We start from the raw sequence: 263,425 nt of genomic DNA, 5'->3' as shown, positions 1-263,425 counted from the left end.
GACACTCTAATGTATTCTTGCTCAGTTGTGCACCAGGGCCACCCCCTCTTTCTATTCTGGTTATTGCCAGTTTGCACTGTTCTGTGGAGTAGTACGAGATCTTCAGTTTCTTGGCAATTTCTCGCACAGAATAGCCTTAATTTCTCAGAACTAGAATAGGCTGACGAGTTTTTAGAAAAAAGTTATTTGTTTCTGGCCATTTTGAGCCTGTAAACGAACCCACAAATGCTGATGCTCCAGATACCCAACTAGTCTAAAGGCCAGTTTTATTGCTTCTTTAATCAGAACAGTTTTCAGCTGTGCTAACGTAATTGCAAAAGGATTTTCTAATGATCAATTAGCCTTTTAAAATTATACATTTGAATTAGCTAACAACGTGCCATTGGAACACAGGAGTTATATTGCTGATAATGGGCCTCTGTACAACTATGTACAGTTGAAGTCGTAAGTTTATATACACTTAGGTTGGAGTCAATAAAACTCGTTTTTCAACCACTCCACAAATTTCTTGTTAACAAACGATAGTTTTGGCAAGTCGGTTAGGACATCTGTGTGCATGACACAAGTATTTTTTCCAACAAATGTTTCTAATAGATTATTTCACTTATAATTCACTGTATCACAATTGCAGTGGGTCAGAAGTTTACTTACAGTAAGGTGACTGTGCAAACAATAGTACGCAAGTATAAACACCATGGGACCACGCAGCCATCATACGACTCAGGAAGGAGACACATTCTGTGTCCAAGAGATGAGCGTACTTTGGTGCAAAAAGTGCAAATCAATCCCAGAACAGCAGCAAAGAACCTTGTGAAGATGCTGGAGGAAACGTGCACAAAGTATCTATATCCACAGTAAAATGAGTCCTATATATGCTTGATCGCAACTTCCAACTGGACAATGACCCCAAGCATACGTCCAAAGTTGTGGCAAAATGGCTTAAGGACAACGAAGTCAAGTTATTGGACTGACTTCAAACTTATAGAACATCTGTGGGCAGAACTGAAAAAGCCTGTGCGAGCAAGTAAGCCTACAAACCGGACTCTGTTACAACAGTTCTGTCAGGAGGAATGGGCCAAAATTCACCCAACTTATTGTGGGAAGCTTGTGGAAGGCTACCCAAAATGTTTGACACAACTTAAACAATTTAAAGGCAATGCTACCAAACACTAATTGAGTGTATGTAAACTTCTGACCCACTGGGAATGTGATGAAAGGAATTAAATCTAAGAGCTTGATTATGCTGACATTTCACATTCTTAAAATATAGTGGGGATCCTAAATGACCAGTCAGGGAATTTTTACTCGGATTAAAAGTCAGGAATTTTTGAAAACGGAGTTGAAATGTATTGGGCTAAGGCGTATGTGAACTTCCGACTTCAACTGTAGATATGCCAATCAGCTACAATAGTTATTTACATTGTCTACACTATTTCTGATCAAGTTGATATTTTAATGGACAAAAGGCTTTCAAAATCAAGGACATTTCAAGTGACCCAAAACTCTTGAACAGTAGTGTGTTTATACATCTTTATGTATATTTGTTTAGTATTCGTTGCTAAATGGTGAGCCACATATATGGTTGAGCTCAAGAGTTTGCCAAAGTTCGTCAACTCCAACAGGTTTCGTAGTACACCCTTCCAGAGGGTGACATTCTGATTTTGGTGACTATGAGCCCTGCTGTCTAAGTCCTGTTACAGCATCATCTTTTTAAAATAATTTGTTGCCTAGCTAGCCAGCCAGGTTTTATACCTTAATCACCATTAATTTAAGTCATCTCTCCTGCTATGCTAGATCTACTTCATCTCTGATCCCACCTTGGGATGCATGATGAGCATAGCTGAGAAGGTCCATTATAGAATGAAATAGAACACTGCAAGAAACATCACACTGACTGGATCATTTGATTTATTTCCAAGACAAGTGCAGTGGAATAGGCCTAATTCAAGGCAGCAAGAGCACAGGACAAATTAAACTACCTGCTGCTGAACACACATACAATACATCAGAAAGCTTTAAGGGACTTGTTCAACTTATTCATTGTTGAGAAGTTAAAATGTCAGTGCCATTTGTGTTGGAATCTTCAGTTGACAGCAGCGGTGTTGAAATCTTCTTGGATGGTGCAATAAGTGATAAACTGTGCATTGTTATTCTGTAACAGGACATGAACATGGTTAGAATACAGTGCGATAATGACTGCATTTACAAAAGGCAGCCCAATTCTGATATTTTTCCCGTCTGTCTGTGTGTGCGCATGCCTTTACCACATTGATAGAGTTTGTTAAGGCGCGTTATGTCCAGGGGGCTCAGGTGATTTCTCTGTCCAATCTGGACTCCACTCTTCGTGGCGTCAATAGTGGGGTTCCGGTTTGATGAGAAGTAGTATCTGCCAGGAGAAACCCAACAATGGGGGATTAGAGGACTTGCTACTTTAACACAAGAACTGCGTCACAATGCCACCCTATTCCCAATAGTGCACATAGTTTGACCAGAGCCCAGGTAAAAAAAAGTGTGACGTAAAGAGGGAACCATTTGGTACGCACAGGGAAATGTTACTGGAGCTGGATACCGTACAGTCACAGTAAAACTAATATTTACTCATTGCTAGCAGTTTAAAAACAAGTTGAGTAAAATTAGGACTTTAGTGGGAATAAGGAGGAGAGTAGTGTGACTGACGTTCCATAGTGCATTATGGAGTCGTAGTCATAGGGCAGGTCCTGAGTGTCTCCTTTCTTCACCTTAAAGTTCTCTTGTTTTCCTGGAAGTTAAAAGAGTTACAAGAAGCAGATGTGACTGGTGGACACTGCTGGGTGTGAATGTGATATAGGTGAATGAAAATGGAAATGTATACAAGTTGAGATGGAAAAACCATTAAGTTGAACCTCTAGCAGGAGGAAACTCTACATGATTCAAGGCATGAATATTTCATCTTACCTAATGAAACCCATTGCGGGTGGTAATGTAACAAAACTGCCCTCAAAACGAGCTTACATGTTATCCCAGGATACCCATTACGGGTGGCAACTGTAAAAGGTATATTTTACACCAGGATAGGTGGTAACTGTAGATGACAATGTAGAGTTATTCGCGTCAGGCAAATTTAGCGAACAAGGTTGCTGCAATCATGCCAGAAGAAATTCACAGGAGTTAACGAATTCAGTTCAATTCTACATAATTGCAAATTAGTCTATGAAATACATAGTATTGGTCTCAAACTGAAGAACACTGATGGTTACTGGTGTAAGATTCTCTGGTGTTTACATAACTGGTACTGTGAGATTAGGATATCAGGATTCAAGGTTGCTATGATATTAGGACATCGGGACCTGCTTAGACAAAGCAATTTCAACAGTAGAGGAAAGGGTTGCAATGTGTGGGGAAATAAATGGCTGCAGTATTTCCGTTATAATAAGTACATGATAAATGGAACATTAAGGCATAAATGTATGAAAGACTATTCTTATTTTAAACTAATGTTGTTCTGTCCTTGTGGTGCACTGTCTATTCATGTTATGTAGTGTTTCATGGTGTGTGGAGCCCAGGAAGAGTAGCTGCTGCTTATGTAACAGTATAACTTTAGACCGTCCCCTCGCCCATACCAGGGACCCTCTGCACACATCAACAACTGACACCCACGAAGCATCGTTACCCATCGCTCCACAAAAGCCACGGCCCTTGCAGAGCAAGGGGAACCACTACTTCAAGGTCTCAGAGCAAGTGGCGTCACCGATTGAAATGCTATTTAGCGCACACCACCGCTAACTAAGCTAGCCGTTTCACATCCGTTACACTTAGGCAGTACCTAATAAAATATTAAATGTCAATAGTTAGTTATTCTGTACGGTCTTCAGACCACAAAAAGCTGAATCAGGTATGTTAGTGTTGGGCTAGTACTAAAGCCTACACACTGCAGCTCTTCAGGGGACAAATTGACCAGCCCTGCCCCTGATCCACATGTAATGCCAGTGAGGTGGTTTAGTATGTTGTGTTGGTGTGAGTAACCTGGGACCACGTTGTCCCACTGTATGGTGACGTATTGGTCACGGTCTGGCCGTGTGTGCTCGTGGTGCAGGCCCAGGGCATGCATCAGCTCATGGCACAGGTTCCCCACGTTACAGGCTCTACCGAAGTACAGAGACTGGGCCCCGCCCTGAAAACCTACATACGACGCACAGCTAGAGTTAAGGGAAGAAAGAGAAAGGTGAGAGAAGGAGGAGAGAGAGGGGATATGACAGGAAGAGAGAAAAATAAAGGATTGAACACAGGAAAAAGGAAGGAGAGGTTGTGAGTTAACTGTAAACTGCTGGGAAGGAGAGAATGTGTTAATGTGCCCACTTTGGACTCACCCTGTCCCAGAGATGATGTCTATGTAGTTAATCTCATTGGTGTATTCGTGGAAGAGGATACACGTCTGGTCTGAAATCATCTTGAACGCTGCTAGTATAGTTACCTTTCTGTCCACTGTGTGGATCAGAGACAATCTACCATTAGACGGTGCATATTATTCTCACTGTATTAGAAAACATCTAGTGTTAATGTTCATCTCTCCTACTGTATTCGACACTCACCCAGATAATCGTTGACCTTGTAGGGGATAGAAGTGACGCCATCTTTCTCAGGCCAAAGTGACTTCACAGCTAATCGGTCTTCCTGTAGGACAAAACACCTAATCTTAAATCCAGCTGTCGCGAGACAGCATAGGCCTCCGATTAATTCAATTGTTATTTCTGCATTTCCCCTATGAATGTTTTTAAATTCTAAAATGGTAAAACTATTTCAGTATTAACTTAAATGACTAAAACCAGACTAAGTATGTAGAAATAAAGGAGCAATATACAGTGTACTTTCCATGACAGACTGACCAGGTGTATGCTATGATCCTTACAGAGGTCACCTGTTCAGTGTATATGAAGAGACCGGTTAAAGGAGGATTGTTAAGCCTTGCGACATGGATCATGTATATATGCCATTCAGAGGGTGAATAGGCAGGACAAAATATTGAAGTACCTTTGATCAGGGTATGGTAGGTACCAGGCTCACCAGTTGAGTGTGTCAAGAACTGCAATGTTGCTGGGTATTTCACACTCAGTTTCCAATGTGTGTGAAGAATGGTCCAGCACCCAAAGGACATCCAGCCAATGGCAGTCCAGTGGTCGAAAATGGGTGACACGAATTGTGCAGAGCAACAGACGGGCTACAGTTATATTCAATTGACCGTCCAGTAAAACATTCGTGCCCAAAGAATGCTCAACTCGTAGAATCTTGACACAAATGGGGTATGGCAGCCGACAACCTTACAGAGTACCACTTCTTTCAGCAAAAAACATGTTGCAGTGGACTAAGGAAACACTGCACACAGGAGATTTGGAAAAACGTCTGGTCTGATGAATCCCGTTTTTTTTGTTGCAATTTCACACTGATGGGAGGACTAGGGTATGAAGAAAACCACATGCAGCCATCATGATGTTTGTCAACATTGCAGGCTAGAGAGTGGCAGTGGTGGAGTGATGCTGTGGGGTGCCTTTTCATGGCACACGTTGGATAAAAGTTCCGCAACGTTTGAATGTCTTAACAATTGAAAATCAGGTGCATCCCTTCATGGCAGCAGTGTATCCATCTGAATTTATTTTTTCAGCAGGATAATGCCCCAAGCCACAAGGCTAGGATTGTTCCACAAAAATGACAGTGAATTCAGCTTAGTGCAGTGGCCTGCCCAGTCACCAGATTTCAATCCAATTAAGCATCTGTGGGATGAGATGGAACGAGAGATCCACTACCAGCCAACTGGGCACAATGGTGGGAAGCATTGAGGACATCATGGGGCCAGCATTCCTGTGGAAGAGTCCATGCCCTAACGAATTGAGGCTTTTGAGGGCAAAGGGGGGTGCAACTCAATATTAAGTGTTCCTAATGTTTTGTAAACTATATCTATTTTAAGATCTTTTAGAAGAAAATTCAAATCAACTAAAACCGTGCCACTACGATTTAAATTGAGATTGTCGTCACTTGCCGACACACAAATATTATTTGCATGACTTACTGTGCAATAGTGTTTACATGAATTTTGAATGACTACCTGATCTCTGTAACCCACACATACAGATAATTGTAAGGTCTCAAACAAGCAGTGCATTTCAAACAGATTTAACTACAACGTCCTGTTGGTTTCAACAACTTGCACAAGGCACCTATTGGTAGATGGGTAAAAAAAGGCAGACATTGAAGATCCCTTCGAGCGTGGTGAAGTTACACTTTGGATGGTGTTTCAATACACCCAGTCCATACAAAAGATACAGGTCGTCTTTCTTAAGTCAGTTGCCAGAGAAGGAGGAAACCGCTCAGGGATTTCACCATGAGCCCAATAGGGACTATAAAACAGTTAGACTTTAATGGCTGTGATAAGAGAACCAAATAACATTTTAGTTACTCTACAATACTAACCTGATTGACAGTGAAAATGAAGCCTGTACAGAATACAATTATTCCAAAACATGCATCCTGTTGACATCAAGGCACTAAAGTAATACTGCAGAAAATGTGGCAAAGCAATTATCTTTTGGTCCTGAATACAAAGTGTAATGACAGGCAAAACCAAAAGATTACTGAGTACCACTTCATATTTTCAAGCATTGTGGTGGATGCATCATGTTATGGGTATGCTTGTAATCATAGCGGACTGGGGAGTGTCAGGATAAAAAAGAAACGTTATGAGCTAAGCACAAGCAAGATCCTAGAGGAAATCCTGGTTTAGTCTGCTTTCTACCAGACACTGGGAGCACAATTCACCTTTCTGCAGGACAATAACCTAAAACACAAGGGAAAATCGGCACTGGAGTTTCTTACCAAGAAGACAGAATGTTCCCGAGTGGCCAAGTTACAGTTTTGACAAATCTACTGCAGGACCTGAACATGGTTGTTTAGTAGTGATCAACAACCAATTTGACAGCTTGAATAATTTTGATTAGATTGAGAAGTTACACAATCCAGATGTGGAAAGCTCTTAGACTTACCCAGAGAAACTCACAGGTGTAGTCGCTGCCAAAGGTGCTTCTACAAAGTATTGACTCTGGGATGTGACTAGTTGAGATATTTCTGCATTTCATTTTCAAGAAACTAGCAAACATTTCTAAAGCATTTTCACTGTCATTATGGGTTATTTTGTGTAGACGGGTTAGAATTTGTATTTAATCCATTTTGAATTCAGGCTGTAACAAAATGTGAAATAAGTCAAGGGGTATGATGCTTTCAGAAGGCACTGTACCAGCTTCTGGTATACACAGACTGAAATTAATGACTGCAAAATCATTTAAGGTTTCTTTACAAGCACACTCTGCTAACCCTGATGTCCTTGCCGTGTCTGAATCCTGGCTCAGGAAGGCCACCAAAAATTCTGAGATTTCCATACCCAACTATAACATCTTCCGTCAAGATAGAACTGCCAAAGGGGGAGGAGTTGCAGTCTACTGCAGAGATAGCCTGCAAAGTAATGTCATACTTTCCAGGTCCATACCCAAACAGTTCGAACTACTAATTTTGAAAATTACTCTCCAGAAATAAGTCTCTCACTGTTGCCGCCTGCTACCGACCCCCCTCAGCTCCCAGCTGTGCCCTGGACACCATTTGTGAATTGATCGCCCCCCATCTAGCTTCAGAGTTTGTTCTGTTAGGTGACCTAAACTGGGATATGCTTAACACCCCGGCAGTCCTACAATCTAAGCTAGATGCCCTCAATCTCACTCAAATCATCAAGGAACCCACCAGGTACAACCCTAACTCTGTAAACAAGGGCACCCTCATTGACGTCATCCTGACCAACTGGCCCTCCAAATACACTTCCGCTGTCTACAACCAGGATCTCAGCGATCACTGCCTCATTGCCTGTATCCGCTACGGAGCCGCAGTCAAACGACCACCCCTCATCACTGTCAAACGCTCCCTAAAACACTTCTGTGAGCAGGCCTTTCTAATCGACCTGGCCCGGGTATCCTGGAAGGACATTGACCTCATCCCGTCAGTTGAGGATGCCTGGTCTTTCTTTAAAAGTAACTTCCTCACCATTTTAGATAAGCATGCTCCGTTCAAAAAATGCAGAACTAAGAACAGATATAGCCCCTGGTTCACTCCAGACCTTACTGCCCTCGACCAGCACAAAAACATCCTGTGGCGGACTGCACTAACATCGAATAGTCCCCGCGATATGCAACTGTTCAGGGAAGTCAGGAACCAATACACACAGTCAGTCAGGAAAGCTAAAGCCAACTTCTTCAGGCAGAAGTTTGCATCCTGTAGCTCCAACTCCAAAAAGTTCTGGGACACTGAAGTCCATGGAGAACAAGAGCACCTCCTCCCAGCTGCCCACTGCACTGAGGCTAGGTAACACGGTCACCACCGATAAATCCATGATTATCGAAAACTTCAACAAGCATTTCTCAACGGCTGGCCATGCCTTCCGCCTGGCTACTCCAACCTCGGCCAACAGCTCCCCCCCCCCCCCCCGCAGCTACTCGCCCAAGCCTCTCCAGGTTCTCCTTTACCCAAATCCAGATAGCAGATGTTCTGAAAGAGCTGCAAAACCTGGACCCGTACAAATCAGCTGGGCTTGACAATCTGGACCCTCTATTCCTGAAACTATCCGCCGCCATTGTCGCAACCCCTATTACCAGCCTGTTCAACCTCTTTCATATCGTCTGAGATCCCCAAGGATTGGAAAGCTGCCGCAGTCATCCCCCTCTTCAAAGGGGGTGACACCCTGGACCCAAACTGTTACAGACCTATATCCATCCTGCCCTGCCTATCTAAGGTCTTCGAAAGCCAAGTCAACAAACAGGTCACTGACCATCTTGAATCCCACCGTACCTTCTCCGCTGTGCAATCTGGTTTCCGAGCCGGTCACGGGTGTACCTCAGCCACGCTCAAGGTACTAAACGATATCATAACCGCCATCGATAAAAGACAGTACTGTGCAGCCGTCTTCATAGACCTTGCCAAGGCTTTCGACTCTGTCAATCACCGTATTCTTATCGGCAGACTCAGTAGCCTCGGTTTTTCGGATGACTGCCTTGCCTGGTTCACCAATTACTTTGCAGACAGAGTTCAGTGTGTCAAATCGGAGGGCATGCTGTCCGGTCCTCTGGCAGTCTCTATGGGGGTGCCACAGGGTTCAATTCTCGGGCCGACTCTTTTCTCTGTATATATCAATGATGTTTCTCATGCTGCGGGCGATTCCCTGATCCACCTCTACGCAGACACCATTCTATATACTTCCGGCCCGTCCTTGGACACTGTGCTATCTAACCTCCAAACGAGCTTCAATGCCATACAGCACTCCTTCCGTGGCCTCCAACTGCTCTTAAACGCTAGTAAAACCAAATGCATGCTTTTCAACCGTTCGCTGCCTGCACCCGCACGCCTGACCAGCATCACCACCCTGGATGGTTCCGACCTTGAATATGTGGACATCTATAAGTACCTAGGTGTCTGGCTAGACTCTAAACTCTCCTTCCAGACCCATATCAAACATCTCCAATCGAAAATCAAATCAAGAGTCGGCTTTCTATTCCGCAACAAAGCCTCCTTCACTCACGCCGCCAAACTTACCCTAGTAAAACTGACTATCCTACCGATCCTCGACTTCGGCGATGTCATCTACAAAATTGCTTCCAACACTCTACTCAGCAAACTGGATGTAGTTTATCACAGTGCCATCCGTTTTGTCACTAAAGCACCTTATACCACCCACCACTGCGACTTGTATGCTCTAGTCGGCTGGCCCTCGCTACATATTCGTCGCCAGACCCACTGGCTCCAGGTCATCTACAAGTCCATGCTAGGTAAAGCTCCGCCTTATCTCAGTTCACTGGTTACGATGGCAACACCCATCCGTAGCACGCGCTCCAGCAGGTGTATCTCACTGATCATCCCTAAAGCCAACACCTCATTTGGCCGCCTTTCGTTCCAGTTCTCTGCTGCCTGTGACTGGAACGAATTGCAAAAATCGCTGAAGTTGGAGACTTTTATCTCCCTCACCAACTTCAAACATCTGCTATCTGAGCAGCTAACCGATCGCTGCAGCTGCAGCTGTAAATAGCCCACCCATTTTCACCTACCTCATCCCCATACTGTTTTTATTTATTTATTTTTCTGCTCTTTTGCACACCAATATCTCTACCTGTTCATAACCATCTGATCATTTATCACTCCAGTGTTAATCTGCATAATTGTAATTATTTGCCTACCTTCTCATGCCTTTTGCACACAATGTATATATAGACTCCCCTTTTTTCTACTGTGTTATTGACTTGTTAATTGTTTACTCCATGTGTAACTCTGTGTTGTCTGTTCACACTGCTATGCCTTATCTTGGCCAGGTCGCAGTTGCAAATGAGAACTTGTTCTCAACTAGCCTACCTGGTTAAATAAAGGTGAAATAAAAATAAACAAGACAGAATGTTAAATAAAATGACATTGAAACTTACTCTACTGGTGGTCCGTGGTGTCGATCCTTCAGATGGTTAAAAATATCCACAGGAAAGTACTGTTAAAACAACTTTAGAGTGGCGGTACTGAAGTTGGAATTTCTATCACCTGGCACTTCAGTTATTATGCATGCATTGTATATTTTCCTGTGGATATATTGGCTCAAATTGCAACCATCTGAAGGACAAACACCATGGACAACCGGTAGAGCACGTTCAAATGTAATTCTGTTCAACAATCTGGCTTGAATGATTTTGGAGTCATTAGATTCAGAATGTGTAAATCAGAAGGTGGTATCAATTAGATTCATCAGCCTAAAAGATGCAGTAACAGGACAGAAAGCAGGGGTAACAGACTCACTGAAACCAGAATGTCTCCCTCCATGATAGCAAGGTCGAACTGTAAGTCCTCTGTAACAGAGAGAGATGGTCTGAAACACTGACATGACATCTACTAGTTACAAGTCACTACCTCCAGTGCCATTAAAGTCCAGACCTCATAGTAGAGGTCCAGGATTGTGCGCTTCATCTAATGAATGCGTTACCTTCTCTGGTTTCAGGCGTTTTAACCCAATCATTTAGTCTGTGGCGTGTCCCCATTGAGGCAGTAGAACCTAAAAGAAATTGTGAACAAACTTATTTTGTAATATCATTATGTTTATTGATAGACAGGCCATAAACTTGAAGACAGATTTAATTGTTTCTTTAGGCCCCATCAGCCAAAGTGATTGACTTTAGAATCACAGTAGAAACCTACCTGTGGCAGTGAAAGTCATATTTGTAGAATTGTTGGTGTATGTAGAATTGTCCACTGAAATACAGAAAGAAAATATTATAAAGAGGAACAGAACAGTTTTGCAGTGGGGCTGGCCTACATTAAATATACATGGAAAACAGGCCTAGTTTTCAGCCTGTCACCTAACAAAATGACTGGTCCCAAATGCAGGCCTGCCTACCTGTGGCAGGGAAAGTAGCATTTGAAGTAGTAGCATTTGTGAAATTGGTGATGGGAACACTGCCCACTGAAATACACAAGGGGAACATAATACATGTTAGATAACAACATGATGAACCAATTGGCGTCCGCAATGGGGCCGGCCACGCCTACCTCAAACGGAAAACACTCAAGAACAGGATGTCACATAGCCAAAATGACTGGTCCTACCTTGGACAAACCAGATGAGAATCAGAAACCAAACCATGTTGCAACAACAATTGTCCCCCAAGATTTGGAAAAAAAACAACCATAGAAAACGCATAAACAATTGTGTGGAATAGCTCTCCTTCCAGTTAAATAGTGGGCAGGGCAGCAATCACAAAAGAACAGGTGCATTCTTCGTCTTCTTCTTCTGCTTCTGTGAGGTTTAAAGACAGTTGGCATCCAATATGTTGCATTATCGCCCTCTACTGAACTATTGTATGAATCCATTACCTTTCTGATACAAAATTGGAAAGGGGAAATGTGAAAAAATAAATATATATATATATTTAATGACCCTTCTAACTAACCCTACACTCATTAAAACCCATCACCTTATTCCACTACTTTAACCCTATCTTATCCTACCCCAGGCCAACGACCCGAGAGGACGGGACACTACAACTCAACACACCCTGTAACTCTTCTGAAATCTAATCTCATACCCCCAAGTACTTCTCTGCAGCTGCCACCACAACATCTATTTTATATGACTTACGTATCATCTCTGCAGTACAGCAGATAACAATGGCTATGAATGCTAAGCCAAACTCACTGAAACATATATCACTCATTGGCCTATCCCTCTGTTCTGGCAAAGATCTACTATTCACAGGGATCCTCTCAGAATCCCTCACCCTTGATCCACCCTCCACTTCCTCTGCATACAACATGTTCTTCACTACAATGACCCTGGCCACCTCAACCTGCTTCTCTCGCACCAGACACGTCCACTTAGGGTTACCTTCACCGACTCAATGGCACCCACCATCTTTTCCACCCAACTTGGAACCGACCATGGTTCCACCTTCTTCAAAAATCTTACTCCCACTGAACCAATCATATCTTTATCATAGCCATGCCCATCAATGGAAGGCTTGGGCTCCAAACTCCTCACAATACCTTCTGCCCCTTCCATTTCACCTCCAGAACTCAAACTGGTGTCCGGCCCACTTTGTTTCAACTTGATACCAATCTTCCTCGACATTCCCTCTCCCTTGTCATTGCTATCTTCAACAGATACAAACCCATCCTCTGCCTCCCTCAGTCTTTTCAACCTGCTCTATCTTTCCCTCCAATCCTCCTCCCTTAAACAATTACCTGACTCCTGAAAATATTCAACTTTTCCAAGTCAAAATCTTTTTTTAGCCTCCTTGAGGGACATACTAAGCCCTGTACTCCCTCCACTTCAAACTCCTGTGTCACCAGAACAGATGCAGGTGGGAGCACTTGTTTTTAAGTCATCAACCTCAACAACAGATTGTGCATTATAGACAGTGTTAATGTGCATCCATAGTATATAGTGAACAGTACTGTGCATAATGTAGCAGGTGCAGGAATGCCCTCATGCAGGGACACCCCGAAATGTGGGCTGCAGTTAAACACTATTGACAGAAAGACACATCAACTGCAGATAAAGCATCTGAGAAGGCAGAACAGCGCTCCCCTGTCTTAGTATGTGTAGGCCATGTATCTGATGCCGTCTGTTCAAAAAGAGTATGGCATGTCATACAGCCACAGTTGTAGAGGGGTCAGACTTCCTGGATGTTTAGTTCAATCCTGTGTGTTCTCTGGCCCATCTCTGATATCTTGTTGTGGATCTTGGCTATGATGGTGGGCTCCCCATTGACAGAAAATAAATATCTGCTGTGGGAAACCGTGTAGACAGTGTTAGTGTTCATGTATAGTGCAGTATAGACAGTGGTAATGTGCATCCATAGTATAGAGCAGTGAATAGTACTGTCCATAATGTAGCATAGAGCCCATGTCGTAAGTCCAAGGTGTTCCCAGAGTGGTATACCAAGAAGCAAGCTAGATCTACCCAGGGTCTTTTAAATCTAGCCAGCTTCAGTTAGCTTCACATTCCAGCTCAGGCATCATCCGTACTACGATGGTGGATTTTGCTCGTCCACCTTCCGTAAAAGGCTGTCACATGCTTCCCAGTCAAAACACTTTAAGCTTATACATTTGGTGAAGTTTTTGTTCATTTTGGTGTTTGGTAGGTTATTTTCAACTGTTCGCATGTACCAGTTTTTTTGTTGAGGCAAGTGGAAGTTTAGTAGTCAAAGTCTACACCCCTTCATCAGTGATTGGTTTACAGTAGGGGTGGGAACTATGGACGGGATTCTTCAATGAAGTGTTTGCTATCATTCACTTGAGAATTACTGCACTAAACGGATGTGTAATTGCACGACTAAGACCTCCTCTGCAAAAACGAAAATAATTAAATACAGATGTCTTGATGTATCTATTTTGAGGAAGTGTTTCTGGCTATATTGTTACTACGGTGGCTCAAGAGAGACAAACAGTAATATTGCCTCTTTCTTCTAGTTTTTCAAGCGAAGGTCTTTAGGGAGTGTGAGCACAGAAGTTTGCATCGCCTAGCCCAGTTCTGCTTGGAGCAAACTGAACCTATGTATGGGGATGTTTTTACTCTAGAAAAGTTATTGTAAATTTCATCAGGCTATTTGAAAATAGTCCAAATTAGAGCCATCTTATGGGCAAAAGTGACATATTTTATTACCTATTGTTAACTTATTTGGAGGTGCTTATCAATGCACAAGCCCCCTTTTCCCCCACTCCTATCGATCTGATTTCATTGGTCCTTAACTCGCAAATCAGACAATTCATTCAGGATACATGAGAAAGCTCAGAGTTAGCCTACCCCAGAGAAGGTTAGTTTTAGAGGATTTGTTGCCTTGGAAATGTACACTGAACAAAAATATACACACAACATGTAAAGTGTTTGTCCCGTGTTTCATGAGATGAAATAAAACCTCTCAAATGTTTCATATGCAAAAAAAGCGTATTTTCTCATTTTGTGCACAAATTTGTCTACATCGCTGTTAGTGAGCATTTCTCCTTTGCCAAGGTAATCCATCCACCTGACAGGTGTGGCATATCAAGAAGCTGATTAAATAGCATGGTCATTACACAGGGGCACATTGTACTGGGGACAATAAAAAGCCCCTAAAATGTGCAGTTGTGTCACAATACAATGCCACAGATGCCTCAAGTTTTGAGGGAGTGTGCAATTGGCATAATGACTGCAGCAATGTCCACCAGAGCTGTTGCTAGATAATTGAATCTTAATTTTTCAACCATGTGCCTCGAACATCCTTTTAGAGAATTTGTAGCCACGCTGGGAGGGAGGCTGACAAGTATTTGCATATAATAATGCCTTTTTGTGGGGACAAACTCATTCTGATTGGCTGGGCCTGGCTGCAAGTGGGTGAGCCCTCCAAGGCCCACCCAATGGATGCACCCCTGTACAGTCATGTGAAATCCATAGATTAGGGTCTAATTAATTAATTTCAATTGACCTATATATGGACTGTAACTCAGTAAATTCTTTGAAGATGCGTTTATATTGGCCTTCCGAGTGGTGCAGCTGTCTAAAGCACTGGGAGTCCCATAGGACGACGCACAATTGTAGAAATTCTGTAATGTTGCAATTATACATTAATGCAGGAGGAAATACAATGATTTCACTAGTGCATATGTGTGAAAGTGGTCTGCACACAGCATATTATCCCCAGAGATGCCAAACTCAGGCAAAATGTCCACAGTGATGTCATAATGAGTGGGAGAAAAAAACACCTGCATCAGAGACAGTGCAAAGGTTTTCATACTCTGCCACATTCTGAAGAGTTACAATGTAGGGAATAGGGTCCCATCAGAGGACAGCCACTCATGATGCATCATGAACAGTAGCTGTGAAGTGATACACATTGCTACAGTGTGGTTTTTACTATGTTTATGAGCTTACTAGTACTAAATATACTGTATTTCAAACATAGAAGTGGATTAATTGGTTAATAGGCCTATGTGGCTCTGGTGATTTGTTGTCTGTCATGGTGGGTGTGGCTTCCCATGGCACCACATTACATCACAATTGTGATGTCATAAATGATTGTATTCTGGTATGATGACAGCCTAAATGACTTGCCATATTACAGCAACACTTACAAGTTCAATTCGGGATCAAAATCATTGCTATATTTTGGATGGTTATTTTGGTGGTAAGTAGTTGTGACCACTTGTGATTTAGTTAAAAAAAACAGGCCTACTTTGTGGCACAATTTAATTTAGATGATTTGAATAATATAATCATATTTTTAAGCCATATTGTATTTTTTTCAGGATTACTGTAATTGAAGGAACTATGGGAAAGTTCTCCTTTCCAAGGCTCATCATAAGAATGGTTAGAATATATTTTCTCTCACCACCCTCATAGTCAAAACTCCAGTGATTTAAAATCATCACTTTGACATATAGGCTATGAGCTTTTCTAAGATTGAAAATAACAAGCTTGTATCATGATAACCTCATTTCCGACTGCATGTTTGTCATCATTTTCATTTCTAGCCATGGGCAAATCGGACTGCACAGGATGATTTCTGCACAGGAACTACTGAACTCCACAGGCCCAGAACACACCAGCCTCACAACTCCTCACAACTCCCCAGCCTTAATGTAAGTCCCATCTGCAGGCTAAATCTACGACCCACTGAAGTGGTCCAGACTAATCATGTATGGCCAATCAGTGTAAACTTTGTACAAACTACGGCTTGATCTAGTGTCAACGTTATACCTTATTGATATTCTATAATAATGAAATACAATGGAAGGCACATAATAATCCAATGAGTAAAATAAAATATACCATGTTCTATTCTCAATATCCCTACTGCCCCAAAGGTGTGTAGGCAGGACAAGGAGAACACCGATTCAATCCAGAAGAAGAGGAAAAAGAAGAGGCTAAATGAGAAGGGAACCCAGGTTGAACTAGGCATGCGGGAGGATATCCATGACCTTGACCTCGCCCATTGGAGATTGGCTAGAGAGACATGGAGAACTGAGCGAGGAAACATGAGGGAGATTAAGGCGCTGTATGGAGAAATATTTAGGCTGCACCAACTCTTGGAGGAGGTAACGAGCCGTTTTCTTTAATCAGACTTTCATATAAGTAGATATACTGTAGTTGCTTTAGATGTTCCCAATCCTGATACACAGAAATGAGATATAAATAGATAGAATAGTGAAATAAGAAGGCAAGAAAAAGAACTGCACACTGGAAGTATTCTGAGGAAGGTCTGCATTCTGCACTGGTAGTATTCTGAGGAAGGTCTGCATTCTGCACTGGTAGTATTCTGAGGAAGGCCTGTGTTCTGCACTGGTAGTATTTTTGGGAAGGTCTGCATTCTGCACTGGTAGTATTCTGAGGAAGGCCTGTGTTCTGCACTGATAGTATTCTGAGGAAGGTCTGCATTCTGCACTGATAGTATTCTGAGGAAGGCCTGTGTTCTGCACTGGTAGTATTTTTGGGAAGGTCTGCATTCTGCACTGGTAGTATTCTGAGGAAGGCCTGTGTTCTGCACTGATAGTATTCTGAGGAAGGTCTGCATTCTGCACTGGAAGTATTCTGAGGAAGGCCTGTGTTCTGCACTGGTAGTATTCTTGGGAAGGTCTGCATTCTGCACTGGTAGTATTCTGAGGAAGGTCTGCATTCTGCACTGGAAGTATTCTGAGGAAGGTCTGCATTCTGCACTGGTAGTATTCTGAGGAAGGCCTGTGTTCTGCACTGGTAGTATTCTGAGGAAGGTATGCATTCTGCACTGATAGTATTCTGAAGAAGGTATGTGTTCTGCACTGGTAGTATTTTTGGGAAGGTCTGCATTCTGCACTGATAGTATTCTGAGGAAGGTCTGCATTCTGCACTGATAGTATTCTGAGGAAGGTCTGCATTCTGCACTGGTAGTATTCTCAGGATGGTCTGCATTCTTAGAATAAAGTTGTAAAGGAATGGAAGAATTTCTGAATTGGAATGATTCCAAAAGTGTGGACCTTCCCATTTTCCTAATAGGCTAATATACAGTAATAAAACGTGTTTTCTCTATGATATTTATTACCCATACACATGTAATTGTTTTAAGATAGTAATAACAATAACCATCAAGCTATTAAGTAATAAAAGTGTGTCTGTCATCATACAGATTGGGGTGGATAAAGGGGTGATCAAGCAGCGCTCCACCTCTTCCATTATTTGTCCCGTCTCCCCGACACTGCCAGCTTTCCCCTGGTACAACCACCACAGGTACCTCGCCAACAGCCAATCGGAGCCTGACCAGCATGCTGCCGGCACCCAGAAGGACCCACCTAAGAAACACTCAATCTTTCCCCCTCTGGACACACAGAGCTGCACCTCCCCTGATAAATGGCCTCATTCTCCGTCCAAGACGTCACACCCACACGCTTCACACCGATTTGCTGTCCCATCCCACCTCCTGGCTCCCGGCCATCCTGCCCGGATGAGACAGACCCATCCGCAGGTCCACCCCAGGTCCCCATTGACTGGCCAGGCAAAGGTCAAGGATGAGGTTAAGAGGCAAGAGACTGCATCGTCTGAGGAATTGTCTGAGGAAGTTCAACGGAGAGGAGCAGAAATTGCAAGCATGTATAAAGCACAGCTGAAAGAGAGGATGGCCCAAAAGAGAAAGGAAGAGATTCTGAAGAAAATGGCAAACAGCGATGACAAGAACGATGACAGTGAGGCCTCCTGCTCCTCTGCAGTAAAACAATCTAATATCCCTGCCACAGCCCCCGAGCGCCCGGACAGCCCAGAGGCCACGCCAGTGGCCGCCCGAGAGGACACTCAGGGGGACACCCAGCAGGACCTGGCAGAGGTTGTGAATGTGCTCAAGAGGCAATCATCTGATCTATACCTGCCTGACGATGTTTGTGAGGAGTCACTCACATGGAAATCCATTTACGAGGAGCTGTGCCCGCTCGCTCACAGAGTGAACACAGAAGCTGACTACATCAAGGCGCTTCGCGTCATCACTGAGAATGCTGTGACTCCCTCGTGCTCGTCTGAGGATGACGTGTCTCAGAGTGTGAGTGAGGACACAAGTCAGGAGGGGAGTAGTGAAAGTGAGGAGAGCATGAGTGGACAACAGCAGAGATGTCTACACAGGGATCCTTATGGTAAGAGGGACAGGAAGGAGATTGATAGTGGTAAAAGGGAAGGGAGATTTGCAACCGCCAATGCAATGTCTATGATGGCGAGCCGAGGGATAGAAGAACTTAATGCCATGAGCTACGCAGACAGGATCAAATATTTCAAGTATGAGGCTAAGAGAAATGAAGAGATGATGAAGATTGAAAGGAGGAAGGAAAAAGCCAGGGACGAAGAGCTCAAAAAGTGGGAAAAGAGACAGAAGAAATTGAATGAGGAGGAAAGGAAAAGGACAGAAAATATGGAAAAAAACAAGTTAGAGGAGCAGAGGAAAAGGGAGAAGGCAGAGATGAAACTAAAGATCGAACATGAGAAAAAGAGACAAGAGCAAGAGAAAAAGAGGGAGAAAAAAGAAAGAAAGCAGCAGGAGATGCAACAGAAGGCCCGTGCAAAAGAAGAGAAAAAGAGGGCAGAGGAAGAGAAAAAGATGGAGAAACAGAGGATGGAGGAGGAGAGGAACAGGGGAAAGGAGAGAATGAAGGTGTTGGAGATGCAGCAAAAGGCACGAAAGAAAGAAGAGAAGAGGAGGAAAGAGGAACAGAAAAGGAGATTGAAGATACAACAGGAACAAGAGAAGGAGGAACAGAAAAGGCAGACAAGGATACGGGACGAGGATAAGAAGAGAGCAGAGCTTCAAAGAATAAAAGATCACGAGGCCAGGTTCAAGATGGAGATGGAGAAACTGTATGAGAGAGAAGAGAGGAATGCACAGATTGAAAGAGAAAAGAGGCGTGCGCTGTGTCAGAAAAAAGGACAGACACAGAGAGCAAAACAGGTGGTGGCATACGAGGTCACAGCGTCTACATCTGACGCCTCTGTGCGGAGGGAAGAGAGAGAGCAGCGTCCAGAGACCGCTCACGCACAGTCTGCAAAGAGGAGAACAAGGAAGAAGCAGAAGAAAGAGGCGGACGAGGCATCGACAACTTTTGAGTAGATGACAAAAGAAAGGGAGCAGACAAAAGAAGAAATGTACAAGTCAATGCTCCTAGGTATGTTGATACATGTAAATAAACAACAGAGTTTTTTTTAAGAGAAAAAAACAAACAAAAAAATGAGAAAATAAGTAAAAGGAGGAACAAATTATAAGGAAGCCAGGCATGAGGGTGAAGAGGAGGAAACATGAGAGAGGAGGAAGAGAGACCAGAGTGGTTTATCAGGAGGGAAGTAGGAGATATAGAATTCAAGTTCTGATGGACAGAATCAGGAAGGACCATGGGATAAAAGGTAAATGAGATTAGCAGTAAAGAAGAGCTGAGTGGATCGAAAGAAAGTTATGGAAAACACAAGGGGGAGGCAAGATAAACAGAGACCCAGAGAAAAGAGGTGAAAACACTTTAGAAGAATAATAGAGAGGAGATTGAACTAGAATTCTGATGGACATATGGCCAAAATAACTATTTAAATAACTAAGGATTAGCAGAAAAGGAGAAGACCAAGAGCACAGGAAAAATAGCCAACAGACGTCAAAAAGAAAAGAAGTCTGCCTCTTCTACTTCTCTTTTAAAGTTGCTTTGGCTTCCTTTTGTCCTCTTTCTAAGCCTGTTCAAGTCTGAGATAGATGAAAAGAGCAGCCAAAGAAACATCTGTTGAAGCATCAATTGGAAAGGATGGGAGGGTTGGAGGAGGAGCACAGCTGGATGACTTCATTAGGTAAGTGTTTACTATCAAAGCCTGTTCTCTGTAGACAACTGTATTAGTGTTGATAGAAGTATGTTTAGGTAATGTCTTTCAACCCAACCACTACAATTCCTGATCTCATGTGATTATTCACCTCAAGTGAGTGGGCTTTCAGATGTTTTTTCCCGAAACAGATTGTGGCATATGAGGTCTCTTTATCTGTTGAAGCATCAATAGGAAAGGATGAAAGGGAGGGAGGCAGGAAGAGGAAAACACAGAAGAGCAGGTGAGGTAAGTGCTTGGGCTTGTGATGAGAGGATAGGGGCTCCACAACTGGGGTTCATGATTGACATTTCTCAGACAAATTGTATTACTGTGAATCCCATTCGTTCAATGACTGTTTGATTAATTCCTGACGGAATAATTGTTTTACAGGAGCACTCTATGTTCTGCTTCCATGTGGATTGACAGCATTGCTTTCATGAGCTTCTGGAGGACACCATGGAGGAAGAGGGAGAGGGTCTATGATAGGCAGTTTGCCATGGCCCTAAATGGGCCTTTGGATGTTAATTCTTTCTGCTTTATATCATACAACTTTACAATAAAAATGAATTGTAAGCATCAGCCTCTTCTGTTGTGTGATCAGTGCAGTAGTAGTAAGATTGGTGTAAACCCAAGGAATATTCTGGCCTTCTAGGCAGAGTTCCTCTGTCCAGTGTCTGTGTTCTTTTGCCCATCTTAACATTTTTATTGGCCAGTCAGATATTGCTATTTCTTTGCAACTCTGCCTAGAATGCCAGCATCCCGGAGTCACCTCTTCACTGTTGACGTTGAGACTGTTTTTTTCAGGTACTATTTAATGAAGCTGCCAGTTGAGGCATCTATTTCTCAAACTAGACACTCTAATGTATTCTTGCTCAGTTGTGCACCAGGGCCACCCCCTCTTTCTATTCTGGTTATTGCCAGTTTGCACTGTTCTGTGGAGTAGTACGAGATCTTCAGTTTCTTGGCAATTTCTCGCACAGAATAGCCTTAATTTCTCAGAACTAGAATAGGCTGACGAGTTTTTAGAAAAAAGTTATTTGTTTCTGGCCATTTTGAGCCTGTAAACGAACCCACAAATGCTGATGCTCCAGATACCCAACTAGTCTAAAGGCCAGTTTTATTGCTTCTTTAATCAGAACAGTTTTCAGCTGTGCTAACGTAATTGCAAAAGGATTTTCTAATGATCAATTAGCCTTTTAAAATTATACATTTGAATTAGCTAACAACGTGCCATTGGAACACAGGAGTTATATTGCTGATAATGGGCCTCTGTACAACTATGTACAGTTGAAGTCGTAAGTTTATATACACTTAGGTTGGAGTCAATAAAACTCGTTTTTCAACCACTCCACAAATTTCTTGTTAACAAACGATAGTTTTGGCAAGTCGGTTAGGACATCTGTGTGCATGACACAAGTATTTTTTCCAACAAATGTTTCTAATAGATTATTTCACTTATAATTCACTGTATCACAATTGCAGTGGGTCAGAAGTTTACTTACAGTAAGGTGACTGTGCAAACAATAGTACGCAAGTATAAACACCATGGGACCACGCAGCCATCATACGACTCAGGAAGGAGACACATTCTGTGTCCAAGAGATGAGCGTACTTTGGTGCAAAAAGTGCAAATCAATCCCAGAACAGCAGCAAAGAACCTTGTGAAGATGCTGGAGGAAACGTGCACAAAGTATCTATATCCACAGTAAAATGAGTCCTATATATGCTTGATCGCAACTTCCAACTGGACAATGACCCCAAGCATACGTCCAAAGTTGTGGCAAAATGGCTTAAGGACAACGAAGTCAAGTTATTGGACTGACTTCAAACTTATAGAACATCTGTGGGCAGAACTGAAAAAGCCTGTGCGAGCAAGTAAGCCTACAAACCGGACTCTGTTACAACAGTTCTGTCAGGAGGAATGGGCCAAAATTCACCCAACTTATTGTGGGAAGCTTGTGGAAGGCTACCCAAAATGTTTGACACAACTTAAACAATTTAAAGGCAATGCTACCAAACACTAATTGAGTGTATGTAAACTTCTGACCCACTGGGAATGTGATGAAAGGAATTAAATCTAAGAGCTTGATTATGCTGACATTTCACATTCTTAAAATATAGTGGGGATCCTAAATGACCAGTCAGGGAATTTTTACTCGGATTAAAAGTCAGGAATTTTTGAAAACGGAGTTGAAATGTATTGGGCTAAGGCGTATGTGAACTTCCGACTTCAACTGTAGATATGCCAATCAGCTACAATAGTTATTTACATTGTCTACACTATTTCTGATCAAGTTGATATTTTAATGGACAAAAGGCTTTCAAAATCAAGGACATTTCAAGTGACCCAAAACTCTTGAACAGTAGTGTGTTTATACATCTTTATGTATATTTGTTTAGTATTCGTTGCTAAATGGTGAGCCACATATATGGTTGAGCTCAAGAGTTTGCCAAAGTTCGTCAACTCCAACAGGTTTCGTAGTACACCCTTCCAGAGGGTGACATTCTGATTTTGGTGACTATGAGCCCTGCTGTCTAAGTCCTGTTACAGCATCATCTTTTTAAAATAATTTGTTGCCTAGCTAGCCAGCCAGGTTTTATACCTTAAATCACCATTAATTTAAGTCATCTCTCCTGCTATGCTAGATCTACTTCATCTCTGATCCCACCTTGGGATGCATGATGAGCATAGCTGAGAAGGTCCATTATAGAATGAAATAGAACACTGCAAGAAACATCACACTGACTGGATCATTTGATTTATTTCCAAGACAAGTGCAGTGGAATAGGCCTAATTCAAGGCAGCAAGAGCACACAGGACAAATTAAACTACCTGCTGCTGAACACACATACAATACATCAGAAAGCTTTAAGGGACTTGTTCAACTTATTCATTGTTGAGAAGTTAAAATGTCAGTGCCATTTGTGTTGGAATCTTCAGTTGACAGCAGCGGTGTTGAAATCTTCTTGGATGGTGCAATAAGTGATAAACTGTGCATTGTTATTCTGTAACAGGACATGAACATGGTTAGAATACAGTGCGATAATGACTGCATTTACAAAAGGCAGCCCAATTCTGATATTTTTCCCGTCTGTCTGTGTGTGCGCATGCCTTTACCACATTGATAGAGTTTGTTAAGGCGCGTTATGTCCAGGGGGCTCAGGTGATTTCTCTGTCCAATCTGGACTCCACTCTTCGTGGCGTCAATAGTGGGGTTCCGGTTTGATGAGAAGTAGTATCTGCCAGGAGAAACCCAACAATGGGGGATTAGAGGACTTGCTACTTTAACACAAGAACTGCGTCACAATGCCACCCTATTCCCAATAGTGCACATAGTTTGACCAGAGCCCAGGTAAAAAAAAGTGTGACGTAAAGAGGGAACCATTTGGTACGCACAGGGAAATGTTACTGGAGCTGGATACCGTACAGTCACAGTAAAACTAATATTTACTCATTGCTAGCAGTTTAAAAACAAGTTGAGTAAAATTAGGACTTTAGTGGGAATAAGGAGGAGAGTAGTGTGACTGACGTTCCATAGTGCATTATGGAGTCGTAGTCATAGGGCAGGTCCTGAGTGTCTCCTTTCTTCACCTTAAAGTTCTCTTGTTTTCCTGGAAGTTAAAAGAGTTACAAGAAGCAGATGTGACTGGTGGACACTGCTGGGTGTGAATGTGATATAGGTGAATGAAAATGGAAATGTATACAAGTTGAGATGGAAAAACCATTAAGTTGAACCTCTAGCAGGAGGAAACTCTACATGATTCAAGGCATGAATATTTCATCTTACCTAATGAAACCCATTGCGGGTGGTAATGTAACAAAACTGCCCTCAAAACGAGCTTACATGTTATCCCAGGATACCCATTACGGGTGGCAACTGTAAAAGGTATATTTTACACCAGGATAGGTGGTAACTGTAGATGACAATGTAGAGTTATTCGCGTCAGGCAAATTTAGCGAACAAGGTTGCTGCAATCATGCCAGAAGAAATTCACAGGAGTTAACGAATTCAGTTCAATTCTACATAATTGCAAATTAGTCTATGAAATACATAGTATTGGTCTCAAACTGAAGAACACTGATGGTTACTGGTGTAAGATTCTCTGGTGTTTACATAACTGGTACTGTGAGATTAGGATATCAGGATTCAAGGTTGCTATGATATTAGGACATCGGGACCTGCTTAGACAAAGCAATTTCAACAGTAGAGGAAAGGGTTGCAATGTGTGGGGAAATAAATGGCTGCAGTATTTCCGTTATAATAAGTACATGATAAATGGAACATTAAGGCATAAATGTATGAAAGACTATTCTTATTTTAAACTAATGTTGTTCTGTCCTTGTGGTGCACTGTCTATTCATGTTATGTAGTGTTTCATGGTGTGTGGAGCCCAGGAAGAGTAGCTGCTGCTTATGTAACAGTATAACTTTAGACCGTCCCCTCGCCCATACCAGGGACCCTCTGCACACATCAACAACTGACACCCACGAAGCATCGTTACCCATCGCTCCACAAAAGCCACGGCCCTTGCAGAGCAAGGGGAACCACTACTTCAAGGTCTCAGAGCAAGTGGCGTCACCGATTGAAATGCTATTTAGCGCACACCACCGCTAACTAAGCTAGCCGTTTCACATCCGTTACACTTAGGCAGTACCTAATAAAATATTAAATGTCAATAGTTAGTTATTCTGTACGGTCTTCAGACCACAAAAAGCTGAATCAGGTATGTTAGTGTTGGGCTAGTACTAAAGCCTACACACTGCAGCTCTTCAGGGGACAAATTGACCAGCCCTGCCCCTGATCCACATGTAATGCCAGTGAGGTGGTTTAGTATGTTGTGTTGGTGTGAGTAACCTGGGACCACGTTGTCCCACTGTATGGTGACGTATTGGTCACGGTCTGGCCGTGTGTGCTCGTGGTGCAGGCCCAGGGCATGCATCAGCTCATGGCACAGGTTCCCCACGTTACAGGCTCTACCGAAGTACAGAGACTGGGCCCCGCCCTGAAAACCTACATACGACGCACAGCTAGAGTTAAGGGAAGAAAGAGAAAGGTGAGAGAAGGAGGAGAGAGAGGGGATATGACAGGAAGAGAGAAAAATAAAGGATTGAACACAGGAAAAAGGAAGGAGAGGTTGTGAGTTAACTGTAAACTGCTGGGAAGGACAGAATGTGTTAATGTGCCCACTTTGGACTCACCCTGTCCCAGAGATGATGTCTATGTAGTTAATCTCATTGGTGTATTCGTGGAAGAGGATACACGTCTGGTCTGAAATCATCTTGAACGCTGCTAGTATAGTTACCTTTCTGTCCACTGTGTGGATCAGAGACAATCTACCATTAGACGGTGCATATTATTCTCACTGTATTAGAAAACATCTAGTGTTAATGTTCATCTCTCCTACTGTATTCGACACTCACCCAGATAATCGTTGACCTTGTAGGGGATAGAAGTGACGCCATCTTTCTCAGGCCAAAGTGACTTCACAGCTAATCGGTCTTCCTGTAGGACAAAACACCTAATCTTAAATCCAGCTGTCGCGAGACAGCATAGGCCTCCGATTAATTCAATTGTTATTTCTGCGTTTCCCCTATGAATGTTTTTAAATTCTAAAATGGTAAAACTATTTCAGTATTAACTTAAATGACTAAAACCAGACTAAGTATGTAGAAATAAAGGAGCAATATACAGTGTACTTTCCATGACAGACTGACCAGGTGAATGCTATGATCCTTACAGAGGTCACCTGTTCAGTGTATATGAAGAGACCGGTTAAAGGAGGATTGTTAAGCCTTGCGACATGGATCATGTATATATGCCATTCAGAGGGTGAATAGGCAGGACAAAATATTGAAGTACCTTTGATCAGGGTATGGTAGGTACCAGGCTCACCAGTTGAGTGTGTCAAGAACTGCAATGTTGCTGGGTATTTCACACTCAGTTTCCAATGTGTGAAGAATGGTCCAGCACCCAAAGGACATCCAGCCAATGGCAGTCCAGTGGTCGAAAATGGGTGACACGAATTGTGCAGAGCAACAGACGGGCTACAGTTATATTCAATTGACCGTCCAGTAAAACATTCGTGCCCAAAGACCCCAAAGAATGCTCAACTCGTAGAATCTTGACACAAATGGGGTATGGCAGCCGACAACCTTACAGAGAACCACTTCTTTCAGCAAAAAACATGTTGCAGTGGACTAAGGAAACACTGCACACAGGAGATTTGGAAAAACGTCTGATCTGATGAATCCCGTTTTTTTTGTTGCAATTTCACGCTGATGGGAGGACTAGGGTATGAAGAAAACCACATGCAGCCATCATGATGTTTGTCAACATTGCAGGCTAGAGAGTGGCAGTGGTGGAGTGATGCTGTGGGGTGCCTTTGCATGGCACACGTTGGATAAAAGTTGCGCAACGTTTGAATGTCTGAACATAATTGAAAATCAGGTGCATCCCTTCATGGCAGCAGAGTATCCATCTGAATTGATTTTATCAGCAGGATAATGCCCCAAGCCACAAGGCTAGGATTGTCCAGGAATGGTTCCACAAAAATGACAGTGAATTCAGCTTAGTGCAGTGGCCTGCCCAGTCACCAGATTTCAATCCAATTAAGCATCTGTGGGATGAGATGGAACGAGCTATTTCGGATTAGAGATCCACTACCAGCCAACTGGGCACAATGGTGGGAAGCATTGAGGACATCATGGGGCCAGCATTCCTGTGGAAGAGTCCATGCCCTAACGAATTGAGGTTTTTGAGGGCAAAGGGGGGTGCAACTCAATATTAAGTGTTCCTAATGTTTTGTAAACTATATATATTTTAAGATCTTTTAGAAGAAAATTCAAATCAACTAAAACCGTGCCACTACGATTTAAATTGAGATTGTCGTCACTGGCCGACACACAAATATTATTTGCAAGACTCACTGTGCAATAGTGTTTACATGAATTTTGAATGACTACCTGATCTCTGTAACCCACACATACAGATAATTGTAAGGTCTCAAACAAGCAGTGCATTTCAAACAGATTTAACTACAACGCCCTGTTGGTTTCAAAAACTTGCATAGATGGGTAAAAAAAAGCAGACATTGAAGATCCCTTTGAGCGTGGTGAAGTTAATTACACTTTGGATGGTGTTTCAATACACCCAGTCCATACAAAAGATACAGGTGTCTTTCCTAAGTCAGTTGCCAGAGAAGGAAACCGCTCAGGGATTTCACCATGAACCCAATAGTGACTATAACAGTTAGACTTTAATGGCTGTGATAAGAGAACTGAGAATGGAACAATATTTTAGTTACTCTACTATACTAACCTGATTGACAGTGAAAAGGAAGCCTGTACAGAATCAAATTATTCCAAAACATGCATCCTGTTTGCATCAAGGCACTAAAGTAATACTGCAGAAAATGTGGCAAAGCAATTCTCTTTTGGTCCTGAATACAAAGTGTAATGACATGCAAAACCAAAAGATTACTGAGTACCACTTCATATTTTCAAGCATTGTGGTGGATGCATCATGTTATGGGTATGCTTGTAATCATAGCGGACTGGGGAGTTTCAGGATAAAAAAAGAAACGTTATGAGCTAAGCACAAGCAAGATCCTAGAGGAAATCCTGGTTTAGTCTGCTTTCTACCAGACACTGGGAGCACAATTCACCTTTCTGCAGGACAATAACCTAAAACACAAGGACTGCACTGGAGTTTCTTACCAAGACAGAATGTTGCCGAGTGGCCAAGTTACAGTTTTGACAAATCTACTGCAGGACCTGAACATGGTTGTTTAGTAGTGATCAACAACCAATTTGACAGCTTGAATAATTTTGATTCGATTTTGAGAAGTTACACAATCCAGATGTGGAAAGCTCTTAGACTTACCCAGAGAGTCTCACAGGTGTAATCGCTGCCAAAGGTGCTTCTACAAAGTATTAACTCTGGGATGCGACTAGTTGAGATATTTCTGCATTTCATTTTCAATAAACTAGCAAACATTTCTTAAACATTTTCACTGTCATTATGGGTTATTTTGTGTAGACGGGTTAGAATTTGTATTTAATCCATTTTGAATTCAGGCTGTAACAACAAAATGTGAAATAAGTCAAGGGGTATGATGCTTTTGGAAGGCACTGTACCAGCTTCTGGTATACACAGACTGAAATTAATGACTGCAAAATCATTTAAGGTTTCTTTACAAGACAGAATGTTAAATAAAATGACATTGAAACTTACTCTACTGGTGGTCCGTGGTGTTGATCCTTCAGATGGTTAAAAATATCCACAGGAAAGTACTGTTAAAACAATTTTAGAGTGGCGGTACTGAAGTTGGAGTTTCTATCACCTGGCACTTCAGTTATTATGCATTGTATATTTTCCTGTGGAAATATAGGCTCAAATTGCAACCATCTGAAGGACAAACACCACGGACAACCGGTAGAGCACGTTCAAATGTAATTCTGTTCAACAATCTGGCTTGAATGATTTCGGAGTCATTAGATTCAGAATGTGTATATCAGAAGGTGGTATCAATTAGATTCATCAGCCTAAAAGATGCAGTAACAAGACAGAAAGCAGGGATAACAGACTCACCGACACCAGAATGTCTCCCTCCATGATAGCAAGGTCGAACTGTAAGTCCTCTGTAACAGAGAGAGATGGTCTGAAACACTGACATGACATCTACTAGTTACAAGTCACTACCTCCAGTGCCATTAAAGTCCAGACCTCATGGTAGAGGTCCAGGATTGTGCGCTTCATCTAATGAATGCGTTACCTTCTCTGGTTTCAGGCGTTTTAACCCAATCATTTAGTCTGTGGCGTGTCCCCATTGAGGCAGTAGAACCTAAAAGAAATTGTGAACAAACTTATTTTGTAATATCATTATGTTTATTGATAGACAGGCCATAAACTTGAAGACAACAGATTGAATTGTTTCTTTAGGCCAAAGCAGCCCAAGAGATTGACTTCAGAATCCCAGTAGAGGCCTACCTGTGGCAGGGAAAGTAGCATTTGAAGTAGTAGCATTTGTGAAATTGGTGATGGGAACACTGCCCACTGAAATACACAAGGGAAACATAATACATGTTAGATAATAACATGGTGAACCAATTGGCGTCCGCAGTGGGGCCGGCCAAGCCTACCTCAAATGGAAAACACTCAAGAACAGGATGTCACATAACCAAAATGACTGGTCCTACCTTGGACAAACCAGATGAGAATCAGAAACCAAACCATGTTGCAACAACAATTGTCCCCCAAGATTTGGAAAAAAAACAACCAAAGAAAAAGCATAAACAATTGTGTGGAATAGCTCTCCTTCCAGTTAAATAGTGGGCAGGGCAGCAATCACAAAATAACAGGTGCATTCTTCTTCTTCTGCTTCTGTGAGGTTTAAAGATGGTTGGCATCCAATGTTGCATTATCGCCCTCTACTGAACTATAGTATGAATCCATTACCTTTGTGAAACAAAATTGGAAAGGGGAAATGTGAAGAAAAAAATATATATATATATATTAAATGACCCTTCTAACTAACCCTACACTCGTTAAAACCCATCACCTTATTCCACTACTTTAACCCTATCTTATCCTACCCCAGGCCAACGACCCGAGAGGACGGGACACTACAACTCAACACACCCTGTAACTCTTCTGAAATCTAAACTCATACCCCAAGTACTTCTCTGCAGCTGCCACCACAACATCTATTTTCTATTACTTACGTATCATCTCTGCAGTACAGCAGATAACAATGGCTATGAATGCTAAGCCAAACTCACTGAAACATATATCACTCATTGGCCTATCCCTCTGTTCTGGCAAAGATCTACTATTCACAGGGATCCTCTCAGAATCCCTCACCCTTGATCCACCCTCCACTTCCTCTGCATACAACATCTTCTTCACTACAATGACCCTGGACACCTCAACCTGCTTCTCTCGCACCAGACACCTCCACTCAGGGTTACCTTCACCGACTCAATGGCACCCACCATCTTTTCCACCCAACTTGGAACTGACCATGGATCAGACAAAAGGCCTGGTTCCACCTTCTTCAAAAATCTTACTCCCACTGAACCAATCATATCTTTATCATAGCCATGCCCATCAATGGAAGGCTTGGGCTCCAAGCTCCTCACAATACCTTCTGCCCCTTCCATTTCACCTCCAGAACTCAAACTGGTGTCCGGCCCACTTTGTTTCAACTTGATACCAATCTTCCTCGACATTCCCTCTCCCTTGTCATTGCTATCTTCAACAGATACAAACCCATCCTCTGCCTCCCTCAGTCTTTTCAACCTGCTCTATCTTTCCCTCCAATCCTCCTCCCTTAAACAATTACCTGACTCCTGAAAATATTCAACTTTTCCAAGTCAAAATCTTTTTTTAGCCTCCTTGAGGGACATACTAAGCCCTGTACTCCCTCCACTTCAAACTCCTGTGTCACCAGAACAGATGCAGGTGGGAGCACTTGTTTTTAAGTCATCAACCTCAACAACAGATTGTGCATTATAGACAGTGTTAATGTGCATCCATAGTATATAGTGAACAGTACTGTGCATAATGTAGCAGGTGCAGGAATGCCCTCATGCAGGGACACCCCGAAATGTGGGCTGCAGTTGCACACTATTGACAGAAAGAGACATCAACCTCAGATAAATCATCTGAGACAGCTGAACAGCGCTCCTCTGTCTTAGTATGTGTAGGCCATGTATCTGATGCCGTCTGTTCAAAAAGAGTATGGCATGTCATACAGCCACAGTTGTAGAGGGGTCAGACTTCCTGGATGTTTAGTTCAATCCTGTGTGTTCTCTGGCCCATCTCTGATATCTTGTTGTGGATCTTGGCTAGGATGGTGGGCTCCCCATTGACAGAAAATAAATATCTGCTGTGGGAAACCGTGTAGACAGTGTTAGTGTTCATGTATAGTGCAGTATAGACAGTGGTAATGTGCATCCATAGTATAGAGCAGTGAATAGTACTGTCCATAATGTAGCATAGAGCCCATGTCGTAAGTCCAAGGTGTTCCCAGAGTGGTATACCAAGAAGCAAGCTAGATCTACCCAGGGTCTTTTAAATCTAGCCAGCTTCAGTTAGCTTCACATTGCAGCTCAGGCTTCATCCGTACTACGATGGTGGATTTTGCTCGTCCACCTTCCGTAAAAGGCTGTCACATGCTTCCCAGTCAAAACACTTTAAGCTTATACAATTTGTGAAGTTTTTGTTCATTTTGGTGTTCGGTAGGTTATTTTCAACTGTTCGCATGTACCAGTTTGTTTGTTGAGGCAAGTGGAAGTTTATTAGTCAAAGTCTACACCCCTTCATCAGTGATTGGTTTACAGTAGGGGTGGGAACTATGGACGGGATTCTTCAATGAAGTGTTTGCTATCATTCACTTGAGAATTACTGCACTAAACGGATGTGTAATTGCACGACTAAGACCTCCTCTGCAAAAACGAAAATAATTCAATACAGATGTCTTGATGTATCTATTTTGAGGAAGTGTTTCTGGCTATATTGTTACTACGGTGGCTCAAGAGAGACAAACAGTAATATTGCCTCTTTCTTCTAGTTTTTCAAGCGAAGGTCTTTAGGGAGTGTGAGCACAGAAGTTTGCATCGCCTAGCCCAGTTCTGCTTGGAGCAAACTGAACCTATATATGGGGATGTTTTTACTCTAGAAAAGGCTATTTGAAAATAGTCCAAATTAGAGCCATCTTATGGGCAAAAGTGACATATTTTATTACCTATTGTTAACTTATTTTGAGGTGCTTATCAATGCACAAGCCCCCCTTTTCCCCCACTCCTATCGATCTGATTTCATTGGTCCTTAACTCGCAAATCAGACAATTCATTCAGGATATATGAGAAAGCTCAGAGTTAGCCTACCCCAGAGAAGGTTAGTTTTAGAGGATGTGTTGCCTTGGAAATGTACACTGAACAAAAATATACACACAACATGTAAAGTGTTTGTCCCATGTTTCATGAGATGAAATAAAACATCTCAAAAATGTTTCATATGCAAAAAAAGCGTATTTTCTCATTTTGTGCACAAATGTGTCTACATCGCTGTTAGTGAGCATTTCTCCTTTGCCAAGGTAATCCATCCACCTGACAGGTGTGGCATATCAAGAAGCTGATTAAATAGCATGGTCATTACACAGGGGCACATTGTACTGGGGACAATAAAAAGCCCCTAAAATGCGCAGTTGTGTCACAACACAATGCCACAGATGCCTCAAGTTTTGAGGGAGTGTGCAATTGGCATAATGACTGCAGCAATGTCCACCAGAGCTGTTGCTAGATAATTGAATCTTAATTTTTCAACCATGTGCCTCGAACATCCTTTTAGAGAATTTGTAGCCACGCTGGGAGGGAGGCTGACAAGTATTTGCATATAATAATGCCTTTTTGTGGGGACAAACTCATTCTGATTGGCTGGGCCTGGCTGCAAGTGGGTGAGCCCTCCAAGGCCCACCCAATGGATGCACCCCTGTACAGTCATGTGAAATCCATAGATTAGGGTCTAATTAATTAATTTCAATTGACCTATATATGGACTGTAACTCAGTAAATTCTTTGAAGATGCGTTTATATTGGCCTTCCGAGTGGTGCAGCGGTCTAAAGCCCTGGGAGTCCCATAGGGCGACGCACAATTGTAGAAATTCTGTAATGTTGCAATTATACATTAATGCAGGAGGAAATACAATGATTTCACTAGTGCATATGTGTGAAAGTGGTCTGCACACAGCATATTATCCCCAGAGATGCCAAACTCAGGCAAAATGTCCACAGTGATGTCATAATGAGTGGGAGAAAAAAACACCTGCATCAGAGACAGTGCAAAGGTTTTCATACTCTGCCACATCCTGAAGAGTTACAATGTAGGGAATAGGGTCCCATCAGAGGACAGCCACTCATGATGCATCATGAACAGTAGCTGTGAAGTGATACACATTGCTACAGTGTGGTTTTTACTATGTTTATGAGCTTACTAGTACTAAATATACTGTATTTCAAACATAGAAGTGGATTAATTGGTTAATAGGCCTATGTGGCTCTGGTGATTTGTTGTCTGTCATGGTGGGTGTGGCTTCCCATGGCACCACATTACATCACAATTGTGATGTCATAAATGATTGTATTCTGGTATGATGACAGCCTAAATGGCTTGCCATATTACAGCAACACTTACAAGTTCAATTCGGGATCAAAATCATTGCTATATTTTGGATGGTTATTTTGGTGGTAAGTAGTTGTGACCACTTGTGATTTAGTTAAAAAAACAGGCCTACTTTGTGGCACAATTTAATTTAGATGATTTGAATAATATAATCATATTTTTAAGCCATATTGTATTTTTTTCAGGATTACTGTAATTGAAGGAACTATGGGAAAGTTCTCCTTTCCAAGGCTCATCATAAGAATGGTTAGAATATATTTTCTCTCACCACCCCCATAGTCAAAACTCCAGTGATTTAAAATCATCACTTTGACATATAGGCTATGAGCTTTTCTAAGATTGAAAATAACAAGCTTGTATCATGATAACCTCATTTCCGACTGCATGTTTGTCATCATTTTCATTTCTAGCCATGGGCAAATCGGACTGCACAGGATGATTTCTGCACAGGAACTACTGAACTCCACAGGCCCAGAACACACCAGCCTCACAACTCCTCACAACTCCCCAGCCTTAATGTAAGTCCCATCTGCAGGCTAAATCTACGACCCACTAAAGTGGTCCAGACTAATCATGTATGGCCAATCAGTGTAAACTTTGTACAAACTACGGCTTGATCTAGTGTCAACGTTATACCTTATTGATATTCTATAATAATGAAATACAATGGAAGGCACATAATAATCCAATGAGTAAAATAAAATATACCATGTTCTATTCTCAATATCCCTACTGCCCCAAAGGTGTGTAGGCAGGACAAGGAGAACACCGATTCAATCCAGAAGAAGAGGAAAAAGAAGAGGCTAAATGAGAAGGGAACCCAGGTTGAACTAGGCATGCGGGAGGATATCCATGACCTTGACCTCGCCCATTGGAGATTGGCTAGAGAGACATGGAGAACTGAGCGAGGAAACATGAGGGAGATTAAGGCGCTGTATGGAGAAATATTTAGGCTGCACCAACTCTTGGAGGAGGTAACGAGCCGTTTTCTTTAATCAGACTTTCATATAAGTAGATATACTGTAGTTGCTTTAGATGTTCCCAATCCTGATACACAGAAATGAGATATAAATAGATAGAATAGTGAAATAAGAAGGCAAGAAAAAGAACTGCACACTGGAAGTATTCTGAGGAAGGTCTGCATTCTGCACTGATAGTATTCTGAGGAAGGCCTGTGTTCTGCACTGGTAGTATTTTTGGGAAGGTCTGCATTCTGCACTGGTAGTATTCTGAGGAAGGCCTGTGTTCTGCACTGGTAGTATTCTGAGGAAGGTCTGCATTCTGCACTGGTAGTATTCTGAGGAAGGTCTGCATTCTGCACTGGTAGTATTCTGAGGAAGGTCTGCATTCTGCACTGATAGTATTCTGAGGAAGGTCTGCATTCTGCACTGGAAGTATTCTGAGGAAGGCCTGTGTTCTGCACTGGTAGTATTCTTGGGAAGGTCTGCATTCTGCACTGGAAGTATTCTGAGGAAGGTCTGCATTCTGCACTGGAAGTATTCTGAGGAAGGTCTGCATTCTGCACTGGTAGTATTCTGAGGAAGGTCTGTGTTCTGCACTGATAGTATTCTGAGGAAGGTCTGCATTCTGCACTGGTAGTATTCTGAGGAAGGTCTGCATTCTGCACTGATAGTATTCTGAGGAAGGTCTGCATTCTGCACTGATAGTATTCTGAGGAAGGCCTGTGTTGTGCACTGGTAGTATTCTTGGGAAGGTCTGTGTTCTGCACTGATAGTATTCTGAGGAAGGCCTGTGTTCTGCACTGGTAGTATTCTGAGGAAGGTCTGCATTCTGCACTGATAGTATTCTGAGGAAGGCCTGTGTTCTGCACTGGTAGTATTCTTGGGAAGGTCTGCATTCTTATAATAAAGTTGTAAAGGAATGGAAGAATTTCTGAATTGGAATGATTCCAAAAGTGTGGACCTTCCCATTTTCCTAATAGGCTAATATACAGTAATAAAACATGTTTTCTCTATGATATTTATTACCCATACACATGTAATTGTTTTAAGATAGTAATAACAATAACCATCAAGCTATTAAGTAATAAAAGTGTGTCTGTCATCATACAGATTGGGGTGGATAAAGGGGTGATCAAGCAGCGCTCCACCTCCTCCATTATTTGTCCCGTCTCCCCGACACTGCCAGCTTTCCCCTGGTACAACCACCACAGGTACCTCGCCAACAGCCAATCGGAGCCTGACCAGCATGCTGCCGGCACCCAGAAGGACCCACCTAAGAAACACTCAATCTTTCCCCCTCTGGACACACAGAGCTGCACCTCCCCTGATAAATGGCCTCATTCTCCGTCCAAGACGTCACACCCACACGCTTCACACCGATTTGCTGTCCCATCCCACCTCCTGGCTCCCGGCCATCCTGCCCGGATGAGACAGACCCATCCGCAGGTCCACCCCAGGTCCCCATTGACTGGCCAGGCAAAGGTCAAGGATGAGGTTAAGAGGCAAGAGACTGCATCGTCTGAGGAATTGTCTGAGGAAGTTCAACGGAGAGGAGCAGAAATTGCAAGCATGTATAAAGCACAGCTGAAAGAGAGGATGGCCCAAAAGAGAAAGGAAGAGATTCTGAAGAAAATGGCAAACAGCGATGACAAGAACGATGACAGTGAGGCCTCCTGCTCCTCTGCAGTAAAACAATCTAATATCCCTGCCACAGCCCCCGAGCGCCCGGACAGCCCAGAGGCCACGCCAGTGGCCGCCCGAGAAGACACTCAGGGGGACACCCAGCAGGACCTGGCAGAGGTTGTGAATGTGCTCAAGAGGCAATCATCTGATCTGCCTGACGATGTTTGTGAGGAGTCACTCACATGGAAATCCATTTACGAGGAGCTGTGCCCGCTCGCTCACAGAGTGAACACAGAAGCTGACTACATCAAGGCGCTTCGCGTCATCACTGAGAATGCTGTGACTCCCTCGTGCTCGTCTGAGGATGATGTGTCTCAGAGTGTGAGTGAGGACACAAGTCAGGAGGGGAGTAGTGAAAGTGAGGAGAGCATGAGTGGACAACAGCAGAGATGTCTACACAGGGATCATTATGGTAAGAGGGACAGGAAGGAGATTGATAGTGGTAAAAGGGAAGGGAGATTTGCAACCGCCAATGCAATGTGTATGATGGCGAGCCGAGGGATAGAAGAACTTAATGCCATGAGCTACGCAGACAGGATCAAATATTTCAAGTATGAGGCTAAGAGAAATGAAGAGATGATGAAGATTGAAAGGAGGAAGGAAAAAGCCAGGAACGAAGAGCTCAAAAAGTGGGAAAAGATACAGAAGAAATTGAATGAGGAGAAAAGGAAAAGGACAGAAAATATGGAAAAAAACAAGTTAGAGGAGCAGAGGAAAAGGGAGAAGGCAGAGATGAAACTAAAGATCGAACATGAGAAAAAGAGACAAGAGCAAGAGAAAAAGATGGAGAAACAGAGGGCAGAGAAGTTGAAAAAGATGGAGAAACAGAGGATGGAGGAGGAGAGGAACAGGGAAAAGGAGAGAATGAAGGTGTTGGAGATGCAGCAAAAGGCACGAGAGAAAGAAGAGAAGAGGAGGAAAGAGGAACAGAAAAGGAGATTGAAGATACAACAGGAACAAGAGAAGGAGGAACAGAAAAGGCAGACAAGGATACGGGACGAGGATAAGAAGAGAGCAGAGCTTCAAAGAATAAAAGATCACGAGGCCAGGTTCAAGATGGAGATGGAGAAACTGTATGAGAGAGAAGAGAGGAATGCACAGATTGAAAGAGAAAAGAGGCGTGCGCTGTGTCAGAAAAAAGGACAGACACAGAGAGCAAAACAGGTGGTGGCATACGAGGTCACAGCGTCTACATCTGACGCCTCTGTGAGGAGGGAAGAGAGGGAGCAGCGTCCAGAGACCGCTCACGCACAGTCTGCAAAGAGGAGAACAAGGAAGAAGCAGAAGAAAGCGGCGGACGAGGCATCGACAACTTTTCAGTAGATGACAAAAGAAAGGGAGCAGACAAAAGAAGAAATGTACAAGTCAATGCTCCTAGGTATGTTGATAGATGTAAATAAACAAGAGTTTTTTTAAGAGAAAAAACAAACAAAAAAATGAGAAAATAAGTAAAAGGAGGAACAAATTATAAGGAAGCCAGGCATGAGGGTGAAGAGGAGGAAACATGAGAGAGGAGGAAGAGAGACCAGAGTGGTTTATCAGGAGGGAAGTAGTAATTTCATGCGAATGCTGCCATCAATCCACGGTTTCTGGTTAGGGAATGTTTTAATCGTTGCTATGGGAACGACATCTTCAACGCACGTTCTAATGAACTCACACACCGAATCAGCGTATTCGTCAATGTTGTTGTCTGACGCAATGCGAAACATGTCCCAGTCCACGTGCTTCAAGAGGGCCACCATTGTTCCTGTTCCCAAGAAAGCTAAGGTAACTGAGCTAAACGACTACCGCCCCGTAGCACTCACTTCCGTCATCATGAAGTGCTTTGAGAGACTAGTCAAGGACCATATCACCTCCACCCTACCTGACACCCTAGACCCACTCCAATTTGCTTACCGCCCAAATAGGTCCACAGACGATGCAATCTCAACCACACTGCACACCGCCCTAACCCATCTGGACAAGAGGAATACCTATGTGAGAATGCTGTTCATTGACTACAGCTCGGCATTCAACACCATAGTACCCTCCAAGCTCGTCATCAAGCTCGAGACCCTGGGTCTCGACCCCGCCCTGTGCAACTGGGTACTGGACTTCCTGACGGGCCGCCCCCAGGTGGTGAGGGTAGGCAACAACATCTCCTCCCCGCTGATTCTCAACACTGGGGCCCCACAAGGGTGCGTTCTGAGCCCTCTCCTGTACTCCCTGTTCACCCACGACTGCGTGGCCACGCACGCCTCCAACTCAATCATCAAGTTTGCGGACGACACAACAGTGGTAGGCTTGATTACCAACAACGACGAGACGGCCTACAGGGAGGAGGTGAGGGCCCTCGGAGTGTGGTGTCAGGAAAATAACCTCACACTCAACGTCAACAAAACTAAGGAGATGATTGTGGACTTCAGGAAACAGCAGAGGGAACACCCCCCTATCCACATCGATGGAACAGTAGTGGAGAGGGTAGCAAGTTTTAAGTTCCTCGGCATACACATCACAGACAAACTGAATTGGTCCACTCACACAGACAGCATTGTGAAGAAGGCGCAGTAGCGCCTCTTCAACCTCAGGAGGCTGAAGAAATTCGGCTTGTCACCAAAAGCACTCACAAACTTCTACAGATGCACAATCGAGAGCATCCTGGCGGGCTGTATCACCGCCTGGTACGGCAACTGCGCCGCCCTCAACCGTAAGGCTCTCCAGAGGGTGGTGAGGTCTGCACAACGCATCACCGGGGGCAAACTACCTGCCCTCCAGGACACCTACACCACCCGATGTCACAGGAAGGCCATAAAGATCATCAAGGACATCAACCACCCGAGCCACTGCCTGTTCACCCCGCTATCATCCAGAAGGCGAGGTCAGTACAGGTGCATCAAAGCTGGGACCGAGAGACTGAAAAACAGCTTCTATCTCAAGGCCATCAGACTGTTAAACAGCCACCACTAACATTGAGTGGCTGCTGCCAACACACTGACACTGACTCAACTCCAGCCACTTTAATAATGGGAATTGATGGGAAATGATGTAAATATATCACTAGCCACTTTAAACAATGCTACCTTATATAATGTTACTTACCCTACATTATTCATCTCATAGGCATACGTATATACTGTACTCTATATCATCGACTGTATCCTTATGTAATACATGTATCACTAGCCACTTTAACTATGCCACTTTGTTTACATACTCATCTCATATGTATATACTGTACTCGATACCATCTACTGTATCTTGCCTATGCTGCTCTGTACCATCACTCATTCATATATCCTTATGTACATATTTTTTATCCCCTTACACTGTGTACAAGACAGTAGTTTTGGAATTGTTAGTTAGATTACTTGTTGGTTATTACTGCATTGTCGGAACTAGAAGCACAAGCATTTCGCTACACTCGCATTAACATCTGCTGTGTGAGTGGACCATCTGTGACAAATAAAATTTGATTTGATTTGAGATATAGAATTCAAGTTCTGATGGACAGAATCAGGAAGGACCATGGGATAAAAGGTAAATGAGATTAGCAGTAAAGAAGAGCTGAGTGGATCGAAAGAAAGTTATGGAAAACACAAGGGGGAGGCAAGATAAACAGAGACCCAGAGAAAAGAGGTGAAAACACTTTAGAAGAGTAATAGAGAGGAGATTGAACTAGAATTCTGATGGACATATGGCCAAAATAACTATTTAAATAACTAAGGATTAGCAGAAAAGGAGAAGACCAAGAGCACAGGAAAAATAGCCAACAGACGTCAAAAAGAAAAGAAGTCTGCCTCTTCTACTTCTCTTTTAAAGTTGCTTTGGTTTCCTTTTGTCCTCTTTCTAAGCCTGTTCAAGTCTGAGATAGATGAAAAGAGCAGCCAAAGAAACAGATCTGTTGAAGCATCAATTGGAAAGGATGGGAGGGTTGGAGGAGGAGCACAGCTGGATGACTTCATTAGGTAAGTGTTTACTATCAAAGCCTGTTCTCTGTAGACAACTGTATTAGTGTTGATAGAAGTATGTTTAGGTAATGTCTTTCAACTCAACCACTACAATTCCTGATCTCATGTGATTATTCACCTCAAGTGAGTGGGCATTCGGATGTTTTTTCCCGAAACAGATTGTGGCATATGAGGTCTCTTTATCTGTTGAAGCATCAATAGGAAAGGATGAAAGGGAGGGAGGCAGGAAGAGGAAAACACAGAAGAGCAGGTGAGGTAAGTGCTTGGGCTTGTGATGAGAGGATAGGGGCTCCACAACTGGGGTTCATGATTGACATTTCTCAGACAAATTGTATTACTGTGAATCCCATTCGTTCAATGACTGTTTGATTAATTCCTGACGGAATAATTGTTTTACAGGAGCACTCTATGTTCTGCTTCCATGTGGATTGACAGCATTGCTTTCATGAGCTTCTGGAGGACACCATGGAGGAAGAGGGAGAGGGTCTATGATAGGCAGTTTGCCATGGCCCTAAATGGGCCTTTGGATGTTAATTCTTTCTGCTTTATATCATACGACTTTACAATAAAAATGAATTGTAAGCATCAGCCTCTTCTGTTGTGTGATCAGTGCAGTAGTAGTAAGATTGGTGTAAACCCAAGGAATATTCTGGCCTTCTAGGCAGAGTTCCTCTGTCCAGTGTCTGTGTTCTTTTGCCCATCTTAACATTTTTATTGGCCAGTCAGATATTGCTATTTCTTTGCAACTCTGCCTAGAATGCCAGCATCCCGGAGTCACCTCTTCACTGTTGACGTTGAGACTGTTTCAGGTACTATTTAATGAAGCTGCCAGTTGAGGCATCTATTTCTCAAACTAGACACTCTAATGTATTCTTGCTCAGTTGTGCACCAGGGCCACCCCCTCTTTCTATTCTGGTTATTGCCAGTTTGCACTGTTCTGTGGAGTAGTACGAGATCTTCAGTTTCTTGGCAATTTCTCGCACGGAATAGCCTTAATTTCTCAGAACTAGAATAGGCTGACAAGTTTTTAGAAAAAAGTTATTTGATTCTGGCCATTTTGAGCCTGTAATCGAACCCACAAATGCTGATGCTCCAGATACCCAACTAGTCTAAAGGCCAGTTTTATTGCTTCTTTAATCAGAACAGTTTTCAGCTGTGCTAACGTAATTGCAAAAGGATTTTCTAATGATCAATTAGCCTTTTAAAATTATACATTTGAATTAGCTAACAACGTGCCATTGGAACACAGGAGTTATATTGCTGATAATGGGCCTCTGTACAACTATGTACAGTTGAAGTCGTAAGTTTATATACACTTAGGTTGGAGTCAAAACTCGTTTTTCAACCACTCCACAAATTTCTTGTTAACAAACGATAGTTTTGGCAAGTCGGTTAGGACATCTGTGTGCATGACACAAGTAATTTTTCCAACAAATGTTTCTAACAGATTATTTCACTTATAATTCACTGTATCACAATTGCAGTGGGTCAGAAGTTTACTTACAGTAAGGTGACTGTGCAAACAATAGTACGCAAGTATAAACACCATGGGACCACGCAGCCATCATACGACTCAGGAAGGAGACACATTCTGCGTCCAAGAGATGAGCGTACTTTGGTGCAAAAAGTGCAAATCAATCCCAGAACAGCAGCAAAGAACCTTGTGAAGATGCTGGAGGAAACATGTACAAAGTATCTATATCCACAGTAAAATGAGTCCTATATATGCTTGATCGCAACTTCCAACTGGACAATGACCCCAAGCATACGTCCAAAGTTGTGGCAAAATGGCTTAAGGACAACGAAGTCAAGTTATTGGACTGACTTCAAACTTATAGAACATTTGTGGGCAGAACTGAAAAAGCCTGTGCGAGCAAGTAAGCCTACAAACCGGACTCTGTTACAACAGTTCTGTCAGGAGGAATGGGCCAAAATTCACCCAACTTATTGTGGGAAGCTTGTGGAAGGCTACCCAAAATGTTTGACCCAACTTAAACAATTTAAAGGCAATGCTACCAAACACTAATTGAGTGTATGTAAACTTCTGACCCACTGGGAATGTGATGAAAGGATTTAAATCTAAGAGCTTGATTATGCTGACATTTCACATTCTTAAAATATAGTGGGGATCCTAAATGACCAAAGACAGGGAATTTTTACTCAGGAATTTTTGAAAACGGAGTTGAAATGTATTGGGCTAAGGCGTATGTGAACTTCCGACTTCAACTGTAGATATGCCAATCAGCTACAATAGTTATTTACATTGTCTACACTATTTCTGATCAAGTTGATATTTTAATGGACAAAAGGCTTTCAAAATCAAGGACATTTCAAGTGACCCAAAACTCTTGAACAGTAGTGTGTTTATACATCTTTATGTATATTTGTTTAGTATTCGTTGCTAAATGGTGAGCCACATATATGGTTGAGCTCAAGAGTTTGCCAAAGTTCGTCAACTCCAACAGGTTTCGTAGTACACCCTTCCAGAGGGTGACATTCTGATTTTGGTGACTATGAGCCCTGCTGTCTAAGTCCTGTTACAGCATCATCTTTTTAAAATAATTTGTTGCCTATCTAGCCAGCCAAGTTTTATACCTTAATCACCATTAATTTAAGTCATCTCTCCTGCTATGCTAGATCTACTTCATCTCTGATCCCACCTTGGAATGCATGATGAGCATAGCTGAGAAGGTCCATTATAGAATGAAATAGAACACTGCAAGAAACATCACTGACTGGATCATTTGATTTATTTCCAAGACAAGTGCAGTGGAATAGGCCTAATTCAAGGCAGCAAGAGCACACAGGACAAATTAAACTACCTGCTGCTGAACACACATACAATACATCAGAAAGCTTTAAGGGACTTGTTCAACTTATTCATTGTTGAGAAGTTAAAATGTCAGTGCCATTTGTGTTGGAATCTTCAGTCGACAGCAGCGGTGTTGAAATCTTCTTCGATGGTGCAATAAGTGATAAACTGTGCATTGTTATTCTGTAACAGGACATGAACATGGTTAGAATACAGTGCGATAATGACTGCATTTACGAAGGCAGCCCAATTCTGATATTTTTCCCGTCTGTGTGTGCGCATGCCTTTACCACATTGATAGAGTTTGTTAAGGCGTGTTATGTCCAGGGGGCTCAGGTGATTTCTCTGTCCAATCTGGACTCCACTCTTCGTGGCGTCAATAGTGGGGTTCCGGTTTGATGAGAAGTAGTATCTGCCAGGAGAAACCCAACAATGGGGGATTAGAGGACTTGCTACTTTAACACAAGAACTGCGCCACAATGCCACCCTATTCCCAATAGTGCACATAGTTTGACCAGAGCCCAGGTAAAAAAATAAATTGTGACCTAAAGAGGGAACCATTTGGTACGCACAGGGAAATGTTACTGGAGCTGGATACTGTACACAGTCACAGTAAAACTAATATTTACTCATTGCTAGCAGTTTAAAAACAAGGTGAGTAAAATTAGGACTTTAGTGGGAATAAGGAGGAGAGTAGTGTGACTGACGTTCCGTAGTGCATTATGGAGTCGTAGTCATAGGGCAGGTCCTGAGTGTCTCCTTTCTTCACCTTAAAGTTCTCTTGTTTTCCTGGAAGTTAAGAGTTACAAGAGGCAGATGTGACTGGTGGACACTGCTGGGTGTGAATGTGATATAGGTGAATGAAAATGTATACAAGTTGAGATGGAAAAACCATTAAGTTGAACCTCTAGCAGGAGGAAACTCTACATGATTCAAGGCATGAATATTTCATCTTACCTAATGAAACCCATTGCGGGTGGTAATGTAACAAAACTGCCCTCAAAACGAGCTTACATGTTATCCCAGGATACCCATTACGGGTGGCAACTGTAAAAGGTATATTTTACACCAGGATAGGTGGTAACTGTAGATGACAATGTAGAGTTATTCGCGTCAGGCAAATTTAGCGAACAAGGTTGCTGCAATCATGCCAGAAGAAATTCGCAGGAGTTAACGAATTCAGTTCAATTCTACATAATTGGAAATTAGTCTATGAAATACATAGTATTGGTCTCAAACTGAAGAACACTGATGGTTACTGGTGTAAGATTCTCTGGTGTTTACATAACTGGTACTGTGAGATTAGGATATCAGGATTCAAGGTTGCTATGATATTAGGACATCGGGACCTGCTTAGACAAAGCAATTTCAACAGTAGAGGAAAGGGTTGCAATGTATGGGGAAATGAATGGCTGCAGTGTTTCCGTTATAATAAGTACATGATAAATGGAACATTAAGGCATAAATGTATGAAAGACTATTCTTATTTTAAACTAATGTTGTTCTGTCCTTGTGGTGCACTGTCTATTCATGTTATGTAGTATTTCATGGTGTGTGGAGCCCAGGAAGAGTAGCTGCTGCTTATGTAACAGTATAACTTTAGACCGTCCCCTCGCCCATACCAGGGACCCTCTGCACACATCAACAACTGACACCCACGAAGCATCGTTACCCATCGCTCCACAAAAGCCACGGCCCTTGCAGAGCAAGGGGAACCACTACTTCAAGGTCTCAGAGCAAGTGGCGTCACCGATTGAAATGCTATTTAGCGCACACCACCGCTAACTAAGCTAGCCGTTTCACATCCGTTACACTTAGGCAGTACCTAATAAAATATTAAATGTCAATAGTTAGTTATTCTGTACGGTCTTCACTCCAGACCACAAAAAGCTGAATCAGGTATGTTAGTGTTGGGCTAGTACTAAAGCCTACACACTGCAGCTCTTCAGGGGACAAATTGACCAGCCCTGCCCCTGATCCACATGTAATGCCCGTGAGGTGGTTTAGTATGTTGTGTTGGTGTGAGTAACCTGGGACCACGTTGTCCCACTGTATGGTGACGTATTGGTCACGGTCTGGCCGTGTGTGCTCGTGGTGCAGGCCCAGGGCATGCATCAGCTCATGGCACAGGTTCCCCACGTTACAGGCTCTACCGAAGTACAGAGACTGGGCCCCGCCCTGAAAACCTACATATGACGCACAGCTAGAGTTAAGGGAAGAAAGAGAAAGGTGAGAGAAGGAGGAGAGAGAGGGGATATGACAGGAAGAGAGAAAAATAAAGGATTGAACACAGGAAAAAGGAAGGAGAGGTTGTGAGTTAACTGTAAACAACTGGGAAGAAGAAAATGTGTTAATGTGCCCACTTTGGACTCACCCTGTCCCAGAGATGATGTCTATGTAGTTAATCTCATTGGTGTATTCGTGGAAGAGGATACACGTCTGGTCTGAAATCATCTTGAACGCTGCTAGTATAGTTACCTTTCTGTCCACTGTGTGGATCAGAGACAATCTACCATTAGACGGTGCATATCATTCTCACTGTATTAGAAAACATCTAGTGTTAGTGTTCATCTCTCCTACTGTATTTGACACTCACCCAGATAATCGTTGATCTTGTAGGGGATAGAAGTGACGCCATCTTTCTCAGGCCAAAGTGACTTCACAGCTAATCGGTCTTCCTGTAGGACAAAACACCTCATCTTAAATCCAGCTGTCGCAAGACAGCATAGGCCTCCGATTAATTCAATTGTTATTTCTGCGTTTCCCCTATGAACGTTTTTAAATTCTAAAATGGTAAAACTATTTCAGTATTAACTTAAATTACTAAAACCAGACTAAGTATGTAGAAAAAAAAGAAAGGCGCAATATAGTGTACTTTCCATGACAGACTGACCAGGTGAATGCTATGATCCTTACAGAGGTCACCTGTTCAGTGTATATGAAGAGACCGGTTAAAGGAGGATTGTTAAGCCTTGCGACATGGATCATGTATATATACCATTCAGAGGGTGAATAGGCAGGACAAAATATTGAAGTACCTTTGATCAGGGTATGGTAGGTACCAGGCTCACCAGTTGAGTGTGTCAAGAACTGCAATGTTGCTGGGTATTTCACACTCAGTTTCCAATGTGTGAAGAATGGTCCAGCACCCAAAGGACATCCAGCCAATGGCAGTCCAGTGGTCGAAAATGGGCGACACGAATTGTGCAGAGCAACAGACGGGCTACAGTTATATTCAATTGACCGTCCAGTAAAACATTCGTGCCCAAAGACCCCAAAGAATGCTCAACTCGTAGAATCTTGACACAAATGGGGTATGGCAGCCGACAACCTTACAGAGAACCACTTCTTTCAGCAAAAAACATGTTTCAGTGGACTAAGGAAACACTGCACACAGTAGATTTGGAAAAACGTCTGGTGAATCCCGTTTTTTTTGTTGCAATTTCACGCTGATGGGAGGACTAGGGTATGAAGAAAACCACATGCAGCCATCATGATGTTTGTCAACATTGCAGGCTAGAGAGTGGCAGTGGTGGAGTGATGCTGTGGGGTGCCTTTTCATGGCACACGTTGGATAAAAGTTGCGCAACGTTTGAATGTCTGAACATAATTGAAAATCAGGTGCATCCCTTCATGGCAGCAGTGTATCCATCTGAATTGATTTTATCAGCAGGATAATGCCCCAAGCCACAAGGCTAGGATTGTTCCACAAAAATGACAGTGAATTCAGCTTAGTGCAGTGGCCTGCCCAGTCACCAGATTTCAATCCAATTAAGCATCTGTGGGATGAGATGGAACGAGAGATCCACTACCAGCCAACTGGGCACAGTGGTGGGAAGCATTGAGGACATCATGGGGCCAGCATTCCTGTGGAAGAGTCCATGCCCTAATGAATTGAGGCTTTTGAGGGCAAAGGGGGGTGCAACTCAATATTAAGTGTTCCTAATGTTTTGTAAACTATATATATTTTAAGATCTTTTAGAAGAAAATTCAAATCAACTAAAACGTGCCACTACGATTTAAATTGAGATTGTCGTCACTGGCCGACACACATATTATTTGCATGACTCACTGTGCAATAGTGTTTACATGAATTTTGAATGACTACCTGATCTCTGTAACCCACACATACAGATAATTGTAAGGTCTCAAACAAGCAGTGCATTTCAAACAGATTTAACTACAATGTCCTGTTGGTTTCAACAACTTGCACAAGGCACCTATTGGTAGATGGGTAAAAAAAGGCAGACATTGAAGATCCCTTCGAGCGTGGTGAAGTTAATTACACTTTGGATGGTGTTTCAATACACCCAGTCCATACAAAAAGATACAGGTCGTCTTAAGTCAGTTGCCAGAGAAGGTGGAAACCGCTCAGGGATTTCACCATGAGCCCAATAGGGACTATAAAACAGTTAGACTTTAATGGCTGTGATAAGAGAACGGAATAACATTTTAGTTACTCTACAATACTAACCTGATTGACAGTGAAAATGAAGCCTGTACAGAATACAATTATTCCAAAACATGCATCCTGTTGACATCAAGGCACTAAAGTAATACTGCAGAAATTGTGGCAAAGCAATTATCTTTTGGTCCTGAATACAAAGTGTAATGACAGGCAAAACCAAAAGATTACTGAGTACCACTTCATATTTTCAAGCATTGTGGTGGATGCATCATGTTATGGGTATGCTTGTAATCATAGCGGACTGGGGAGTTTCAGGATAAAAAAAGAAACGTTATGAGCTAAGCACAAGCAAGATCCTAGAGGAAATCCTGGTTTAGTCTGCTTTCTACCAGACACTGGGAGCACAATTCACCTTTCTGCAGGACAATAACCTAAAACACAAGGACTGCACTGGAGTTTCTTACCAAGACAGAATGTTGCCGAGTGGCCAAGTTACAGTTTTGACAAATCTACTGCAGGACCTGAACATGGTTGTTTAGTAGTGATCAACAACCAATTTGACAGCTTGAATAATTTTGATTAGATTTTGAGAAGTTACACAATCCAGATGTGGAAAGCTCTTAGACTTACCCAGAGAAACTCACAGGTGTAGTCGCTGCCAAAGGTGCTTCTACAAAGTATTGACTCGGATGCGACTAGTTGAGATATTTCTGCATTTCATTTCCAATGAACTAGCAAACATTTGTAAGACATTTTCACTGTCATTATGGGTTATTTTGTGTAGACGGGTTAGAATTTGTATTTAATCCATTTTGAATTCAGGCTGTAACAACAAAATGTGAAATAAGTCAAGGGGTATGATGCTTTTGGAAGGCACTGTACCAGCTTCTGGTATACACAGACTGAAATTAATGACTGCAAAATCATTTAAGGTTTCTTTACAAGACAGAATGTTAAATAAAATGACATTGAAACTTACTCTACTGGTGGGCCGTGGTGTTGATCCTTCAGATGGTTAAAAATATCCACAGGAAAGTACTGTTAAAACAATTTTAGAGTGGCGGTACTAAAGTTGGAATTTCTATCACCTGGCACTTCAGTTATTATGCATGGTATCTTTTCCTGTGGAAATATAGGCTCAAATTGCAACCATCTGAAGGACAAACACCATGGACAACCGGTAGAGCACGTTCAAATGTAATTCTGTTCAACAATCTGGCTTGAATGATTTTGGAGTCATTAGATTCAGAATGTGTAAATCAGAAGGTGGTATCAATTAGATTCATCAGCCTAAAAGATGCAGTAACAAGACAGAAAGCAGGGGTAACAGACTCACTGAAACCAGAATGTCTCCCTCCATGATAGCAAGGTCGAACTGTAAGTCCTCTGTAACAGAGAGAGATGGTCTGAAACACTGACATGACATCTACTAGTTACAAGTCACTACCTCCAGTGCCATTAAAGTCCAGACCTCATGGTAGAGGTCCAGGATTGTGCGCTTCATCTAATGAATGCGTTACCTTCTCTGGTTTCAGGCGTTTTAACCCAATCATTTAGTCTGTGGCGTGTCCCCATTGAGGCAGTAGAACCTAAAAGAAATTGTGAACAAACTTATTTTGTAATATCATTATGTTTATTGATAGACAGGCCATAAACTTGAAGACAACAGATTGTTTCTTTAGGCCCCATCAGCCCAAGATATTGACTTCAGAATCACAGTAGAGGCCTACCTGTGGCAGTGAAAGTCTCATTTGTAGAATTGTTGATGGTGTTTGTAGAATTGTCCACTGAAATACAGAAAGAAATTATAAAGTGGAACAGAACAACAGTTTGGCAGTGGGGCTGGCCTACATTAAATATACATGGAAAACAGGCCTAGCTTTCAGCCTGTCATCTAACAACATGACTGGTCCCAAATGCAGGCCTCCCTACCTGTGGCAGGGAAAGTAGCATTTGAAGTAGTAGCATTTGTGAAATTGGTGATGGGAACACTGCCCACTGAAATACACAAGGGGAACATAATACATGTTAGATAATAACATGGTGAACCAATTGGCGTCCGCAGTGGGGCCGGCCACGCCTACCTCAAATGGAAAACACTCAAGAACAGGATGTCACATAACCAAAATGACTGGTCCTACCTTGGACACACCAGATGAGAGTCAGAAACCAAACCATGTTGCAACAACAATTGTCCCCCAAGATTTGGAAAAAAAAACAACCAAAGAAAAAGCATAAACAATTGTGTGGAATAGCTCTCCTTCCAGTTAAATAGTGGGCAGGGCAGCAATCACAAAAGAACAGGTGCATTCTTCTTCTTCTGCTTCTGTGAGGTTTAAAGACGGTTGGCATCCAATATGTTGCATTATCGCCCTCTACTGAACTATTGTATGAATCCATTACCTTTCTGATACAAAATTGGAAAGGGGAAATGTGAAAAAATAAATATATATATATTTAATGACCCTTCTAACTAACCCTACACTCATTAAAACCCATCACCTTATTCCACTACTTTAACCCTATCTTATCCTACCCCAGGCCAACGACCCGAGATGACGGGACACTACAACTCAACACACCCTGTAACTCTTCTGAAATCTAAACTCATACCCCCAAGTACTTCTCTGCAGCTGCCACCACAACATCTATTTTCTATGACTTACGTATCATCTCTGCGGTACAGCAGATAACAATGGCTATGAATGCTAAGCCAAACTCACTGAAACATATATCACTCATTGGCCTATCCCTCTGTTCTGGCAAAGATCTACTATTCACAGGAATCCTCTCAGAATCCCTCACCCTTGATCCACCCTCCACTTCCTCTGCATACAACATCTTCTTCACTACAATGACCCTGGCCACCTCAACCTGCTTCTCTCGCACCAGACACCTCCACTCAGGGTTACCTTCACCGACTCAATGGCACCCACCATCCTTTCCACCCAACTTGGAACCGACCATGGATCAGACAAAAGGCCTGGTTCCACCTTCTTCAAAAATCTTACTCCCACTGAACCAATCGTATCTTTATCATAGCCATGCCCATCAATGGAAGGCTTGGGCTCCAAGCTCCTCACAATACCTTCTGCCCCTTCCATTTCACCTCCAGAACTCAAACTGGTGTCCGGCCCACTTTGTTTCAACTTGATACCAATCTTCCTCGACATTCCCTCTCCCTTGTCATTGCTATCTTCAACAGATACAAACCCATCCTCTGCCTCCCTCAGTCTTTTCAACCTGCTCTATCTTTCCCTCCAATCCTCCTCCCTTAAACAATTACCTGACTCCTGAAAATATTCAACTTTTCCAAGTCAAAATCTTTTTTTAGCCTCCTTGAGGGACATACTAAGCCCTGTACTCCCTCCACTTCAAACTCCTGTGTCACCAGAACAGATGCAGGTGGGAGCACTTGTTTTTAAGTCATCAACCTCAACAACAGATTGTGCATTATAGACAGTGTTAATGTGCATCCATAGTATATAGTGAACAGTACTGTGCATAATGTAGCAGGTGCAGGAATGCCCTCATGCAGGGACACCCTGAAATGTGGGCTGCAGTTGCACACTATTGACAGAAAGAGACATCAACCTCAGATAAATCATCTGAGAAGGCAGAACAGCGCTCCTCTGTCTTAGTATGTGTAGGCCATGTATCTGATGCCGTCTGTTCAAAAAGAGTATGGCATGTCATACAGCCACAGTTGTAGAGGGGTCAGACTTCCTGGATGTTTAGTTCAATCCTGTGTGTTCTCTGGCCCATCTCTGATATCTTGTTGTGGATCTTGGCTATGATGGTGGGCTCCCCATTGACAGAAAATAAATATCTGCTGTGGGAAACCGTGTAGACAGTGTTAGTGTTCATGTATAGTGCAGTATAGACAGTGGTAATGTGCATCCATAGTATAGAGCAGTGAATAGTACTGTCCATAATGTAGCATAGAGCCCATGTCGTAAGTCCAAGGTGTTCCCAGAGTGGTATACCAAGAAGCAAGCTTGATCTACCCAGGGTCTTTTAAATCTAGCCAGCTTCAGTTAGCTTCACATTGCAGCTCAGGCTTCATCCGTACTACGATGGTGGATTTTGCTCGTCCACCTTCCGTAAAAGGCTGTCACATGCTTCCCAGTCAAAACACTTTAAGCTTATACATTTGGTGAAGTTTTTGTTCATTTTTTGTGTTCGGTAGGTTATTTTCAACTGTTCGCACGCACCAGTTTTTTTGTTGAGGCAAGTGGAAGTTTATTAGTCAAAGTCTACACCCCTTCATCAGTGATTGGTTTACAGTAGGGGTGGGAACTATGGACGGGATTCTTCAATGAAGTGTTTGCTATCATTCACTTGAGAATTACTGCACTAAACGGATGTGTAATTGCACGACTAAGACCTCCTCTGCAAAAACGAAAATAATTCAATACAGATGTCTTGATGTATCAATTTTGAGGAAGTGTTTCTGGCTATATTGTTACTACGGTGGCTCAAGAGAGACAAACAGTAATATTGCCTCTTTCTTCTAGTTTTTCAAGCGAAGGTCTTTAGGGAGTGTGAGCACAGAAGTTTGCATCGCCTAGCCCAGTTCTGCTTGGAGCAAACTGAACCTATATATGGGGATGTTTTTACTCTAGAAAAGTTCTTGTAAATTTCATCAGGCTATGGTGTAAAATAGTCCAAATTAGAGCCATCTTATGGGCAAAAGTGACATATTTTATTACCTATTGTTAACTTATTTGGAGGTGCTTATCAATGCACAAGCCCCCTTTTCCCCCACTCCTATCGATCTGATTTCATTGGTCCTTAACTCGCAAATCAGACAATTCATTCAGGATATATGAGAAAGCTCAGAGTTAGCCTACCCCAGAGAAGGTTAGTTTTAGAGGATTTGTTGCCTTGGAAATGTACACTGAACAAAAATATACACACAACATGTAAAGTGTTTGTCCCATGTTTCATGAGATGAAATAAAACATCTCAAAAATGTTTCATATGCAAAAAAAGCGTATTTTCTCATTTTGTGCACAAATGTGTCTACATCGCTGTTAGTGAGCATTTCTCCTTTGCCAAGGTAATCCATCCACCTGACAGGTGTGGCATATCAAGAAGCTGATTAAATAGCATGGTCATTACACAGGGGCACATTGTACTGGGGACAATAAAAAGCCCCTAAAATGCGCAGTTGTGTCACAACACAATGCCACAGATGCCTCAAGTTTTGAGGGAGTGTGCAATTGGCATAATGACTGCAGCAATGTCCACCAGAGCTGTTGCTAGATAATTGAATCTTAATTTTTCAACCATAAGGTGCCTCGAACATCCTTTTAGAGAATTTGTAGCCACGCTGGGAGGGAGGCTGACAAGTATTTGCATATAATAATGCCTTTTTGTGGGGACAAACTCATTCTGATTGGCTGGGCCTGGCTGCAAGTGGGTGAGTCCTCCAAGGCCCACCCAATGGATGCACCCCTGTACAGTCATGTGAAATCCATAGATTAGGGTCTAATTAATTAATTTCAATTGACCTATATATGGACTGTTACTCAGTAAATTCTTTGAAGATGCGTTTATATTGGCCTTCCGAGTGGTGCAGCGGTCTAAAGCACTGGGAGTCCCATAGGGCGACGCACAATTGTAGAAATTCTGTAATGTTGCAATTATACATTAATGCAGGAGGAAATACAATGATTTCACTAGTGCATATGTGTAAAAGTGGTCTGCACACAGCATATTATCCCCAGAGATGCCAAACTCAGGCAAAATGTCCACAGTGATGTCATAATGAGTGGGAGAAAAAAACACCTGCATCAGAGACAGTGCAAAGGTTTTCATACTCTGCCACATCCTGAAGAGTTACAATGTAGGGAATAGGGTCCCATCAGAGGACAGCCACTCATGATGCATCATGAACAGTAGCTGTGAAGTGATACACATTGCTACAGTGTGGTTTTTACTATGTTTATGAGCTTACTAGTACTAAATATACTGTATTTCAAACATAGAAGTGGATGAATTGGTTAATAGGCCTATGTGGCTCTGGTGATTTGTTGTCTGTCATGGTGGGTGTGGCTTCCCATGGCACCACATTACATCACAATTGTGATGTCATAAATGATTGTATTCTGGTATGATGACAGCCTAAATGGCTTGACATAGCATTACTGTCATATTACAGCAACACTTACAAGTTCAATTCAGGGTCAAAATCATTGCTATATTTTCGATGGTTATTTTGGTGGTAAGTAGTTGTGACCACTTGTGATTTAGTTAAAAAAACAGGCCTACTTTGTGGCACAATTTAATTTAGATGATTTGAATAATATAATCATATTTTTAAGCCATATTGTATCTTTTTCAGGATTACTGTAATTGAAGGAACTATGGGAAAGTTCTCCTTTCCAAGGCTCATCATAAGAATGGTTAGAATATATTTTCTCTCACCACCCTCATAGTCAAAACTCCAGTGATTTAAAATCATCACTTTGACATATAGGCCTATGAGCTTTTCTAAGATTGAAAATAACAAGCTTGTATCATGATAACCTCATTTCCGACTGCATGTTTGTCATCATTTTCATTTCTAGCCATGGGCAAATCGGACTGCACAGGATGATTTCTGCACAGGAACTAGTGAACTCCACAGGCCCAGAACACACCAGCCTCACAACTCCTCACAACTCCCCAGCCTTAATGTAAGTCCCATCTGCAGGCTAAATCTACGACCCACTAAAGTGGTCCAGACTAATCATGTATGGCCAATCAGTGTAAACTTTGTACAAACTACGGCTTGATCTAGTGTCAATGTTATACCTTATTGATATTCTATAATAATGAAATACAATGGAAGGCACATAATAATCCAATGAGTAAAATAAAATATACCATGTTCTATTCTCAATATCCCTACTGCCCCAAAGGTGTGTAGGCAGGACAAGGAGAACACCGATTCAATCCAGAAGAAGAGGAAAAAGAAGAGGCTAAATGAGAAGGGAACCCAGGTTGAACTAGGCATGCGGGAGGATATCCATGACCTTGACCTCGCCCATTGGAGATTGGCTAGAGAGACATGGAGAACTGAGCGAGGAAACATGAGGGAGATTAAGGCGCTGTATGGAGAAATATTTAGGCTGCACCAACTCTTGGAGGAGGTAACGAGCCGTTTTCTTTAATCAGACTTTCATATAAGTAGATATACTGTAGTTGCTTTAGATGTTCCCAATCCTGATACACAGAAATGAGATATAAATAGATAGAATAGTGAAATAAGAAGGCAAGAAAAAGAACTGCACACTGGAAGTATTCTGAGGAAGGTCTGCATTCTGCACTGATAGTATTCTGAGGAAGGCCTGTGTTCTGCACTGGTAGTATTTTTGGGAAGGTCTGCATTCTGCACTGGTAGTATTCTGAGGAAGGCCTGTGTTCTGCACTGGTAGTATTCTGAGGAAGGTCTGCATTCTGCACTGGTAGTATTCTGAGGAAGGTCTGCATTCTGCACTGGTAGTATTCTGAGGAAGGTCTGCATTCTGCACTGATAGTATTCTGAGGAAGGTCTGCATTCTGCACTGGAAGTATTCTGAGGAAGGCCTGTGTTCTGCACTGGTAGTATTCTTGGGAAGGTCTGCATTCTGCACTGGAAGTATTCTGAGGAAGGTCTGCATTCTGCACTGGAAGTATTCTGAGGAAGGTCTGCATTCTGCACTGGTAGTATTCTGAGGAAGGTCTGTGTTCTGCACTGATAGTATTCTGAGGAAGGTCTGCATTCTGCACTGGTAGTATTCTGAGGAAGGTCTGCATTCTGCACTGATAGTATTCTGAGGAAGGTCTGCATTCTGCACTGATAGTATTCTGAGGAAGGCCTGTGTTGTGCACTGGTAGTATTCTTGGGAAGGTCTGTGTTCTGCACTGATAGTATTCTGAGGAAGGCCTGTGTTCTGCACTGGTAGTATTCTGAGGAAGGTCTGCATTCTGCACTGATAGTATTCTGAGGAAGGCCTGTGTTCTGCACTGGTAGTATTCTTGGGAAGGTCTGCATTCTTATAATAAAGTTGTAAAGGAATGGAAGAATTTCTGAATTGGAATGATTCCAAAAGTGTGGACCTTCCCATTTTCCTAATAGGCTAATATACAGTAATAAAACATGTTTTCTCTATGATATTTATTACCCATACACATGTAATTGTTTTAAGATAGTAATAACAATAACCATCAAGCTATTAAGTAATAAAAGTGTGTCTGTCATCATACAGATTGGGGTGGATAAAGGGGTGATCAAGCAGCGCTCCACCTCCTCCATTATTTGTCCCGTCTCCCCGACACTGCCAGCTTTCCCCTGGTACAACCACCACAGGTACCTCGCCAACAGCCAATCGGAGCCTGACCAGCATGCTGCCGGCACCCAGAAGGACCCACCTAAGAAACACTCAATCTTTCCCCCTCTGGACACACAGAGCTGCACCTCCCCTGATAAATGGCCTCATTCTCCGTCCAAGACGTCACACCCACACGCTTCACACCGATTTGCTGTCCCATCCCACCTCCTGGCTCCCGGCCATCCTGCCCGGATGAGACAGACCCATCCGCAGGTCCACCCCAGGTCCCCATTGACTGGCCAGGCAAAGGTCAAGGATGAGGTTAAGAGGCAAGAGACTGCATCGTCTGAGGAATTGTCTGAGGAAGTTCAACGGAGAGGAGCAGAAATTGCAAGCATGTATAAAGCACAGCTGAAAGAGAGGATGGCCCAAAAGAGAAAGGAAGAGATTCTGAAGAAAATGGCAAACAGCGATGACAAGAACGATGACAGTGAGGCCTCCTGCTCCTCTGCAGTAAAACAATCTAATATCCCTGCCACAGCCCCCGAGCGCCCGGACAGCCCAGAGGCCACGCCAGTGGCCGCCCGAGAAGACACTCAGGGGGACACCCAGCAGGACCTGGCAGAGGTTGTGAATGTGCTCAAGAGGCAATCATCTGATCTGCCTGACGATGTTTGTGAGGAGTCACTCACATGGAAATCCATTTACGAGGAGCTGTGCCCGCTCGCTCACAGAGTGAACACAGAAGCTGACTACATCAAGGCGCTTCGCGTCATCACTGAGAATGCTGTGACTCCCTCGTGCTCGTCTGAGGATGATGTGTCTCAGAGTGTGAGTGAGGACACAAGTCAGGAGGGGAGTAGTGAAAGTGAGGAGAGCATGAGTGGACAACAGCAGAGATGTCTACACAGGGATCATTATGGTAAGAGGGACAGGAAGGAGATTGATAGTGGTAAAAGGGAAGGGAGATTTGCAACCGCCAATGCAATGTGTATGATGGCGAGCCGAGGGATAGAAGAACTTAATGCCATGAGCTACGCAGACAGGATCAAATATTTCAAGTATGAGGCTAAGAGAAATGAAGAGATGATGAAGATTGAAAGGAGGAAGGAAAAAGCCAGGAACGAAGAGCTCAAAAAGTGGGAAAAGATACAGAAGAAATTGAATGAGGAGAAAAGGAAAAGGACAGAAAATATGGAAAAAAACAAGTTAGAGGAGCAGAGGAAAAGGGAGAAGGCAGAGATGAAACTAAAGATCGAACATGAGAAAAAGAGACAAGAGCAAGAGAAAAAGATGGAGAAACAGAGGGCAGAGAAGTTGAAAAAGATGGAGAAACAGAGGATGGAGGAGGAGAGGAACAGGGAAAAGGAGAGAATGAAGGTGTTGGAGATGCAGCAAAAGGCACGAGAGAAAGAAGAGAAGAGGAGGAAAGAGGAACAGAAAAGGAGATTGAAGATACAACAGGAACAAGAGAAGGAGGAACAGAAAAGGCAGACAAGGATACGGGACGAGGATAAGAAGAGAGCAGAGCTTCAAAGAATAAAAGATCACGAGGCCAGGTTCAAGATGGAGATGGAGAAACTGTATGAGAGAGAAGAGAGGAATGCACAGATTGAAAGAGAAAAGAGGCGTGCGCTGTGTCAGAAAAAAGGACAGACACAGAGAGCAAAACAGGTGGTGGCATACGAGGTCACAGCGTCTACATCTGACGCCTCTGTGAGGAGGGAAGAGAGGGAGCAGCGTCCAGAGACCGCTCACGCACAGTCTGCAAAGAGGAGAACAAGGAAGAAGCAGAAGAAAGCGGCGGACGAGGCATCGACAACTTTTCAGTAGATGACAAAAGAAAGGGAGCAGACAAAAGAAGAAATGTACAAGTCAATGCTCCTAGGTATGTTGATAGATGTAAATAAACAAGAGTTTTTTTAAGAGAAAAAACAAACAAAAAAATGAGAAAATAAGTAAAAGGAGGAACAAATTATAAGGAAGCCAGGCATGAGGGTGAAGAGGAGGAAACATGAGAGAGGAGGAAGAGAGACCAGAGTGGTTTATCAGGAGGGAAGTAGTAATTTCATGCGAATGCTGCCATCAATCCACGGTTTCTGGTTAGGGAATGTTTTAATCGTTGCTATGGGAACGACATCTTCAACGCACGTTCTAATGAACTCACACACCGAATCAGCGTATTCGTCAATGTTGTTGTCTGACGCAATGCGAAACATGTCCCAGTCCACGTGCTTCAAGAGGGCCACCATTGTTCCTGTTCCCAAGAAAGCTAAGGTAACTGAGCTAAACGACTACCGCCCCGTAGCACTCACTTCCGTCATCATGAAGTGCTTTGAGAGACTAGTCAAGGACCATATCACCTCCACCCTACCTGACACCCTAGACCCACTCCAATTTGCTTACCGCCCAAATAGGTCCACAGACGATGCAATCTCAACCACACTGCACACCGCCCTAACCCATCTGGACAAGAGGAATACCTATGTGAGAATGCTGTTCATTGACTACAGCTCGGCATTCAACACCATAGTACCCTCCAAGCTCGTCATCAAGCTCGAGACCCTGGGTCTCGACCCCGCCCTGTGCAACTGGGTACTGGACTTCCTGACGGGCCGCCCCCAGGTGGTGAGGGTAGGCAACAACATCTCCTCCCCGCTGATTCTCAACACTGGGGCCCCACAAGGGTGCGTTCTGAGCCCTCTCCTGTACTCCCTGTTCACCCACGACTGCGTGGCCACGCACGCCTCCAACTCAATCATCAAGTTTGCGGACGACACAACAGTGGTAGGCTTGATTACCAACAACGACGAGACGGCCTACAGGGAGGAGGTGAGGGCCCTCGGAGTGTGGTGTCAGGAAAATAACCTCACACTCAACGTCAACAAAACTAAGGAGATGATTGTGGACTTCAGGAAACAGCAGAGGGAACACCCCCCTATCCACATCGATGGAACAGTAGTGGAGAGGGTAGCAAGTTTTAAGTTCCTCGGCATACACATCACAGACAAACTGAATTGGTCCACTCACACAGACAGCATTGTGAAGAAGGCGCAGTAGCGCCTCTTCAACCTCAGGAGGCTGAAGAAATTCGGCTTGTCACCAAAAGCACTCACAAACTTCTACAGATGCACAATCGAGAGCATCCTGGCGGGCTGTATCACCGCCTGGTACGGCAACTGCGCCGCCCTCAACCGTAAGGCTCTCCAGAGGGTGGTGAGGTCTGCACAACGCATCACCGGGGGCAAACTACCTGCCCTCCAGGACACCTACACCACCCGATGTCACAGGAAGGCCATAAAGATCATCAAGGACATCAACCACCCGAGCCACTGCCTGTTCACCCCGCTATCATCCAGAAGGCGAGGTCAGTACAGGTGCATCAAAGCTGGGACCGAGAGACTGAAAAACAGCTTCTATCTCAAGGCCATCAGACTGTTAAACAGCCACCACTAACATTGAGTGGCTGCTGCCAACACACTGACACTGACTCAACTCCAGCCACTTTAATAATGGGAATTGATGGGAAATGATGTAAATATATCACTAGCCACTTTAAACAATGCTACCTTATATAATGTTACTTACCCTACATTATTCATCTCATAGGCATACGTATATACTGTACTCTATATCATCGACTGTATCCTTATGTAATACATGTATCACTAGCCACTTTAACTATGCCACTTTGTTTACATACTCATCTCATATGTATATACTGTACTCGATACCATCTACTGTATCTTGCCTATGCTGCTCTGTACCATCACTCATTCATATATCCTTATGTACATATTTTTTATCCCCTTACACTGTGTACAAGACAGTAGTTTTGGAATTGTTAGTTAGATTACTTGTTGGTTATTACTGCATTGTCGGAACTAGAAGCACAAGCATTTCGCTACACTCGCATTAACATCTGCTGTGTGAGTGGACCATCTGTGACAAATAAAATTTGATTTGATTTGAGATATAGAATTCAAGTTCTGATGGACAGAATCAGGAAGGACCATGGGATAAAAGGTAAATGAGATTAGCAGTAAAGAAGAGCTGAGTGGATCGAAAGAAAGTTATGGAAAACACAAGGGGGAGGCAAGATAAACAGAGACCCAGAGAAAAGAGGTGAAAACACTTTAGAAGAGTAATAGAGAGGAGATTGAACTAGAATTCTGATGGACATATGGCCAAAATAACTATTTAAATAACTAAGGATTAGCAGAAAAGGAGAAGACCAAGAGCACAGGAAAAATAGCCAACAGACGTCAAAAAGAAAAGAAGTCTGCCTCTTCTACTTCTCTTTTAAAGTTGCTTTGGTTTCCTTTTGTCCTCTTTCTAAGCCTGTTCAAGTCTGAGATAGATGAAAAGAGCAGCCAAAGAAACAGATCTGTTGAAGCATCAATTGGAAAGGATGGGAGGGTTGGAGGAGGAGCACAGCTGGATGACTTCATTAGGTAAGTGTTTACTATCAAAGCCTGTTCTCTGTAGACAACTGTATTAGTGTTGATAGAAGTATGTTTAGGTAATGTCTTTCAACTCAACCACTACAATTCCTGATCTCATGTGATTATTCACCTCAAGTGAGTGGGCATTCGGATGTTTTTTCCCGAAACAGATTGTGGCATATGAGGTCTCTTTATCTGTTGAAGCATCAATAGGAAAGGATGAAAGGGAGGGAGGCAGGAAGAGGAAAACACAGAAGAGCAGGTGAGGTAAGTGCTTGGGCTTGTGATGAGAGGATAGGGGCTCCACAACTGGGGTTCATGATTGACATTTCTCAGACAAATTGTATTACTGTGAATCCCATTCGTTCAATGACTGTTTGATTAATTCCTGACGGAATAATTGTTTTACAGGAGCACTCTATGTTCTGCTTCCATGTGGATTGACAGCATTGCTTTCATGAGCTTCTGGAGGACACCATGGAGGAAGAGGGAGAGGGTCTATGATAGGCAGTTTGCCATGGCCCTAAATGGGCCTTTGGATGTTAATTCTTTCTGCTTTATATCATACGACTTTACAATAAAAATGAATTGTAAGCATCAGCCTCTTCTGTTGTGTGATCAGTGCAGTAGTAGTAAGATTGGTGTAAACCCAAGGAATATTCTGGCCTTCTAGGCAGAGTTCCTCTGTCCAGTGTCTGTGTTCTTTTGCCCATCTTAACATTTTTATTGGCCAGTCAGATATTGCTATTTCTTTGCAACTCTGCCTAGAATGCCAGCATCCCGGAGTCACCTCTTCACTGTTGACGTTGAGACTGTTTCAGGTACTATTTAATGAAGCTGCCAGTTGAGGCATCTATTTCTCAAACTAGACACTCTAATGTATTCTTGCTCAGTTGTGCACCAGGGCCACCCCCTCTTTCTATTCTGGTTATTGCCAGTTTGCACTGTTCTGTGGAGTAGTACGAGATCTTCAGTTTCTTGGCAATTTCTCGCACGGAATAGCCTTAATTTCTCAGAACTAGAATAGGCTGACAAGTTTTTAGAAAAAAGTTATTTGATTCTGGCCATTTTGAGCCTGTAATCGAACCCACAAATGCTGATGCTCCAGATACCCAACTAGTCTAAAGGCCAGTTTTATTGCTTCTTTAATCAGAACAGTTTTCAGCTGTGCTAACGTAATTGCAAAAGGATTTTCTAATGATCAATTAGCCTTTTAAAATTATACATTTGAATTAGCTAACAACGTGCCATTGGAACACAGGAGTTATATTGCTGATAATGGGCCTCTGTACAACTATGTACAGTTGAAGTCGTAAGTTTATATACACTTAGGTTGGAGTCAAAACTCGTTTTTCAACCACTCCACAAATTTCTTGTTAACAAACGATAGTTTTGGCAAGTCGGTTAGGACATCTGTGTGCATGACACAAGTAATTTTTCCAACAAATGTTTCTAACAGATTATTTCACTTATAATTCACTGTATCACAATTGCAGTGGGTCAGAAGTTTACTTACAGTAAGGTGACTGTGCAAACAATAGTACGCAAGTATAAACACCATGGGACCACGCAGCCATCATACGACTCAGGAAGGAGACACATTCTGCGTCCAAGAGATGAGCGTACTTTGGTGCAAAAAGTGCAAATCAATCCCAGAACAGCAGCAAAGAACCTTGTGAAGATGCTGGAGGAAACATGTACAAAGTATCTATATCCACAGTAAAATGAGTCCTATATATGCTTGATCGCAACTTCCAACTGGACAATGACCCCAAGCATACGTCCAAAGTTGTGGCAAAATGGCTTAAGGACAACGAAGTCAAGTTATTGGACTGACTTCAAACTTATAGAACATTTGTGGGCAGAACTGAAAAAGCCTGTGCGAGCAAGTAAGCCTACAAACCGGACTCTGTTACAACAGTTCTGTCAGGAGGAATGGGCCAAAATTCACCCAACTTATTGTGGGAAGCTTGTGGAAGGCTACCCAAAATGTTTGACCCAACTTAAACAATTTAAAGGCAATGCTACCAAACACTAATTGAGTGTATGTAAACTTCTGACCCACTGGGAATGTGATGAAAGGATTTAAATCTAAGAGCTTGATTATGCTGACATTTCACATTCTTAAAATATAGTGGGGATCCTAAATGACCAAAGACAGGGAATTTTTACTCAGGAATTTTTGAAAACGGAGTTGAAATGTATTGGGCTAAGGCGTATGTGAACTTCCGACTTCAACTGTAGATATGCCAATCAGCTACAATAGTTATTTACATTGTCTACACTATTTCTGATCAAGTTGATATTTTAATGGACAAAAGGCTTTCAAAATCAAGGACATTTCAAGTGACCCAAAACTCTTGAACAGTAGTGTGTTTATACATCTTTATGTATATTTGTTTAGTATTCGTTGCTAAATGGTGAGCCACATATATGGTTGAGCTCAAGAGTTTGCCAAAGTTCGTCAACTCCAACAGGTTTCGTAGTACACCCTTCCAGAGGGTGACATTCTGATTTTGGTGACTATGAGCCCTGCTGTCTAAGTCCTGTTACAGCATCATCTTTTTAAAATAATTTGTTGCCTATCTAGCCAGCCAAGTTTTATACCTTAATCACCATTAATTTAAGTCATCTCTCCTGCTATGCTAGATCTACTTCATCTCTGATCCCACCTTGGAATGCATGATGAGCATAGCTGAGAAGGTCCATTATAGAATGAAATAGAACACTGCAAGAAACATCACTGACTGGATCATTTGATTTATTTCCAAGACAAGTGCAGTGGAATAGGCCTAATTCAAGGCAGCAAGAGCACACAGGACAAATTAAACTACCTGCTGCTGAACACACATACAATACATCAGAAAGCTTTAAGGGACTTGTTCAACTTATTCATTGTTGAGAAGTTAAAATGTCAGTGCCATTTGTGTTGGAATCTTCAGTCGACAGCAGCGGTGTTGAAATCTTCTTCGATGGTGCAATAAGTGATAAACTGTGCATTGTTATTCTGTAACAGGACATGAACATGGTTAGAATACAGTGCGATAATGACTGCATTTACGAAGGCAGCCCAATTCTGATATTTTTCCCGTCTGTGTGTGCGCATGCCTTTACCACATTGATAGAGTTTGTTAAGGCGTGTTATGTCCAGGGGGCTCAGGTGATTTCTCTGTCCAATCTGGACTCCACTCTTCGTGGCGTCAATAGTGGGGTTCCGGTTTGATGAGAAGTAGTATCTGCCAGGAGAAACCCAACAATGGGGGATTAGAGGACTTGCTACTTTAACACAAGAACTGCGCCACAATGCCACCCTATTCCCAATAGTGCACATAGTTTGACCAGAGCCCAGGTAAAAAAATAAATTGTGACCTAAAGAGGGAACCATTTGGTACGCACAGGGAAATGTTACTGGAGCTGGATACTGTACACAGTCACAGTAAAACTAATATTTACTCATTGCTAGCAGTTTAAAAACAAGGTGAGTAAAATTAGGACTTTAGTGGGAATAAGGAGGAGAGTAGTGTGACTGACGTTCCGTAGTGCATTATGGAGTCGTAGTCATAGGGCAGGTCCTGAGTGTCTCCTTTCTTCACCTTAAAGTTCTCTTGTTTTCCTGGAAGTTAAGAGTTACAAGAGGCAGATGTGACTGGTGGACACTGCTGGGTGTGAATGTGATATAGGTGAATGAAAATGTATACAAGTTGAGATGGAAAAACCATTAAGTTGAACCTCTAGCAGGAGGAAACTCTACATGATTCAAGGCATGAATATTTCATCTTACCTAATGAAACCCATTGCGGGTGGTAATGTAACAAAACTGCCCTCAAAACGAGCTTACATGTTATCCCAGGATACCCATTACGGGTGGCAACTGTAAAAGGTATATTTTACACCAGGATAGGTGGTAACTGTAGATGACAATGTAGAGTTATTCGCGTCAGGCAAATTTAGCGAACAAGGTTGCTGCAATCATGCCAGAAGAAATTCACAGGAGTTAACGAATTCAGTTCAATTCTACATAATTGGAAATTAGTCTATGAAATACATAGTATTGGTCTCAAACTGAAGAACACTGATGGTTACTGGTGTAAGATTCTCTGGTGTTTACATAACTGGTACTGTGAGATTAGGATATCAGGATTCAAGGTTGCTATGATATTAGGACATCGGGACCTGCTTAGACAAAGCAATTTCAACAGTAGAGGAAAGGGTTGCAATGTATGGGGAAATGAATGGCTGCAGTGTTTCCGTTATAATAAGTACATGATAAATGGAACATTAAGGCATAAATGTATGAAAGACTATTCTTATTTTAAACTAATGTTGTTCTGTCCTTGTGGTGCACTGTCTATTCATGTTATGTAGTATTTCATGGTGTGTGGAGCCCAGGAAGAGTAGCTGCTGCTTATGTAACAGTATAACTTTAGACCATCCCCTCGCCCATACCAGGGACCCTCTGCACACATCAACAACTGACACCCACGAAGCATCGTTACCCATCGCTCCACAAAAGCCACGGCCCTTGCAGAGCAAGGGGAACCACTACTTCAAGGTCTCAGAGCAAGTGGCGTCACCGATTGAAACGCTATTTAGCGCACACCACCGCTAACTAAGCTAGCCGTTTCACATCCGTTACACTTAGGCAGTACCTAATAAAATATTAAATGTCAATAGTTAGTTATTCTGTACGGTCTTCACTCCAGACCACAAAAAGCTGAATCAGGTATGTTAGTGTTGGGCTAGTACTAAAGCCTACACACTGCAGCTCTTCAGGGGACAAATTGACCAGCCCTGCCCCTGATCCACATGTAATGCCCGTGAGGTGGTTTAGTATGTTGTGTTGGTGTGAGTAACCTGGGACCACGTTGTCCCACTGTATGGTGACGTATTGGTCACGGTCTGGCCGTGTGTGCTCGTGGTGCAGGCCCAGGGCATGCATCAGCTCATGGCACAGGTTCCCCACGTTACAGGCTCTACCGAAGTACAGAGACTGGGCCCCGCCCTGAAAACCTACATATGACGCACAGCTAGAGTTAAGGGAAGAAAGAGAAAGGTGAGAGAAGGAGGAGAGAGAGGGGATATGACAGGAAGAGAGAAAAAGAAAGGATTGAACACAGGAAAAAAGAAGGAGAGGTTGTGAGTTAACTAAACAACTGGGAAGAAGAAAATGTGTTAATGTGCCCACTTTGGACTCACCCTGTCCCAGAGATGATGTCTATGTAGTTAATCTCATTGGTGTATTCGTGGAAGAGGATACACGTCTGGTCTGAAATCATCTTGAACGCTGCTAGTAAAGTTACCTTTCTGTCCACTGTGTGGATCAGAGACAATCTACCATTAGACGGTGCATATCATTCTCACTGTATTAGAAAACATCTAGTGTTAGTGTTCATCTCTCCTACTGTATTTGACACTCACCCAGATAATCGTTGATCTTGTAGGGGATAGAAGTGACGCCATCTTTCTCAGGCCAAAGTGACTTCACAGCTAATCGGTCTTCCTGTAGGACAAAACACCTCATCTTAAATCCAGCTGTCGCGAGACAGCATAGGCCTCCGATTAATTCAATTGTTATTTCTGCGTTTCCCCTATGAATGTTTTTAAATTCTAAAATGGTAAAACTATTTCAGTATTAACTTAAATTACTAAAACCAGACTAATGTCTGTATGTAGGAAAAAAAGAAAGGCGCAATATAGTGTACTTTCCATGACAGACTGACCAGGTGAATGCTATGATCCTTACAGAGGTCACCTGTTCAGTGTATATGAAGAGACCGGTTAGAGGAGGATTGTTAAGCCTTGCGACATGGATCATGTATATATGCCATTCAGAGGGTGAATAGGCAGGACAAAATATTGAAGTACCTTTGATCAGGGTATGGTAGGTACCAGGCTCACCAGTTTGAGTGTGTCAAGAACTGCAATGTTGCTGGGTATTTCACACTCAGTTTCCAGTGTGTGAAGAATGGTCCAGCACCCAAAGGACATCCAGCCAATGGCAGTCCAGTGGTCGAAAATGGGCGACACGAATTGTGCAGAGCAACAGACGGGCTACAGTTATATTCAATTGACCGTCCAGTAAAACATTCGTGCCCAAAGACCCCAAAGAATGCTCAACTCGTAGAATCTTGACACAAATGGGGTATGGCAGCCGACAACCTTACAGAGAACCACTTCTTTCAGCAAAAAACATGTTGCAGTGGACTAAGGAAACACTGCACACAGGAGATTTGGAAAAACGTCTGGTGAATCCCGTTTTTTTTGTTGCAATTTCACGCTGATGGGAGGACTAGGGTATGAAGAAAACCACATGCAGCCATCATGATGTTTGTCAACATTGCAGGCTAGAGAGTGGCAGTGGTGGAGTGATGCTGTGGGGTGCCTTTTCATGGCACACGTTGGATAAAAGTTGCGCAACGTTTGAATGTCTGAACATAATTGAAAATCAGGTGCATCCCTTCATGGCAGCAGAGTATCCATCTGTGAATTGATTTTATCAGCAGGATAATGCCCCAAGCCACAAGGCTAGGATTGTTCCACAAAAATGACAGTGAATTCAGCTTAGTGCAGTGGCCTGCCAAGTCACCAGATTTCAATCCAATTAAGCATCTGTGGGATGAGCTGGAACGAGCTATTTCGGATTAGAGATCCACTACCAGCCAACTGGGCACAATGGTGGGAAGCATTGAGGACATCATGGGGCCAGCATTCCTGTGGAAGAGTCCATGCCCTAATGAATTGAGGCTTTTGAGGGCAAAGGGGGGTGCAACTCAATATTAAGTGTTCCTAATGTTTTGTAAACTATATATATTTTAAGATCTTTTAGAAGAAAATTCAAATCAACTAAAACGTGCCACTACGATTTAAATTGAGATTGTCGTCACTGGCCGACACACAAATATTATTTGCATGACTCACTGTGCAATAGTGTTTACATGAATTTTGAATGACTACCTGATCTCTGTAACCCACACATACAGATAATTGTAAGGTCTCAAACAAGCAGTGCATTTCAAACAGATTTAACTACAATGTCCTGTTGGTTTCAACAACTTGCACAAGGCACCTATTGGTAGATGGGTAAAAAAAGGCAGACATTGAAGATCCCTTCGAGCGTGGTGAAGTTAATTACACTTTGGATGGTGTTTCAATACACCCAGTCCATACAAAAGATACAGGTCGTCTTTCTTAAGTCAGTTGCCAGAGAAGGTGGAAACCGCTCAGGGATTTCACCATGAGCCCAATAGGGACTATAAAACAGTTAGACTTTAATGGCTGTGATAAGAGAACGGAATAACATTTTAGTTACTCTACAATACTAACCTGATTGACAGTGAAAATGAAGCCTGTACAGAATACAATTATTCCAAAACATGCATCCTGTTGACATCAAGGCACTAAAGTAATACTGCAGAAATTGTGGCAAAGCAATTATCTTTTGGTCCTGAATACAAAGTGTAATGACAGGCAAAACCAAAAGATTACTGAGTACCACTTCATATTTTCAAGCATTGTGGTGGATGCATCATGTTATGGGTATGCTTGTAATCATAGCGGACTGGGGAGTTTCAGGATAAAAAAAGAAACGTTATGAGCTAAGCACAAGCAAGATCCTAGAGGAAATCCTGATTTAGTCTGCTTTCTACCAGACACTGGGAGCACAATTCACCTTTCTGCAGGACAATAACCTAAAACACAAGGACTGCACTGGAGTTTCTTACCAAGACAGAATGTTGCCGAGTGGCCAAGTTACAGTTTTGACAAATCTACTGCAGGACCTGAACATGGTTTTTTAGTAGTGATCAACAACCAATTTGACAGCTTGAATAATTTGGATTCGATTTTGAGAAGTTACACAATCCAGATGTGGAAAGCTCTTAAACTTACCCAGAGAAACTCACAGGTGTAGTCACTGCCAAAGGTGCTTCTACAAAGTATTGACTCTGGGATGCGACTAGTTGAGATATTTCTGCATTTCATTTTCAATAAACTAGCAAACATTTCTAAGACATTTTCACTGTCATTATGGGTTATTTTGTGTAGACGGGTTAGAATTTGTATTTAATCCATTTTGAATTCAGGCTGTAACAACAAAATGTGAAATAAGTCAAGGGGTATGATGCTTTTGGAAGGCACTGTACCAGCTTCTGGTATACACAGACTGAAATTAATGACTGCAAAATCACTAAAGGTTTCTTTACAAGACAGAATTTTAAATAAAATGACATTGAAACTTACTCTACTGGCGGTCCGTGGTGTTGATCCTTCAGATGGTTAAAAATATCCACAGGAAAGTACTGTTAAAACAATTTTAGAGTGGCGGTACTGAAGTTGGAATTTCTATCACCTGGCACTTCAGTTATTATGCATTGTATATTTTCCTGTGGATATATAGGCTCAAATTGCGACCATCTGAAGGACAAACACCACGGACAACCGGTAGAGCACGTTCAAATGTAATTCTGTTCAACATTCTGGCTTGAATGATTTCGGAGTCATTAGATTCAGAATGTGTATATCAGAAGGTGGTATCAATTAGATTCATCAGCCTAAAAGATGCAGTAACAGGACAGAAAGCAGGGATAACAGACTCACTGAAACCAGAATGTCTCCCTCCATGATAGCAAGGTCGAACTGTAAGTCCTCTGTAACAGAGAGAGATGGTCTGAAACACTGACATGACATCTACTAGTTACAAGTCACTACCTCCAGTGCCATTAAAGTCCAGACCTCATGGTAGAGGTCCAGGATTGTGCGCTTCATCTAATGAATGCGTTACCTTCTCTGGTTTCAGGCGTTTTAACCCAATCATTTAGTCTGTGGCGTGTCCCCATTGAGGCAGTAGAACCTAAAAGAAATTGTGAACAAACTTATTTTGTAATATCATTATGTTTATTGATAGACAGGCCATAAACTTGAAGACAACAGATTGAATTGTTTCTTTAGGCCCCATCAGCCCAAGAGATTGACTTTAGAATCACAGTAGAGGCCTACCTGTGGCAGTGAAAGTCACATTTGTAGAATTGTTGATGGTGTTTGTAGAATTGTCCACTGAAATACAGAAAGAAAATATTATAAAGTGGAACAGAACAACAGTTTTGCAGTGGGGCTGGCCTACATTAAATATACATGGAAAACAGGCCTAGCTTTCAGCCTGTCATCTAACAAAATGACTGGTCCCAAATGCAGGCCTGCCTACCTGTGGCAGGGAAAGTATCATTTGAAGTAGTAGCATTTGTGAAATTGGTGATGGGAACACTGCCCACTGAAATACACAAGGGGAACATAATACATGTTAGATAACAACATGATGAACCAATTGGCGTCCGCAGTGGGGCCGGCCACGCCTACCTCAAAGGGAAAACACTCAAGAACAGGATGTCACATAACCAAAATGACTGGTCCTACCTTGGACAAACCAGATGAGAATCAGAAACCAAACCATGTTGCAACAACAATTGTCCCCCAAGATTTGGAAAAAAAAACAACCAAAGAAAAAGCATAAACAATTGTGTGGAATAGCTCTCCTTCCAGTTAAATAGTGGGCAGGGCAGCAATCACAAAAGAACAGGTGCATTCTTCTTCTTCTGCTTCTGTGAGGTTTAAAGACGGTTGGCATCCAATATGTTGCATTATCGCCCTCTACTGAACTATAGTATGAATCCATGACCTTTGTGAAACAAAATTGGAAAGGGGAAATGTGAAGAAAAAATATATATATATATTAAATGACCCTTCTAACTAACCCTACACTCATTAAAACCCATCACCTTATTCCACTACTTTAACCCTATCTTATCCTACCCCAGGCCAACGACCCGAGAGGACGGGACACTACAACTCAACACACCCTGTAACTCTTCTGAAATCTAAACTCATACCCCCAAGTACTTCTCTGCAGCAGCCACCACAACATCTATTTTCTATGACTTACGTATCATCTCTGCAGTACAGCAGATAACAATGGCTATGAATGCTAAGCCAAACTCACTGAAACATATATCACTCATTGGCCTATCCCTCTGTTCTGGCAAAGATCTACTATTCACAGGAATCCTCTCAGAATCCCTCACCCTTGATCCACCCTCCACATCCTCTGCATACAACATCTTCTTCACTACAATGACCCTGGCCACCTCAACCTGCTTCTCTCGCACCAGACACCTCCACTCAGGGTTACCTTCACCGACTCAATGGCACCCACCATCTTTTCCACCCAACTTGGAACTGACCATGGATCAGACAAAAGGCCTGGTTCCACCTTCTTCAAAAATCTTACTCCCACTGAACCAATCGTATCTTTATCATAGCCATGCCCATCAAGGGAAGGCTTGGGCTCCAAGCTCCTCACAATACCTTCTGCCCCTTCCATTTCACCTCCAGAACTCAAACTGGTGTCCGGCCCACTTTGTTTCAACTTGATACCAATCTTCCTCGACATTCCCTCTCCCTTGTCATTGCTATCTTCAACAGATACAAACCCATCCTCTGCCTCCCTCAGTCATTTCAACCTGCTCTATCTTTCCCTCCAATCCTCCTCCCTTAAACAATTACCTGACTCCTGAAAATATTCAACTTTTCCAAGTCAAGATCTTTTTTTAGCCTCCTTGAGGGACATACTAAGCCCTGTACTCCCTCCACTTCAAACTCCTGTGTCACCAGAACAGATGCAGGTGGGAGCACTTGTTTTTAAGTCATCAACCTCAACAACAGATTGTGCATTATAAACAGTGTTAATGTGCATCCATAGTATATAGTGAACAGTACTGTGCATAATGTAGCAGGTGCAGGAATGCCCTCATGCAGGGACACCCCGAAATGTGGCAGAAAGAGACATCAACCTCAGATAAATCATCTGAGAAGGCAGAACAGCGCTCCTCTGTCTTAGTATGTGTAGGTCATGTATCTGATGCCGTCTGTTCAAAAAGAGTATGACATGTCATACAGCCACAGTTGTAGAGGGGTCAGACTTCCTGGATGTTTAGTTCAATCCTGTGTGTTCTCTGGCCCATCTCTGATATCTTGTTGTGGATCTTGGCTAGGATGGTGGGCTCCCCATTGACAGAAAATAAATATCTGCTGTGGGAAACCGTGTAGACAGTGTTAGTGTTCATGTATAGTGCAGTATAGACAGTGGTAGTGTGCATCCATAGTATAGAGCAGTGAATAGTACTGTCCATAATGTAGCATAGAGCCCATGTCGTAAGTCCAAGGTGTTCCCAGAGTGGTATACCAAGAAGCAAGCTAGATCTACCCAGGGTCTTTTAAATCTAGCCAGCTTCAGTTAGCTTCACATTGCAGCTCAGGCTTTATCTGTACTACGATGGTGGATTTTGCTCGTCCACCTTCCGTAAAAGGCTGTCACATGCTTCCCAGTCAAAACACTTTAAGCTTATACATTTGGTGAAGTTTTTGTTCATTTTGGTGTTCGGTAGGTTATTTTCAACTGTTCGCATGTACCAGTTTTTTTTGTTGAGAAAAGTGGAAGTTTATTAGTCAGTCTACACCCCTTCATCAGTGATTGGTTTACAGTAGGGGTGGGAACTATGGACGGGATTCTTCAATGAAGTGTTTGCTATCATTCACTTGAGAATTACTGCACTAAACGGATGTGTAATTGCACGACTAAGACCTCCTCTGCAAAAACGAAAATAATTCAATACAGATGTCTTGATGTATCTATTTTGAGGAAGTGTTTCTGGCTATATTGTTACTACGGTGGCTCAAGAGAGACAAACAGTAATATTGCCTCTTTCTTCTAGTTTTTCAAGCGAAGGTCTTTAGGGAGTGTGAGCACAGAAGTTTGCATCGCCTAGCCCAGTTCTGCTTGGAGCAAACTGACCCTATATATGGGGATGTTTTTACTCTAGAAAAGTTATTGTAAATTTCATCAGGCTATGGTGTAAAATAGTCCAAATTAGAGCCATCTTATGGGCAAAAGTGTCATATTTTATTACCTATTGTTAACTTATTTTGAGGTGCTTATCAATGCACAAGCCCCCTTTTCTCCCACTCCTATCGATCTGATTTCATTGGTCCTTAACTCGCAAATCAGACAATTCATTCAGGATATATGAGAAAGCTCAGAGTTAGCCTACCCCACAGAAGGTTAGTTTTAGAGGATGTGTTGCCTTGGAAATGTACACTGAACAAAAATATACACACAACATGTAAAGTGTTTGTCCCATGTTTCATGAGATGAAATAAAACATCTCAAAAATGTTTCATATGCAAAAAAAGCGTATTTTCTCATTTTGTGCACAAATTTGTCTACATCGCTGTTAGTGAGCATTTCTCCTTTGCCAAGGTAATCCATCCACCTGACAGGTGTGGCATATCAAGAAGCTGATTAAATAGCATGGTCATTACACAGGGGCACATTGTACTGGGGACAATAAAAAGCCCCTAAAATGCACAGTTGTGTCACAACACAATGCCACAGATGCCTCAAGTTTTGAGGGAGTGTGCAATTGGCATAATGACTGCAGCAATGTCCACCAGAGCTGTTGCTAGATAATTGAATCTTAATTTTTCAACCATAAGGTGCCTCGAAAATCCTTTTAGAGAATTTGTAGCCACGCTGGGAGGGAGGCTGACAAGTATTTGCATATAATAATGTATTTTTGTGGGGACAAACTCATTCTGATTGGCTGGGCCTGGCTGCAAGTGGGTGAGCCCTCCAAGGCCCACCCAATGGATGCACCCCTGTACAGTCATGTGAAATCCATAGATTAGGGACTAATTAATTAATTTCAATTCACCAATATATGGACTGTAACTCAGTAAATTCTTTGAAGATGCGTTTATATTGGCCTTCCGAGTGGTGCAGCGGTCTAAAGCCCTGGGAGTCCCATAGGGCGACGCACAATTGTAGAAATTCTGTAATGTTGCAATTATACATAAATGCAGGAGGAAATACAATGATTTCACTAGTGCATATGTGTGAAAGTGGTCTGCACACAGCATATTATCCCCAGAGATGCCAAACTCAGGCAAAATGTCCACAGTGATGTCATAATGAGTGGGAGAAAAAAACACCTGCATCAGAGACAGTGCAAAGGTTTTCATACTCTGCCACATTCTGAAGAGTTACAATGTAGGGAATAGGGTCCCATCAGAGGACAGCCACTCATGATGCATCATGAACAGTAGCTGTGAAGTGATACACATTGCTACAGTGTGGTTTTTACTATGTTTATGAGCTTACTAGTACTAAATATACTGTATTTCAAACATAGAAGTGGATGAATTGGTTAATAGGCCTATGTGGCTCTGGTGATTTGTTGTCTGTCATGGTGGGTGTGGCTTCCCATGGCACCACATTACATCACAATTGTGATGTCATAAATGATTGTATTCTGGTATGATGACAGCCTAAATGGCTTGCCATATTACAGCAACACTTACAAGTTCAATTCAGGATCAAAATCATTGCTATATTTTGGATGGTTATTTTGGTGGTAAGTAGTTGTGACCACTTGTGATTCAGTTAAAAAAACAGGCCTACTTTGTGGCACAATTTAATTCAGATGATTTGAATAATATAATCATATTTTTAAGCCATATTGTATCTTTTTCAGGATTACTGTAATTGAAGGAACTATGGGAAAGTTCTCCTTTCCATGGCTCATCATAAGAATGGTTAGAATCTCTTTTCTCTCACCACCCCCATAGTCAAAACTCCAGTGATTTAAAATCATCACTTTGACATATAGGCCTATGAGCTTTCTAAGATTGAAAATAACAAGCTTGTATCATGATAACCTCATTTCTGACTGCATGTTTGTCATCATTCTCATTTCTAGCCATGGGCAAATCGGACTGCACAGGATGATTTCTGCACAGAAACTAGTGAACTCCACAGGCCCAGAACACACCAGCCTCACAACTCCTCACAACTCCCCAGCCTTAATGTAAGTCCCATCTGCAGGCTAAATCTACGACCCACTAAAGTGGTCCAGACTAATCATGTATGGCCAATCAGTGTAAACTTTGTACAAAGTACGGCTTGATCTAGTGTCAACATTATACCTTATTGATATTCTATATCAATGAAATACAATGGAAGGCACATAATAATCCAATGAGTAAAATAAAATATACCATGTTCTATACTCAATATCCCTACTGCCCCAAAGGTGTGTAGGCAGGACAAGGAGAACACCGATTCAATCCAGAAGAAGAGGAAAAAGAAGAGGCTAAATGAGAAGGGAACCCAGGTTGAACTAGGCATGCGGGAGGATATCCATGACCTTGACCTCGCCCATTGGAGATTGGCTAGAGAGACATGGAGAACTGAGCGAGGAAACATGAGGGAGATTAAGGCGCTGTATGGAGAAATATTTAGGCTGCACCAACTCTTGGAGGAGGTAACAAGAGCCATTTTCTTTAATCAGACTTTCATATCAGTAGATATACTGTAGTTGCTTTAGATGTTCCCAATCCTGATACACAGAAATGAGATCTAAATAGATAGAATAGTGAAATAAGAAGGCAAGAAAAAGAACTGCACACTGGAAGTATTCTGAGGAAGGTCTGCATTCTGCACTGGTAGTATTCTGAGGAAGGTCTGCATTCTGCACTGGTAGTATTCTGAGGAAGGTCTGCATTCTGCACTGGTAGTATTCTGAGGAAGGTCTGCATTCTGCACTGGTAGTATTCTGAGGAAGGCCTGTGTTCTGCACTGGTAGTATTCTGAGGAAGGTCTGCATTCTGCACTGGTAGTATTCTGAGGAAGGTCTGCATTCTGCACTGGTAGTATTCTCAGGAAGGTCTGAATTCTGCACTGGTAGTATTCTGAGGAAGGTCTGAATTCTGCACTGGTAGTATTCTGAGGAAGGTCTGCATTCTGCACTGGTAGTATTCTGAGGAAGGCCTGTGTTCTGCACTGGTAGTATTCTGAGGAAGGCCTGTGTTCTGCACTGGTAGTATTCTGAGGAAGGTCTGCATTCTGCACTGGTAGTATTCTGAGGAAGGTCTGAATTCTGCACTGGTAGTATTCTGAGGAAGGCCTGTGTTCTGCACTGGTAGTATTCTGAGGAAGGTCTGCATTCTGCACTGGTGGTATTCTGAGGAAGGTCTGAATTCTGCACTGGTAGTATTCCTAGGAAGGTCTGAATTCTGCACTGGTAGTATTCTTGGGAAGGTCTGCATTCTTAGAATAAAGTTGAAAAGGAATGGAAGAATTTCTGAATTGGAATGATTCCAAAAGTGTGGACCTTCCCATTTTCCTAATAGGCTAATATACAGTAATAAAACGTGTTTTCTCTATGATATTTATTACCCATACACATGTAATTGTTTTAAGATAGTAATAACAATAACCATCAAGCTATTAAGTAATAAAAGTGTGTCTGTCATCATACAGATTGGGGTGGATAAAGGGGTGATCAAGCAGCGCTCCACCTCCTCCATTATTTGTCCCGTCTCCCCGACACTGCCAGCTTTCCCCTGGTACAACCACCATAGGTACCTCGCCAACAGCCAATCGGAGCCTGACCAGCATGCTGCCGGCACCCAGAAGGACCCACCTAAGAAACACTCAATCTTTCCCCCTCTGGACACACAGAGCTGCACCTCCCCTGATAAATGGCCTCATTCTCCGTCCAAGACGTCACACCCACACGCTTCACACCGATTTGCTGTCCCATCCCACCTGCTGGCTCCCGGCCCTCCTGCCCGGATGAGACAGACCCATCCGCAGGTCCACCCCAGGTCCCCATTGACTGGCCAGGCAAAGGTCAAGGATGAGGTTAAGAGGCCAGAGATTGCATCGTCTGAGGAATTGTCTGAGGAAGTTCAACGGAGAGGAGCAGAAATTGCAAGCATGTATAAAGCACAGCTGAAAGAGAGGATGGCCCAAAAGAGAAAGGATGAGATTCTGAAGAAAATGGCAAACAGCGATGACAAGAACGATGACACTGAGGCCTCCTGCTCCTCTGCAGTAAAACGATCTAATACACCTGCCACAGCCCCCGAGCGCCCGGCCACGCCAGTGGCCGCCCGAGAGGACACTCAGGGGGACACCCAGCAGGACCTGGCAGAGGTTGTGAATGTGCTCAAGAAGCAATCATCTGATCTATACCTGCCTGACGATGTTTGTGAGGAGTCACTCACATGGAAATCCATTTACGAGGAGCTGTGCCCGCTCGCTCACAGAGTGAACACAGAAGCTGACTACATCAAGGCGCTCTGCGTCATCACTGAGAATGCTGTGACTCCCTCGTGCTCGTCTGAGGATGATGTGTCTCAGAGTGTGAGTGAGGACACAAGTCTGGAGGGGAGTAGTGAAAGTGAGGAGTGCATGAGTGGACAGCAGAGATGTCTACACAGGGATCCTTATGGTAAGAGGGACAGGAAGGAGATTGATAGTGGTAAAATGGAAGGGAGATTTGCAACCGCCAATGCAATGTCTATGATGGCGAGCCGAGGGATAGAAGAACTTAATGCCATGAGCTACGCAGACAGGATCAAATATTTCAAGTATGAGGCTAAGAGAAATGAAGAGATGATGAAGATTGAAAGGAGGAAGGAAAAAGCCAGGAACGAAGAGCTCAAAAAGTGGGAAAAGAGACAGAAGAAATTGAATGAGGAGAAAAGGAAAAGGACAGAAAATATGGAAAAAAACAAGTTAGAGGAGCAGAGGAAAAGGGAGAAGGCAGAGATGAAACTAAAGATCGAACATGAGAAAAAGAGACAAGAGCAAGAGAAAAAGATGGAGAAACAGAGGGCAGAGAAGTTGAAAAAGATGGAGAAACAGAGGGCAGAGGAAGAGAAAAAGATGGAGAAACAGAGGGCAGAGAAGTTGAAAAAGATGGAGAAACAGAGGATGGAGGAGGAGAGGAACAGGGAAAAGGAGAGAATGAAGGTGTTGGAGATGCAGCAAAAGGCACGAGAGAAAGAAGAGAAGAGGAGGAAAGAGGAACAGAAAAGGAGATTGAAGATACAACAGGAACAAGAGAAGGAGGAACAGAAAAGGCAGACAAGGATACGGGACGAGGATAAGAAGAGAGCAGAGCTTCAAAGAATAAAAGATCACGAGGCCAGGTTCAAGATGGAGATGGAGAAACTGTATGAAAGAGAAGAGAGGAATGCACAGATTGAAAGAGAAAAGAGGCGTGCGCTGTGTCAGAAAAAAGGACAGACACAGAGAGCAAAACAGGTGGTGGCATACGAGGTCACAGCGTCTACATCTGACGCCTCTGTGCAGAGGGAAGAGAGGGAGCAGCGTCCAGAGACCGCTCACGCACAGTCTGCAAAGAGGAGAACAAGGAAGAAGCAGAAGAAAGAGGCGGACGAGGCATCGACAACTTTTCAGTAGATGACAAAAGAAAGGGAGCAGACAAAAGAAGAAATGTACAAGTCAATGCTCCTAGGTATGTTGATACATGTAAATAAACAACAACAAATGAGGGTTTTTTAAAGAGAAAAAACAAACAAAAAAACTAGAAAATAAGTAAAAGGAGGAACAAATTATAAGGAAGCCAGGCATGAGGGTGAAGAGGAGGAAACATGAGAGAGGAGGAAGAGAGACCAGAGTGGTTTATCAGGAGGGAAGTAGGAGATATAGAATTCAGGAAGGACCATGGGATAAAAGGTCAAGTTAAAGTTGCTTTGGCTTCCTTTTGTCCTCTTTCTAAGCCTGTTCAAGTCTGAGATAGATGAAAAGAGCAGCCAAAGAAACAGATCTGCTGAAGCATCAATTGGAAAGGATGGGAGGGTTGGAGGAGGAGCACAGCTGGATGACTTCATTAGGTAAGTGTTTACTATCAAAGCCTGTTCTCTGTAGACAACTGTATTAGTGTTGATAGAAGTATGTTTAGGTAATGTCTTTCAACCCAACCACTACAATTCCTGATCTCATGTGATTATTCACCTCAAGTGAGTGGGCATTCGGATGTTTTTTCCCGAAACAGATTGTGGCATATGAGGTCTCTTTATCTGTTGAAGCATCAATAGGAAAGGATGAAAGGGAGGGAGGCAGGAAGAGGAAAACACAGAAGAGCAGGTGAGGTAAGTGCTTGGGCTTGTGATGAGAGGATAGGGGCTCCACAACTGGGGTTCATGATTGACATTTCTCAGACAAATTGTATTACTGTGAATCCCATTCGTTCAATGACTGTTTGATTAATTCCTGACGGAAGAATTGTTTTACAGGAGCACTCTATGTTCTGCTTCCATGTGGATTGACAGCATTGCTTTCATGAGCTTCTGGAGGACACCATGGAGGAAGAGGGAGAGGGTCTATGATAGGCAGTTTGCCATGGCCCTAAATGGGCCTTTGGATGTTAATTCTTCATGCTTTATATCATACAACTTTACAATAAAAATGAATTGTAAGCATCAGCCTCTTCTGTTGTGTGATCAGTGCAGTAGTAGTAAGAATGGTGTAAACCCAAGGAATATTCTGGCAGTAGTGTTCAGTTGGTATAAAATAGTGTGATAAGAAATTATCAACATTGTATGAAAACAATATGGAGATAGAAATATCAAAAGAAGTGTTACATTTACTTAGTAATATCAATTTTTCCCCTCATAGAGAACGATGTCCTTGTTGTGCGCACACACACCCACAGAGAGTTAGTCATGATTTCCCTGAGTCATCAGACTCTGGTGAAGGTTTCTTTGCATCTTGAGCAGTCTGTGTTGTATCCTTGCCGGACTCATCTATAACAATCTCGAAGGCTGCCTCTTCTTCTAACCTCTTCACTTTCTCCCCTTTCGCTGCAAGGATTTCCTCAATGTTCCTGTAGGAAAAATAACCAACATGAATAATAAAAAAGAATGATTCAGGAATAATACTCATCTTAAGGAGGCTACACACTTCATGCAAACAGAGCAAAGGAGCATCATATATAGTTTGTTCCAAATCTCAAGTACCTAGAACTATGTGAGAAAATGATGCTGCATTTGCGTGAAGTGTGTAGGGCCCTTTAGTCCACACAAACGTTGCAACCTATTAATATGGGATTCACTTATGATTCACTATGACTGCAGTTCCATTTCTCTTCTGTGCATATCACTATCAATAGGGATAATACATATCCTTGTAACACAGTCGTGGCCAAAGGTTTTGAGAATGACACAAATATGAATTTCCACAAAGTTTGCTGCTTCAGTGTCTTTAGATATTTTTGTCAGTTGTTACTATGGAATACTGAAGTATAATTACAAGCATTTCACAAGTGTCAAATACTTTTATTGACAATTACATGAAGTTGATGCAATGAGTCAATATTTGCAATGTTAACCCTTATTTTTCAAGACCTCTGCAATCCGCCCTGGCATGCTGTCAATTAACTTCTGGGCCACATCCTGACTGATGTCAATCCATTCTTGCATAATCAATGCTCAGAGTTTGTCAGAATTTGTGGGTTTTTGTTTGTCCACCCGCCTATTGAGGATTGACCACAAGTTCTCAATGGGATTAAGGTCTGGGGAGTTTCCTGGCCATGGACCCAAAATATCGATGTTTTGTTCCCCGAGCCACTTAGTTATCAATTTTGCCTTATGGCAAGGTGCTCCATTATGCTGGAAAAGGCATTGTTCGTCACCAAACTGTTCCTAGATGGTTGGGAGAAGTTGCTCTCGGAGGATGTGTTGGTACCATTCTTTATTCATGGCTGTGCTCTTTAGCAAATTTGTGAGTGAGCCCACTCCCTTGGCTGAGAAGCAACCCCACAAATTAATGGTCTCAGGATGCTTTAGTGTTGGCATGACACAGGACTGATGGTAGCGCTCACCTTGTCTTCTCCGGACAAGCTTTTTTCCGTATTCCCCAAACAATCGGAACGGGGAGAGAAAATGACTTTACCCCAGTTCTCAGCAGTCCACTTCCTGTACCTTTTGAAGAATATTAGTCTGTCCCTGATGTTTTTCCTGGAGAGAAGTGGCTTCTTTGCTGCCCTCCTTGACACCAGGCCATCCTCCAAAAGTCTTTGCCTCACTGTGTGTGCAGATGCACTCACACCTGCCTGCTGCCATTCCTGAGCAAGCTCTGTACTGGTGGTGCCCCGATCCCACAGCTGAATCAACTTTAGGAGATGGTCCAGGGGCTTGCTGGACTTTCTTGGGCGCCCTGAAGCCTTCTTCACAACAATTGAACTGCTCTCCTTGAAGTTCTTGATGATCCGATAAATGGTTGATCTTACTGACAGCAATATCCTTGCCTGTGAAGCCCTTTTTGTGCAAAGCAATGATGACAGCACGTGTTTCCTTGCAGGTAACCATGGTCAACAAAGGAAGAACAATGATTCCAAGCACCACCCTCCTTTTGAAGCTTCCAGTCTGTTATTCGAACTCAATCAGCACGACAGAGTGATCGCCAGCCTTGTCCTCATCAACACTCCCACCCGTGTTAACGAGAGAATCACTGACATGTCAACTGGTCCTTTTGTGGCAGGGCTGAAATGCAGTGGAATTGTTTTTTGGGGAATCAGTTCATTTGCATGGCAAAGCGGGACTTTGCAATTCATCTGATCACTCTTCACAACATTCTGGAGTATATGCAAATTGCCATCATACAAACTGAGGCAGCAGACTTTGTGAAAAATAATATGTGTCATTCTCAAAACCTTTGGCCACAACTGTAGAATGCATGCATGTAAAATGTTCAGACCTATATTAACTTGGCTACCAACCTCTTTCCCTTCAGATCAGAGAACCAACCCAAGTTGTCAGCAATAATGTGATGTTTTTCACATCCTGGGCAGGTCACTAGGACAACACCTTTATGATAGGCTACCTTGGATATCCTCTTCGTTGACCTGGTTGAGCACACCTGCATACAGATAATTTACAGTCAAATAATGATACAGTTCATTAGAAGAGTCAGGGTGAACCTGAACTTTATAAATCTATCCATATAGTCGTATTCATTATTATCTAAAAGGCAAAACTGATATTTTCAGTTTGCTGCAGCAAGAGACAGAAACAAGCTGCAAATAAACACTCAACCTGGACAGTTTGATCTCAATCTCTTCATTCAAAGACTCAATCATGGACACTCTTACTGACAGGCGTGGCTGCTTTGCCGGATGTATTGTTATTGCGATGTGTGTTTTGTCCTATATATATATATATATATATATATATATATATATATATATATATATCAATGACACAGGCAGGGAGCAGGTCTCGAACAATTGACCTTCTAACCCGAAGTCCAGCACGCTATCGTCCAGCACGCTCGTGCGGCAGAGTCGATTTCCGCGCTTAAAAACCCAGGGTCGTTACAATATATATAAATAAATATAGGACAAAACCCACATCACAACGACAATACATGTACATTTTCATATATATATATATATATATATATATATATATATATATATATATATATATATATATATATATTATATATATATATTTTTATCCCAGCAGAAGGTATATTGCCTTTTGGTAGGCTGTCATTGTAAATAAGAATGTGTTCTTAACTGACTTGCCTAGTTAAATAAAAATAAATACAAAATAAAAATCCATCACACACCTACTCTGATGTTTTGTGGATACGGGCCCTGAGTACCAATGTTTTGATCACCTCACCAACCAAATCTTGATTGCCAAATCATGCTACGACTGTCACTGTAGAAACATGATGTAAAAAATTACTTATCTTCCATTTAAAATCTCATCCATTACCTTGCATGTGTAAACCAAGTGGTAATGCGTTGAATGAATCTTCCCAATAGAATCGCTGCAGACGTGTGTTGTGGTAGAGAATTGGTTATGTAGAGGTACGTCTCTTCGATAATGCCTGAAAGCAACTGGCAAAATCGAACCACTGCTGTGTCTTTGACTGTGAAGAGGAACCATTGACTGGTCCCTGATGCAAGCGGTTGTACGTGCAGTAGTCTTTGTCCTTGATAACTGAGTCCATGATCTCGACAAAGTATAACTTCTATGCCAAAATATACGATTCGTAACCCGGATTGTATTCTGTTGAAACATTGAGGAAAATTGCTACGAAAATATTTTACATTCGGTACCGTCAAGCGTGTTGTCCTCAACGTGATTGAGTCGCAATCTAATGACGCGTAAGAAATGGTTGATTGGTTTCGAATAGAAGCCAATTGTTTGTTTCCATTTTAGTGACGGAACTCGCGTTACACCAATGAGAAACCACAATTTTAAGAAGGCGGGTCTATTGATCCGCACGTGAACCAATTAAATAATCGCAAACATTACCGCTTTAGTTTAGCTAGCGACATTTTTTGAATGTTTATATGTATTGGTAGCAAATTATAAATAAAAATGAGCGACGAAGCTGTATTTGAAACAATTGAAGAGGTCAATAAGCATATCTCACACGTGGAAGAGTCAACCTGTGTGAAATATATTTCTTACCGTGTGGACAAGCGATTCAATGACCAAGGTAAACTAGCTCTCGACGTTAGCCAAAGAGTGTGCTGCCTGTAGGAAACGTGCATTGATCAAGCTGCAGAATGTGCAAACAATCACCAGAGTAACATGGCTATCGTTCAGCAGTTCCATACTATTTAGCTACCTACATTGATTGATTAATATTCATATGTAGTGATGTAACCTCCACAAACTACTGGTGTATTCATTAGTCGGATTCGATTGCAAACGTTTTTGTGTTGCATTTTGCAACGGAAACAGTTTACTCCAAACAAAACGCTTTGCAACGAATTCAGGTAAGTCCCTCCCCGTTTTAGTTCTGTTTGGTTCCTAGAAAGTAAACGGCTTCCGTTGACAACGTTTTGCAACAGAAAATGTTTTGCTGCACATCAGACTAACATAATACACCTCTGGACTCATGGCTCTTTCAATGTGTTCTGCTAAACAGGTTGGAAACCACAGGACCACAAGAACCGGTTATACTGGGAATGGAAGTACGGCAAGGGTACTCCCTCTATCCCCTTTGACAGAGTACCCTTCATGTTCATCGGACACAAACTGATGGGATGCCACAGGGGCCGGGCAAAGTGTGGATTCAAGAAGAGGCAGGAACTTGAGGATCAAAGGGTGCTACTATCTATGATATTCTGAAATGGTTTGAGTGTTCCATGTAGCTACATACAGATTGTTACACCAGATAATGTGATGAACAAAATATTTTTGGTATCCATTACTGGGAGTTACAGGTTAGATACCGTTTGGTGTAGCAGAGAATTTTCCACCAACCTTATATTGGCAATGCTGTCTAGGTCCTTAAATCTTTGGTTAGATCACATTATCAGGTGTAACAATCTGTAGCTAGGATGTATTTTGCATCTAGACCTGAAACAAATTCATTGGGGCACTGTGGAAAAGCGTTAAAAAGCATTGTGCAACTGAAAATGTAAAGGAGCTTTTCTTATTGGAGTAAAGGTTGTCCCTCCCTATTTAATTACATTTTCTTCCATATGGTGCCTAATGAATACGACCCTGGTTCCATCAATGCTTCTAGGTAGTTGAGGTTCACAACCAATCTCAACAATTCCATTCTTACCTACCACTAATTTTCTCAAATCCTCAAAAAGTTCTACAGCTGCACCATTGAGAGCATGCATGCATCACGGCTTGGTATGGCATCAGCTTTGTATCTGACCGCAAGGCGCTACAGAGGGTAGTGCGTACGGCCCAGTACATCACTGGAGCAGTGCTACCTGCCATCCAGGACCTCTATACCAGGCAGTGTCAGAAGAAGCCCCTAAAAATTATCAGACTCCAGCCACCCATGCCATAGACTGTTCTCTCTGTTACAGCACGGCAAGCGGTACCGATGCAACAAGTCTTGAACCAACAGGACCCTGAACCGCATCTACCCCCAAGCCTTAAGACTGCTAAATAGTTAATCAAATAGCTACCCGGACTATCTGCATTGACCCTTTTTGCACTAACTCCTTTGACTCATCACATACGCTGATGCTACTGTTTATTATCTATCCTGTTGCCTAGTCACTTTACCTCTACCTATATGTACATATCTACCTCAATAACCTCGTACCCTTGCACATCGACACAGTACAGGTACACCGTGTATATAGCAAAGTTATTGTTACTCATTGTGTATTCATTCCTTGTTATTGTTTTTCTGTTATTTTACTTTGTTGTTGGGAAGGACCTGTAAGCATGTCGCTGTTGGTTTACACCAGTTGTTTACATGTGACAATTAACATTTGATTTTGATATTTCAGGAAAAAGATGGCAAGGAAAAAAGAAACTTGTTGCTGAAAACCAAGAAAGTAGCATGCCCTGCTGTGTTCACAATCAGCCGCATTGTGAAGTTCCCTGGATTCAAGGTACGTGTGAAACTGTTTGTTTATATATGTTTATTATGTAACTCCAGTGACCGTGCACCACAGTCAACATTAGAATGCACATCAGACTAATATACATAATTATATCTGTGTGTGTGTGTGTGCGCTCGCTCTATACTGCATCAGTTGGAGAAGGACACATCGCGGTTGAGGAGGGTCATGTCTATTTCCATCAAACAAGCTCTCCAGACAGACCCAGCCTCGGTGCAGTGGAAGATACAGTATTTCCTCAAAATACCCAGTGTCACTGACCACAAGGGCCATCCTATTGGAAAGGTATTACTATGTTATTACTATACTATGACCATGGGATCTATTGCATTGGACTCTCTTTAGGCTACATAACTATTATCTGTATGCCTGTATGTCTGTTCGGTACACAGATGTAATAAAACCTTGATCTCTTGAAATTCCCTGGGGAATACAAGTATCTGACCCTGTAACAGTGGTTAGGGGTATTTTCTCCCTACTTAACAAAAGCCACTCTCTCCTCGTTCCCTCAGGGTGCAGATCAGATGGACGACAGGGTCAAAGGTTACATCCGAGCGTTGGTGCAGCAGGGGGTGAGGAAGGTGAAGGAGGTAAAGAACCAGATGGTCCAGTACGTGCGGACGGAGCTGTTCCAAGACACGACCCCGCCGCCGCTGAGGCGCTTCTTCCCCACAGAGAAAACCATCCACGCCGTCATGGCTCAGGTCATCGCGGAGGAACACTACAGCAAAATAGACCTGGTCAACCTGCTGGTGAGAAGGCTGTGCTGCACTATCATTCCCACCTATTCATCAGATATTTGGATTGTCTTCTGAGATAAGGCCATTGGGGCTTGTGGTGTTAGCTGTATGTTTTCACTGCAATTTATGAACAGTTTGTATGCATGTCACCCACCCTCTTTGAAACACTTGTTTAAAGGGGCATTTTACTCACTATTGTTTCATTAGTCTTTTTGATATAGTCCCAAAACATTCTGCATGTCAACATTCATGCTTTCAGTATATATTGCTTTCAGTCTCCTGATGCCCAAAATCAAGGATAAACCGACAGTTGTGCTGAGCACGAGGCATTTATACGTTATATTCTTCTAGAATCAATGGGTAAATATCAAGAATTGAAATGACAATTGAATAGCTTCCCAAACCCCAGTCTGTAGCTTTCAGTTTGGATGATTGTGTGTCAGTGCCTGTTTCTGTGCATGATAGAAAGAGACTTGACAAGCCTTTATTATACAATTCAGGAACACACATGCAGAGTTTTCCACGGATTCAAGAAAAATGAAAATTCATAACATCTTTGTGGTGCGTTATCCTTACATGGGAAGAGCAGAAAGCCACTGAAAATGTTTGTTGTCATCAGCCCAGATCCTGGAGTCTTTCCAGAGACTACTTTCTCCACCAACAAAGGTTGTTTACTAATTGATCTTTACACATCAGATTTTTTTCAGAACTGATCTGATTGGTCAAAAGACCAATTAGTGAAAAAAAAGATCAGAACTCTAAACGCAGTCACTGAATTGGATACATAATCGCAATGGAGGCAATGACTGTATTTATATTTTAGTAATTTAGCAGACGTTCTCATCCAGAGTGACTTACATGAGCAATTAGGGTAAAGTGCCTTGCTCAAAGGGCACAGACAGATTTTTCACCTAGTCGGCTGATTCTAACCGGCAACCTTTCTATTAATGGCCCAACGCTCTTAACCGCTTGGCTACCCGCCACCTTACTTGTTGACATTAGATGCTGGCCATTATTATGTAAATCTACAACAACAACTGTGTTGAGTGGTGTCACTCTCGGACCCCACCACTCTCTCCCTGAGCCCATTCCCCAAACAGACAGAACAGCAACACCAGCAGAGCTAAAGCACCCCTCATTCTGGAACTGCTTTTTAGAACGTATGTAGTCTGAAACTTCTACACACTTGGTGTGGTGAATTAATACATGTGTGTGTGATGTAACAGAGCACAAATAAATATTACTCCATGATACGTCATTGGGGTTATTTAAGTCCATGGGAATATCACTGCTGTGGTTTAGAATAAGACAGACATGTTATAGCAAAAGTCAAGGTGCACGACCATATATACAGCTCACGCTGGCGCAAAAAGGAGTTTGGTTAGCACTGAAATAATTGAAAGGACGCAAAAGTTTCACCTCAGCTATTAATCATAACAACCCCCCCCCCCCTTAGACATTGGCAGAGAATTGGAAGGCAGAAGCTCCTAGAATCAACTTCCTGCTTAGGGTTCAATCAGAGAGCGAGAACCTGTTGCTCTGCTACCAGACGGACTGGCAGCGGTGGCTGCTTCGGCAGTATGGCAAGGAGGTGTGCTTCCTGGACGCGGCCTATAAGAGGACGCGCTTCCCCCTGCCACTCTTCTTCCTGTGCGTGCGCACCAATGTGAGCGTGGCGCCGGTGGGCCTGTTTGTCGTGCAGTCGAGGAGCGCCGAAGCCTTGGGGGAGGCGCTGGGGGTGTTCAGGCAGTGGAACCGGGGCTGGAGTCCAGCCTACATCCTCACTGAACACTGCCCTGTGGAGATGAAGGCGGTGGAAGCAGCATTCACAGGTGAACAGTGGTGAGGTTTTAATGTTAGCTATGAGGTGGGAAAAGCAAGTTAGCTTCATAATGTGCTCTCAGCACTGTTGGCTGTGAGTTTCAGGATTTTCTTTTGAAAAGACCTGTTGGTCAAAATGTTTAATCTGTTACAATCTCTAAATACTAGAAGATTAGGGGGTTAGAGTTTGCTAATTACGGACTGTTTCTCATTCCAATCTCAGGTGCTCAGGCAGTCTTCAGCGATCACCTGCGGGAGAGGACCTGGACCAAGTGGCTGAGCAACCGGTCCCGAGCCATCACCAACCAGGAGGGGATCTTTGATATGATGAAGGCCATCGCTGGTGCCCTTACCAGAGAGCAACACCAGGGGGCAGTAGAACTACTACAGCAGAGCCCCATCTGGTTGGAAAAGAGACAACTTTTCAAGAACTGGTTCACTAACAAGTGGCTGTCAGAGGAGAAGGTTTGTAGTGCACATGTCAATTACTGAAATCATAGGGGCAATGGGGTCAGGTCCTGGACCTGCTGTGTCATAACCTGTGTATTAATGAAGGTCAGAGTGGTTAGACAGAAAGCAGATCTCAGACCTGTGCTTAGGTGCTTTCATCCTGAAGCAGACAGCATGTTTAAACCACACCTACTGTATGTAGACAGTCTGTAGAAGTAACAGTAGCAAGTGTGTTATGTTTTTGCTAGCTGAATCCGTGATACAGTATCTAGCTATAGATCCATAATATGCTAGCTATAGGTCCATAATGTGCATCCTAGTCTAATGATGGCGCATACAGAGTTAGCTACATGCTCTTGTTTTTGTTCATTCAGAGATGGGCGAACGCTGTGAGGGTTGATGTTGTCAACTTTGTGTCTATGGTGAACGGAGGTCTGGAAATGCAGAGCGACTTTTTCACACATAATAACATGAAGGTCCATAAAAAAGACACCCTGAGCCAAATGCTGCAGTTTCTGGTTGACGACTACTTCCCACAGATGCACCAAAGGTAAGTTCGTTTTAGAATAGGGTTCAATGCCATTTAGAATAGTATTCGCTGTCAAAAGTGGTCTTCTGTTGAGATATCTGCAAAATTTATGGAAGATAAACACCATATCATTTACAGTTGCCTTCTCCATTGGGGTTAAGATGTAGGCTGTGGACTCAACTTGAAAATTGACTACCTTTTGTTAACTTTTATTTTGGAGTGTAATTCCCCTTTAATGTAAGTGTTTTGATGGTTGGTCAGTCTAAACCTGCTACACTCCCTGAACCTCTAGGTACACAGACCTCAACAGCCAGTCCTCTGGCGAGTACAGCCTCAACCCCACTGTGCCTCCGTTCCTGTGGCATCGCCCTTGGAGTGTGGTGGCCCTGGTGATGGACAACATGTCTGCGGCCCTGCAAGACCCCGACATCGTGGTGGAGCAGGCCAGCGACGCCGCCGACCGCACCTTCCGGGTGAAGAGTCGGGCAGAGACCACGGCAGCGCGGTCCTACGCGGTCAGCTTCGGTTCAGAGTCCACCTGGCCCTCCTGTGAGTGTGAGGTGTGGAGGGACCAGCGGCTGCCCTGTGAACACTTCTGTCACGTCTTCAGGTCTGAGCTTAACTGGACCTGGGAGCACCTGTGTCCCAAATACAGGGACCACCCTCTGCTCACGCTGCATTCACAGACCACTCACACAACAGAGGAGATGGAGGAAGCCCTCAATGGTCTAATGCATCTCTCCCCAGCTTCCCCAGTCTCTCTTCAGTGGGATGGGCCTGAAGAAACAGTGCCACTGGTGCAAACTCCTCAAACTCCACAGTTACAACTGTATAGCATACAAACACAGTGGGTGGCCCCACAGGCTTCACAGGGTCTGCGGGAGAGGGAGGAACTGCAAAAGGAGGAACTGCAGAGGGAGTGTGTGGCCAAACTCAAATCCATCATGGAGAATGTGAGTGGGATCAATGACATTGACCACCTACAGGAGCTCAGGCAGAAACTGGATGTTCTCCAGGCTCAGAGTGAGGCCATGCTGGTTCAGAAGGACGCTAGCGTCAAAACAGTTACCACCCCCATGGGGATGAGAAAAAGGGCAGGGGTGGAGATTATCGTGGCCATGCCCAAACGCATCAAAGTGCTCTCCCGGGTTGATGTAGAAAATGTTCAGAAATAGCTTTTTTCTAAAAAGGGAAAATAAAGAATGTTCAGTATTAAAATGCAACTCTGCCACTTAACTTGTGGGTTGTTTTTATGTAGTATTTAGTGTTGTCCTACACAATTTGTATACTTTTTTAAAAAAATTGAATGTCTATTGTCTCTCTGTGATGAGCAAAACTGGAAATTGCTTGTCTGACGTTAAGTAAGATCCCTGAGATGACTAATAAAATAATTATAGTCACCCCTATGTAGTGTTCTGATCATGAACTCCCTGCTATCTGTAACTCTGGTTGTCTTCATCTAACAAAGGTCTCTTTGTTAGGATGTGGTGACATTGTATCCAGTTCTGGGTCAGCTTGATTTAAGGCACTGCGCAGGTTCACAAATCTTCCCATAACAAATTAATAAATCAGTTATTGCATATTGGTTTGGAAGTTAAGGTTATTTATTTTGTGATCGGATAATACGCACATTAGCTTGCTTAACCTGATGAGTAATTGGCATCAATCAACGCATTTCCCTTAAGTGAATTAATTGCGTCATTATTTCAGCTTTCCAGGGGCTCAAGTGTGTACGATGAAGCAGAGCCGTCTCAGCTAGCACCGGATTTTGTGATGGGCGTATACACTAATGCACGTGCGCATCATTTCGACGTTACAAAAATTGTATGGATTGACCTCAAACGCCTCTACTATATGGGCAGTGGTTCCCAATAGTTTAGCTAGCTAGCTGTGCCCAGAGACCGCACAGTGTGAATATAGCCAGACAATTATTCGCCAATCGAAATCCCGATCACACTTGTAGGCGATGTCATGGCAACGTTTGCAAGCTAAATTCGTAGAAACCAATACAAACCCTGGCTGATGCTATGTTGTGGTCATTGAGAGGCTTTGAAGCCACCGATCGGCCATATTGGCACTCCGTAGTAGGAGCAGTCCTCCATAGGAATGAATGGAATTCTACAGTATTTCAATTACATGTTTCAAGGACAAAATTACATATATTTCGTTGTAATGGGGACCGTGACATTGGTAATCTCTAAAAGTTCAAAGTTTGGGGTCACTTAAATGTCCTTGTTTTTGAAAAAAGCACCTTTGTCCATTAAAATATCAAATTGATCAGAAATACAATGTCAACATTGTTAATGTTGTAAATGACTATTGTAGCTGGAAACGGCAGATTTATGGAATATCTACGTTGGCGTACAGAGGCCCATTATCAGCAACCATCACTCCTGTGTTCCAATGGCATGTTGTGTTAGCTAATCCAAGATTCTCATTTTAAAAGGCTATTCTTGTTCTGATAAATTAAGGCTATTCCACGTGAGAAATTGCCAATTGTAATACTCCCTTCACAGAATAGCGCAAACTGGCCCTAACCAGAATAGAAAGAGTTGGAGGCCCTGGTGCACAACTGGGCAAGAGGACAAGTATATTGTCTAGGTTGAGAAACAGATGCCTCACAAGTCCTCAACTGGCAGCTTCATTAAATAGTACCCGCAAAACACCAGTCTCAACAGTAAAGAGGTGACTCCGGGATGCTGGCCATCTAGGCAGAGTTGCAAAGAAAAATCCATATCTCAGACTGGCCAATAAAAAGAAAAGATTAAGATGGGCAAAAGAACACAGACACTGGACAGAGGAAGATTGGACAAAGGTGTTACGGAAAGACTAATCTAAGTTTGAGGTGTTTGGATGACAAAGAACATTTGTGAGACAATGAAAGGATGCTGGAAGAGTGCTTGACGCCATCTGTCAAGCATGGTGGAGGCACTGTGATGCTCTGGGGGTGCTTTGGTGGTGGAAAAGTGGGAGATTTGTACAGGGTACAAAGGATCTTGAAGATGGAGGGCTATCACTACATTTTGCAACTGTTCGAATCCAGGCTGCATCACATCCAGCCATGATTGTGAGTCCCATAGGGCGGAGCATTGTAAATAAGAATTTGTTCTTAACCGACTTGCCTAGTTAAACAAAGGTGCCATTTACTACAACTTTTTATATAAATAAATATTTGGTGGAAAGCATAGAGATAAATAGGACTCAGCTTTATATCTGTGCCATTATAGCGACAGCATGCCCATGCTAAAATGGCTTGTTGGCCTCTTATCATTCTCTATGGTAAAAACACGTCCGCGGGTCTAAAGGCGTCTCGCGCCGAACTGCGCATTGACGTCTCAAACCACAACCCCCGGCCTGATCGGTCTCGCAAACGTTACCAGAAGCCTCGCGATGTTGTACCTCTGGGTTTAGAAACTCTGTGCTGGTACTTAGCTAGCTAGCAACATTATTTGAATGTTTACATGACTGTTTCTCTGCGTTGGTAACAGATAATAATCAAAAATGAGCAACGAAGCGGTCTTTGAAACAATTGAAGAGGTCAATAAGCATATCTCACACGTCGAAGAGTCAACCTGTGTGAAATATATTTCTTACCGTGTGGACAAGCGCTTCAATGACCAAGGTAAGCTAGCTAGCAAGCTAAAGAGCGTCACATATATAACAATGAGACAGACATTTCACCGGATGTATACATGTGATGCATCCTGTTGGCGTTTACTCTCTACCAAATATGGTGATGAGAGGAATCCCAGTGGCCGGCAGTAAGAGAAGATGGAGCGAGATGGATTTTCGCCCAAATTCTGCACATTTTCTCATCGATGAAACATTTGATCTTTATACAGTTCTTTCAGAAGTATAATCTGTAACAGAGTGGACTGTGTTTTGTAGACTTCACCCTTTGCCAACGTTTAAAAAATATACGCTGTTTAGAAGGAGTACAAGGGTACTTCACAGAGTAGTCGTTCCCTAAATGAGATATGCAAATCAATGCGCCAATAGGATCTCAGTAGCTCGTGCTTGGCTCTGCCCACCTCCTTGCTTCTTCTGCTCACTATGATTCATTTGCTCCTATTGGAAACGACAGGCTCTAGTCTATCTTGGGTTAGTTATAAAAAATCTTTGAGTGTCTGGAGCAAACTTGCATTGATCAAGCTACTGCTATCTTTTAGCCCTTCTATACTATTTAGCCACTGATACTACTATACTAAGTAGCCATTGATTGATTGTTATTCTTATGTAGCTAGTGATGTATATTATGCAAACTACGGGGGTGTATTCATTAGTCAGAAACCGTTTACTCCATACATAAAATGTTTTGCAAAATAAAACAAGTTTCTATATGACAAATTCAGGTAGGTCCCTCCCTGTTTTGTTCTGTTTGCTCTGTAAGCTCAGGTTGGTACCTAGACTGTAAACGATTTCCATTGCAAAACGGTTTGCAACAGAATCCGACTAATGAATACACCCCTGGACTCATGGCTCTTTCAATGTGTTCTGCTAAACAGGTTGGAAACCACAGGACCACAAGAACCGGTTATACTGGGAATGGAAGTACGGCAAGGGTACTCCCTGTATCCCCTTTGACGGTGTACCGTTTGTGTTCATCGGACACAAGCTAATGGGATGCCACAGGGGCCGGGCAAAGTGTGGAATCAAGAAGAGGCAGGAACTTCAGGATCAAAGGGTGCTAATATCTATGATATTCTGAAACGCCTTTTAAGTGTTCCATGTAAATGATTACGACGTATTGTGCATCTGAACCTGGATCAAATTCATTAGGACACATCATAGCAAAACTTTTCAAAACATTGTGCAATGGAAAAAGGAAAGGAGCTTTTCTTATTGGAGTTCAGGTTGTCCCACCTTATTTCAGTAAATTTTCTTCCATGTGGTGCCTAATCAAATAACATTTTATTGGTCAAATACACATATTTAGCAGATGTTATTGCAGGTGTAGCGAAATGCTTGTGTTCCTAGCTCCAACAGTGCAGTAATATTTAACAACAATATGCACAAATCTAAAAGTAAAAGCATAGAATTAAGAAATATATAAATATTAGGACAAGCAATGTCGGAGTCCGGAGTGTGTGTGTGTGTATACACTTCCATTCAAAAGTTTGGGGTCACTTAGATATGTCCTTGGTTTTGAAAGAACATTTTTCTTTTTTGTCCATTAAAATAACATCAAATTGATCAGAAATACAGTGTAGACATTGTTAATGTTGTAAATGACTGTTGTAGCTGGAAACGGCAGATTTTTTTAATGGAATATCTACGTAGGCGTACAGAGGCCAATTATCAGCAACCATCACTCCTGTGTTCCAATGGGACGTTGTGTTAAATTGTATAATTGTGTATAATTTTAAAAGGCTAGTTGATCATTAGAAAACCCTTTTGCAATTATGTTAGCACAGCTGAAAACTGTTGTCCTGATTAAATAAGCAATAAAACTGGCCTTTAGACTAGTTAGGTATCTGGAGCATCAGCATTTGTGGGTTCGGTTACAGGCTTAAAATGGCCAGAAACAAAAAACTTTCATCTGAAACTCGTCCGTCTATTCTTGTTCTGAGAAATGAAGGCTATTCCATGCAAGAAATTGCCAAGAAACTGAAGATCTCGTACAACGCTGTGTACTACTCCCTTCACAGAACAGAGCAAAGTGGCTCTAACCAGAATAGAAAGAGGAGTGGGAGGCCCCGGTGCACAAGTGAGCAAGAGGACAAGTACATTAGAGCATTTAGTTTGAGAAACAGATGCCTCACAAGTCCTTAACTGGCTGCTTCATTAAATAGTACCCGCAAAACACCAGTCTCAACATCAACAGTGAAGAGGCGACTCCGGGATGCTGACCTTCTAGGCAGAGTTCCTCTTTTCTTTTTATCGGCCTATTCTGAGATATGGCTTTTTCTTAGCAACTCTGCCTAGATGGCCAGCATCCCAGAGTCGCCTCTTCACTGTTGACGTTGAGACTGGTGTTTTGCGGGTACTATTAAAAAATCTGCTGTTTCCAGCTACAATAGTCATTTACAGCATTAATAACAATGTCTACACTGTATTTCTGATCAATTTGATGTTATTTTAATGGACAAAAAAATGTTTTTCCTCCAACAACAAGGACATTTCTAAGTGACACCAAACCTGTGTGTGTGTGTGTGTGTGTGTGTATATATACAGTGGGGCAAAAAAGTATTGTTAGACACCAATTGTGCAAGTTCTCCCACTTAAAAAGATGAGAGGCCTGTAATTTTCATCATAAGTACACTTCAACCATGACAGACAAAATGAGAAAAAAAATCCAGAAAATCACAGTGTAGGATTTTTAATACATTTATTAGCAAATTATGGTGGAAAATAAGTATTTGGTCAATAACAAAAGTTTATCTCAATACTTTGTTATATACCCTTTGTTGGCAATGACAGAGGTCAAACGTTTTCTGTAAGTCTTCACAAGGTTTTCACACACTGTTGCTGGTATTTTGGCCCATTCCTCCATGCAGATCTCCTCTAGGGCAGTGGTGTTTTGGGGCTGTTGCTGGGCAACATGGACTTTCAACTCCCTCCAAAGATTTTCTATGGGGTTGTTATGACTTCTATGAATGGTGAGTGGAGGAGTCAAGCGCAGAGAGCAGGTCATTCTGTACGTGGATCTTTTATTCCAAAGACAGCGGAGACACGGACATGCAAAACACAAGGGCGCATGAAACAACCCGTCCTAAATACACAGGACTAAAACTGTCCGGAAAAATAGAGATCACACTAATACACCAACACCAATAAACAGAGAACAAGCCCGCACAATACCCAGTGGGCCTAGTGCCCTTAAATAGCCTACAAACAAAACACTAATACAAAACAGGTGTAACCAATTAGACCCAATTAACAGAAACAAAAGGAAAGGGAATCGATGGCAGCTAATAGGCCGGCGACGACGACCGCCGAGCGCCGCCCGAACAGGAAGAGGCACCATCTTCTTGGCTAGGCCACTCCAGGACCTTGAAATGCTTCTTACGAAGCTACTCCTTCGTTGCCCGGGCGGTGTGTTTGGGATCATTGTCATGCTGAAAGACCCAGCCACGTTTCATCTTCAATGCCCTTGCTGATGGTAGGCTTTGTTACTTTGGTCCCAGCTCTCTGCAGGTCATTCACTAGGTCCCCCCCGTGTGGTTCTGGGATTTTTGCTCACCGTTCTTGTGATCATTTTGACCCCACGGGGTGATATCTTGCGTGGTGCCCCAGATCGAGGGAGATTATCAGTGGTCTTGGATGTCTTCCATTTCCTAATAATTGCTCCCACAGTTGATTTCTTCAAACCAAGCTGCTTACCTATTGCAGATTCAGCCTTCCCAGCCAGGTGCAGGTCTACAATTTTGTTTCTGGTGTCCTTTGACAGCTCTTTGGTCTTGGCCATAGTGGAGTATGGAGTGTGACTGTTTGAGGTTGTGGACAGGTGTCTTTTATACTGATAACAAGTTCAAACAGGTGCCATTAATACAGGTAACGAGTGGAGGACAGAGGAGCCTCTTAAAGAAGAAGTTACAGGTCTGTGAGAGCCAGAAATCTTGCTTGTTTGAAGGTGACCAAATACTTATTTTCCACCATAATTTGCAAATAAATTCATTAAAAATCCTACAATGTGATTTTCTGGATTTTTTTTCTCATTCTGTCTGTCATAGTTGAAGTGTACCTATGATGAAAATTACAGGCCTCTCTCATCTTTTTAAGTGGGAGAACTTGCACAATTGGTGGCTGACTAAATACTTTTTTGCCCCACTGTGTATATGTGTGTATGTATATATATATATATATATATATATATATATATAGTACCAGTCAGAAGTTTGGAAACACCTACTCATTCAAGGGTTTTGCTTTAGTTTGCAGAATAATAGTGAAGACATCAAACCTATGAAATAACACGTTGAATCATGTAGTAACCAAAAAAGTGATAAACAAATCAAAAATATATTTTATATTGGTAATTCTTCAAAGTAGCCACCCTTTCCCTTGATGACAGCTTTGCACACTCTTGGCATTCATGAGGACTGCCACAAGAAAGGAAGACCCAGAGTTACCTCTGCTGCAGAGGATAACATTTTCAGAGTTACCAGCCTCAAAAATTGCATCCCAAACAGAGATCAAAAGACACATCTCAACATCAACTGTTCAGAGGAGACTGCGTGAATCAGGCCTTCGTGGTCGAATTGCTTCAAAGAAACCACTACTAAAGGACACCAATTAGAAGAGACTTGCTTGGGCCAAGAAACACAAACAATGGACATTAGACCTGTGGAAATCTGTCCTTTGGTCTGATGAGTCCAAATTTGTGATTTTTGATTCCAACCGCCGTGACTTTGTGAGACGCAAAGTAGGGGAACAGATGATCTCAGCATGTGTGGTTCCCACTGTGAAGCATGGAGGAGGAGGTGTGTGGTGTGGTGGTGCTTTGGTGACACTGTCTGTGATTTATTTATCATTCAAGGCACACTTAACCAGCATGGCTACCACAGCATTCTTCAGCGATACGCTATCCCATCTGATTTGCCCTTAGTGGGACTATCATCTGTTTTTCAACAGGACAATGACCCAACACACCTCCAGGCTGTATAAGGGCTATTTGACCAAGAAGGAGAGTGATGGAGTGCTGCATCAGATGACTTGCCCTCCACAATCCCCCGACCTCAACCCAATTGAGATGGTTTGGGATGAGTTGGAACACAGAATGAAGGAAAATCAGCCAACAAGTGCTCAGCATATGTGGGAACTCCTTCAAGACTGTTAGAAAAGCATTCCAGGTAAAGTTGGTTGAGAGAATGCCAAGAGTGTGCAAAGCTATCATCAAGGCAAAAGGTGACAACTTTGAAGAACCTCAAATATAAACTATATTTTGATTTATTTAACACCTTTTTGGTTACTACATGATTCCATATGTGTTATTTCATAGTTTTGAAGTCTTCACTATTGTTCTACATGGTAGTGTAGTGTGTGTGTGTGTGTGTGTGTGTGTGTGCGTGTGTGTGTGTGTGATGTATAGACATTATGGACAGTATGTGGATAGAATATTTAGTGTATCTGTAGAATACATAGGATAGAATAGTGTATACATACAGCAAAAGTTGAATAGGATGGCATTGACTAGAATACAGTATATGAAAAGAAAAGAAACGTACTCTCACTGTCAACTGCGTTTATTTTCAGCAAACTTAACTTGTGTAAATATTTACTAAGACATAAACTGAACAAGTTCCACAGACATGTGACTAACAGAAATTGAATAATGTGTCCCTGAACAAAGGGGGTTCAAAATCAGAAGTAACAGTCAGTATCTGGTGTGGCCACCAGCTGCATTATGTACTACAGTGCATCTCCTCCTCAAGGACTGCACCAGATATGCCAGTTCTTGCTGTGAGATGTTACCCCACTATTCCACCCAGGCACCTGCAAGTTCCTGGACATTTCTGGGGGAATGGCCCTAGCCCTCACCCTCCGATCTAACAGGTCCCAGACGTGCTCAATGGGATTGAGATCCGGACTCTTCGCTGGCCATGGCAGAACACTGACATTCCTGTCTTGCAGGAAATCATGCACAGAACGAGCAGTATGGCTGGTGGCTTTGTCATGCTGGAGGGTCATGTCAGGATGAGCCTGCAGGAAGAGTACCACATGAGGGAGGAGGATGTCTTCCCTGTAACACACAGCATTGAGATTGCCTGCAATGACAACAAGCTCAGTCCAATGATGCTGTGACACACAGCATGATGCTGTGAATCGATCCTGCTCCAGAGTACAGGCCTCGGTGTAACGCTCATTCCTTCGACGATAAACGCGAATCCGACTCTCACCCCTGGTGAGGCAAAACCGCGACTCGTCAGTGAAGAGCACTTTTTGCGATTCCTGTCTGGTCCAGCGACAGTGGTTTTGTGCCCATAGGCAACGTTGTTGCCGGTGATGTCTGGTGAGGACCTGCCTTACAACAGGCCTGCAAGCCCTCAGTCCAGCCTCTCTCAGCCTATTGCGGACAGTCTGAGCACTGATGGAGGGATTGTGCGTTCCTGGTGTAACTCGGGCAGTTGTTGTAATCCTGTACCTGTCCCACAGGTGTGATGTTCGGATGTACCGATCCTGTGCAGGTGTTGTTACATGTGGTCTGCCACTGCGAGGATGATCAGCTGTCCGTCCTGTCTCCCTGTAGCGATGTCTTAGGCGCCTCACAGTACGGACATTCTAATTTATTGCCCTGGCCACATCTGCAGTCCTCATGCCTCCTTGCAGCATGCCTAAGCCACGTTCATGCACATGCGCAGGGACCCTGGGCATCTTTCTTTTAGTGTTTTTCAGAGTCAGTAGAAAGGCCTCTTTAGTGTCCCAAGTTTTCATAACTGTGACCTTTATTGCCTACCGCCTGTAAGCTGTTAGTGTCTTAATGACCGTTCCACAGGTGCATGTTCATTAATTGTTTATATTTCATTGAACAAGCATGGGAAACAGTGTTTAAACCCTTTACAATGAAGATCTGTGAAGTTATTTGGATTTTTACGAATTATCTTTGAAAGACAGGGTCCTGAAAAAGGGATGTTTCTTTTTTTGCTGAGTTTACATATGAAATGAGTAAAACAGCATTTAAACATTTATTAGTGACCAATGTTCCATTATTAAAGTGACCAGTAATTCCATGTCTATGAACATAGGACAGCAGCCTCTAAGGTGCAGGGTTGAGTAACCGGGTGGTAGCTGGCTAGTGACAGTGACAGGTCAGGGTACTGTGTGGAGGCCGGCTAGTGATAGCTATTTAACAGTCTGATGGCCTTAAGATAGAAGCTGTTTTTCAGTCTCTCGGTACTGACCTCGCCTTCTGGATGATAGCGGGGTGAACATGCCGTGGCTCGGGTGGTTATGGTCCTTGATGATAATGAATTTGACCCTGGTTTCATCAATGCTTCAAGGTAGTTGTGGGGTTCACAACCAATCTCAACAATTCCATTCTCACCTGCCACTCATTTTGGTCTTTCAGGCAAAAGATGGCAAGGAAAAAAGAAACCTGTTGCTGAAAACCAAGAAAGTAGCATGCCCTGCTGTGTTCACAATCAGCCGCATTGTGAAGTTCCCTGGATTCAAGGTACGTGTGAAACTGTTTGTTTATATATGTTTATTATGTAACTCCAGTGACCGTGCACCACAGTCAACATTAGAATGCACATCAGACTAATATACATAATTATATCTGTGTGTGTGTGTGCGCTCGCTCCATACTGCATCAGTTGGAGAAGGACACATCACGGTTGAGGAGGGTCATGTCTATTTCCATCAAACAAGCTCTCCAGACAGACCCAGCCTCAGTGCAGTGGAAGATACAGTATTTCCTCAAAATACCCAGTGTCACTGACCACAAGGGCCATCCTATTGGAAAGGTATTACTATGTTATTACTATACTATGACCATGGAATATATTGCATTGGACTCTCTTTAGGCTACATAACTAGTATCTGTATGCCTGTATGTCTGTTCGGTACACAGATGTAATAAAACCTTGACCTCTTAAAATTCCCTGTGGAATACAAGTATCTGACCCTGTAACAGTGGTTAGGGGTATTTTCTCCCTACTTAACAAAAGCCACTCTCTCCTCGTTCCCTCAGGGTGCAGATCAGATGGACGACAGGGTCAAAGGTTACATCCGAGCGTTGGTGCAGCAGGGGGTGAGGAAGGTGAAGGAGGTAAAGAACCAGATGGTCCAGTACGTGCGGACGGAGCTGTTCCAAGACACGACCCCGCCGCCGCTGAGGCGCTTCTTCCCCACAGAGAAAACCATCCACGCCGTCATGGCTCAGGTCATCGCGGAGGAACACTACAGCAAAATAGACCTGGTCAACCTGCTGGTGAGAAGGCTGTGCTGCACTATCATTCCCACCTATTCATCAGATATTTGGATTGTCTTCTGAGATAAGGCCATTGGGGCTTGTGGTGTTAGCTGTATGTTTTCACTGCAATTTATGAACAGTTTGTATGCATGTCACCCACCCTCTTTGAAACACTTGTTTAAAGGGGCATTTTACTCACTATTGTTTCATTAGTCTTTTTGATATAGTCCCAAAACATTCTGCATGTCAACATTCATGCTTTCAGTATATATTGCTTTCAGTCTCCTGATGCCCAAAATCAAGGATAAACCGACAGTTGTGCTGAGCACGAGGCATTTATACGTTATATTCTTCTAGAATCAATGGGTAAATATCAAGAATTGAAATGACAATTGAATAGCTTCCCAAACCCCAGTCTGTAGCTTTCAGTTTGGATGATTGTGTGTCAGTGCCTGTTTCTGTGCATGATAGAAAGAGACTTGACAAGCCTTTATTATACAATTCAGGAACACACATGCAGAGTTTTCCACGGATTCAAGAAAAATGAAAATTCATAACATCTTTGTGGTGTGTTATCCTTATATGGGAAGAGCAGAAAGCCACTGAAAATGTTTGTCATCAGCCCAGGTCCTGGAGTCTTTCCAGAGACTACTTTCTCCACCAACAAAGGTTGTTTACTAATTGATCTTTACACATCAGATCTTTTTCAGAACTGATCTGATTAGTCAAAAGACCAATTAGTGAAAAAAAAGATCAGATCTGGGCTGCCTGTCCAGAACTGTCCTGCCTAAACGCAGTCACTGAATTCTGACGTTCTCATCCAGAGTGACTTACATGAGCAATTAGGGTAAAGTGCATTGCTCAAAGGGCACAGACAGATTTTTCACCTAGTCGGCTGATTCTAACCAGCAACCTTTCTATTACTGGCCCAATGCTCTTAACCGCTAGGCTACCTGCCACCCTACTTGACAGTAGATGCTGGCCATTATTATGTAAATCTACAACAACAACTGTGTTGAGTGGTGTCATTCTCTCGGACCCCACCACTCTCTCCCTGAGCCCATTCCCCAAACAGACAGAACAGCAACACCAGCAGAGCTAAAGCACCCCTCATTCTGGAACTGCTTTTTAGAACGTATGTAGTCTGAAACTTCTACACACTTGGTGTGGTGAATTAATACATGTGTGTGTGATGTAACAGAGCACAGATAAATATTACTCCATGATACGTCATTGGGGTTATTTAAGTCCATGGGAATATCACTGCTGTGGTTTAGAATAAGACAGACATGTTATAGCAAAAGTCAAGGTGCACAACCATATATACAGCTCACGCTGGCGCAAAAAAAAGTTTGGTTAGCACTGAAATAATTGGAAGGATGCAAAAGTTTCACCTCAGCTATTAATCATAACACCCCCCGCCCCCCCCCCCCCCCCCCCCCCCCTTAGACCTTGGCAGAGAATTGGAAGGCAGAAGCTCCTAGAATCAACTTCCTGCTTAGGGTTCAATCAGAGAGCGAGAACCTGTTGCTCTGCTACCAGACGGACTGGCAGCGGCGGCTGCTTCGGCAGTATGGCAAGGAGGTGTGCTTCCTGGATGCGGCCTATAAGAGGACGCGCTTCCCCCTGCCACTCTTCTTCCTGTGTGTGCGCACCAATGTGAGTGTGGCGCCGGTGGGCCTGTTTGTCGTGCAGTCGAGGAGCGCCGAAGCCTTGGGGGAGGCGCTGGGGGTGTTCAGGCAGTGGAACCGGGGCTGGAGTCCAGCCTACATCCTCACTGAACACTGCCCTGTGGAGATGAAGGCGGTGGAGGCAGCATTCACAGGTGAACAGTGGTGAGGTTTTAATGTTAGCTATGAGGTGGGAAAAGCAAGTTAGCTTCATAATGTGCTCTCAGCACTGTTGGCTGTGAGTTTCAGGATTTTCTTTTGAAAAGACCTGTTGGTCAAGAAAATGTTTAATCTGTTACAATCTCTAAATACTAGAAGATTAGGGGGTTAGAGTTTGCTAATTACGGACTGTTTCTCATTCCAATCTCAGGTGCTCAGGCAGTCTTCAGCGATCACCTGCGGGAGAGGACCTGGACCAAGTGGCTGAGCAACCGGTCCCGAGCCATCACCAACCAGGAGGGGATCTTTGATATGATGAAGGCCATCGCTGGTGCCCTTACCAGAGAGCAACACCAGGGGGCAGTAGAACTACTACAGCAGAGCCCCATCTGGTTGGAAAAGAGACAACTTTTCAAGAACTGGTTCACTAACAAGTGGCTGTCAGAGGAGAAGGTTTGTAGTGCACATGTCAATTACTGAAATCATAGGGGCAATGGGGTCAGGTCCTGGACCTGCTGTGTCATAACCTGCGTATTAATGAAGGTCAGGCTGGTTAGACAGAAAGCAGATCTCAGACCTGTGCTTAGAGGTGCTTTCATCCTGAAGCAGACAGCATGTTTAAACCACACCTACTGTATGTAGACAGTCTGTAGAAGTAACAGTAGCAAGTGTGTTATGTTTTTGCTAGCTGAATCCGTGATACAGTATCTAGCTATAGATCCATAATATGCTAGCTATAGGTCCATAATGTGCATCCTAGTCTAATGATGGCGCATACAGAGTTAGCTACATGCTCTTGTTTTTGTTCATTCAGAGATGGGCGAACGCTGTGAGGGTTGATGTTGTCAACTTTGTGTCTATGGTGAACGGAGGTCTGGAAATGCAGAGCGACTTTTTCACACATAATAACATGAAGGTCCATAAAAAAGACACCCTGAGCCAAATGCTGCAGTTTCTTGTTGACGACTACTTCCCACAGATGCACCAAAGGTAAGTTCGTTTTAGAATAGGATTCAATGCCATTTAGAATAGTATTCGCTGTCAAAAGTGGTCTTCTGTTGAGATATCTGCAAAATTTATGGAAGATAAACACCATATCATGTACAGTGCTTATCTTCTGCATTGGGGTTAAGATGTAGGCTGTGGACTCATCTTTACATTTGACTACCTTTGTAAACTTTTATTTTGGAGTGTAATTCCCCTTTAATGTCAGTGTTTTGATGTTTGGTCAGTCTAAACCTGCTACACTCCCTGAACCTCTAGGTACACAGACCTCAACAGCCAGTCCTCTGGCGAGTACAGCCTCAACCCCACTGTGCCTCCGTTCCTGTGGCATCGCCCTTGGAGTGTGGTGGCCCTGGTGATGGACAACATGTCTGCGGCCCTGCAAGACCCCGACATCGTGGTGGAGCAGGCCAGCGACGCCGCCGACGGCACCTTCCGGGTGAAGAGTCGGGCAGAGACCACGGCAGCGCGGTCCTACGCGGTCAGCTTCGGTTCAGAGTCCACCTGGCCCTCCTGTGAGTGTGAGGTGTGGAGGGACCAGCGCCTGCCCTGTGAACACTTCTGTCACGTCTTCAGGTCTGAGCATAACTGGACCTGGGAGCACCTGTGTCCCAAATACAGGGACCACCCTCTGCTCACGCTGCATTCACAGACCACTCACACCACAACAGAGGAGATAGAGGAAGCCCTCAATGGTCTAATGCATCTCTCCCCAGCTTCCCCAGTCTCTCTTCAGTGGGATGGGCCTGAAGAAACAGTGCCACTGGTGCAAACTCCTCAAACTCCACAGTTACAACTGTATAGCATACAAACACAGTGGGTGGCCCCACAGGCTTCACAGGGTCTGCGGGAGAGGGAGGAACTGCAAAAGGAGGAACTGCAGAGGGAGTGTGTGGCCAAACTCAAATCCATCATGGAGAATGTGAGTGGGATCAACGACATTGACCACCTACAGGAGCTCAGGCAGAAACTGGACGTTCTCCAGGCTCAGAGTGAGGCCATGCTGGTTCAGAAGGACGCTAGCGTCAAAACAGTTACCACCTCTAAGGGGAAGAGAAAAAGGGCAGGGGTGGAGATTATCGTGGCCATGCCCAAACGCATCAAAGTGCTCTCCCGGGTTGATGTAGAAAATGTTCAGAAATAGCTTTTTTCTAAAGAGGGAAAATAAAGTACGGTATTAATCAGGTTGTCGCTCTTATTTCTTGGGTGATGTACAAATAACTCTTTGTTATGATGTTATCACGTATCCAGTTCTAGAAAGTGTTTGGCTGCTTGATCACAAGGGTCAGCTTGATGTAAGATGCTGCGCACGTTCACAAACCTTTCCATAACAAATTTATACATTTGTTATATTGCACAGTCCAAACTATTTAGAAATTAGCCAAGTATCTCAACTCCATGCTGATTTCTTCTGCGGAGTTGAGTGGAGCCTAGAGTTTTTGGACTAAACATCCAACATTCTTCGAGTTGCTGTATAATCGATACTTCAAAATTGTAAATTCTTAAACCCTTACGGTGTATCTATTTTTTTTCCCTCTCTGGCTTTCTTTGTTTGCTGAAATCCATACCTTTTAAATAAAAAGTTAATCAAATACAACCACTGACTGTTTCCTCATTGAAATTCATTTGGCATATTTGCTATGTGAGTTGCTATGTTAGAGCAACAGCCAGTGGCATCATGCCCATAGGGGGCAAAAAAAGCACGTGCCCCCTCAGATTTTTCCATTTGATTTATTTTTATTAAAAACAAAATTTCAGTTTTAAGCCCACATTTTATCCTAATTATTTATAAAAAGATCTGTCAGTGGTATTTTGCATCGGGAGCACACTGAATGGACCAGGCAAAGAGTACCACCAATGTGTTGAAGGAAACAACGTACAACTGCCGACTGTCAGTGTGCATGTGCCCGGCTCGCCACAGAAGTTGCTAGAGCGCGATGGACAAGGACATCCCGGCCGGCCAAACCATCCCCGAACCCGGACAATGCTAGGTCAATTGTGCGTCGTCTCAGTCCGGGACACAGTCCGGGATGGAACCCGGATCTGTAGTGACGCCTCAAACACTGCAATGCCTTAGACCGCTGCACCACTCGGGAGGCCAATTTCCTGGTGGTTTCACAGCCTTTAATGTCCAACAATGAAATAAATATATATTTACTGTGTATATATGTATATGTACACAATAAGAGTCAAATAATAGTGAAGATGTCACGTCTCCCACCGAAGGTGGCTACCCTGCCTGTCCGGGCGGAGCTTGACAACTTTCCGTTTCGTTTTGTCTTATTGGTTGCACCTGTTCCCTGTTAAGTTTATTGATTTATGTCTATTTAAGCCTGTTAGGTCCGCCTAGGTTTGTGCGGGATTGTTACTCTGTTGGTTGTGGATGTGTTTTCGTGTTTGTTTTCTCCAGACTGTTTGGTCCTGTGTTTGGGCTGGTCTGTTTTATGCGCCCTGTATTTTGGCATGACCATTTTGTGCCGGAGAATAAATGACGATTTACCGAACCCTCTGCTCTCTGCACCTGACTCCAACCCACCACTCCTAGTAAACTCTGACAGAATCCCGCACCATTTGAATGGAGTCAGCAGGAGCAGCCGCACCTCCTCTCCCATCGATGGAGGAGCGTGTCCATCATACGGCCATTCTCCACCGGATTGGGTCGGCAATGGACCAGATGATGGAGAGGATGGACCGATGGGAGAGGAGTGGCCTCCCTAACTCACCTCCAGCTCCTCTTCCACCAGCACCACCTACCCCTCCTCCAGCATCCAGATCCGGTGCCCTGCGTCTGGCTCTCCCCAGGGAGTACGATGGAACGGCGGCTGGGTGCCAGGGGTTCCTGCCTCAGTTGGAGTTGTACCTGGCTACCGTTCGTCCAACTCCCTTGGGGGAGGAGAGCGTGGGCGTCCTCGTCTCCTGTCTGACGGGTCGAGCCCTGGAGTGGGCCAACGCAGTGTGGAATGGCCCAGACTCGGCGAGGGATTTTATTTTATTATTTTTTTTATTTATTTCACCTTTATTTAACCAGGTAGGCTAGTTGAGAACAAGTTCTCATTTGCAACTGCGACCTGGCCAAGATAAAGCATAGCAGTGTGAACAGACAACACAGAGTTACACATGGAGTAAACAATTAACAAGTCAATAACATAGTAGAAAAAAAGGATAGTCTATATACATTGTGTGCAAAAGGCATAAGGAGGTAGGCGAATAATTACAATTTTGCAGATTAACACTGGAGTGATAAATGATCAGATGGTCATGTAGAGATACTGGTGTGCAAAATAGCAGAAAAGTAAATAAATAAAAACAGTATGGGGATGAGGTAGGTAAAAAGGGGCGGGCTATTTACTGATAGACTATGTACAGCTGCAGCGATCGGTTAGCTGCTCAGATAGCAGATGTTTGAAGTTGGTGAGGGAGATAAAAGTCTCCAACTTCAGTGATTTTTGCAATTTGTCACAGGCAGCAGAGAACTGGAACGAAAGGCGGCCAAATGAGGTGTTGGCTTTAGGGATGATCAGTGAGATACACCTTCTGGAGCGCGTGTTACGGGTGGGTGTTGCCATCGTGACCAGTGAACTGAGATAAGGCGGAGCTTTACCTAGCATGGACTTGTAGATGACCTGGAGCCAGTGGGTCTGGCAACGAATATGTAGCGAGGGCCAGCCGACTAGAGCAGTGGTGGGTGGTATAAGGAGCTTTAGTGACAAAACGGATGGCACTGTGATAAACTGCATCCAGTTTGCTGAGTAGAGTGTTGGAAGCAATTTTGTAGATGACATCGCCGAAGTCGAGGATCGGTAGGATAGTCAGTTTTACTAGGGTAAGTTTGGCGGTGTGAGTGAAGGAGGCTTTGTTGCGGAATAGAAAGCCGACTCTAGATTTGATTTTTGATTGGAGATGTTTGATATGAGTATGGAAGGAGAGTTTACAGTCTAGCCAGACACCTAGGTACTTATAGATGTCCACATATTCAAGGTCGGAACCATCCAGGGTGGTGATGCTAGTCAGGCGTGTTGAAGCTTGTTTGGAGGTTAGATAGCACAGTGTCCAAGGACGGGTCGGAAGTATATAGAATGGTGTCGTCTGCGTAGAGGTGGATCAGGGAATCGCCCGCAGCAAGAGCAACATCATTGATATATACAGAGAAAAGAGTCGGCCCGAGAATTTAACCCTGTGGCACCCCCATAGAGACTGCCAGAGGACCGGACAGCATGCCCTCCGATTTGACACACTGAACTCTGTCTGCAAAGTAGTTGGTGAACCAGGCAAGGCAGTCATCAGAAAAACAGAGTCTGCCGATAAGAATATGGTGATTGACAGAGTCGAAAGCCTTGGCAAGGTCGATGAAGACAGCTGCACAGTACTGCACACTACCCTGAGTTCACCCGCCGGTTCCGGGCCGTGTTCGACCACCCACAGGAGGAACGAGCGGCGGGTGAACGGCTGTTTCACCTGCGACAGGAGACGAGGAGCGACAGGAGACGAGGAGCGCGCAGGACTTTTCGCTGGAGTTCCAGACCTTGGCTGCTGGGGCGGGGTGGAACGACAGGGCACTGATGGGCCTCTATCGCTGTAGCCTCCGGGAGGACGTCCGCAGGGAGCTAGCTTGTCGGGACACCACCCTCTCCCTCAACAAACTTATCGACATGTCCATCCGACTGGACAATCTGCTGGCTGCCCGCGGGCGTCCAGAACGGGCCCTGTTGGGTTCACCTCCCGGCCCTCCCGCGCCTATCCCCATGGAGTTAGAAGGGCCGCATCGAGGGGGACCGGAGGAGGAGGCTCCTCCTGCACCAGGTGTGGTCGGAGAGGACACACTGCCGATCGGTGCTGGAGAAGCTCGTCTGGGAGTCGGGATGGCAGGCAGAACACACCTCGTTCACCCCAGGTGAGTCAGCACCAGACTCACCCAGAGCTCCCTGTTGGCCATATGTTCTTACTAATTTATTTTTCTGAGTTTTCTCCCTCTCTACAGCATAAGGCGCTAGTCGATTCAGGCGCAGCTGGGAACTTTATGGATCGTGGGCTCGCATTAAGGCTAGGGATTCCCCTGGTGTCGTTAGACCAACCTTTCTCCGTGCACTCCTTAGATAGCCCGACCATTAGGGTCAGGGCTGGTCAGGGAGGCCACGGTGCCACTGGACATGGTAATGCAGGGGGATCATAAGGAGCAGATCAGTCTCTTCCTTATTGATTCGCCTGCGTTTCCAGTGGTGCTGGGGATTCCCTGGCTGGCTAATCACAATCCTGAGATTTCATGGAGACAGGGGGCTCTCAGAGGGTGGTCAGAGGAGTGTTCAGGCAGGTGCATAGGAGTTTCCATCGGTGTGAAGACGGTGGAGAGTCCAGACCAGGTTCCACTGTGCGCATTCCCTCTGAATATGCCGATTTGGCTATCGCCTTCTGTAAAAAGAGGGTGACCCAATTACCACCTCATCGACGAGGGGATTGCGCGATAAATCTCCTGGAAAACGCTGCACTTCCCAGGAGTCACGTGTATCCGTTGTCCCAGGAGGAGACAGTGGCTATGGAGACATACGTCACTGAATCTCTGGGACGGGTACATTCGGCCCTCCACGTCACCCGTCTCCTCAAGCTTATTTTTTGTGAAGAAAAAGGAGGGAGGTCTGCGTCCGTGCATTGATTATAGAGGTCTAAATTCCATCACAGTGTTTTGTTTTACAATTTCCTATCGGCCAGGCTCCCTTAATATGCAGGCTGATGTGCTGTCCCACCTATATGACACCGAGGAGCAGCCCATCGATCCGACTCCCATCCTCCCAGCTTCATGTCTGGTAGCACCGGTGGTATGGGAGGTGGACGTGGAGATCGAGCGGGCGTTACGGTTGGAACCTGCACCCCCTCAGTGTCCAGCAGGTGTTCAGTACGTGCCGCTTGGTGTCTGTGATCGGTTGATTCGATGGGCCCATACACTACCCTCTTCGGGTCATCCTGGGATCGAGAGGACAGTGGCCCACTTTGGTTAAGGTACTGGTGGCCCACTTTGGTTAAGGACGTGAGGTTTTATGTCTCCTCCTGTTCGGTGTGCACTCAAGGCTCCTCGACACCTGCCTAGAGGGAAGTTACAGCCCCTCCCCGTTCCACAACGGCCGTGGTCGCACTTGTCAGTGGACTTTCTCATCGACCTTCCCCCATCTCAGGGAAACACCACGATCCTGGTCGTTGTGGATCTGTTTTCTAAGTCCCGTTGCCCGGTCTCCCTACGGCCCTACAGACTGCGGAGGCCCTGTTTACCCATGTCTTCCGGCACTACGGGGTTTTGTGTTTTGTTTTACAATTTCCTATCGGCCAGGCTCCCTTAATATGCAGGCTGATGTGCTGTCCCACCTATATGACACCGAGGAGCAGCCCATCGATCCGACTCCCATCCTCCCAGCTTCATGTCTGGTAGCACCGGTGGTATGGGAGGTGGACGTGGAGATCGAGCGGGCGTTACGGTTGGAACCTGCACCCCCTCAGTGTCCAGCAGGTGTTCAGTACGTGCCGCTTGGTGTCTGTGATCGGTTGATTCGATGGGCCCATACACTACCCTCTTCGGGTCATCCTGGGATCGAGAGGACAGTGGCCCACTTTGGTTAAGGTACTGGTGGCCCACTTTGGTTAAGGACGTGAGGTTTTATGTCTCCTCCTGTTCGGTGTGCACTCAAGGCTCCTCGACACCTGCCTAGAGGGAAGTTACAGCCCCTCCCCGTTCCACAACGGCCGTGGTCGCACTTGTCAGTGGACTTTCTCATCGACCTTCCCCCATCTCAGGGAAACACCACGATCCTGGTCGTTGTGGATCTGTTTTCTAAGTCCCGTTGCCCGGTCTCCCTACGGCCCTACAGACTGCGGAGGCCCTGTTTACCCATGTCTTCCGGCACTACGGGGTGCCTGAGGACATCGTTTCTGATCGGGGTCCCCAGTTCACGTCCAGTTTGGAGGGCGTTCATGGAACGGCTGGGGGTCTCGGTCAGCCTGACCTTGGGTTTCCACCCTGAGAGTAATGGGCAGGTGGAGAGAGTGAGCCAGGATGTGGGTAGGTTTCTGTGGTCGTATTTCCGGGACCGGCCTGGTGAATGGGCAAGGTACGTCTCATGGGCGGAGGTGGCTCAGAACTCCCTCCGCCACTCCTCTACCAACATTTTGCCGTTCCAGTGCGTGTTGGGCTACCAGCCGGTCCTGGCTCCATGGCATCAGAGCCAGACCAAGGCTCCTGCGGTGGAGAAATGGGTGCAGCGCTCAAAGGACACCTGGAGAGCCGTCCAGGAATAATTAAAACAAGCTACTGCACCAGCACTGCAGTGAGGCCCCCGTGTTCGCACCAGGGCACCAGGTCTGGCTCTCGACCTGAAACCTGCCCCTCTGCCTGCCCTGCCGGAAGCTGGGGCCGCAGTGTGTGGGGCCATTTAAAGTCCTGAGGAGGATAAACGAGGTGTGTTATAGGTTACAGCTTCCTCCTTACTATCGCGTTAACCCCTCGTTTCATGTGTCTCTCCTCAGGCCGGTGGTGGCTGGTCCCCTGCAGGAAGGTGAGGTGCCGGAGGTCCCTCCGCCCCCTCTAGACATCGAGGGGTCCCCGGCGTACACTGTACATGCTATTCTGGACTCTAGAAGCCGGGTGAGGGGCCTACAGTACCTTGTGGACTGGGAGGGGTACGGTCCGGAGGAGAGGTGCTGGGTACTGGTGGGGGACATTTTGGACCCTTCATTACTGAGAGACTTCCACCGCCTCTACCCAGATCGCCCTGCGCCTCGTTCCCCGGGTCGCCCTCGAGGCCGGTGGCGGCACGCTGCGGGAGCCACGCGTCGGGGGGGTGCTGTCACGACTCCCACCGAAGGTGGCTCCCCTGCCTGTTCAGGCGGCGCTTGGCGGTCGTTGTCGCAGGTCTACTAGCCGCCACCGATCCCTTTTTCCTTTTCATTTCGTCTTATTGGTTGCACCTGTTTCGTTTCTTGATTTATGTCTATTTAAACCTGTTAGGTCCGCCTAGGTTTGTACGGGATTGTTACTTTGTTGGTTGTGCATGTGTTTTCGAGTTTGTTTTCTCCAGACTGTTTGGTCTTGTGTTTGGGCTGGTCTGTTTTATGCGCCCTGTATTTTGGCATGACCGACTCAACCCACCACTCCTAGTAAAGTCTGACAGAATACATCAAAGCTATGAAATAACACACATGGTATCATGTAACCACAAAAGTGTTAAACAAAACAAAATATATGTTATATTTGACATTATTCAAAGTAGCCACCCTTTGCCTTGATGACAGCTTTGCACACTCTTGGCATTCTCTCAACTAGCTTCACCTGGAATGCTTTTCCAACAGTCTTGAAGAAGTTCCCACAGATGCTGAGCAGTTGTTGGCTGATTTTCCTTCACTCTGCGGTCCAACTCATCCCAAACCATCTCAATTGGGTTTAGGTCGGGGGATTGTGGAGGCCAAGTCATCTGATGCAGCACAAGTAGTCACCTGGAATGCATTTCAATTAACAGGTGTGCCTTGTTAAAAGTTAATTTGTGGAATTTATTTCCTTCTTAATGCATTTGAGACAATCAGTTGTGTTGTGACAAGGTAGGGGGGTATACAGAAGATAGCCCTATTTGGTAAAAGACCATGTCCATATTATGGTAAGAACAGCTCAAATAAGCAAAGAGAAACGACAGTCCATCATTACTTTAAGATATGGTCAGTCAATCCGGAAAATGTCAAGAACTTTGAACGTTTCTTCAAAGGCAGTCGCAAAAACCATCAAGTGCTATGGTGAAACTGGCTCTCATGAGGACCGCCACAGGAAAGAAAGAACCAGAGTTACCTCTGCTGCAGGAGATAAGTTCATTAGGGTTACCAGCCTCAGAAATTGCAGCGCAAATAAATGCTTCACAGAGTTCAAGTAACAGACACATCTCAACATCCACTGTTTAGAGGAGATTGCGTGAATCCGTCCTTCATGGTTGAATTGCTGCAAAGAAAACACTACTAAAGGACACCAATGAGAAAAAGAGACTTGATTGGGTCTATAAACATGAGCAATGGACATTAGACCGGTGGAAATCTGTCCTTTAGTCTGATGAGTCCAAATGTGAGATTTTTGGTTCCAACCCCTGTGTCCTTGTGAGAAGCAGAGCAGGTGAACGGATGATCTCTGCATGTGTGGTTCCCATTGTGAAGCATGAAGGTGGAGGTGTGATGGTGTGTGAGTGCTCTGCTGGTGACACTAGCAGCTAGGTAGCTAGCTAGTAGCTACCACGACCAGTTCAGTACTAGCTAGCCTCTAGTTCTCAGTCAGGTAGCAGTATCTAACAGCTTTAGTGTGTATGGTAATGTTTTGTATCCTTCGTTTGTCCCGTTTCAACAGAAGTAAATTTGCTAATGTACCATTAGTTAGCTAGCTCACAAAATTTAGCTATTAGTTTTGTCTCAATTACCCTAGACATGAATCAAACGATGAAACCAGCGGCCAAACCATTGAAAATCAATATAATTTTGTATTAGTCAGTATAGCAGCGTAATGTTATTGATCTGTCCTTTTCCCTAGCTAATTCCCTACTTTTCACACTGAGATTGTATAAACAGCTTTACATGCTTCACTGTCATGGTGCATAGTCAGTACACAACACTACTCTGACACATGCCAGATGGATCAGGTGGTGACAGAGGTACCTGCAGGGTCAGACAGCCAGAGAAGACCAGTCTATGGAGCTCAGGTGAATTTTGTAGTATGTTATAACAAACAGTGAATGGATACAAAGTTCCATCGTGAGTTGGTGGGTATACCTACAGTAGCTACAGTACAGCAGTTTAAAGCTACAGTCTGGGATCTGGGAATAATGGGCATTTCAATTATTGAACTATTTCTATTCTTGGATAATATAATGTATAAATGTACACCAAGGTAATTCTTTATCATGTCTCCTCTGAGCAGGATCAGATGGGGGGTCTCATCAGGGTCAGGCAGCCAGGGAAGAACCGTCTGTATCCCTTGATACATTTTGGAAATCAACTTGAGGTTAAAGGCTTTTCTCGATGGTACAAAACATGTAAAACAAAATTTTGAGGAAGACCTGGGAGACGTTATTGATGAAGAATGGATACAGATATGTTAGAATGCCCAGTCATGTTTATATAATCTCAGGCATAAATTACTGCAGTTTAAGACCATCCATAGAACATACTACAGTGGCTTACGAAGTGGCTTCCGAAAGTATTCACCCCCCTTGGAATTTTTCTATATTGTTGCCTTACAACCTGGAATTAAAATTCATTTTTGGGGGGTTTGTATCATTTGTTTACACAACATGCCTACCACTTTGAAAATTCTAAATATTTTTTTATTGTGAAACAAACAAGAAATAAGACAAAAAAAATCTACTTGAGCGTGCATAACTATTCAACCCCCCAAAGTCAATACTTTGTAGAGTCACCTTTTACATCTGCAAATCTCTTGGGGTATGTTGCTATAAGCCTGGCTCATCTAGCCACTGGGATTTTTGCCCATTCTTCAATGCAAAACTTTGGGTTCCGCTGGTGTACAGCAATCTTTAAGTCATACCACATTCTCAATTGGATTGAGGTCTGGGCTTTGACTAGGCCATTCCAAGACATTTAAATGTCTCCCCTTAAACCACTCGAGTGTTGCCTTAGCAGTATGCTTAGGGTCATTGTTCTGCTGGAAGGTGAACCTCCGTCCCAGTCTCAAATCTCTTGAAGACTGAAACAGGTTTCCCTCAAGCATCGCACTGTATTTAGCGCCATCCATCATTCCTTCAATTCTGACTAGTTTCCCAGTCCCTGATGAGAAACATACCCACTGCATGATGCTGCCACCACCACCATGCTTCACTGTGGGGATGGTGTTCTCAGAGTGATGAGGTGTTGGATTTGCGCCAGACATAGCGTTTTGGCCAAAATGCTCAATTTTAGTATCTTCTTCCATATGTTTGGGGAGTCTCCCACATGCCTTTTGGAGAACACCAAACACATTTGCTTATTTTTTTATTTAAGTAATAGCTTTTTTCTGGCCACGCTTCCTTAAAAAGCCCAGCTCTGTGGAGTGTACGGCTTAAAGTCGTCCTATGGACAGATACTCCAATCTCCGCTGTGGAGCTTTGCAGCTCCTTCTGGGTTATCTTTGGTCTCTTTGTTGCATCTCTGATAAATGCCCTCCTTGCCTGATCCGTGAGTTTTGGTGGGCGGCCCTCTCTTGGCAGGTTTGTTGTGGTGCCATATTCTTTCCATTTTTTAATAATGGATTTAATGGTGCTCCGTGGGATGTTCAAAGTTTCTAATATTTTTTTATAATCCAACCTTGAGCTGAACTTCATCCCAACGTTGTCCCTGACCTGTTTGAAGAGCTCCTTGGTCTTCATGGTGCCGTTTGCTTGGTGGTGCCCCTTGCTTACTGGTGTTGCAGACTCAGGGGCCTTTCAGAACAGGTGTATATATACTGAGATCACATGACAGATCATGTAACACTTAGATTGCACACAGGTGAACTTTATTTAACTACTTATGTGACTTGTGAAGGTAATTGGTTGCACCAGATCTTATTTAGGGACATCATAGCAAAGAGGGTGAATACATATGCACGCACCACTTTTCTGTTTATTTATTAAAAAAAAAATTGGACTACTTTGTGTATGCCCATTACATGAAATCCAATTAAAAATATATTTCAATTACAGGTTATAATGCAACAAAATAGGAAAAATGCCACGGGGGGTGAATACTTTTGCAAGGCACTGTACATGCCAGTGAAACTGAATATCATGCACTCAAAAAATGAAATGAATGCAGGTGTAAAACACAAAAGGGGACATATTTGCATATGTTACGGTCTTGTGAAGGCTGGCTGAATTCTGACAAAGAGTATGTTTTTTTTTATCTCAGCATGTCTATAGATTCTCACTTCTCCCTATTTTTGTTTTCTTGGAAATGTTGATACTGGAGACTTATCAAAAGAAATTGTGTAACCTAGCATTTATAGCAGCTAAGAATTGCATTGCCATTAATTGGAAGGTTGGTTATCCTTCCACAATGGATGGAATAAATGTCAAGTTGTGTATCACTAGATTTGATTTATTACAAGATTAAGGGCACACTGTACAACTTCAATAAGGTCTGGATGCCTTATATGGAATAGTGTACGACAAAGGAGTCTGTATTGAAAACATGCCCACGTCATGGGAGATATCTTTTTAGGCAATCCCTGCTGAGCTGCTTAGACCTGGCCCTGGGAGTCTGCTGTGCTGTTGGATGTCACTCTGGCCTTTGCCTAACACACCTGAAACCAATAATGAATGTTTCACTAAGATCCTATAGCTGTGTGGGGTGTGTTGGGTTGGGGCGCTGCAGGGCCGTGGACCCCTAGGGGCAGGGCGGGGTGACCCAGCTATATTGTGTGCAAGGAAAAAGACCTTTACAGTACTATTAGGCCTATGATATAAATGATATGGAGGATTTACTGTTTCTGTGTGTCAATGGGTATGTGTTTTTATTAAACTGTTGTTTCCAAAACCCTTGAGACATGAAAAAAAGATGGGAAGGAAGTTGCTGGGGAAAGAGTTGAGTTACTGACTAGACTGCTGGGGGTCGGGCGTGCAGGCGGCTCGGGCCGGGTGAAATTTGATATAGAGGTTGTCTTAATAAAGACAATCAAAAGTTTTCTTTGTACTTTAAATTTAAGAGTTGTTCATTTGTTAGGCAATTGGTTAAAGGTGCAACACAATATTGATTAATGAATTATCATAGATCTAGTTCAGACTTATCAATCACTTAAACATATTTAATAATGATCTCTTACTTAGCTTGATGACTGGGCATTTTTGTTTACTTTTTGTTGTTCTAAATAGAGACAGCTAAAAGGGCCATGGGTCATATTAGATTGTGTAGGAATGAAGGAAATAAGCTTTAGATGCCCCAAAAAATGAGAGAACCCCCTGCCAAATTAAGTCTCCCCATTTCTAAAAACCAAAGTTGCGCATCTGAAAAAATATAAATGCAACATATAAAGGGTTGGTCCCATGTTTCATGAGCTGAAATAAAAGATCCTCAATGTTCCATATTGTTCAGATGTCTCCAGTTTTGAGGGAGCATGCAACTGGCATGCTAACTGCAGGAATGTCCACAAGATCTGTTGCCAGATAATTGAATGTTAATTTCTCTACTATAAGGCGTCTCCAATGTCATTTTAGAGAATTTGGCAGTACTTCCAACCGGCCTCACAACCACAGGCCACGTGTAACCATGCCAGCCAAGGACCTCCACATCTAGCTTCTTCAACTACAAGATCATCTGAGACCAGCCACCCGTACAGCTGATGAAACTGTGGGTTTTGCACAACCAAAGAATTTCTTCACAAACTGTCAGAAACAGTCTCAGGGAAGCTCATCTGAGTGCTCGTCGTCCTGACCAGGGACTTGAACTGACTGCAGTTCAACGTCGTAACCGACTTCAGTGGGCAAGTGCTCACCTTTGATGACCACTTTAGAATGGCCACTGGCATCCAGGTTTCAACTGTCCCGGGCAAATGGCAGACAGTGTGTATGTCACCATGTGGGAGAGTGGTTTGCTGATGTCAACATTGTGAACAGAGTTCTCCATGGTGGCAGGGGGGTTATGGTATGGGCATGCATAAGCTAAAGATAAACACAATTGCATTTTATCGATGGCAATTTGAATGAACAGAGTTACCGTGATGATCCTGAGGCCCATTGTCATGTCATTAATTTACTGCCATCACATGTTTTCAGATTGCAATAAATAGCTGTCCTCGTCACCCCCCTCATCCATCCGCATGTACTTCGTGCCCCCTCTCGGAATAATGTGCATGACGCCCCTGGCAACAGCATGGAGGAAAAATGTGCTTGTATTTGATTGTTTTATTAAAAATTATGGATTTCAGCTAACAAAGAAAGGCATGCAACAAGGAGGAGAAAAATAGGTAGGTCCACGGTAAGGTTTAAACAAGTATTGACTGCACAGAGGAGGTTCACTCCAAATACTGTAGTCTCCACTCAGTTCAGATACGTGGTTATTTAGAAATCAGATAATAAGCACATTAGTTTGCTCAGCCTGATTGTCATGAATAATTTGCATCATCAATAACTTTAATCAAGGCATTTCCCTTCCAGTGAATTATAAGCTTTATTACTTACTACAGCTTTTCAGGGAGCATGTGAATGGGCGCGTTCAAGCGGATAACTTTTGTCAAGTCGGTGACAATTGTTACATGCTGACCAGACCTGACACGTCGCAAAATACATTTTGAAATCCATGTTATTCAATTATTGCACCCACACTGCTCGCGCACGCCAACGAGCGTCTGCGATGCCAAGGGCTAAAATATAACACCCTTTTTATTTCTGACACAGAAATGTATTTGGTCCCCCTACACCAAACTCGATCACGACACGCAGGTTAAAATATCAAACAAACTCTGAACCAATGACATTAATTTGGGGACAGGTCGAAAAGCATTAAACATGTATGGCAATTTAGCTAGTAAGCTTGCACTTGCTAGCTAATTTGTCCTACTTAGCTAACTTGCTGTTGCTAGCTAATTTGTCCTGGGATATAAACATTGAGTTGTTATTTTAGCTGAAATGCACAAGGTCTTCTACTCCGCCAATGAATCCACACATAAAGCGGCCAACCGAATCGTTTCTAGTCATCTCTCCTCCTTCCAGGCTTTTTCATCTTAGAACTTATGTGGTGATTGGCATCTACACTTTTACCATGACAACCGGCAAAACATTTTGTCTTTCAATCACCCACGTGGGTATAACCAATGAGGAGATGGCACGTGGGTACCTGCTTCTATAAACCAATGAGGAGATGGGAGAGGCAGGACTTTCAGCGCGATCTGTGTCAGAAATAGAATATTTTAGCTTTTGGCATCGCAGAAGGTTGTTGGCGCGCGCGAGCGAGCGAGCAGTGTGGGTGCAATATTTGAATAACATGGATTTCAAAATGTATTTTGCTACGATCGCGCACGCGACGTGTCTGGTCTGGTCAGCATGTAACACGGAACCCAAACCGGCTGCGCACGTGCGCCATCGTGCGCAATCGTGCATAAATGTATTTTGCCCCCCCACACCAAACGCGATCACGACACGCAGGTTAAAATATCAAAACAAACTCTGAACCAATGACATTAATTTGGGGACAGGTCGAAAAGCATTAAACATGTATGGCAATTGAGCTAGCTAGCTTGCACTTGCTAGCTAACGTTAATTTGTTCTATTTAGCTAGCTTGCTGTTGCTAGCTAATTTGTCCTGGGATATATGCATTGAGCTGTTATTTTACCTGAAATGCACAAGGACCTCTACTCCGACAATTAATCCACATATAAAACGACCAACCACATCGTTTCTAGTCATCTCTTCTCCTTCCAGGCTTTTTCATCTTTGAACTTATATGGTGATGCATCTAAACTTTCATTGTATTACCATGACAACCGGCAACAAAGTTCGTCTTTGAATCACCCACGTGGATATAACCAATGAGGAGATGCAAGTGGGTACCTGCTTCTATAAACCAATGAGGAGATGACTTTCAGCAGATCTGCGTCAGACGACTTCTATTTTAGCCCTTGGGGCTCGTTGGCACACGGAGCAGTGTGGGTGCAATAATTGAATAACATGGATTTCTAAATTTATTTTGCGACGCTCGCGCACTCGACGTGTCCGGTCTGGTCAGCATGTAAGACTTACCACTCAAACGAGCCCAGTGGAAACCCTCTGGTACCATGTTATTATGATCCAACTTCCTGGGTGGAGACAGCTGCCTCTCCCGAGTATTTTCTGTTGCTGCGAATGGTGTGTGAACGTAAATATGTCCATTCTGTGAAACATTAAGAAATGTATCACTTATGTGCGGAAGAGGCGAAAGACCGTTATTGTAACAAATTAGGTGAGTACAAACTTTAAAATGCTACATTACGACAGTCCATATCGCAGCATGTTCATAGCGAAATGTCGACTTTTGTGTATATACATCGTTTCTGCCGTCCTAGGAGAGACAAAAAAATGTGCCACCCTCCCCCGCAAAACTAGAATAGTGTAGCCTACGGTGTGGCCCGCAATGGAATTTTATGAATACACATCAATGTAGTAGGCCTATCGTTTAAGTCGGCAGCTTCATTGGCTTTATTAGTCCTGATTTCTGTGACTAATAATTTTGGCTTTGAATATCAACTACCCAACTTTATCAGGATTTATCCTGAGAAACCATGAAATCAATGTACACATACATTTACACAACGAGACATGCATAAGTATTTTTTTCTCTCGCTATGATGCAGTTCCTCAAAAATGGATAAATAGGTCTACAAACCTGAAATCACTGATTAACATGACAATTTAACACACGGGGCGAATTTCCTGGACAGTTTAGCCGTTGTGAGTCCTGATTTATGTATTATTATTTTAAATTCCAGATATTGTCAATTTTACTTTGATTTGTCCTGTTTTTTTTTTAGGATAGGCCAATATTGTTTGGTAACATGTCATATTCACAACTAAGCGCATTTTTATTGATTGGGCGCCGTTTAGGTTAGGCTATTTGATCGGATTAACGTGCATGATGTAAAACGTGTATCTCATGATATTGTGATTTAAATGTAATTCTCCAGCCAGAAGGCTACAGAAAACGATACTCTTCTACCGTAGGCTAGTAGGGGTTTTCAAACTTTTTGGGGCCGGGGATCCCTTTTGTGTTGGCGAATTCATAAACCTCATAATCAGCACAACTCGAGTGAGAAAGAAATAGCATACAGGGAAGGGAGTGCATCGCCGGAAGAACCAAGTCTCTCGGGCCCTGGGAAAAACATTTTTAAAGGCCAGCTTCGAGGCATTGGAGAGAGAATGTTGGTTTTCAAGCAAATTTCCTGCAATTCTACACATTTTGCCACGAAGCAGAGAGAATTTTGCCGTTTCAAAGCCTAAAGTAACTGTCCAGTGTTCCATGAAATATGACCTATAATTAGTTATAATATGAGTGAAATAGTTTTCCGCACAAAAAAAATGCAAATAAGTATGATAAAAAAAATATATTTTCTGTTTTGGAATGGTGTGGGTGTACCCCAACAACATAATGGTGTGAACATATATCAGTCATTCAAAATATTCATGCAGGTAGAATGCTGATTGGCCAGCATCCTCCTCAGTTAGGAAATGGAAAGGATTTTTGAAAAAGTCTGTTTGAGATAAGTTAGAGATGTAAAAATAATAATTCTCCAATTTATGATTTGACCACTAAGTATAGGATGAGCCAACAACATTGTTTGAGTTAATAGAACATTAGCTTTTAAGTGAGATTTTCACTGGACAGTTACCTTAAATTACAGTGCATTATGTATATATAAAATGTTAAAAAATACTTTTGGGAATACAGAAAGTATTATGTTAAAATGTATAACTGGGGGAGTACTGTGGATTCCAATATCCCTGTGAGCCTCACAGGCCCATGTTTCCCATGGTTAAGAACATAAATTGTAGATTAATAATATTGTATTACTAAACTTATTCCATGGATACCTTGGCCTGAATTTGTTTAATCTGTTAGTAACCTTCATTTGCAATTAATTTAAAAAATATATATATTTTGAGATCTGTCCGCAGAGCTCCTGCAGTACCTTGTCCTCGGACCCCACTTTGAGAACCCCTGGGCTATTGGCTACATGATTTATGTTTGATAATTTTTAAAACATTGGTGGAGCACAGCAGAGGTGCTTCTCTCCAACAGCATCCTGGAGAGGCATGCAGGAATGGACAATATTTGACAAAGTTGGTACTGCTTATCATGGGGTGGCATCAGCGTTCACCTAAATAGCCCATATGCCACTGGGTGAGAAACTTGCTAGTATTCATGTGAATATTCTAAAATCTGCATTTAACTAATGAGCATTTTCCTACCAGAGTTTAGCCCTGCTGCTGTTATTCCTTACTTCGTTTGTCATTTGCTGCACAGCCGGTAATGCACTCGTGTACCCTGGTGACCGGTTCATACATAAAAGATCCTCCATTCAGGCTGCAAAGGCGTCGGTTTCTTTCCTTACCTCGATTTAATGGCCATTCGGTTGGAAAAAAAAATCTGAAAAATATGTGTACTGTCTTTATTAAAACAAAATGTTCCACCACCATGCTAGGGTGGCTAATGGTACTTCCTGATGTTGCCCTAGGTTGAAGATAACAAAATAATTACATGCAGAAGTGTTCGAAAATAAACAAATTCATTGGACCAGTGCCGGACTTAAAAACAAAGTGAACGTTAGCAGTACAGAAAGTTCACCATCAAAGTGGAAAATAAACACAATCATAGTGAATTTCAGCGAACTACTCAACAAACTCGTACCATACCTGTTTTATTCATTTAACATTTTTTCTAAATCATCTACAGCCACTTTATTACTTGCTTTTCTGACCGCCGGGCACTTTTTAAATGCTAATCCTGTAGAATTGTATTTGACCTTTATTTAACTAGGCAAGTCAGTTAACAACAAATTCTTATTTTCAATGACGGCCTAGTGGGTTAACTGCCTTGTTCAGGGGCAGAACGGCAGATTTGTACCTTGTCATCGCGGGGATTCAAACTTGCAACCTTTCGGCTGCTAGTCCAACACTCTAACCACTAGGCTACCCTGCCGCCCCATTGTATTGAGAGAATCTGCAACGGTGCTGGTCTTATGAATGTTTATTTTCTTTATGCTCTGTATCGAATTGTCACATTGTCTTAACTTGTGTGTATCCCCCCCTCCCCCCCCCCCCCCCAATTTCATGTTTACAATCTTGTCTCATCCCTGCAACTCCCCAACGGGCACGGGAGAGGCGAAGGTTGAGTCATGTGTCCTCCTCCAAACCACGCTCCTTAAAACATCACCTGCTTAACCTAGAAGCCAGCCGCACCAATGTGTCGGAGGAATCACCGTTCAACTGGCGACTGGGGTCAGCCTGCAGGCACCCGGCTCGTCTCAAGGAGTCGCTAGAGCGCGATGAGCCAAGTAAACTTTTTTATTTGGCCAAGCGTAAATCGTCATGTCACCAGAATAAGATACTCTCTTTTATTGGAAAGGATCATCAAGCTCATCACGTGCACTTTCACCACCTTGTGAAGTTTGACTCCAAGTTTACTTCAATATGATGTTATGTGAATGTTTGCTCAGTCATTTACACTTCTGTTTTTCGGTTAATTTATTTTACCAACACAAAAAGATCCCACCATGTCGAATTAACAAATTGTCTGTCTGCATATATAAAATTGTATCAGCATTTCCTGTTTCCATCAGCCCGGTCGTGGCATTTTTCCATAGACATTAAAACCAGTAGATAGCGCTGATGTCATCCAGGTATTCCTATGGAAAACTCAAGATCGCGTATGAAGCCGGAAGTATTTGAATTTGAAGCGTTCCATATTGCTGAATGGGGCTGACTGGCATAAAAAAAATTGCTAAGGATCATGGTGAGTGGTCGTAACTAGCAAAGGATCATGGTAAATGTAGTCATTTTCATCCTGCCTGAGAGTGTCAACCGGGAGCTAATCTAATTTAACCAGAAGTAAAATTCTCACAAGTTATCACGTCCAGTTTATTAACCGGGAGCTGACTTGTAGCCTGCCGGCACGTAATTGGTCTGTGTGACGTGGTCCTGTCTCAGCACGTGGTCCTGTGTGACGTGGTCCTGTCTCAGCACGTGGTCCTGTGTGACGTGGTCCTGTGTGACGTGGTCCTGTGTGACGTGGTCCTGTCTCAGCACGTGGTCCTGTGTGACGTGGTCCTGTCTCAGCACGTGGTCCTGTGTGACGTGGTCCTGTCTCAGCACGTGGTCCTGTGTGACGTGGTCCTGTCTCAGCACGTGGTCCTGTGTGACGTGGTCCTGTCTCAGCACGTGGTCCTGTGTGACGTGGTCCTGTCTCAGCACGTGGTCCTGTGTGACGTGGTCCTGTCTCAGCACGTGGTCCTGTGTGACGTGGTCCTGTCTCAGCACGTGGTCCTGTGTGACGTGGTCCTGTCTCAGCACGTGGTCCTGTGTGACGTGGTCCTGTCTCAGCACGTGGTCCTGTGTGACGTGGTCCTGTCTCAGCACGTGGTCCTGTGTGACGTGGTCCTGTCTCAGCACGTGGTCCTGTGTGACGTGGTCCTGTCTCAGCACGTGGTCCTGTGTGACGTGGTCCTGTCTCAGCACGTGGTCCTGTGTGACGTGGTCCTGTCTCAGCACGTGGTCCTGTGTGACGTGGTCCTGTCTCAGCACGTGGTCCTGTGTGACGTGGTCCTGTCTCAGCACGTGGTCCTGTGTGACGTGGTCCTGTCTCAGCACGTGGTCCTGTGTGACGTGGTCCTGTCTCAGCACGTGGTCCTGTGTGACGTGGTCCTGTCTCAGCACGTGGTCCTGTGTGACGTGGTCCTGTGTGACGTGGTCCTGTGTGACGTGGTCCTGTGTGACGTGGTCCTGTGTGACGTGGTCCTGTGTGACGTGGTCCTGTGTGACGTGGTCCTGTCTCAGCACGTGGTCCTGTGTGACGTGGTCCTGTCTCAGCACGTGGTCCTGTGTGACGTGGTCCTGTGTGACGTGGTCCTGTCTCAGCACGTGGTCCTGTGTGACGTGGTCCTGTGTGACGTGGTCCTGTCTCAGCACGTGGTCCTGTGTGACGTGGTCCTGTGTGACGTGGTCCTGTCTCAGCACGTGGTCCTGTGTGACGTGGTCCTGTGTGACGTGGTCCTGTCTCAGCACGTGGTCCTGTGTGACGTGGTCCTGTGTGACGTGGTCCTGTGTGACGTGGTCCTGTGTGACGTGGTCCTGTGTGACGTGGTCCTGTGTGACGTGGTCCTGTGTGACGTGGTCCTGTCTCAGCACGTGGTCCTGTGTGACGTGGTCCTGTCTCAGCACGTGGTCCTGTGTGACGTGGTCCTGTCTCAGCACGTGGTCCTGTGTGACGTGGTCCTGTGTGACGTGGTCCTGTGTGACGTGGTCCTGTGTGACGTGGTCCTGTGTGATGTGGTCCTGTGTGACGTGGTCCTGTGTGACGTGGTCCTGTCTCAGCACGTGGTCCTGTGTGACGTGGTCCTGTCTCAGCACGTGGTCCTGTGTGACGTGGTCCTGTGTGACGTGGTCCTGTCTCAGCACGTGGTCCTGTGTGACGTGGTCCTGTGTGACGTGGTCCTGTCTCAGCACGTGGTCCTGTGTGACGTGGTCCTGTGTGACGTGGTCCTGTCTCAGCACGTGGTCCTGTGTGACGTGGTCCTGTGTGACGTGGTCCTGTCTCAGCACGTGGTCCTGTGTGACGTGGTCCTGTGTGACGTGGTCCTGTGTGACGTGGTCCTGTGTGACGTGGTCCTGTGTGACGTGGTCCTGTGTGACGTGGTCCTGTGTGACGTGGTCCTGTGTGACGTGGTCCTGTGTGACGTGGTCCTGTCTCAGCACGTGGTCCTGTGTGACGTGGTCCTGTCTCAGCACGTGGTCCTGTGTGACGTGGTCCTGTCTCAGCACGTGGTCCTGTCTCAGCACGTGGTCCTGTCTCAGCACGTGGTCCTGTCTCAGCACGTGGTCCTGTCTCAGCACGTGGTCCTGTGTGACGACAAATGTAGTATTCAGAATGGATCACTATAATTAAATATTTTAGATATTTAATAACTGTCATCAGAGTGGAAAATTAAATGGAAACACATTCAACTCATGTTTTATATTCAGTTCATGAAAACTTAAGCGCAAAAGTGTTTTATTTGCACTACGTCATCACGCACAGCTAGATATTTAATTATATAGATTTGTAGCAAACTTTCAAATAATTCACTGTGGGGATGGAACTTGATCATAATAAACACATTTTTGAGCCCAAAACGTCAGTCTGCGTTTTTGGTTTGACCTTCCTGCCGATTTGTAATTTACATAGGCTTTCTAGGGCAGACCAGGGCTTTTGGCACTGATAGGTTGCTATGCAGTAACCCACCAGCAGAGCTCATGACTTTGCTCTCCAGACCAGACACTGGGGGCCAGCTTTTTGGATGTGTCCACAATAAATGGAAACCTGGTTGGTCCATTGAATTTACCCCAGATTTTCATGCAAATATTATAAAATCTGCTTTAAAACATATGTGGATTTCCACATCAGAGGTGTTTCCACCAGACTGACTTTGTTGCAGCTGGGCGTGATGACGTAGTGCAAATAAAACACTTTTGCGCTTAAGTTTTCATGTACTGAATATAAAACATGAGTTGAATGTGTTTCCATTTAATTTTCCACTCTGATGATAGTTTTCTCAGACAAACTGTTGCGATAAATGGCGAACTTGCCCAATCTGGTTTTCGCGCATTCTCTTTAGACAACAGTATGCTGATTAAGTGGACATTGGACAGATTATATGATGAGATGGATAAGTGGCAGTTTATCACCGATCATCTTGTCCCTAGCATACAAATTTAAGACCCTTGATAGTTATTGGAAAGGAGCATCAAGCTCATGACTGCACTTTCACCACCCTGTTGCCTTATCTGTGCATGCTTTTCCAAGTCACAGCAAGTAACCCAGGCTGCCGCACATGGAACGGGGCGGAGTTGCTATGGGGGGCATGTTTTCATTGGTTGAGGTGCATTCACATTCCACCATGCTCAAGAGAACATATCCTGGGCGGTGATATGTCATCACGTACATGTCAGCTAGCTAAGTTTGCCACTCTTGCTAGCTAGTTAGCTGGCTAACATGATTTTAAAAAAGTTTGTCACATCGACTAAAATCAGTGTTTTCTAATCTATTTTTGGGTTAATAATTTCTGTTGCCTGTAAATACTTTTTATGCATGTTGGATCACTTTGTATCAAAGTGCTGTGAAAATTGTGTCCCGTGATTTATCCCCTGTACCCCCATTTTTACACAAGGGCCCTTCTGTTAGTTTGCTTTCAGCTTGCTGCAGACCAGAGGATCAGATTACCTTGATCAATCCACCTGGGGAATAACTTTAGTTAAGATTAGAGGTTGACCGATTAATTGGAATGGCTGATTTTATTAGGGTTTTCATAACAATCGGAAATCGGTATTTTTGGACCACCGATTTGGCCGATTTAAAAAAATAAATATATATTTTTTTTACAACTTTATTTAATCTTTATTTAACTAGGCAAGTCAGTTTAAGAACACATTCTTATTTTCAATGATGGCCTAGGAACGGTGGGTTAAATGCCTTGTTCAGGGGCAGAATGACAGATTTTTACCTTGTCAGCTCTGGGATTCATTCTTGCAACCTTACAGTTAACTAGTCGAACGCTCTAACCACCTGATTACATTGCACTCCACGAGGAGACTGCTTTTTACACGAATGCAGTAAGCCAAGGTAAGTTGCTAGCTAGCATTAAACGTATCTCATAAAAAACAATCAATCAATCATAATCACTAGTTAACTACACATGGTTGATATTACTAGTTTATCTAGCGTGTCCTGCATTGCATATAATCGATGCGGTGCGTATTGTTGCTCCAATGTGTACCTAACCATAAACATCAATGCCTTTCTTAAAATCAATACACAGAAGTAAATATTTTTAAACCTGCATATTTAGCTAAAAGAAATCCAGGTTAGCAGGCAATATTAACCAGGTGAAATTGTGTCACTTTTCTTGCGTTCATTGCAGTGTCAGTGTAGTCCGTGTATATGCAACAGTTTGGGCCACCTAATTTTCCAGAATTTTGCGTAATTATGACATAACATTGAAGGTTGTGCAATGTAACAGGAATATTTAGACTTATGGATGCCACCCGTTAGATAAAATACGGAACGGTTCCGTATTTCACTGAAAGAATAAACGTCTTGTTTTCGAGATGATAGTTTACAGATTTGACCATATTAATGACCTAAGACTCGCATTTCTGTGTGTTATGTTATAACTAAGTCTATGATTTGATAGAGCAGTCTCACTGAGCGGTGGTAGGCAGCAGCAGGCTCGTAAGCATTCATTCAAACAGCACTTCGTATGTTTGCCAGCAGCTGTTTATGACTTCAAGCCTATCAACTCCCGAGATTAGGCTGGTGTAACCGATGTGAAATGGCAAGCTAGTTAGCGGGGTGCGCGCTAATAGCATTTCAAACGTCACTCGCTCTGAGCCTTCTAGTAGTTGTTCCTCTTGCTCTGCATGGGTAACGCTGCTTCGAGGGTGGCTGTTGTCGTTGTGTTCCTGGTTCGAGCCCAGGTAGGAGCGAGGAGAGGGACGGAAGCTATACTGTTACACTGGCAATACTAAAGTGCCTATAAGAACATCCAATAGTCAAAGGTAAATGAAATACAAATGGTACAGAGATAAATAGTCCTATAATTCCTATAATAACTACAACCTAAAACTTCTTACCTGGGAATATTGAAGACTCATGTTAAAAGGAACCACCAGCTTTCATATGTTCTCATGTTCTGAGTAAAGAACTGAAACGTTAGCTTTCTTACATAGCACATATTGCACTTTTACTTTCTTCTCCAACACTTTGTTTTTGCATTATTTAAACCAAATTGAACATGTTTCATTATTTATTTGAGGCTAAATTGATTTTAATGATGTATTATAGTCAGTTAAAATAAGTGTCCATTCAGTATTGTTGTACTTGTCATTATTACAAATACAAATGTTAAAAATTGGCCGATTTTTAATCGGTATCGGCTTTTTTTGGTCCTCCAATTATCGGTATCGGTGTTGAAAACTAGAGGTCGACCGATTATGATTTAAGATTCTACAGTACCTTCCTAAACTTGAATACTAACCCAATTCCATGTCAGGCAACTGTCAGGGAAACTTTGAAATGCATTTGCAGTTCTATCAGACATTCTTGGAGTTTAATTAAGTAGGTGTGCCAGGGGACCAGACAGATGGACAGAGAGGAGGGATATTGGGTGTACTGTTGTTGGGCAGATTTCCATATCTTTTATACTGTCTGAACCTGAACAGACAGGACACGTCTAGTTTACTCTGACCCACACGGGCAAACAGAAATTATTTATCAAGCTGCTATATAATGATCTGAGTGACGTACCTTTAAAGTGTAAGAGCTGTCTGATAGTGCTCACTGTGAAGCTACTGTACGTGAACTGAAAGGCTGTATGACGGGGTGTTTGAGTCACCCGGGCTCGCACACAGTATCAGTAATTTATGCGCTCTGACGCAAACGTGGAAGTCTATGACTGGAAATATGAGAACTAAAATGTCACTTTCTAGGCAACTTGATTCTGAGATTTAAAAAAAATAAGAGTAGAGTGAAACAGACTAGTTTTTGTTCGGTCTCAGTGTTTTAACTAGATTTACTTCTGACAAACTGGCAGTTGCTGCATGAGAGGGCAGTGATCCAAAGAGAGAGAGAGGCAGACTTAAGATGGCTACATGGCTCAGGCTCCTGCCTGGCATACTGATTTGGACTGGATGAGCCTCTGTTAGCGTCCATCAACCACATTGCATGGGGAGGGGCAGATGGAGAGTGGGAGAGACAGAACTGAAGAAGTTATAAACTAATATCTACACCACCCACTCCACCACATCTGACCTCAAGCATACAAAGAGGAAACAGGAAATGTCTTATTGCGAGGGTTATCTAATCAGCAGTATCACGGCCTCTGCTGAGGGTGGGCACTCTAAGCTTCAGTATATTCAGTTTTGGGATATTTTCATGAAGTATCGTGTCTGGGTTAAACAGCAGTGTTTCCCCTATATGCATTTATGCCGCTGCTAAATCGTGGCAGCCACAGATTTTGTTGTGTATACAGTTGTTATACAGTACCAGTCAAAAGTTTGGACACCTACTCATTCAAGGGTTTTTATTTTATTTTTACTATTTTCTAAAATGTAGAATAATAGTGAAGACATCAACTATGAAATAACACATGGAATCACATAGTAACCAAAAAAGTGTTAAACATTGTCTAATATAAAATATATTTTGAATTCTTCAAAGTAGCCACCCTTTGCCTTGATGACAGCTTTGCACACTCTTTGCATTCTCTCAGCCAGCTTCATGAGGTAGTCACCTGGAATGGATTTCCATTAACAGGTGTGCCTTGTTCAAAGTTCATTTGTAGAATTTCTTTCCTTAATGTATTTGAGCCAATCATTTGTGTTGTGACAAGGTAGGGGGGTATACAGAAGCTAGCCCTATTTGCTAAAAGACCAAGTCCATATTATGGCAAGAACAGCTCAAATTAACAGAGAAGCAACAGTCCATCATTACTTTAAGACATGAAGGTCAGTCAATCCGGAAAATTAAGAACTTTCGAAAGCTTCTTTTTAAGTGTAGTCGCAAAAACCTTCAATCGCTATGATGAAACTGGCTCTCATGAGAACTGCCACAGGAAAGGAAGACCTAGAGTTACCTCTGCTGCAGAGGATAAGTTCATTAGAGCTTGCAGCCTCAGAAATTGCAGTCCAAATAAATGCTTCAGAGTTCAAGTATCAGACACATCCCAACATCCACTGTTCAGAAGAGACTGCGTGAATCAGTCCTTCATGGTTGAATTGCTGCAAAGAAACCAGTACTAAAGGACACCAATATTAAGAAGACTTGCTTGGGCCAAGAAACACGAGCAACAGACATTAAACCGGTGGAAATCTGTCCTTTGCTCTGAGTCCAAATGTAAAGATTTTGTGTCTTTGTGAGACGCAGAGTAGGTAAAAGGATGATCTCCACATGTGTGGTTCCCACCGTGAAGCATGGAGGAGGTGTGGGGTTGCTTTGCTGGTGACACTGTCTGATTATTATTTAGTGTTCAAGGCATGCTAAACCAGCGTGGCTACCACAGCATTCCAACAAGTGCTCAGCACTTGAGCATGAAGCTCATGAAGTGTGCAAAGGGTGGCTACTTTGAAGAATCTCAAATATAAAATATACACTGCTCAAAAAAATAAAGGGAACACTTAAACAACACAATGTAATTCCAAGTCAATCACACTTCTGTGAAATCAAACTGTCCACTTAGGAAGCAACACTGATTGACAATAAATTTCACATGCTGTTGTGCAAATGGAATAGACAACAGGTGGAAATTATAGGCAATTAGCAAGACACCCCCAATAAAGGAGTGGTTCTGCAGGTGGGGACCACAGACCACTTCTCAGTTCCTATGCTTCCTGGCTGATGTTTTGGTCACTTTTGAATGCTGGCGGTGCTTTCACTCTTGCGGTAGCATGAGACGGAGTCTACAACCCACTCAAGTGGCGCAGGTAGTGCAGCTCATCCAGGATGGGACATCAATGCGAGCTGTGGCAAGAAGGTTTGCTGTGTCTGTCAGCGTAGTGTCCAGAGCATGGAGGCGCTACCAGGAGACAGGCCAGTACATCAGGAGACGTGGAGGAGGCCGTAGGAGGGCAACAACCCAGCAGCAGGACCGCTACCTCCGCCTTTGTGCAAGGAGGAGCAGGAGGAGCACTGCCAGTGCCCTGCAAAATGACCTCCAGCAGGCCACAAATGTGCATGTGTCTGCTCAAATGGTCAGAAACAGACTCCATGAGGGTGGTACGAGGGCCTGACGTCCACAGGTGGGGGTTGTGCTTACAGCCCAACACCGTGCAGGACGTTTGGCATTTGCCAGAGAACACCAAGATTGACAAATTCGCCACTGGCGCCCTGTGCTCTTCACAGATGAAAGCAGGTTCACACTGAACACATGTGACAGTCTGGAGATGCCGTGGAGAACATTCTGCTGCCTGCAACATCCTCCAGCATGACTGGTTTGGCGGTGGGTCAGTCATGGTGTGGGGTGGCATTTCTTTGGGGGGCCGCACAGCCCTCCATGTGCTCGCCAGAGGTAGCCTGACTGCCATTAGGTACCGAGATGAGATCCTCAGACCCCTTGTGAGACCATATGCTGGTGCGGTTGGCCCTGGGTTCCTTCTAATGCAAGACAATGCTAGACCTCATGTGGCTGGAGTGTGTCAGCAGTTCCTGCAAGAGGAAGGCATTGATGCTATGGACTGGCCCGCCCGTTCCCCAGACCTGAATCCAATTGAGCACATCTGGGACATCATGTCTCGCTCCATCCACCAACGCCACATTGCACCACAGACTGTCCAGGAGTTGGCGGATGCTTTAGTCCAGGTCTGGGAGGAGATCCCTCAGGAGACCATCCACCACCTCATCAGGAGCATGCCCAGGCATTGTAGGGAGGTCATACAGGCACGTGGAGGCCACACACACTACTGAGCCTCATTTTGACTTGTTTTAAGGACATTACATCAAAGTTGGATCAGCCTGTAGTGTGGTTTTCCACTTTAATTTTGAGTGTGACTCCAAATCCAGACCTCCATGGATTGATAAATTTGATTTCCATTGATGATTTTTGTGATTTTGTTGTCAGCACATTCAACTATGTAAAGAAAAAAGTATTTAATAAGAATATTTTATTCATTCAGATCTAGGATGTGTTATTTTAGTGTTCCCTTTATTTTTTTGAGCAGTGTATTTTGATTTTTATATATATATATATTTTTTAATGAGTCGGTGTGTCCAAACTTTTTACTGGTACTGTACATCTTGTTGAGTGCGGTCTTAGTGCTAGCATCGGGTTGTGGTGGTAAATAGTAGATTTCAAAAAATATATATATATATATATATTTTTTTAAATTAGGGCCGATTTCAAGGTTTCATAACAATCGGTAATCTGCATTTTTGGATGCCGATTATGGCTGATTACATTGCATTCCACGAGAACTGTGTGGCAGGCTGACCACCTGTTACGCGAGTGCAGCAAGGAGCGAAGGTAAGTTGCTAGCTAGCTACGTTGCGTTGCATATAATCAATGTGGTCGCTGCCTGTTAATTTATCATCGAATCGCAGCCTTCTTCGCCAAACGGGGGATGATTTAACAAAAGCACATTTGCGGAAAAAGCACGAACGTACCTAACCTTAAACATCAATGCCCTTCTTAAAATCAATACACAGAAGTATCTTTTTAAAAAAAAACGGCATATGTAGTTAAAATAAATTAATGTTAGCAGGCAATATCAACTAGGGAAATTGTGTCACTTCTCTTGAGTTCATTGCACGCAGAGTCAGGGTATATGCAACAGTTTGGGCCGCTTGGCTCATTGCGAACTAATTTGCCAGAATTTTATGACATAACATTGAAGGTTGTGCAATGTAACAGCAATATTTAGACTTAGGGTTGCCACCCGTTCGATAAAATACGGAATGGTTACGTATTTCACTGAAAGAATAAACGTTTTGTTTTCGAAATTATAGTTTCCGGATTCGACCATATTAATGACCAAAGGCTCAGTGTTTCTGTGTTTATTATAATTAAGTCTATTATTTGATAGAGCAGTCTGACTGAGCGGTGGTAGGCAGCAGCAGGCTCATAAGCATTCCTTCAAACTTTACTGCATTTGCCAGCAGCTCTTAGCAATGCTTGAATCGCAGCGCTGTTTATGACTTCAAGCCTATCAACTCCTAAAATTAGGCTGGCAATACTAAAGTGCCTATTAGAACATCCAATGGGCAAAGGTATATGAAATACAAATGGTATTGTGAGAAATGGTCAACGTGTCATAATTCCTGTAATAACTACAACCTAAAACTTCTTAACTGGGAATATTGAACCACCAGATTTCATATGTTCTGAGCAAGGAACTTAAATGTTGGCTTTTTAACATGGCACATATTGCATTTTTAGTTTCTTCTCCAACTCTGTTTTTGCATTATTTAAACCAAATTGAACGTTTCATTATTTATTTGAGGCTAAATTGATTTTATTTATGTATTATATTAAGTTAAAATAAGTGTTCATTTTTCATTCAGTATTGTTGTAATTGTCATTATTACAAATCTAGCTGTTTTATCTTGCCGATGCACAGAGAACCTAGCCAGCTGTATGTTATCCATGTCGTCGTTCAGCAACGATTCTGTGAAACATAAGATATTACCGTTTTTATGTCCCTTTGGTAGGATAGTCTTGATCGGTGCTCATCTAGTTTATTAGCCAATGATTGCACGTTGGCTAATAGTACGGAAGGTAGAGACGGGTTACCCACTCGCAGTCGGATTCTTACAAGGCACCCTGACTTAGGTCCCCTAATATATCCTTCTCTTCACTTGACCTTGTCAAGTGTGTAAATACTTCATGTCCGACTCGTTAAAGGAAAAAATCTTTGTCCAGTATGAGGAGACTAGTCATTGTTCTGATATCCAGAAACATGTACAAAACAAGTTACAAATAACGTGAAAAAACACAATTTCACAATTGGTTATGAGCTCGTAAAACAGCATCCATTTCCTCCAGCGCCATTAGATGGCATAAGAACAAGGCTAAGATTTATTCCCTCAAATTTTTTCAGTCACTGAGCAAATTTCAGGTCTGCTGAGTGCAAACTTGAACATTGTGAAATTTCTGTGCAACATCCGGCGCATGTTTACTGTGAACACTGAGGCTGTATCCGCTTTAAGTTAGTTTTAAGTGGTCAAGTAAGCTGCCGTGGCTATTTGATCATAATGTAGGCCTGCCAGTGTGGCCTACCATCAAAAACGATGGAGAACTCCTGAGTGGCGCAGTGGTCTAAGGCACTGCGGTGCTGTGCCTCTAGAGATCCTGGTTCGAGTTCAGGCTCTGTTGCAGCTGGCCGTGACTGGGAGATTGGCCCAGCGTCGTTCGGGGAGGGTTTGGTCGGCAGCGATGTTCTTGTCCCATCACGCACTAGCGACTCCAACTCCTGTGGTGGGCAGGTGCACAGTGTTTCCTCCGACACATTGGTGCGGCTGGCTTCCGGGTTAAGCGGGCATTGTATCAAGAAGCAGTGCGGCTTGTTTGGGTTGTGTTTTTGGAGGACGCACGGCTCTCGACCTTTGCCTCTCCTGAGTCCTTACGGGAATTGCAGCGATGGGACGACTGTAACTACCAATTGGATACCACGAAATTGAGGAGAAAAATTTGAAAAACTATGGAGAAAATGCATCCCATTTTAACATTGAAATAGGTGTTGTATGGGTCAGCCTACAGTAGCGGCCAATGTGTGGTGTTCGATGTAGGCCTACACTCCATTAGTCTTAACTAAAAAAACATGCAGGTCTTGACATTAACCTGTTTATCCACCTGCCATTCAGACAAGGAAGTGACTGAAATTGTTGTTTGATGCAAGAAACCACTTTACAAAATAAAATGCGTCATTATTACCATACCCTTGTTCCAGAGAATCAAACCAATTATTCTACCCTCTGTCAACTGGTTACTTGGCTTATTCAAGCCTGGCTCAAAATACTGCCCCTTTAAGACAAAAAAAGCTATTTTACCTGACTTGCTTTTCAAAGATGTCTAGAAATATACATGTTTTGTGCTCTTGTAGGAAGCAATTACTCCCCCGTTGCTGACTACAAATAATCTAAAGTTGGGCTAATAACTCACTAACTTTCAAAGGATATGAACAGAATTACACATGTGCACACGTCGCTACATGTAGCGCTCACTTTGATCTCAAAACAAGCACATTGACTCACGACCAGTCATGCTGTAAAAGCAGTCTAGTTCAAAGTGAATGGCACGTCCATATGGCAATGGTCAATTTGCATATACAGTGCATTCAGAAAGTATTCAGACCCCTTGACTTTTTCCCAAAAAATTTACGTTACAACCTTATTCTAAAATTGATTCAATTGTTTTATTTTTTCAATCTACACACAATACCCCATAATGACAAAGTGAAAACAGTATTTTTAGATTTTTTTTGCAAATGTAATAAAAAATAATACCTTTTCATAAGTATTCAGACCTTTTGCTATGAGACTTGAAATTGAGCTCAGGTTCATCCTGTTTCCATTGATCATCCTTGATGTTTCTACAACTTGTTTGGAGTCCACCTGTGGTAAATTCAATTGCTTGGACATGATTTGGAAAGGCACACACCTGTCTATATAAGGTCCCACAGTTGACAGCGCATGTCAGAGCAAAAACCAACCTATGAGGATGAAGGAATTGTCAGTAGAGCTCCGAGACAGGATTGTGTCAAGGCACAGATCTTTGGAAGGGTACCAAAACATTTCTGCAGCATTGAAGGTCCCCAAGAACAGTGGCCTCCATTATTCTTCAATTGAAGAAGTTTGGAACCACCAAGACTCTTCCTAGAGCTGGCCGCCCGGCCAAACTAAGCAATCGGGGGAGAAGGGCCTTGTTCAGGGAGGTGACCAAGAATCCGATGGTCTCTCTGACAGAGCTCCAGACTTCCTCTGTGGAGATGGTTGTCCTTCTGGTTCTCCAATCTCTGCAGCACACCACCAATCAGGCCTTTTTATGGCAGAGTGGCCAGACGTAAGCCACTTCTCAGTAAAAGGCACATGACAACCCGCATGGAGTTTACCAAAAAGCACCTAAAGCGCACTCAGACCATGAGAAACAACCTGACACAATCCTTACAGTGAAGCATAGTGTTGACAGCATCATGCTGTGGGGATGTTTTTCAGCGATAGGGACTGGGAGACTCAGGATCGAGGGAAAGCTAAATGAAACGAAGTACAGAGATCCTTGAAAACCTGCCCCAGGGCGCTGAGGACCTCAGACTGGGGCGACAGTTCACCTTCCAACAGGACAATGACCCTAAGCACACAGCCAAGACAATGCAGGAGTGGCTTTGGGACACGTCTCAATGTCCTTGAGTAGCCCAGCCAGAGCCTGGACTTGAACCCGTTCGAACATCTCTAGAGAGACCTGAAAATTGCTGTGCAGTGACGCTCCCCATCCAACCTGACAGAGCTTGAGGGATCTGCAGAGAAGAATGGGGGAAACTCCCCAAATACAGGTGTGCCAAGCTTGTAGTGTCATACCCTAGAAAACGCTGCCAAAGGTTCTTCAACAAAGTACTGAGTAAAGGGTCTGAATACTTACGTGAATGTAATATTTCAGTTTTTTACATTTGCAAACATTTCTCAACTTGTTTTTCCTTTGTCATTATTGGGTATTGTGTATAGATTTTTTTGGGGGGGGGACTATTTAATACATTTTAGAATAAGGCTGTAACGTATCAAAATATGGAAAAAGTCAAGGGGTCTGAACACTTTCCGAATGCACTGTAGGCCTAATGCAGCTCTGATTTGGTTATGGTGCACCGGTCTGTTTAGAGTACAGGCCTGAGTCGTGCCTGTCAATGCAATAGAATCCTACCCCGACGTGTTCTGCCTACCACAAAATCTCTTGCATAGTTCTTTTTTGTTTTGGTATGTTGCCTTGGAAGGGGTTAAATATTGCGTTGATTCGATCACAATTCCCTCAGTAAAGAAACGTTGATGGTTAAACTAACGGGGAAAACTCTAAAGTTGAGTGAAGTTCAATCTTGTGCTTTTCTGCACGGGCTGATATTTCTTCTGTGCGGCAGTCCCAGGGGAGATGCACGCACAGCTTAGAGGGAGCATTGAACACTGGGCATAAGCCTTGGCAAAATGTGTGTAATTGCAGGAAATTTGCTTTAAAACACCAAAATGTCATCTGCGGCCGAGAGGCGGGCCCCTAAAACTGTGTCATTGGCCACGCCCCTAACGCTGCTTAAAAAAATACTAGGGGAAACACTGAAACGGTACAAATGCAGAGGACTTTGTGTACTTGACTGGTTCATCTCCCAAGGAATGTCCTATTAAATGGGTGGTTTTCCCCATACACTGCAGTAGTAGGGCAATTCCACAGTCACAGAATTTGTTAAACTTTTTAAATCAATGTAAATCTGTTACCGTGGAATTGGCAAGTAGTAGTAAATTCTCAGGCCTGAAAGGTTTCCTGACCAGAAACAAATGCAAGTCCTTAGTAATAGGCTATAACTACAGCCAATCGTTTTTCCTGGTCAAATCACTTGATCAGAAAAAACTCCTGGCCCCAACAATGTCCTAATAAATGGGTTGTTTTCCTGTTTCTCAGAGATCACTGGTGGTGATAGACTAATGCTGAGCTAGACACAACAGGTTAAACACCATGCCTTTTCTGGCAAAACAACTTTGCAGCCATGATCATAGATTCCTCTTTGGTTTTATTATTATTTGTAACATTTTGCTGTTGCGCCATTGAATACCATAATTAAACCTCGCTCATTGAGTAATGTTTCTTCAGAACGTAAACAAGAAGAAACATGTTCACTCTTGCAGCGAGTCACTGTTTTCATAATGGACTTTTAAATGTCAAAGTCCAGGAAAGCTCTCATTCCTTACAATGTCAAGTCCTCCTACATGATGGGTTGTCCTTTTTTATTACTTTGATTTCACATTGTGAGGTGTCTTCACAGAACATTGATTCAGAGATGTTACTAACTTTAGTGTGTTGATGCGTGCTGTGTCAGGTTCTGTGCCCCTCTGTATCCAGCTTGCTCTGCATTCTCTGAGCCACATGGTGTTCTGTCTGCTCACAGGATGTCTGGGTTGTCCCTGACGAGTAGCAGACTCTCCATAGCTGGGAAACATAATAATTGCTTTCCCTGCACCAACCTGGCAACCCACAGACATAATGCCCCTAGTCATCTGGGAATGGGTACAGAGTTCTGATCATATTTCCCATAATAAGCTTCCTAGGGTTTTGCATTCTGATATAAATAAGATGTTGGGTTACAGATGAGAATATATAATAATTGAAGCAATTGTGGAGTTGTTGTATTAGATATAGTTTAATGTAAAGAATGGTCTGTGTTTGAGGCACAGGTAACTGATTTGGTTCTGGGTGCTGAGATTAGCTGACTCACAACATTGCAAAGGAAGTCACATTTAATATACATAGGTCTGTGGTTTAGTTCACTGGAACTGGAATAAAGTAACCACACACAGGCAGTCGGGTTTGTTTAGCTGTCTGCACTTGTGCTGAAAAATCAGTGGTTGAAGAAAGCTTACAAGTTCATTGAACGCACGCTGACATGACGTGTCTCCCCACGAGTATCTGATGAGCAGTGTCTGTGGTTCGATGAGCTATGTTTGTAGTTCAAGATAACCTGAATATTTTGCTCTGTTGAACTTTGAAATATACTTGTGGCAATGTGAATGTCTTGTATTACATTTAGTCTCTCTCTTTCTTTCCCTCTCCATAGGTAAACCATCATGATCCCCATCACAGAGCTCCGGTACTTTGTTGACACCCAGCCGGCGTACCGCATCCTGAAGCCATGGTGGGACGTCTTCACAGACTACATCTCCATCGTCATGCTCATGATCGCCGTGTTCGGGGGCACACTGCAGGTCACCCAGGACAAGATGATTTGCCTGCCCTGCAAGTGGGTGGTCAACAAGTCCTGTGAGTACCTCAATGTGAGCTTCCCAGACCCATTTGCCTCTGAGCCCAAAGGCATCAAGTATGAACTCGATCGGCACCAGTACAACTACATTGACGCGGTCTGCTACGAGAACAAGCTGCACTGGTTCGCCAAGTACTTCCCCTACCTGGTGCTACTGCACACCCTCATCTTCCTGGCCTGCAGTAATTTCTGGTTCAAGTTCCCCCGGACTAGCTCCAAATTAGAGCACTTTGTGTCCATCCTGCTCAAGTGTTTTGACTCGCCCTGGACCACCAGGGCTCTGTCCGAGACGGTAGTGGAGGAAAGCGACCCCAAGCCCCTGGGGAAGATGAACGGTTTGGTGGACAAGAAGGCATCTTGTGTCAGCGAGGACGTGGAGGCCAGCATTCCTATGCTCCAAAGGACTAGGTCCCGCATCGAACAGGGCATAGTGGACCGCTCCGACACCGGTGTCCTGGACAAGAAGGAAGGCGAGCAGGCCAAAGCTCTGTTTGAGAAGGTGAAGAAGTTCCGGATGCACGTTGAAGAAGGGGACATCGTTTACCGGCTGTACATCCGCCAGACCATCATCAAAGTCGTCAAGTTCATCCTGATCATCTGCTACACGGCCTACTATGTGCATTACATCAAGTTCAGTGTGATCTGCAAGGTGGACATTGAGAAGCTGACAGGCTATAGGATGTACCACTGTGCTCACCCTCTGGCCACCCTCTTCAAGATCCTGGCCTGTTTCTATATCAGCCTGGTGGGGATTTACGGTCTCATCTGCATGTACACCCTCTGCTGGATGCTCAGCCGTTCCCTCAAGCGCTACTCTTTTGAGTCGATCCGTGAGGAGAGCCATTACAGCGACATACCCGATGTGAAGAATGACTTTGCCTTCATGCTGCACATGATTGACCAGTATGACCCGCTCTACTCCAAACGGTTTGCCGTTTTCCTATCGGAGGTGAGTGAGAACAAACTGCGTCAGCTGAACCTCAACAACGAGTGGACGCTGGACAAGCTGAGGCAACGCATCACCAAGAACTCCCAGGAGAAACTGGAGCTGCACCTGTTCATGCTTAGCGGAATCCCTGACACAGTGTTTGACCTCCTAGAACTGGAGGTGCTCAAGCTGGAGCTCATCCCTGATGTCACTATCCCCCCCATCATTGCCCAGCTGGTCAGCCTGAGAGAGATGTGGCTCTACCACACACCAGCCAAAATCGAGGCCCCAGCTTTGGCCTTCCTGAGGGAGAACCTGAAGTCCCTCCACATCAAGTTCACAGACATCAAGGAGATCCCTCTGTGGATCTACAGCCTGAAGAACCTGAGTGAGCTGCACCTCACAGGGAACCTGAGCGCAGAGAACAACCGCTTCATCGTAATCGACGGGCTACGGGAGCTCAAGAGGCTCAAAGTGCTCCGTCTGAAGAGCAACCTGACCAAGCTGCCTCAGGTGGTGACGGACGTCGGGGTCCACCTCCAAAAGCTGTCCATTAACAACGAGGGCACCAAGCTAATGGTGCTCAACAGCCTGAAGAAGATGATGAACCTTACAGAGCTGGAGCTGTTGCGCTGTGACCTGGAACGAATCCCGCACTCAATCTTCAGCCTGCACAACCTGCAGGAGATCGACCTGAAGGACAACAATCTCAAGACCATCGAGGAGATCATCAGCTTCCAGCACCTGCACCGGCTAGTAAGCCTGAAGCTGTGGTACAACCAGATCGCCTACATCCCCATCCAGATCGGCACCTTGACAAACATGGAGAGGCTCTACCTAAACCGCAACAAGATTGAGAAGATCCCGGGCCAGCTCTTCTACTGCCGCAAACTGCGCTTCCTGGATCTGAGTCACAACAACCTGACCAGTATACATGCCGATGTGGGCTTCCTCCAGAACCTGCAGTACTTTGCTGTGACGGCCAACAGGGTGAGTAGAGATCTAGTATTTGAGTGTACCTGAGAAAATGTTAGCTACACACCAGTGGCTGCTGCGGAGGAGAGAACGGCTCGTAATAATGGCTGAAATGGAGCGAATGGCATTAAACACATTGGAACCACGTTTGATGTAATTGATACCAATTCACGTATTGCGCTTCAGCCATTACCACGAGCACTTTCTCCCAAATGAAGGTGCCACCTGCCTCCTGTGCTATACACCTAGAACTAACACACTTTATCTTTCCTCTATCTAGCTATTTCATGGTCAGGTGAAATGGTCACCAAACACTTGTTAAGGCCTTTATCTGTGTGTCACAGGAACATTTTAGACATTTTTCTTGAAACACCCTTCTTTCTTCCTCCTTCTTTCACATGTGAATGGGGTCAAAGGTCACACTGGGTAACAGGAAGGTAGGGGTTAGCATTATGAAGACAGTTCTGTTGGGGTTAATGGCCCTAGGGTTGTTCCACCTCAAAGCACAAGAAAGAGGATTTTGAAACCCACCATCTGAGATTGAGCTGAAATTGTCTGTAGTTAAACAGATAAGATCAGCATTCCTGAAACATTGTGTTGAAATATAATTTGATCTATGTGAAATTAAGCTAATTGATTGCACCCAAATTGTCTAATTTAATTTATTGGATTCATATAATCGTCAATAAATATAGGACCTAACATCTGATTTGGACCATAATTATTTCTAACAATGAGTGAGACCAATAAAAATAACATGGTGAAAAGCCACCCATGGACCCCAATAGCTTTTGCTTATGTGGTCACAATTCAAGCCAGTCAGTCATCCATCAAAGCAATTCAGTTTGTCCTTCTCTTATCCTTAATATGTGTCCAGGAAACAGCTCCTCTGTGTGTGGTTTATCCCCTTAAAAAAAAAGGTCTGTATTAGTTAGACCATTCCTGGTAAATCCAGCAGTTCTAATGACTTCAATGTTATGGTCTCTAATGGTCTTTAATGGTAAACGACCCAAACACACAGTGGCAGTGTCCAAATACCCATACTAGCCACTAAATATTATGCCATTTTAAAAAATAGTATGTCCAATTTCTAATATAGTACTCCGAATGTGTCATCTAATGCACTATTGCGTTGACTCCTGCCATTTGTTCATTTTGGTACAGTGCATCAATTTATCAGCTGTTGTAAAACACTTGAGTCGGAAAAGACGAGTGATTTCCACTAGATCAAACCCTGAAATTAGTATATGCAGTTTAAGTATGTAGTACGCTACTATGTGTGTTCATTCAATCAATCAAATGTATTTATAAAGCCCTTTTTACATCAGCCGATGTCACAGTGCTATACAGAAACCCAGCCTAAAACCCCAAATAAGAAGCAATGCAAATCTACAAGCACGGTGGCTAGGAAAAACTCCCTAGAAAGGCTGGAACCTAGGAAGAATCCTAGAGAGGAACCAGGCTCTGAGGGGTGGCCAGTCCTCTTCTGGCTGTGCCAGGATGAGATTATGACAGTACATGGCCAAGATGTTCAAACGTTCATAATGACCAGCAGGGTCAAATTATTATCATCATCAGTGGTTGTAGAGGGTGCAACAGGTCAGCACCTCAGGAGTAAATGTCAGTTGGCTTGTCATAGCCGAGCATTCAGGGGTCGAGGGGTTGAGTCAAAAATGGCATGTCCGGTGAACAGGTCAGGGCTCCATAGCCGCAGGCAGAACAGTTGAAACTGGAGCAACAGCACGACCCAGCTGGACTGGGGACAGCAATGAGTCATCAGGCCAGGTAGTCCTGAGGCATGGTCCCAAGGTTCAGGACCTCTGGGGGAGAGAGGGAGAATTAGAGGGAGCATTCTTAAATTCACACAGGACACCGGATAGGACGGGAGAAATACTCCAGACATAAGACTGACCCTACCCCCCCCAACACAAACTATTGCAGCATCAATACTGGAGGCTGAGATAGGAGGGGTCGGGAGACACTGTGGCCCCATCTGCTGATACCTCCGGACCGGGCCTATCAGGCAGGATATAACCCCACCCACTTTTCCAAAGCACAGCCCCCACACCACTAGAAGGATATCTTCAACCACCAACTTATTACCCTGAAACCAGGCTGAGTATAGCTCACAAAGATCGTTCCCACGGCATGAACCTGAGTAGGGCGCCAAACCCGGACAGGAAGATCACGTCAGTGACTCAACCCACTCAAGTGACTCACCCCTCCTAGGGACGGCATGGAAGAGCACCAGTAAGCCAGTGACTCAGCCCCTGTAATAGGGTTAGAGGCAGAGAATCCCAGTGGAGAGAGGGGAACCGGCCAGGCAGAGACAGCAAGGGCGGTTCGTTGCTCCAGAGCCTTTCCGTTCACCTTCACACTCCTGGGCTAGACTACACTCAATCATAGGACCTACTGAAGAGATTAGTCTTCAATAAAGACTTAAAGGTTGAGACCGAGTCTGCGTCTTTCACATGGGTAGGCAGACCATTCCATAAAAATTGAGCTCTATAGGAGAAAGCCCTGCCTCCAGCTGTTTGCTTAGAAATTCTAGGGACAGTAAGGAAGCCTGCGTCTTGTGACCGTAGCGTACATGTAGGTATGTACGGCAGGACCAAATTGGAAAGATGTGTAGGAGCAAGCCCATTTAATGCTTTGTAGGTTAGCAGTAAAAACTTGAAATCAGCCCTTTCCTTAACAGGAAGCCAGTGTAGAGAGGCTAGCACTGGAGTAATATGATCAAATTTTTTGGTTCTAGTCAAGATTCTAGCAGCCGTGTTTATTTAGTGCTTTATTCGGGTAGCCGGAAAGTAGAGCATTACAGTAGTCTAACCTAGAAGTGACAAAAGCATGGATTCATTTTTCTGCATCATTTTTGCACAGGAAGTTTCAGATTTTTGCAATGTTACGTAGATTGAAAAAAGCTGTCCTTGAAACAGTCTTGATATGTTCGTCAAAAGAGAGATCAGGGTCCAGAGTAATGCCGAGGTCCTTCAGTTTTATTTGAGACGACTGTACAACCATCAAGATTAATTGTCAGATCCAACAGAAGATCTCTTCTTCTTGGGACCTAGAACGAGCATCTCTGTTTTGTCTGAGTTTTTAAAAGTAAAACATTTGCCGCCATTAACTTATCAACTTATCAATTTGCCGCCATCAACCTTATGTCTGTAACACAGGCTTTCAGGGAGGGCCATTTTGGGGCTTCACCATGTTTCATTGAAATGTTCAGCTGTGTATCATCCGCATAGCAGTGAAAGTTAACATTGTTTCGAATGACATCACCAAGAGGTAAAATGTATAGTGAAAACAATAGTGTTCCTAAAACGGAAGCTTGAGGAAGACCGAAACTTAGTTGATTTGTCAGAGGATAAACCATCCACAGAGACACTGATTTCTTTCCGACAGATAAGATCTAAACCAGCCCAGAACTTGTCCTTGTAGACCAATTTGGGTTTCCAATCTCTCCAAAAGAATGTCATGGTCGATTGGTGTCAATAGCAGCACTACGGTCTAGGAGCATGAGGACATGGCCACAGTTTTTTGTAATGGTGTTGTATTTAATGGTAAATGTCACTAATCACTGCCTTGCAGTGCTTTCCAGACTGCCTTGCAGTGCCTTCCAGACTGCCTTGCAGTGCCTTCCAGACTGCCTTGCAGTGCCTTCCAGACTGCCTTGCAGTGCCTTCCAGACTGCCTTGCAGTGCCTTCCAGACTGCCTTGCAGTGCCTTCCAGACTGCCTTGCAGTGGTTCATAATTATATTATTTTATTAGGTTTGTCGCAACAGTTTTAGTCACTAGCCCATTCCTCCATCACAGTTTTGGGCTTGTAGGAAAAGTCTTCATATGGAATTTGCACCGTCGGGATAGCCATCTCATAAAGCTGCCATTTGTTAAACTGTTCAAGGAGAGTTGGCTTGAAGCATTAGGTTGCTAGAAGGACAAACTGAATTGCTTTCATGGAGGACTGTCTTGACTTGGGAGTGATCACACAATGTATTTTCATCATGAGCAAAAGCTATTGGTTTTCTACCCAAGGTTGCAATTTTTTTTTTTGTAGTCGATGCATTTAAAAACTCAAGAGCCCAACAAAATTGATAAAATGATGTAGCAGGAACAGCAGCATCTATTGGGCAAAACATGGTACTTTCAGAGTAATATATGGTGAATATTGACTAAGTGACTTTTAATGGCAAATTTTCCATAAAGGCCGGAAAAACATCAGATTCACAGGGAATATATTACATAGGATGAAGAAACAATACTCCAAGCCGCAGCTCCATACTACTTATCAGACATAGAGACCTAATGACCTTGTGTACCTATTGTAGAGTTGTGTAGTAGACTGGAATGTCTACATAGTCGGTGCCATTGAGATAAACTGGTCACTTGAATAGTTCAATATTTGGAAAAGTAACCGCCTATCCTGCTAATAATGTTTCAAATTAGTTAAAATAGGGGAAACTGCTGGACCTACTACACACTGTTGGTTAACTGAGACAATGTGCCAGAGTTTTAAAAGTACAGACAAGCAGTTCTATTATGCTAATGAGTTTGTCACACTTCTGGCTGCAGATCAAGCGGTCCTGTCCCTGGGGTGATTTTCATGGCGAACTGTTTTCATTCTGTATTTTTTTGGTTTTATATGTACTATTCCCCACCCTGTTAGATGCAATTCATCTTCACTAAGCAGATGGCTGGAAAAGGTTTAGTGTGTCCTGTACAGAATACCTCTGGGAGATGCAATCTTACAAACAATTCACAAAACTCCCGACTGAGTCTGAGATCATTAACATGAACTTTGACTTATGTGAATTCTTGTCTGAGTGCTGACTTCTAGAGTTTTGAGAATAATGTAAGTGTAGGCTAACTCTTGTAAGTGTAAAGCTTGTAAATGAAAGTGTAACACTTTAGTGGAATGTATCATGTAAAATATAGTTTGTGTAATATCATATGTAAATGCATTATAGGATTTCGTATATTTTAATCATGTACATGTGAAGTGACTCCGCTATAGCAATGGCCATTTTGTGTTTTTGCATTGGCTGATTTGTGCATTTTGCATCAACGACACTCTGACCATTGTGACTTCCTGTACATTCCTGACAGACAGGCTGACTTCAGTCTCCTTACAACGAATTTGCTTGATTTTGGTGGACATTGTCTAATGCTGAGCCAGTTCATTAACTTAACACACCGTTCATCCAATACATTTTTTAAGAATCAAGTTTAGTGTGAAAAATAAAGACTTACAAGGAATTCTGGGAGGTTATACAACATTTTCCCTATTGCGTACTGGTGGTCATCTGCTGTGTGAGGAATCAGATGGTTTGAGTAAACGATACTATTATGTTTTTTTGTTTTACTGCACTCACTCACCCATATACGTAGTTCCATACTGAGAATAGGCCACAAACAGGGTGGTATGCTGCTCAAAATAGCACCGTTTACAAGGAACCCCTCTGGTGTGTTCTGTGTTTTTACACCCTTCTCCAGAGTCTTCTCTTTGCCATTAGTACATTATCGACCCAAATGAGTTGTGAAATTTGTAAAACGTTATTCCCAGGTGGGCCCCTAACGAGGACCCGACGCTCACCACTGTACTCCAATGTTCTAAAGTGTTCTAGGTTTTTGTTTTTCTCTTGAAGAACAATGCCTGGATAGCTCCAGCTGCCTTACATCTTCACTGTTTTGAAGCTAAGAAAAGCATTTGTAATTTGATAAGGCTATTTTAAGCTTGGTGAATCAGCTTACTCTGATCATATTTTGGCTTAAATTAACAGCATCTATGTAAAATGCACTCATTGTGCTGTTGCCTCAACAGATGACTGAACTATTAATAACAGGTGTTGGTGTGAGCATAAGTAATTATACAAATATGTATGGTACTCTAAGACTGACTGTATGTCTGTCTGTACCTCTATGGCTCGATTGGCTCCCTTCTTTAGGGCAGAGTGCCTAGGTTTGTTTCTGATTGGCTTAAAGTCCTGTGGGCTGGTGTGACTGTGTTTCGATTGGGTAGCTACGGTCGGAACAGTATGTACTGAACTCTCCTTTCTTCCCTCTTTTGCCAAGTCTGTTCTTGAACATAGCTGTTCACTGGGGAGGAGTTCAACTTTAAGCACCTTTCACAGCCTAAAGCAAGAAACAGTATGCCTGTTTAAACCATACACTATAGTATGCATAACCTATGCACAAATACAATTAAATTATATTTTATGAAGTCAAAAACAGACAAAATAAACATTTCTCCTATTTCAACATTCATCCTCACTCTGATCTCCCTCCTTGTCACTGTCAGATCGAGTCGCTCCCGCCGGAGCTGTTCCAGTGCAAGAAGCTGCGCACCCTGAACCTGGGCAACAACTGCCTGCATACTCTACCATCGCGCTTCGGCGAGCTGACGGGCCTGACCCAGCTGGAGCTGCGGGGTAACCGTCTGGAGTGCCTGCCCGTGGAGCTGGGGGAGTGCAGGCAGTTGAAGAGGAGCGGCCTGGTGGTGGAGGAGGACCTGTTCAAGACACTGCCCACAGAGGTCAAAGAACAGCTGTGGAGGGCCGACAAGGAGCTGGTCTGAGAGAGTCCAGAGAGAGGGAGCCTAAGGAGAGGAGGAAAGCGGGAGAGAGGATTGGGCAGTGGAGGCTGATGTCACTTTCAATTGGAGGCCATTCTCAAATTTCTCCCTCCTTCCAGCCTCCACTAGTATGGGGTAGGAGAAAGGGGGGAGATGTGTCTGTATTGCTGGACACGCATCCAGAGAAGGATGGTTGGTTGGTTGTTGTCTTGGCTCTCCTGGCTAAATTTGTATTTTTTAGGGTAAATGGTAGGACTGCCACAATTACAGTATAACCGTGTAACCGATGAAGACAGCCATAACCATACAAAAAAAAAATAAAAAAATAACATTTGGCTGAATAACCACAATGCATCAGCACACAGAAATACAACAGTCTAGGAAAATCTAATCTTGGTAATTTGACTGGTAAATTTGTAGATACACTTGCAATGGCTGCCTGATATTGTGATGTAATTTCCATGGTAATGTAGAATGTTAACTAATGTAGCTCATGCAATGTATTTTTTTGTAATGTGAGTTGATTGAATCAAATCGCAGCACAAATTACTTCCTGCTTTTAAACTATGGGTACACTGTCAATAGCCACCACTCCACCCATTATGCCATAATTTACTTGAATTGGGATGCCTGTTCTATTCATTATATTTCTATGGCAGCACATGCAGTCTGGAGGAGAGGAGAAAATGTAAATCTACCAAAAAAATTATACATTTTTTGCTATACAAACATTTATTATGGTGACCGCGGTAATTTGGTTGCCCAATTACCATTATCCAAAATTCCATGACCATCACATCCCTAGTCACAGGGTCACAAGATGTTTATTAACAGACTAACCAGATGGAGACCTCTCCTCTCCAACTTTGGTTCTTTTCTCCCTTTTTCTTTTATGAAATGATGTGCAAAGTCGATCGTTGTCGAATGCTGATTAGGAGAGGATGAGAGACAGAAATGAAATGCTTGTGAGATTGAGGATTTTGTTTGTTTGTTTGTTTGTACGGAGTCATCTCAGTATGGGTCAAGGTTGTCAAACTCATTTTGCTCTGGGGGCTGCATTTGGTCTTTGAGGTCAATCCTCCCGGACTGTCTAGCTTCCATTATCATTTCTACACCGTTTCCATTTGGTTTTAGTCATTTTAAACTATATTGAGTATGTTTCCCCACCAAAAGAAAAACCAATATTTATATATATTTTTTTTTCTCAAACAACTGACAGGTATGTTTTGACATTTCTGGTATAGACAGTGGCCACAGAAGGACTACATAAAAGAGTTGGTGTGGATGGTTCATGTAGCCTACAAAGCAATATATGTGTGTGTGCTCTGTTTTCCATCTTCACTTGGAAGTATACAGTCCACTAGGCTGTTTATCCAAACGCCAGTGAGAGGACGCAGGATCTGACTGGTGAATGAAACACTATGGCCGATGGAACCAAAGCAGGGCCCTGTTTTATTAGGCACCAAATAGTGGGAAATGGACTGAAACGACCTGGACTTGTCCAAAAATAACACAAATTGTTGTTTTCTGCAACACATTTAAAAATGTTTGTTACCGTGTGCCCTAATGAAAACAACCCAGATATTTGCACTCCAAAACAGTGACCGTGGATACATCATTGGCTTATACAGAACACATTTGTGAGGTATATTCTGCATGAATATCGAAGAGATACTTTTTTATTGAATGGACTTGGAGTAGACAACATTAGAGGTCAATTGCCACCAAAGGTGATTCCTTTAAGACCAGCCAGGCAACTCTTGTTACTAATATGGCCTTCCCTTTCTGGTGCTGTAATGTATGTCCCACGCTGTGTCATTACAACCATCATGTTCATGATTTTGCTAAATATGCAGACAAATGTATAGCTTATAATGTTTTACATTTATGTTTCAAGAATTTACATGGTATTATTATTTTTACCAGCTGTTCCAAGTTATTTTCAAAGGAGAGGGAAGCCTCACTTTGGAGGAAAGTGAGCTGAATTCATCTTTAAAATGTAATAACTACATACATAACTGCCCTTTTTGCAAGGTTACCAATGGGTGTTTTGAGTCCAGCTCTGTTCTGAAAAGGCCTCAGTCTTGGATTTGTTAGTAAAGGCTAGTCCCCAGCTCTAAAAGGCTGGAGCAACGCTCACAGAGTAAGAGTGCATCAGAGAAGAACAAGCAATCCCAGAGCAGAGGCTCGCTGGTCGAGACTTGGGTGGTTGAATACAGACCTACTTTAATGTTGAAGTATTATTCTCTGACATGTTCCAAACTTTTTGAAACATTTGAAAACTGCAAACAGGTACCCCCCAGGTCATTCCTTAAACGGGCTGTTATGATTGATGTGGTTGAGCTATCTTAACACACTGTTTTGAGAGTACCATAGGACTATCTCAGGGCTTCACTGGAGAGCTCATTGATTCACAGCTTTAATGTGGCACAGATTTGAAGGGGTAAATATGGAAACAGTTAGCGCTGACTGAATCGGAGAAGAAAATTGAGATTCTGATAATAGAACAGGATAATATATTTCAGAATATATTGTTGTGTATATAATTGCTGTCACTCTTTAAAAGCCATAAAGCGTCATAAAGAATCATGTAAGCCTCTTTCAGTTCAGCTGAGGCAGTGGTTACATGCTATTCTTCTGTATCACGTCTAACTCTATAAATGTATTGTTTTTACACTGAACTATTTGTATCTAACCAGATCTAATGCTCCAGCTTTTTATCCTTTTCCATAGTCCTCCCCAACAAATTAAAAATCTGTTTTTATCCTGACCTGTACTTGTACTGACCTTCAACACAGTGGGAACACTGTCACTTCCCTTAATCACAAGATTAGGCATTCCCCCCTAAAAAGCACATAGAGATTTCAAACTTCTATTTCACAACCCCCCCCCCCCCCCCCCCCCCCCCCCCCCCCCCCCCCCCCCCCCCCCCCCCTCCAGTATGTCGCCATGGAGGAAACCGGTGGAGGGTGAGGTCAGCAAAGTGTTTACGGAGCAGTGGAACTAGGAAGTGTGAACATTTTTATTTGAATAGTCAATCTGTATATGTTCTACAGACTAAGTTACATTTCAGCTAACTATCTGCTAGCCCTAACCAATTACATTATATTTTAGTAATTTAGCAGAGGCTCTTATCCAGATCTACATACAGGAGCAAATAGGGTTAATAGCCTTACTCAAGGGCACATCAACAGATTTTTCACCTAGTCTGCTTGGGGATTCAAACCAGCGACTGGTCCAACGCTCTTAACTGCTAGGCTACCTGCCGCCCTAACCTTAACCCTTAACTTAGACCTAACCCTAACTGTAACCTTCGCAAGCAGTTGCTTATCAACAAAGTGTGACCGGAAGTGTGTTTGACCCACAGAAAAGGCTTCCCCCGATCAAGTCACTGTAGGAACGGTTTCTGTTCGGCTCAAGGTACATGTTGCATGGTCTAGGGTCAGATTGCAGTACCCTCATTATGAGCTTAGTCATTAGGAAATTAAATAATATCTGATCCTGTGGTTGGAGACAACTTCTATTGTACATCTGTATAGGACTGTGCCAGTATGTTCGGTACTGTAGGTAGTCATGCCATGGTCACAACAGTTGACCGCAAGGGTAGCAGGTAGCCAAGCGGTTGAGCATTGGGCCAGTAACTGGAAGGTCACTGGTTTGAAGACCTGAGCCGACAAGGTGAAAAATCTGTCTGTGCCCTTGAGCGAGGCACTTAACCCTAGAGTGCTCCAGAGGCACCATATTACTATGGCTGACCCTGTAAAACAACACCTTTCACTGCACACATCCTATCTTTATTTTATCATCCCATCAGCAATGTGACTGTTGTGAATGTTATTTTCCATGTATGCATCCCAACATTCCTTTTATTTAATGTGTTTTTTGCAGAGTTACTGAATGTTTGTTTTCATAAGCAACATTCAAGTTCTCAGACTGGTCAGAAATGGTGTTCAGTGCTCGAGCTATGCAACGCTTGCCTTATTTCAACAGTCCTCCTGTGCATCCAGTGTGGGTGGAGCGCCCTCCTGCGGGAGGTCTGAGTAACAGAGGAAAGTGTTCACTGTCCTTTTCTCCATTTGTTTTGTAATGTAAAATAAAAAATGCTGTAAGGTTGTGTGTATTACCATCAAAATATTAGAATTTTCTGACTCTTAATGGCCAGTCATTTAACCACATTGTGTATCATTTGGGTAGCATACCAAAACTGTCGAAGCAGCATTGATGCTTCTCATTATGTATTTGACCTGTTTTGGGGAATCGTTTCTAGGTTAACTCTTATTGCATATGCATAATTAGGCAAACAACCTACTTTTTAATAGGGGGTTCATGATACTACACTATATTGTTTATGATAGAGTTAAAAAGTTGGTCTAAAAAACACAGCCTATGGAAACAGTTCAGGGAGTCCGAGAAAGGCTTCTTATTACATATTGTACTTGGCTTAGTTGATGATAACATAGCCAAGTTATCACCTAACTAATGCCATCTTTATTCATTGTGTATTCATTCATCGTGTTATTTTTCCCTCTGCGATGTTATGAAGGGTCGTAAGTAAGCATTTCACTGTTAGTCTACACCTGTTTTACGAAGCATGTGACTAATACAATTTAGTTTTGTGATATCTCCGTAGCATTAACAATTGGCACGGCCATGGCATGCTCTCTCAATATTGGGTAGGGCTATGGAAATGCACATTGTCTGTCAAACAATGCTTTTTATTTCTTGTAAGCCATACTTTGGGTGGTCAACAAGACAATGATACATATTTCTGTCAGCCAACTGAATGAGATCAGTTGGTACAAGCCTGTATCTAGCTATCTTTCTTTGATGTTTTGCTGGCAGGCATTGTAAGGGCCCTGATGTGTGCTGGCTTTTGTTCCTGTCAGGTTTTGGTTCCTTTCCATCTGCTTGGACAGTCTGGTCAACATCTCAACCCACACATTTTATGCCAGGTTCACATACTGTACGCCACCCACATTGGGTGGCACTATAATGTTGCTCTTGTTTCATTTAAGTGTAAAAACATGGACCTGTCAAAAGTTAATGGGCAAATGACAATCTGTATCTCTTCTACATCAGTGTTGCCCATGTAATGATAGGTTTTCACTTCGTTGCCAAAATGAGTAAACACTGGCTTTCTTAGTGGAGAAATGATGAATGCCCCAGACTCTTGTAACAATGGAATAATAGAGCCTTGACAACACCACAACAGTTGCTTTACTGTGCCTATTTTTATTTTTTTTTTACCATTCTGATATAAATGATAAAGTAAGAAACTTATCACTGCCTCCATGTATTTATTTCCATTAATGACTTGCCTGCTGATATCGACCCCAATTCTAAACAATTGTCAATGGAGAATCTCCATTCAAAGTACCTTTTTAGTCCAGAACAATAGGCCTAATCTGGGAAACCAGCCTTTAAAATCTCAGCAACAGCCGATGTACAACAGTTTTAAAGAATGCCCACTATCCAGTTCAAGCGTTTGGATGGGATGGCTGTTTGAATGTTAAATAACGAGATAGAGACATTGATGCGAGTAACCAGTCTTGTTCAGTACATCACAACACATCCGGGTATCTCAAGCACCCCGGTAAAACCCAAGAGTTGCAGTAATGAACATTTACCAACAGATGGCATCACTGTGAAATCTTACACCCATAACAATGGCGTTTGGGGATGAATTGCAGATACAGTTAGGCCTAGGTCCCGAGCAGCAGCATCGAAATGGTTAACATCGAAAATCCTATTACTTCACTACTGTTACATTTTAATCGAGTTAGACGTCTACATCACGTGGTACTTCTAAACAGTTTAGACCAGGAGAACCCGGTTAAATTGGATACGGAGCTTCATTTTGAGTTTTCAGCATGGACTTTCTAACAGATCAAGATGCGAAAAAGGTCAGCCTAAAATGTAGACCTAAGCGTATATATTTATAATAATTTTGTATTGTATTTACTGTCAATCCTGCGTAGTCATGGCTCTCATAGCGATGGCTATCGTCATTTATATAATTTCAGTAAATCCGTTACTTATCCTGTAGGCTGCACAGATATGAGAAGTAGGCTACATTTTGTGCAACAATGTGACATTTTTGTCCATACAGTGAAAATGCAACTTGCATGCCCGTGATTCAAGTGATTTACAACGTAGCACATGCATCCTACTCCCTGAATTAATTGTAGACCATCAGCAACCTTTACATAACTTCAGCTGCTGCCAAGACCTCGGCTACAATTCTAATTAAAAAACGAAACTAACGTAAACACATTTTGTGAAAATTCAAGTAACAGCCAAACAATTTATTTCTATAGGACTCTAGTGTGCATATACTGTGGTGGTGAATACTTTCTGGACCTTTTCAACAGTACCAGGAGGACGGGTACCTGATCCTGGACGGGCTCCTCAGCCCGGCGGAGTGTGATGAGCTCCGGCTGAGGATGGGAGAGATCGTGGACCGGATGGACGTTCCAGAACATTGTCGGATCCAGTTCTCCACTAATCACGACGAGCAGTTGAAAACACAGGTTAACATCCCACTGGGCAAAACTGGTTGATTCAACGTCACTTCCACGTTATTTCAAGAAAAACATTAAATGTGTTGACATTGAATCAACTTGGAAAACTGATTTGCAAAAAGTAATCAATGTAAGGGACATTTTTTCTCACCCAACTTTTAACCTAAATCCAGTGAAAGGGGGGGGGGGGGGGGGGGGGGGCTCGTGTTGAATTCACATTAGTTGACAACTCAACCAAATGTAAATCAAAACGAGATGTTGAGCCTACATCTGTGCCTGGTGGGATTGCACAGGAATTGATTATGTCTGCTGAAGCCTACATTGAGTGAACACTGGTTTGCTTTCTGCACCATTTGACCCAACCATGTGTCTTCTCCATGCCTACCTATTAAAATGATAAAGATGCAGGTAAGGTTCTTTATTCCCTCCTATGCATTTCCTCCCTCTAGAATTATCTTTATAATAATTCCTTTGCCAATGCTCATGTGTGACCCTGGCTGTCACCTGTGTAACATTATCGCACTCCACACTGCCCTTCCCCACCTGGACAAAATGAGCACCTATGTGAGAATGCTGTTCATTGACTTCAGCGTTCAACAACACATTTGCCACGCTGATCCTCAACACGGGGCCCCCTCAGGGGTGTGTGCTTAGTCCCCTCCTGTAATCCATGTTCACCCACGACTGCATGGCCAAGCACGACTCCAACAGCATTAAGTTTGCTGACGACACAACAGTGGTTGGCCTGATCACCGACAACGATGAGACAGCCTATAGGAAAGAGGCCAGAGACCTGGCAGTGTGGTACCAGGACAACAACCTTTCCCTCAACGTGAGCAAGACAAAGGAGCTGATCGTGGACTACAGGAAAAGGAGGACCAAACACGCCCCCATTCACATCAGTGGTGCTGTAGTGGAGTGGGTTGAGAGTTTCAAGTTCCTTGGTGTCCACATCACCAAGAAACTATCATGGTCCAAACACACCAAGACAGTCGTGAAGAGGGCACGACAACACATTTTCCCCCTCAGGAGGCTGAAAAGATTTGGCATGGGTCCCCAGATCCTCAAAAGGTTCTAGAGCTGCCCCATCGAGCATCCTGATTGGTTGCATCACCGCCTGGTATACAGTGCCTTGCGAAAGTATTCGGCCCCCTTGAACTTTGCGACCTTTTGCCACATTTCAGGCTTCAAACATAAAGATATAAAACTGTATTTTTTTGTGAAGAATCAACAGCAAGTGGGACACAATCATGAAGTGGAACGACATTTATTGGATATTTCAAACTTTTTTAACAAATCAAAAACTGAAAAATTGGGCGTGCAAAATTATTCAGCCCCCTTAAGTTAATACTTTGTAGCACCACCTTTTGCTGCGATTACAGCTGTAAGTCGCTTGGGGTATGTCTCTATCAGTTTTGCACATCGAGAGACCGAATTTTTTTCCCATTCCTGCTTGCAAAACAGCTCGAGCTCAGTGAGGTTGGATGGAGAGCATTTGTGAACAGCAGTTTTCAGTTCTTTCCACAGATTCTCGATTGGATTCAGGTCTGGACTTTGACTTGGCCATTCTAACACCTGGATATGTTTATTTTTGAACCATTCCATTGTAGATTTTGCTTTATGTTTTGGATCATTGTCTTGTTGGAAGACAAATCTCCGTCCCAGTCTCAGGTCTTTTGCAGACTCCATCAGGTTTTCTTCCAGAATGGTCCTGTATTTGGCTCCATCCATCTTCCCATCAATTTTAACCATCTTCCCTGTCCCTGCTGAAGAAAAGCAGGCCCAAACCATGATGCTGCCACCACCATGTTTGACAGTGGGGATGGTGTGTTCAGCTGTGTTGCTTTTACGCCAAACATAACGTTTTGCATTGTTGCCAAAAAGTTCAATTTTGGTTTCATCTGACCAGAGCACCTTCTTCCACATGTTTGGTGTGTCTCCCAGGTGGCTTGTGGCAAACTTTAAACGACACTTTTTATGGATATCTTTAAGAAATGGCTTTCTTCTTGCCACTCTTCCATAAAGGCCAGATTTGTGCAATATACGACTGATTGTTGTCCTATGGACAGAGTCTCCCACCTCAGCTGTAGATCTCTGCAGTTCATCCAGAGTGATCATGGGCCTCTTGGCTGCATCTCTGATCAGTCTTCTCCTTGTATGAGCTGAAAGTTTAGAGGGACGGCCAGGTCTTGGTAGATTTGCAGTGGTCTGATACTCCTTCCATTTCAATATTATCGCTTGCACAGTGCTCCTTGGGATGTTTAAAGCTTGGGAAATCTTTTTGTATCCAAATCCGGCTTTAAACTTCTTCACAACAGTATCTCGGACCTGCCTGGTGTGTTCCTTGTTCTTCATGATGCTCTCTGCGCTTTTAACGGACCTCTGAGACTATCACAGTGCAGGTGCATTTATACGGAGACTTGATTACACACAGGTGGATTGTATTTATCATCATTAGTCATTTAGGTCAACATTGGATCATTCAGAGATCCTCACTGAACTTCTGGAGAGAGTTTGCTGCACTGAACGTAAAGGGGCTGAATAATTTTGCACGCCCAATTTTTCAGTTTTTGATTTGTTAAAAAAGTTTGAAATATCCAATAAATGTCGTTCCACTTCATGATTGTGTCCCACTTGTTGTTGATTCTTCACAAAAAAATACAGTTTTATATCTTTATGTTTGAAGCCTGAAATGTGGCAAAAGGTCGCAAAGTTCAAGGGGGCCTAATACTTTCGCAAGGCACTGTAGCAACTGCTCGGCAGCAGACCGTAAGGCGCTAGAGGGTAGTGCGTACGGCCCAGTACATCATTGGGGCGAAGCTTCCTGCCATCCAGGACCTATATACTAGGGGGTGTCAGAGGAAGGGCCAAAAATTGTCAGTGACTCCAGTCACCCTAGTCACAGACTGTCTTCTCTGCTACCGCACGGCAAGCGGTACCGGAGTGCCAAGTCTAGTTCCAGAAGGCTCCTTAACAGTTTCTACCCCCAAGCCATAAGACTGCTGAACAATTAATCAAAAGGCCACCTGGACTATTTACATTGACACCCTCCCCCTTTGTTTTTACACTGCTGCTACTTGCTGTTTTACCCCTACCTACATGTACAAATGACCTCGACTAACCTATACCCCCGCACATTGACTCGGTACCCCCTGTATATAGCCTCGTTATTTTGTTACTTTTTATTTTATTGTTTACTTTAGTTTATTTAGTAAATATTATTTAGTAAATCTTGAACTGCATCGTTGGTTAAAGGCTTGTAAGTAAGCATTTCATGGTAAGGTCCTGTTGTATTCGGCACAAAAAAAATGTGATTTGATCTTATAGCTGGAATACCTTATCCTTATCTATCTGCAGGGAAACGCTGACTACTTCATCACCAGTGGAGATAAGATCCGCTTCTTCTTTGAGAAAGGAGTTTTTGATGATAAAGGTGAGGCCTTATTATGAATGAAGGTTAATCTCTCATCTCACTGAAATGTGAAGCAATATAGAATGTGTTGGATTTATTTGACATTGATTGACAGCTAAGTGTCACTTGCTTTATAGGAGATTTCACCGTGCCAAAAGAACGCTCTCTCAACAAAATTGGACATGGTGAGTTTCAAATCTTTGATTAGATGTGGTGCTTATCTTTCAAAAGTTTTGAAAATCATTTTTTTTGCCAAGACTATCAGATAGATTTAGTATCCAGTAATCTACAGTATTCATGATCCATTTTCATCTCCAATAGCACTCCATGCCTATGAGCCTTTATACAAAACTGCCACTCATTCACCCAAGATTCAGGTGAGAATTCCTTCAGCAGCTAGTCAGTAAAGGACACAACAGAAACTGTTACAGTTAGACTAACACTGAATAATACAGACTTAACTCTTATCTGTATTTTTTTGAAACTGCACTGTCGGTTAGGGGCTCATAAGTAAGCATTTCACTGTAATACCTGTTGTATTCGGCGCATGTGACTTACAAAATTTGATTTGATTGCTCTGTTTGTCTCCCAGGGTATAGCCAAGAAGCTTGGTCTGAAGAGTCCTGTGATTTTGCAAAGCATGTACATTTTCAAGGTAGAGTGCACACCAGCTTTTTACCTTTCACTAGTCTGACTGTTTCTTTAGAAAGTGTGGTAACTGGTCCTGACATTACTCGGTTGTGTTTTTCAGCAACCAGGGATCGGTGGAGAAGGTAAGAAAATGACTGAAACAACTGTTTACGAATACTGTAGAGTTTCTGTGTCTGTGATTTTGTGTGTGTGTGTGTGTATTTTGAACCCCATATGGCACTTTGCCTGCTTGTTTGTCAGTGACGCCCCACCAAGATGCTACATTCCTCCACACGGAGCCCCTGGGCAGGGTGATGGGCGTGTGGATCGCCCTGGAGGATGCCACCCTGGACAATGGCTGCTTGTGGTTCATCCCCGGCTCACACAACAGTAAGGCACTAATGATGACCTTTGACCCATATTAAAAGTCCATTCATTATTCATTGGTGCCGAGACACGGGACTGGTTATTTATCTCAGCTCCTCCTTTGAGATTTCAAAACAAGTTCAAGTAAATTGAGAACCACTGCCTTCATCAGTCTCAACCAGGTTTTGAATAACAGGGGTGCCCCCCTAAGGAGTCAGCATGTAATTCAAACCATGATCTCCCCCTTCCCTCTAGATGGTATCACCCGACGTATGGTTCGGACCCCTGAAGGCACCTATCCCCTGACAGACTTTGTTGGGAGAGAGGCAACCTATGACGATAAGCTGTTCATACCTGCACCTGTCAAAAAAGGTATGTGGCTCATTTCTACTGCTAACTGTCAACTAGCCTGTAATGGTGGGTCGCATAATATTTACATAAAATAAACCAAAGTGTGCCTCGCTCTTGACATCAGGGACACTGACCTCAAAAGGGTTGGTTAATAACTGCCAAACAGACCTCAGTGTTGTCTTTTCCACTGTGTGAGAGGGAGCAGGGAGGAGTGGGGGTCAAAGGGTACTGAGTGGTACAGACCGAAGCACACAGCCAGTTAACACTTCATTGACTTTTCTTTAGTAAGTAGTCTTTAGTAACCGTTAAAGCTGAGTTACAATCAGAAAGTATCAACATGCACAGTTGACTTGAAAACTGGTCTGTCAGGTTCATGACTGTTCCATAGAGAAACATTGATAGCAGGTTAGTAAGTAACTGTCTATCTATTTTGTCTCTGCTCAGGTGGGGTGGTGCTGATCGAGGGAAAGGTTGTCCATAAAAGTGAGCAGAACGCGTCAGAAAAATCGCGCCATGTCTACACTTTCCACATCATGGAGTCTCAGGAGACAAAATGGAACCCTGAGAACTGGTGAGTGTATGACAATGTTCTCTTCCTATGAAGTCAAACACACATAATCCAGGAAAATAGGTAATAGTCAATGCTCAATTAGGAACTGGGTGGTTCGAACCCTGAATTTCTTATTGGCTGACAGCCGTGGTATATCAGCCCATATACAATGCATTCGGAAATTATTCAGACCCCTTGACTTTTTCCACATTTTTCTACGTTACAGCCTTATTCTAAAATGGATTAAATCGTTTTTTCCCCCTCATCAATTTACACACACTACCACATAATGATACATCAAAAACAGGTTTTTACAAGTGTATTAAAAATAAACTTAAATATTACATTTCCATAAGTATTCAGACCCTTTACTCAGTACTTTGTTGAAGCACCTTTGACAGCGATTACAGCCTTGAGTCTTCTTGGATAAGATGCTACAAGCTTGGTACACCAGTATTTGGGGAGTTTCTCCCATTCTTCTCTGCAGATCCTCTCAAGGTCTGTCAGGTTGGATGGGTAGTGTCACTGCACAGCTATTTTCAGGTCTCTCCAGAGATGTTCGATCAGGTTCAAGTCCGGGCTCTGGATTGGCCACTCAAGGACATTCACAGAATTGTCCCGAAGCCACTCTTGCGTTGTCTGGGCTGTGTGCTTTGGGCTGTTGTCCTGTTGGAAGGTGAACTGTCGTCCCAGTCTGAGAACCTGCTCCAGAGCACTCAGGACTTCATCAAGGATCTCTCTGTACTTTGTTCCAGTCATCTTTCCCTTGATCCTGAGTCTCCCAGTCCCTGCCGCTGAAAAACATCCCCACAGCATGATGCTGCCACCACCATGCTTCACCTTAGGGATGGTGCCAGGTTTCTTCCAGATGTGATGCTTGGCATTCAATCTTCAATCTTGGTTTCATCAGACAAGATCATCTTGTTTCTAATGGTCTGAGAGTCATTTAGGTGCCTTTTGGCAAACTCCATGCAGGCTGTCATGTGCCTTTTACTGTCAAGTGGCTTACTTCTGACCACTCTACCATAAAAGCCTGATTGGTGGAGTGCTGCAGAGATGTTGTCCTTCTGGAAGGTTCTCCCATCTCCACAGAGGAACTCTGGAGCTCTGTCAGAGTGACCATCGGGTTCTTGGACACCTCCCTGACCAAGGCCATTTCTCCCTATTGCTCAGTTTGACTAGGCGGCCAGCTCTAGGAAGAGTCTTGGTGGTTCCAAACTTCTTCAATTGAAGAATAACGGAGGCCACTTTGTTCTTGGGGACCTTCAATGCTGCAGACATTTTTTGGTCCCCTTCCCCAGATCTGTGCCTCGACACAATCCTGTCTTGGAGCTCTACTGACAATTCCTTCGACCTCATGGCTTGGTTTTTGCTCTGACACGCCCTGTCAACTGTGGGACCTTATATAGACAGGTGTGTGCATTTCCAAATCATGTCCAATCAATTGAATTTACCACATGTGGACTCCAATCAAGTTGTAGAAACATCTCAAGGATGATATATTCCATTTTAGAATAAGGCTGTAATGTGGAAAAAGTGAAGGGGTCTGAATACTTTCCAAATGCACTGTATACCACAGGTAGGACAAAGCATTTATTTTTACTGTTCTAATTACATTGGTAACCAGTTTATAATAGCAATAAGGCACCTTGGGGGTTTGTGGTATGTGACCAGGCACTCCGCGTTGCATCGTACATAAGAACAGCCCTTAGCCGGGGTATATTGGCCATAGACCACACCCCCTCGGGCCTTATTGCTTAATTATAAACTGGGTGGTTTGAGCCCTGAATTCTGAATGGCTGAAGGCTACGGCACATCATAACGTATACCACAGGTATGACAAAATATTTAGTTTTACTGCTCTAATTACATTGGTAGCCAGTTTATAATAGCAATAGGGCTCCTCTGTGGATTGTAATATGGCCAATATACCACGGCTAAGGGCTGTGTCCAGGCACTCTGCGTTGCGTGTAAGAAAAGCCCTTAGCCGTGGTATACTGGCAATATACCACATCACCTCGGAACTTATTATTTAAATGTACACCTTTTTTATTGGTTAGTGAGTGTTCCAAATGGATCTTCGTCAGGTCTTTCACAGAATAGCACACATGAGGCATTGGCGTCACGCTGTACACTTCTGATACATTGAAATAAATACAGTAAGAGATTAGGGGGGATATAAGAAGGTGTTGAGGTAAAGGTGTTCCTCACTCTTTTTTGACAGGTTACAGCCCACAGAGGACCTTCCTTTCCCTGCCCTGTACACCAAGTAATCCTGGTTCACTATGTCTGCCACTACACTGAATGGATGGACAGAGGAAGACACCTTCACTTGTCCCTAGAGAAGATTAGTGAAAACAATTATCAGAATTGGGCTGCCTGTGTGTGTGCACGTGCTTCAGGGTATTAGTCAGAAGACATGTAGTTAGGCTTTATAAGATTAGTGAACATTTAGTAGTAGCACACTGAAGTGAGCAATGAACCAATGTGTTTGTGTGTAGAACAGTTAATTCAAATCATGTGTTTTAGCAGTTAATCTCATTCAGATTCCCTTAAGTATCCAATTTATCTTCTCTCTGATCATAAACAGGTTTGCCTCATCAAGGTATGTCTTCCTGATAGATCAATGTGAGACATTATGCCCACAAATATACCCTGCTATCTCTGGATGAAAAACAGACAAACATCTAGCATAAAAGGCCTTTAATGATGCAACAATCTGCCATGCAATACAAGTGTTTCCTGTCAAAGGCAAGAAAAAGCTCATAAATTATCATTACGGATTATTGGAAAAGGCAACAAACAAAATACTACTTATTTATTACAGATTCATCAAATACTGTCAGTTCCATGCTGAGAAAACAAGTAAACAAACATTATAAAAAGAGAAGGTCTCTCCAGAATGCACAGTAAACTGGAGGAAGGGGAATTGGAGCCTGGCTGTACCAGACTCAATGTGCACTCTATGGTTTGAGTGCCAATTTCGGTCTAGTTTAACTAGGCTATGGGAACGCAGAGGCTCCTATGGACCACAGGAGGTTGGTGGTACCTTATTTGGGGAGGATGGGCTTCTGGTAATGGCTGGAGCGGATTGGTATCAAATACATGGTCTCCATGTGTTTGATGCCATTACATTCGCTCCATTCCAGACATTGAGTCATCCTCCCCTCAGCAGCCTCCACTGCTATGGACAGTTGTAGTTTAACGTGACATGTCTGACTTAGAGGCGTTTACACAGGCAGATCAATTCTGATAACAAGCTGATCTGATTGGTCAAGACTAATTAGTGGAAAAATATCAGAAGAATTGGGCTGCCTGTCTAAACACAGCCAGATAGCGAAAGATACATCTACAGATAACTAGTATAGCATCTCAATGTTAGCTGATTTAATTTTAAAAAGGTACATGTAGTTACTTTCATTACACCATAAATACATACCTTCCTGCAGCTTATAAACACTATCAGGAAATGAATTTAATCACTTCAAAATTTAACAAAACATGAATTCAATATGTTCATGACATGTGGCCCTGTTATATCATCTCTACAATTGATTTCCAATATACAAATCAGATTTTGGGGGGGGTGAACGTTAAGGAAATTCATGTATATTTTGGAGAGGGTCCTATCAAAACACCCGGATAAAAGACAAAGGATTCATACAAAACTGAAAAGACACTGTAGGGTAATTTCTGTATACAAGTTACAGTAAAGGATTTCAAAATGTTTAAATGTCATGCTATAGTGTATAAACTGCTGCCATATTGAAGAATCAACCAGTCTACTTCAACACAAACCATGCTGTCAGCTAGAGTACCTACAGTACTAGGTAATGTGTGATACAAAATATACTTCTTTAAGGCAAATATGTCCCGCAATCAGTCCGTAATATTGCCACAACAAGAAATGCAAATATATTATAGTCAGATGAAATTGTAACAACAAAAAAATGCTCTGAAAAACAAATGATCAAATGATGTTCTTCAAAAGGCTGTACAAAGGTAGCTTTCCTTTAGCAAAAAAAAGAAGCCCATCACAATTTGTTAAAACGTGCCATTAACCAGTGTCTGCCATGACTGCTGATCAGGGCAGGGACACTTAATTCTGGCTAAAATACATTTTGTCCAATGTACTGAACTCCATCTCCTGTTGTATAATTCAGTAGTTTGGGATTTCAGCGTGTTAGTGACTCAGGGACATTCATCCTCTGTCCCTCGAATCCCCCACCTCCATCAAGACAGAGCTGGGTCATATTCACTAATAATAATAATAATAATAATAATAATGTGGGTGCTTCTATTTGTCCTATTTTACACATGTACACGTGTTAATACGCATGTGTGAATTGGAAATGTATTATTTTCTTGCATATCCCAACTCTGAGACATCTTTGCAGTGGGGTCATGGCCAGGGTCAGCCATTATCAACAGTGGTTAGGCACCAAACAGAATAAAACAGACTGAAACAAGGCGGGACTACCCCAAACTTGTCCAATGAGGAATGCTCGTTTTCATTTTCGTTGCCAAACATTTTGCTACGGTGTGCCCTAATGAATACGACCCTGCTCTCAAACAAAATTATTTAACCTCCCTTATCCTCACCAAGCAACTGATATGAAAAAAAAAAAGTGTGTATTTTGAACCAACTTGTTGTATTCTAGCTGAACATCACTGATTCTATTGTCATGCTGTTGTCCCACAAAATGAAGAGCAAAATCTAGAGTGTATGTTCCGTCTTCATGTATTTCTCATAATGTATGCAAGCTCATTCCCTAGCTAGCAGTGCTATCAGATTGTACTTCATCCTTCTTTGTGCCAGCCATATTGATTTTCCCACACACGGTCATGTTAGTGGAGAGATTATCAATGCAACATAATATAACAGATCAGAACTTTTACTCTCACAAAGCAACAAAACAAAACAATCCTCAGTCATCCAATGAGGATTTCCATACATTCCCTTAGACTTTAAAATTCAGAAATTACATTGGTTAGCCTTTCCACTCTGACCTCTGGTCAAGAGGTCACCGTGTGGCTGTGTTTAAGTGCATCTGCTCAGCCGCTGATCACAGACTGAGGAGACCAACTGATCTACAAATCGCCTTGCATCCTAAACGGATACTCACTATGATTTGCAGATCTGTCAGTCTGCCGCCGCCGACTGCAAGGTAGTCGATCTCAAACATGACCTGTGTGCGGTGCTCCACGGGGGCCATCAGAGCAGCAGCAGGATGAAGAGGTAAAGCGGGAGCAGCAGGTTGTCTATCTGCGAGGTGTAGGCCTCCAGCATGGCTACCATGGTGATGGAGCCCACGATCCATGAGTAGGTGGAGTTCAGATTGATGGTGGGGTCGAATATGAGGAAGATAGCCACAGCGATGATCTGGGCAAATACCGACGTGGCGGTGCCCTCCACTGTCTTCTTGGTGCCCGGCCAGCGGATCTCGCCCATGCTGCTGCCGAACACCGACGCCACTGTGTCCCCCACACCCACCGCCAGCACCCCGGCGTAGGGCACCAGGCCCCCCGCCCCGGGCAGGATGCCTTTGGGGGCGCAGGGCCCCGGGAACAGCCAGATAGGCAGGGACATGCCCAGGAGGAGGTAGATGTGGGTGAGGATGAGAGGTCCAGAGTCACGCTCGTCCAGGAACAGGGTGAGTAACTGACGGAGGAGTTGACCCAGCGGGCGGATGCGGAAGTAGCGCACATACTCCAGGAGCAGGAAGGCCCCCAGGCAGCCCACGGACGCCACGTGTAGGAGCTGGCGGTCATACACCAGGCCTGGGACGAAGGTGGCTACTACAATGAGGTGGAAGTACTTTCTGACTACCGTAGAGGCCTGGTGCTTCTTGGAGCCTGACTGGCGCTGGTAGTTCTGGTGCAGCACAACCAGGGTGGCCAGTGTGGCCAACAGCACCCAGTACCCCAGCAGGCACAGACGCTTGTCGTTCAGAGTCACAAAGTCCAGCAGCCACATGATGGGGTGGCGGCGGATGAGGAGGGAGAGCCAGGGCATGAGGATCCCCAGGCCCAGCACAGCCGTCATCATGTGGAAGAAGAGCGACGACACCCAGGTCTCAGACTCCATGAAGCAGAAGAGCAGGGCGAAAAACACCCCTAGGAGAAGAGATCCTACCACCACCACGGGCAGGAAGTAGTGGACAGGCTCCCCTTTAACCTCAGCCATGTTGAGTGAGCGCTTTATGAGCTGGTTGACGATGAAGCTGATGCCCCCGACGATGAGGAGGGCCTCGCCGGGCGTGAAGCAGCGCGGTAGCAGGTAGAGCACGATCAGACTCAGGTAGACGAATATCAGCAGCACCTCCAGAACCTCAATCACCTCCGACACCGTTAGGGTCTGCTTCACTGTGTACAGGATGGCACTGCTCGCCACACCAGCAATCACGCATGTGTTGGTGGGCACTGGCCTTGTGATGCCCAGCGCGAGGAGCGACAGGAACAGTGCCAGCATCATGCCTGTCACTGTGACCACCATGGAGAAACGCTCAAAGTAGACGTTCCCCGAGGCGGCGCACTTCTCCCGCAGCGCCACACCCAGCAGGGGCATCACCATGACGGCTGGGACGATGCCGCTGTTGGCTGACAGGCGCCACTGAAAGACGGCGTTGCCATTACGGAGCAGGCGGTCCCACTTGTGCTGCACGTAGAAGGCCTGGATGACCAGGGCCACGCAGCACCAGGAGTGCTGATTCCACACGGCCATGTGGACACACATCACCACAGAGAAGACCACTGCAGACTCCACCAGTACCGGGTTGGTCTGCATGGTTGCAATCGGGGGAGAAGACAGGGAGGGAGGGCGGTTCATGGCAGAGGACTCCAGCTCGAACACAAATCTCTTATTTAAAAGGTCTGTCAATTCCTTTCTGCTGCACACATCATGGTTAGTTCTTATTTTAGTCCACAATCTTAGGCCTGTCCTGTATCTGTGAAGACAAAGTATCAAAATGGCTGAAGCAAAATACAGTGAAAAACGATTTAATGAGAATCAAAACGTTGAATATATTAGAAAAATTAAACCATTGTTCTCCCATTACACTCACACTTATTTCAAAAGATCCACACCCCATATCGACTGTTGAAATAGCACTGAACCTTGGCCCACTGACTAATGCCGCGTTCAGTCGCCAGTCGAATTAGGAAACTCGGAAATGTCCGACATGCTAACTGGTTAAACATCACACGTGTATAACTGGACATTTTCTAGATTCGACTAGTATGTGAACGCGGCATAATGCCCATGACCGATTGCCACACTTAGCATTCACTCCCAAATGAACTGTCATGTAGCTAAAAGTGATCATGACTAATAATTGCTATGGATGAATTATTTACCAGAAATTGTACTAGACAGTAAAGTCTAGAGATGACAATACAAAAGGGCAAGTCTAGACAACTAGAAATGCCTTAACTCCAACATTTTTCTCATACAAGAGGTGGTGAGGGTTCAAATTATTTATACGGTATCTTTAAAACGAACGATTTATGGTAACAAGCGTTAATTCATGATCATTCGAGATATCAAATAGCTTTTCGGCTTTATGCATTTGAACTGCTACATAACGTGGCCTTGCTACAGATCCCTCTCACTGTAGTGAGAAATGCTTGAATGCAATTTCAGCGGATGCAGCGACCCCGCATCCTAGTTAACGTTAGCAAAAAATAATCTGACAAATGTACTGAGTTGAGTTCTCGTTCAGATAACCGTTTAATGGTCGAATACCGGCTATTTAAAATGAATTGAAAGCATCACAAATAGACTTACCCGGTAAATACTGCACATATCAGGATAAATGAGTAAAGCGATATCTGATCTTTCGACTATTATATTCTGCCCAATCAGCTGGCGTTCCTCATACCCAGTAGGAGGTGGCCATATTGACATCCATGTCACGTGGTACATGAAACCTTTATTTATGGTGCACGATGTGCGATATTTTGTTATTATATATTTAATTTCATGTGAATGGTAAATGTTTGGTATTTATATACATTTAAAATCATAACTATAACCATAACATCTACAGGTCACGTGATGGGGTCCATGTCGCAGACAAGTTACGTCACGTTGCAGGGAGAAGATGGCGGACTCGGAGATGTATGTGAGGTAACTAAATGAAATACAACTTATGTATACTTTGACCATTATAGCTTTCAAATTCATGAGTAAAGTTTAACATATGCTTTAATTTAGAAATTGTACTTAAATTTGTACAGCAATGTGAAAGCTTCCCTTGGAGGGAACTAGTTGCTAGTAGTAGCAAGCTGCTAGCTCGTTAACATGCTTGCTAAATACATTTGAATGGCATGATAGCGCGGTCTGTTACACAGTTCCAAACGCATGACGACAGCAGCATGCATCAACGAGACGTGAACTAGCAAGCTTAGTTAGCGTACAACTGGCATTTGTCTGGGAATACACTTTCAGACATGTATTCGTCATAAAAACATTTACTTGATAATTTAGCTAGCTAGCTAGCTAACTAACTAAACAACGTTAATGCTGATTTTTGCGTATTAAACTGGTACAGCTAATTAGCTACCTAGTCAGCTTGAGGGAGTTGACAGCTGGTTCACAATAACAAACATCATAGCACACTTGTTATTAGTTAGCTTTGTTCTAACTGTGGCCACTCACTGCACTTTTATAAAGTTACGTTTTAATAGCTATATGTCTAACTTAAACCATATTTGCCGTTATGCCACTAAAGCCATAACTCCGATTTGAACAGTTAACTATGAGTTTAACCACCTGAAAAATACTATCTAGGGAACTATGGAATTGTTTTGCTTTTGCAGGAGCAGCCGAGAGTTATGGACTATCTTACTGGGGAGATCTGCATTGAGGGAACCGGTAGGTAGCCTTTATTTCCTCACCTATCATATATTTTATATTTCAAAAAAGTCTGACAATGTCTGCCACTGTGCTTTTTTCCCTTCAATATTACATCCATCCTTGATGGATGAAGGCTCAAATAGAGGAAGAACTAGATCGAAATTGGGAGCGATTACTTCAAGGGCTGTGTTACTACAAAACACCCAGGTATGCTGTGCAATCTAACTATTTAAATGATCCAATACGAAATAGTTAAGCTTGTCGATAGACCAAATTATGTTTGACATTTTTTCCTTGTTTTAGTTCATCAGCGGCGGAAAAACTGAAAGCGGACAAAGATGTGGCCCAACCATTGAAGGATTTTGGTCTGAGGATCAGTAAACTGTTGGTAAGGAATGCTGAAATGATCTGATGGGATAGTGAATGAAGTCAGATATACTGATACTGTATAGTGTAATGTTGCATGGCAAAAACAGGTATTATTTTGAATACTACAGTGCCTTGCAAAAGTATTCACCCCTTTGGCATTTTTCCAATGTTGTTGCCTTACACCCTGGAATTAAAATTCCTTTTTGGGGGGTTTGTATCGTTTGATTTACACATGTTTACCACTTTGAAGATGCAAATTATTTTCTGTGCAACAAAACAATAATTAAGACAAAAACAGAACTTGAGCATGCATAACTATTCCTCCCCCCAAAGTCAATACTTTGTAGAGCCACCTTTTACAGCTGCAAATCTCCTGGGGTATGTCTCTATATGCTTGGCACATCTAGCCACTGGGATTTTTGCCCATTCTTCAATGCAAAACTGCTCCAGCTCCTTCAAGTTGGATGGGTTCCGCTGGTGTACAGCAATCTTTAAGTCATACCACATTCTCAATTGGATTGAGGTCTGGGCTTTGACTAGGCCATTCCAAGACATTTAAATGTTTCCTCTTAAACCACTCGAGTGTTGCTTTAGCAGTATGCTCAGGGTCATTGTCGTGCTGTAAGGTGTACCTCCGTTCCAGTCTCAAATCTCGTGAAGACTGAAACGGGTTTCCCTCAAGAATTTCACTGTATTTAGCGCCATCCATCATTCCTTCAATTCTGACTAGTTTCCCAGTCCCTGATGGAAAAACATACCCACAGCATGATGCTGCCACCAACATGCTTCACTGTGGGGATGGTGATGAGGTGTTGGGTTTGCGCCAGACAGTGTTTTCATTGATGGCCAAAAAGCTCAATTTGTCTCATCTGACCAGAGTACCTTCTTCCATATGTTTGGGGAGTCTCCCACATGCCTTTTGGCAAACACCAAATGTGTTTTCTTATTTTTTCTGGCCACTCTTCCTTGAAGCCCAGCTCTGTGGAGTGTACGGCTTAAAGTGGTCCTATGGACAGATACTCCATTAGCCGCTGTGGAACTTTGCAGCTCCTTCAGGGTTATCTTTGGTCTCTTTGTTGCCTCTGATTAATGTCGTCCTTGCCTGGTCTTTGAGTTTGTGGGCAGCCCTCTCTTGGCAGGTTTGTGGTGCCATATTCTTTACATTTTTTAATAAAGGATTTAATGGGATCTTCAAAGTTTCTGATATTTTTTTATAACCCAACCTTGATCTGTGCTTCTCCACAACTTTGTCCCTGACCTGTTTGGAGACCTCCTTGGTCTTCATAGTGGTATTGCAGACTTTGGGGCCTGTATATACATGTGATACTTACATTGCACACGGGAGGACTTTATTTAACTAATTATGTGTCTTCTGAAGGCAATTGGTTGCACCAGATCTTATTTAGGGGCTTCATAGCAAAGAGGGCGAATACATATGCATGCACCACTTTAACTTAATAAAAATAAAATTGAAACAAGTACATTTTTACACTTCACCAATTTGGACTATTTTGTCTATGTCCATTACATGAAATCCAAATAAAAATCTAATTCAATTACAGGTTCTAATGCAACAAAATAGGAAAAATGCCATGGGGGGTGAATACTTTTGCAAGGCACTGTATATAGTGTAATGATGCATGGAGACACAACACCAATTAACTTGAATACAGTATATGAACAGGGTATGATTAACAGTTGTAATTCCTTTCCTTTGTGGAATTTATTAACACACTTCTTTTTTTTCAGGGTCTGGATCAACAGCAGAGTGTACAGATTTTACAATGTTACCTTCAAGAAGATTACAGAGGGACCCGCAACACTCTGAAGGTAGTCTTGCTACAGCGCTCTCTTGCTCTGTGTGTAGTGATACTAGATTCAGAAAAAATATAAGATAACTGACTATTTACTACTAAATATTGTCAGTCTAGACATGCTTATTTATTTTTACCTTTATTTAACTAGGCAAGTCAGTTAAGAACAAATTCTTATTTTCATTGATGGCCTAGGAACACTGAACACTGCCTTATTCAGTGGCAGAACGACCGATTTTTACCTTGTCAGCTATGGGATTCGACCTTGCAACCTTTCGGTTACTAGTCCAATGCTGCCCCATGAACCTTGACTAGAGAACCTGCCCCATGAACCTTGACTAGAGATATCTTATCTGCCCCCTCGTAGGATGTTCTGCAGGATGAGAGACCGAGCCAAGCCCTACTTCTGAAGGTTAGTACAAGCTCCCAAAAGCTACCTAAGTTTGCTGGAATTCTATTTCACCAGCTCATAAAGCATAATCAGGTCAATTGATAGGCTTATACACTGATTCTTTGAGTGTGTGTCTGTGTGTTCAGATCGCTGACTATTACTACGAGGAGCGTGTGTGTCATCTGCGATGCGTCCTCCTCCTGCTGACGTACTTTCAGGATGAGAGACACCCTTACAGGGTAAGGAGCTCCCTTCTGTCTGCTAGGACTTAACACTGTGGTCCAATGTTACACTAGACCCATCTGTATGTATGGGTAAGCTCATTTGCTGGGTAGCTCATTTGATGCTAATACAGTACAGGCCAATGTTCCTGATTGGCTATTTGTAGTAGCTATGATCTTTCTAACACATTGTAACCTGTGTTTACATTTATTGATACCAATTATGGGAAATAACAGTGAAGCATACAATGGTACAGGTTACAAATAGTACAGTTTAGACATGGAAGTGTGTAAACATTTAAAAAAAGGTATGACAACTTTGAATCAATTGTTGTTATTTTTTGCTTTGGGTGCAGGTGGAGTACTCCAACTGTGTGAACAAGCTGGAGAAGGACCTGGTCAATAACTACCAGAAGCAGTTTGAGACCCTGTTCAAAGCTGAATCCCCGACATGGGAGACGCATGGCAACCTCATGGTTAGAACTACATTCTTTCCTACCCTATTCCAAGTTAGACATTGAGTTTAGGATTTGATTGACTCCTCAGTGCTTGAAGTAAATATGGGTATCTCAAACTCTCCATAAGTTCTTATCGTAATGTTTTCAACATTATCTTGTGGAAATGTTTTCCACCTTCAGTACCAGTCGAAAGTTTGGACACCTACTCATTCAAGGGTTTTTCTTTGTTTTTACTATTTTCTACATTGTGTAATAATAGTGAAGACAATCAAAACTATGAAATAACATGTGGAATCATGTAGTAACCAAAAAACTATTAAACAAATCCAAATATATTTTCTATTTGAGATTCTTCAAAGTAGCCACCCTTTGCCTTGATTACAGCTTTGCACACTCTTGGCATTCTCTCATCCAGCAGCACCTGGAATGCTTTTCGAACAGTCTTGAAGGAGTTTCTACATATGCTGAGCACTTTTTGGCTGCTTTTCCTTCGCTCTGTGGTTTAACTCATCTCAAACCATCTCAATTGGTTTGAGGTTGGGTGATTGTGGAGGCCAGGTCATCTGATGCAGCACTGTATCACTCAGCTTCTTGGTCAAATAGCCCTTACACAGCCTGGAGATGTGTTGGGTCATTGTCCTGTTGAAAAACAAAGGATTGTCCTACTAAGCGCAAACCAGATGGGATGGTGTATCGCTGCAGAATGCTGAAGTAGCCATGCTGGTTAAGTGTACCTTTTTGAATTCTTATTAAATAACCGACAGTGTCACCTCCAACGCACCATCACAGCTCCTCCATGCTTCATGGAGATCATCCGTTCACCTGCTCTGCGTCTCACAAAGTCACGGCGGTTTGAACCAAAAATCTCAAATTTGGACTCATCAGACCAAAGGACAGATTTCCACCGGTTTAAGCTCTATTGCTCGTGTTTCTTGGCCCAAGCAAGTCTGTTCTTCTTATTGGTGTCCTTTAGTAGTGGTTTCTTTGCAGCAATTCAACCATGAAGGCCTGATTTACGCGGTCTCCTGAACAGTTGATGTTGATGGGTCTGTTACTTGAACTCATTTATTTGGGCTGCAATCTGAGGTGCAGTTAACTCTAATGAACTTATCTCCTGCAGCAGAGGTAACTCTGGGTCTTCCTTTCCTGTGGCGGTCCTCATGAGTGTGAGTTTCATCATAGCCCTTGATGGTTTTTGCGACTGCACTTGAAGAAATGTTCAAGTTATTGAAGTTTTCCGGGTATACTTTAAGACATGAAGTTCAGTCATGTCGGACTGTCGTTTCTCTTTGCTTATTTGAGCTGTTCTTGCCATAATATGGACTTGATATTTTACATCTACCTTGTCACAACACAACTCATTGGCTCAAACGCATTAAGAAGGAAAGAAATTCCACAAATTAACCTTTAACAAGGCACTCCTGTTAAGTGAAATGCATTCCAGGTGACTACCTCATGAAGCTGGTTGAGAGAATGCCAAACCTCTCTGCCATTTGTTTAACACTTGTTTGGTTACTATGTGTTATTTCATAGTTTTGATGTTTTCACTATTATTCTACAATGTAGAAAATAGTAAAACTAAAGAAAAACCCTGGAATCAGTAGGTGTGTCCAAACTTTTGACTGATGTTGTATTTAAACCAGATGCTGTGACTTTTCTCCAGGAAATCAAAGGTTTTTATCAGTTATATATTGAATCTTATTTCTATTATGTGCATCTTTCTTAATCAATCATGTTTCTCTCTGGTCAGACGGAGAGGCAGGTGTCCCGCTGGTTCCTGCAGTGTCTGAGGGAGCAGTCCCTGCTGCTGGAGATTCTGTTCCTGTACTATGCCTACTTTGAGATGGGTCCCGGAGACCTGCTCAGCTTCACCAAGATGTTCAAGGAACAGGGCTTCGGCCTTCGCCAAACCAACAGACACCTGGTAGACAAGAGCATGGATGCCCTGGTTGACCGCATCGGGTCAGTCACAGCACTAATACACTGGAGTGGATGGAAATATTCATATAGCTAGCTACTTCTTGTTGGCCTCTATATTGATCTGAGGTTAGGGACATGGCCTACATTTTAGAAGATTGCAAGCTACATTTGTTTCCTTTAGCAATTAATTTGTAAACAGAATGGCAGAGCATTAGCGAATACACTGTACTGGATGTAAATCTACATAGCCAGCTATCTACTTCCTAATGGCATCTTTATTGGTCAGACAGATTTAAGTAAGTTACATTTTCAGGATAATTGCTACATTTGTTGCTTGGGCAAGGGATTCAGTTTAATTAAAGAACAATAATATTTTCTAAAGATATTCCCTCTTGTTAATGTATCTCCTTCTGTCTTGCAGGTACTTCAGCTGTCTGATCCTGGTGGAAGGCATGGACATAGACTTCCTCCACAAGTGTGCCCTAGAGGACCGCACGGAGCAGCACCAGTTCTCCAACACCCCTGCCATCAGCAAGGTAAACACTGAGCACCTTTACATGTACTGTTGGAATTGACGTGTATACACTCCAGTTTTGTTATCAGAATGAGCTAGTTCAGATTGAAATGTTCTGGAAGTAGTAGTTTTGATGATCAGTTCGATGGGGGAATACTTTGCAATTGATCAATAAGTGACTCTCATTATTGTCAACTTTGTCACCCACCAGGAGATGGACCAGATGCTGCTGACGTTTGGTGACATCCCTCACCACGGGCCAGTGCTGCTGGCCTGGGTCCTGCTGAGACACACCTTGAGCCCAGATGAGTCCAGCCCCGTCATCAGACGCATCGGGAACACCTCCCTACAACTGGGGGTGTTTCAGTACCTCACCACCATGCTGCAGGGTCTGGGAGGCACTGGGAATAATGTAGGAACACACACATTATAATAAAAATACACACAAAACGCTCACCTAGCACAGGACAGCACACACAGACACATTTTACATACGCATACAGCACAACACGCACAACCTGCAAGAATTATTCACACAATGTTTCAGAAATATTCTGCTTTCATTTTTTTGTATTTATTGAACATTTATTTAACTAGGTAAGTCAGTTAAGAACAAATTCTTATTTTCAATGATGGCCTAGGAACAGTTGGTTTAACTGCCTTGTTCAGGGGCAGAATAACCGATTTTTACCTTGTCAGCTCGGGGATTCAATCCAGCAACCTTTCGGTTACTGGCCCAATGCTCTAACCACACCTGCCGTTATGTTTCCTCCTCCCACAGTGCACAGCCAGTACAGCCAGGATGTGTATCTACGGCCTCCTCTCCTTTGTCATTACCTCCTTTGAAGAGGAGACGCTGGGCAGCCAACAGGTACCAGGCCTTGCTATTGCACATTGAGGCTCAGACAAGTAACAATAATGTTTAGTTGTTGCACAGACTGATCAGTTATATCACAGATTCATGACTTAAGAATTCGGCATAGTTTCCAATTCCTAATGATGCTGATAAATAATATCACAGATTAATGATTGAATGGTCCCCCTCATAGCATCTAATAAATGCAGCGTGTGAAGTCCTCTCTGCGCCCAGTCTGGCTGAGCTCTTCTGGGAAACGGTGAGGAGAAATTAATTAAACCGATTCTGCTTCGTGAAGGATGTGATATCACTCCAAGAATATGTCTCTAGCTAAATTTCCTAATATAATGACTTTTTGAATGCTTTTCCCAGAAGCCCACTATGGGATTGGGAATGATCCTGGATAGCGCAATGGGAATGTTCCCACACAAGACTGGTATGCTGTTGCAGCTCCTTACTGCGCTCCTGTCAGATAAGTCCACTGCAAAGAAGGTATTGATTACACAAACCGTTCTGCTGGTCTGTGGTTACACTTGATTAATGTGTCTGTGGTTACACTTGATTCATGTGTCTGTGTGTTAGGTGTACATTTTCCTGGACAAGATGTCGTTCTACACCGAGGTCTACAAAACAAAGCCCAATGATGTCATCTCTAGAGACGACGAGACACTGTGGAGGAGACAAGCACCAAAACTCCTCTACCCTCTCGGTGTGTTTAGGCTGCTTGTTAGAATAAACAGACTAATGTGTGTGCACATTAGTATTTTTGTGATGTTATAGTCTTTAAGTAATTGTCTTTCATTACATTTCTTCAAATATTTCTGATTGAGATCTCTCCCTCTGTCCGTCAGGCCTGGGCCAGACTAACCTGCGGATGCCTCAGGGTGTGCTCGGTCAGGTGGCTGTGGGGGAGCAGGGCTACGTGGTGCGCTGGGACTACTCCTACAGTGCCTGGATCCTGTTCACCTGTGAGATAGAGATGCTGCTCCACGTTGTCTCTACTGCAGGTAACTAGATAAATACAGGCACATTTACAGACCCACACATATACTTACACGGGTCAAGTCATACTATATACCCAAATGCATCCTCAAACATACAGTACACACACACAAATAATTTCTCTATCAGCAGAGATCCTTCAATACAAGCGTTTTTGTTTCAGTGTATGTGAATATGTGTGTGTGATTCTCTCCCTGGTCCAGATGTGATCTTGCACTGTGAGCGTGTGAAGCCCATCCTGGACCTGGTCCATAAGATGATCAGCACAGACTGGACCGTGTCTGACTGTCTGCTGCCCCTCACCTCACGCATCTACATGTTACTGCAGAGGTGAGATGCAACACACACATCTCTGTATCACTGTCATGGACAGTAATCATATATTTCACATGGAATAATGATAAGCTTGTTTGGGCTCCCTTCAAAGTTGATTTGTAAGTATTTTGTATTTGTTGGTACTTTGTATTCATGGATTATTTGAGAATATTGTGTTGTCTTTGAGTTAGGTTGACGTCAGTCATCAACCCTCCAGTGGATGTGATAGCGTCCTGTGCGAACTGCCTCATCGTCCTGGCTGCTAGGATGCCTGGCAAGGTGGGTTACAGATGGTCTGGTAGAGCAGGTTTTCCCAAACGCAGTCCTGAGGCTACCCCTGGGTGCACGTTTTGGTTTTTGCCCTAGAACGACAGCTGATTTTAAATAATCAAAGCTTGATGGTGAGTTGGTTATTTGAGTCCGTTGTGTAGGGGGGCCCAGGACCGAGTTTGGGAAACCCTGCTCTACGTGGCTCTGAGGGGCCTCATAGCCTCCAACAGACTTAAAGGACATGTGCAGTCAAAAACATGATTTCCTGTGTGTTTTATATATATTTCCACACTGAGGTTGGAGTAATACTGTGAAAATTGCCTTTTTTATTGTAAGATCTGTTTGAAAAGACCACCTGAAATGTCATCCTGTTTTGGTGGGATGGAGTTTTAGCCTGCCTGGTGATATCACTAGGTGGTACATTTTGTTAATAGACCAATAGGAAAGGGTTCCAAACCTCTCTGCCAATAAAAGCTGTTTTCAGTTATCCCCTCCTAACCACTCCCAGATAATAAAATACAATTATTGCTTGAGAAAGTGCTCTTTGATAAGAAGCTATTTTTGATAATTTAATTGAAAACAATCACAGGTACTTAATTGTTAACAAGAAATGATTTGATATTGAGATAAAAATGGACCTTTACCATTCTTTAATGTGTGTGTATTGTTATGCCCCCTCTACTTTCTGAGTAGGTTTGGTCCAGCTTGCACCACACTGGTTTTCTGCCCTTCGCCTCCTCCCCTCTGACCAATATGGCACAGTCCATCAGGTAGGTTGTGTCACACCATATCATATTCACAGGGGGGGGGGAAGTCTTTGAGGGGTCTTGTTTGGTCATAGTTAATATTATGTATTTGTATATATCCAGTGCTGAGGGGATGAAGGCAGGTAACTACGGCAACCTGCTGGTCCTGATTGAGCAGCCCAGAGGGGAGTACGCTGTGACCATCGCCTTCCTGCGCCTCGTCACCACCCTGGTCAAGGTATCTCGCTCTCTCTATTCTATTAACAGTCTAGTAATGGCTCATCAACCCCCCAAAAAATAGCTTACATCTATCCCATCTCAATGTCTTTCTTTTACATGGGGCATTATATAGCCATTTCAAGTAAATCTGTTTTTAAAGGGGGAAAATAAAATAAGCATACAGACAAGACAAAAACAGACAATACTTTATCATAACACTTCTCCACTCCTCAATCTCCACAAAGGTCTTGTGTTTAGGGGCTTGGAGTTTATTTGGCATTGAGCGGCTGGCTGACTATCAGTAGTTGTAATGACTGTGTGTCCTTCCTGCCCTCAGGGCCAGCTGGGCAGCACCCAGGACAAGGGCCTCATCCCCTGTGTGCTGCTGGTGCTGAAGGAGATGCTGCCCACCTACCACAAGTGGCGCTACAACACCCACGGAGTCAGAGAGAGGATCGGTGAGTACCTTCACAAGTCTATGGTGGTCAACTACATCAGTGATATCCCTTTTAGAATATGTGCAATGTTTGTCTGAAATTGCACTCTGTTCTCGTTTTATAGTGCACTACTTTTGACCAGGGCCCACAGTTGAGGGTGGCCTTAGCCCTATTGAAAGGGCTGGCTGTAAAACTACTGTCAGACTGACAAACATTCTGAATCCTCTAGGTTGTCTGATCCTGGAGTTGGTCCATGCCATCCTGAACCTCAGTCCAGAGGGAGAGGCTAGTGGCAGGTAGGGCTGCTGTGCATATCAAAACAACATTCCTTATTCTACCTAAACAGACATTACATCACTAAGAAACTAAATGCTTCTTGTCCGTCTGAATTGCTGGTTATTGAATTTGGAACTGAGTAAAACGCACATCTGAATAGTGCGTTGCAGACTGACAGGACTCTGTAGACCCAGATGGAGCCTAACCCCATAGTATTACTATCAAACAGAAAAGGATTGGTGTCATATTTTAACCTTTCTCTATCTCTCCCCCAGCACGCCAACCCTCCAGTCTCTGTGTATCTACAGTCTGGCTAACACCGAGGCTGGCCAGGCGGTGGTTAATATCATGGGGGTGGGAGTGGACACCATAGACATGGTCCTGGCTGCTCAGCCCAGCAGGTAACGTGTCACTCTACACCTTGGCGAGTCTACAGCTGACCACTGCCACACCAGTGGTCTTTGTATCATAGTGTCTCAGGAGGGGGAGACCGGTTCAGAACATTGCATGTAGATAGAAAAGCAGTGGATATAGAGTTGCCACAGCTTTCTTTTTTTTAAGAGTGGGGCAGTCCCACTCAAGTACTTTTTATTGGAGAGGACAGAAGTACAGAGGAAAGATGGAGCGTTTTCTGAAATGTAGTGGGACGGATTGAAATCCATGCTGCAGCGGTAATATGTGCTTCGGAGGCAGCAGCTTAGACCGCTTGACTACCCTAGACCACTTACAATGAATTCTGTTTATATAACTGAATAAGTACATTGGCCCCATTGTATGTTCTATTGTTTGTGAATTGGAAACTGATTTCCATGTTAATTTAAACTTTTCTGTGTCTCCCTCTAGTGGTGGCTCGGAGGGCCCAGGTCAGATCCTTATCCAGACGGTCAAGCTGGCCTTCTCCGTCACCAACAACGTGATCCGCCTCAAGCCACCGTCGAGCGCCGTTTCGCCCCTGGAGCAGGCGCTGACGCAGCACGGTGGCCACGGCAGCAACCTAATTGCCGTGCTTGCCAAGTACATCTACCACAAACACGACCCGGCCCTACCGCGCCTCGCCATCCAGCTGCTCAAGAGGCTCGCCACGGTAACTCAACACACATTGCACATATGATGATCAGAGCAATCAACTAAGGTAGTGAAAATCCCAACGTAGTTCGAGCAGCATCATAAGTTACACTTGCCACATTCTCTGTTGGGTAGTGTTTGGAGGTTAGCGAGCAAATACATGAATCAATCAAATGTATTGAGTCTTTTTTTTTTTACATCACCAGTTGTTACAGGGCTTAAAAGTAGAGAGCAAGAGAACGCAGTGAGACACTTGAAGTAGATGTTACCATTTCTGTTGACAAGACTACAGTACTAGTTTCTCAAGATCTTGTGTAATATTTACGTAACCTTCTGGTTTCCAGGTGGCTCCCATGTCGGTGTACGCCTGCCTGGGCGGTGACGCGGCTGCCATCAGGGATGCCTTTCTGACTCGGCTACAGAGCAGGACGGAGGACATGAGGATCAAGGTGATGATCCTGGAGTTCCTCACCGTGGCCGTGGAGACCCAGCCAGGCCTCATCGAGCTCTTCCTCAACCTGGAGGTCAAGGACGGCGCAGAGGGGTCAAAGGTAAGAGCTGGGCGAAGCAGGCAGTCTAAGCGTAGGACAGGAACATGTTAGGACTTAGACTTGTGTGTTGATGTTTAATACGTATAGTTAAGTTTTATTTGAGTTTCTGAATCTTTATACCAGACTCAGTTCAGTAATTTAATAGACAAGTCTTTCTTTTCTCTCTCCCTCCCAGGAGTTTCTGCTGGGTGAGTGGAGCTGTCTGCAGGTTGTGTTGGACCTGATTGACTCCAGGCAGCAGGGGAAGTATTGGTGTCCCCCCCTGCTGCACCGCGCCGCCCTGGCCTTCCTCCACGCCCTGTGGCAGGACCGACGGGATAGCGCAATCTCTGTCCTACGCACCAAGTGAGTGAGCTGACACTGCCTGGGCACACTAACACAGCCAGAGATACACGGTTGAAACATGCATGCACAAACACACCAACATGAGAGATTATGCCGTAACATTGTTTTTGTTGTGTGTTTCAAGTGATTTCATGTAACACCTCATGGCACAACGTCTCTCCCCCTTGTTACCTACTTTTGGTGTGCATGTATTGACATGTATGTGTAACTGACAGATGCACACACATTACTTGTTTTTGTTTTTATATGTATGTAAATTGTCTCATGTCCTTTTACATTATCTGTCAGACCCCAGTAAGACTTAAGTGGCGCCATCGGTGTTTGCTGATGGGCATCCTAATAAATGTATGTATTAAATCTATGACGTTTCCTCCCACAGAGAGAGGTTTTGGGAAAACCTGACCACGCCTTTGTTTGGAACCCTTCCCGCCCCCTCAGACATCACTGAGCCTTGTGTTCTGGAGACCTGTGCCTTCGTCATGAAAATCATCGGCCTTGAGATCTACTATGTAGTCAGGTAACTAGGCTACATGTTTCTATAGCTACATACAGAAATTCAAGCCAGTATATTTGGTGGATTGAGTTGTTACTGGTATCAATGGCTTTATCTACCGAACTGCATATGATATGTCAAGCTGTCTGCATTATGTATTATTCTGTGTGTAAATCCGGGACACTCCATTTAATTGTTATGATTAATTTGTGGATGTCCATCATCCATTTTGCATGACATGTTACAAATTACAATTCGTACACTGTGCTACGAATTTGCTAAACTTACAATTTGTTGCTAATGTTGGCTAGGTGGCTAACATGAGCTAGCTGGCTAACGTTAGTGCTTTATTTTTATTTAACTATTTATTTAAGTAGGAAAGTCAGTTAAGAACAAATTCTTATTTACAATGACTGCCAACACCGGCCAAACCCGGACGACGCTGGGCCAATTGTGCGCCGCCCTATGGGACTCCCAATAACGGCCGGTTGTGATACAGCCAGGATTCGAACCAGGGTGTCTGTAGTGACGCCTCTAGCACTGAGATGCAGTGCCTTAGACCACTGCGCCACTCAGAAGCCAACTGGAGAATATATTGGGTTAATGTTTGGCGTTAGGTTAAAGGGGAAGGGTTAGCCAACATGCTAAGTAGTTGCAAAGTAGCTAAAAAGTATTTGAAACGTTAATTAGCTAAAATGCTGACGTTGTCCTTGATGAGATTCTGGGATACAACCTTTTGGGATGCTAGACATTCGCGTTATTTGCCACCCCGACCAACCACTCTCCTTTCGGTTTTGTCTTATGTAACCATGACAAACGTAACATATCATACTAATTTGAGTGTCCCGGATTTCCATTTATTATGTTATGTCTAGTCTGAGACCAGGCTGGTGCGAAATGCTAAACAAATACCTGTGACAATAAATGAATAAAATATATACATTGAGATATGAGATTGACTTGAGTTGAAATGTTTTAAATGTAATGGATAGATCAAACACGATTCCCTATTCTACCTGACAGACATTCATATCTGTTCCACACAGTATACTTCTATCTGAATGGCCCTCTCTTTTCCCCAGTGGCTCTCTGGAGCGCTCTCTGAAGGATGCACTGCAGAAGTTCTCCAGCGGGCGGCGCTACGAGTACTGGTCCCAGTATGTTAAGTCCCTGGTGGTCCATGTGGCAGAGACGGAGGAGGAAGAGGGCGTGCACTCGTTCTCCGAGACCCAGATGGTCATCTCAGCCTGGCGGATGCTGCTCATCCTCTCCACCAGTCATGTATGTCACACACCACTCCATTCACCACTGTGGAGTTTTTAAAAATTCACTGGAATTCTGTCAAACATGGCATAGGAATTCCATGATGAATACATGCATAAGCGATAAACAATACCCCATACATATATGGGAGGTAAAAAGAAAGATACTATGCAGATCAGTGTGGTTGGTTGGTTCATTGATGTGTTCTGATGGTTACAGTCGGATGTGATGCAGTTAAAGGAGGACTCTGCCAGACTTAAGCTCTTCATGGACGTGCTGGATGGGACCAAAGCTGCTGTGAGTTAGTCACCATGACAACTGCTCTCATCTCTTTCATCTCTGTCCTCTTCTCACTCATTAGCTATCACTTCCCCCTCTCTCTCTAGTTGCTGGTGCCCATGTCTGTGCCCTGTCTACGTCTGGGATCCATGATGGCTACTCTTCTGCTGATCCTGCTTAAACAGTGGAGAAGGTTTGTGTGTGTGCCCACATGTGTGAATTGATGTACATTGTGTCCACACATGTTGAAATATCAGGATAAAGAAAATCATCTCAAAGCTGTTCTAATTCAGTGAGGTAGTACATTGGTTGTTAATAATCAAACTCTTTCTGCACGTCTTAGCACTAACAACTGTTGTCTGTCCTCCTGTCCTGTTTACCCCTGCAGTGTGGTGGCCACGGCCCCTGACGTACTGGCCCCCCTTTCTCTGATCCTGGAGAGTGTCCTGCAGGCCGACCAGCAGCTGATGGAGAGTACCAAGGCCAAGGTGTTCTCTGCCCTCATCTCTGCACTTCAGATACAGGGACTCAACGGTGAGGGGGACTAATCGCTGTGTATGCAACTCAATATTAGGAAGGTGTTCTTAATGTTTTGTACACTCATTGTACATGACTTGTCGAGTACTCTAACAGTATTGCTCATTACATTGATCAGGTGAGGAAATCTCCCAACTGCCCCAGCTGCTGCTCTGTGTGTGTGAGACGGTGCAGGACGAGGCGCTGGCACTGATTGACAGCACTCGTCACGCGGCTCAGGTGAGGGACATCCCGGATGACAAAGACAGCATGGAGACTGACGCCGTCCGCAGCTTCCAGAAGGACCAGAGAGACGGGGTGAGTCACACAGCGCCGGCAATTTAGAATGAGATTAACTTTATTCACGTAATGTGGACATTTCTCTTCAGCTTAACCGCATAAAAACAGACCTTAAGCAACACTAGAATAATTGTACTCTTCTAAACACACACAGTGCATAACTGTTGCTCCAAGTGTTTTGAAAAAGGGCACATCCAACCAAATAGTAAGCTGCAATGAATTACCTCTGCATGTGCTGAATAAATTCTAATCTTTGATCACGGTCAGGGCAGGTCAGCATGTCTGTTGTGGATCATCTCTAGCTTTGGTTTATGTAAAGCAAGAGTGGAATCAGAAGTTTTGATTTAAAGAGATTTGCATGATTTCTTGGTAATTCATTGAGTGATGAGGCGATTCATATTCACACCCCTCTTTCGCTCTCCCTCTTCATCTCTCTGTCTCAGGTGTGTGTGCTGGCCTTACACCTGGCCAAGGAGCTGTGTCGTGCCGACGAGGACGGGGAACACTGGGTTCTAGTGATGAGGAAGATTCCTGCTCTCCACTCTATTCTCAGCGCTCTAGAACTCAGCCTGCGCTCCAAACAGAACCTCTACTTTACCGAGGCTGCCCTGCACCTGCTGCTCACGCTAGCCCGCACACCACAGGTTCACACACACTACTACATTGCCAAATAATTTACTAAGACAGATATATTAGACATGATTTCTAATGCAAAAACCAAAATAACTAAATGCTTTATCAACCACATTAGTAATAAAGGATATTTCATCCCTCCTGTCCTCCAGGGTGCAGCAGCAGTAGCCGGGGCCGGCGTCATCCAGAGTATCTGTCTCCCTCTGCTCAGTGTCTACGAAGTGCCCTCTAACGGAGCCTCACAGGTAAAACACAAGCACAACATTGTACGCCCCAAAGGGCACCCTATTCCCTGAAAAGTACACTACGTTTGACCAGGGCTTTTATGTCTGGTCGAAAGTAGGGCACCACGTAGGGAATAGGGTGCCATTTGGAACACATGCTAAACCGATCATTAATTGACACTGCATTGAAGAATTGTTGTAGTGTTATTTTAACGTTAGGCGCTCGTGCTCTCTGTGGTATTATAACGTTAGTTTCTCTTCCTGATCTCCCTGGTCAGGGTTTCTCCCGTAAGTCCCAGGATGCTCCCTGCTGGCCGGGGGTGTACCGCCTCTCTATGTCCCTCATGGAGATCTTGCTCAAGACGCTGCGCTACAACTTCATCAACGAGGCCCTCGACTTTGTCGGAGTGCACCAGGAACGCATACTGCAGGTGTGTGTGTGTGTTCCTGTCTGTGAATTGTCATCTGTGTGTACACCATCTCTCTTCTTTTCTGTATATGGGTCCTAAAGCCTCTTTCTTTGTTTCTGTCAGTGCCTGAATGCGGTGCGGACGGTCCAGAGTCTGGTGTGTCTGGATGAGGCTGACCACACAGTGGGCTTCCTGCTGCAGCTGTCCAGCTTCTGTAAGGAGTGGCAGTTCCATCTGCCCCATCTGCTCCGAGATGTACAGGTCAGTCAGCACTGAGCATCACCAAATGTACACTTCAACTCTAATAATGAATGAAATGCCCTGTTTATTGTGATTTTTATTTTTCCCCAAAGTATATATTTTTGGCTTACAACAATAAAAACTTGGGTTTTTACTTTTTGTCAACCTGCAGATCAATCTGTGTTACCTGTGCCAGACGTGCACCTACCTCCTCCACAGCAGGAACATGCTTCATCACTACCTCCAGGTCAGACAGACATTACCATGTTGTTACTGGGATTATAAAGTCACATTTGTTATACCAGGTTGAATTAATGTCTAGAGAACTCTCCTTATTTCCATTTATTTTACCGGACGTCTTGTCATTGTCCCCCAGGCTAAGAATGGGGAGGCGCTGCCCTCCGGCCCCCGTGCCCAGAGAGATCCTCAGACGCCCTCCAAAGCTGCAGTCGAAGGAGGGGGCGGGGAGAGGGAGGAGGCGGAGCAGAAGGCCCTGCTGGCAGTGCAATGCAGCCTGCTGAAGATCCTCAGTAAGACTCTGGCCACGCTGCAGCACTTCACCCCTGACTGCTGTCAGATAATACTGGACCAGGTGAGAATAACACTCTCTAAAAACTCTGTCTGCACTGTTTGAACCGTGACTCCTATCATACCCACGACTCCATTAGCTCAATCTTCTAACAACTTACCAAACAATCACATCCTGCACCATCAGCTTCTACATAAAGAATGTGTTTGAACTGCCTTTTAAAGTTGAAACGTGTTAGCATATGTTCACTGACTGAGATTGTGTGTGACAGTGTATGGACCTGGCAGAGTACAGGACCTTGTTTGTGCTGAGCTTCACCACCTCGGCCTTTGACGCTGACGTGGCGCCCTCTTTTGGAACCCTACTGGCAACCATCAACGTGGCCCTAAGCATGCTGGGAGAGGTGGTTCCCCCCCAATAATTTCAAATTAATTCAGTTCGATCCAAGTCAAACTATGATGACATTGAAATTATTTTATTTCTTGCAAATTAGGAAAATAAATTGTACTGTACATTTGACTTTCTGTTTTCTGTCCGTATTTAGGTAGAGAAGAAGGAGCCAGCCTCTCTGAGTGTGGCCTCCCTGGCCTCGTCAGAGGAAACCCAAGCCCTCAAGTAAGGAGACAGAGAGAAAGTTGTTCTCACTGGTGGTAATATTGGTCATTTCTAACTGGTATGTGTGACTGTCCTTCCAGGTCTCTGCTGATGTTCACCATGGAGAACTGTTTCTACGTGCTCATCTCCCAGGCCGTCCGCTGTCTGAAGGACCCCAGCATCGCCCCCAGAGACAAACAGAGACTCAAACAGGAGCTTGGCTCTGAACTGGTAAGTCACTCATTCAGACTCAAAGCACCACCAGACTAGTTCTTTGCCATTCCAGTCCCATCAGCTCAGTGTCTTGTTTCTAGTAGCCTGCAATTCATATAAAATAAGCTATTTTAATATATTTTGTGATGCCTGTCTCCCCTCCAGAGCACCCTCCTCTCCAGCCTGTCCCGTCACTTCCGCCGTGGCGCCCCCTCGTCCCCGGCCAGCAGCCTGCTGCCATCTCCCCAGCCCCCAGGCGCTAAGGCCAGCCACGAGGGTCAGGAGCCTTTCATCCAGCTGGTGCAGGCCTTCGTACGCCACATACAGAGGTAGACCCACCACGTGGAGTGTACGACTAGGGCCAGGAGGTTTTCCTGTTAAGAAGTTATGGGCCTGAAAAACTCTTGTCACACATGGCTATCGTATTCTCTTCTGAATTATACTTTTCACGGTGCAACAGTGTCGGTTCATTCTTTTCAGTTGAAGTGATATGTCAAGCCAGTCACCTTTCAAATCTGCTGTACAAAGTCCTGACGTGCCAGATTCTAACAATCGGGCTTTGGGTGTTCAGAAAATGCTCCCATACACATGGGTCATATGTCCAATTTGTCATGCTTATAGCCTACTATACCTCAGTGGGAATGTCAAAACAGAGGATACAGCTGCTTACAAGGGCTAGCTAAAAGAAAGTCCATTGAGAGACTAGACATTTACCTCTAAAAGAATCAGTAGTAACAGATCTTGGTGCTATTGAACATCTGTCTTGTTGACAGTGTCCAGTCTTTCCACCGGCCTAGTTTTATAGGCCATTTCTGACAACAGACCTTTTGGTATCAAAAAATCAAACCCATATCAAATTGTGACGCCACATTTAATCAATTTATACATTTGTAATGAGCTGCCTAGTTACTTTAGCTGCTGTTTTCTATATCATTTTGACTTTTCTAATGCTTGGACTGAGGGATTTTTTTCTCCTTTTAAAAATGTTGCTTGGATTTTCTGATTTATGTGCATCACGTACTGCTACATTAAAACAGGTTTGCTAATAAAATACCTAGTAGAACATGACATTTTGATTGTGTCTTCATGTATAGTTAATGTGTTGACTTGTTTATCATGTTTTGAGGACATTACATTGAGACATTACACTCCGAAGCCCAGGACAATATATAAACAAGAACCCACAATTGACAGGGAAAGACATCATTGTATAAAAAGGATATTACAATCTTAAGAAATTACATTTACAAGAGGGATAAAATGTTACATTTCCTTTTACAACTTTTGTACCGAACATAGGCAAGTGTGCAAGTACAGTCCTATTTGCATAGCTCAGGGTAAGGTTACTCAACAAGCAGACAGTATTAGAGCAGGGGAGGGGCCTGAAGGCAGTGTCCCTGACAGCTGGGGTACATCTCAATAGTGAGAAGTAAAGTGCCTACCTCTCCTTGTCCCTTTTCCTTAATTTGAACAGATTATGGGAAAACCAGTAATGCTTTTGCTAAACTGTATAACACATCAGTGCAGACAAAGGAAGGTGACGAGAGGAAGGCACCGTAGACTTATTGGATCGGCAGCTCTAGTAGCTGCAGTGGGATGAGGAGTCACTGTTCCTCTCCTCTGGGGATTCAGTGTATCTGCTGGCAGGGCTGAGGACACTCGGAGCTCCCTTGGAGGATCCTGAAGGACCGATGGTCACTGACCATTGACCGGGACCTCCTGTAGAGGCAAGGATGGGTCAGTTAACCAACCATACACATGCAATGTCCTAACAATAGCTGATCAATGTCTCTTCATTATGATCCATGCAGAGAGAGCTTTCAAATTGAGGTCTGAAAATCCAGTGGAATGCCCCTATAATTCCAACTGATCAATATTTTTGTGGTAAATCTTAGACAACAGAACATGCAATATATGAATCCAAAAGACCAACCAGAGAAACAACCGAGCCCAGCATGGGCCTGTGAGAATGACCAGCATGCATTTGGGTCCGGTGCTTCTTTTCATGCAACACTAAGGCTGCACACCTGATTAAGGCAGTTCACTGAGATTGCAGCAATGTCAGCTCAAGCATCATTAATTTTAACAGTAAAGTACAGTGCAGGCAAACCAAGTCATAAAAGCTATGGAACAAATCAAGTCATGCATCAGAACACTCAAACTCTGTCCCCTTACACACTTACCTTCCTCTGGTCCTCCAGACAGGCCTTTCAGCCCAAAGACGGTATAATAATTTGTCTTTTGCCCACATTTTTAGACAGAGTGAGAAGAAAGACCGATAAGAGATGGCACATTAGAGAGAGAAGGCTAAGGAGTTGGTCTGACAGACAATACTGGTTGGTGTCTGTCTAAACTGATTCTTTGACTCACCTCTAGATTCCCTCTGGCCTTCTTCAGCACTCCATGGGTTAACGACACTGGTTTGAAAGAATAACAAATCATGTCAATTCAAATGTTTGGATCTGCTTCCACACCTGCATTGCTTGCTGTTTGGAGTTTTAGGCTGGGTTTCTGTATAAGAAGGGCTTTATAAATTAATTTGATTGATCTCAATCAAATGCATTAATTCTCAGAATAGGATCTGAAGAAGTTACTGAACTAAAATAAACGCTACATGTAAAGTGTTGGTCCCATGTTTCATGAGCTGAAATAAAATATCCTAGACATTTTCCATATGCACAAAAAGCTTATTCACATCCCTGTTAGTGAGCATTTCTCATTTGCTAAGATATTCCATCCACCTGACAGGTGTGGCATATTACACAGGTGCACCTTGTGCTGGGGACCATCAAAGGCCACTAAAATGTGCATTTGTGTCACAATTGTCTCAAGTTGAGGGAGTGTACAGTTGGCATGCTGACTGCAGGAATGTCCACCAGAGCACTGAATGTTAATTTATCTACCATAAGCCACCTCCAACGTCATTTTAGAGAATTTGGCAGTACGTCCAACCGGCCTCACTACCGCAGACCACGTGTAACCACACCAGCCCAGGACCTCCACATCCGGCTTCTTCGCCTGCGGGATAGTCTGAGACCAGTCACCTGGATAGCTGATGAAACTGGGTTTGCACAACTGAAGAGCTTCTCAGGGAAGCTCATCTGCGTGCTTGTCATCCTCACCAGAGTCCTAACCAACTTCAGTGGGCAAATGCTCACATTTGATGGCCACTGGCACGCAGGAGAAGTGTGCTTTTCATTGATGAATCCTGGTTTCAACTACTGGGCAGATGGCATGTGTGGGCGAACGGTTTGCTGACGTGAACGTTGTAAACAGAATGCCCCATGGTGGCAGTGGGGTTATGGTATGGGCAGGCATAAGCTACAGACAACAAACACAACATTGCATTTCAATGCAGAGATACCGTGATGAGATCCTGAGGCCCATTGTCGTGCCATTCATCCGCCGTCAGCACCTCATGTTTCAGCATTATAATGCACGGCCCCATGTCACAATGATCTGTACACAATTCCTAGAAGCTGAAAATGTCCCAGTTCTTCCATGGTCTGCATATTCACCAGACATGTCACCACTGAGCATGTTTGGGATGCTCTCAATTGACGTGTAAGACAGCGTTTTCCAGTTCCAGCCAATATCCAGCAACTTCGCACAGCCATTGAAGAGAAGTGGGACAACATTCCACAGGCCACAATAAACAGCCTGATTAACTTTATGTGAAGGAGATGTGTCGCACTGAATGAGGCAAATGGTGGTCACACCAGATACTGACTGGTTTTCTGATCCACTACATTTTTTTCCCTTTTAAGGTATGACCCACAGATGCACATCTGTACTCCCAGTCATGTGAATCCATAGATGAGGGCCTTTAATACATTTATTTAAATTGACTGATTTCCTTATATGAACTGTAACTCAGTAAAATCTTTGAAATTGTTTATATTTGCTTAAGTATAATATGAAAGCGTTGCATTGATTCTCAAGCATGTGAGGTGAAGTGATTTCTTACGCTGGTCAATAATGACCCTCTCCATGCCCTCTTTAAGCTGGTTGGTGGTCCGCAGCCGTTTGACTGCACCGCTCAGCATCCGCTCCTGCTGGGACAGACGGCTCTTCAGACTCACTATCTCATTCTTCAACAGCTCATCCTGGGAGAGGGAAGGGTAGAGGGAGGAATAATTGTTACTTCATGACTGAGTCACCCACAACATTTACACTGGTCTTATCAGTACCCCCAATTAGTATGGAAAGTGGATGACGTCACAATCAGTCAAACGTAAACACGACTGAGACACCCTGGAGACACAATAGTTAGCAAAAGTGTAGCGCGTGCAAACATTATGCATGCAGTCTCCTTAACTGATAAGGTGTCTCCACTAATGTTTACTTTTTAACCTTTGACATCTCCCCTTTCCACACACATTGTCCAATTTATGCCAATTGCATCATTCTAATTACATGTTTGTGTGTATAGACTTTGTGTGGACAGTATTAATATATCTATTTATAATTTGTGGGAAAAATGTGTGTACTTATGTAGAGTCTTGTTTGTGTGTGCACTGAAGACTGAGTTGCGAGGGTGTGTGTATAACTGGTGTGTGAGTGTGTGTGAGAGAGAGTGAGCAATTGTGTGAGTGTGTGTACCTGCTGGTTGCTGGTTGCGGTCACAGTGCCAGAGGGCAGGGATACCCTCCAGACCAGTTTGAGCAGCTGGCCAGCCTCCTCCAGGACCTGCTGCATAGTGTTCACACTGCTGGACAGAGCCTTCAGGTGACCCTGCTCCACCACCTGGACAATAACACAGAACACTGGCTCAACATTCAATATAAACATTCGAATACTCATAATGAACACATAGGAAATGCAATGAATTATTACAGCAATTTATTGTATGAATGATTTTCAAATACTACATGCACATTATAAATACTAAAGGTAGTTGTCTGGACTTCACCTGAGCAGGAAACAGGAAAGTCTGACATGTATTAAACAAGGGAATGTGCTCATAAGAGACGGTTGTATTTACCCTGTTGTCAGTCCCCTGCTGGCTGAGTGTGCAGACACACTCCTGCAGGTGTGTGTCCATGGTGCGGGTGAGCCTCTTTCCCTCTGAGATCTGCTTCCGCAGGGCATTGTGGTCCTCGATAAGACCCAGGATGTGGCGCCCTTGGCGGTTGGCCCACAGGCGGTGGCCGGGCACCAAGCGGGATGGAGGGGGAGCCGAGCCAGAGATACTGTCCCCAGAACTGTTACTACACTGTGACACAGCGTCCATCTCCGACTGGGCTTGACGCTTCAGATCTGGCAGAGAGAACACACAAATAAATATACATACATATGCACAGTGGGGCAAAAAAATATTTAGTCAGCCACCAATTGTGCAAGTTCTCCCACTTAAAAAGATGAGAGGCCTGTAATTTTCATCATAGGTACACTTCAACTATGACAGACTAAATGAGAAAAGAAAATCACATTGTAGGATTTTTTAATTAATTTATGGTGGAAAATAAGTATTTGGTCACCTACAAACAAGCAAGATTTCTGGCTCTCACAGACCTGTAACTTCATTAAGAGGCTCCTCTGTCCTCCACTCGTTACCTGTATTAATGGCACCTGTTTGAACTTGTTATCAGTATAAAAGACACCTGTCCACAACCTCAAACAGTCACACTCCAAACTCCACTATGGCCAAGACCAAAGAGCTGTCAAAGGACACCAGAAACAAAATTGTAGACCTGCACCAGGCTGGGAAGGCTGAATCTGCAATAAGTAAGCAGCTTGGTTTGAAGAAATCAACTGTGGGAGCAATTATTAGGAAATGGAAGACATAAGGACCACTGATAATCTCCCTCGATCTGGGGCTCCACGCAAGATCTCACCCCGTGGGGTCAAAATGATCACAAGAGCGGTGAGCAAAAATCCCAGAACCACACGGGGGGACCTAGTGAATGACCTGCAGAGAGCTGGGACCAAAGTAACAAAGCCTACCATCAGTAACACACTACGCCGCCAGGGACTCACATCCCGCAGTGCCAGACGTGTCCCCCTGCTTAATCCAGTACATGTCCAGGCCCGTCTGAAGTTGCTAGAGAGCATTTGGATGATCCAGAAGAAGATTGGGAGAATGTCATATGGTCAGATGAAACCAAAATATAACTTTTTGGTAAAAACTCGTCGTGTTTGGAGGACAAAGAATGCTGAGTTGCATTCAAAGAACACCATACCTACTGTGAAGCATGGGGGTGGAAACATCATGATCCGTGTAAAGGAAAGAATGAATGGGGCCATGTATCGTGAGATTTTGAATGAAAACCTTCATCAGCAAGGGCATTGAAGATGAAACGTGACTGGGTCTTTCAGCATGGCAGTGATCCCAAACACACCGCCCGGGCAACGAAGGAGTGGCTTTGTAAAGAAGAATGTCAAGGTCCTGGAGTGGCCTAGCCAGTCTCCAGATCTCAACCCCTTAGAAAATCTTTGGAGGGAGTTGAAAGTCCGTGTTGCCCAGCAACAGCCCCAAAACATCACTGCTCTAGAGGAGATCTGCATGGAGGAATGGGCCAAAATAACAGCAACAGTGTGTGAAAACCTTGTGAAGACTTACAGAAAACGTTTGACCTTTGTCATTGCCAACAAAGGGTATATAACAAAGTATTGAGAAACTTTTGTTATTGACCAAATACTTATTTTCCATCATAATTTGCAAATAAATTCATTAAAAATCCAACAATGTGATTTTCTGGATTTTTTTTGTCATTTTGTCTGTCATAGTTGAAGTGTACCTATGATAAAAATTACAGGCCTCATCTTTTTAAGTGGGAGAACTTGCTCAATTGGTGGCTGACTAAATACTTTTTTGCCCCACTGTACAGTGGGGAGAACAAGTATTTGATACACTGCAGGTTTTCCCACTTACAAAGCATGTAGAGGTCTGTAATTTTTATCATAGGTACACTTCAACTGTGAGAGACGGAATCTAAAACAAAAATCCAGAAAATCACATTGTATGATTTTTAAGTAATTAATTAGCATTTTATTGCATGACATAAGTTTTTGATCACCTACCAACCAGTAAGAATTCCGTCTCTCACAGACCTGTTAGTTTTTCTTTAAGAATCCCTCCTGTTCTCTACTCATTACCTGTTTGAACTCGTTACCTGTATAAAAGACACCTGTCCCCACACTCAAACAGACTCCAACCTCTCCACAATGGCCAAGACCAGAGAGGGTGTAAGGACATCAGGGATACAATTGTAGACCTGCACAAGGCTGGGATGGGCTACAGGACAATAGGCAAGCAGCTTGGTGAGAAGGAAACAACTGTTGGCGCAATTATTAGAAAATGGAAGAAGTTCAAGATGACGGTCAATCACCCTCGTTCTGGGGCTCCATGCAAGATCTCACATCGTGGGGCATCAATGATCATGAGGAAGGTGAGGGATCAGCCCAGAACTACACGGCAGGACCTGGTCAATGACCTGAAGAGAGCTGGGACCACAGGCTCAAAGAAAACCATTAGTAACACACTACGCCGTCATGGATTAAAATCCCGCAGCGCACGCAAGGTCCCCCTGCTCAAGCCAGCGCATGTCCATGCCCGTCTGAAGTTTGCCAATGACCATCTGGATGATCCAGAGGAGGAATGGGAGAAGGTCATGTGGTCTGATGAGACAAAAATAGGACTTTTTGGTCTAAACTCCACTCGCTGTGTTTGGAGGAAGAAGAAGGATGAGTACAACCCCAAGAACACCATCCTTACCATGAAGCATAGAGGTGGAAACATCCTTTGGGGATGCTTTTCTGCAAAGGGGACAGGACGACTGCACCGTATTGAGGGGAGGATGGATGGGGCCATGTATCGCGAGATCTTGGATAACAACCTCCTCTCAGTTAGAGCATTGAAGATGGGTTGTGGCTGGGTCTTCCAGCATGACAACGACCCGAAACACACAGCCAGGGCAACTAAGGAGTGGCTCTGTAAGAAGCATCTCAAGGTCCTGGAGTGGCCTAGCCAGTCTCCAGACCTGAACCCAATAGAAAATCTTTGGAGGGAGCTGAAAGTCCGTATTGCCCAGCGACAGCCCCGAAACCTGAAGGATCTGGAGAAGGTCTGTATGGAGGAGTGGGCCAAAATCCCTGCTGCAGTGTGTGCAAACCTGGTCAAGAACTACAGGAAACGTATGATCTCTGTAATTGCAAGCAAAGGTTTCTATACCAAATATAAAGTTCTGCTTTTCTGATGTATCAAATACTTATGTCATGCAATAAAATGCAAATGAATTACTTAAAAATCATACAATATGATTTTCTGGATTTTTGTTTTAGATTCTGTCTCTCACAGTTGAAGTGTACCTATAATAAAAATTACAGACCTCTACATGCTTTGTAAGTAGGAAAACTTGCAAAATCGGCAGTGTATCAAATACTTGTTCTCCCCAGTGTGTGTGTGTGTGTGTATATATATATATATATATATATATATATATATATATATATATATATTACACACACACCGTTAATGACTGACAACTGACACAGACGTACATTGATGTTGTACACAGTTACTCACCTCTAACTTATTGCCATACAAATGTGACATTTGTTGTGGTGAACCTACAGGCCAGTAACATACAGTACATTGTGGATTGGGTGTGCTGTGGGTTCTCACCGTGAGAGGAGTGGCAGGGAGGATCACAGCCTTCACAACCAGGAGACCTGCCTGTAACCTCTGGAACACACAACATAGGACAAATGTTTATGCCACGGGACTTTATGGTTGAATATGGGTGTGCATGCATTCAGTGAGAGAGCGAGTACATATATATCCTACCTGACGTGGGTAGTACATGATAGTGTATGGATTTCTACCTCTATATTACATACACTCCATGACCAAAAGTATGTGGGCACCTGCCCGTCGAACATCTCATTCCAAAATCATTGGCATTAATAAGGACTTGGTCCCCCCTATGCTGCCATAACAGCCTCCACTGTTCTGGGAAGGCTTTCCACTAGATGTTGGAACATTGCTACTGGGACATTAGTGAGATGTCTGATGTTGACCGATTAGGCCTGGCTCACAGTTGTTGTTCCAATTCATCCCATAGGTGTTTGATGGGGTTGAGGTCAGGGCTGTGTGCAGGCCATTCAAGTTCTTCCACACCGATTGCGACAAACCATTTCTGTATGGACCTCGCTTTGTGCAGGGGGCATTGTCCTGTTGAAACAGGAAAGGGCCTTCCCAAACTGTTGCTACAAAGTTGGAAGCACCGAATCATCTAGAATGTCATTAAGATTTCCCTTCACTGGAACTAAGGGGCCTAGCCCGAACCATTAAAAACAGCCCCTGACCATTATTCCTCCCACCAATCTTTACAGTTGGCACTATGCATTGGTGCAGGTAGCATTCTCCTGGCATACGCCAAACCCAGATTTGTCCGCGGGACTGCCAGATGGCGAAGCGCGATTCATCACTCCAGAGAACGTGTTTCCACTGCTCCAGAGTCCAATGGCGGCGAGCTTTACACCACTCCAGCCGACACTTGGCATTGAGCATGGTGATCTTAGGCTTGTGTGCAGCTGCTCGGCCATGGAAACCCATTTCATGAAGCTCCCGACTAACAGTTATTGTGCGGACTTTGCTTCCACAGGCAGTTTGGAATGCTGTAATGAGTGTTGCATCCGAGGACATACAATTTTTATGCACTACGCGCTTCAGTACTCGGGGGCCCTGTTCTGTGAGCTTGTGTGGCCTACCACTTCGTGGCTGAGCCGTTGTTGCTGCTAGATGTTTTCACTTCACAATAACATCACTTCCAGTTGACCGGGGCAGCTCTAGCAGGGCAGCAATTTGACGAACTGACTTGTTGAAAAGGTGGAATCCTCTCTGTCGTAACCGGCCGCGACCGGGAGGGTCCGTGGGGCGACGCACAATTGGCCTAGCGTTGCCCGGGTTAGGGAGGGCTTGGTCGGTAGGGGTGTCCTTGTCTCACCGCGCACCAGCGACTCCTGTGGCGGGCTGGGCGCAGTGTGCGCTAACCAAGGTGGCCAGGTGCACAGTGTTTCCTCCGGCGCATTGGTGCGGCTGGCTTCCGGGTTGGATGCGCGCTGTGTTAAGAAGCAGTGCGGCTTGGTTGGGTTGTGTATCGGAGGACGCATGACTTTCAACCTTAGTCTCTCCCGAGCCCGTACGGGAGTTGTAGCGATGAGACAAGATAGTAGCTACTACAACAATTGGATACCACGAAATTGGGGAGAAAAAGGGGTAAAATTAAAAAGAAGAAAAAAAGAAAAGGTGGAATCCTATGACGGTGCCTCATTGAAAGTGACTGAGCACTTCAGTAAGGCCATTCTACTGCCAATGCTTGAATGGCGATTGCATGGCTGTGTCCTAGATTTTATACACCTGTCAGCAACGGGTGTGGCTGAAATAGCCAAATTCACTCATTTGAAGGGGTGTCCACATACTTATGTGTTTAGCTCCAAAAGTATTGGGACAGTGACATGTTTTGGCTCTTGTACTCCAGTACTTTGGATTTGAAATGAAACAATGACTATGAGGTTAAAGTGCAGACTGTCAGAGGGTATTTGCATCCATATCGGGTGAACTGTTTAGAAATGACAGCACTTTTTGGACATACACAGAGTGCACTAAACATTAGGAACTCTGCTTTTTCCATGACAGACTGACGAGGTGAATGCTATGATCCCTTATTTATGGTACTTGTTAAAGAAGGACTTTTAAGCCTTTCAGACAATTGAAACATGGTATGTGTATGTGTGCCAATCAGAGGGTGAGTACAGTTGAAGTCGGAAGTTTACATACATTTAGGTTGGAGTCATTAAAACACGTTTTTCAACCACACCACAAATTTCTTGTTAACAAACTATAGTTGTGGCAAGTCGGTTAGGACATTACTTTGTGCATGACACAAGTAATTTTTCCAACAAATGTTTACAGACCGATTATTTCACTTATGATTCACTATCACAATTTCAATGTGTCAGAAGCTTACATACACTAAGTTGTATGTGCCTTTACTCAGCTTGGAAAATTCCAGAAAATGATGTCATGGCTTTAGAAGCTTCTGATAGGCTAATTGACATCATTTTAGTCAATTGGAGGTGTACCTGTGCATATATTTCAAGGCCTACATTCAAACTCAGTGCAGCTTTGCTTGACATCATGGGAAAATCAAAAGAAATCAGCCAAGACCTCCGAAAAAAAATTGTAGACATCCACAAGTCTGGTTCATCCTTGGGAGCAATTTCCAAATGCCTTCGGTATAAACAAACACCATGGGCCGTCATACCGCTCAGGAAGGAGACACGTTCTGTCTCCTAGAGATGAACGTACTTTGGTGCGAAAAGTGCAAATCAATCCCAGAACAACAGCAAAGGACCTGTGAAGATGCTGGAGGACACAGGTACAAAAGTATCTATATCCACAGTAAAACTAGTCCTAAATTGACATAACCTGAAAGGCTGCTCAGCAAGGAAGAAGCCACTGCTCCAAAACCGCCATAAAAAAACAGACTACGGTTTGCAACTGCACATGGGGACAAAGATCGTATTTTTTGGAGAAATGTCCTCTGGTCTGATGAAACAAAAATAGAACTGCTTGGCCATAATGACCATCTTTATGTTTGGAGGAAAAAGGGGGAGGCTTGCAAGCTGAAGAATACCATCTCCACAGTAAAGCACAGGGGTGGCAGCATCACGTTGTGGGGACTGGTGCACTTCAGTCCCCACAACACTTTGCTGCAGGAGGGACTGGTGCACTTCACAAAATAGATGGCATCATGAGTATGGAAAATTATGTGAATATATTGAAGCAACATCTCAAGACATCAGTCAGGAAGTTAAAGCTTGGTCGCAAATGGGTCTTCCAAATGGACAATGACCCCAAGCATACTTCCAAAGTTGTGGCAAAATGGCTTAAGGACAACAAAGTCAAGGTATTGCAGTGGCCATCACAAGGCCCTGACTTCAAACCTATAGACAATTTGTGGGCGGAACTGAAAAAGTGCAAGGAGGCCTACAAACCCGACTCAGTTACAACAGTTCTGTCAGGAGGAATGGGCCAAAATTCACCCAACTTATTGTGGGAAGCTTGTGGAAGGCTACCCGAAACATTTGACCCAAGTTAAACAATTTAAAGGCAATGCTACCAAATACTAATTGAGTGTATGTAAACTTCTGACCCACTGGAAATGTGATGAAAGGAATTAAGCCTAAATAAAATCACTCAACTATTATTCTGACATTTCACATTCTTAAAATGAAGTGGTGATCCTAACTGACCTAAAACAGGGATTAAATTACTAGGATTAAATGTCAGGAATTGTGAAAAATTGAGTTTAAATGTATTTGGCTAAGGTGTATGTAAACTTCCGACTTCAACTGTAGGTGCCAGGCGCACCGGTTTGTGTCAAGAACTGCAAAGAGGCTGGATTTTCCACTCAACAGTTTCCCGTGTGCATCAAGAATGGTCCGACATCCAGTCAACTTGACAACTGTGGGAATGCCTCCAACTAATTGAGGCTGTTCTGAGGGCAAAAGGGGGTGCAACTCAAGTGTTCCTGATATTTTGTACACTCAGTGTCGTCCCTCCATTTTAGGGGACCAAAAGTATTGGGACAAATTCACTTATGTGTTTTAAAAAGTCAGAAGTTTAGTATTTGGTCCCATAGCATACAAGCTTGTGACTCTACAAACTTGTTGGATGCATTTGCTGTTTGTTATGGTTGTGTTTCATTTAATTTTGTGCCCAATATAAATTAATGGTAAATTATATATGGTGTCATTTTGGAGTCACTTGTATTGTAAATAAGAATATAATGTATAATAATTATCCTTAATCATGGTAGCATTCATATTAATGTAGAAGTGTTATATTCTTATTTACAATACAAGTGAATCCAAAATGACAATACATAATTTACCATTCATTTCTCTGACAAAACATTTATATTGGGCACATCTACAAAAAGTGCTGTTCTTTCTTAGAGTTCCCTTGATATGGATAAAAAATACCCTCAAATTAAAGCTGACAGTCTGCACTTTAACCTCAGTCATTGTATCATTTCAAATCCAAAGTGCTGGAGTACAGAGACAAGACAACCAAAAATAATGTCACTGTCCCAATACTTCTGGAGCTCACTGTACCTGAAGTAGCCAGTAGATAGTTGATATTGATGGTATCTGGGCGGTTGGGACCTCTGAGCAGCTGTTCCTCCAGTTTCTGCCTCAGGGACGTGTTGGTCTGGATGCTCCTCTCCAGCTGCAGCCTCAGGTGGCGGATCTCTGACAGCAGCTCCCCCAGGTCCACTTGGTTCGACCCAGACCCTGAACCAGACTGTTGGGCTGTACCACTGGACTCTAGAGAGGGAATGTCAGAAACAACTAAGCGACAGGTGTGTGTGTGCGCTCGCTTGTAGGATACTACCTGTGTGCTTGTAGGACACTACCTGTGTGCTTGTAGGACACTACCTGTGTGCTTGTGTGTCCCAGTTTTGATCTGTTCGTAGACCTGCAGCTCCACGCGTAGAGACTGGAGGAGGTGTTGACTGTCTGACAGCTGCTGTCTCTGCATCTTCACCTCACACTGCAACCTAGAGGAACACACGCTTAGGACGGGTATACAAGCAAGTTGCACACGCACGCACACACCCTGACACACAGTATAGTGAATTAGGGATACCTAGTCAGTTGTACAACTGAAATGTGTCTTCCGTATTTAACACAACCCCTCCGAATCAGAGCTGCGGGGGGCTGCCATAATCGACATCCAAGACTTCAACGCCTGGGGAACAGTGAGTTAACTACCTTGCTCAGGGGCAGAAAGATAGATTTTTACCTTGTCAGCTCGGGGATTCGATCCAGCAACGGTTCGGTTACTGGCCCAACGCTCTAACCACTAGGCTATCTGCCACCCCAGTAGCAACCCAACGAAACAACCACATTTACCATCACATCTACACTGCACCAGTGACTAACACGTCACATCTACACTAGAGGTCGATCGATTAATCGGAATGGCCGATTACTAATTAGGGCCGATTTCAAGTTTTCATAAAAATCGTAAATGGGTATTTTTAGACACCGATTTGGACAATTTTTTTTTTTTTTAATATATATTTTTTTTTTACACCTTTATTTAACTAGGTAAGTCAGTTAAGAATAAACTCTTATTTACAATGATGGCCTAGGAACGGTGGGTTAACTGCGTTGTTCAGGGGCAGAACGACAGATTTTTTACCTTGTCAGCTCGGGGATTCAATTTTGCAACCTTACGGTTAACTAGTCCAACACTCTAACCACCTGCCTTACATTGCACTCCACGAGGAGCCTGCCTGTTACGCGAATGCAGTAAGAAGCCAAGGTAAGTTGCTAGCTAGTATTAAACTTATCTTATAAAAAAACTATCAACCATAATCACTAGTTAACTACACATGGTTGATGATATTATTAGTTTATCTAGCGTGTCCTGCGTTGCATATAATCGATGCGGTGCGTATTCACGAAAAAGGACTGTCGTTGCTCCAATGTGTACCTAACCATAAACATCAATGCCTTTCTTAAAATCAATACACAAGTATATATTTTTAAACCTGCATATTTAGTTAATATTGCCTGCTAACATTAATTTCTTTTAACTAGGTAAATTGTGTCACTTCTCTTGCAATAGAGTCAGGGTATATGCAGCAGTTTGGGCCGCCTGGCTCGTTGCTTGAAGACCATTTCTTTCTAACAAAGACAGCCAACTTCGCCAAACGGCGGATGATTTAACAAAAGCACATTTGCGAAAAAAGTACAATCGTTGCACGATATTTTTAAACCTGCATATTTAGCTAAAAGAAATCCAGGTTTGCAGGCAATATTAACCAGGTGAAATTGTGTCACTTTTCTTGCGTTCATTGCACGCAGAGTCAGTGTATATGCAACAGTTTGGGCCGCCTGGCTCGTTGCCAACTAATTTGCCAGAATTTTACGACATAACATTGACATAATTATGACATTACATTGAAGGTTGTGCAATATAACTGGAATATTTAGACTTATGGATGCCACCCGTTAGATAAAATACAGAACGTTTCCGTATTTCACTGAAAGAATAAACGTTTTGTTTTCGAGATGATAGTTTCCGGATTCTACCATATTAATGACCTAAGACTCGTATTTCTGTGTGTTATTATATTATAATTAAGTCTATGATTTGATATTTGATAGAGCAGTCTGACTGAGTGATAGTAGGCACCAGCAGGCTCGTAAGCATTCATTCAAACAGCACTTTTGTGTGTTTTCCAGCAGCTCTTCCCAGTGCTTCAAGCATTGCGCTGTTTATGACTTCAAGCATATCAACTCCCGAGATTAGGCTGGTGTAACCGATGTGAAATGGCTGGCTAGTTAGTGGGTGCGAGCTAATAGCGTTTCAAACGTCACTCGCTCTGAGACTTGGAGTAGTTGTTCCCCTTGCTCTGTATGGGTAACGCTGCTTCGAGTGTGGCTGTTGTTGATGTGTTCCTGGTTCGAGCCCAGGTAGGAGCGAGGAGAGGGACGGAAGCTATACGGTTACACTGGCAATACTAAAGTGCCTATAAGAACATCCAATAGTCAAAGGTATATGAAATACAAATCGTATAGAGAGAAATAGTCCTGTAATTCCTATAATAACTACAACCTAAAACTTCTTACCTGGGAATATTGAAGACTCATGTTAAAAGGAACCACCAGCTTTCATATGTTCTCATGTTCTGAGCAAGGAACTAAAACATTAGCTTTCTTACATGGCACATATTGCACTTTTACTTTCTTCTCCAACACTTTGTTTTTGCATTATTTAAACCAAATTGAACATGTTTCATTATTTATTTGAGGCTAAATAGATTTTATTGATGTATTATATTAAGTTAAAATAAGTGTTCATTCAGTATTGTTGTAATTGTCATTATTACAAACAAAAAAAAATAAAAAAAAAATAAAAAAATTTGGCCGATTATTCGGTATTGGCTTTTTATGGTCCTTCAATAAATCGGTATCGGCGTTGAAAAATCATAATCGGTCGACCTCTAATCTACACTGCATTAGCGGACACAGAGACCAGTCACAGTATACACTGACAAAATCAGCCTTCAATCTTGCCATGCAACTTGAAAGTACACAAATTAACCAATCATATAACCAGTCATATCATTGTACGTTCATCATTACCATAACCAACACATTACACATCATCATTACTGACAACATCATTATACTCTGCAACCTGAGAACACAAACACACTAATGTGGAATCCCTTACATCTGTGGTTCCCAAACTTTTTATAGTCCCGTACCCCTTCAAACATTTAACCTCCAGCTACGTACCCCCTCTAGATCATTTTGTGCCCAATAGAAATGAACAGAAATGCCCCAGGGTCAGCACACTCAAATATTGTTTTTGCCATCATTGTAAGCCTGCCACACGCACACTATACAATACATTTATTAAACACAAGAATGAGTTTTTGTTACCAACCAGCTCGTGGGAAGTGACAAAGAGCTCTTATAGGACCAGGGCACAAATACTAATCAATAATCTTGCTCTTTATTTAGCCATCTTACATTTAAAACCTTATTTGTTCATCAATAATTGTGCTTGAAAGGATGCACATAACTCTGCAATGTTGGGTTGTATTGGAGAGTCGCAATCAAATACTTTACCACACAGTCTGTGCCTGTATTTAGTTTCATGCTAGTGAGGGCAGAGAATCCACTCTCACATAGTTACGTGGTTGCAAAGGGCATCAGTGTCTTAACAGTGTGATTTGCCAAGGCAAGAAACTATGAGCGCAGCCCTATCCAGAAATCTGGTAGTGGCTTTGATTAAATACAATTTTCACAGAACCGCTTGTTGCAATTTCGATGAGGCTCTCTTGTTCAGATATCGGTAAGTGGACTGGAGGCAGGGCATGAAAGGGATAATGAATCCAGTTGTTTGTTTCGGAAATTACCTGCGTAATTGCGCACCCAGCTCACTCAGGTGCTTTGCTATATCACAAGATTGAGTTAATTTGTACACAAAAAAATCATACAATGATGGAAAGACCTGTGTGTTGTCCTTATTAATGCAGACAGAAAAAAGCTCTAACTTCTTTAATCATAGCCTCAATTTTGTCCTGCACATTGAATATAGTTGGAGAGTCCCTGTAATCCTAGATTCAGATAATTCAGGCAAGAAAATAGGCCAGTCGTGTGAGAAACCAGTCATCATGCAAGTGGTCAGACAAGTGAAAATGATGGTCAGTAAAGAAAACTTTAAGCTAGTCTCTCAATTAAAAAAAACGTGTCAATACTTTGCCCCTTGACAACCAGCGCACTTCTGTATGTTGTAAAAGCGTTACATGGTCGCTGCCCATATCATTACATAATGCAGAAAATACACAAGAGTTCAGGGGCCTTGCATTAAAAAAGTTAACCATTTTCATTGTAGTGTCCAAAACGTTTTTAAGATGTCAGGCATTCCCTTGGCAGCAAGAGCCTCTCTGTGAATGCTGCAGTTTACCCAAGTGGCGTCGGGAGCAACTGCTTGCACGCACGTTACCACTTCACGATGTCTCCCTGTCATGGCTTTTGCGCCATCAGTACAGACACCAACACATCTTGATCACCAAAGTCCATTTGATGTCACAAAGCTGTCCAGTGCTTTTAAAAAAGATACTCTCATGTTGTCCTGGTTTCCAGAAGAGGATGTCTTTCTTAATTGACCCTCCATAAATATAACAGACATATACCAGGAGCTGTGCCAGGCCCGCCACGCCACGTCTGTTGACTCGTCCAGCTGTAACGCATATAATTCACTGGCTTGTATGCGAAGCAGTAATTGTTTCAAAACATCTCCTTATATGTCACCGATGCGTCGTGAAAGTGTTTGATGAAGGCATTGTCTGTATAGTTTTTTTTGGCCTTTTCCCCCAGCATTGTCCCAGCCATATCCGCGGCAGCAGGAAGAATTAGGTCCTCCACAACAGTATGGGGCATGCCTGTCCTAGCCACTCGGTAAATCACCATAAGACGCTTCTAGCCCTTGTTATTAATGGTATCTGTTGCTTTTATACATGTCTTACTACTCGAAAGTCGTCTTTATTCTCGCTCAAAAAACTTCCGTGGCTTATTTTTTTCAAATGGTCATGTTTAGTTTCTAAATGTCTGCGCAAGATCGAAAGTTTCCCGCGAGAGAGTAACAGTTAATGTGATTGGATGTTAATTATTTGACTAGGGTACCTGTATTTGATTTTTTTTTGTTATTTAGCTGAACTGTAGATGGTTAAAAAAAAAAATGCCAGTGAAACGAGGGTACACAGGCGGAAAAAAAAAAAAAAAAAAAAAAAAAATGTATAGCCCTGTTGGAAAATATAAATGTACTGTTTGAAAAATGTGAAGGAAAAATCCGTACCTCAGTTTGGGAATACCTGGCTTACATGACCTTGGTCTCCCAGTGACACAGTTGAGTGAGGATGACACCCAATACCAGGAGTCTACTTCTCCACAGCAGTATCACCTCTCCTCTCCCTTTCCACCTGGGGTTTGTGTGTGTGTTTAGTATAGTGTACCCTGTGTGAGTGTGTGTTTATGCATCCTGTGTGTATGTATTTAGGAGTTTGTATTTGTATTTAATATGGATACCCATTAGCGGCTGCCAAAGCAGCAGCTACTCTTCCTGGGTTCTAGCAAAACTAAGGCAGCTTATACAATTTTAAAAACATTACAATACATTCACAGATTTCACAACATACTGTGTGCCCTGAGGCCCTACTCCACCACTACAGTACTAAATCCATGTGTATGTGTGTATATAGTGCGTATGTTATCGTGTGTGTGTGTATGCATGCGTCTGTGCCTATATTTGTGTTGCTTCACAGTCCCCGCTGTTCCATCAGGTGTTTTTTTAAATATTTTTATTTATATATATTTTTTTAAATCAAATTTTACTACTTGCGTCAGTTACTTGATGTAGTACTGTGTGCCTCCCATAGTCTGTTCTGGACTTTGGCACTGTGAAGAGACCTCGTGGCATGTCTTCTGGGGTATGCATGGGTGTCCGAGCTGTGTGCCAGTAGTTTAGACAGACAGCTCGATGCATTCAACATGCAATACCTCTCATAAATACAAGTAGTGATGAAGTCACTCTCCTCCACTTTGAGCCAAGAGAGATTGACATGCATATTATTAATATTAGCTCTCTGTGTATATCCAATTGCAATTTTCTTAAGTTATTTTTTGTGGCACCTGACCACACGACTGAACAGTAGTCAAGGTGCGACAAAACTAGGGCCTGTAGGACGTGCCTTGTTGATAGTGTTGTTAAGGCAGAGCATCGCTTTATTATGGACAGACTTTTCCTGAACTTAGCTACAACTGAATTAATATGTTTTGACCATGGCAGATTACAATCTAGGGTTACTCCAAGCAGTTTAGTCATCTCAACTTGCTCAATTTCCACATTATTTATTTATTATAAGTTTTAGTTGAGGTTTAGGGTTTAGTGAGTGTTTTGTTCCAAATACAATGCTTTTAGTTTTAGAAATATTTAGAGCGAACTCCTTGGCACCCACTCTGAAACTAACTGCAGCTCTTTAAGATGACGTGTATAGTGTTGAGTCATCCGTATACATAGACACTCTGGCTTTACTGAAAGTCAGTGGCATGTTGTTTGTAAAAATTGAAAAAGCAAAGGGGCCTAAACAGCTACCCTGGGGAATTCCTGATTCTAACTGGATTATATTTGATAGGCTTCCATTAAACAACACCCTCGGTGTTCTGTTAGACCAGTAACTCTTTATCCACATTATAGCAGGGGGGGTAAAGCCATAACACCTACGTTTTTCCAACAGCAGACTATGATCGATAATGTCAAAAGCTGCACTGAAATCTAACAGCCCTAACAATAATTTTATCAGCAATTTCTCTCAGCCAATCATTAGTCATTTGTGTAAGTGCTGTGCTTGTTGAGTGTCCTTCCCTATAAGCGTGCTGAACGTCTGTTGTCAATTTGTTTACTGTGAAATAGCATTGTATCTGGTCCCAAAAAGAATCCAGAAGTTTACTAAGGGTTGGTAACAGGCTGATTGGTTGGCTATTTGAGCCAGTAAATGTGGCTTACCATTCTTGGGTAGCGGAATGACTAACTTCCCTCCAGGCCTGAGGGCACACACTTTCTAGTAGGCTTAAATTGGAGATGTGGCAAATAGGAGTGGCAATATCGTCTGTTGTTATCCTCAGTAATTTTCCATTCAGATTGTCAGACCCTGGTGGCTTGTCATTGTTGATAGACAATAATTTTTTCACCTCTTCCACACTGACTTTACAGAATTCAAAAGTACAATTCTTGTCTTTCATAATTTGGTCTGATATACTTGGATGTGTAGTGTCTGTTACTGGCATGTCATCCCTAAGTTTGCTTATCTTGCCAATGAAAAAAATCATTAAAGTAGTTGGCAATATCAGTGGGCTTTGATGAATGAGCTGATTCAATGAACGATGGAGCCGAGTTGGATTTTTCCCCCAAGATTTCATTTCAGGTGCCCGTAGCTTTTTACTATCATTCTTTATATAATTGGTCTTTGTTTCATAGTATAGTTTATATTTATTTAGTTTCTTAATCTGCAGTGCGTTTTACAATCAGTTGGGCTGCCAGACTTATTTGCCATACCTTTTACCTCATCCCTCTCAACCTTACAATCTTTCAATTCCTCATCAATCCAATGGGATTTATCAGTCATGTTCTTAATGGGTGTTTGCTTATTAGTAAAGGGAATAAGCAATTTCATAAATGTGTCAAGTGCTGCTTCTGGTTGCTCCTTATTGTGTTATGTATTGTTGTCTCTACCTTCTTGCCCTTTGTGCTGTTGTCTGTACCATGTTGTGTTGCTACAAAGTTGTTGTTATGTTGCTACCATGCTGTGTTGTCATGTGCTGCTGCCTTGCTATGTTGTGGTCTTAGGTCTTTCTTTATGTAGTGTTGTGTTGTCTCTCTTGTTGTGATGTGTGTTTTGTCCTACATTTATATTGCATGTATTTATTTATTTTAATCCCAGGCCCCGTCCCTGCAGAAAGCTTTTTGGTAGGCCGTCATTAAGAATTTGTTCTTAACGGACTTGCCTGGTTAAATTAAGGTTAAATAAAATTACACACCACAGACCAAGAAACATTCTTTACATCATCAACATATGAATCACTACAAACATGCGTGTCCTGTGTGTGTGTTTCTGTATATTACCTGTGGATCTCCTGGCGGCTGTAGTGCAGTGTGTCCTGGAGGTGTGTGTGTTCCAGGATGCTCCTGTCCAGGCGGTCCTGAAGACGTGTGTGTTCCTGTCTCAGGACCTCACACTCCTTCCTGCTCTGCTCCAGCTTGGCCGTCCGTCTGGCCAGCGCCTCACGCAGCTTCTCGTTCTCCTTCTGCTTGTCTGGAGAGATCATAATAATATTTAAATCAAATATTAATAGGATAGACAACAAAAATGGCTATTATTCTCCCTCTACTATATTGGGGACATTTTGTGGCTCAGTTGGTAAGAGCATGAGGCTAGCAATGCCCAGGTTGTGGGATCAATCAATTCAGGAATCACAAACACACTAGTATGTGGGGAAAGCGGCTACTCATTTTGTTTTACCTCTGGAGCCCAGGTTGAGCTGCTCCTTCAGGGCCTGGTTCTGTCCCCAGAGGAACCGCAGCTCACTGGTCAGCTGGCCCTGCTCCTCCGTACCGTGGATGAAGATGTTGGTGGCTGCTAAGTTCATTATTGAGGAGGAAGTCAAACACAATATACTCTGTGTGTATCCATTGTATATCCATCTCAGCCAGTCAGTGTGACTCTATGCAAATATGAACATAGAGAGAGCGAGGTAGAGGTGTGTGTACCTGGGTCTCTCTCCACCTCACCCAGTCTTCTCTCCAGCTGTTCTCTGAGTCGGTCGTTGTTGTAGATGGTCTCCTCCAGACGCTGTCTCAGGGCTCTGATCTCCAACAGGTGTTCTGTTAACAGGTCTTACAACAATGTCAGTCAAAATACACACACAGTTTTCTAACCTTGTGAGGACAAGATCCAATGAGCATACCATTAGAAACAACTACAGGCCTATAATCCCCATTCAGACGTGACGATCACCACCCACTCCCGGCTCTGTACCTGGGTTCATGCTGCATAGCTGGGCAGTGTCCTGCTGTGAAGCTGGGTGTCCCTCTCCCCTCTGGTCCTCCCTGTTCTGTGGTGACCCCCCAGCCTGTCCCTGGCTCTGCCCCAGCCCCTCTCCCTGGGCGTGTAGTGGTGTGGAGATCCCCTGGACCAGGATAGAGCGGTGGAGGTCCAGCTCGCAGCGCAGCGTGGCGTTAAGCTCCTCGCTGCTCCTCAGCTGCTCCACCAGGCGCCCATTCTCCCTCTGCAGGCCCTGGAGCTGCCTGGCTCTCAATTTATGTCCAGAAACTACCCCAGGGCCAGACACACCCCCATCCCCATCCTGCTGGGCTGCAGACTCTGGAGCCGACGTTGATCTCCCGTTGGACTCTTTCATTCCTTGATGGATGAAGTATAGGATTAGAGGAAATTTGAACAAGTTTTTTACAACATTTTTCTTTGTGCGATGTAGCCTAAACATTTCTCAAACAAAATCCTAGAGAGAAAAAGTATAATGTCAGTCCACACAATATCCCTATGTACCCATGCATTCATCTTTGGTAGCATCAAGTGCCATTTTCCACCGTCCTCGAATTATGTCATTTGGTTCCACTTTCTCCTCCTTTACATCCATGGTATCAGAGATGGCCTTGCTACCTACACTGACTGGCTGAATGACAGCTCTGATGGTTAGCCTTGCTACCTACACTGACTGGCTGAATGACAGCTCTGATGGTTAGCCTTGCTACCTACACTGACTGGCTGAATGACAGCTCTGATGGTTAGCCTTGCTACCTACACTGACTGGCTAAATGACAGCGCTGATGGTTAGCCTCTTCAAACTAATACTATAGAATGCTCCCCGTTAGCTTAGTCTCCATGCACAGCAAACTCGTCACCAAATGAGCCTCCGCTAAGTTAGCCTAGCCTATGAACACTTCGCCCAACACTCAGGAGCCCTATGAGTAAAAAACTGCAACACGCTAGCATCTGCAGTGCCGCAGGACTAAGCTAAAAGAGAGTTCTTCTTCAGTAGCACTCCTCTCCTCTGTCCTCCCACAACCCATCATCTATCTTTGTAATATCCCTCGTTGTCCACACTCAAAGCGAAACACAATTTGAAGATTAAACCAGATAGGTGGTACTACTAAATAATGCAGTTTTAAGTGGAGAGAGAGGGGAGGGGATGGAGGCGGGAGAAAACAGTAATGGGTGTAACCAGACACCCGTACTGCCCTTGGCTGGCCCTCTTTGTCCTTTTGAAATCCCTGACTGGTCCACAATGGGCCTGAGTGGAAAATAAGTACCATTAGACTGACTGGGATTCAAAGGCAATCTCAACGCCACGGACCCAGCTGGGCCGCCAGAGGGGAACAATATCCATATTTAATGGAGAGCTAAAAGTTAATCCGGCACCAGCCCAGAATAGCTTAACACTGCACTACTCATATACCACACCTGGTTCGTATTCATTAGGCACCGAATGGAAGAGAACAATCTGAAACTGGAGGGACTAGTAGTGCTCATTTTCATTTTCCATTGCAACAAAGTTTTTAAATGTTTTCCATTGTGTACTGAATGTGACCCTGGCAAAAAAACTTAGAGGAAGACGGAGAGACTCTGGGACAGTGACCGGACCTGGGTGACATTCAAAGAGTGGCTTCTCTTTAGCATGGACCTTTCTCTGCTTCCCTGCACCCGATAGCAAGTCTGGGGACATCGGTTGAACTCATTCTGAACAACTGACAACTCTTGAAATTGTCAATTTCATACAACCTTGATGACAAACTGAAAACTGTCTGGGTTCAGCTACACGTGGCGACAGCATTAAGTTATTTTGTCTGTTCAGCATGTCATAACTAGTAGCTTGATGATCTCTTACCATGATAGGCCTGGTTGCCATGGAGTTTGCTACAGGCTGGCAGGGTGGGGCTGTTGTGGTAGGAGGCTGTGGCCTGGTTAGAGACCCTGTCCGACAGGTCCGAGTCTGAGCTGTGGTGGCTGCTAGGAGTTTGGCCTCGCAGCTGAATCTGTAGACTCTGGACCAGACGGGTCTTCTCCTGTAACTCTTTAGACAGCCTGACAGAGGAAATAAGAGAGAGCGGGCGAGAGAGAGAGAGGGAGAGTTACAGCAGGTTAAGGCAAGGGGGAGGCCGCTTCCACACAGTCTGAAGTAGTCTGTCCAAAATAGTGAAAAAACACTTAAAAATCAGTCGGAAAGAAGGGAGTGAGTGCCGCAGAGAAAAGTGTTTCTTTCACATGACTGTAGATTGCTGTTCTTGTAGCTGTTCTCTCAACAGACAATTCAGAAACACACACACAGAGGACCCAAAACACAACATACCAAGAGCAAAACACCTACCATCTAGAAAGGGTCTATTTTGACAGGTTTCGAAACATTCCAAAAGAAATTACCAGCTGAAGGAAGACATTTCGAAAGAGTCATAAGTCAAGAAGAGTTCACAGCAAACTCATGCTTCCAACCTCGCAGAATTCCTCTTGGTGACCGGCCACTCACGAATCTAGCTGCTCCCTGGCACACTCGGCCAAACTCTGGTTCTGTTGGCCCAGAAAGCAGACCTGCTGCTGCAGCAGCTCCCTCTCGCCCTCTAGCTGCAGCAGCTCCCTCTCGCCCTCTAGCTGCAGCAGCTCCCTCTCGCCCTCTAGCTGCAGCAGCTCCCTCTCGCCCTCTAGCTGCAGCAGCTCCCTCTCGCCCTCTAGCTGCAGCAGCTCCCTCTCGCCCTCTAGCTGCAGCCGCTCCCTCTCGCCCTCTAGCTGCAGCAGCTCCCTCTCGCCCTCTAGCTGCAGCCGCTCCCTCTCGCCCTCTAGCTGCAGCCGCTCCCTCTCGCCCTCTAGCTGCAGCCGCAAGTAGTCTATCCCCTGCTGCAGCAGCTCCCTCTCGCCCCCTCTCCTGATGGAGCACGGTGTGGCTGTCCAGTAATAATGTTGAGATGGATGGATGTCCGTGAAATGTGAGTGTTTTAAGCAGCTGAGGTAGAAGAAACGTTGGACTCTCTTGGGGCAGCAGGGTAGCCTAGTGGCTAGAGCGTTGGACTAGTAACTGAAAGTTTGCAAGATCAAATCCCCGAGCTGAAGGTAAAAATCTGTCGTTCTGCCCTGAACAAGGCAGTTAACCCACTGTTCCTAGGTCGTCATTGTAAATAAGAATTTGTTCTTTACTGACTTGTCTAGTTAAATAAAGGTCAAATAAAAAAATGAACAGATCAGTGACAGTCAGGGCTGTCTAAGAAGGTCAATAGAACTTGGTTGGCTGGAAAACATACATCTCACATAAAAAGGCTCCATTAGTGATGGAGGGTGTTTGTGTGGTACAGGACGAAGGGAGACACACACACACACACACACACCTTTGCGCCAGCTCCAGTGCTGCCCCGTCCTCGTTATCCAGTTGAGCGTCTCCTAGAGACAGGGAGAGGAATGGTGAAAGGCTTGTCTCTTTCAGTCTATCACACCTCACACTCTTCTATTTCAGTCCCCTCTCTTCCCTACTAACCTCTTCAGGTAGACTATGTGCTGTGTCCTTATGGTGATTACACCCCCCCATGATATCTAAATTATGGTTTTAGCTAAATAGTGTTTATTTACAAACAATAGGAGTAAAACAAGCTCATATTTTTGGTTCTGATGGGGTATGACAGTTAAACTAAGCTCATGAGCCAGTTCTAAGTTATATTCTTCAACAATCAATGTGTACATATAATTACATTTTTAAAAATGTATGTAGCACTAACAATTGCAGATTACTTCTTTAAAATAGCTTTGTTTATTTAACAGCTGCTATTCAGAAGCCACCTTACACTTGACAACATTTTGGACCGTCTGTTAGGGCTGGGCGGTTTGGGTTTTTACTTTACCTTCTATACTGGTATTTGAATGTTCGGTTTGTTAAACGTGATATGCCAAGTGTAATGTCCATTTTTATAGTTTACTTGGCTACTGGAGTCATCTTGCGCCACTCCTTCTCTCTGTGCCACTTTCCACACAGACCTAGCCATGCCGCCTTTCAAACTTGCGTTCAGTCTGCATGGTCAACGCAGCACATGCAACAATGCTGTTTTCACTTCGCTTCTTAATATAAATCCACTAGCGTTCTATAATGACACTATCAGTTTGTTTCTTACATCAGCAAACAGCTAGTTTGTCTTTTCTTAACAAGTTGCCCTAAATCTTGTTAGCCTCTAATGCTAACAGTTAGCTAATAAATGTACTGAGTCAGAGCAAACGTAGCTAGCTAATACAGCCTGATAATACCAGTGATGGTGTAGACCATATAAGGAATTTGAAATTATTTATACTTTTACTTTTAATACTTAAGCATATTTAAAACGAAATACTTTGTATTTTACTCAAGTAGTATTTTACTGGGTGACTTTCACTTTTCATTTTCTATTAACTATCTTAACTTTTACTCAAGTACCGTAAAATATCGGCATAATGTTTTTTGTTGTTGTTTGTTTTTAAATACCGTGATATAATATTTTGGCCATATCGCCCAGCCCTAACCTGTATTCTCATGCTTGCCAATTGGCGAGAGGCCTGTATTCTCGTGCTTGCCAAGTGGTGAGGCCTGTATTCTCGTGCTTGCCAGGTGGTGAGAGGCCTGTGTGTGGGGTTTCTGGTATTGGATGATGATGTGTGGTTTGGCTAGAACGTGTATTACACTACAAAAGTAGTGCAACTTTGATCTTTCATTTTATGAAAATGAGACCCTCACAGATGTTCGCAATCACAACATCGCATCTCTGCATTGGTGAGTAAGTTATGAAATATATACAATTTCAGAATGGGTAGGTGAATGGAGCATCTCAGAACAGTCTCAATAGACTCCATTCTGTAGAGGCCATATGCTCTTTAAGAGTTCTTAGTACATGTTTGTATAGCTGCTTTTAAAATCCATTTACTATCATCAATGTCTACATACAATGTTTGTTGTGCTTACCTTTCTCCAGCCGGCCCTCGAGCCTCTCCAGGACGCCCAGGCTCTTGTCCAGCTGCTCTCGGAACACCTCTCCCACGTAGTAGTCCACGTCGCTGGCCTGTAGCAGCTCCTCGAAGGCCTGCGACAGCTCCTCCAGCTGCATCCGATGCAGTGCCCCCAGGCCCCGGCTCTCCTGGATCTGACGACGCAGCTGGGACAGTTCCCTTGCCTGCGACTGCACCAGGGAGTCGATCCTATAGGGAACAGATGAGATTATTAAAAATCATTTTTAACCAGAGGTTTAGTGGTGATGACAATAGCTAGATTACTAGACAGATTTATCGGAAATTTCTAAACAAATACACTGCAGAGAGCTGACCCCACAAATTAGACCCCAGGGCTCTCTGGTTAAATGAAGGTGAAATAAAAAATAAAACTGTAAACAAACATTAATTTGGGTCCATAATAATACAATGAAATAGAAACTGAAGAGTCATTCAGAGTTCAACTTTTTACCCTGTATAAAAAACATCCATAGTACTTTATAATGAAGAAAGTTAAGAAACAACTACTTAGCAACCTGGCAGGTGAGGCTGATCGACTCCGCTGCTGGGCCTGCAACAGCTGCTCGCTCATACTCCTGTTCACGCTCCTCTCCCTCTCCAGCTCCATGCTCATACTCTTCATCTTCTCCTTCGTCACCTCCCCCTCTCCCTCCAGGCTCCTCTCCTCCTTCCCACCCTCCTCCCCCCTCTCGGAGCCCGTGTGACCTCCCGTGGCAGTGTGGGAGTCAGATGTGGCGGTCAACAGTTCGCTGGACAGGGAGGCGCGGCGGCGTAGCATGGTCTGCAGGTGGAGGATGACCTGGTGTTGGCTCTCTAGCTGGGTCTTCAGCTCCCTCACCTGGGCCTGGAGCTGGGCTGGGTCTTCACACAGACCGTAGGAGTCAAACGTCTGGAGGCTCTTCAGACTCACCTAGTGAGAGATGAGGGATGGGGAGGAGAAAGAGAGATAGAACAAGAAAGCACAAAAGTGAGGCAGGATAAAGAGAATGAAAGAGAAAGCACATAAAGGTGAGGGATTAAGAGAGACAATACAATCAAACCAAAACACAGGACGAGGACAATGTCCAATAAAAATGTGAAAAGCAGTAACTAGGGCGGCAGTACCTTGGGGGAGCTGAGAGTGGGGGAGCTGGGGTAGGAGGCACTGGAGGCCGTGTCAAGGTTCTCTGTGGAGGAGAATGAGGGCTCCTCCTGGTCCTGCTTCAGCAGGCAGGGTAGGCTGCTGTTAGCACTGCCAGGGACAAGCTGCATATCTGGAGGGATCATCGCCAACCACACACACAAAAGGATCAAACAGGGGTCTACAGTATATACCTAAAATAAGCAAGTCTGACGAAGATGGTACAATGTGAAAGGAGAGAGGATCGGTTTTGTGCAGTTGACCGTGGTCAAATAAGGAGGAGTTAGTATCCCATTGAGCAAACCATTCCAGAGTACAACAACCAGAGTGCACACATGCAGGAGAGACAGGCAGCGAGAGACAGACAGGCAGAGACACAGGTGTGCTGTACAAGTCAGTGCCCTGGTTAAACCACATAGAAGGTGTGACTATCAGACCCATACAACACAGTGGTGTTATCACCACAATGTTCCAGCCCAGTGTTCATTCCCCATGCAGTCTTTAGGGCTGAGTCTCAATAGTCTAAAGTCGCTTCCTCTCCTTTTCTCCTCCTCTATCTGCACTGACCTGAAAACACAGGCTAGAGAAAAATGGCGGATGCCCGGGAGCTGCTTTCACCTGTCCAGTCCTTTTTATGTCAGAGCAGATGAAGGAGAGGAAAGGAAGCCACTTTAGACTATCGAGAACGCACCCGGACGATGTGTGACTATCAGACCAGAAAAGCACAGTGGTGTTATTATCAAACAGTCTTACAGCCCAGTGTTTTCATTCCTCATGCAGCAGACGCCACTCCACCACTGTGATTATTAGTGTCCACTCGACAGACAGACATGGTCGTCTACCTGTGCTACTGCTCTCCTCCCTATCCACCTCGGCCTCACTCTTGCCACTGGTTTCGTAACCCAGGTCTTGCAGGTCCACCTGCACGCCCTTGTCTTCCTGCTCCAGAGGGGGCGCTAGAGGCAACACCCAGGCAGGCAGGGATTAACAAGAGAAGGTTCAGATTCTCTCTCTTTTGGCTTGATCAGATGCCGAGGGTGTGATGTCATCATTGCATTTGGATTGTGTCGTCAAACGTTAACATTTGATGTAACAATTGAATCACACAGGCAGTAGTTTAATTCTACATAGAGCCAGTCACTGTCATTCTTTGTCATGCTATGCGAAGCTCCCTTTAGTGCATCAAAAACAGTAACCGAAAGGCTTGGCTGTCATGCTCGACACACCAGTACATGCACTTCTTGCAATAGAGGTCTATGCGCATTTATAAAAACACAGCTCAGCAAAGTGCAGGTTTCACACATTCCTCTAAGAACGTATGTCAAGACAAACATTTTCAAACAAAAAGCTGATTCCAAATTCCTGACGTTGTGTTGTTCTGTCTAGATCTGTGCTTTAAATTAATCTTGAAAAACAAAGTAGCCAACAGATCCGGCTCGAAGGGCCATATAAGAAATAGTAAGAAGGTATGTCATTTTTAAGTGTATGTATGAATCTTATCAACAATTTGACCTCAATTATTGTTCCCTTACCTCTCTGTGTTGCTACATGACTGGTCTTCTTGGAGGAGTTCTGCAGAGCTATGATGGACTGAGCCGTGGCCAGCTTCTCTTCCAGGCTCTTACAGGCCCTCTTCCTCTCCTTCAAAGCCTTCTGAAGGCTTTCCAGCTGGGCCTGGACATCTTGTGGTGGTACCCAAGCTCCAGGCTCCATCGTCTTGGCTTCCCTCTCCCTGCGTCCCCTCTCCTCCTGCAGGTCGTAGAAGGCCTTCTGGAGGAGGCAGATGTTATGGTGGAGCTCTAAGGGAGAGGGGGTTTCAGCCCCAGGGGTGGTGTGTCGTGTGGGGTTCTCACTGGTCTGTTGGTGGGTGGGTTCAGTGGAGCCCAGGTCGTCCAATGCTTCTCTCTCCTGTAGAGTTCTCTGTAGTCTGTCTAGGTGATGTTGTAAGTCAGAGCTGGTTTGAGCTGCTCTGGTCGTGATAGAGGTGCTAGTGCTCGTGTTGGTACAGTGAGCTGTGAGTGAGCCTATGGCCGACTCGGCTGCTCTGAGACACTCGGAGAGATGCTTGGCAACTTGCTCAGATTCTAGGCTGCTCTTCACATCGGACGCAAACTTGCTTCTTCCATGATGTTTTCCCCAACCTCTCTGTTCCTTTGTTTCATTCCCTCTCTGAATCTCATTCAGGTCTTCTTCTGGCTGCCTGCCGTAATTGCCTTCCAGGCCAGTGTTGGCAGTGCCCTGCTGTGCTGCGACAGCCTCCTCAGCTGACCTCAGCCTCTCCTGCAGCTCGACATTCAGCCGGCTCTGCTCCCACAGCGCCTCCTGCAGGGAGTCCGCTTGCTGCTGCAGCTCCGCGTTGAGGCTCAGGGGGTACCCCGAAGGCCCTGGAACCGAGGTTTTCAGGACCAGAGGGTCAAGAGAAGCACTGACCTGCCGTAAGGCCGCCTCCAGCCTCGCGCACAGCTCCTGGGGGTCCAAATGACCATCCAGGGCGTTGGCGGATGACGAGGTGCCGGGGAGCGAGGCAATGGCCACCTCGACCATGTTGAGGCACTCCACCAGCTGGGTGTTGAGTCTCTCTTTCTCCTCAAGGGCTTTCTGGAGCTCAATGCACTGTCTCTGGAGTTTGTACTCTGAACCAGAGCCTGGTACTCCACCCTGGCTGTTTCTGTCCAGGTTGCAGGCTGTAAGATAAGTGATGGTGGACTCGGCGGCCTGCAGGGCTTCCATATAATGACAGTTGAGCCGGTCTTTCTCCCGGAGCTGGGCCTGAAGTTCGTCCCACTCAGCCATCTGCTCCTCCAGACGGTCTATCAGCTGCTCCTTGTCCTGGCACTCCTGGTGGAGGAGCTCCAACTGGGATAGGAGTTCGGCGTCGGTGGGGGCCTGAGCTCGGAGGAACTCCGTCTCCAGGCCCTGTCTGGTAGTCCCCCTAGTGGTGCTGCTATGGTTAGAGCCTGGGCTGCAGTGCTGGGCGGCTCTAGGAGAGCTGTGGGAGTCAGAGTCTGACGTTTGCTGGTCATGGTGGTGGTCCGGGCCTAGTTGATGTAGTACGTCTCCTCTCAGATGTTCAGAGAACTCGTCTGACGCCTGGTTTACCGACTCCCTGCTGCCAGCAGTGTCTGTTTTATTGTGTCTCACGGGGACGGGCAGGCGAGATTTCACACCAGCCTGCAATACAGAAACAAATAGCAGAGCAGGAATATTAAAATGTGTGCAAGTCTCCTCTTTACTTCATGTTTCTTTCTCATTTCAATGACAGTACTTACCCCATGTCTTGCGATGCGATATGAATGTCCCTTGGCAGGCTGTGTGTGGCTGTTCCCCTGTGTGGCATGACCATCTCCCTGTGCTTTCCCTCTCTCTTCTCCTTCAAGCAGTTTCTCTCTACCATGAGCTCCTCCCTCCTGCTCCAAACGCAGCCTCTCCATCTTCTGGGTCATCGTCACCATCATGTCCGGCTGACTATCCGACAGGGTCTCTACGTCCACCACCGCTTCAGTCCTCTCCAGCTGCTCCTTCAGCAACTGGATAATCTTGCGGTGACCTTTTGCCTCTGACCTCAGCCTCTCCAATGTCTTGCGGAGGTCACCCTGTGCGTCGCCGATGTCGCCCAAGGTGTCGGCGCTCTCCTTGGACTCTCTGGATTTCTCCTCCTTTAATTGACCCCTCAGGTCCACATTCTCTGACCGCAACCTCTGTAGCTCCTCCCTAAACACACATAATTATTAGTGGAAAAGCACAATCGCTTTCCTCCTCCTCCTTATGAAAATGTACCCAACCCCCTTAAAACACAGGAATTAGATAGAAGATGAAGGTGACTCACCTGAGGTGGTTGACTGATAAGGCCCCACAGTCAGACAGAAGAGAACAAAGCTGCTCCCAGTTTCTGTCCCTCTCCACCTCTCCCTGCTGGCTGCTCTGTGACTGGCTCTCACTGGTGGCTTTGGAAGACCAGGGAGGCCATATCCCTCTCTGGATCTGGGCCAGGGTACTGCTCACAGTCACATCAGCAGATTGGTGGCCGTCATTCAGCCTTCCATCTACCACCTGAAAGGGGCATTTTTCAGAGTGTATGAGAAGTACTGTACGTGGTATGGTATGAAGCATAATGCTCAATGTATACTTTCTCACGTCAAAATTCCAAGGAACTCCTCAGATTAGGAAAAAAATACCCACAACACATATTTAATGTGCTCTAATTGCTATGGTTCTTTAGGATGCATAAAATAACTAAACATGTTTTTCCTTATCACCCATCAGCCCTGCCTACCTGTCCAAGGCCGCTGTCCGTCTGGCTCCCTCTGTCCTGGCCAGAGTCACTGTGGACTCTGTCACTGTGCGGTGACTTTTTCTCCTGTCTCCGCTCTAGATGCTGCTATAGTAATGGGATGGGAGGCGTATGTGACACATGGCTTTGTAACGGAAAAAAAAATGCAATGAGGGAACAGAATTCATAAGACAACACGGCACCACAGCAAAGGCAGAATGGCGTGACAGCGACGTGTCTAATGTGGCATGGGGTAAGAAAAGACTGTTTCATGGGACACATAAGAAAGAACAGGGACGGAGTTAGGAGGGGTGGAAAGAGATGGTAAATGCTGTATACTACAGAGACATAATGCATTAGTTAAGAGGTAAAACAGATATAGGACACAGTACTGCAGATGTAAAAGTGTTTGGTAAGGAGATAGAACAAACTAACATACATCATTCAGTGAGGGTTCAGGGTCAAAGGTTAGATCAGTAAGAGGTTAGGGGGGAGGATTAGAATGAAGCTGTGCCCAGGGCTCTAAATTCAAATGTGCCACATGAAATGTAGGAGCACCAGAATAGTTTTATTGATTGAGATACAGCCTGTATTGGGCCTGGATGCATTCTAGCTACTTTTAAAGCACATATTGCCCTAGAAACTAATATGTAATGCTGTAAATATGTTTATTATGAAAGCTAAAATGTTGATCCGAATACCGGTCATTGAATTTAGTCATTTGTGGAATATTAGATTTCTACAAAGCACTATTTTCCCATTGAGATGCATTACTTTGAACATTTTAAACAGTCTCTTTAAAAACGTCAGGTTTGTGATGAAGACATGCAAGAGATCTGTAGTTCATTCATTGCTGTGATCATTGATCTCCTGAAGAAGATATCCCCGTTCCTTTCCTTCTGTGCCACCAGATGTTTGGATATACTGCTGAAGTTACCTGGTTGTAAGCTAGTTAGTCAAAGGGCTAACATGCTTGAACAAAGTGTAAACAAATGGTAGAGAGGCTCAACGCTCAAGTACTTTTTGAACGGCCCACGACATGGTTTTTGACTGTAAAATGTGATCCCAGCGTCCCACTGAAATGTGGGTGAGTAATTTTGACCTGGTTGGGCTAGAAGCCAGACGTTTTCGCTGTAGTAATGGTACAACCATGACGCTAATGAATCTGCACTCGTGTGTATCTCTTAGATTTTTTTCATAGTCTCACAGTGCTCCTACAATGATGGTCTCACAGCAAAATATTTATTTGTTTCTCGCAATTTAAAGCTGTGTCCAGAGCATCAGGAAGCACTACTTCTGGTCTGCATTCAGTAGGTTTTTACATTCTGAATGGAAACGGTGCTGTACTGAACAACCAGTAAAAAAAATGGGTAGGGTTTGGGGAACGCTGTCAGTATGGCTAATGCCCTTTAAATAGGTCACTCATTTCTTCAAGCCACACCTCGCCACACCCAGCAAATAGGAGCAAACATACGGGTCTGTTCAAGAACATTTGTGAAATATGTTGTTCAGTACAAACCGTTCCGCAACGTAGCAAACATTCAAGCAAACTGAACACACCTCCGAATTCCAAATCGACCACTAGCACTAAGCACAAGAGCCTACATATACAGTGGGGCAAAAAAGTATTTAGTTAGACACCAATTGTGCAAGTTCTCCCACTTAAAAAGATGAGAGGCCTGTAATTTTTATCATAGGTACACTTCAACTATGACAGACAAAATGAGAAAAACAAATCCAGAAAATCACATTGTAGGATTTTTAATGAATTTATTTGCAAATTATGGTGGAAAATAAGTATTTGGTCAATAACAAAAATGTATCTCAATACTTTGTTATATACCCTTTACTGGCAATGACAGAGGTCAAATGTTTTCTGTAAGTCTTCACAAGGTTTTCACACACTGTTGCTGGTATTTTGGCCCATTGCTCCATGCAGATCTCCTTTAGAGCAGTGATGTGTTGGGGCTGTTGCTGGGCAACATGGACTTTCAACTCCCTCCAAAGACTTTCTATGGGGTTGAGATCTGGAGACTGGCTAGGCCACTCCAGGACCTTGACATGCTTCTTACAAAGCCACTCCTTCATTGCCCGGGCGGTGTGTTTGGGATCATTGTCATGCTGAAAGACCCAGCCACGTTTCATCTTCAATGTCCTTGCTGATGGAAGGAGGTTTTCACTCAAAATCTCATGATACATGGCCCCATTCATTCTTTCCTTTACACGGAGCAGTCGTCCTGGTCCCTTTGCAGAAAAACAGCCCCAAAGAATGATGTTTCCACCCCCATGCTTCACAGTAGGTATGGTGTTCTTTGGATGCAACTCAGCATTATTTGTCCTCCAAACACGACGAGTTGAGTTTTTACCAAAAAGTGTTATTTTGGTTTCATCTGACCATATGACGTTCTCCCAATCTTCTTCTGGATCATCCAAATGCTCTCTAGCAAACTTCAGACGGGCCTGGACATGTACTGGCTTAAGCAGGGGGACACGTCTGGCACTGCAAGAGTCCCTGGCGGCGTAGTGTGTTACTGATGGTAGGCTTTGTTACTTTGGTCCCTGCTCTCTGCAGGTCATTCACTAGGTCCCCCCGTGTGGTTCTGGGATTTTTGCTCACCGTTCTTGTGACCATTTTGACCCCACGGGGTGAGATCTTGCGTGGAGCCCCAGATCGAGGGAGATTTTCAGTGGTCTTGTATGTCTTCCATTTCCTAATAATTGCTCCCACAGTTGATTTCTTCAAACCAAGCTGCTTACCTATTGCAGATTCAGTCTTCCCAGCCTTGTGCAGGTCTACAATTTTGTTTCTGGTGTCCTTTGACAGCTCTTTGGTCTTGGCCGTAGTGGAGTTTGGAGTGTGACTGTTTGAGGTTGTGGACAGGTGTCTTTTATACTGATAACAAGTTCAAACAGGTACCATTAATATAGGTAACGAGTGGAGAGCCAGAAATCTTGCTTGTTTGTAGGTGACCAAATACTTATTTTCCACCATAATTTGCAAATAAATTCATAAAAAATCCTACAATGTGATTTTCTGGATTTTTTTCCCTCATTTCGTCTGTCATAGTTGAAGTGTACCTTTGATGAAAATTACTGATGAACTTGCACAATTGGTGGCTGACTAAATACTTTTTTGCCCCACTGTAGATCTACATGGATCTGTCAGCTAGAAACAATACAGTAATAACTTAACCTTCCTCTCTGATAGAATTTCCACCATATTAAATGCACTTTTCCAATCATTTATGATCGACAGAAGTGCCAAGGTGAATGCCAAATGGGTCGATTTGAAATTGGACATACCTCTTTCCCAGAGCTGCTTTGTGATAGGTTGTGGTCTGAGCCCTCAGTCAATGAGAGCGTCCTCTGCAGGTCCTCATTCACAGCCAGCAGTCTACTGACATAGTCCTGCAGCTCCATCACCTACAGGAGATACAATGACGTTAGCAACTCATCAGTAGTGATGTACACCTTGCATTAACCACTAGCATTGGATACTTAGAAACAATAAAAACTGTGTTTCCCTCCAGTTTAGCTCGTCGGCTCGATGCCAGAATAAAACTACATTATTTAAAGGAAAGAGGTATGATAATGTATAAATAAAATAACATTAAGTATGATCATGTATGAATCAAATATGACATATGAAGTATAATGCAGTAGAGTAAATGCTGACCTTCTGTCGGAGCTCCTCTACAGACAGATGGTCCAGGCCCTCCCCCTCTCCTACACAGATACTCATGTAGGACGTCTGGTCGGCCATGAAACTACCCAGGGTGTCAGCTGGAACAGAGGAGTTACTTACTACCAATATACAGACTGCACTTTAACTTCAGGTATGCGGTACTTAATATTTCAAGGAACACTCCTTTAAGTCTCTGACTGACTAACACCAAGGAACCCAGGGTTGTGCACTCTAAAGAGACCCTGCAGTTCAAGCGTCTCCTCGAGTTTCCCATCCCGACTCTACTGTCCTTGTCAATGTGCTGAGACATCGTCAGGGTTTGTGATGATGCGATAGCACAGTATTCTGGTTCTCACCGGTGTCATTGATGGCACCCACCCCTCCCCCGCGGTTCTTGATGACTCCGAGGCGGGCCTGCAGGGAGGCGTTCCAGCGCTGGGTGTCCTCCAGCTGATGCCTGACACTCTGCAGCTCCCTGGGGTCAACGTGGCCCTGGCCCTCGCGCCCTGCAGAGACATGATTGGGTTAGAGAGAGACGGAGGACCAGGGTGTTCTTTAGGCACTAACGTAGCAGGCGTAAAAGAAAACGACTGAGCAGAGTTCCCACACCCAGTTTTAGGTGGAAAAGGAAGCTAGGTTGAATTAGCTGTATTCATGTAAACCGGATACATCCGGTAGTTGGCAACTCTGCTAAGGGTGTTTAGGCACCAAACGGAAGAATAAGGACTAAAACAGGCAGGGACTGCCTGGACTTTACAACATCTTAAAATGTTTTCTACGATGTGTGCTAATGAATACACCGCAGATGTTTTTACAATGTGTCCCATCTTAAAGCAATGTGAATGTCCTTGGTCCACTAAAAGTCCTATTTAACCATAACCGAGTCTTTATTTATGATTCCTAGTTCGAGAGACCAAGACAAGATGAATAAAACACTATCTACTGAATCTACTCTCAGAAAGGTGGGGTGAAACACTTGAAAAGGTAAGAAATATGCTCACTGTTTGCTACTCCAAAATGTGATCTTTAGTAAAGCTTCTGTTCTTCTTGTATGTTGGGTCACCACACTTCATTTAAGATCACCTCTGGGAGCAACACACATTAGCTTCTGCCCTTTCCAGTTCCTATGTTACGTTTGGAAGTGTATATTTAGTTTGTGTTTATCAAGAGCACATAATCGAGCATGAATAGAAACCTTATGCACAGGTGAACTATGCATTGAACAGAAATATCAACACTCAACAGGCAGGGGTTTGGGTCACTGCATGTAGTTACATAAGGAAAGAGTCCATGGAATAAAGTGTCAAGTGCACCCATGTTGTTTACATTCTATTATACACACAGGTTCATTCAAATCATTCTACATGCGGTACTGAATTCAACCACCTAGATTGGAATACTAACATTAGGAACACCTTCCTAATATTGAGTTGCACCCCTCCCTTTTGCCCTCAGAACATAGACTCTACAAGATGTCGGAGCGTTCCACAGGGATGCTGGTCCATGTTGACTCTACAAGATGTCGGAGCGTTCCACAGGGATGCTGGCCCATGTTGACTCTACAAGATGTCGGAGCGTTCCACAGGGATGCTGGCCCATGTTGACTCTACAAGATGTCGGAGCGTTCCACAGGGATGCTGGCCCATGTTGACTCTACAAGATGTCGGAGCGTTCCACAGGGATGCTGGTCCATGTTGACTCTACAAGATGTCGGAGCGTTCCACAGGGATGCTGGTCCATGTTGACTCTACAAGATGTCGGAGCGTTCCACAGGGATGCTGGTCCATGTTGACTCTACAAGATGTCGGAGCGTTCCACAGGGATGCTGGCCCATGTTGACTCTACAAGATGTCGGAGCGTTCCACAGGGATGCTGGCCCATGTTGACTCTACAAGATGTCGGAGCGTTCCACAGGGATGCTGGTCCATGTTGACTCTACAAGATGTCGGAGCGTTCCACAGGGATGCTGGCCCATGTTGACTCTACAAGATGTCGGAGCGTTCCACAGGGATGCTGGCCCATGTTGACTCTACAAGATGTCGGAGCGTTCCACAGGGATGCTGGTCCATGTTGACTCTACAAGATGTCGGAGCGTTCCACAGGGATGCTGGCCCATGTTGACTCTACAAGATGTCGGAGCGTTCCACAGGGATGCTGGCCCATGTTGACTCTACAAGATGTCGGAGCGTTCCACAGGGATGCTGGCCCATGTTGACTCTACAAGATGTCGGAGCGTTCCACAGGGATGCTGGCCCATGTTGACTCTAACGCTTCCCACATTTGTGTCAAGTTGCCTGGACGTCCTTTGGCTGGTGGACCATTCTTGATACATACGGAAAACTGTTGAGCGTGAAAAGCACAGCAGCGTTGCAGTTCTTGACACAAACCGGTCAACTGGCACCTACTAACATACCCTGTTCAAAGGCACTTAAATATTTGGTCTTGCCCACTCACCCTCTGAATGGCACACACACAATCCATGTCTAAAGGCTTGAACACCCTTCTTTAACCCGTCTCCTCCCCTTCATCTACACCGACTTAAAGTGGATTTAACAAGTGACATCAAGAAAAGGATCATCCAGGTGAAAAAGCTGGATTTATCTGTTCAGTCTCATGGACAGAGCAGGTGTTCTTAATGTTTTGTACATTCAGTGTACGTACAAGTCACTCTTACAATGTATCCAATTTCAGTTTGTGTAGTTGTTGCTTTAGCTTTCTGTAACTTTATAGCAAGTACGGTCTGCATGTGTAGGTGCCTATCATGTCATGATTGCAAGGTGTCCCAATATCATTTCCATTCTAGAATGCCCTTCTAGCCAATAAGAAATTATTCAACAATGCTGTGGTATAAAATATCAATAATGGACAAAATAAAATGTATCGTATACTGAACAAAAATATAAAACGCAATAAGTAAAGTGTTGGTCCCTTGTTTCATAAGCTGAAATAAAAGATCCCAGAAATGTTTACATTGCTGTTAGTGAGCATTTCTCCTTTGCCAAGATAATCCATCCATCTGACAGGTGTCGCATATCAAGAATCTGATTAAACAGCATGACCATTGCACAGGTGCACCTTGTGCTGGAGACAATAAAAGCCCACTAAAACATGCAGTTTTGTCACAACACAAGGTCACAGATTTGAGTTGAGGGAGTTTGCAATTGGCATGCTTACTACAGGAATGTCCCCCCAGAGCTGTTGCCAGATAAGTGAATGTTCATTTCTCTACCATAAGCCACGTGTTGTTTTAGAGAATTTGGCAGTACGTCCAACTGGCCTCACAACCACAGACCAAGTGTAGAGCGTCGTGTGGGCAGTTTGATGATTTCAACGGTGAGTACAGAGTGCCCCATGGTGGCGGTGGGGTTACGGTATGGGCAGGCATAAACTACGGACAACGAAAACAATTGTATTTTATCGATGTGAATGCACCATGACAAGATCCTGAGGCCCATTTTTTGTGACCAACAGATTGCATATCTGTATCCCAGTCATGTGAAATCCATAGATTAGGGCCTAATTAATTAATTTAAATTGACTGATTCCCTCATTTGAACTGTAACCCCATAAAATCAATGAAATTGTATTTTTTTCTGTATTTTATATTTAACTAGGCATGTCAGTTAAGAACAAATTCTTATTTACAATAACGCCTAGGAACAGTGAGTTAACTGCCTTGTTCATGGGTAGAATGACAGATTTTTACCTTGTCAGCTTAGGGATTTGATCTAGCAGCCTTTCAGGTTACTGAGCCAACGCTCTAACCACTAGGCTACCTGCCACCCCGTATAAATATAAAGCCACTATAAAGAGCAATTCCCTCTACTGAGCAGCATTGAATACGAGCCCAAGGCATCTTACCTATATTTATATAGCTGACTCTCTTTATAGGGGAGGAATGGTATGAACTGGAAGGCAGATGGGCACATGCACACACACAGGTTGCACCATAGATGAATAAATCATCAGGTTCAGACGGTCACACCTATACAGAGCTCTCTCACTGGCACCTGGCCTCATCAATCAAGGTTCTATGTTGGTACGTGTCCTAACACTGCATCCACTGAAGCCTTGCACTACTAAACAGTGACATTCCATCACTCTGTCGTTGAATTCAGTTCAGCATGTAGGATGATTTTATCGACCTGTTTATGTTTTGTAAACAACTTGGGTAATATGCTTGACACGAATGCACGCTTCACAAGCAAGTGCACACGTTGGAAGAAGGGTAGAGAACAGGGAAGCAGCCACAGAGAGGTTTGCTCTGTAACTGCCCCAACCCTGTAGGCTGTAATTGAAACAGCTTACGGATGGCTTGATAAGAGTGTGTGGGTACTAACTGCTATGTTTCTAATAGAGCAGACATTGGACAAGTGACAATGGTTTCATGTGATATGCGAGTGAAGTAATGCAACGAGACAGACACAGATTTTTAATGGATAAACAAAAACAAAAGTAGAAGATAAGCAAATGAGTAAAGGTAAGCTGTAAGTGAGGAAGACAGACCGACAGAAACACATGCATTATGTTTTATTGTGCAGAGTAGCTCAACCAGGACAAAGAAAATGACTTTCCAGGTGAGAGGATGAGTTTATAGGAGGTGCCAGTGGGGACATTAACAGAATAGGGGAAAAAAACGTAGGCTATTGCGGTCTTGTTTTAGACATGCAGATGGGGAGGATGCTAATGATGAAGATGACAGCAAACAGATGAAAAAATGACCAGGTGGACAGCAGGCGTGGCAACACCAGGCAGTGTTAGAACATGTAGCGACCAAACTGACCATGGTTGATAGCATGCATGCATGTGTGTGCCTCTCTCTTTCTAAGATGGTATAACTTCCTATTAAAGTACCATGAATAAAATGTTAGTGTTGGACATTTTAAATAATATAGTGGGTCTCTACTTCCTCAACTCAATATAGACATTGTTCATTCAGCTTCAGCCAGCGGTCTAGTTCAGGAAACAAAGGACCCCTCCTCACTCTCATTCTTTCCTCCCTTGTCTCCCCCTCCTCTGTGCCCTTCCTGGTTCCATCTCTCTAGTCTCCCCCTCCTCTGTGCCCTTCCTAGTTCCATCTCTCTAGTCTCCCCCTCCTCTGTGCCCTTCCTAGTTCCATCTCTCTAGTCTCCCCCTCCTCTGTGCCCTTCCTAGTTCCATCTCTCTAGTCTCCCCCTCCTCTGTGCCCTTCCTAGTTCCATCTCTCTAGTCTCCCCCTCCTCTGTGCCCTTCCTAGTTCCATCTCTCTAGTCTCCCCCTCCTCTGTGCCCTTCCTAGTTCCATCTCTCTAGTCTCCCCCTCCTCTGTGCCCTTCCTAGTTCCATCTCTCTAGTCTCCCCCTCCTCTGTGCCCTTCCTAGTTCCATCTCTCTAGTCTCCCCCTCCTCTGTGCCCTTCCTAGTTCCATCTCTCTAGTCTCCCCCTCCTCTGTGCCCTTCCTAGTTCCATCTCTCTAGTCTCCCCCTCCTCTGTGCCCTTCCTAGTTCCATCTCTCTAGTCTCCCCCTCCTCTGTGCCCTTCCTAGTTCCATCTCTCTAGTCTCCCCCTCCTCTGTGCCCTTCCTAGTTCCATCTCTCTAGTCTCCCCCTCCTCTGTGCCCTTCCTAGTTCCATCTCTCTAGTCTCCCCCTCCTCTGTGCCCTTCCTAGTTCCATCTCTCTAGTCTCCCCCTCCTCTGTGCCCTTCCTAGTTCCATCTCTCTAGTCTCCCCCTCCTCTGTGCCCTTCCTAGTTCCATCTCTCTAGTCTCCCCCTCCTCTGTGCCCTTCCTAGTTCCATCTCTCTAGTCTCCCCCTCCTCTGTGCCCTTCCTAGTTCCATCTCTCTAGTCTCCCCCTCCTCTGTGCCCTTCCTAGTTCCATCTCTCTAGTCTCCCCCTCTGTGCCCTTCCTAGTTCCATCTCTCTAGTCTCCCCCTCCTCTGTGCCCTTCCTAGTTCCATCTCTCTAGTCTCCCCCTCCTCTGTGCCCTTCCTAGTTCCATCTCTCTAGTCTCCCCCTCCTCTGTGCCCTTCCTAGTTCCATCTCTCTAGTCTCCCCCTCCTCTGTGCCCTTCCTAGTTCCATCTCTCTAGTCTCCCCCTCCTCTGTGCCCTTCCTAGTTCCATCTCTCTAGTCTCCCCCTCCTCTGTGCCCTTCCTAGTTCCATCTCTCTAGTCTCCCCCTCATCTTCTGTGTACTACTACTGCACCTTCTTTTGAGAGCTTGGTTCTGGCGATCTCTCTTTCCAGGTCTTCTCTGAGCTCCTCGTTGCTCCGGATCCCTTCTTCCAGCTGCTGTCTGAGGAGCGTCACCGCTGTCAGCTCCATCTGGAGGGCGTGAAGACGCTGGGCACTGCAAAACACACAATGTATGACTTACTATTCCACATATACACACACAAGTAGACAAATCTAATTGTATGTGTCACATGCTTCGTAAACAGGTGTAGACTAACAGTGAAATGCTTACTTGTGGACCCTTCTCAACGATACAGAAAATTATTTTTAAATAATAGAAAAATAACAACATGAGGAATAAATGAGTGACACAATGAGTAACGATAACGTGGCTATGTACACGGTGTACCAGTAGACAATATCTGTCTATGGAGACACTGGGTATTGCAACAAAAAAATAAACCCTTTTGAATGCCACACCAACCAAAGCATATAAAAAAGGACTTTGGTAAGACTATTTCAATTACATGGCAATATGTGGAATTAATCCAATCTGTGATAATCGTCCAGATACCTGTCCTGTTCTTTGACGGTGCGAACCAAGCTGGAGTAGAGCTGCTGCTCGGCCCTCAGGGCTCGGTTCAAAGAGCGGTGCTCCACCTGCAGGTCAGCCAACAAGGGCAGGACCTGGGGAGGGAGGGGGGCACAGGTCAAAGGTCAGATGCCACTCAATCAGTTGCTATACAAGGGTCATATTCATTGTGCATGCAATGGGAGTTGTTTTAAAACGTTTCGAAATGGAAAATGAGTGATCGTTATTGGACAGGTCCAGGTAGTCCCGCCATATGTCAGTCAGTTTTGGTGCCTAATGAACAGGACCCAGGTCACGGTGGGTTTATTCTCATGCTGGACTGTTTTTGACATGCAGACCAAAGAGTGAGCCTTTTCAAATTGTGACTGTGTTGTTGAACACTTTATTTTCACACAATTAAACCAGACATCACAAAAGGTTGTGACTTTATTGATTTTTGATGTAACACTCGACTATGGTACATTCAGACATGGCCATTCTTCTGAAGATAGATGGCACACTACAGCTCATAAATACGTTTCAGGCAGGGCTTGCTTTTGCGTGGTGCTACCTCTTGTTGGCTGTCACCACCGATGATGGTCCTCTCCCGCTGAGGGAGGCCAGGGAGCGAGTGCGCCACCCCGGCTTCAGCAGCCTGATCCTGGGGCCCCTTGGTCTGACTGTCCCCTCTCTGGCCCAGACGCTGGTGGAGGTCCTGTCAGCATATACACAGCAGAGAGACTCTGACATCAAACTAGTTATAGCAAATGGAAAAAGTGCCCTTGAAGGGGTTTAAAAAAATGAATGTATTGAAGTGAAAGTATCGCTCAGATGTGTTAATTTCCTTTTTATTTATAACTGAGCCAAGCTCAAGAGGTAGCACAGGTGGTGATGGCCAAAATCAGTTCAAGGTCAGCCAGGTTAACCCTGTGCAAGCTACCTATGAAACCAGATGGCACCAGGTAACCTCCTGAGCCTGCTTGAGTGTGTGTATATGAGTGTCTGTGTAGATTAGTAGCCGTGTGTGAGGAGACCACTGGCCATCCACTCACGTTTATAATCTCGTCCTTGGTCTCCAGGGTGGTGGTGAGGGAGTCTATGCTGGCCGCCTGGCCCTCGATACGCCCCTCCAGCTCAGACAACACTGACTGGAGATCAGCCAGGGACATCTGGAACACAGGAGAACAATGGGATAGAATGAAGACATTGACCCAAGGTCCATTTTCTATTATCCACCTAATAGTCAGGATTTAGACTTGTGGAGGGTAATCTAATGATTCTGATCTGTACCCAGAGGTAATTTGTTTACCAAGAGCAAAGAAAAAAAACTATGTTAACGCAATGACAAACAAACAAAGGATCAAGAAAGTTAAAGTGAATCACTTTCTTATTCATCAGTCAAAAATAGTGTATTCTTTGACCAGAGTAAATGGGAAAGGGGGATACCTAGTCAGTTGCACAACTCAATGCAATCAACCGAAATGTGTCTTCCGCATTTAACCCGACTCCTCTGAATCAGAGGTCGGGTGGGGGTGCTTTAAATCGACACCCATGTCATCGGTGCCCGGGAAGCAGTTGTTGTTGGGGGTTAACTGCCTTGCTCAAGGGAGGAACGTCAGATTTTTTCCCCACCTTGCCGGCTCAGGGATTTGAATCAGCTGCAGTATGACTGTTCTCACCTTGAGCTCATTCTCCCTCTTCAGAGACTTGTTGAGAGCCTCAGTCTTCTGAGACAACTCCTTCTTCAGGATGACCACTGTCTTCTTGATGAGAGGGACCTTCTCCATGCTGTCTTCGTTGTTGTTCCTCTTGGAGCAGTCACCTACAGAGGGAACAAAACCAGTAGAGGACATTAGTGGGGTCAGGGTGTTGGTGGACAAAGACAGTTTGACAGTATGCACTTCGGCCAACTTCTGTTTTGTTCATTGGTATGTCAAACTGTTCAGCACAGCTTGCAGCTTTAAGAGGTAAAGCCTCTCACCTTCCCTCTCCTCCAGTCTCTCCTGCAGCAACTGGATGGTCTGTCTGAGCTCCAGCACCTGGGACGGTGCAGGTTCCTTCTGCCTCAACTCAGCCAGGAACTGGTCCCTCTCCCGGCCGCGCTCCAGAAGTTTCTGGCAGAGGAAATCAAAAGCTAAACACACCGGCTCTCATAACCTTGCCATTAACTTTATTCAACGTTGTTCTACCAAGACAAATCAAGGATGGCCAATGTGCAGGTTTTGTTCAAGCCCAACATTAACAAAACAATCTGGGCAGGAGCAAAATGCTGCACATATTGTAGCCAGCCATGATTTAAATCCTAAACTATCAAAAACACAAAATAGTAGTGTACTCTGCACCTATCCAAATAACTCTGTTCAAACTCACAATGATAATGGATTCCTTCTCGGTCAGCAGGGCCCTGAGCTTGGCCATCTCTAGGTAACCCTCCTGTGTTACAGTGGAACTAAGTTTCTCAGCGGAGGCCAGCTGCTGCTGCCGGGTACACAGCTGTCGCCTCAGCTCCTCGATCTCCTGGATGCGCTCAGACAGTGTCCTGTTATAGTGCTCCGCTGACTCCTGGAGGGAGCGAAAACATGGTCATAAACACTAACCCTCCTGTAAAAATATTACAAGGTTAAGACAAATAGAATGTGAGTGTGGATGTTGTTAGACAGAGACTTTCTCATCACAATAAATCAACCAGTAAAGGTGCCTCCAGTGTGCATGTGTGTACCTTGAGAAGCTGGTCCTTGCTGCCGATTGTGGCCAGCAGGCCCTCCACGGCGCTCTCGTTGTCCGCCACCAGCCTCTCACGGGCCTTGACCGCGTCCACCAGCATGGCCTCTGCCACCTTTAACCTCTGACCCATCTGTTCTGCAAGGTCACGGGCCTGAGACTGGGACTGGCTCAGCAGGGAACTTGCCATCGCCTACACACACAGACAGAGGCAGAGGAAGACCAAACAAAAGAAGAAGAGATTTGTTATTTGTCAATCTTTACTTATCCAACTTTATCCTTCTGGGATTAACCTCTTTTGCAAGATATACTAGGTCAATATTATATCAAATCAATATATCATTGAACGACAGCGTGTTTGGTGAATGATGTCACTGTTTTGTGAGTATTGATGCCTGTGTTAAAAGAGTCTTTATGTTCAGGTAATATTTTGTGAGTGTCAGCTAGTAATACATGGGATTTACTTTCTCCTTATGTGTCTTCCTACCTCCATGTCCTTGGTCTTGCCCTCCAGGGACAGCTGCAGCTGACTGATGATGGAGTCCTTCTCCCTGCAGGCTCGGTTCAGGTTGTCCTCCACATCCTGCTTGGCACGCTGCAAGTTCTTCATAGTGTTGGCAAGGTGCTGCAGCTCCACGTCCTTCTCCTTGATCAACGCGTCAAAACTCTGCGGGGAGCAATGGAGAGTGAGAGACCAGTGTTGTAGACTCTCCATTCAACAGGATGTTTACCCTAGCAGTCCTTGCAACAACTCCACATAAGAGGTAGTGTGTGACTTCATTAAATATGATATGCAGGGTTGGTGTCAATTCCATTTCAATTCAGTAAGTAAATTGAAAATCCAATTCTCCTCAATGAAAAGCAATGAGGGAAATTGGAGGAGTTGACATTTTTGTTGACTAACTAAACTGACTGAATGGGGTGATCATGGTCCATTACGTTGATGGTGTCCTCATTGTGAGACAGCAGGTTGTTGAGTCTCTCCAGGTCCCTCTCCTTCTCCCTGAGTGACAGACGCAGCTGGTGGATCTCGTTGTCTTTCTCTTCTAGCGCTGAAAACTTCTCATCCAGCGCTTGCTGTGGAGGAGCCATACGGAATATTGAAATTAAAAGACCAAAGGCATACAATGATCATCAGATCAGAGCGAGAGAGAAAGATCGACATCCTGTTCGTGACGATCTTCATTTTTAATGACGTTGTTCATTAAATCATTTCATTTCCAAAGTATACTTTGGCAATATGTACATTTTTACATCATGCCAATAAAGCAATTGAACAGAGAGAGCGAGAGAAATATTTTACATTTCAAACATTGATAGAAAGCCCACCTCCAGAGCCTTTTCTTTTTCTTTCAGTCGTTCTCGCAGCTTTGACAGCATGGTGTCGCTTTCCTCAGGACTTCTGCTCTGCTCTATGTCTCTCATCATGTTCATGTATTCCTGATAGAGGGAGAATAGAGAGAGAGAGACGAGGCAGACAGAGAAAAGAGGGAAAAAAGCAACAGCAAGAAAAAGATCGAATAGAGGGACAGAAAGAAAAAAAAGAGGGTAAGAACAAAGTTTTTCCCAGTTCCCGTGCTACATTTTAGTCATTTAGCAGACACCTCTTATCCAGTGACTTATAGTAGAGCGCATACATTTTCATATATACACACTACCGTTCAGAAGTTTGGGGTCACTTAAAAATGTCCTTGTTTTGAAAGAAAAGCAAAAAAAAAATTACCATTAAAATATCATCAACTTGATCAGAAATACAGTGTAGAGATTGTTAATGTTGTAAATGATTCTTGTAGCAAAAAACGGCAGTTTTTTTTATGAAATATGTACATAGGCCCATTATCAGCAACTATCACTTCTGTGTTCCAATGGTACATTGTGTTAGCTAATCCAAGTTTAGCATTTTAAAAGGATAATTGATCATTAGAAAACCCTTTTGCATTATGTTAGCACAGCTGAAAACTGCTGTGCTGATTAAAATAAGTAATAAAACTGGCATTTTTTAGACTAGTTGAGTATCTGAAGCATCAGCGTTTCTGGGTTCGATTATAGGCTCAAAATGGCCAGAAACAAAATCTTTCGTCAGTCTATTCTTGTTCTGAGAAATGAAGACTATTCCATGTGAGAAAATGCCAAGAAACTGAAGATCTCATACAACGCTGTGTACTACTCCCTTCACAGAATTGCTAGTATGGTGCTAGTACACCATATTTACCTAGTTCCATAGAAAAGGAATATATAGAACAGGCCTCAATAATTGCTAGTGTTTGATACTCTAAGCCCCCTTCTATAGATTATATTTCTATGGTTTCACTTTTAGTTTCTCGAGCTCTCAGACTATCTACCTGTAGCTGCTGCTCCTTGTCGGCCAGGCAGGTGGTAAGGCGCTGGATGGTGACCTCGTGACTCTGCAGCCTCCTCTTTGTCTGCTCCAGCTGCTCCTGGTACTGCTGCTCCAGACTGCTTTCCCTCTCGCCCAGCTCCCCGTTAAGCTTCTTTAGCTGGTTCTGCATCTCCTGCATGGCGTAGATAGTTTACCCAGTAAGCACAATACATTGAAAATACGTCTTTTCAACGTCTTCTCAACCAAAAAGGGTCAAGAGTTCATTCCTGGTTGGGTCATGTGGTTTAACAAAAGCCCAGAAAATAAGTTGCCCTCAACTTTAGGGAAAATGGATGGCTTTGGGGAATATATTCTGCATTCTATTATGCGCGGGTAAAACAACGTAGTTACATGGTAGTAAAATGGGTTAAATAGGACAGCTTTTATACCTGCTCCCAGCTTGCCCATTGCCAATATCAAAGCTTTCCACACAACGAAGTAGACCTGGGCAATATGGCCAAAATATCATATCACAGTATTTTCTCATTTTTGACACTTCTGAATAACAAAAGTTATAAATATGCTTCATGGGTAGGGCATGATCCTAGGATGGCAACAAATGAATCCTAAGTGCTTTTATTAAATGGGCTTTCTCCATTCTGATTGCATTGCTTTATACTGTTCAACCAAACTTCAACCAAAAATAATAGGACAAAACTGACAGTGGTCTTATTTGTAGAACATTGCATAGGAATCAAAATCCTATTTTGTAGCCTCTAACTCTGGTACTTGTAATTCCAACACTCACTTCCAGCATTCTAATACATTTCTTAATTTCCTTCATTCATTTGTTATTATTTACCCACTGCTACAAATCACAATAAAATCTCAGTTTCGAATCGCAAAACGGATAGAATCTTGAGAAACACATTAGATATATTATCAGCACCTAAGTATCGTGATAATACCATATCGTTAGGTCCCTGGCAATTCCCAGGAAAACAATAGATATTCCTCCTGTGGCCTTACATTGAGAGCTTTGTCCCCCTTCTTCCTCTGCTGCTGCAGCTCCTCTAGCTCCTGCTCCAGCTGCTCCTTGGCCTGCTGCAGATCAGCCAGCTCCTGCTCCCTCCTGCCCAGGGAGCGCTGCAGCTTCTGCGCCTCCAGCCGCTTGGTGTGGTGCTCGCCCTGGAGCTGGGACAGCTCCGCCTGCTTCTCCATCAGCAGAGATTGGTGCTCTTCCGCACCCTGGAGGGAAAGCATGAATATGGATAGAGTTAGAGAAGCAGGAGACTTATTTTTGTATTTTGAGTGCATGTGTGTGCAACCCAGAAGTCTGTATTGATGTGACCTCTGGCAAACACGCACAGATAGACATTACAGCCCTAAAGCAGAGTAGATACACACACTGCAGCTGCCTGCCAGATCTCACAATACCTTAAACGGTGTTTAGCGAATAATATCACATGACATAGCACTTCCATGCGCCGACTGCGCAGTGAATGACGTAGCACACAGCCATTGGTTGATGCATGCAGCGTGACTGATGTATTGGGCCTGGAACGCAGCCAATGCTGTGTCTGATCTGACTTGCCTGGTATTTCTGGAGCTGGGCTTTGTGCGCTGCCTCCCTGGCTTTGGCTAATGCCTCGTCCCTGTCCTCAATCTCATGGCACAGCTCTTCAATCTGGAACACACAGACAGAGACAGACGTGTTGGTGTGACAATGTTACATAAGCCCTCAGTCTGCGCAGCATATGAGCATATGAGGCGATATATTTTTTAGTTGGCAACAATAGTTGATTACATCAGTATTTTATCAAATGAGGTTATCATCAAAATGTATTACAGTGTGAATATTATGTAATCAACCGCACCTCTTTTTCCTTTTCTTTGAGCACAAGACTGAGTCCCTGGATGGTTTTGTCTCGTTTCAGAGCGTTCTTCTTCTCCGAGCCCAACTCGTTCTCAGTCTCCTCCAACTTACCAGACAGTACCTGTTAAAAAAAAAAAATAACAAGTGGTCACTTGTGGTCCTCTATAGCTAAGGTCGTGAGAGAATGGCACTTGTGGTCCTCTATAGCTAAGGGCGTGAGAGAATGGCACTTGTGGTCCTCTATAGCTAAGGGCGTGAGAGAATGGCACTTGTGGTCCTCTATAGCTAAGGGCGTGAGAGAATGGCACTTGTGGTCCTCTATAGCTAAGGGCGTGAGAGAATGGCACTTGTGGTCCTCTATAGCTAAGGGCGTGAGAGAATGGCACTTGTGGTCCTCTATAGCTAAGGGCGTGAGAGAATGGCACTTGCTTCGCCAAGATTCTGGGTTTGATTCCCAGGGCCACTCATATGTAAAATGTATGCACACATGACTGACAGTCCCTTTAGATAAAAGCATCTGCTAAACTGCATATAATTAAGTAGCCAAAACAAGAGACAGTAAATTCATCTTCCTCCAACATGTTCGATTAATCACAATGGTACATTTTGAATCCACCCTAAAAATGTGCTCCTACCCCATAGCCATTTCTGTAGAACATGAAAGGATAGCCTAGCTGTATTCATTTCAAAATAGTGAAAATTCCATGATGAAAACATTTACCGGTATGTATGTATATTTTCACTATTATTCTACACTGTAGAAAATATTTTAAAAATTAAGAAAAACCATGGAATGCGTAGGGGGGTCCAAACATTTGACTAGTACTGTGTGTGTGTGTGTGTAGAGAGAGAGAGAGATATCTATATCTCTACACACACACACAGATATATATATATACACATACATACACACACACACACACACACACACACACACACACAGCTCAAAAAAATAAAGGGAACACTTAAACAACACAATGTAACTCCAAGTCAATCACACTTCTGTGAAATCAAACTGTCCACTTAGGAAGCAACACTGATTGACTATACATTTCACATGCTGTTGTGCAAATGGAATAGACAACAGGTGGAAATTATAGGCAATTAGCAAGACACCCCCAATAAAGGAGTGGTTCTGCAGGTGGGGACCACAGACCACTTCTCAGTTCCTATGCTTCCTGGCTGATGTTTTGGTCACTTTTGAATGCTGGCGGTGCTTTCACTCTAGTGGTAGCGTGAGACGGAGTCTACAACCCACACAAGTGGCTCAGGTAGTGCAGCTCATCCAGGATGGCACATCAATGCAAGCTGTGGCAAGAAGGTTTGCTGTGTTTGTCAGCGTAGTGTCCAGAGCATGGAGGCGCTACCAGGAGACAGGCCAGTACATCAGGAGACGTGGAGGAGGCCGTAGGAGGGCAACAACCCAGCAGACGCTACCTCCGCCTTTGTGCAAGGAGGAGCACTGCCAGAGCCCTGCAAAATGACCTCCAGCAGGCCACAAATGTGCATGTGTCTGCTCAAACGGTCAGAAACAGACTCCATGAGGGTGGTATGAGGATCCGACGTCCACAGGTGGGGGTTGTGCTTACAGACCAACACCGTGCAGGACGTTTGGCATTTGCCAGAGAACACCAAGATTGGCAAATTCGCCACTGGCGCCCTGTGCTCTTCACAGATGAAAGCAGGTTCACACTGAGCACATGTGACAGACGTGACAGTCTGGAGTCTGGAGACGCCGTGGAGAACGTTCTGCTACCTGCAACCTCCTCCAGCATGACCGGTTTGGCAGTGGGTCAGTCATGGTGTGGGGTGGCATTTCTATGGGGGGCCTCCATGTGCTCGCCAGAGGTAGCCTGACTGCCATTAGGTACCGAGATGAGATCCTCAGACCCCTTTGTGAGACCATATGCTGGTGCGGTTGGCCCTGGGTTCCTTCTAATGCAAGACAATGCTAGACCTCATGTGGCTGGAGTGTGTCAGCAGTTCCTGCAAGAGGAAGGCATTGATGCTATGGACTGGCCCGTCCGTTCCCCAGACCTGAATCCAATTGAGCACATCTGGGACATCATGTCTCGCTCCAGCCACCTCGCTCCAGCCACGTTGCACCACAGACTGTCCAGGAGTTGGCGGATGCTTTAGTCCAGGTCTGGGAGGAGATCCCTCAGGAGACCATCCGCCACCTCATCATGAGCATGCCCAGGCGTTGTAGGGAGGTCATACAGGCACGTGGAGGCCACACACACTACTGAGCCTCATTTTGACTTGTTTTAAGGACATTACATCAAAGTTGGATCAGCCTGTAGTGTGGTTTTCCACTTTAATTTTGAGTGTCACTCCAAATCCAGACCTCCTTGATGAATTTGATTTCCATTGATAATTTTTGTGTGATTTTGTTGTCGGCACATTCAAATATGTAAAGAAACAAGTATTTAATAAGATTATTTCATTCATTCAGATCTAGGATGTGTTATTTTAGTGTTCCCTTATTTTATATATATATATATATATTAGAGGTCGACCGATTATGATTTCAACGCCGATATAGATACTGATTATTGGAGGACCAAAAAAAGCCGATACCGATTAAATCGGACAATTTGATTTATTTATTTGTAATAATGACAATTACAACAATACTGAATTAACACTTATTTTAACTTAATATAATATATCAATAAAATCAATTTAGCCTCAAATAAATAATGAAACATGTTCAATTAAACATGTTCAATTTGGTTTAAATAATGCAAAAACAAAGTGTTGGAGAAGAAAGTAAAAGTGCAATATGTGCCATGTAAGAAAGCTAACGTTTCAGTTCCTTGCTCAGAACATGAGAACATATGAAAGCTGGTGGTTCCTTTTAACATGAGTCTTCAATATTCCCAGGTAAGAAGTTTAAGGTTGTAGTTATTATAGGAATTATAGGACTATTTCTCTCTACACCATTTGTATTTCATTAACCTTTGACTATTGGATGTTTTTATAGGCACTTGAGTATTGCCAGTGTAACAGTATAGCTTCCGTTCCTCTCCTCGCTCCTACCTGTGCTCGAACCAGGAACACATCGACAACAGCCACCCTCAAAGCAGCGTTACCCATGCAGAGCAAGGGGAACAATTACTCCAAGTCTCAGAGCGAATGACGTTTGAAACGCTATTAGCGCGCACACCGCTAACTAGCTAGCCATTTCACATCGGTTACACAAGCCTAATCTCGGGAGTTGATCAGCTTGAAGTCATAAACAGCGCAATGCTTGAAGCACTGGGAAGAGCTGCTGGAAAACACACAAAAGTGCTGTTTGAATGAATGCTTACAAGCCTGCTGCTGCCTACCACCGCTCAGACAGATATCAAATCATAGACTTAGTTATAATTATAATAACACACAGAAATACGAGCCTTTGGTCATTAATACGAGCCAGGCGGCCCAAACTGCTGCATATACCATGACTCTATTGCAAGAGAAGTGACACAATTTACCTAGTTAAAATAAATTCACGTTAGCATGCAATATTAACTAAATATGCAGGTTTAAAAATATATACTTCTGTGTATTGATTTTAAGAAAGGCATTGATGTTTATGGTTAGGTACACATTGGAGCAAGACTGTCCTTTTTCGTGAATACGCACCGCATCGATTATATGCAACGCAGGACATGCTAGATAAACTAGTAATATCATTAACCATGTGTAGTTAACTAGTGATTATGATTGATTGTTTTTTATAAGATAAGTTCAATGCTAGCTAGCAACTTACCTTGGCTTCTTACTGCAGTTGTGGAGTGCAATGTAAGGCAGGTGGTTAGAGTGTTGGACTAGTTAACCGTAAGTTTGCAAGATCGAATCCCCGAACTGACAAGGTAAAAATCTGTTGTTCTGCCCCTGAACAAGGCAGTTAAACCAACTGTTCCTAGGCCGTCATTGAAAATAAGAATGTTCTTAACTGACTTACCTAGTTAAATAAAGGTGTAGTAAAAAAAAATAAAAAATAAAATAAAAAACGGCAAAATCATGGCCCTAATTAAAATTGGCTATTCCGATTAATTGATCGACCTCTAATAAATATAATATATATATATCAAATAACAAAAACTATTTGCTACCCATTTTCTTCCCTCCCCCCCAAATCACCTTGTTGTTATTCTGGATGTCCTCCAGGGTCTTGGAGAGGTTCTGGTTCATTGCTCTGAACTGGTTCATCTCCTCATTCAGCTGCCTCTGGGCTGTCTCCAGCCTGCTCACCTCATTCAGCTGCTCAGTGAAACCCTGGGGAAGGGAAACAGAATTCTGGGAAATTAGTCAAAGAGAATGAGTTGGCTAAGAAAGGAAAATAGGACATCAAAGGGGAAGTAAAAACTGCCACAGGGGCAAAGAACACCTGTGAATCCCTTTTATTGATACATTTATTCACGTATACTTTATTTCCCATTATCAACAAAAATTGATCCTTTTACTGCGACGATATCCAACCTCACAACTGGTAGATCCTTTATAGTCAAATAACTATCCAAATTCAGTCTAAAGCTATATTTCCATGGCCTTCCAAGTTCTCTACAGAGGATCGGTCTGAGGTGAGAGGACTGGACTACCTCAGCTCTGAGAGGAATGTAACCATCATTAAACTCCTCTGTGAGGTCCTGGAGCGACTTCCACTCAGCCTCTCTCCGTCTGCGTCGGGCACCAGGGGTGATGCTGCATCCTGGGGGGAGTGGCTGTCCCACCCTGGGCTTCCTCCGCAGGACGGGGATGCGGCTCCCGGGGGTCCCTGGGATTGGTCGTCTGGGGATGGAGCGCAGCAGCTGCAGCAGGTCGGAGATTGGAGCCTGGGCTGGGGAATGCCCTCTCTGGTTTCTGGTGGTAGTATGGCCCACTGAAGGAGAGCATTCCCTCACTGATATCTTTGACTCTCTGCACGGTCTCTGTGACAGGGGGCCCAGGGGTTCTGTCTGATGAGGGTGGTCAGGGTTCAGGGACTGAAGCGAGGCTGAGCGGAACCTGGAACTGGGGGAGGAGAGGGTGCATTTGCGGTAGACCAGGTCCTGGTACATCATGCTCCGGGAGCGGAGCCCAGAGTTCTTCTCCGGGCAGGGATCCCCACCAGACTGCACCCTCTTGTGGGCTGAGCTTGACCGACCTGAGGCTCCCACTGGACCACCCAGGAGGTCCATACTCACAGAGCGCCTCACCCGCACATCCCCTCCATCTTCCTTCCTCTGCCCTTCTGACGTAAACTGATCTCCCCCGCACTCATCGGGACTTCCACCTTCAGAGGACCTCCAGAGGGGGGTCATAATGGTGCTCACCTCCCCCACGTCAGGCCTCTCCGGCAGGGGGTTGTGGCGTCCATAGACGTGGGCTACACACTGCTTCAGATTCTCTCTTTCCTGCTGCAACCGCTGCACTTGGGCAGCATGCTCCTCCTGCAGCCTGCCAATCTGTACGTCGCACTGCACTATGCGCTCCAGCGTGAACACGCACTTGCCGCACAGGAACTCGGATGCTTGGCCGTCGGGGTCGCGGTCGACCTGGCGCCCCAGCACGTGGGACAGGATGACCTGAAGCTGCCGTTTGCCTGACGGGTTGAAGATCCAGCGGCACTGGCTGCCAATGAGGCGTAATTTGCATACGCGGCATGGGTCCTTCATGGTGATGACTAGAGATGATGGTTCGGTCCAACAGAGAAACACACTCAGATAGGCTCTGTGTATAAACGCTCCAATCTTCCGCAGTCGTCACCTTGCCAGCCATGGCACAGAGAAAATGCTCTCTCCATTTCTGTGACAGGAACAGTGCAGTAAGCTCACAGTTCAGTCCAACACTCAAAAATGCTCCTTACAGACCCTAAACACAAAAAACTCTCCGCTTTCCCATGGTCGTCAGTCTGCCAGCCATGGCATACAGCAGACTCTCCCGCTCTGATTGAAGAGGAGAGACTGACAAAGCTCTTCCTGGTGAGAGCAGCGTAAGCGTTAAGCCCCATCTTCTAATCCCTCCTCCGCTGTCCCACACATTCAATCAGACCAAATCCCCTGGACTGGACCCGCGGTGATCTCCTGTGTTACGGCTGACTGCTGGCCTCGTAATCCAGCCCCATCTGAACCCAGGACTATCTACTCATCCTGGCTGCCCCAACAAGGACAGCAGGGCCTGGGCGGGCCCTAAGTCTACACAGGTGAGGTGACATTGACCAGGGGCTGGTTAAAGTGTGTTGGTCTCCTTGGCAAGGCTAAGGTAAATCTGATTTAAGATTAAGAGATGGCCTCACCTGGTCCTCAATGCCACCACCTGCCTCACCTCAGAAAACATGATAGAGCTACAGTGATGAACTGCCTGGCCCCTTAGACCTCTACGTATGTGGCTCTCTGATACACACTACTGACCTAACAACCCAGAGACTGGACTCTTTTTACCCAGCTTTACCCCTTTTACACCATGTAATCTGACAGACAGCCCAGACAGAATCCAATAGAAAGCAATAGGGGTTGTGGTTTTTAATATAAAGTTAGTCCATAAATAACCCTAAGGGCAACTCTCTCCTGCCGGGATGCTAATCCTGTATTAACACAGAAACCTGGGCCAAGAGAGCGGAGGAAAAATGGGCACTGACAGCTTCCCCTACTGTCTGACAGGACAAAATAATAATACTATATTTGTCCATCTTGCAGATGAAATCCATCTTTTGATCTGCTATCAACAGTGCTTAATTTGAGCCGGATCCTGACGGAATTTTGGACTGTTTCGTTCCGCAACCCATTTGCCAGGAGGCGGTACCTCTCGTGGCACGAAAAAGTATTCACCATATGCAATGTAAAAATTCTAATCACAGTTCATTCAATTTAGCCTCCTCTATAATTATCCTGCTCCCTAAAAAAATGTAATGTGAAAATAATTGATATTCTAACACTTGATTAGTGTTGGGCTGACCCGTGTTTATGGTTTGCACAACATTGTAGTCTAGAATGATATTAACTTCCTAGGATCTCTTTCTGCTCTAATAGACATGAGCCCGCAACTGATCTCTCCAGCGTTGCACTTCATCTATTTCCTTATAGAATCATAGCCGCGGGAAGGGTGCTGCAACTCCTCTGATAAATTGAAATACAATTGTCAAAAGTTATAGAATGACTGCTTTCCGTTCGGGAAAAGAAATGTAATAATTTGGAATACTACATCAGGAGTAGGCCTATAATTTAGCCACAGAGGATCAATAGCTTTTTCTTCTTCTTAGCCTAGCTGTGGATGGTGTGTAGTCCAATCACAAGGCATGCCTACAGCTGGGAACGCAAGGCAAATCTGTCAGCGAACGGCATGCAGCCAAAACAGGCCTTTCGCAATATTTCATATGCAATCGTAGGAAAACACCGGTTGGAAAGCAAATGGAAAGAAGAAGACTAATCTGACTGTAGGCTACCAAATATGTTATCAACTTGCAAATAGGCCTATTGATCAAACAGTATTGTTTACAAAGTAAAAAATAAGAGAGAGAGAGGCTCCTGGCACGAGCGCATCAGCCATCACCGTTGAGTGAGCTGTGCATCATTGGGTGAGTCAGTGAAACAGGAAAGCTTTATCAGGACTAATTTCCTCCTCATAAATGTACAATATCAGTCTTTCCACACACCTAGGCTAATGATGGGGGGAAAATTAATTCAGATGCCACGCGGTTACTCATCCCTGCACCTTAGAGGCCCCATGTACATAGATGTGGAACACTGGTCACTTTAACAACGTTCGCATACTGTTTTACCCAGCAGTAGTCAAGTCCATACTATTCAACTATTGCTGTACATACACTATCCACGTATTCTTCAGATATAGTATATATTCTATCCCCATACTGACAATACATCACACTTAATCTCCGGATTCCAACATTGCGCATCCTAATATATTTCTTAATTCCATTATTTTACTTTGGATTTGTGCGTATTATGTATTGATAGATATTACTGCACTGTTGGAGCTAGGAACACAAGCATCTAATTACACTCGCAATAACATCTGCTAAACATGCGTATGCAACAAATAACATTTGATTTAGGTAATTTAGCAGACGCTCTTATCCAGCGCGACTGACAGTCAGTGCATTTAACTTATTGTAGCTAGTTAAGACAACCATACATCCCAATAATTTTACATCATTTAGGTTAATAAAGTAGACAGATTCTAGCAGTAGATTATAGTGTTAGCTTGCAGATGGTTGAGAAGAATAGAACAGACATCTGACAACTCTACTTCTCTCCCTGGGGAACCAATGACGTCAGCTTCCTCTGTTGATGGCAACTTCTATAAACTACAAAGCTCTTGCCTGCCGCAACAAAGCAGAACAGACACAGAGAAACCAACAGAAACCAACAGCACTGTAAAGAACATAAGAGGAGGTATACGGATGTAAAAAGGGCAACACAATAGACAATTTCAGAATGCATTTCCTCTCATGGAGCAGATTCAGAGTCAAACCGCCTGACAGATTGTGTCTGTTCCATGTCACACACAGAGAGATATATGGCCAGAGGACATATGTGTGAGTGTGCGTACACTTGAATTACATGAATGCAGGAGACAGCTAAGAGAGGGTAGCTAATGCCTGGTGGGCACACCGTGACCTGTCACTAAATAAAAGAGCCGCCACAGAATTGCCCAACAAAACAGACAATCACAAGCAAGTACACTCTAGTTGGACACTCAGAGGTCAGAGAAGTCTAATACGCATTAGTGTATGCACTGTCAGACACTATGGGAAGATGTCCCCACGTCCTGTCTCCTCTCTCCCCCTTCTCAAAACCCATTGGAGGAAAAGGTCAGAGGGGAGGGACCACTGGCTTTCTCATCCAATGGGTTTTGAGAAGGAGATGAGGAAGAAGATGCGAGGGGTATGCATTATTTAGATCTTCCCCATGGTCCCATTCAGAAACTACCTCAACCGGCTCCTACCCCCTTTGGCACTCGTTCTGAGAGTCTGGCTCCTTCTCAATACATATTTTCTTGATTCCTGGCACTCTCTCTCTCCTCACTTTGTTCTCAAAATGCACTGGAGCAGGAGGGAATGGACCTTGGGCTTTTTCCTCCAATACGGTCAAGAAGGAGCCTAGGCAATACTGGATGGGAAGGAATCATAGATTCCGGGGTGGTCTGTCATCACATGATGTAAGAGGGTAAAGTTGGTAGACTGAGATATTAAGCTGATATGCGTTAGGCAATATGGTGACAGAAATCAAGAAAAAAAAACACCTGATGGTCCTTCTCCGTCCTGCCCTTCTCGCGGCCCAGCTCAGCCCTCAGAGTCTGCAGTTCCTGGTCTTTCTGGCCAATAAGAGCAGAGAGTTGTAGGGTGTGCTCTGTGGTTGGTGTGTCCGTCCCGTGGTCTCTGCCAGTACTTTGTAGCTGTTGGATCACAGCTTCCTGGTTCATCACAGATATCCTCAGTTGATCTATGACACTGGAGGGACAAAAAGTAGGCTACGTTGTGTTACATTATCAAAAACATTTATCCCCATTATAAACAAAAGACATATTGTCCTTACATTTAGGTGCCATTGGATAACACAAAAGTATTAGGTTTCATACTCAAGGCAGGTGAAATGGAAGAGACAGAGGAAATCAGAGCTACATAATCATCTAATTTCTCCATGATCAACATGTTGGTGTCAGTGTAGAATATCACAGCAGATATTACATTAAAAGTACATGGGCTGCAATTGAAATGGAACCCTATTCCCTATATAGTAAACTACTTTTGAACGGCACCGTATAGGGAATAGGGAGCCATTTTGGACACAGCCGAGGTTTTACACTTTGTTGAAAACCCCCTTTGTATCGGTCCTTACCTGTTTTTCTCCTGTAGAGCCTGCTGCAGGTCGTGGCTGGGAACATGGATGGGGGTGAAGGTTCCCGACGGGCCCAGGGCCAAGAGCTGCTTCTCCATACCAATGCTTCTCACCTTCTCCTGCTCAGCAATGGCGGCCATCTTGTCGACTTCCTTCTCGGCCGCTCTCAGACCCTGACATGGAAGAGAAAATTGATGGGAATGTTCCAAGACTAGTCACTGACCTTTTCCAATAATGTGCCTTTTCATTATCACCTAACTTTGACTAAAGTATCTTAGACACATGGTAAGACCAGTGGAGGCTGCTGAGGGGAGGACGGCTCATAATAATGGCTGGAACGGAGCAAATGGAAACCATGTGTTTGATATATTTGATACCATTCCGCTGATTCCGCCATTACCACAAGCCCGTCCTCCCCAATGAAGGTGCTCTGTATACAGTGTTCATATTAGTGCAGTAATGCCGTAGCCCAGTGCTCACCTGCTCCAGCTCAGCGATGCGCTTGTTGAGAGTGTCTCGGAGTGCATCCATCTCTCTGTGGGCTCGCTCTCTCACACGCAGGGAGTCACCAGACTCTCTACCTGCCAGGCTCTCCAACGCTTTCCTGATAACAAGACAGGAGTGATCAAAGTTTATTTATTTATTATTTGGATTTTCAATAGTTGACAGAATAAACTAAAGTTATTTGACAAGTAAAGGGCAAAAATACACAACTGGCCCCCTAACACACACTTGGATCAATGACAGTCAGTTTAGTTTACCAACTAATGAACTAGTGATTAATCAAAGAGTGAAAAGTGAGTCAGGACTATTGATGACTGAAATGACAGTCAGCCGCAGTCTGTACTCACAGACCGATGGCGTCAGCCGCAGTCTGTACTCACAGACCGATGGCGTCAGCCGCAGTCTGTACTCACAGACCGATGGCGTCAGCCGCAGTCTGTACTCACAGACCGATGGCGTCAGCCGCAGTCTGTACTCACAGACCGATGGCGTCAGCCGCAGTCTGTACTCACAGAGATAGCATCAGTTGTCAGTACTCAAACAGTATCAGTAGGCTGTACTTACGATGCAGACACCAGTAGCTCATGCTTCTCTGCCAGATCTCTCTTCATAGACTCCACCTCCACCTTCAGCTCAATGTTCTGAGGAGGACAATCATTCAGTCAAATTCCATTCACTTTAACACAGATATTTTACATGGAGAAACCTGGCACACCGTAGCTTAGCTCCAATAGTTCATTCCTGCATTGTATTTTGTTTGGAGTGGTTCCTAAAGCACTCCAAGTATGGTCTGAGAATAAGTTGAGTATGGTCCTCAACTGCATACTTCAACAATGTAATTCGCTTTGGCACTGGAAGCTATGTGTTCATATCGTAACAATGAGTAGGTGTGTACTCAATTGCAGGCGGATCATCGTAAAATATAATACAGAAATAAAATAAGACAATATTTTTCTATGACGAAGACAACAGACTTGTCTCTGAGATCAGTAGACTGAGATCAGTAGATCAGTGAGATATGTCAGTTGTGCATTTAGTAAAGTAGTGAAACTGGTCTGAGATCAGTGGGCTAAATGTAAGACACCAGGTTCTCCAAAGGATTTTTAAACAAGGTGGTGCTGCTGGTGCGTACGGCAGTGGGAGACCCACAAGGTGGAGCAGCGCCACTCTTACATTCTTTGGAGAGAACCCTAAGACATGGTAGATGAGTATTTAGTAAAGTAGTGAGACTGGTCTGAGATCAGTGGGCTAAACTCTGGTGGGGGTTAGCTGTGTTTTTGGGTGGAACTAGGGCTGGAAGATATGGACAAAATATCATATCAATATTTTTCACATTTTTGACAGTATTTGATGACATTTTATGTTTTGGAATAATAAAAAAAGTTCTAAAATATGCTTTCCAAGTAGTTCATGACCCCAGGGTGGCAACACACACATTATAGGCTTTCTCCATTTATACTGTTCAATCCAACTCCAAACAAAAGTAATGGCCAGCATTTACCTGTACTTTTATTATCATTTCGACACTGTGCCACGCAGTATGATGAGGCAAAATAATCTAGGCCTAGTTCATTTGTGAACTGTTGGAGTCATGATATATAATGACTATTCTAATTCTATAGATGGAATATAGTGGGCAGCACAGGAGGTTGGTGGCACTTTAATTGGAGAGGGCAGCCTTTTGGTAAGTGGAATGAGCGGAGTAAGTGGAATGGTATCAAATATGTCAAAACATGGTTTCCTTGTGTTTGATGCCATTCCATTTGCTCCGTTCCAGCAATTATTCATGACTCTATTCATATCCCCGGAGAAAAAGCAGCCATCCTTCCCTCAGCAGCCTCCACTGGTGGGCAGCACCTTGAATGCATTGTTGTTTGACACGACAACAAATTAATATATCACGGAGGAATTATTGACAGGGTAGGAACCAGTGTTGATCAGAGAGCGTGAATCTAGTTGCACATTTGAATTCACGGGCAATAAAGATAAAAGATAAAACACCATGTTAAAAACTTATTACACATTAGGAATGTGACAAAAATAGCTTTTTACCACCTGAAACACTGCCATGCTTTGATTACAAGCAGGCTTGACTACTGTAATGCTCTCCTGTCTGGTCTACCCAAGAAAGCTATTGGTCAACTGCAAAACATTCAGAATGCTTAAGCACAGGTACTGACCAGGACCAGACAAAGAGCACACATTACACCGATTTTAAGGTCTCCTCACGGGATGCCTATGAGTTTAAGAATTCATTTGGAGATTATTCTATTGTTTTTTAAAACAATCCACAATTGTGCACACCAATACATGTCAGACATGCTTTTAAGTGATGGACCCAGTAGGTCCCTCAAGTCCCCTGGCACAAAGTCTAGGACCAAGAGGCATGGCAAGGTAGCCTTTATGCCCCAGCCTCTGGAATAGCCTGTCAGAGAACCTGAGGGGGGCAGACCCCGTGGATATATTAAAGAGAGATAAAACAAATATGTTTTAAGATCTTTGCTTTTCCTTAGGGCACTTTTTAGTTGTTTAGTTTGTATTGTTCTTTATTTGTTTTATCTTATGTTTGTTGTGTAGTAAATATTTCAGATTTTTTTTTTTTTTTTTGTTTATTAGTTTTTCCTGTAAAGCACATTCCATGTTTGAAATGTGCTGTAGAAATAAAGCTTGATTTGATTTGAGTCAGTGTTTCCATGGGGCCCTAATTAGACCTTACATTAAATGTTGTTTTCTTACTTCATGTAGCTAGCTAGCCAAAATATTCATGCTTCACCTATTCCTCTCTGATAAGATACCATTGCACAAACATGCTTATCTAGGCCTACGCCAGCATTGGTACCAGGCACTATTAGCTAGCTAGGTTTGCTGACTCGTAATACATTTATCAAGCTAAATAGCCAGCTAACTAGTGATTAGCATTAGCGGCTAACACAAATTATTTTAGCAATAACTTGCTAAGACTAACTAGCAGACAGTAGTTTGCAGACAGTAAAATAATAGTGTAATTCTAGAATGCTTATGGAAAGCAGCATGTCACCAACATCTTGTTGCATCCATCTGACCATGCAGAGTGAACAGGAAGAAAGTGCTTGTAACTCCGTGGTCGAGCAACTAATCTCTCCTTGAGTGACAGGGGGCATGGCTTGGTGTGTTTAGTGGCATGCAGGAGGAGAGGGAGAGAGAGATGACTAAAGTATCAAACAGAGTAAACAAAAAAAATTGACCAAATAAGCGGATTTGTTAAGTTCCGGATCACATTTAACAAACCAAACATTGAAATACCATTATAGAGGGTAAAGTAAAAACTCAAACCGGTACATACATCAATACCGGTATATAATAAAATACAGTATACCGCCCAGCCCTAGGTGGAACAATGGCCTGTTGTATTCATGGCTGCTGGGGCCATGTGGTCATCGTTCCTAATTATGGACCTCGCTACATATTCGTTGCCAGACCCACTGGCTCCAGGTCATCTACAAGTCCATGCTAGGTAAAGTTCCGCCTTATCTCAGTTCACTGGTCACGATGGCAACACCCACCCGTAACACGCGCTCCAGCAGGTGTATCTCACTGATCATCCCTAAAGACAAAACCTCATTTGGCCGCCTTTCGTTCCAGTTCTCTGCTGCCTGTGACTGGAACGAATTGCAAAAATCGCTGAAGTTGGAGACTTTTATCTCCCTCACCAACTTCAAACATCTGCTATCTGAGCAGCTAACCGATCGCTGCAGCTGTACATAGTCTATCGGTAAATAGCCCACCCAATTTTACCTACCTCATCCCCATACTGTTTATATTTATTTACTTTTCTGCCTGCTCTTTTGCACACCAATATCTCTACCTGTACATGACCATCTGATCATTTATCACTCCAGTGTTAATCTGCAAAATTGTAATTATTCGCCTACCTCCTCATGCCTTTTGCACACAATGTATATAGACTCTTTTTTTTTTTCCTACTGTGTTATTGACTTGTTAATTGTTTACTCCATGTGTAACTCTGTGTTGTCTGCTCACACTGCTATGCTTTATCTTGGCCAGGTCGCAGTTGTAAATGAGAACTTGTTCTCAACTAGCCTACCTGGTTAAATAAAGGTGAAATAAAAAATAAATAAATGAATGACTGAGTCACATATTACATTATCATGGCACTGACGGGTGTGAATGACGTAACACATGACCACACACCCCTCTACACACACACACCGTTTTGTATATGTCCTCTGTGGAGTCGTCGCATTTCTGCTGCATGCGCTCCTCCATGAAGTAAATACGCAGCTTCAGGTTGAAGTTCTCCTTCTTCAGAGTCATGATTTGCTGAGAATAGAAGGAGAAGAAAAGAAATACAGACTTATGTAACCTCGGACTTCATTTGATTAGAAAAGGAGACACTGACGGACAATGAAAACTAAAAGTTATGACCATTAAAGCTACTACCTTCTTGAAAATCAGACCATTCTATAACCATCCTATGTATAACTGCCTATACAGTCTATAACAAGCCTACTGCAAATACAGTAAATGAGGTCAAAATAACATAGCAGCTGAGCAATTTATCCCCGGAGAAAAAGCAGTCATTTCACATGGTCCAGTAGAGAAGCACACACACAGAGAGACAGAGAAAGAGAGAAAGAGGACAGGGGGTGGGGGTAGTGTAATAAGCCATGTTTCAGAGAGTTTTTGTGGTCTGGGAAAGGGGAGAGGTATTCAGCTTCGGCAGACTGTGCTACAGGGCCTTTAACTGCACACATCTGGAGCAGGAGATGGAGTCCAGATGACCACTCTACCAACATCTAATCATCAAGCATAGGGAGAAAATAGAAATCTGAGTAAACCACTGAATTTCAGCAGGCTTCCCCTACTGTAGGCTCTCCCCCCCATGATTGGAACAAGGCTAAGTGGTTGTCGTCTTCTCCTTGGTTTGGCTAGACACTGGATCCGGCTTAATATCCGACATGTCTGTCGCTGATACTGGGATAAGGCCTACAATGCTGCAGTGGTCTGTATTTCCATTCAATGGTTTACCATGAAATGATTACCATTTTAAATGGAACATATTAGGATAAATAACTAGTTTGAGACAGATAATGCTGGTTAGAGTCTCAGAGGATCCTTTTTATTTAACTTTTATTTAACTTGGCAAGTCAGTTAAGAGCAAATTCTTATTTACAATGACGGCCTACACCGGCCAAACCTTAAAGATGCTGGGCCAATTGTGCCCCACCCTTTGGGCCTCCCAATTACGGCCAGTTGTGATACAGCCTGGAATTGAACCAGGGTCTGTAGTGACGCCACTAGCACTTAGATGCAGTGCCTTAGACCGCTGAGCCATTTGGGATCCTGACACATGAACAGCCCTCTTGAAATTGTATCTACAATGGTTGGAGACCTTGTCAGGTAAGGCAGAAAACATCTCCATAATAGGGATTGAAGTGATGAAAATTCCTCACATTCTCATAGTCTTTTAGGGTGAGAGCGGTCTTGACAGGGGACATCTTATCTGGAAATGTAGGGGCTGTAAAAGAACAAGAGGGAGAATTGACATTAGTTCAGTTCACATACAGTAATGACCATAGAAATAAGAATGAATAGAAAGGTTGTCTACATTCAAGTCAATGATGGCATAATGGGTGAACTGGCAGCCATTTTGAGTGTACTCATGCCATGAAGTAAAAGGAGGAAGGAAGTGCACCCTGTGCTGTAATTTGTTGAGTCAGCTTAACTTACATTACAAAAAATACATTCCACTGCATGAGTGATATCAGTTAGCACCATTTGAATTAATATTCTACATTACAATCAGTTGACAGAACATTCCAAAATACCCTGGAAATGATTGAGTCACAATACCAGGCAGCCATTGCAAGTGTACCCATGAATTTGCCAGTCAATTGCCAGGGTTAGAGCTTTCAAGCCCATTCTATTCATTCTTATTTATATGATAATGACATAGTTCATCTTAAAACCTTTGGTACAGTACCAAGCTTTTATTCTGAAAAACACCAGGGTAAATCATAGTGATGATAAGCACACACACACGTACACACAGATCAGAGGTGAAATAGACTGAGTGTTATCTTGGAAAGCTGCACCGTTTAGCACCCCAGTGAGCCAAGCCAACCACAGACTGACTGACTCCACCACTGCTCATATAACACTAAATAAATCAACAGCACATTTGTATACTACACTAATAACCTGATCACAGCCCCACTGCTTAACATGAGAACTATCACTCTTCAGTTTTACAGTTTATTTTGCTTCTCAAAAATGACCAGCGGACATGTTCAATCTCATATTCAGTTGGGTAGTTAAGCGTCCCCGTCCCCAGTCCCAGAGGAGAGTCCAGTCTGCAGCTTGGAGTCACGGTGGCGTGTCAGCTACAGGCTGCAAAGAGACGCTATAATTGTCTCAGGTGTCTGGTTACCTAGAAGTTTAGCACAGCTGAGCCTGACGGAAAGCCCTGCTAAAAAGGTGTCTGGATCAGCTGGCGAAAAAGAAAGAAAAAATAAAATGCAGATTCGTACCTGGAGTCAGTAAATCAATTGATTGTACAAAGCAGTTGCTCTGCACATACTCTGTGATTGTTTGTTCAACAGAAAATAACTCCATACAAAATCAAGCGGATGGTGAAACCATTTAGGGGTAGTATTCTCTCACTCTCAAAGTCACAACACTCAAGGGTAGGGAACCTAGGTAGTGGTACCCTAGAGGAGCACACGGAAGCACGTACTGTACCTGTCATGTTGTCCATGGAGAAATCCCCGACGTCTATGGAGTCTGGGAGTTTGGACATGCTACAGCTGGAGACAAAAATGAATCCATTAGGGAAAGAAACAAACAGCCAATCTGAGTCTGGATCCAACATGTGAACTCAACATTGTAGGTAATAGGCTGTAACACACAGCCAAAGTATCAGTCAATACCACAATCAAAACTACAGAAAACCTCCTCTCTAGCACAGCCAATGCAAAATTGTGCAATCAAATGCACTGCAAAAAGATAAAAAATACAAATACAAAAAAATGTCCTGATGTAGTTTAGGCATTACTCATGCTTGGCTCGCCTGTTCCCTAGCCCCTAAGGAAGCTCCATAAATAGCAGGAGAATTAGTCTCTGGTTCTTGTGATTCATTATGACAGTGCAATGCTTTTCTCTCCCAGGTCACTGTTTAGGTTATTCCTCAGTGTGCCATGCAGAGTAGACTGGACTGGAGAAGACCATGTGCCAATGGCAGGCTGACTCTCAGGTCCAGAGCACAGGGTACAGACTTAAGAGGGCTTTCATTGCTAAACAAGCAGCTACTGTGGACCTGCTCAGCCAAACATCACTCAGACAAGAAGGGAACACAGTGGAGTCACACAGTCAGACACACAACACAATGCACACATCTGGACAAGGCTGATGACATTGGGGAAATAATAAGATTGCGATGAAAACAGTGCTGTCTGTCAAAGCCAGTGATGGGGAAGCTTTGCTACCACTAAGCTCACAACTAACCAATATTAGATAGCTTCCCCTACAATCGGCACCAACATCTCTCAGGCCTTCCTAACCCAAGTGAATATTACCCAACAATTTGGAGAGAGAAACCATGTCTAACCCACTTAACGTGTCTACACTCTCTCAGCCATTTAAGCTGCCCTGACTTTTGGCTCTAACAATATGACCAGCTCTGTACGTCTTCCTTCCCTCTCTTCCCCTGGCAGTGGCGCTGATCCCAGAGCCCAGCAAACACTCATGTCCACAGCAGTGGTATGGTCTACTCATCCTGGGTGCCTACTGCCCAGGAGCAAGATTGTATAATACTTGTCAACAGGTTTGAATAAGACAGACCAATTACAAGTGTTAACCACAGGGCACTCACAAACTCAGTCACAGCAGAAATGACGCAAACAACTCAGGGACAACACCACAGCAGAGAACAGACCCAGATATTAACAGGATGGTTCAGTTTTGACAACTGATTTGACAACACTGGCAGGAATCACCACACAGACAGACGCACCCACAGACAGACACCCTTTGCGTGTCACTGAGCACTATTTAACCACAAAGTCAGTGCTTACCAAAAGTAGGAGGACTAACGGGCTGGCATAGGATATAGCTATGATGTCGTCTTGTTCACTGTGTGATAGGTGTGTGTGTGACATGTACACAGTTATAGCTCAGTGTCTATGAAAATAAAGCATTGTAGAGTAACAGTACCAATGACTTGACACATGCCAACTCTTTTACTCAGCGTACTATGAGCCGGAATGAGGTGGCCAGTAAACATCGACTTCCTCTTTGTACATTTTCATTTTCCTGTTTAGCATTCCAATACCAGTTACAAAGCCTAATATTACATAACGAGTAAGAATAGTTGTAGAGATCTTTGCTCTGGAGTAACCAAATTGCACTTTTTAATGGCTGATTTAAGTGAGTCAGGTTTCAGAATGAAGTCATTTACACCACTCCTGTTGCTTATGTCTTGAACTACTGTGGAGACTTACCACCTGGATGATCCCATTCAACACACGCACCCACCTTATTGGTGGGATACATAGTTAAACAATTCTCTGGAACACATCGACGCTCACGCAGCCACTATTTTAACCTTGGCCAGGAGTCTAAGGATAGCAAAATGTCCAACAAATTACAACTAAAACAAAACAAGTAGGTTAATCTACAACTAGACTCTCTCTAGCTTACAATGGGGTAAAATGAGAGGCTCACCTACCAATATTAGATGGTGACTCACTTCATGGCAAGCATACAGGAAGAAAAAAATATCCGTATTGGCTAGCCTAAACATTACATAGTTGCAAGGAAGAAACAAACACATGCGTGGTTTCCGCTTTTCACGTGGACTCTCCGAAAGTTATTAGAGGGAGGACTTTGCTGATTTGTTGTGACAGGGAACGACTGAGCCACATGTGAAGTCATCATCCGTAGTGTTTAAAAATAGACTAGTATCACAAGCGCAGACAGCAATAAACCACATGACCTTGCCAGTAAATCCATGACCAACTGTACTCAATAGAGCTAGCTAGTGTAGCTAAATATGAAAGAACAAATGGGCTAGTTTGCCTGACAGACTGATACCTCTTGTAACAGTCGGAGGTTAATGTCATACATTTGTTTGGAAATGTTCTCTACCCATGCCAGAATGTTAACTATAATATAATAGCTCTGGTGTAGAATTCTGCAGTCAGCATGCCAATTGCACACTCCCTCAAAACTTGAAACTAGAGGTCGACCGATTAATCGGAACGGCCGATTATTTAGGGCCGATTTCATGTTTTCATAACAATAGGTAATCAGCATTTTTGGACACCGATTGCGGGCGATTACATTGCACTCCACGAGGAGGCTGTATGGCAGGCTGACTGCCTGTTACCGAGTGCAGCAAGAAGCCAAGGTAAGTTACTAGTTAGCATTAAACTTATCTTATAAAAAACAATCAATCTTAACATAATCACTAGTTTAATACACATGGTTGATAATATTACTAGTTCATCTAGCTTGTCCTGCGTTGCGTATAATCGATGAGGTGCCATTTAATTTCGCATCGAATCACAGCCTACTTCGCCAAACTAGGGATGATTTAACAAGCGCATTCGCAAAAAAAAGGCACTGTCGTTGCACCAATGTGTACCTAACCATAAACATCAATGCCTTTCTTTAAAATCAATACACAAGTATATATTTTTAAACCTGCATATTTAGTAAATATTGCCTGCTAACATGAATTTCTTATAACTAGGGAAATTGTGTCACTTCTCTTGCGTTCCGTGCAAGCAGTCAGGGTATATGCAGCAGTTTGGGCCACCTGGCTCGTTGCGAACTGTGTGAAGACCATTTATTCCTAACAAAGACCGTAATTAATTTGCCAGAATTGTACATAATTATGACATAACATTGAAGGTTGTGCAATGTAACAGAAAAATGTAGACTTAGGGATGCCACCCGTTAGATAAAATACGGAACGGTTCACGCTAATAGCGTTTCAATCGGTGACGTCACTCGCCCTGACCTTGAAGTAGTTGTTCCCCTTGCAGAGGCTTTTGTGGAGCGATAGGTAACAATGCTTCGAGGGTGGCTGTTGTCGACGTGTTCCTGGTTTGAGCCCAGGTAGGAGCGAGGAGAGGGACGGAAGCTATACTGTTACACTGGCAATACTAAAGTGCCTATAAGAACATCCAATAGTCAAAGGTATATGAAATACAAATGGTATAGAGAGAAATAGTCCTATAATAACTACAACCTAAAACTTCTTACCGGGGAATATTGAAGACTCATGTTAAAAGGAACCACCAGCTTTCATATGTTCTCATGTTCTGAGCAAGGAACTTAAACGTTAGCTTTTTTACATGGCACATATTGCACTTTTACTTTCTTCTCCAACACTTTGTTTTTGCATTATTTAAACCAAATTGAACATGTTTCATTATTTATTTGAGGCTAAATTGATTTTATTGATGTATTATATTAAGTTAAAATAAGTGTTCACGGGGCCTCCCGGGTGGCGCAGTGGTTAAGGGTGCTGTACGGCAGCGCCAGCTGTGCCACCAGAGGCTCTGTCTCAACCGGCCGCGACCGGGAGGTCCGTGGGGCGACGCACAATTGGCCTAGCGTCGTCCGGGTTAGGGAGGGCTTGGCCGGTAGGGATATCCTTGTCTCATCGCGCACCAGCGACTCTTGTGTAGCGGGCTGGGTGCAGTGCACGCTAACCAAGGTTGCCAGGTGCACGGTGTTTCCTCCGACACATTGGTGCGGCTGGCTTCTGCGTTGGATGCGCGCTGTGTTAAGAAGCAGTGCGGCTTGGTTGGGTTGCTTATCGGAGGGTTAAAATTCAACAACAATTTTTTTTTTTTTATTACAAAATAAGTGTTCAGTCAGTATTGTTGTAACTGTCATTATTACAAATAAATACTTTTTTTTTTTTTTTTTTTAAATTGGCCGATTTATCGGTATCGGCTTTTTTGGTCCTCCAAAACTCGGTATCGGCGTTGAAAAATCATCTGCGGCATTGTGTTGTGTGACACAACTGCACATTTTTGTGGCCTTTTATTGTCCTCAGCACAAGGTGCACTTGTGTGATGATCATGCTGTTTAATCAGCTTCTTGTCAGGTGGATGCACTATCTTGGCAAAGGAGAAATGCACACTAACAGGGATGTAAACACAATTGACATGCTGACTGCAGGAATGTCCACCAAAGCTGTTGCCAGAGAATACAGTGTTTTTCTACCATAAGCTGCCTCCAAAGTCATTTTAGAGAATTTGTCAATATGTCCAACTGGCCTCACAACCACAGACCACATATAACCACACCAGCCCAGGACCTCCACATCTGGCTTCTTCACCTGCTGGATAATATGATAATCTAATATTTCTGTCTGTAATAAAGCTCTTTTTTTGGGGAAAAACAAATTCTGATTGGCTCGGCCAGGCTCCCAAGTGTAGGCTTATGCCCTCCCAGGCCCACCCATGGCTGCGACCCTGCCCAGTCCAGTGAAATCCATAGACTAGAGCCTAATACATTTATTTCATTTATTTTTATTTAAGTATAGTTATCCTAGAGATAAACTTTATGTCCCAAAAACCATGCATAAACACAGTGAATATAATGTATGTATAATGCCTACCTGTTAAGAGTAACTCGCCAACCAGGGTAATACGCCTTTACTTCTCACAGAAACCACTTCATGACACCCCCCCCCCAACACTTTCCCTGGTTGCCACTACTCATGATCAACTAAAAATATTATGTTTCATACAAGTTATTTTGAGGTAGAGTGGCATTGTACCCCAAGTTACCCAACAATATGACATGTGTTACATTTAACCCCACTCTCCCCTATGCACTTACTGCTAATTGCAAAGCTGTAAAGTGCATAACCATGCCACTGCTAAAAACTCAGTTTAAAATGGTGCAGGTCGTGCAGATTTAGGAGTTGAAAAATAAAGTAAGAATCGAAAGCTGGAATCCCTTTTTTTAACAAAGGCCATTAAAACTGCTGTTCTGGCGATTGCAAGAACTGTTGTGCATTGACTGTGTCAGAATCCATTTTTTCCCCCCTATGGCTCACATAACTAGAATAGCCAACGAGAGGAATATTTATCTTGCATAGAACACACACGCCGATTCGGGTAAATAGATCATCTATTCTACTATGGGGTTTTCCGATTTATCTATGAATTAGTCGTTTTGTTTGACCAGGAAAAGTAAACGTGGACTGTTCTACCATCTTCAAAGTGCGCCTAAGCAGAAATATTTTTTAATGTTCCATTTTTTTTTATTATTATTGTTGCGTGGCGGCAATTATTTTGCCTTGGAGGTGCGCCACAGCACATGGAACGGGAAAACACTGGTTAGTGTGCGTGCATGTTCTTCCGTCTTGTGCACGTGCTTCAGGTGATTAGCAAACAAATAGTGATAGCCACACACAGAGACCAGTGTTTAACTCGTTTTAAAAATACTTTCCTGTGGATATGTTGTCTAATTTAAACTCACAAAAAGTCCAAATTAGCGGACAACAGGTAGAGTAAGTTCTAATTGAATTTAATTCTACATTCGCGTCAGAGACGTAGTATTGGATCTCATCACTACAAATGAACGTGACTTGTCAAGGGACAGCATAGGAACGTCGGGGTTAGTTATGCGAATTCACAATAATCAACTGCCTTGTTGGTTGTTAAGTTAGTTAACATTAACTAGCTATTAATATTTGACCACATCCGAGTGCATGAGTTGCGCAACTGTGGTGGCTTAAATCTAAATGTATGTCACCTGCTTCGCAGACAACAGGTGTAGCCCATTAGTGAAATGCTTACTTGCGGGTCCATTTCCAACAATGCAGTAAATGACACGAGGAATAACGAAGTAAAAATTGAGGTAGCTAGCTATGTAAAGTGACAAGATAACAGGAAAGATAAGACCGTAGCAGCATCGAATGTTGTGAGTCGTCAGTATGCACATGTTGGGGTGTCAGATTCCTCTGTGCATAGTCAGCAGGCTCAGGTAGTCATTTGACTAGCTATTTAGTAGTATTGTTTAGAATATTTGGTTTGAATGGATGTTAATGACAACAACCGAGGCTAACTAGCGTTACTAGCCAGATAACCAGTTGGCAACCAGCCACCATAAGATTTGTAACAACTAAGTTAACGGAAACACGATAGCTAGCTTGTGCAAAGTCAAGTGAGGAGTTCAAATACAGGGGAAACTAACGCTAGCTATTAGTTGCAGCCCTATTGTCTTACCAGTCAAACAAATACCACAGACCACTTGAGCTAGCTAGCTTTAACCATAGTAAGCTAATAACGTTTTATCAACACCAATTTTGAACTTTAGTTGAGACGTTAGCTAGAAATGCTAGCGAGGTAGATTTAACATTATTGGCAGGCAAATCGCGTACCTTCCATTGATGTCAAAGGGAAGCGTCTGATCATCTCCAACGACGGAATCCATCCTGAAATGGTATTCCCTTTTAATTAATATCAATATTTACGCGTAAACCTCAACATGAAGCGGGTATAAAATTCAAAGCAGTCGTTACTACCGCCATTTTGATTTAACGTCATTATGGGTGTATTAATTATGTCTTGCAACGGAAGCCGTTTAACATTTTAAATAACCAAACGAACTGATGAGGGACGTACTTGAATTTGTCCAATAGAAACTCTGGTTTTCGTTGGAAAACGTTTTCTTTTGGAGTAAACGTTTTCTGTTGCAGAACTTTTGCAACAGAATAGGTGTAATGAATACACCCCAATGCCACCTCGCGTGCAACCTTGGAAATTCTAGGGTGGAGCCCAAAAGCAGGCGCGCAGTGTCCGATTGGTCAAAATAAATACACTTTTCCTAATGATTGGTGGGGAGGCTCATGGAAAAATGTAGTGTGTGTGTATGAAGCTGGCCAAGTTGTTAGGTACGCAAATACTCGGAAAATGAAACCATTGTTTTTATTTTAAAACTAAGAAAAATAATGAGTTAACAATTATTGCTTACATTATATTTGACCATGGATGGACACTTTTTCATAATGACACAACCAGAGAAGTTATACAATTGAAATAACGCTTATGGCTTTGTCGTCTGCTCCCTTACAAAACATGTCATGTGGTAGCGTTATCACAAACAGTTTTAAAATATTGATCTATTTCCCTTGTGGTAGCTAAATTTACTCAAAATGTTCACATTTTAGGTTTACTAATCTCATATTCTAATGTTGTGACATTTGATGCCTCCACAGATTATAGCTGACTATGGTTGCCTGGCATGAGTGGGGGAGTTTGGTCATGATGGTTTTACCTGGGTTCATAGCACCCTCTGCTGACCATCTATGGCAGTGGTTTTCAATCCTGGTCCTGGGTTACCCTAACGTCTCAACTAAAGTTCAAAATTGGTGTTGATAAAACATTTTTGTTTTTGCCCTCGCACTACACACCTCAGCAGGATTTGGATGATTTGAATCAGGTGTGTAGTGCTAGGGCAAACACAAACATGCGCACCCCTTTGGGTCCCCAGGACCCGGATTGAGAACCACTGATGGGAATGCTTGCTTCTTTAATTACAGATACAAAGCAAACCTGATACTAATGATCACCAAATCGTCAAATCCCTTAGTTCTGGAATACATGAAACAAAATGTGGACTGCTAGATTACTGGTACTTCAGCAGTGATCTTAGTGGACTTGGTCAATCAGGTCACTTTAGGGCAGGGGTGTCCAACATCCTGCCTGTGTAAAATGACTAAAACCAAATTGAAACTGTAGAAATTATACTAGACATTCAGGGAGCTTTTAAAAAATCCCCAAACTATGGATAGAGGACTATTTTTGATGGAGTGGATATAAAGTGCATTCGGAAAGACCCCTTTACTTTTTCCACATTTTGTTACGTTACAGCATTATTCAAAAATTTATGAAATTGGTTTTTCCCCCTCATCAATCTACACACAATACCCCATAATGACAAAGCAAAAACAGGTTTAGACATTTTTGCAAATGTATTGAAAATTTAAAAAACTTTGCACATTTACATAAGTATTCAGACCCGATAGTCAGGATTTTGTTGAAGCACCTTTGAAAGTGATTATAGCCTCAAGTCTTATTGGGTATGACGCTACAAGCTTGGCACACCTATATTATTTGGGGAGTTTCTCCCATTCTTCTCTGCAGATCTTCTCAAGCTCTGTCAGGTTGGAGGGGGAGTGTCGCTACACAGCAATTTGAGGTCTCTCCAGAGATGTTCCGGGCTCTGGCTGGGCCCCTCAAGGACATTGAGACATTGAGTCCCGAAGCCACTCCTGCGTTGTCTTGGCTGTGTGCTTAGGGTCATTGTCCTGTTGGAGGTGAACCTTCACCCCAGGCTGAGGTCCTGAGTGCTCTGGATGAGGTTTTCATCAAGGGTCTTTGTACTTTGCTCTGTTCATCTTTCCCTCGATCATGACTAGTCTCCCAGTTCCAGCCGCTGAAGAACATCCACACAGCATGATAATGCCACCACCATGCTTCACCGTAGGGATGGTGCCAGGTTTCCTCTAGACGTGATGCTTGGCATTCAGGCCAAATATTGGTTTCATCAGACCAGAGGATCTTGTTTCTCATGGTCTGAGAGTCTTTAGGTGCCTTTTGGCAAACTCCAAGCGGGCTGTCGTGCCTTTTACTGATTGGTGGAGTGCTGCAGAGATGGTTGTCCTTCTGGAAGGTTCTCCCTTTTCAGAGAAACTCTGGAGCTCTGTCAGAGTGACCATCAGGTTCTTGGTCACCTCCCTGACTAAGGCCCTTCTCCCCCGATTGCTCAGTTTGGCCGGGTGGCCAGTTCTAGGAATTGAATACATTTTTAATTACCCTTTATTTAACTAGGCAAGTCAGTTAAGAACACATTCTTATTTTCAATGATGGCCTAGGAACAGTGGGTTAACTGCCTTGTTCAGGGGCAGAACGACAGATTTTTACCTTGTCAGCTCGGAGATTCGATCTTGCAACCTTTCAGTTACTGGCCCAACACTCTAACCACTAGGCTACCTGCCGCCCCAAAGAAGCAACAGGTTCAAGGGACCAAGCCGTTCCACATTTCTTGATCATTATATTACTCAGGTGATTCAAATACAACAGACGATCATTAATGAATTAAACCCTAAAGCAGGGGTGTCTTAACTCATTTTGTCCCGGGTCCGCATTCGGTCTTCAACGAAGCCCGTAGGGCCGCACTGTGTGTTATACAGTGCATTCGGAAAGTATTCAAACCCCTTGACTTTTTCCACTTTGTTACGTTACAGCCTTATTCTGAAATGGACAAAAAAATACGTTTTTCCTCAATCTGCACACAGTACTGATAATGACAAAGTGAACAGGTTTTTAGAAAATGTTGCTAATTTATTAAAATTAAAACACAGAAATACCTTATTTAAATAAGTATTCAGACCCTTTGTTATGAGACTCGATATTGAGCTCCATTGATCCTCCTTGAGATGTTTCTACAACTTGTTTGGAGTCCACCTGTGGTAAATTCAATTGATTGGACATGATTTGGAAAGGCACACACCTGTCTATATAAGGTCCCATAGTTGACAGTGCATGTCAGAGCAAAAACCAAGCCGTGAGGTCGAAGGAATTGTCAAATTCCGCAGAGCTCCGAGATAGGATTGTGTCGAGGCACAGATTGGGGGAAGGGTACCAGTAAATTTCTGCAGCATTGAAGGTCCCCAAGTACACAGTGGCATCCATCATTCTTAAATGGAAGAAGTTTGGAACGACCAAGACACTTCTACATGGGCTCCCAAGTGGCCCAGCAGTCTAAGGCACTGCATCTCAGTGGTAGAGGCCTCACTACAGACCCTGGTTAGATTCCAGGCTGTATCACAACAGTCCGTGATTGGGAGTCCCATAGGGCGGAGCACAATTGTCCCAGCGTCGTCCAGGTTAGGGTTTGGCCGGGGTAGGCCGTCATTGTAAATAAGTATTTGTTCTTAACTGACTTGCCTAGTTAAATAAAGGTTAAAAAAAAATAATAATCTATCTCCTATTTACAGTTGAAGACAGAAGTTTACATACACTTAGGTTGGAGTCAATAAAACTCATTTTTCAACCACTCCACAAATGTCTTGTTAGCAAACTACAGTTTTGGCAAGTCTGTTAGGACATCTACTTTGTGCATGACACAAGTAGTTTTTCCAACTATTGTTTACAGACAGATTGTTTCACAAAAAATTCACTCTATCACAATTCCAGTGGGTCAGAAGTTTACATACACTAAGTTGACTGCCTTTAAACAGCTTGGAAAATTCCAGAAAATTATGTCATGGCTTTAGAAGCTTCTGATAGGCTAATTGACATAATTTGAGTCAATTGGAGGTGTACCTGTGGATGTATTTCAAAGCCTACCTTCAAACTCAGTACCCCTTTGCTTGACATCATGGGAAAATAAAAAGAAATCAGCCAAGACCTCGGAAAAAATTGTAGACCTCCACAAGTCTGGATCATCCTTGGGAGCAATTTCCAAACACCTGAAGGTACCACGTTCATCTGTACAAACAATAGTACGCAAGTATAAACACCATGGGACCACACAGCCGTCATACCTCTCAGGAAGGAGTCGTGTTCGGTCTCCTAGAGATGAACGTACTTTGGTGCGAAAAGAGCAAATTAATCCCAGAATGACCGCAAAGGATCTTGTGAAGATGCTGGAGGAAACAGGTACAAAAGTATCTATATCCACAGTAAAACGAGTCTTATATTGACATAACCTGAAAGGCCGTTCAGCAAGGAAGAAGCCACTGCACCAAAACCGCCATAAAAAACAGACTACGGTTTGCAACTGCACATGGGGACAAAGATCATACTTTTTGGAGAAATGTCCTCTGGTCTGATGAAACAAAAACATAACTGTTTGGCGATAATGACCATCATTATGTTTGGAGGAAAAAGGGGGAGGCTTGCAAGCCGAAGAACACCATCCCAACCGTGAAGCACGGGTGTGGCAGCATCATGTTGTGGGGGTGCTTTGCTGCAGGAGGGACTGGTGCACATCACAAAATGGATGGCGTCAAGAGGAAGGAAAATTATGTGGATATATTGAAGCAACATCTCAAGACATCAGTCAGGAAGTTAAAGCATGATCGCAAATGGGTCTTCCAAATGGACAATGACCCCAAGCATACTTCCGAAGTTGTGGCAAAATGGCTTAAGGACAAAAAAGTCAAGATATTGGAGTGGCCATCACAAAGCCTTAACCTCAATCCTATAGAACATTTGTGGGCAGAACTGAAAAAGTGTGTGCAGAGCAAGGAGGCCTACAAACCTGACTCAGTTACACCAGCTCTGTCTGGAGGAATGGGCCAAAATTCACCCAACTTATTGGAAGCTTGTGGAAGGCTACCCAAAACATTTGACCCAAGTTAAACTATTTAAAGGCAATGCTACCAAATACTAATTGAGTGTATGTAAATTTCTGACCCACTGGGAATGTGATGAAAGAAATAAAAGCTGAAATAAATCACTCTATTATTCTGACATTTCACATTCTTAAAATAAAGTGGTGATCCTAACTGACCTAGAACAGGGAATTTTTACTAGGATTAAATGTCAGGAATTGTGAAAAACTGAGTTTAAATGTATTTGGCTAAGATGTATGTAAACTTCTGACTTCAACTGTAAGTATATGATTTTCCCTCCCTCTTCCTAGCCTGGGTACCAGTCTGTTTCTGCTATTAAGGAGTGGATTGATAATTCAAAACAGACGGGTACCCAGGCTACCCCTCACCCTCTGTTACCAACTTAATGCACACTGTGTTCAAGATGCTCCTCTCTCCTTGCTCAGTTCAGCACAAGCCACTTTTCCATCTAATTAAAGTTAGTGGGCCGC

General features: G+C 43.7%; 15 protein-coding genes across 26 annotated transcripts; 8 read left to right on the top strand and 7 right to left on the bottom strand.

Annotated features, from left to right (window-relative positions):
* Positions 1-1,888: 1,888 nt before the first annotated feature.
* Positions 1,889-11,820, bottom strand: LOC110518158 (low choriolytic enzyme-like). Its single transcript, XM_036976894.1, has 11 exons — positions 11,641-11,820; positions 11,432-11,497; positions 11,233-11,286; positions 11,021-11,089; positions 10,837-10,886; positions 4,569-4,650; positions 4,347-4,461; positions 4,003-4,175; positions 2,677-2,758; positions 2,265-2,386; positions 1,889-2,152 (listed from the first exon to the last, which is right to left on the bottom strand). The coding sequence occupies exons 1-11, from the start codon at positions 11,732-11,734 to the stop codon at positions 2,148-2,150; spliced, it is 912 nt and encodes a 303-aa protein (XP_036832789.1). The 5' UTR covers positions 11,735-11,820; the 3' UTR covers positions 1,889-2,147.
* Positions 11,821-16,062: 4,242 nt separating this feature from the next.
* Positions 16,063-21,067, top strand: LOC110519481 (golgin subfamily A member 6-like protein 6). The gene is made up of 3 exons (XM_036976886.1): positions 16,063-16,149; positions 16,375-16,605; positions 17,670-21,067. The coding sequence occupies exons 2-3, from the start codon at positions 16,468-16,470 to the stop codon at positions 19,623-19,625; spliced, it is 2,094 nt and encodes a 697-aa protein (XP_036832781.1). The 5' UTR covers positions 16,063-16,149; positions 16,375-16,467; the 3' UTR covers positions 19,626-21,067.
* Positions 21,068-23,093: 2,026 nt separating this feature from the next.
* LOC110519479 (low choriolytic enzyme) lies at positions 23,094-29,708 on the bottom strand. The gene is made up of 10 exons (XM_036976895.1): positions 29,553-29,708; positions 29,344-29,409; positions 29,129-29,197; positions 28,945-28,994; positions 25,776-25,857; positions 25,554-25,668; positions 25,210-25,382; positions 23,884-23,965; positions 23,472-23,593; positions 23,094-23,359 (listed from the first exon to the last, which is right to left on the bottom strand). The coding sequence occupies exons 1-10, from the start codon at positions 29,644-29,646 to the stop codon at positions 23,355-23,357; spliced, it is 858 nt and encodes a 285-aa protein (XP_036832790.1). The 5' UTR covers positions 29,647-29,708; the 3' UTR covers positions 23,094-23,354.
* Positions 29,709-33,968: 4,260 nt separating this feature from the next.
* On the top strand, positions 33,969-40,852 carry LOC110516435 (golgin subfamily A member 6-like protein 22). The gene is made up of 5 exons (XM_036976538.1): positions 33,969-34,055; positions 34,281-34,511; positions 35,610-37,560; positions 40,013-40,384; positions 40,529-40,852. The coding sequence occupies exons 2-3, from the start codon at positions 34,374-34,376 to the stop codon at positions 37,503-37,505; spliced, it is 2,034 nt and encodes a 677-aa protein (XP_036832433.1). The 5' UTR covers positions 33,969-34,055; positions 34,281-34,373; the 3' UTR covers positions 37,506-37,560; positions 40,013-40,384; positions 40,529-40,852.
* A 2,005-nt stretch (positions 40,853-42,857) lies between these two features.
* On the bottom strand, positions 42,858-49,644 carry LOC110523290 (high choriolytic enzyme 1). The gene is made up of 11 exons (XM_036976889.1): positions 49,491-49,644; positions 49,282-49,347; positions 49,080-49,136; positions 48,870-48,938; positions 48,686-48,735; positions 45,538-45,619; positions 45,316-45,430; positions 44,972-45,144; positions 43,649-43,730; positions 43,232-43,353; positions 42,858-43,124 (listed from the first exon to the last, which is right to left on the bottom strand). The coding sequence occupies exons 1-11, from the start codon at positions 49,525-49,527 to the stop codon at positions 43,120-43,122; spliced, it is 858 nt and encodes a 285-aa protein (XP_036832784.1). The 5' UTR covers positions 49,528-49,644; the 3' UTR covers positions 42,858-43,119.
* A 3,987-nt stretch (positions 49,645-53,631) lies between these two features.
* Positions 53,632-60,691, top strand: LOC110523296 (golgin subfamily A member 6-like protein 22). The gene is made up of 7 exons (XM_036976537.1): positions 53,632-53,759; positions 53,925-54,032; positions 54,258-54,488; positions 55,587-57,537; positions 59,990-60,103; positions 60,265-60,361; positions 60,506-60,691. Exons 1-4 carry the CDS (start codon positions 53,721-53,723, stop codon positions 57,480-57,482), a joined length of 2,274 nt encoding a protein of 757 aa, XP_036832432.1. The 5' UTR covers positions 53,632-53,720; the 3' UTR covers positions 57,483-57,537; positions 59,990-60,103; positions 60,265-60,361; positions 60,506-60,691.
* A 2,143-nt stretch (positions 60,692-62,834) lies between these two features.
* On the bottom strand, positions 62,835-69,657 carry LOC110518391 (high choriolytic enzyme 1). Of its 2 annotated transcripts, XM_036976890.1 has the most exons (11): positions 69,503-69,657; positions 69,294-69,359; positions 69,089-69,145; positions 68,874-68,942; positions 68,690-68,739; positions 65,513-65,594; positions 65,291-65,405; positions 64,949-65,121; positions 63,626-63,707; positions 63,209-63,330; positions 62,835-63,101 (listed from the first exon to the last, which is right to left on the bottom strand). In XM_036976890.1, the coding sequence occupies exons 1-11, from the start codon at positions 69,537-69,539 to the stop codon at positions 63,097-63,099; spliced, it is 858 nt and encodes a 285-aa protein (XP_036832785.1). In that variant the 5' UTR covers positions 69,540-69,657; the 3' UTR covers positions 62,835-63,096. The 2 variants fall into 2 exon arrangements, with proteins under 2 accessions (XP_036832785.1, XP_036832786.1); XM_036976891.1 differs by lacking the exon at positions 69,089-69,145.
* An 8,353-nt stretch (positions 69,658-78,010) lies between these two features.
* On the bottom strand, positions 78,011-82,199 carry dnlz (DNL-type zinc finger). The gene is made up of 3 exons (XM_021601874.2): positions 81,740-82,199; positions 80,734-80,873; positions 78,011-78,840 (listed from the first exon to the last, which is right to left on the bottom strand). The coding sequence occupies exons 1-3, from the start codon at positions 82,046-82,048 to the stop codon at positions 78,678-78,680; spliced, it is 612 nt and encodes a 203-aa protein (XP_021457549.2). The 5' UTR covers positions 82,049-82,199; the 3' UTR covers positions 78,011-78,677.
* Positions 82,200-82,249: 50 nt separating this feature from the next.
* LOC110524957 lies at positions 82,250-89,300 on the top strand. Its single transcript, XM_036976884.1, has 9 exons — positions 82,250-82,472; positions 82,908-83,086; positions 84,241-84,345; positions 84,490-84,639; positions 84,867-85,106; positions 86,551-86,926; positions 87,139-87,380; positions 87,740-87,915; positions 88,187-89,300. Exons 1-9 carry the CDS (start codon positions 82,352-82,354, stop codon positions 89,067-89,069), a joined length of 2,472 nt encoding a protein of 823 aa, XP_036832779.1. The 5' UTR covers positions 82,250-82,351; the 3' UTR covers positions 89,070-89,300.
* A 1,955-nt stretch (positions 89,301-91,255) lies between these two features.
* Positions 91,256-104,198, top strand: LOC110523283. Its single transcript, XM_036976883.1, has 9 exons — positions 91,256-91,516; positions 92,400-92,578; positions 98,903-99,007; positions 99,150-99,299; positions 99,527-99,766; positions 101,198-101,573; positions 101,789-102,030; positions 102,392-102,567; positions 102,841-104,198. Exons 1-9 carry the CDS (start codon positions 91,396-91,398, stop codon positions 103,724-103,726), a joined length of 2,475 nt encoding a protein of 824 aa, XP_036832778.1. The 5' UTR covers positions 91,256-91,395; the 3' UTR covers positions 103,727-104,198.
* Positions 104,199-118,294: 14,096 nt separating this feature from the next.
* LOC110523281 (volume-regulated anion channel subunit LRRC8A) lies at positions 118,295-146,579 on the top strand. The gene is made up of 3 exons (XM_021601859.2): positions 118,295-118,495; positions 137,572-139,693; positions 145,978-146,579. Exons 2-3 carry the CDS (start codon positions 137,582-137,584, stop codon positions 146,251-146,253), a joined length of 2,388 nt encoding a protein of 795 aa, XP_021457534.1. The 5' UTR covers positions 118,295-118,495; positions 137,572-137,581; the 3' UTR covers positions 146,254-146,579.
* Positions 146,580-151,906: 5,327 nt separating this feature from the next.
* On the top strand, positions 151,907-162,582 carry phyhd1 (phytanoyl-CoA dioxygenase domain containing 1). Of its 2 annotated transcripts, XM_021601857.2 has the most exons (12): positions 151,907-152,153; positions 152,622-152,780; positions 153,174-153,179; positions 156,129-156,204; positions 156,321-156,368; positions 156,505-156,560; positions 156,776-156,838; positions 156,935-156,956; positions 157,075-157,203; positions 157,435-157,551; positions 157,975-158,101; positions 160,305-162,582. In XM_021601857.2, the coding sequence occupies exons 1-12, from the start codon at positions 152,121-152,123 to the stop codon at positions 160,351-160,353; spliced, it is 885 nt and encodes a 294-aa protein (XP_021457532.1). In that variant the 5' UTR covers positions 151,907-152,120; the 3' UTR covers positions 160,354-162,582. The 2 variants fall into 2 exon arrangements, with proteins under 2 accessions (XP_021457532.1, XP_021457533.1); XM_021601858.2 differs by lacking the exon at positions 153,174-153,179 and having other exon boundaries at positions 151,909-152,153.
* On the bottom strand, positions 160,769-164,932 carry dolk (dolichol kinase). The gene has a single exon (XM_021601856.2). The coding sequence runs from the start codon at positions 164,907-164,909 to the stop codon at positions 163,296-163,298; it is 1,614 nt and encodes a 537-aa protein (XP_021457531.1). The 5' UTR covers positions 164,910-164,932; the 3' UTR covers positions 160,769-163,295.
* Positions 164,933-165,855: 923 nt separating this feature from the next.
* On the top strand, positions 165,856-185,468 carry nup188 (nucleoporin 188). The gene is made up of 42 exons (XM_036976881.1): positions 165,856-166,208; positions 166,901-166,955; positions 167,071-167,144; positions 167,241-167,325; positions 169,056-169,136; positions 169,488-169,532; positions 169,658-169,750; positions 170,089-170,208; positions 171,941-172,152; positions 172,532-172,646; positions 172,836-173,036; positions 173,406-173,495; positions 173,674-173,739; positions 173,853-173,972; positions 174,063-174,189; positions 174,332-174,487; positions 174,686-174,812; positions 174,989-175,076; positions 175,761-175,837; positions 175,937-176,051; positions 176,370-176,490; positions 176,699-176,765; positions 177,021-177,146; positions 177,589-177,829; positions 178,155-178,361; positions 178,537-178,706; positions 179,086-179,223; positions 180,282-180,480; positions 180,682-180,759; positions 180,849-180,934; positions 181,130-181,275; positions 181,397-181,575; positions 182,001-182,201; positions 182,343-182,435; positions 182,693-182,845; positions 182,948-183,085; positions 183,237-183,311; positions 183,441-183,656; positions 183,865-183,996; positions 184,138-184,208; positions 184,289-184,418; positions 184,566-185,468. The coding sequence occupies exons 1-42, from the start codon at positions 166,183-166,185 to the stop codon at positions 184,731-184,733; spliced, it is 5,208 nt and encodes a 1,735-aa protein (XP_036832776.1). The 5' UTR covers positions 165,856-166,182; the 3' UTR covers positions 184,734-185,468.
* On the bottom strand, positions 185,253-258,138 carry cdk5rap2 (CDK5 regulatory subunit associated protein 2). Of its 10 annotated transcripts, none has more exons than XM_036976871.1 (51): positions 257,973-258,138; positions 251,306-251,370; positions 250,995-251,054; positions 250,018-250,082; positions 248,774-248,884; positions 245,129-245,205; positions 244,541-244,664; positions 244,061-244,233; positions 243,465-243,672; positions 238,365-238,499; positions 234,235-234,354; positions 233,952-234,044; positions 233,387-233,605; positions 232,380-232,550; positions 231,367-231,477; positions 230,977-231,114; positions 230,525-230,704; positions 230,036-230,230; positions 229,687-229,878; positions 229,298-229,430; positions 228,996-229,138; positions 228,369-228,485; positions 227,888-228,031; positions 227,320-227,432; positions 226,778-226,920; positions 220,951-221,100; positions 220,586-220,692; positions 220,213-220,332; positions 216,913-217,017; positions 216,466-216,689; positions 215,909-216,350; positions 214,172-215,810; positions 213,482-213,595; positions 212,624-212,772; positions 212,035-212,429; positions 211,476-211,708; positions 209,884-209,935; positions 208,398-208,594; positions 206,531-206,914; positions 206,263-206,388; positions 206,015-206,131; positions 205,618-205,807; positions 197,850-197,971; positions 197,526-197,738; positions 193,027-193,086; positions 189,385-189,659; positions 189,003-189,146; positions 188,368-188,506; positions 186,771-186,817; positions 186,584-186,638; positions 185,253-186,119 (listed from the first exon to the last, which is right to left on the bottom strand). In XM_036976871.1, exons 1-51 carry the CDS (start codon positions 258,023-258,025, stop codon positions 185,980-185,982), a joined length of 9,222 nt encoding a protein of 3,073 aa, XP_036832766.1. In that variant the 5' UTR covers positions 258,026-258,138; the 3' UTR covers positions 185,253-185,979. The 10 variants fall into 10 exon arrangements, with proteins under 10 accessions (XP_036832766.1, XP_036832768.1, XP_036832769.1 ...); XM_036976873.1 differs by having other exon boundaries at positions 206,015-206,128; XM_036976874.1 differs by having other exon boundaries at positions 206,263-206,376.
* Positions 258,139-263,425: the final 5,287 nt, after the last annotated feature.

Source organism: Oncorhynchus mykiss, chromosome 5 (assembly GCF_013265735.2).
Source record: "Oncorhynchus mykiss isolate Arlee chromosome 5, USDA_OmykA_1.1, whole genome shotgun sequence".
NCBI lineage: Eukaryota > Metazoa > Chordata > Actinopteri > Salmoniformes > Salmonidae > Oncorhynchus > Oncorhynchus mykiss.
The sequence above is the reverse complement of the archived record's forward strand: the minus strand, read 5'-3'. Positions and strand labels throughout refer to the sequence as shown.

Excerpts from the sequence above, each read along its gene's own strand:
- dnlz (XM_021601874.2), bottom strand. The coding sequence starts at position 82,048 with ATGTTTCAACAGAATACAATCCGGGTTACGAATCGTATATTTTGGCAT. Across the intron at positions 80,874-81,739 it reads ACTTGGTTTACACATGCAAG|GTGTGCTCAACCAGGTCAAC; the intron begins GTAATGGATGAG and ends ATCTGTATGCAG. Across the intron at positions 78,841-80,733 it reads TCTGATCTGAAGGGAAAGAG|GAACATTGAGGAAATCCTTG; the intron begins GTTGGTAGCCAA and ends TTTTTCCTACAG.
- LOC110518158 (XM_036976894.1), bottom strand. The coding sequence starts at position 11,734 with ATGCGTTTTCTATGGTTGTTTTTTTTCCAAATCTTGGGGGACAATTGT. Across the intron at positions 4,176-4,346 it reads GACATCATCTCTGGGACAGG|CTGTGCGTCGTATGTAGGTT; the intron begins GTGAGTCCAAAG and ends CCTTAACTCTAG. Across the intron at positions 2,387-2,676 it reads TCCATAATGCACTATGGAAC|ATACTACTTCTCATCAAACC; the intron begins GTCAGTCACACT and ends TTCTCCTGGCAG.
- LOC110516435 (XM_036976538.1), top strand. The coding sequence starts at position 34,374 with ATGCGGGAGGATATCCATGACCTTGACCTCGCCCATTGGAGATTGGCT. Across the intron at positions 34,512-35,609 it reads TGCACCAACTCTTGGAGGAG|ATTGGGGTGGATAAAGGGGT; the intron begins GTAACGAGCCGT and ends GTCATCATACAG.
- LOC110519481 (XM_036976886.1), top strand. The coding sequence starts at position 16,468 with ATGCGGGAGGATATCCATGACCTTGACCTCGCCCATTGGAGATTGGCT. Across the intron at positions 16,606-17,669 it reads TGCACCAACTCTTGGAGGAG|ATTGGGGTGGATAAAGGGGT; the intron begins GTAACGAGCCGT and ends GTCATCATACAG.
- cdk5rap2 (XM_036976871.1), bottom strand. The coding sequence starts at position 258,025 with ATGGATTCCGTCGTTGGAGATGATCAGACGCTTCCCTTTGACATCAAT. Across the intron at positions 216,351-216,465 it reads TTATCAGTCAACCACCTCAG|GGAGGAGCTACAGAGGTTGC; the intron begins GTGAGTCACCTT and ends ATGTGTGTTTAG. Across the intron at positions 186,818-188,367 it reads GAGGGTCATTATTGACCAGC|TGTCGTTAACCCATGGAGTG; the intron begins GTAAGAAATCAC and ends CTTTCAAACCAG.
- LOC110523283 (XM_036976883.1), top strand. The coding sequence starts at position 91,396 with ATGAGCAACGAAGCGGTCTTTGAAACAATTGAAGAGGTCAATAAGCAT. Across the intron at positions 91,517-92,399 it reads CAAGCGCTTCAATGACCAAG|GTTGGAAACCACAGGACCAC; the intron begins GTAAGCTAGCTA and ends TCTGCTAAACAG. Across the intron at positions 99,767-101,197 it reads TAGACCTGGTCAACCTGCTG|ACCTTGGCAGAGAATTGGAA; the intron begins GTGAGAAGGCTG and ends CCCCCCCCTTAG.
- dolk (XM_021601856.2), bottom strand. The coding sequence starts at position 164,909 with ATGAACCGCCCTCCCTCCCTGTCTTCTCCCCCGATTGCAACCATGCAG.
- LOC110523296 (XM_036976537.1), top strand. The coding sequence starts at position 53,721 with ATGGGAAAGTTCTCCTTTCCAAGGCTCATCATAAGAATG. Across the intron at positions 53,760-53,924 it reads CAAGGCTCATCATAAGAATG|CCATGGGCAAATCGGACTGC; the intron begins GTTAGAATATAT and ends TTTCATTTCTAG. Across the intron at positions 54,033-54,257 it reads CACAACTCCCCAGCCTTAAT|GTGTGTAGGCAGGACAAGGA; the intron begins GTAAGTCCCATC and ends ACTGCCCCAAAG.
- LOC110519479 (XM_036976895.1), bottom strand. The coding sequence starts at position 29,646 with ATGCTTTTTCTTTGGTTGTTTTTTTTCCAAATCTTGGGGGACAATTGT. Across the intron at positions 29,410-29,552 it reads TCTCATCTGGTTTGTCCAAG|TGGGCAGTGTTCCCATCACC; the intron begins GTAGGACCAGTC and ends TGTGTATTTCAG. Across the intron at positions 29,198-29,343 it reads TGCTACTTTCCCTGCCACAG|GTTCTACTGCCTCAATGGGG; the intron begins GTAGGCCTCTAC and ends AATTTCTTTTAG.
- LOC110523290 (XM_036976889.1), bottom strand. The coding sequence starts at position 49,527 with ATGGTTTGGTTTCTGACTCTCATCTGGTGTGTCCAAG. Across the intron at positions 49,348-49,490 it reads TCTCATCTGGTGTGTCCAAG|TGGGCAGTGTTCCCATCACC; the intron begins GTAGGACCAGTC and ends TGTGTATTTCAG. Across the intron at positions 45,145-45,315 it reads GACATCATCTCTGGGACAGG|CTGTGCGTCATATGTAGGTT; the intron begins GTGAGTCCAAAG and ends CCTTAACTCTAG.
- LOC110518391 (XM_036976890.1), bottom strand. The coding sequence starts at position 69,539 with ATGGTTTGGTTTCTGATTCTCATCTGGTTTGTCCAAG. Across the intron at positions 68,943-69,088 it reads TGTGACTTTCACTGCCACAG|GTTCTACTGCCTCAATGGGG; the intron begins GTAGGCCTCTAC and ends AATTTCTTTTAG. Across the intron at positions 65,595-68,689 it reads AGGGAGACATTCTGGTTTCA|GAAGACCGATTAGCTGTGAA; the intron begins GTGAGTCTGTTA and ends TTTGTCCTACAG.
- LOC110524957 (XM_036976884.1), top strand. The coding sequence starts at position 82,352 with ATGAGCGACGAAGCTGTATTTGAAACAATTGAAGAGGTCAATAAGCAT. Across the intron at positions 84,640-84,866 it reads AGGGCCATCCTATTGGAAAG|GGTGCAGATCAGATGGACGA; the intron begins GTATTACTATGT and ends TCGTTCCCTCAG. Across the intron at positions 86,927-87,138 it reads GGTGGAAGCAGCATTCACAG|GTGCTCAGGCAGTCTTCAGC; the intron begins GTGAACAGTGGT and ends TTCCAATCTCAG.
- LOC110523281 (XM_021601859.2), top strand. The coding sequence starts at position 137,582 with ATGATCCCCATCACAGAGCTCCGGTACTTTGTTGACACCCAGCCGGCG. Across the intron at positions 139,694-145,977 it reads TTGCTGTGACGGCCAACAGG|ATCGAGTCGCTCCCGCCGGA; the intron begins GTGAGTAGAGAT and ends TGTCACTGTCAG.
- nup188 (XM_036976881.1), top strand. The coding sequence starts at position 166,183 with ATGGCGGACTCGGAGATGTATGTGAG. Across the intron at positions 172,647-172,835 it reads ACACCCCTGCCATCAGCAAG|GAGATGGACCAGATGCTGCT; the intron begins GTAAACACTGAG and ends GTCACCCACCAG. Across the intron at positions 176,766-177,020 it reads GAGGGAGAGGCTAGTGGCAG|CACGCCAACCCTCCAGTCTC; the intron begins GTAGGGCTGCTG and ends TCTCTCCCCCAG.
- phyhd1 (XM_021601857.2), top strand. The coding sequence starts at position 152,121 with ATGGACTTTCTAACAGATCAAGATGCGAAAAAG. Across the intron at positions 156,839-156,934 it reads AAAGCATGTACATTTTCAAG|CAACCAGGGATCGGTGGAGA; the intron begins GTAGAGTGCACA and ends TGTGTTTTTCAG. Across the intron at positions 156,957-157,074 it reads ACCAGGGATCGGTGGAGAAG|TGACGCCCCACCAAGATGCT; the intron begins GTAAGAAAATGA and ends CTTGTTTGTCAG.